At 35.7% G+C, this 245,039-nt stretch overlaps 3 protein-coding genes across 3 annotated transcripts; all 3 read left to right on the top strand.

The window, feature by feature from the left end:
- Positions 1–3,603: 3,603 nt before the first annotated feature.
- Positions 3,604–12,437, top strand: LOC6047660. The gene is made up of 10 exons (XM_001864658.2): positions 3,604–5,018; positions 5,078–5,212; positions 5,269–5,552; positions 5,611–5,918; positions 6,063–6,243; positions 6,302–6,361; positions 6,426–6,566; positions 6,628–6,968; positions 7,031–7,355; positions 11,394–12,437. The coding sequence occupies exons 1-10, from the start codon at positions 3,833–3,835 to the stop codon at positions 11,547–11,549; spliced, it is 3,117 nt and encodes a 1,038-aa protein (XP_001864693.2). The 5' UTR covers positions 3,604–3,832; the 3' UTR covers positions 11,550–12,437.
- Positions 12,438–22,707: 10,270 nt separating this feature from the next.
- On the top strand, positions 22,708–205,869 carry LOC6051356. Its single transcript, XM_038260917.1, is given in 15 exon segments — positions 22,708–22,835; positions 48,650–48,915; positions 150,445–150,870; positions 150,967–151,586; positions 197,216–197,312; positions 197,378–197,743; positions 197,746–197,805; positions 197,808–198,285; positions 198,349–198,646; positions 198,712–198,875; positions 200,599–200,784; positions 201,060–201,221; positions 201,282–201,912; positions 201,970–202,493; positions 202,550–205,869. Coding segments are annotated over 12 exon segments (3,423 nt in total). The 5' UTR covers positions 22,708–22,835; positions 48,650–48,915; positions 150,445–150,870; positions 150,967–151,193; the 3' UTR covers positions 202,614–205,869.
- A 12,483-nt stretch (positions 205,870–218,352) lies between these two features.
- Positions 218,353–227,149, top strand: LOC6051357 (glycine receptor subunit alpha-4). Its single transcript, XM_001867772.2, has 3 exons — positions 218,353–219,141; positions 226,202–226,397; positions 226,582–227,149. The coding sequence occupies exons 1-3, from the start codon at positions 219,059–219,061 to the stop codon at positions 226,969–226,971; spliced, it is 669 nt and encodes a 222-aa protein (XP_001867807.2). The 5' UTR covers positions 218,353–219,058; the 3' UTR covers positions 226,972–227,149.
- The last annotated feature ends 17,890 nt before the right edge of the window (positions 227,150–245,039 follow it).

The raw sequence follows: 245,039 nt of genomic DNA, 5'->3' as shown, positions 1-245,039 counted from the left end.
AGATTTTCTTATCGATTTGGTGTTTTCGGCAAGTTCAATATAAGAACTATTAAGGAAAAAACAAATTCCGTTGAATTCTTTTCCCATTCTTGTTTTGAAATTTTTATGACTTTAAAAAGTTTAATTCCTAAAATACGTGTATTCTTTTATTATATGTTTTATAGGACTTGAATAGCAGTTTATGCAACAAGTTGCAAAAAGAGGATTTTTTCAGCACGAGTCGTACATTACGAGGTTCACCGAGTTGGATAAATACGAAGAGTGCTGAAAAAATCAAGTTTTGCAACGAGTTCCATACTTGCTATTCGATTCTGTTATTTTTGGTATAGAAAAGTAGGCTATTTCGTCGTTCAAGAATGACAGGAAAAGTAAGACATTTTTTAAACCAAAGAGTGCGTCATGGTGAAACATTTGGTTCGGACATATGAATTTAAAAATATATAAAAATATTGCTTTAAAGCATAGTCTAATTCCCAAATAAAAAAAATACTTCAATGTTTTTTTTATAAAATGTACCGTTTTCATGTAACACCTAGTTTCAGGTATAAATGTAAGACTTTGTTTAAGGTTTTTTGAGTTTTCTTTTTTTTAGAAAAAGCACATTAAAATTTGTGTAAAAAAATCTAAAATGTCCTCTCTATGCCTTTGCAAATCGGACAATAAGATTCTGAGATACAGCCTCACAAAGATTTAAAATCGATGAAAATGATTTATACTAAGTTTAACCTTATTAGCATGTTATTCCCAACAGTCGATACCAAGGAAACTATTGGTTCAATTTTCAATGTTAAAAATTTAAACTGATGTGAAATTTTCTGATTATAATGATCTGATTCTGATATATTTTTTTCAAATCATGCTCAACAACCTACTCAAAATATTTTTCTAGATTTTATTAAAAAGAATTATAATATAGCAGACCGTTTTAAAAATCTTGAATTTTGAAATACTTTTTGATTGCAAATTCGATTTTTTCGAAAAATGATTTTAAATTAACAAAAGTCAAAAGTTTAGATTTTTGATATTTTTCAAAAATCATTTTTTTCCAGATGTCTTTTTTAAGCTTTTCAGTCCTGAAACAAAACAAAAAATAAAAAAATCGTATTTTAGGAGATACACTTAAAGTCATAAAAGTTTATTAAAAAACAACAACCAACAACAAACATAAAAATTGCTTCTGTATACAACAACGATGTTGATGATCTTTTAAGTTCTTTTTAAAATTTTTTGACCCTTTAGTTTTATATAAAACAATTGATATAAATTACTTTTTACAATACCTTTTTGAAAATACTTTCTTTTCCTGTCCTGTTTATAGTGACAAAATGGCCTGCTCATCGTCACCAAACATTAAAGCGTCTAAAAGTTCATTATAACACTCATTTCAGTGCTAAAATAGTAGTTTATGCAACAAGTTGCAAAAAGATTTTTTCAGCACTAGTCGTACATTTATCCAACGAGGTTTACCGAGTTGGATAAATACGACGAGTGCTGAAAAATCAAGTTTTGCAACGAGTTCCATTCAACATTTTTTGCAATTCCGAAAAACACCCTTTGAGTGGAGTTATAAGTGATGATCATGTATTATGTCAATTAAAGGTTTAAATAAAAAAATGTGAAAAGTATAACTTTTCGAAAAAAGTACTGAAAAGTTCAACTTTTTAGCATCCATTTCAGTGCTGAAAATTAGGACTTTTCAGCATTTATTTTGAAAAGTGTTGCTATTCGATTCTGTTATTTTTGGTTCAGAAAAGTAGGCTTTTGCTTGGTTCAAATATGACAGGAAAAGTAAGTAGTTTCACGACGGAATTGCAAAAAGTTATTTTTTCGGCACTTGTATTGAAAAGTTGTATTCTTTGACACTGTTTTGGTTTCACAGAAATTTTCCGGAAAAATCATATTTTGTGTTTGTATGACTCGTGCTGAAAAAATTTCATTTCGCAACTTGTTGCATCAACTACTACAGCCATGCCTCGTTTTTGAACCGCATATTGGGTGCATAACTGAAGCAAAGAGCTTATGGGATTTCAGCTACATGGGAGACATTGGCAGTAATCTTATGAAAAATTAACCAATCTTTAAAAAAAAGTATTTAAGAACCTGGATGATGTCAATTATCCATTTGAAATAGTTCCTATTTTCACTAAAATACGCATTTTTCCTGTATTTCGAAAATGCAATTTTTTCTTGAAAAAAAAAAAGCTTTTGCAATATGGGTATCAAATAATCGGGTTTTTCTTTTATAAATTTCGGAAATATTTTTTTAAATAATCATCATTTTCACAAAACTATGTATCTATGAAACAATAGTCATAATTTCAGTTATTAGAATTTTGGTTTCAACTGATCGGGATGTTTTCAAACGTTTCGAAAATAATCATAAAAATGAATGCTAAAGTTTTTCACAAAACTACGTATTATCGAAAAAATACTTACAATTTCAGTTTTCTTCAATATGGGTCTCAAATGATCGGGATTTTTTTATACACACTAAATAATAATACAAATTTTAGAAAAAAAACTCAAGATATCAATATTTGAAATATGGATATCAAATGATCGGGATTTTTTCATACATTTCGAAATTAATAACACATTTTTTTTGAAAATACTCAAATTTTCCACAAAACTACACATTTTTGAAAATATACTCAAAATTTCTTTCCGTTCAGCTCAAAACTAAAATTTTTAGTATTTTTTTTCGAAAATACGTAGTTTTATGATTTTTTTTGGTATTTTCGAAAAATGTTTCTATAGTTTCGTAATGTATAAAAAATCCTGATCATTTGATACCAATACAGTCCAGACTCGATTATCCGAAGCCTCGATTATCCGAAGTTTTGATTATCCGAAGGTTGGTATGGGACTTCGGAATATCGGATAATCGAATCACGAACAAAACAAGTGTTTTCGTATTTTTTTTCATTTTCTTGTTTCTTACATAAAATTTGAGTTTTAGTCAAATTTGAGTTGTTGATTGCCTTTAAAAAAAATAAAATGCATTTTTTCAATATTTCATCACCGCCATCTAGGATTTAAAAATTTTAATTAATTTTAGCGTAGTTAAGGGGTCATACCTCTACTCAACAATCATAAAATAGACAACGAAAAAAAATTTCCTGATTCGATTATCCGAAGTGAAATTTTTCCGAGGCCTTCGGATAATCGAGTCTGGACTGTATTGTTGAAACTGAAATTTTTGTGTATTTTTTCAAAAATACGTAGTTTCGTGAAAAATTTGAGTATTTTCTAAAATTGGTGTTTTATCTTTCGAAATGAATGACAAATCCCGACCATTGGATACCCGTATTGCAAAAAACTGAAATTTAAAGTACTTTTAAAAATACGTAGCTTCTGAGAAATTTTTAAAAAACTCCCTATCAATTGATACCCATGTTGCAAAAATTATGGGAAATTATGAGTACTTTTTGTCAATACGTAGTTTTGTGAAAATTTTGAGTATTTAAAAAAATGTGATACAACTTTCGAAATGTTCTATAAAATTCCTATCATTTGATACTCATATTGTAGAATACATTTTTTTTAACTTTTTCGTAAATACGGCGATTTGTTGAAATTTTGAGTATTTTCATAAAAAAAAACATATTTTCAAAATGTTTGTCCCGATCATTTGATACCCATAGTGCAGTAACAAGCTGTACGAACGTCTCCCATATTACCAAAATCTCATAAGCTCTGCGCTTCAGTTAAGCACTGGGTCGCGCTTAACCGAGACAGCGGAACGAATCATAACCGCGGCGTGCAAAACCGGGGCCTGACTGTATTTATTCTTATCTCTCCATTCCCCAGCGTAAAGTTCCGCCTGGACGAGATGGGTGACATCATCTGGTACAACGACCTGGTCCACACCACCAACAGCAATGCTCACCCGGGAAGCGCTGACTACGACGGCCATCGGATGGCCACCGGCTTCGAGTCGTCCAGCTTTTGCCCGTTCAACGACTCCGCCATGGTGCTGTTCAGCTGCGAGACGTTCGAGGTGGTCGAGCTGAGCTCGGCTGGGCCGGGGTTGATCTTCGGGGCGTACACCGGGCATAGCATTGAGTTCCGCACGAACTCGTACAATCCGGCCGACCGGATGACGTTGAAGTGTGATGGGTGGTGCCGGTTGGCTTGTAAGCGGGTCAAGGAGGACCAATCGGTGGGGCAAGAGATCCCGTTTACGCTGCTCTCGGTGCTGGATGATGGGAACTTTTGTGATGTGACTCTGAAGAGTTGTGATAACGTGATTTACAACGTCCACTCGCCGATATTGCGGTTGAATGGGTTCGATTGTAGCAGTATGGCGGCCACAACCACATATCAACACCTAGCGAATCGATTCGAGGCCGCCGCAGCTGCCACTGCGGAGCGGAACAACCATCCGCCGCTGATGAAGGTCAGCTCGGTGCCGTGTGCCAAGTCTCCGAAGCCGGTGGTGGCGCTGGTCAGCGGTTGTCAACATATCAGCCAACGGGCAAGCCCAACCACGACGACGACCCCGAACTTCCTGCTACCGCCGACACTGGACGTGTACAACCTCTCTCCCAAGCTGGTCTCCAACTCGTTCAACTGCCTCGCGGCCAACTCCGACACGATCTTCCTGGACGTACCCCGCAAGCATCACGTATCCTCCTCGGACTCGAACCTCAACTCCGACCGCAACATCTTCTTCTTCCCCGCCCCGAGCATGATCACCCCCGCAACCTTCGAAAGCCCGTTCCAACGAACCAAGTTCAAGCCCCCTTCTTCCCCGTTCCGCGCCCGCAGCCCGTCGCCCTTCCCCTGTTCGCTGGACACCCCACCGTCCTCACCCCTAACACCCCTTTCGGTGCTGAACAACATCCCGTCGAAGATGCTGTCCACGATCCTGCACTGGCTGTACTGTGAATGTCTTCCCGAAAGCCTCGACGAGGAAACGTGCTCGAGCTTGATCGCGATGTGCGAGAGTACGACGCCGCTGAGCCGGATGACGCCACCGTGCAAGAACTTCCTGCGCAACATTCAGCTCAAGAAGTGTAAGGTTTTGAACTTGTTTGAAGCTTACAGGTTGATTTAATTTCGGCTCAAATTTCAGTTGTCATCGATATCATTACGGATTTGCACGACAGTCTGAACAACATGATCCAGATGGTCAACCCGAACACCATCTCGCACAGTCCGTGCGTGCTGTGCCAGATCTTCAAGGAGGGATTCAAGGAATCGCTGATAGGTGAGTTGAGGTTATGTTCACGACACTCAAAATTGATCTTTCTTCCATGCTTCCAGCGATGGTCAAGCTGCTCCAGTTCTGCAACATCTTCACCAAGGACGCGACCACGTTCACGCGCCACCAGCGCCACGAGATCATCAAGTACGTCCGCTCGCGGATGCCCGTCTTCCTGTCCCAGATGCACCAGCTGCTGCAGAACGTCAACGTCGTGCTGTGCAGCCTGACCACGGACGAGCGGAACGACCTGGTATCGTACCTGGTGCCGGAGATTACGTACGCGCTGGAAGTGCTGACGGCGTCCATCTCCGAGATCAAGAACTCGCTGGAGAAGGTTTGCAAGGTGAGTCGCGGGTGTAGATTTGAGGGATTCATCGAACCTAACCTCAATGTTTGTGCAGGACCTCAAATCAACGCACGGTCAAGAAGGTCGAGGATCCGGCGGTGGTGCCACCGTGGGGATCGGTTCCCGCGAGAGTAGGATGGCGGCTCGCGGTCGGACGAGAAGTTCCTCCGGGTACGGGAATGCCAGCCCGTCGAGCCCGTCGGCAACGGGGGGTTCGTCCGCGGGTGGTGGTGAGTCGAACCGGTTCAACCAGCAAAACTCCGAAAGCGACCTCAAGTTCTTCCTGTACATGTACGAGGTGAAGAAGATGCGCGACATCTACGGGAGGGTGTCGAGCGCGCTCGAAGTGATACTCCACAAGAGGTATGGCTTGGTATTGTTTGACAGTGAGCGAGAGAGCAACTCTCTTTTTTCGCGATCCCTCTCGAGAGCAAACGAGAGGAAAGATAGTTGCTCTCTTGCTCACTGTCTTGCTCTGAGATTGGTATCTTACTAGCAACTTTGTAGGGCAACCTTCAACGAGATGAACCATATGCATCAACACCAAACTGTTCGGAGGAATCTGGAGCAGCTGACACTGGAGGTTCCTCTGTTTATCGCTCGTCTTGAGGAACTGTGTGATACGATTGATGAGAAGATTGGCTGGAAGGAGTTCAAGTTCTGCTTCAAGTTTTTGACTAGTCAGGTGGTGAGTTTCTCTCGTGAAATCGTGAAAAGTTTGTAACTGACAATCTCGCTTCTTCAAGAATGGAATAATCTCGAAGCTGTTGGAGCATAAAGCTGCCTTAAACGATGCAATGTTGTATGTAAGTAGTCTCGTTGAAGCAGATCCAGGTGAGATAGTTGACTAACCGTGACTTCATTCCCCAGGTGTCCAACCTGATCCAGAAGGAGCAGTTCACTCGTGCTATGCTGGAGCTGGGCCTGCTGGAGAACCGCAGCGTAGACAGCAGCGGGTACGGAGATCCACGACCCTGTCCGAACCGCTTTTTGGACTATAACAATACGAAGGTTTGTAGTTGTAATAGGTTAGGACTTCAGACTTCTCTAAGCAAGCATCTTCTACTCACAGCTCAACCTGGTGCAGAGTCTGTGCGAGCCGCCGACGGCTCACCACAGCAGCCTGTCGAAGAACGCCCTCAAGCTGCTGCACTCGGGCCACCTGGCGGACATGGAGTTCGTGGTGGTGGTGTCGCCGACCGATTGCCAGAACGAGAACGTCGTGTCGGCGTTCGACTTTAGTCCGGACGATGCGGCGCTGCTGTTTGGCGGAACTGGAACCGGCGGGGCTGGAACGCCCCAGGCCAAGAACCAGTCGTCGCACACGTTCAAGGCGCATCGGGTGATCGTGGCGGCGCGGTGCGAGTGGTTCAAGAAGGCACTGCTGTCCGGCATGCAGGAGGATATCAATAGGTAACTACCTTGAGTTGTTTTGACAGTCCGATCGGAATCTCCCAACAAACCCAACTTTCCAGGAAAATTGTCATCCACGACACCTCGCCGGTGATATTCCGAAGACTCCTACTGTACCTGTACGGAGCGCCGGTGGACAAGTCCGTGGGGGTGGACCAGCTGTGCGAGCTGATGCTGCTGGCGGATCGGTACTCGGTGGACAACCTGAAGGACATCTGCGAGAACACGCTGATGGCGTCGATCGACGGGGACTCGGTCATCTATCTGTTGGGTATTGCCGACCGGTTCAATGCGGCCACGCTTAAGGCGAGTTGTTTGTCGTATCTGTCGCAGCACACGGAACTGACCCGGTTGGAGATATTTGGCGAGCTGCCGGGGTATTTGCAGGTATGGGCTATGAAAAAGTGTTACGATGTTCAAAACTTAAATAATTTCATGTCATTATGGTTGTGTCACGATTTTCAGAAACTCAATTCACCGAAAACCAATACTATCGTTTGTAAAACTCTGTCCATACGTTAACAAAATTGTATCAAAAGATTTTTCTTTTTTATCTTCGGCAATTTTTTGATCATAGATAACAACAATTTGACGCTGTCGTGCTATCTTGTCGCACGTCGCTTATTGACGTTCCGAGAAAAACGAGTTTTTCACAATCCAGAGGTTGCTGGCTCGAGTCCCGCCGCGGGCGCTCTAAAATTCTAAGTGTAAATATGGGTATCCGGCGCCGTCGCTCCGCGCCGGTACTCAAACACTTAGGAACCCAGGGCAGCGAAGTCCTTGTAGTTAAAAGGAAGACACTAGTGGTTGGTACTAGCAATGGTGGCCGACAGCTATAAAGTCAACTTCGTTTTTAGGTATGATAAGCCAAAAAAGCGACCGGTTTACTAAATTAAACTGAGCGATTTATTGCACGTCTTGGCTCTTGCACACTCAAGCACTGAATGAGCGGCCCGATGAAAGGCTGGCATGAATGACGTTTCAGGGGATGTTCATAAACTACGTTTGGGGTCCTACACAAACGACGCATAATATAACACCTTGAATAAACAAAAAGAAAAATAAAGCACGCAATGTAAACAACAACAGACACGTTCTGTGCATTTTCCCGAAGTTTGGTTAAATTTGGTTGCCGGAGTCCCTAGTTATAAGTACAAATGTTTACGGTAGTCGAAATTGTACGTGTGTCGAACGTGTTCTGACCTGAAACCCTTTTGGTCACTTGTCATCAATTTCCAGGGTGTGTCAACAAGATTGAAACTTCTTTCATATAGAGAATGATAACAGTGCACGGATTTTTTTTCGGTTTTCAATGAACATCACATTGAAATCGAATTTTGGGAATTTGTGAAGGTTAAAAGGTGAGGCATTGTTAGCTGCACAAAATGGCGTTCCTAACTAAAAAAAAAAATGCACGTGCGACAAGGTAGCACGACAGTTCGAATTAAGAAAAAAAGTGTTTTTTATTCCTCTATTCAACACAAGAAATCTAATCAAGGAAAATACACGGAAAAATCCATCCAATTTAAGCAAGGTCAACGAAGGCCCAAAATAACGAAAATCTAAATTTTAAAAGGTGCCCTTTTTAAGGTTCATTTCTTCTTTTTATTTTGGGTTTTAGGTTAGGGTGATCAAATAAAATTTGAGTGACAAATTAAAAACAACAATTTAGTATTTTTATTTTCAATACACTATACCGGAACATTATAAAACTTGAACATTAAAATTAGATTAAATAACTTCTAATGGGTTTTGATTAGTTGAAATTAGTAAAATAAATTTAAATTGGTTTGAATAAGGCAAAATAATTTAAAATTTCATTGATTAACATTGTAAAAAACACAAACTGTATTTGTCATTTGATTTAAGCTATTGAAATTATTTAAAATTTGTTAAAATTACAAAAAAAATCAAAAAAAGTTAAAAGTTAGAAGAAACTTATTTGAAAAGGATCGAATTATTGTAATTAGTTGATATGTATGAAAATCATTTGAAAATTAGGAAAAATAAGCCAAATGAGATAAAATTAGTTACACAGAAAAAAAATAATGTAAATTTGGAAGCTTTAATTTTGGAAGGTTGAATATTACCTCTTTTATGATGTAATTTTACCTCAATTTAGACTGAAAAAGTGACATTACAACAGAAAAGTGGTAAAATTACACATTTCCAGAGGTAAAATTACACCTTTTTAAATTAAAGATGTACCCCTTCCCAGATGTAATATTACCATGATTTTTTTTCTGTGTATATTAATCTATTTTAATTTTTAGTTCAAATATTTATTAAAATAAGTTAAAAATTAATAAAACTAAAAAATATTAATCAAAATAATTTTGTATTAGTCATCACTGATTTGAATGAGTTGAAATATGTAAAAAAAATGAAATTCGTAGAATTTAGTACACAATAAATTAAATTGTTAAAACTTTGATTAAATTAGTGAAAAAATGTAAAAAATTCTTAAAATTGGTCAAAGCTACATAAAATAACTTCAAATTAGTAAAACATTGAAAATTAGCAGCAACATATTTGAATAAATTGAATATAGCATTAAATAGTTTAAATTGGTTGAGATTAGTAAAAAAAATAGGTCAAAACAGTTGAAATAAATTGGAATCAGCAAAATTAGTTGCTACCTTTAAAAATTAGTTAAAATTAGGTAAATTCAGTAAAGATAAAATGAAATATACAGAGAAACCTCTTTTACGCGGTGGCGCTACGTTTTTTGTTTCGTAGATTTTTCTAAAACCATACAATATTTTTGCAAGCTTCAGAAAACGTTTTGTAGATCTGAACAAAACCTACAAATTGCTCTAAAAAGATTGCAAAAATGTTGCGGCTTTCTAGAGAAATTGACAAATTAGAAAAACGTAACGCACCGCGTAAAAAGAAGTTTTACTGTAATTAATTTTGATGAATTTGTACTGTAATTGTAACATTTATTTTCAATTTGTGAAAAATTACAAAAAATATTCAAATTAGATTAAATAATAAATATTAGCTTAAAAATTTTGAAACTTTGTTAAAATGATTGAAAATTAGCTCAAAAATAGTTTTTTTTCTTTTTTAAATATTTCAAGATAATGACTATCTACATAAAATTAATTCAAATTTGTAAACATTGTTTACGCGACTTTGATCTTGTCAAAACAAGCTGCAGGAGCTAATGGGGCAACATCTTGGTAATTTGTTGGGATTACGCAGAATATTTTTTTAAGTGTGTAATATTCAGAAAAAATAATAATAAAATAATAAAAAATAGTTAAAATTTAAAAAAAATCAACTGTTACAAAAAAAAAAATCCGTCAATACAAGATTTACTCAGGTTTATATGGAAAATTATTTGAATTTTATCAAATAGGTAATGAATAAATTTTCATAGTTGAAATCAGATTAAATAAATTTTGTACAGTTTAGTCTATATTAATTCAGATAAGAATAAAATCCATTTTAATTTGATAAATTCTTGATAAAGTTAATACAAATTATTTAAAATAATTCAAAGTTTGGATAATTCTGCTTAAATAAGTTGAAATGTATTTAAATCAATTCAAATAAGTAAAATTTAGTAATAATAGATTAAACTATTTAAGATTAGGGAAAAAATGTAGTTATTACTTTATGTTAGTCAAATATAGTATTTTTTTTTTATAAAAATTTAAGTTGTTTGTATGTTTGTAAAACCCCAATTTTGCTTTAAAATTTGAAAAAATGTGTGTTTTTTCTCAAGACCAAAAAAAAAGTAAAAATGCATCACTTTTCGAACAATTTTTTTTGCAGATCGATTTTTTTTTAAATTATGAATGAATGTTTTGGGAAAAAATAAATAAAAATCAAAAGAAATAGCTTTTTGGGAAAATTTCTCTTTTTGTTTACCGCTGAATAGGTATTGGAATGACTTCTACATGGATAGAAAGCATGCAAGGAAATCTGGTAACTTTATCTTGTCGATTTTGTAAACATTGAAATGCTTTCCAAATCATTTGTATTCGCTTTTGCTGTGAATATTTCCAGAATCGACAACATTGTTTTGACATTGGTTCCTAAATCGGAAAAATGCTGACGGTTTTGGAAACATTTATATGTTTTAAATTTTGAAAATATTAAAAGTTACTTGATTTGCTCACTGGATTTCTATTCATGTATGGAGAGATTTATGATTTATCAACCCTAATGTCATAAAATATTGGTGTTTTGGTGATATTTTTGGTACATTCCAATGTGTTTCATTGTATAAAAAAAATAAATTTCCTTCTGCATCAGGCTTTTCGATAGCTTTGATTTAATAAAAAATAAAAGATGGGACATTTATGCGATCATGGGCAGTATGAACTCTAGAATTCTTTATAAATTTCAAAAAGCTGAATCTTTAATAAAATTCTAAAATTAAACTTTCTATCCTCTAAATTTCCCCTCCCCCAGAGCGAAGTCCAGGACCTGATCAAGTGGTGCGGTCGCGTGCCGGAACCGTGGTGCGAACAGGGTGCCCGCTCGGATCGATCCCGACGCAGCCTCAAGAGCCCTTCGCGCACCAAGTCGTCGTCACGCTCGCGGAAAACCTCGCCCTCCTTCATGTGACAATGATGTGGTCCCGGGACTGCTGCTGCTGCTGCTGCACTATAATGACTGCGTAAAAAGAAAATGCTGTGATGTCACTCGTGTGACACGTGAAACTAACAAAACATGAAGAAGGCACAAATGCCAGGATCTTACTATCAATTTAATGGGATAAAACGATAAAAAGTTAAGTTACGTACATTAAATAAGCAAAATTAAACAAACATACTGTAGATAGAGAATGAAATTTTGAATTGATAAATACATAGCGAGTCGTAATACCTGTAACATACTGCAAAAAATAAACAGAATGGAATAAAAAACAAGCAAGAACTGAAACAATAGTAGAAAAAAGCATACAAAAAAAAATAAGTCAAACAAACATTTAAGTCTTTCGCATTCATAAAAAAGTAAACAAACACATTATAAAAGTCATGTTATAGCCTTGATCGAAACAAGTCGTGTAGTAGAAATTTAATCAAGCCCCGTCTAAAACACACGTTAAATTGTTTGTTCCGTTTTCGAGATTTCTACCTTTGTGTTGTGAACAAAAGTTAAAAAACAAACTTCAAATGTTTCTCTTTCAATTTCTGAATGTCACTTTTTACTTAATCCCTTTCATGAAACAAAACTCTCATCAGTCAAAAAGTGTGTCTTACGTGAACGGTCAGCTCTCTGTAAACTCTCGTTAACTCACTCGGTTCGGCAACGAAATTGGTGCGAAATTGTGCGTGTGTTTAGTTGAGCAGTAGAGTTTTCCACACCGAAAGTAAGAAACGAAATGTGCTGAGCGGGGAGAAAAGAGAGAATGCGAAAACACGAATCGGAAATCGCGGAAAATCTGTTTTATTCCAAATATTTTAGATGTTGAACAAAATATAACTCGATTCTTCTGAAGCATCAACGGGATTGTTTTTCTTTGTTTTTTTTTTGGAAATGATGACATCCCGAGCAGACGGAAATAACTTGGGAAGTTTTGATATTGTGAGAAGATCGAAATATGTTATTGGGATGATTGGATTAGTTGTTAAAATAACAAAAATCAATAACAAAGATTTATTCGAAGAATAACTTAAACTGTTATTATGTTGTTATTGCAATAACAAACCAATAACACAAGAGGAATCATGAAGGAATAACAAGATTTGTTATTTTGTGTGGAGAGGTGGAGCAGCATAATAACAAAAATTGTTATTGAACTGGTATGTCTCCATAACAAAAAATGTTATTGTTTTGGTTTATTTGCAATTTGCAAATAAACCTGCAGTTGCCATAACTCTTCTGTACTAGTCAGGGCTGCAGAGTCGGGTTCCTTCAAGCGACTTTGAATCCATACTTTGAAGACAATTCCAACTCTGGATGCGAGATATGACGTCTACGCCGACTTCAGCTCTCCAAAAATACCCGACTTCACAGATTCCGACTCCAAGTGAAAGTTGCTGAAAATTTGCTGAATCCGATGCCGTCTCCTCGCTCTGTGAAAGTAATAACAGTTTTTGTTATTCACATTTCAAAAATTCTCAATAAATAAAACAATTCCCTTAGAGAATATAACAAACTAAAAAAAACAACTTTCAAAAGTTAACTTTATCAGATAAATTTAAGCTTAAGGACCCCATTTCATGATCAAATAAATGACCACGATTAAAATTGGTCAAAATTATTCCATAGTTCTAGCCAATTTTAGTAAAGTCCCTTAGGGGGTATATCAAATAATTAAAAAAATCAACTTTCAAAATTTAAATTATTTAGAATAATTTTAGCTTAAGGACCCCATTTCATGGTTAAAATAATGACTCCGACGAAAATGGTCAAAATTATCCCATAGTTCTAGCCAATATTAACAAAGTCCCTTAGGTGGTATATCAAATAATTAAAAAAATCAACTTTCAAAATTTCAACATTTTACAATAATTTTAGCTTAAGGACCTCATTTCATAACCAAACTAATGAGCCCGACGAAAATGGTCAAAATTATCCCATAGTTCTAGCCAATTTTAGCAAAGTCCCTTAGGGGGTATATCAAATAATTAAAAAAATCAACTTCCAAAATTTCAACTTTTTAGAAAAATTTTAGCTTAAGGACCCCATTTCATGGCCAAAATAATGACCCCGACGAAATTAGACAAAATTATCCCAAAGATCTAAACATATTTAACAAAAGAAAAAATAATAACAGATTGTGTTATGGACACTTAAAAACTTTTCCATTTGTGCGATTTATGATAATTTTATTTCTAAGTCAGAATACCAAACGAATAACAAATCTTGTTATTAGGAGAGTTTTTGAAATGTATAACATTTTCTCTTATTAGCGTGTTATTAAACATTTTATGTATAATATCACTTCAATGCCAAATCTTGTTATTTTCTGAGAAACTGTTATTATTTTTTCTTCTTAAAGTTGAAGTTCGGGATAAAATAACAACACTTTTTGTTATTTTAACAGGATTTGTTATTGAAATATTATTAATTTTGTTATTACCGTCTGCCCGGGATATGCCCTTCAATTTTGACACCACTTTTTATGTCATGTGAATTTACAATGAATTTGATGTAAATATACATCATTAATCATTCGGTTTTTTAATCATGATACTTTTTGGTACGTAATAAATAATGTAAAATTACGGGAATTTGATCTCTGTGTAGGTTTTCTATAGCTTATTTTTGCTGAATTTGCTGCGAATCATAATTTCCTTGAACGACATGGTACAAAGAAATGACAGTCAAAGTGTTGCTAAGGAAAAAAAAGAAAAGAAATAAACCATGAATGTTCACAAAACACAGGTAACCAGATCATTTTTTTTTGCATTCTCAACTGCTCATACGAACGAAAAATAGGGTTGCCACCCAGCAGCACTCCCATTTCTGCCACTTATGCCACAAATTGCCTGACAGAAATTTGACATCATCCACCCAGACTCACGCTCTCTCAATAGAGAAGAGAGCAAAAATATCAAAATCATTCACCAAAACAAAACATTCCAGTGAACGCAAATGCCCTCTCGCCCTCCTCGTTTCAAGTTTACCCCCCCCCCCCCCCACAAGAGTGGGTGGCATGTAACGGAATGAAGGTTGTTCAGAATTTTCCCACACGTGAGCAGCAGCGTCTTTCATTCGTCTGTGGGGAAAGAAGAGAACTCATTCTCCCCTTTTGCTCTCGAACAGTCGAAGCTCATTTTCCAGCACAGTGGCTTCCGGCTACGCGTGCGTATCAGTTACAAAAACAAACGGACGAGTAGGGTAGGGTAGTCATCAATGAGACACTTTTGGTTTTCAACATTCAAAGATTTTAGTATTTTTTTCATTAGCATGTTTTAATGAGCTTTTTGTTGCATTTTCTTTCTTTTAATGTGTTCTAACATTGACCAAAATATGAGATCGATCCGACATCTACAGCCAGAGTTATTCAACTGTCTCATTGTAGACGCACTTGGCAGGAACAATGAGACAGCTGGGGAACAATGAGACACTCTAAGAAAATCAATACTTTTCTAGTAAAACATCATGTTTTTGTATTGTTCCGTTACAGGTGACTTGCCTTGAACATTTTAGAGCAGTTTCTCCAAAATGAAACTTTAATTAACAAAAGTTATACTAAAATTATTTAAATTTTGTAAAATCCATATATTTACACCAAATAACTTTGTATGTTTGGTTAAATGAAGTTAAAACTCTTTAAATATGCCAAAAATCACTTTCAATTTATGTTTTGAAAGAGTTGCATGGATTTTGAAATGTTTAATGAAGAAAAATCAAAGTGTCTCATTGTTACCCATGGGCTAAAATGAGTGGGGAACAATGAGACAGCCCTGGATTCTGGGTATATACTAAATTTTGGTCAAACCCAATGATAGGACATTGTAGCCCAACTCAATCCCTATGGAACGTCGAAAGAAATTTGAAGAAATATTAGTTTTGGTGTTAATGGCAGCCTACGAGCGAAAAAGTAATTCTTGTCCATAATTTACTTTTACACCCCAGAATCAAACATTTATGAATAACTTTTCAAGGGAGCGTCCATAACCAAAGCCACTATAATGGCAGACGTGTATCCAGTAGACACACCTTTCCCCCAAATATGAGCCTGATTGGTTGAAACTACGACTTGTGAGAGCCATTTTATCATTGTTCCCCGTGTCTCATTGATGACTACTCTACCCTACATGCTCTTCAAAGGGGGAGATTTTGGGCACTGGGTGGGAATTTGGAAAAACAATAAACACAAACAATGGAGGCAAACTTGTACAAATAAAGATAATGAAATTTTTTTAAATTATTTGCTTATATTGGCAATCATCGGCGAGAAATATTAAACTAACACAGGGCACTAAATTGACCTTTACATTTAAAATTGTTCCAAACATCGATAAAATTTATAAATCAATGGAAAAATGTCTGTCTTTTGATAAAAAAAAATGAAGAACCAGAGGTGTAAATATTTATTTAACTTCTGGATTTTAGTTACCATTCTCCCTATAAAAGAGTTAAAATAAATGGAGCAGTTCTCTACAAAATCGATCTTTTTTTTAATTTTAATTTGTGTTCTTTTTAATACGGCTGAAACTTTTACGATGCTTTCGGTATGCCCAAAGAAGCCATTTTGCATCACTAGTTTGTACATATAATTTTCCATACAAATTGAGCAGCTGTCCATACAAAAATGATGCATGAAAATTCAAAAATCTGCATCTTTAGAAGACATTTTTTGATCGATTTGGTGTCTTCGGCAAAGTTGTAGGTATGGATAAGGACAACATTGAAAAAATGATACACATTCAATATTACGCCCTTTCGAATTGTTAGTCTTGATTTGAAAATTTTGAAAATTTTGTTTTCGAAAAGATCGGAAAATTTCACGAATGTTTCATGTTTGAACATTGTTAATCGGACCTATAGTTGCTGAGATATCGACATTAGAAAATGGTGGGTTGTTTGGGTGAGACTTAGAAAACAGCAATTTTCCGTTTTTCAAACCTTTGCATGGCAATATTTCAGCAACTTAAGGTCGTATCAACAAAGTTCAAAAAAGCAAAATGTGGAGAATTTTCTCAGCTTTTCAAAATTATTTTTTTTAAGTGAGCAAACATGTACACTAATTAAAAAAAATGAAAAACTGCGACTTTTTTCAAAAAAAAAAAAATACCTTAAAATGGTAATAACTTGAAAACGGTGCACTTTATTAAAATTTTAGTTTAGTACTTTTTGATTTCAAATTTGATTTTACATCGAAAATAAAGTAGAAAAAATTTTGCGACCAATATTTTGATAATTTGATATAATCTGTATTGATTCGAAAATTCATAACTCGGTCAAAAATTTTTTTGCACAACCCGGAATTTTCTGAAAAGTTGGCATGTTATGTCCAGTTTTATAATCAGTAGTAAGTGTTTTATTTTGTCTTGTTTTTGACATTTTTTGCTGGTATATTGTCGCGTTTCGATCGGTTAGATTTTTTTCTTTTTAAAAAATGACGAAGAACTGCGGTGAGAGTGTCAGTCTGTGATGCCGCAGATTATTTTCCATGCTGATTTTGGAATCCTGCTGCTAATTCTAGCGAAGCTGCTCAACAAACAGAGATGATTTTCACTAAACCAGGTTTTCAAACGGAATCAAACAATAAAGTCAGTTTCTGGATGGATACAACCTCATTGACTCCATAAAAAACTTCCATTCATATATTTTTTTAATATCAATCTCACCTTCAAATTTCTTGAGATTACTTGACTTCAACTCCAGGTCCACAAAAGCCACACATTTTGCATTCTTGTAAAAAAAATCATGATCGATAACAATACTGTCTACTTTTGACGAACAGTAAATTCGTTCAATTTAGACAGTTCAAAATTGAGACCGTTTTGCTATTCAGCACCCAGGTTATGTCCCCTAAAACCTAAAAAAAAATCCATACAAATTTGGCAACTGCCATACAAAAATGATGTATGCAAAATTCAAGTCTGTATCTTTTGAAAGAATTTTTTGATCGATTTGGTGTCTTCGGTCAAGTTGTAGGTATGAATAAGATACAAGGTAAAAAAAATTGGTGATATTTAATTTAACTTTTTGTCACTAAAACTTGATTTGCAAAAAACAATAGATACTTTTTTATATATACCTATATACATTAAAAAAATAAATATATATATTAAAAAAAACCTTAAGGAGAAAAAATAGTTATCACTACTTTCAAAAGTGTCTTATAGGAAATTTTCTCAGCTTTCCAATGCTTCTAAGAGCGAAATGTTTCATCGGGTCTATATGACCCAGACGGCTTATAAAATGTGCTGTAACTTTTAATCATTCTAACTTACAGACTTGAAACTTTCTGACTTTTCCTAACTTTGTAAACTAAACATTTTGCAACCGTGGCCATTTGAATCATATCTGGCCACTCTGGAACCGGTTCCGGATACCCTGGAAGTGGCCAAATGGCTATTTTGGTAAAAGCGGAACCAGTTCCAGAATGGCCAGGTATGATCCAAATGGCATGCACCCTGTTCCGGGACGCATGACTCGTAGTTTTAGATGTTATGAATAGTTTATTACGCATTAGCTCAATATAATAAAACTACGAAGAGCCGGTTTGCTGGAAAATTTGTTCCTTTGGAATCGATTCCCGGGAACCAAAGTGGCCAAATCGGGTCTGCATAGCACAGGTGCCTTTTAGACATCCATACCTTTCATTTGCGTCCAAAAGAACGAAAATCGGTTGCAAAATGGATTTTTACCAGCGTTTGCAATTTCGGGGTCATATAGACCCCTTAACAGTCTAGGGTGGTTCATGGATATATGAAAAAGACAAAAGTGTTCTATTTCGTTTGCATCAACCGGAATTTCAAAGTTCTATGACCCCAGAAGCTAGCCTGAAAATTTGAGCTCATTTGGTTAAGGTTTAGTTGCTCCAGTTTTGATCTGAAGTTAGTATGGAACTTGATTCAATTTAATATGGAGAATTGTAACTTTTTACATGTTCTTATAGATAATTTCCCAAAACCCTATCAAATTTTCCTATTCATAGGTTTCTTATAGGTTTTGATCCGGGGAACAACTTTGTAGAACATCGCAAAGTGCTAAGAATTGATCCTGGAAAGATACAGGATGTTTTTTAGAGTTTACTTTTTTCGGCAACATTTCAAAATATGCTAAAATAATTAATCTGTATCTTTTCGGGATCATTTCCTAAAGCTTTGCGATGTTCTACAAAGTTGTTCCCCGAATCAAAACCTATAAGAAAACTCTTAAATGATAAAGTTAACACCTTTAACGTAAGTTTTTCTTAACACCCCAGGAAGTTTAAATAACAGTCCAGGAAACTTGTCAAATGATGTGTTTCATGTGTATTTTACTGACCAAAATGTGCAAAATAAGATAAGAAACAACTTTGTAGAAGGTTGCAAATCGCTAAACATTTTGAAAATTATGTTTTAACCGAATTTTTGAATATGTAAGATTTATTCAAGTAATAAAATAATAAAACCGTATTGAAATCTTATTTTTACAAGAACAAATAGATTATTACATGATTGTTGTGTACAAATAACACCGGTCTGCTCTGATTCAGATTGGAATTAGCTGATACAACCGAAATTTCTAAAGGTTTGAGATTGATAGGTTATTACCAGATTTTTATAAATATGAATAAATATCATATTTCCTTAATCAAACACTAACTAGTAGCATGGATACAAAACATGTTTTATACTCAAAATTATACTGCAAATTACTGTTGCTAGCTTTAGGAGAAATACTTTTCATTAGTATGAAATGATTGTTTCAGTTTCTCATCTCATATTAAAAAAAATATATACACAGAAAAAACAAATTTTGGTAATATTCATCAGGAAATGGTGACAGATATTGTGGCAAAAAAATGATTAATTTTACCCCAGAAAATGATGAATATTCATCAGGTTCACATTTTTACACATTTTTTATGTAATATTACTCAAAAAAAAAGAGGTAATATTCAACCTACCAAATTTTCAACATTCCAAAATTTAACTTTTTTTCTGTGTATGTCTTGATTTTTGTTCAAATAGTTTGGAAAGAAAGTTTCTGTTAGATTTTTGCCTTCCTCACTGAGGTAAGGCTATAATCCTGCTCTAAAAATGAACTTTTTATTAAAAGCTCGAAGACCCACCTTCATGTATACATATCGACTCAGAATCGAAAACTGAACAAATGTCTGTGTGTGTGTATGTGTGTGTGTATGTGTGTGTATGTGTGTGTGTATGTGTGTGTGTATGTGTGTGTGTATGTATGTATGTGACCAAAATTCTCACTGAGTTTTCTCAGCACTGGCTGAACCGATTTTGACCAAATCAGTTGCATTCAACTTGGTTTAGGGTCCCATACATCGCTATTGAATTGTTTGAAGTTTCGATAACTAGTTCAAAAGTTATGTATAAAAATGTGTTTTCACATATATCCGGATCTCATTTATATGCATGTAAACGATGTCCGGATCCATCATCCGACACATCGTTGGTTAGGTAATCGAGAGACCTTTCCAATGAGTCCACAACATTGAAGATCTGGCAACCCTGTCCCGAGTTATGATCAATTAAGTGATAATTATATACATTTTCGAAGCCGGATCTCACTTAAATGTATGTAAACGATGCCCGGATCCATCAACCGACCCATCGTTGGTTAGATAATCGAGAGACCTTTCCAACGAGTCCACAACATTGAAGATCTGGCATCCCTGTCTCAAGTTATGACCACTTAAGTGATATTTATGTACTTTTTTGAAGCCGGATCTCACTTAAATGTATGTAAACGATGTCCGGATCCATCATCCGACCCATCGTTGGTTAGATAATCGAGAAACCTTTCCAACGAGTCCACAACATTGAAGATCTGGCAACCCTGTCTCGAGTTATGACCACTTAAGTGATAAGTATGTACTTTTTTGAAGCCGGATCTCACTTAAATGTATGTAAACGATGTCCGGATTCATCATCCGACCCATCGTTGGTTAGGTAATCGAAAGACCTTTCCAACGAGTCCAAAACATTTAAGATCCGGCAACCCTGTCTCGAGTTCTGACCACTTAAGTGATATTTATGTACTTTTTTGTAGCCGGATCTCACTTAAATGTATGTAAACAATGTCCGGATCCATCATCCGACCCATCGTTGGTTAGGTAATTGAGATACCTTTCCAACGAGTCAACAACATTGAAGATCTGGCAACCCTGTCTCGAGTTATGATCAATTAAGTGATTATTATATACATTTTCGAAGCCGGATCTCACTTAAATGTATGTAAACGATGTTTGGATCCATCTTCCGACATATCGTTGGTTTAGGTAATTGAAAACCCTTTCCAACGAATCTACAACATTGATGATCTGGCAACACTGTCTCGAGTTATGACCACTTAAGTTATATCTGTGTACTTATTTTTCTGGATCTAAAAAATAGCTAGCAAACCACTTATATTAAAAATGAGGAAGGCATTAACCACATAGGTGGATTAAGTTAGTTTTTTTTGTTAAAATGCTATTTAATTTTTGTTCAAACAAAAATAAATGTTTGTGACGGTGTTTTCAGAATTCTGAATTGAAAGACTCGAGTTTTATTGGTATTTTTAAGTGCATTTTCCACAGAAAACATTTTTTAAAATTTTATCTTTATTGTATACTCATGAAAATATGACTTTTGAAGCTTGCTACAGTAATATGTAGTACATTTTCGATTTCAAATCATATTTGTATTTATGTTCCTGGTTAATGTTTGCTTAAAAAAATATCAAATTTATTCATTAAAATTCAATAATATCATTAACAATCACAAACCTGCCAAAGTTTCGGTTGAACAAGCTAAATCAGAGTAGACAAGTGATATTTGTACACAAAAAATTTGTAATTATCAAACTATTCTTGTAAAAAATACATTTTTACACTGTTTTATGATTTTAATTTCTGAACAAAATCCCATATATTCAAAAACTTAGACAAAACATAATTTTCAAAATGTTTAGCGGTTTGCAACCTTCTACAAAGTTGTTACTTGTTAGCACATTTTGATGCGTAAATGACTCATGAAACACATCATTTGATAAGTTTTCTGAACTGTTAGTATAAAGTTTCCAATAAATAATAATGGAAAAAAAGAGATATCTCCTGAGATTTTCTGAAGAAATACTAAAACTTAAAAAAGAGATATCTCAGAAATTTCCCGATGAAACATTTCGCTTTTAGAAGCATTGGAAAGCTGAGAAAATTTCCTATAAGACACATTTGAATGTGGCGATGACTATTTTTTCCTGATAAGGTTGTTCTAGAAAATACGCCGTGATTTACATCTGTGTAGATCCACAAAATTATGGTAAACGTGTTTTAGAGAAAACACCGAAAACCACCTCTTCGTCACGAGGTATTGATAAAAAGACCTTAGCATAGATATCAGGGACCTAAACTGTTGCTATTATAAAATAAAAGTTTTACAAAAATGGAAAAGGGGGTCGGAACAGTCCAGAATCGATTATCCGACGGCCTCGGAAAATATCACTTTGGATAATCGAATCAAAACAATTTATTTTTTGTTGTCTTGCTTTTGTTTGTTGATCTTCAATATGATCCCAAACATGCTCTTAAGTGATTAGGAATTTTTAATTCTTAGATGGCTGCCAAAATGGCGCTGCTGATATACTGAGAAAATGTGTTTGGTATGCTAAAAGGCTATTAACAACTCAAATTTGACTAAAATGGGGTGACAAAATTCGAATTTGATGTCAAAAGTAAGAAACAAATTGTTCATTATTCGATTGTCTTAAGTCCAAATCTTCGTATAATCAAAACTTCGGATTATCGAGTTTGGACTGTACACTATTTTCAGGTTCAGATTTTAGCGAGGACGGTGCAGGAGGAATAAGTAAACCTGTACCTGGACTTGGAAGCTCGAAATAAGTAAAATACTGCTCGACTGTGACTATTCCTTCAAGTTTGCCTTTCCCCACGACGACGTGCCATCTGAGCTGGGATGCTATGATCAATCGTTCACTGAGCCAAGAGGTCAATATAAAATCAAATTTAAATAATAAATTTATGACCAATATTCTCAATTCCAACCCAGTGCCTTCGCCTCCCCCACAAACAAGCCCCCCTTTCTCGCTAGGGCACTCACTCTCCCGAGTCTGCCCGAAAAAATCTCTCCCCAAGCGCCACTATCGTGGCCACCCCAACTCTAGCTCGACGACTCTGTTGATTTCTTCCAGCCCAGTCGGTCCCCAGTCAATCCGAGACTTTCACTGCGCGATGAGTTTCCCCGGTCCGTCGGCGAGCGTCGGTTGCGGTTGGTATGTAAATTTTCCAGCAGCAGCACCAGGAAAAATCTGGTTCCACTGCTAGAGGGAGAGCGGAGAAGAAGACGAGGAAGAAGGGAAGCGTTTCGGAGTGGTTTAAAATTGAGGAGCTGGGAAAAAGTGGTTACGTTTGGGGCAAACCAGCTGGTCCGGATGAAAGTGGCAGGCTCCGGAACCGGAACCAGCAGCATTGGGTGTGTGCCTCGGAAATTTTCCGTCCTTCTGTCAGTGTCAGTGTCACGAGGAAGCAGGAGAGAGAGGGAGAGTGAAACGGAGAGGAAGAGGGAGCGAACGAGAGAGAGAGTGATATCAGTGTGTTTGTGCTTCCTTTTGAATAATTTCAAGGAGAAAATGCTAAACGACGACAAAAAGTGTGTGCTTTTGTTGCTGCCTTCTTGGAAAACGGAAAAACAAGTGCTCGGAAAAGTGTGGTGATTTTGCTTCTTTGTCATGGAAAACCCCTCGCAATCACGCGATGAAGGCAAAAAAACGTAAAATTACACGCGGATTGAAGTGATTTTTTGCTGTTGCGTTATTTGCTTCTGTTTGCTTGTATGCGTGTGTGTGTGTGTAACGCTATCAGTAGCAAACGAGCACAATTTAGCCAACATTGCGTGGAGAAGATACGGCACACAGAGAGAAGAAAAGAGAGCGCACGGTCTCTCTCTCTCACTCTTGCATGCAAAAGAGTTGGTTTTGACGCTGTTGTGGAATATATCCGTTCCAATTTGGAGATGATCATCGCAAATCGCAAATACTAGTAGTGTGACTCCCCACATAGAAAGAAGAATGGGGAAGAAGTGACAACCCCCTCGTTGAAGGACGGTGGCGGTGCCATTACAGACCAGATGGTTATCCTGAAAGCCACAGGTTCCGGCAGGACTTGGTTTGGTTGGCAGGACTGTGAGGGTGGTAGTTGTGGTGGCGATATTATGCATATGATAAGGAAGGAAAGGCTTTGATTGTGGCAATTTTGGGGAACGTGTTCAATGGACAGATGGGTTTTATGGGATTCTTTTGAAGTTTATTTTTTAACAAAAAACTAGACAGACGAATCAACAATGGAGTAGTTTATACACCTTTTGAAAAATTAACATAAAAACAGTTATTTGTTGACAAATCACCATCAACCCAGTGTCCCAACTCCAAAAAGAGATCCTTGACTGATTAAAACAATGATTTAGATTCAATATAAAGTTTACTAACTACTTAGTATAAAAGTTTATTTAACTCTGGAAATTCTTTATAAAACTTATCTAAACATAATTCTGCAAGCTTTTAATCTATCTTAATGTCAATATATTACCATAGAATTGCTGAATAAACATTTTGGAGTGGATATAATATCGTTTTGGGGGTCTTTGTATCAATAGAATAGAGTTTTCGTTGGAATTTCGTACCAACCCGTCAACGATTCAAAAGTCATCCTTTATGTCATAGGAAAGGGCATAAAATTTCCGATCTTTTGATACCCAAACATCTAGTTTTTCTATAAATCCCACGTTTTTAAATACCTGAGCAAAAAGTAAGTTTGATCCACCAGAACAAAAAACGGACCTAAAAATTTTCCCTTTTGGGCTGGAATTGCTCAAGGGTAAAAAATGTGTTAAAGCACTGATTTTATCACGAATAGATTAATAACGTAACTAACTTGTATAATAATGATATTCAAATGACTAATTAATGAATACCATGATTTTTCTAGGTTCAAGCGATGTAGAATCGAGGAAAAATATTCAATGCATGCTTTTCAATATTTCATGCTCTGCCCAAGTAGCAAGTAAAACAATGCTTTTTATTCTTTTTGTTGAACAATTGCTGCACAAGCGTTTTTATACGTTAATTATTGAACAAGTGTCATAAAATTAGGTCAATTGTTTTCATTTTGATCAAAAAACCATTGTTCATAGTTGTGTAACACAAATGCCTAATCTAGCAATAGATTACGAATAGTTCATTTTGAAGTTTATTCTGACTCAAATGGAACATGCTTGTAGAACTCGAAAAGCAAAATGACATTTGCAGACATGATGTTTCATGTCAGTTTGCTAAACATGATAACATAGTAGAATTGACCTCTGGCTTCGGATGGAATTTCACGTAAACAAGTTGTTTATGTGTAGTTCGCGTTCGTGTTTTAAACCCCGAGCAAGAACATGTTAACGAAACAAGCACAGATAGTTCTAAAAATAGAAACAGTTTATGTTCAAAAGCAGTTTTGGAAAACTGTTAGTGAACTTGGTAAAACCTAGATTACCGCGGACTTCTTATTGACGTTTAGGCCTGCTCTTCCAACATAACCCCTCGTGGAAAGAAGCAGACGCGCGCCCGGACTTAACATTTGGAGTGATCTTGGGTTCGATACTTGCCCTGAGCATTTTTCATCAAAAAGGAAAACTGAAAATGCAGCACCGGGAACCAGCAGCAGTAGTAGAGTATTAGTAGCAAGCGATGTTAATTAGTACTTAAACATAATTGAAAAAAATCCTCAAAGGCATAATTAGGAAATTGAATGATTTTTATGGTTGATATTTTTTATTATCCATCATTCATATTATTATCATTCATAAATTGCGTATCTCTGACCAAACTAATAAATTAAAAAAAACTGGTAGTTAAAGTATCGTAAAGCGACATTACTCACAAATAAAGGATTAAATTAAGAAAAAACAAATTTTGAGCGAACACCTTAAACATATTTTATGAAAAGCCTGTTTAACATTCTTGTCTGCCACGATATGTTCTTGGACGGTTATAAAAACGTTTGCCTAACTCCCTCCTAAATGTAGAATGTTGTTAAACGGTTCTAACAGTTTGTATGGGAGCTGTCAACATGCTCTCGGGCTGCGTTTTCCACCCGGTTCAGAATTTTATAGTCAAGAGTTCTTATGACATGTTCAACAAACGTTCTCTATGCAAGAAGGACGTGCGCTGGTGAAACTTAATTAAACCACGCACATTTCTAACAGGTTAAGAGATGTTCAACAACAGAAAAACGTGCGCTTTTTCCAGCGTTCAAGAGTTCTCAGGGACGTTGCGAAAACATAGTAAATGAGTTTAACAACAAGTTCGGAAATCTTTTGGTGAACAAAGTGTGCTACTTGGGTGGTGTACATTGCCGGAGAATGCGTCTTAAAGGGGTTACATCAGGCTTGTCCAACCTTTTTGGCTCAATTTTCACATTTTTGATCGTCAAAATTGAAATTGCCCATTTTTCCATGGTTTATTTGATGGATTCGGGTCCCAAATGACATAACTTTGACAAAAGTTTGATTTTTTTGCAGGTTTTTTATGTAAGTTTTAAGTGAAAATTTGATCCGGCCCGCGGGCAGGATTGATTTTTGAAGTAAATTTTAGATAAAAACAACTTGTATAAATATTTTTTTCAAACTTTTGGAAAAGTTATGTTATGTTATGTTATGATTCCATCAAATAAACCATGAAAAAATGGGCAATTGTAATTTTAACGATCAAGATGTAAAAATTTAGCCGAAAAGGTTGAGCAGGGCTAGATTACATACAATCGGCCAAAATTGGAGAGATTGCACAGTGGGAAAAATCGAGGCAAAAAAACGGACTTAATGTGGAAATTTCCGAGGAATCGATTGGTGGTGGTGAGAATCCGCGGAAATTTGTGTAAGGCCTATTTAAAGTCGATTTACCCTTTTTTGGCTGTTTTTATTTCTTTTTAAATATGTTGCTGAATTTTCAATGCACTTTTCTAACGTGAAAAAAATCGAGAAATCGATTGGTGATAGTGAGAGAAAATGTACCAAGAAACTTACTTCGATGGAGAAAAGAAGAGAGAAGAAAAATTTATGTCTAAGCATTGAACATTTCGGCAGCAACATAATAAAAACAGCAAAAAACAGGGTAAATCGGCCTTAAACGAGTCAAACGAAAATTTCCACGGATTCTCACCATCATCAATCGATTTCTCGGATTTTTTCACACGGGAAAAGTCTTGGTTGAAAGTACTAATTGACCGGCATCAATCAAGTTCGTTTTTTTATTTTAATTTATTAATAAAACTAACTTGAAGGCATTTGGTTGTATATTTGTCGAGATAGCTTTTTGAAGTTAAAAGTTTCGAAAAACAGGTGCCACGATATCTTAACACTGCTTTGACCAAATCGGCTAAAAATTTTGCTGGAGACTTGTTAAAATGGTCCCATGTGCATGACAAAGGCAGAGTGTCAAAAAGATTTTTTTTAAAAAGATAAAAATGTTTTTTTTCCGTTTTTCATATAGGGGAAATATACCTTTTCTCAGCCTATTTCTATTATCGGCCTATAAGTACTTTGATCATGAATTACAGCATTCATGAAGTGTTTTTGACTGTTCCAAAGTAATAAATTACTCAAATAGAAGTGAGCAAGCAACTCTCCATTGTTAATACATCTGAAAATGTTGATTTAAAGGGTTTCATACATGTAAATTAGCAAAAATGTCAGAGGTTGGTTTGAGCACAAACTTATTTTTTTTCAAAATCCCTTTTCAGGGCATTAAAATATACATTATCATCTATTGACAAAACAAATTTCAAGACATATGGTTGTATCATAGCCGAGATAGGGACCATCCATAAACCACGTGAACACTTTAGGGGTATGGCGATTGTCCACGCTCCATACAAAAAGATTTTTTTTGTACGGACAATTGTCCACGAAGGGGGGGGGGGGGTTCGAGATTCCCAAAAAAGTGTCCACGTGGTTTATGGATGGTCCCATATAGCTATTTGAAGTTAGCAGTTTCAAAAAACGGGTGCCACGATATCTCAACATTCCTTCGACCAAATCGGCTTAAAATTTTGGTGAAGACTCGTTAAACCGGTCCTGTGTGCATGACGAAGGCCGATTTTCAAAAAGTTTGTTTAAAAAAAGATAAAAATATTTTTTTGTTTTTCATATAAAAAATCGAAAGTTTTAGATTATTGTATTTTTTGAAAATTTCAAAATCGGGCTTCGTCATGCACACGGGATATGGCTTGGGAGTCTTCACCCAAAATTTCAGCCAATTCGGTCCGTCCCATCTCGAGATATCGTGGCACCCGTAAATCAACTTGGTATTGCGCATGGCAACATTCTGAGCTTAAATCGTCTCTAACTCAGTTAAATCATGAAATATCTTCATGAAACTTTCAGGAGTGATTGAAAATCACCTTTTAAGTGGATTTAAAATATTTTCTGTATTATGAAATTTTGTAATTTTCTACATGTATGTAACCCCTTAATAGCGGAAAACAGCAAAAGTGATGAGAATTGGTCGAACGGCTTAGAGTGATCAAAATGGGTATATTTCCCCTTTTAAATGTTCAGCTCGGGGTTGATTTTTCTATTTTTTAAAAACTAAATTAAAAAAAAATCGGGCTTTGTCATGCACACGGTATATGTCTTGAGAGCCTTTACCTCAAATTTAAGCCAAATTGGTAAATCCCATCTCGAGATATCTCACAAAGTTCGACAGTTAGCTTTGCGCATGGCAATTTTTTTTGCTTAGTTCGTCTCTTACTCATTTTAATGATGATATTCTTTATGACACTTTAAAATTTTTCTGCAATATGAAATTTTGTAATTTTCTGCGTGTATGTAAAACTTTAAAGATTTTTTTCAACATGTTTCCATTGCCTTCTTGCAAATCTATGTTGAACTACGCTTGCTTAATATTAATTTCGTAATTCAGCAAAACGCCATAAAAATCAATATTAATATTATTTATTTTTATAAACTTCGTTTTGTTTGAAAGAAAGCAAATCTCAAAATAACTTGTTTGACAACTAGGGTATTTTAACCATTAGTGGACCCCCTAGTAGAGCCGAAGCACATTTGTCACAAATTTTCAATATTTTAAGCACTTTTTCATAACCCTTTGTACAAAACAATGAAAACTGAAGTCTTTCGAACAATTTTGACTATTTGTTTCATCAGTTATTTGTTTTTGAGCAGAAAAATAGCCAATTGAAAAAAAAGTTTTTTTTTGCCTGTTGTGGACCCCCTTTTCCTATAGTGGACCCGGGTCCATAATCCGATTGTGGACCCGGGTCCACTATAGGCAAACTGTTATTTTTATACCAAATTTAACCGATATTTGATGTTTTGATGCATGGTGTAGGTCTAATGATAGATATAATGAATAAAAGATGGATTTTGCTCACTTTTCATCATAAACAAATATTTTTTGTTAACAAATTTGGCTTTAAACAACAAAAAACCAAACAGACATTTAAACACATTTATTTCCGAAAAGATCAGAGAAAACGTCTCAAAAACCACTGTAAACATAAAAATAATTTTAAAAAGTAATCTTGATGCAAATTTTTCCATATTAATTACATAAATGGTTGACCGATACTAAACAATAGAATTGTTTACAGTTGCTGATAAAACCACGCATGTTTATTGGAAAAAAATGTTTTGTTATAGATTTATTATTATAAAATATCATTTCAAACTGCAATTATGGTGCTTCAGTTAAGTACAATTAACTATAGTTTTGATTAATTATAAATTCTTACGGCTTCAGCATTATTGGTACTTTTAACATGAAAACAGCTATATTTATACTCATAATTGAAAAAAATATGCGTTTATGTTGATAACAACAAGCATTTATTGTATGTTTTAGAGAAACTTTTGCTTGAATACACAGTTTTCATCATTTTTGAAGGTTTAATTAACAGGGGTCCACTTTTGGAAAAGTTTGGATTTTCGTTGTCCTATATTGGACCCCCATAATTTTTGCTAGAAAATTGCATTTCTTCGCTTTATTTTAGTAAATATCCTTAAACTTACATTATTTCGACTTGCTGAAGTTAAATAACACAGCGTAACAAAAAAATTTTTTTTGTTATTAGCAGGACGATTCAAAAAACTCCCCGAGGGATCGGCTTCCTGAACACAATGCAACCTGGCCCATGTCTTAATTGTTACCCTAGCTCGAGATATTCAATGCAGAAGTTTTGCATATGAATCACCCCGTCGAAAAATATTTTTATTTTGTTTTCACTGTAACTTAAGTTTTATAAGGTCTTTTAGATGCTTCTGGTGTCATTGGACGGTAAATTGTTATTAAAACCCAAAATATGGTCCCGTTGGTCGGTTCCCGAAACCGGTTCCGGTGGAAATCCGGATTATTGGCCAAAATTGTGCGAAATCTTCAAAATTTTGAAATTTGTTGCTCTTTATGCGAAAAAAAACATACTATTGCTTCAAACAATCAATACAAACTCAGAAAATGGTTTGGCCAAGCATATCTGAAGGTGTTTTATCGAAAATGTGGCCATTGAGAACCGGTTCTGGCCTATCCGGATCCGGAAACTAGAAAACATTTAAGCAGTTTTTTTTTCAAAATTCCTATGTGTCAGACAATTTAGAAAATCAAATGTGGTGTTGAAGCATTTTTGCTACTCTATACTTTCAGAATCTCAAAATATGGCCAAGGGGCCAATGGGAACCTGTTCTGACTGTCCCGGATCCGGGAAACAGTGGTCACATGACATTTTATTGAATTTATTTAAAAGTTGTTTAGTTACCAGAATTTCAAAATTCCTTGAAAAAAATCTTATTTTATTTATAGCCAGAATCAGAAATGTGGCCATCGGGAATCTATTCTAAATGTTCCGGATCATGGAACCAGTGGACACTTGACAGTTTTATTTAAAATTAAAAAAATAAGTTTATTTTTTTTTAATTAATCTAAATTTCATCAAAATCAGAATCAGAGATGTAGCCAAATGGCTAACCGGACCATGTTTATATATTCCGGACAGGGAACCAGTGGACAAAATTCAAGATTCCTGGAAAACAAATCAGATCAGAAAGTTGGCCGAGTGGCCTACCGGAACCTGTTTTAAATGTTGTTAAAATATTGTAAAATAATTTTATTAAGAAATTTTCAGGATTCCTTAAAATGCATCTGAATTTAATTAAAATCAGATTTATAAATGTGGCCAATGGGAACCTGTTCTAAATAATCCGGATTAGGAAACCAGATGACACTTGACATCTTAATTAAGTTTATTTAAAAAAAGAGCTATCGAATTTATAAGATTCCTGTTTAAAAAAACAGAATTCATTTAAATTTATTTTTACATTTTCATTTAATTTATTTTAAAAACATAGTTACTGGATTTATAAGATTCCTGTAAAAATCTAAATTTTTGAAATCATTTTGAAATTTCAATTAAATTTATTTTAAAAATAACTACACTACTTACAAAAATTCTGCAGAAAATCTTGATTTATTTAAAATAAAAATCAGAAAGTATCTGATTTTAAGTAAATTCAGTTTCATTTTAGTGAGTTTTGAAATTATCCTAACTAATATATTCGACAACATTTTAACAACATTTAAAACAGGTTCCGGTTGGCCACTTGGCCAGATTTCTGATTTTGATTTAAAGAAAATTCTGAATTTTTGCAGAAATTTATTAAGTCAAATAATTTTTTTTTTTTTTTAATAAAATAATTTCTTAATAAATTCTGATTTTTTAACAGGAATCTCATAAATCCAGTAACTGCGGGGAGCGGCTGTGGCTGAATGGTTACGGTGTTCGCTTTGTAAGCGAATGGTTCTGGGTTCGATTCCCATCTGCTCCCAACGAGAAAGTTTAAGAACGCATAAATTTGAAATGATGAATATGAACGAAAAATCAAAGTCGCTCGAGGCGGGGTTCGATCCTCCGTCCTTTGGATTGGTAAGCAAAAATGCTAACCACAAGGCCATGATGACTTGGTGAGCGTGAACTGAAATTAGGAATACTGTTACAGAGAGCAAGTTGTGGCGCTATAACCACGGCAAATAATGTCCAGGGCATTCGTGGAAATACAATGTCCCGTCCCATAGGGTCCCGGTGGTGCTCCCAACGAATACAACAAATTTTCGGAGCGTATGATGGTGTGTCCCCACGCTTCTTCCTCACTCAGTGCTCAAACTCAACCCAATTACGAGTCATCTCTGCGATACGGCTTTACGCAGTAGGCCTGGCCGGTTTAACGCTTGTGATGTTTCAATGCATTTCTAATGCAATGGCGCACTACAAATGTTAATAAATGACAAGAAGGGTGCTAGGCGTCATCTAACCTAAGGCACTCTCCAGGATCCTTTCGAAAGATTGGCTGCGCTAGGGTCTGATTTGATTAGATTAGATTAGATTAGAATCTCATAAATCCAGTAACTTTTTTTTAATAAATTTAATTAAAATGTCAAGTGTCAACCAGTTTCCTGATCCGGATTATTTAGAACAAGTTCCCATTGGCCATTTGGCCACACTTGAGATTCTGATTTTGAATAAATTGCGATTTTTTCAGGAATCTGTTAAGTCCAGTAACTATTTTTAAAAATAAATTTAATTCAAATTTCAAAATGATTTTAAATAAATTCAGATTTTTCGAAGAATCTTATAAATCCGGGCCAGGTCCGGTGAGGCAGTGGTTAGCGTAGTTGCCTCTCACCACAGTATGGCCTGGGTTCAATCCCAGACGGACCCGGTGGCATTTTTCGAGACGAGATTTGCCTGATCACGCCTTCTATCGGATGGGGAAGTAAAGCGTCGGTCCATTTGCGTAAAAGAGTTTTGAGTGACTCACCACATATAACCTTCGGACGCCTAGAAATGAGCTTTGCTTTTTTATAAATCCAGTAACTATGTTTTTGAAATAAATTTAATAAATTTGTCAAAATAATTTCTCCGGGACTCTTATAAATCCAGAAACTATGTTTTAAATAAATTTAATGTAATGTCAAAATAACTTTTAATAAATTTTGATTTTTTAACAGGAATCTTATAAATCCAGTATTTTTTTCTTTTAAATAAAATTAATTAAAGTATCAAGTGTCAACAGGTTTCATGATCCGGATTATTTAGAACAGGTTCCAATTGGCCATCTGGACACACATCAGATTCTGATTTTAAATAAATTCTGATTTTTTCCAGGAATCTGTTAAGTCCAGTAACTATTTTTAGAAATAAATTTAATTAAAATTTCAAAATGATTCTAAATAAATTCTGATTTTTCGAAGAATCTTATAAATCCAGTAACTATGTTTTTTTAAATAAATTTAATTAATTTGTCAAAATAATTTAAAGAGAAGTCAGATTTTTTGTGGGTCTCTTATAAATCAAGTAACTATGTTTTTAAATAAATTTAACTAAGATGTCAAAATAATTTTAAATAAATTCTCTTTTTCAACAGGAATCTTATAAATCCAGTTTTTTAAAATAAATTTAATTAAAATGTAAAGTAACAACTGGTTTCATGATCTTGATTATTTAGAATAGGTTCCAATTGGCTGTTTGGTCACATTTCTTATTCTGATTTTAAATTAATTCAGTTTTTTTCCAGGAATCTGTTAAGTCCAGTTACTATTTATTTAAATAAATTCAGTTGAAATTTCAAAATAAATTTAAATAAAATCTGTTTTATTTTAACAGGAATCTTATTATTCCAGTAACTTTTAAATAAATTTAATTAAAATGTCAAGTGACCACTAGTTTCCTGATCCGGATTATTTGGAACAGGTTCCAATTGGCCATTTGGCCACACGACAGATTCTGATTTTAAATAAATTCTGATTTTTTCCAGGAATCTGTTAAGTCCAGTAACTATTTTTTTAAATAAATTTAATTAAAATTTCAAAATGATTTTAAATAAATTCAGATATTTCGATGAATCTTATAAATTCAGAAACCATTTTTTTTAAATAAATTTGATGAATTTGTTAAAATAATTTTAAGTGAAGTCAGAATTTTTCAGGGACTCTTATAAATCCAGTCTGTATGTCTTTAAATAAATTTAACTAAAATTTCAAAATAATTTTAAATAAATTCTGTTTTTAACAGGAATCTTATAAATCCAGTTTTTAAAATAAATTTAATTAAAATGTCAAGTGTCAACTGGTTTCATCATTCGGATTATTTAGAAAAAGTTCAAATTGGCCATTTGGTCATATTTCTTATTCTGATTTTAAATAAATTCAGTTTTTCTCCAGGAATCTGTTAAGTCCAGTTACTATTTATTTAAGTAAATTCAATTATAATTTCAAAATAATTTTAAATAAAATCTGTTTTATTTTAACAGGAATCTTATTATTCCAGTAACTTTTTTAAATAAATTTAATTAAAATGTCAAGTGTCCACTGGTTTCCAGATCCGAATTATTTAGAACAGGTTCCCATTAGCCATTTGACTTATTTCTGATTCTGATTTTAAATAAATTTAATTAAATTCTGATTCTGATTTTAAATAAATTCAGATTTTTTTCAGGAATTTGTTAAGTCCAGTAACTATTTTGAAAAAAAAAAATTAATTAAATTTTCAAAATGATTTTAAATAAATTCAGATTTTTCGAAGAATCTTATAAATTCAGTAACTATGTTTTTTTTCAAATAAATTTGATTAATTTGTCAAAATAATTTTAAGTAAAGTCAGAATTTTTCAGGGACTCTTATAAATCCAGTTACTGTCTTTAAATAAATTTAACTAAAATTTCAAAATAATTTTAAATAAATTCTGTTTTTTTAACAGGAATCTTATAAATCCTGTATTTTTTTTAAATAAATTTAATTAAAATGTCAAGTGTCAACTGGTTTCATGATCCAGATTATTTAGAACAGGTTCCAATTGGCCATTTAGACATATTTCTTATTCTGATTTTAAATAAATTCAGTTTTTCTCCAGGAATCTGTTAAGTCCAGTTACTATTTATTTAAAAAAATCAATTAAAATTTCAAAATAATTTTAAATAAAATCTGTTTTATTTTAACAGGAATCTTATTATTCCAGTAACTTTTTAAATAAATTTAATTAAAATGTCAAGTGTCCACTGGTTCCTGATCCGGATTATTTAGAACAGGTTCCAATTGGCCATTTGGCCACACGACAGATTCTGATTTTAAATAAATTCTGATTTTTTCCAGGAATCTGTTAAGTCCAGTAACTATTTTTAGAAATACATTTAATTAAAATTTCAAAATGATTTTAAATAAATTCTGATTTTTCGAAAAATCTTATAAATCCAGTTACTATGTTTTTTTGAAATAAATTTGATTAATTTGTCAAAATAATTTTAGGTAAAGTCAGAATTTTTCAGGGACTCTTATTAATCAACTATGTTTTTAAATAAATTTAACTTAAATGTCAAAATAATTTTAAATAAATTCTGAATTTTTAACAGGAATCTTATAAATCCAGTATTTTTATTAAATAAATTTAATTAAAATGTCAAGTGTCAACCGGGTTCATGATCCGGATTATTTAGAACAGGTTCCAATTGGCCATCTGGCCACACATCAGATTCTGATTTTAAATAAATTCAGTTTTTTTCCAGGAATCTGTTAAGTCCAGTTACTATTTTTAAAAATAAATTTATTTAAAATTTCAAAATGATTTTAAATAAATTCAGATATTTCGAAGAATCTTATAAATCCAGTAACTATGTTTTTTTTAAATAAATTTGATTAATTTGTCAAAATAATTTTAAGTAAAGTCAGAATTTTTCAGGGACTCTTATAAATCCAGTTACTATGTCTTTAAATAAATTTAACTGAAATTTCAAAATAATTTTAAATAAATTCAGTTTTTAACAGGAATCTTATAAATCCAGTATTTTTTTAAATAAATTTAATAAAAATTTCAAGTGTCAACTGGTTTCATGATCCGGATTATTTAGAAAAAGTTCCAATTGGCCATTTGGTCATATTTCTTATTCTGATTTTAAATAAATTCAGTTTTTCTCCAGAAATCTGTTAAGTCCAGTTACTATTTATTTAAATAAATTCAATTAAAATTTCAAAATAATTTTAAGTAAAATCTGTTTTATTTTAACAGGAATCTTATTATTCCAGTAACTTTTTAAATAAATTTAATTAAAATGTCAAGTGTCCACTGGTTTCCAGATCCGAATTATTTAGAACAGGTTCCCATTAGCCATTTGACTTATTTCTGATTCTGATTTTAAATGAATTTAATTAAATTCTGATTCTGATTTTAAATAAATTCAGATTTTTTTTCAGGAATTTGTTAAGTCCAGTGAATATTCTAAAAAAAAAAAAATTATTAAATTTTCAAAATGATTTTAAATAAATACAGATTTTTCGAAGAATCTTATAAATCCAGTAACTATGTTTTTTAAAATAAATTTGATTAGTTTGTCAAAATAATTTTAAGTAAAGTCAGAATTTTCAAGAACTCTTATAAATCAAGTAACTATGTTTTTAAATAAATTTAACAAAAAAGTCAAAACAATTTCAAATAAATTCTGATTTTTTAACAGGAATCTTATAAATTCAGTAATTTTTTTTAAATAAATTTAATTAAAATGTCAAGTGTCAACTGGTTTAATGATCCGGATTATTTAGAACAGGTTCCAATTAGCAATTCGGCCACATCTCTGATTCTGATTTTAAATAAATTCAGATTTTTTTCTAGGAATCTGTCAAGTACAGCTACTATTATTTTAGATAAATGTTATAGAAATTTCAAAATAATTTTAAATAAAATCTGCTTTTTTTTAACACGATTCTCATTATTCCAGTAACTTTTTTAAATAAATTTAATTAAAATGTCAAGTGTCTACTGGTTTCCTGATCCGGATTATTTAGAACAGGTTCCAATTGGCCATTTGGCCCCACGACAGATTCTGATTTTAAATAAATTCTGTTTTTTCCAGGAATCTGTTAAGTCCAGTAACTATTTTTAGAAATAAATTTAATTAAAATTTCAAAATGATTTTAAATAAATTCTGATTTTTCGAAGAATCTTGTTAATCCAGTTACTATGTTTTTAAAATAAATGAAATTAAATTGTTAAAATAATTTTTAATTATTTCAGAATTTTGCAAGGAATTTTATAAATCCGGTGAATATGTATTATTAAATAAATTTAATTAAAATGTCAAGTGTCCACTGGTTTCCTGATCCAAATTATTTAGAACAGGTTCTCATTAGCCATTTGACAACATTTCGGAATCTGATATTAAATAAATTCATATGTTTTACAGGAATCTTATAAATCCAGTAACTATGTTTTAAAACAAATTTAATTATAATGTCAAAGAAATCATAAATAAATTCTGATTTTAAAACAGGAATCTTATAAATCCAGTTTTTTTTTTTTTTTAGATAAATTCAATTAAAATGTCAAGTGTCATCTGGTTTCCTTAACCGGATAATTTAGAACAGGTTCCCATTTGCCAAATTTATAAATCTGATTTTAAATAAATTCAGATTTATTTAAGGAATCCTGAAAATTTCTTAACTAAAATATTTGACATTATTTTAACAACATTTAAAACAGGTTCCGGTTGGCCACTTGACCAAATTTCTGATCTGATTTGTTTTCCAGGAATCTTGAATTTTGTCCACTGGTTCCCTGATCCGGAATATATAAACATGGTCCGGTTAGCCATTTGGCTACACCTCTGAATCTGATTTTGATGAAATTTAGATTAATTAAAAAAAATAAACTTATTTTTTTTTATTTTAAATAAAACTGTCAAGTGTCCACTGGTTCCATGATCCGGAACATTAAGAATAGATTCCCGATGGCCACATTTCTGATTCTGGCTATAAATAAAATCAGATTTTTTTTTCAAGGAATTTTGAAATTCTGGTAACTTAAACAACTTTTAAATAAATTCAATAAAAATGTCATGTGACCACTGTTTCCCGGATCCGGGACAGTCAGAACAGGTTCCCATTGGCCCCTTGGCCATATTTTGAGATTCTGAAAATATAGAGTAGCAAAAAATGCTTCAACACCACATTTGATTTTCTAAATTGTCTGACACAAAGGAATTTTGAAAAAAAAAAACTGCTTAAATGTTTTCTAGTTTCCGGATCCGGATAGGCCAGAACCGGTTCTCAATGGCCACATTTTCGATAAAACACCTTCAGATATGCTTGGACAAACCATTTTTTGAGTTTGTATTGATTGTTTGAAGCAATAGTATGTTTTTTTTTCGCATAAAGAGCAACAAATTTCAAAATTTTGAAGATTTCGCACAATTTTGGCCAATAATCCGGATTTCCACCGGAACCGGTCACGGGAACCGACCAACGGGACCATATTTTGGGTTTTAATAACAATTTACCGTCCAATGACACCAGAAGCATCTAAAAAGACCTTATAAAACTTAAGTTACAGTGAAAACAAAATAAAAAATATTTTTTCGACGGGGGGTGATTCATATGCAAAACTTCTGCATTGAATATCTCGAGCTAGGGTAACAATTAAGACATGGGCCAGGTTGCATTGTGTTCAGGAAGCCGATCCCTCGGGGAGTTTTTTGAATCGTTCTGCTAATAACAAAAAAAATTTTTTTGTTACGCTGTGTAATCAGTCAAAAAATGATTGGATGGTTAATTCAATCATAAAATATAATTGCAGTTTTGTTGTGAAAATGCTAGTGGCCATGGCTGATTTCAGATGTCGAACTCAAAACACTTATTTTGGTGAAAAGGACAATTCAATGTCAGTCAACATTGTTCTAAATGATGCTGAACATGCCAAATAAAAGATTTGTAGACAACAACACGCTTGAAATTGTGATTTTATTGAATTTTCCATTAAAAACCCTTCAGAGGGTCCACTATAGGAAAGGGGTCCACTAATGGATAACGTACCCTATTTGACTGTTTTAAGATTTTATTAATGCCTGAAAATTTAACAAAATCAAAAAAAAAAAGAAAATTTTTTTTTTAATAAATCAAAAGAACACAAATCTTCACAAATAGTTATAAAAATTGTTGCTCGGGTTAAATGTATTCAAATTTAATATAATTTTCAAATGACTTTTTGAAGAAAAACTGAAACTAATCAAAGTAAAAAGCAATCAATTGCAAAAAAAAGAGTGGCTCATGATCGAAAGAATCCAAAACTCAAGGAAATTGTTAAAAATTCTGTGCACATTTTCAAGAAAAAAAATCATGTTTGGAAGCACCAATAAGCTCACATGGTTTATTATTAAAAAAATCAAGTAAAGCGAATTTCAAAAGCATTACTCATGTTTCAAACACTATGAAAATATACATATTAAGTTTTATTTTTTTATTTTTCGTCAGTTAAATATTTAAACATCTTCATAGATAAAATCGAATAAAAAAGCTGTTGAATTAAATTCACACATTACACAAGAAATTTAAAAGTAATTTTATTTATTAAGGTTGCGAAGAACGAGCTAGATAAGTATTGACGGTTTTGCCAAAAATGTTTTAAAACATAACATTTCCATTGCACTCCAAACCACACTCTTCCGAAACCAGTATTTTAACGGAAAAAATGTTTGAAGATATGTGAACTTAACTGCCAAATTATCGTTTTCAATTAACTGAATTATTTTTATTTAAAATTGGAAAAATATCAAATTCATTGAACAACTGTTTGTATGCAGCAATTCCACAAAAAAATAAACTCAAAATATTAAAATTGTTCGGAATTGGTCAGCTGCTAAACTATTTCCGAATTTTCACATCGTGATTAAAAGAACATAACGCTTTTGTGTGTCCACCAGCTTACATCTTTTTACTGATAACCCAAAGACTTATTGATTTACGGTCAGCTCCTCATCAACTTCAAACGAAAGGAAAAACAAGCGGGGGAATATTAGCTCTCTCTTGTAACCCCAAAGAAGCACAGAAAACCCTCAGAATTGTCCTGGGAAAAAACTCCCATCCCCTGCGGTGTACTGCAGGGGAAAAGGTTAGTCCGTCATGCTGAGGGGTTGGTTCGACCACTTTGTAACTCATCGGAATAGGGCCGATCCCTTTTGCTGTTATCAGTAACTTGAAAAATTGATCAAATTGTTGTAAAAAATCAAGCGAAAATGTTTATTTTTTTGATTTTTTTTTCAATCCCAATCCCGCTGAGTCATTCGAACCCCTCTGATTCGCACTCGCAAGCTCGTATTGAATCAACCATAAATTACTTTGTTCGTCGGTACTACTATGTTGTAGTACACAGAAGCACTAATTGCGAGCATATACTCTGCTTTATGACTCGATAAAAGCAGTCGGAGAATGAAACCGTGCAATAGCGTAGCATTGATTATATTTAAATGCTTGTTGAGATTTAAAGAAAACAAACACTTAAGATGTTGACGTAGGACTATGTTAAATTAAAATTTGCTAAATTTAAAACAAATTTACATCGTCAAACGACAGTCCACCTCAAAATGAGAGGGAATCAAGCTGTCCAATAATGGGGGGAGGGGGGGAGGGATTTAACTTATTTATGAACTACGTACTTGCTGGCTTTTTGCCCCACTCTGGAAAACATCTCTGACAGAGTCTTTGCGTTCGAGTTGACGGTGGACTGCTCCACCAACTTCCCTCTTGCTCCCCAAAACGTTGTATGAGGCAAACTGTCAGTGTGTACTTTTCGGGGGGTGGGATGCACTTGCCGTAATAATGGAGGATTAAAATGTTGTTGCAATTCGGTTTCGTTTGTTCCGTTCGGAGAAGTCTGTGCTGCACTTTGAGGGTGGTTGGGATTGAGGTTATGTAAGCCGATTCAAGAGATGATTTTGAGAAGAGATTATTTAAATTTAAAAATTTGTTGAAAGGAGATTTTCAAACTGCGTAGAAATCATCAGTTTTAAAAAGTACTCAATTTTCATCTCCAATGTAACAAATCTTAAACAAAGCTTTATTCCTGATCCAAGCTTTATAGCAGCATTAAATTTACAGTCAACCATGCGTGTGTGTGTGTTGAAGCTTTATAGCAACCAGTATCGCATTTGGAGTTTTTCCCCAAGGCCCTCCATCCAATAAAACATAACTACGGACGACGACGGAGGACATGTTCCGTTCCAGATATAGAGACACGACCATTTCTGATGGGAATTGCTCCGCATTGGATTTACAAGCGCCGTACTCGGAGAGATGTAAATTTGCCCCCACAGCACAACGGCTAAGAATTGACACTTTATTGAGTTTAGCATAATTGGATGCAACGATTTTGTAGTTTTTGGCGAGCATGTTTATTGTGCAACTGGGAACAAGAACATGCATACATTATCTTGATTTGGTTTGGTTGGTCGAGAAGCATGGTTTTTAGGATCTCCTGAGATTTTTTTTCCAGTGGTTTATTGACTAATTCTAGTTCAGAAAACATTATTGTTTTCACTGCACTCTTAATACCACAGACAAATTTTACATCAATGAGAACATAGTATTCATCAAACTGAGCAGTTCTCTACGAAACGGATCTTTTTTTTTAATTTTAATTTTTGTATTTTTTAATCCGGCTGAAACTTTTATGGTGTATTCGGTATGCCCAAAGAAGCCATTTTGCATCATTAGTTTGTCCATATAATTTTTCATATACATTTGGGAGCTGTCCATACAGAAATGATGTATGACAATTCAAAAACATGTATCTTTTGAAGGAATTTTTTGATTGATTTGGTGTCTTCGGTAACGTTGTAGGTATAGATAAGGACTACACTAAAAAAAATGATACATGGTAAAATTTGGTGATTTTTAATTAATCTTTTTGTCATTAAAACCTGATTTGCAAAAAAATTTTTTTTTTTTAATTTTTTTTAATTTTTGATATGTTTTAGGGAACATCAAATGCCAACTTTTCAGAAATTTTCAGGTTGTGCACAAATCTTTGAACGAGTTATGAATTTTTGAATCAATACTGATTTTTTTTTAAATCGAAAGATTGGTCGCTCAAATTTTTCAACTTCATTTTTCGATGTAAAATCAAATTTTCGATCAAAAAGTACTTTAGTAAAATTTTGATAAAGTGCACCGTTTTCAAGTTATAGCCATTATTAGATATTTTTTTAAATAGCCGAAGTTTTTCATTTTTTTTAATTACTGCACATGTTTGCCCACATTTAAAAAAAATTGAAAGTCTGAAAAAATTTTCTAAAATTTTGCTTTTTTGAACTTTTTGTAATACGACCTTTATTAGCTGAGATATTTCCATGCAAAGGTTTAAAAACAAGAAAATTGATGTTTTCTAAGTCTCACCCAAACAACCCACCATTTTCTAATTTCGATATCTCAGCAACTATAGGTCCGATTTACAATGTTAAAACATGAAACATTCGTGAAATTTTCCGATCTTTTCGAAAACAATATTTTTAAAATTTTCTAATGAAGACTAACATTTCAAAAGAAACAAACATTCAATATTACGCCCTTTTGAAATGTTAGTCTTGATTTGAAAATTTTGAAAATATCAGAAATTATACAATAGTTTCATATTTAAACATTTTAAACCGGACCATTAGTTGCTGAGATATCGACGTTAGAAAATGGTGGGTTGTTTTGGTAAGACTTAGAAAACATCAAATTTCTTGTTTTTTAACCTTTGCATGACAATATTTCAGCAACTAAGGGTCGTATCAACAAAGTTCAATAAAGCAAAATATAGAGATTTTTTTTCAGCTTTTCAAAAATATTTTTTTTCAAAGGTGGGTAAACATGGGCACTAATTAAACAAAAGGAAAACTGCGACTATTTTCAATAAAGTTGCTTAAAAATAGCTATAACTTGAAAACGTTGCACTTTATCAAAATTTCACTGAGGTACTTTTTGATTGCAAATTTGATTTTACATCGAAAAATGAAGTTAAAAAATTTTGGCGACCAATATTTCGATTTTTTGAAAAAAAATCTGTAGTGATTCAAAAATGCATAACTTGTTCAAAGATTTTTTGCACAACCTGGAAATTTCTGAAGAGTTGGCATTTGATGTCCTCTAAAACATATCAAAAAATGAAAAAAATAGTGTTTTTTTTTGCAAATTAAATTTAGTGACAAAAAATGAAATTAAAAATTACCAAAATTTGTGTTACCGTGTATCATTTTATTGCAGTGTAGTCCTTATCCATACCTACAACTTTGCCGAAGATAACAAAAAGATCAAAAAAATCCTTCAAAATAAACTGATTTTTGAATTTTCATACATAATTTTTGTTTATGCCAAAATTTGTATGGAAAATCATATAGATAAATTATATAGATGCTAAATGGCTTCTTTGGGCATACCAAAGGCACCAGAAAAGTATCAGCCTGATTAAAAACTACAAGAAAAAATCGAGTGACCGAATTGTGAGCGAATTGCTCAAAGATAGTATTTAAAAGCAAAACAAAAGCCACACTTTTGCTTCTGTGTTTTAAAATCCTATTGATTACTAAGTATTCTACTGTTCCACTATTTGCAAAACCCAAATCTGAAATTTTAAATTTTTAAGACTAATATGTCTTAAATATGTAAAGAAACTATCTTCTATCTTGGAAAACCGGAAAAAATGAAAATTTCCGGGATTCGGGAATTTTAGGTTTTATAAAAATCTTGGAAATTCAAGATAAAATTGGATTTTTAGAGTGAAACTTTTTTTTCTTAATAAAATCTTAGCAAATGTCAATTTCGTTCTCAAGATTTAGAGTTTTGAATATTAAAATAGCATTTTTACATTTAAAAAAGTAAATCTTTCCCTGTTCCTGATGGGAACACCCGTGAAGAGTATCGGGGCCGGCATTTACAAAGCGGATTCAGTGACAGTTTATTAATCAACTTGATGTCCACATGTAAAGGTAAATGTTAACATTCCATAGGTTGTCTTCCTAAGGTGTCTTGATAAGGTCCAGTTTGTGACGATACACTACCTTTCCTTTACTAAGCAATCGAATCCAGAAGGGAAAAGATCACCAGTTGTGTTGGTCCGAGCCGGGATTTGAACCCCGATCTACCGCTTACGAGGCGGAAGCGTTACCACTGGGCTACGTGGCTCGGTCTTTTTACATTTAAGATATTTGAAAAAACTTTATGGAGACTTGAATGGCCGAACCAATTATGCAAAATATCTTCTTTGGTCACAGAAAAAAAAACACACAAAATCACTTTTAGATCAATGTTTCTATGAGTTTTAAAATTTTTTTGATTAAAAAGTATTTATGCTTGTAAAAAGTGTGTATTTTTTAACAAAGAACATCAATTTGGTGAAATTCCACGCTAACGTTACTTTGTTAGACCTTTAATAACACATCATTAAGTTGAAAGATTTTAGAACATACTGTACCGTGTTAAAAATTTAAGTATCTTTAAAATTTGCCGTACAATAAAATTTCAACTTGTTGGTTTTATATGATTTTGCTAATTTTAGAAAAAAAAAAATTTCACTAACATGTATAGTGGCTGGCATTTTAAATATGCAAAATTTTTTTTAATTCACTGGATTATTTTGGATGTACAAAAGGCAAAATATGATAAGTATAAAGAAGGTAATAAAAATTGGATCAAAATGTACAAGTGGATTCGAGTTTTTAAAAGCAGTTTAAAGGAAAATATCGAAAATACCGTCATCAGAGATAATGCTGCAATCTTTTTAAAAGCCGAATAGCTGACCCGTTTCCCGTAGTTAAAAAAAAAAACTTAGAAAAATAGAAACAAAAAAAAAAACATAAAACTGAGAAGTTAAGGTATAAAGATCTGCCAGAATTGTATGCAGAGTTGTAATATCAAAATCGAATAGGGTAAACCCTCATAACATTTATCTCGGCACTGGCTAAACCGATTTTAACTGTTTTGGGCTCATTCGATCTGCCTTGTGGTCCCATTAGACCCTATTGAATGTTACGAAGTTTAGTAAAGTACTTCAAAAGTTATGGTTAAAAAAACAATTTGGAGGAAAATCCGGAAGATTGTATAAAGGGTGGTTTTGTAAGAAAACCTGTTATATTATAATTGTGGTTTGGTTGAGCGTTTTAGCAGAATGCATTACTGTGAATACAAAGAGACGAGTTGTTCCTTTTAATTCCGCTATATATTTTTAATATCTTGACAATATCTTGTCAAGATATTAAAAATATATAGCGGAATTAAAAGGAACAACTCGTCTCTTTGTATTCACTGTTATGTTATATATTTTTGAAAGATATTTCAAAGACCAATCCAATAAGACATTGAAGATCCAATAACTCTATCAAAAGTTAGGAGCACTTAAGTGTCATATACAATATTTAAAAAAAGTTCATTTTGTGATGAAACATGTAAACAATTTAATGTTGACAGAAACCTAGTACTACGTTTTGTTCAGAAACTCGTGCCGATCATTTTGCTACTAAAAGCTCATGAAAAGATGATTTCCCTAAAAAGTTATATAACAAATACTATTACAGAAATCAAAAAAGACGCAAAAAAAGTTTGTACACCTTTCGAAAAAATTACATAAAAAATGTGATTTGTTGACAAATCACCATAAATCCAGTCTCCCAACTCCAAATAGACATCCTTGACTGATTAAAAAAATAATTTGGATTGAATATAAAGTTTACTAATTACTTAGTATAAAAGTTTATATAACTCTGGAAATTTTATATGAAACTTATCTAAACTTAATTTTGCAAACTTTCAATTTATCTAAATGTCATTATATGACCATAGAATTGCTAAATAAACATTCTGGAGTGGGTATAACACCGTTTTGAGGGTCTTTGTATTGCTAGAATAGATTTTTCGTTGGAATTTCGTATCAACCCGGAATTTCGTCGTCGAAAAATCCGCCGGCATCCGAACAAGTCCACAATTCACAAGTCAACAAATGTGGCATCGGAAAGGGTATTAAATTTCCGATCTTTTGATACTAATACATCGAAGTTTTCTTTAAACCCACGTTTTAAAATACCTAGGTAAAAACGCTGTTATGGTTTCATTTGAGCAACCTGTCAAAAATGTATGGACTTTCGTAATTTTTATTCTAGCGGATCAAACTTACTTTTTGATTGAAGAGCTTACAATGCTATCAAAAGTAAAAAGCGTTTAATTCATATACTTTTTTACGACCGTTTAATCACAATTTGAATGTGAGGAAGACATCAACCAGCTAATGGTGGATTCAGTAACTATTTTTTTGAAAAATAAAGGCTAATTGAAAGGATCGGTCCAATTTTGTTTTTTTTAGGTTGCTCCATAATAGACTTTTATTTAAATAAGTTATTTTCAATAAAATAAATATTGAACTCTTCAATTTGAAAGCCGCGGTGTTTCATTAAAGTTATAACAATTCAGGTTTTATACCCAAAAGATAACATTTTTCCAGAGACGCATCCAGAACACCAATGTAACTACACTCTACTCGAGAGTTTATCATTCGGGTCGGATCTATGGTTACGTCCAAAAAACACCCCGAAATTTTATCGTATTTTTGCAAAACACGACAAAAGCAGACCTTCTTCAGGGGGCTCTCTGCTTGGTTGGCCAAATTCGAAGCTTTATCACGATAGTAAAGTGTACCGCACACGTGGGCGTCGAGTCTTGGCCATTAGTTTCAGTTGGGTTCAATTGGGGCAAAATAAAATATTCACAGTAGGGTCGATTACCCTAATCAATGGCTCCTTTTCGGGGGGTTGGGTTGATCTTTTGTTCAGTCGTCGTCGTCGTAGTTTGCCATGGTTTTTGCTACTCAATTCTACATACGAGGGTGAGTGGTTTGATTTTGGTCCCAAATAAATTCATCGTTCTGTAGTTTTTAAAATTGAGTAGGTCTAAAATACGGACGATCACCCTACAGTCCAGGAATGGTCCCGGGCCCCGGTGCCGGGGTGGTGTGTTTGCTTTTTTATGTGCACTAGTTGGAAGGAAAATAAATCGTTATTTTTACTGCAAACATCATTTTTATCGGTAAACAACGCCGGCGCCGTCGACCTTTGAGCGAGAGTGCCTGGGCGGTGAGGGTTTGGTGGCATGGTGGCAATGTTGGACTTTGAGATCAACTCCAGCGGCTTGGTGGAGGTATTTTGTTTGAGTGCTGGACTTGTTTTGAAAGCGCTTTTGTTGTGCTACCTGAGCCTGAGTCAATTATTTAGCAATTTTCGGCAAGCAATTTTAGGAAAAAGGTCTTTTCTGCTTATTTAACTGTTTTTTGACAGTTATAGAATTTCGAGAAAGTTCCTGCCAGACACGTGACCAAATACAAAGTTCACACACGTGTGCACAAAAAGGTCTCTCACAATTGCAAAGTTGTCCCTCTACACTCGGTCTAATACATTTATCCATGGTGGTGTTTAGACGGGGCTTCACCACCTTCTGGGTGGAACCCTTTCCGGGCAACATCTTATTTCCACACCGTCAAGTTCACTCTCACTGGAAGGAGGAAAAACATCCACAATAAAGGGGTGCCTGGACCAAGCTTAATTTTGTCTCTCTCCTTAGTCACCTTTCTTGAGTTTTCCTCCTGATGGAAAATTGTTTTTTTTAGTTTCAACCAGAAATATCAGGTTTTTTGTGCAAATAAACTTAACTGTCATATTTTCATTTTTTTTAAGATAAAATAAGTTTATACTCCTGCAACAGTGTTGTTCCAAGATAATACCTGATGGCATAAATTAAAAATAACGAAATTTAATAGAATCCATGCGCATAAAACTGAAAACCAAAAACCTAAAAAACAAAAATCAAAAAAAAAAAAGAAACAAGAAACAAGAAACAAGAAACAAGAAACAAGAAACAAGAAACAAGAAACAAGAAACAAGAAACAAGAAACAAGAAACAAGAAACAAGAAACAAGAAACAAGAAACAAGAAACAAGAAACAAGAAACAAGAAACAAGAAACAAGAAACAAGAAACAAGAAACAAGAAACAAGAAACAAGAAACAAGAAACAAGAAACAAGAAACAAGAAACAAGAAACAAGAAACAAGAAACAAGAAACAAGAAACAAGAAACAAGAAACAAGAAACAAGAAACAAGAAACAAGAAACAAGAAACAAGAAACAAGAAACAAGAAACAAGAAACAAGAAACAAGAAACAAGAAACAAGAAACAAGAAACAAGAAACAAGAAACAAGAAACAAGAAACAAGAAACAAGAAACAAGAAACAAGAAACAAGAAACAAGAAACAAGAAACAAGAAACAAGAAACAAGAAACAAGAAACAAGAAACAAGAAACAAGAAACAAGAAACAAGAAACAAGAAACAAGAAACAAGAAACAAGAAACAAGAAACAAGAAACAAGAAACAAGAAACAAGAAACAAGAAACAAGAAACAAGAAACAAGAAACAAGAAACAAGAAACAAGAAACAAGAAACAAGAAACAAGAAACAAGAAACAAGAAACAAGAAACAAGAAACAAGAAACAAGAAACAAGAAACAAGAAACAAGAAACAAGAAACAAGAAACAAGAAACAAGAAACAAGAAACAAGAAACAAGAAACAAGAAACAAGAAACAAGAAACAAGAAACAAGAAACAAGAAACAAGAAACAAGAAACAAGAAACAAGAAACAAGAAACAAGAAACAAGAAACAAGAAACAAGAAACAAGAAACAAGAAACAAGAAACAAGAAACAAGAAACAAGAAACAAGAAACAAGAAACAAGAAACAAGAAACAAGAAACAAGAAACAAGAAACAAGAAACAAGAAACAAGAAACAAGAAACAAGAAACAAGAAACAAGAAACAAGAAACAAGAAACAAGAAACAAGAAACAAGAAACAAGAAACAAGAAACAAGAAACAAGAAACAAGAAACAATACTATTTATAACACAATCAAAGACTTTCCCCCACAAGAAAGATGCATTGAGGGACACATCAACAAGCAAAAAGTGGTGCAAATATTTTTTGCTCCGCAACAAAAGGAAAAATCACCACTTTTGAACAAAACGGAAAACGAAACACGAAAAAGTAAAACCCTTTCATTTCGCGTTGGGTTTATTTCGAAAAAGAAGATGAAAAAGAAAAAATCCTCTCAAGTGGAAAAGAGTGTCCCCAGAGGGAGGAAGTTCCCGCCCTCTCCTCTCGACCTCCCTTCCCATCTCTCAAGAGGGTTTGTGTGTGCGTTGTAATTTTTCACAGGTTGTCAAGTGCTGTTTGAGAGCAAGTGAGAAGGTGTGAGTGAGTGCGTGAGGTGGTGAGGGCCCTCCCCTCTCCTCGGCCTCCCCAGTGCAAAAGTGGTGCTACGATCAACGGATCGGAAGTAGCTAGCTGGGACTCGAAGGAATACCACCCCCCGCGTGAAGGAGAATCCCTGCTGCGATTTTCTGGTTCAGCCCGCCGTGGATGGTGTAAGCATCGATCGTCGGTACGACGAGCCATCCCATGAGAAGCGATTGAATTAGTTGGTGAGTTCAAATTTTTGTTTTCTTTTAAAATTATGTTTTTTTTTTGCATTTACATATGATATTAAACGAAAAAGTGTTAATCGTGTAAAAAAATAGAAGAAAAATTAAAAATAAAACCAATTAAAAATATTGGACATCAACTGAAATACGAAAGCTCACCATCCCGCAGAGCGACCTCATTCACAATTCAGACCAAAATTTTCCGGTAAACCAAACCACTCTTAATGGGATGGGAGAAAAAAAAAACATAAAAAAATTGCTCGTGTCATGTTTCCCGACGAGGTCCCTCCCGTATGCATGTGATGCATTCAAAATGCATCCTTTTACTCGCTTCAACTGACATCAGCCGTTGAATAAATAATTCCACCCCCTTCGTCCAACCATCCCCGCTCCTCCCTGAACTGGGGCGGGAAAACGAGGGAGCGATCTTTGACGTGGATTTAAATGAAAAATGGGGCTGAAATGGAAAACGAGCCCTCGCCATCGCCCGACCAACCCCAAAAGAGGTTAATTAAAATTGCATCGGCTTTGCGAGTGCAACCCGGCCAGGTTCTGGTTTGGTGCCAAGCCAAGCCTCCAGTCCCAGTTTACGGGCCATTGGTTCGTCCGTTGAAATTAGGAGTGAAGAGGTTCGTTCGTCACACTCACACACAAACAAATAACACGCCCTCGAGGGTTAAATATTGGGGGTTGCATGCAGGTCCTGTTGCAGTACAGGCATCTTGGGGTTGTGGAATCCTACTAGGAAGAACTTTACTAAAGTATTTTTAGCAATATTTTTTTCGCATAAGTCAGCTTTGGTTTTGAATGCCACATTTTTTTTGAATAACACTGACGTACAAAAAAATACAAAAATGACTGCGCAGGCTCGACTCAAAGGGCAATAAGTAGGAAAACCGAACAGCACTAATTCTCTATACAAACTTTGGAGAAAAACCATTCGGCCCTGACTAACTATGTTTGAAAAATTCAAAGTGCCGTTTTACGTTTTACTTCCCCAAGGTTTGAAGCAGATGGGAATTGAACCAATGATCTTCCGCTTACTAAGCGGACAGCTTAACCATTCGGCCAAGCCTGCTATTTGTTTATGTGTTGCATATTTAAAAAAATGCCCCATATGGGTCATTCCACCTGAAGTGTGCAAGAAAAAATGCAAATTTGAAAATTACCATCTCCGATTCTGCTCAAATTTGGCAGAGCTGTTCAGACTATCAAAACATCAAAAAATCCCGAATTTCATCCAAATCGGACCACCCTCTCCATTTTTGTACCCTCCCAAAAAAATCGACTTTTTGGCGATTTTTGAGCAAACCTCCTAGTTTCAAACGGTGATAGTTCAGGAACCACAAATCTTAGAAGGTCGGTCTTAGACTCAATTTTGAAGGAAATTGGACGTAGAATCCATTTCCGTGATCAAAATTTAGATTAAAATATTTTTTCTACCTATATTGCGCAATTGAAAACTTTAAATGGCCGTGTCTCAAAACAGCCCTATATATTTTTTAGATTTGACCTCACCATCGTATTCCCCGTCCGATTTTACATAAGAATCTCTTATCAACAGAAAGGAATATGTTTCGATCCAGAGATATCGAATTTTAAAGTTTTGAGTATTTGAGATTACCTGTATTTGCTTTATTTGCCGCATCTGCTAGAAGCACTCGGGCGCGCTGATCAATAACTACTACCTGGTTATTTATTGAAATAAGATTTCATCTCAAATAATAATTAGCAAATTAAGCAAAAGTTTAATGTACACCACTGTAGGAAACTGCTGTATACGGTGAATTTGTGTGCTAGCCCACAGTACAAAGCAAGAACGACACGCAATACAGGGCAAAATGGAATTCCCGCAAAGCTAGCAGGAAATTGCAATTGATCTTGTAAGTTATGATACATTATCGTGTTAAAAATTATAAATCAACATGAATAAAACTCTCGTGAAGCATAATTAAGGAGGAGGATTTCTGGAAAGTATTAAACTGAAAAATGTAAGAAAATCACAAAGATTAATCTGATTAAGATCAGATTCAGTGGTGTTGATTTCGACACCGTCCGAACAATAATCTTTTTTTTTGTTTCGAAATCTTGGAAGACGATACTGCTGCTGTCCCATTGTATCAGAAGTATATGGTTTTGTTTTTGAAATTAACTGTACCAGAATTGAAAAAAAATCATCAATTATTGAGACGAAACTGGCTCACAATATAAAAATCGATTTAATATGATCATGCTCAATTTTTCAAACCGTAAGGCAGATTTTAGGGTTTTTGTTGAATGGCACTATATCGCTACCGCACATGGCAAAAGCTCTAGAACCCATGAAAATTATTTCATCTACTACAGCCAGCTCTACATTTGTCCTTGCTTGAAATAAAAGAAGAAATAAAAGAAATAATTTGATTAAGTGGGAAGAAATGAAGAATTAGGAAAAATATAAAAATAATAGATAAATAATGATAATTTTTTGAAAATTGTATTCAGAAACTCTATAGCACTTGCAAATAAATATTAAAAGTTCAAATTTTACTTAATATGGTTCAATGACAGTGAGATCAGGAAAAACATTGCATTAAAAATTACCCAATAAATATTCCTTAAACAAAAAATAGATTGTTCAACGTATTGATTATCTCCAAATGTGTGTGTGTGTGTGTGTGCAACCAACCAAACGGGACCACGTGGTCGCATCTTACAAATTGAGTTGTTTCCATGTGTTTTAGATTTCCATTCTTTACATGCAAATAACTCGCATAGGCATTTGGAGGGTGTTAGCTCTGCCGAGCTTCGGTGACCCATTTCTACGTAGGCTAGCCGTACGCGAGGTACCTCAGCTTGAACCGACAAGCCCTGTTTAAAGAACGTTTGCATCAATCGGATACAAACGTTATTAAGAACTTCCGATTTCTTATCTGTGGATAAGAAATCAGCGCGTATTTAGTAAGCAGATTTTTATTTTTATGTTTGTTTTGGATGGATGTCTTAATTGGTGTGAGCGAATGTTAGAATATTAGTGAGAGGGTTTTCTGTTTTATATAAAAAGAACGGGCTCACCGAATAATAATATCTTCAAGACAAGCTTCATTTGAATTTCGGGAGTTGTCCGATTTGTTAAACTTGCGATCCGCTAAACCTCCATTGCCAAACTTGATACAGCCGACGTTGACGATGGACCCACCCGTTGTCCGTGGAAGTGTACCAAATGCAGATTGCCATCTGCTGATAAGTTTCTGCTGCTGGAGAATTCTGACCGTGATGATTCCTCCGTTGGAATCATAGAACCAGCTTTGATTTCTGCAACAGGCTCGAGCTTACACCATACTCCTTTTTGGAAAATTCAGAAGGTTGTGCTCCTAATTTTCCGCTGCAAATCACTGCTGAACCGCTTTTCCTTGACCACCATCTTTTCTACCGGATATCACCGTAATTTTTGGATGAAAATTCAAAAAAAAATTGAATAGGAGAAAAATCACGGAGTGAAATTTGCAAACGTCAACGCGCGCGCCACGTATTGATTATCTCCAAATCGTATAAAACTAGAAAAATAATTCATCTTACAGAATGCCAGGTAGTAATATTGATCAGCACGACTGAGTGTTTCTAGCATATGCGGCGAGTTTAGCTAATTTAGGTAATCTCAAATACTCAAAACTTTAAAATTCGATATCTCTGGAACGAAACATATTCCTTTCTGTCGATAAGTGATTCTTATGTAAAATTGGACGGGGAATACGATGGTGAAGTCAGATTTAAAAAATAAATGGGGCTGTTTTGAGATACGGCCATTTAAAGTTTTCAATTGCGCAATACAGGTAGAAAAAATATTTTAATCTAAATTTTGATCACGGAAATGGATTCTACATCCAATTTCCTTCAAAATTGAGTCTAAGACCGAACCTCTAAGAATTGTGGTTCCTGAGTTATCGTCGTTTGAAGATAGGGGTTTCGCTCAAAAATCGCCAAAAAGTCGATTTTTTGGGAGGGTACAAAAATGGAGGGGGTTGTCCGAGCAGAATCGGAGATGGTAATTTTCAAATGCTGTTCCGCTTCAGGTGGAATGACCCATATGCAAAAACAGCAAACTGAGAAAAAGGAAAATCAGGCAGAGCAGAATACAGGTTATTTTTGGTTTTTGCCTTCCTCACCTCACTGAGACAAGGCTATAAAATCACTCGAAAAATGAACTTCTTAAATACGACTCCTAGATATACCTTCACGTATACCTATCGACTCAGAATCAAATTCTGAACAAATGTCTGTGGGGATGTGTGTAGACATGATTTTTTTCCACACGATTATCTCAGAACTGGCTGAACCGATTTTGGCCGGATCCGCCTTATTCTGTTCGTTTTGGGGTCCCCTAAGACCCTATTAAATTTTATTCTGTTTAGTGAAGTACTTTTAAAGTTATGCCATGATTTTTTTTAGTAGCTACTAAAAAGGGTGATTTTTGCCGGGTCTTTTTGCTTACGCGCGAGAGTCGCGCAGCATGCATATCGCCCGGTTGCCACATTGCATTGTTTAAGCAGTGTCTGCGTCTCTTCTAGAAAAAGTCTGTGTTAATTTTGTTGCTGAATACATCATTTTGTCTCTACAAAGATTTACACGAACTTTTTACTGAAATATACAACTCATAAGACATTGTATACTAACACTAGGGGGACAGCATGCAATTCCATCGTGCACCTAATGTGGGCATATCAGCACTTTTAAATTCATTTACAGCCCCCCCCCCCTCCCCCCTTATCTCCTTTATTTTGGAGAGTTGGTAAAAAAAGAATTGAAAATTGCTGTTATGGTTAAAACAAAAAAAATGTTAAAAATTAAATGAAAAAAAAATTGAAAAATTAAAAAAAGCTCTTAAATTAATTTTAAATACAACTTGACTGTGAGGAAGGCACCAACCACCTTAAGGTGGATAAAGTAACGTTTTTTTTCTAAAAGAGCACACGATTTTAAACAAAACTGCAGCATTAACTCAAAAGTGATGAAACATCATTTGGAATATTTATGCGAACAGGAGCAGCGTAGTAATATTTGTTTAAATAAATTTGTCATGATGGCTAAATATTTCCAGAGGTGGTCAAGCTTGGCCACGACTTTCTCTGGTAAAAAAGTGACGTTATCAGTAAAACATCAATAATTTTGCCTTCCTCACTGAGGTAAGGCTATAATCCTGGTCGAAAAATGAACTTTTGAAAAACAGCTCGTAGACCTATATTCATGTATACCTATCGGCTCAGAATCGAAAACTGAACAAATGTCTGTGTGTGTGTATGTGTGTGTGTATGTATGTATGTTCCAAAATTTCTTGCCAAGTTTTCTCAAACGATTTTGATCAAACCGGTTGCATTCGACTTGGGTTAGGGTCCCATACATCGCTATTGAATTGTTTGAAGTTTCGATATGTAGTTCAAAAGTTATATATAAAAATATGTTTTCACATATATCCGGATCTCACTTATATGCATGAAAACTATCTCCGGATCCATCATCCGACCCATCGTTGGTTAGGTTATCAAAAAACCTTTCCAACGAGTCCAAAACATTGAAGATCTGGCAACCCTGTCTCGAGGTATGGCCACTTAAGAGTTATTTATGTACATTTGAAAATGAAATTTGTGTCCAACGGTTAGACTCCAACCATATCACCCATTGTTGGTAATGAGTAAGGAAGGCTCCAACCAAATAGGTGGATTAAGTTAGTTTTTTTGCCTTCCTCACGTTACTGAGGAAAGGCTATAAAATCACTCGAAAAATGAACTTCTCAATAATACCTCCTAGACCCACCCTCATGTATACCTATCGACTCAGAATCAAATTCTGAGCAAATGTCTGTGTGTGTGGTGGGATGTTGATCAAACAATTGTCACTCGATTATCTCGCTGAACCGATTTTGTCCGTTTTGGCGTCATTTGATTTGTCTTGGGGTCCCATAAGTCACTATAAAAAATTATGCAGTTTAGTTAAGTACTTCAAAAGTTATGCAAAAAAAAAAACGATTTTAGTAATAGTCCGGAAGATTGTAAAAAGGGTGGTTTTTGGAAGAAACCTCGTCTTGCTATACATTTTCAAAAATGTATTTTAAAGATTTTTCCAACGCGTCCAAGACATTGAAGATCTGACAACTCTATCAAAAGTTATAAGCACTTAAGTGTTATTTATACACTTTTTGTAGGCCGGATCTCAGATATGTTGATGAAAACGTTGTCCGGATCTCTCATGCAACCTCGTTGAATAGGTGTTCAAAGGACCTTTCCAACGCCAAACGCCAAAATATTGAAGATCTGATTTACCCAATTTTGCATTTTGGATAGCACCCGTTAAATGTGAGGAAGGCACCTAAGGGTGGATTAAGTAACGTTTTTAGTTTTAATAACTCAAAAATTGTGAACGATATCGAAATTTACTTTCGATTACAAATTTGATTTTACAATTTAAAATAAAGTCAACATATTTTTGTTCAGTTTTTTATAATGTTTTCCAAATATCAGGATTTTTTCGAATCGCTATTTAGCACTTCATAGAATTTCATTGAAAGCTTATTTTCAGCCCTTTTATTAGAATTAAGAACAGTGGCAATAGGCTTTTAAAAACAATTGTCATCGTCTTCTATAGAACTGAACAAGCCACTAATTTTTCCATTTGCACAAATTATTTGGAGGTAACAGTAGTTTATGCAACAAATTGCAAAAAGAGATTTTTTTCAGCACGAGTCATTGAGTGAAATTTTAAGTCAAATTTTCATGTATTTTGTCAAAAAATCGTTTAAATCAAAACAAATGTTGAAAAGTGTTACTCTTCGTAACAAGTGCTTAAAAGTTCAACTTTTCAGCACCCATTTCAGTACCGAAAAGTAGAACATTTCAACATTGATTTGAAAAGCTATTCGATTCTGTTATTTTTGGTACAGAAAAGTAGGCTATTTCGTCGTTCAAGAATGATTGGAAAAGTAAGTAGTTTCACGACGGAATTGCAAAAATCAATTTTTAAAGGTATCAAAATCATTCCAAACAAAAGAATCAAGTATTTAAAAATTCTTAGATTTTTTATAGTTTTTAATTGTAGCTTAACCATGATCGTTTTAAGTATTTTATAGTTAATTTCGTATTATTTGTACCTACACTTGGGGTTTGGATAATGGTTTCAGCATTAAATCTTTTTCTTTAACACATTTGGAGCTTTTAAAACATAGTTTCGTTTATGAAAATTTTAACATTATTTGAAGCCATTTACAGATAGAAAGAGATGGGTTTAACCTCAAAATTCGAGTGGATCACTCATATCACTCATATGCTGTCATTGTTTGATGGTAGAAATTACAAAAAAAAACTAACTTAATCCACCTATGTGGTTGATGCCTTCCTCACTTTTTACCAAAAATGGGTAATATGAGTGGTTTTGACACACATTTCAGCATTTTTTTAGATCCAGAAAAAAAGAACACAGATATAACTTATGTTGTAATAACTCGAGACAGGGTTGCCAGATCTTCAATGTTTTGGACTCTTTGAAAAGCCCTTTCAATTGCCTACCCAACGATGGGTCGGATGATGGATCCGGACATCGTTTACATACATTTAAGTGAGATCCGGCTTCAAAAAGTACATAAATTTCACTGAAGTGGTAATAACACGAGACAGGGTTGCCAGATCTTCAATGTTTTTGACTCATTGGAAAGCCCTTTCAATTATCTAACCAACGATGGGTCGGATGATGGATCCGGACATCGTTTACATACATTTAAGTGAGATCCGGATTCAAAAAAGTACATAAATATCACTTATGTGGTAATAACTCGAGACAGGGTTGCCAGATCTTCAATGTTTTGTATTCATTGGAAAGGCCTTTCAATTATCTAACCAACGATGGGTCGGATGATGGATCAGGACATAGTTTACATACATTTAAGTGGGATCCGGCTTCAAAAAAGTACATAAATATCACTTATGTGGTAATAACTCGAGACAGGGTTGCCAGATCTGCAATGTTTTGGATTCATTGAAAAAGCCTTTCAATTGCCTAACCAACGATGGGTCGGATGATGGATCCGGACATAGTTTACATACATTTAAGTGAGATCCGGCTTCAAAAAAGTACATAAATATCACTTAAGAGGCAATATCTCGAGACAGGGTTGCCAGATCTTCAATGTTTTAGACTCGTTGGAAAGGTATTTTGATAACCTAACCAACAATGGGTCGGATGATGGATCAGGACATCGTTTACACACATTTAAGTGAGATCCGGCTTCAAAAAGTACATAAATATCACTTATGTGGTAATAACTCGAGACAGGGTTGCCAGATCTTCAATGTTTTGGACTCATTGGAAAGCCCTTTCAATTATCTAACCAACGATGGGTCGGATGATGGATCCAGACATCGTTTACATGCATATAATTGAGATCCGGATAATTATGAAAACACATTTTTATACATAACTTTTGAACTACTTATCGAAACTTCAAACAATTCAATAGCGATGTATGGGACCCTAAACCAAGTCGAATGCAACTGGTTTGGTCAAAATCGGTTCAGCCAGTGCTGAGAAAACTCAGTGAGAATTTTGGTCACATACATACATACACACACATACACACACACATACACACACATACACACACACATACACACACACATACACACACACATACACACACACACACACAGACATTTGTTCAGTTTTCGATTCTGAGTCGATATGTATACATGAAGGTGGGTCTATGAGCTTTTAATCAAAAGTTCATTTTCAGAGCAGGATTATAGCCTTACCTCAGTGAGGAAGGCAAAACACGATTTAAAATAATATTGGCCTATTTTTGGTTATTGGAGATTTGAGAAGAACGCTGAATTTATCTTTCAAGCAATATCGCACAATCTCGCACAGTGAGAAAAAGGAAATGATTGTAGGTAAATTAAAAAAAATTCTATTTGGTGAAAGGTATTTTTTTGTGCCACAATAAATCTAGTGTCAACTTTTTACAAAAAAAAGTCCCTTTGAGACCAAATTCTCAACTCATTACAACGACCAACGAAATTTCTGCACAGGCTCAACTTGAGAAGAAGCATGAATTTTGGGGTCCCCAGAAACACGTAAACTTTTTTTTTTTATATTTAAACATGAATTTCTACAAAGTTTGTGTGCAGAATTTGTTGTCATTTTTGTAATGTTTTTGTAGGTCAATGTTTCCATTTAAATGTTAAAAATGTGAGTACACTGTAAAAAATATCATGGTAATATTACATCTGGGTAGGGGTGCATCTTTAATGTCAGAAAACATGTGTTATTTTACCTCTGAAAATGTGTAATTTTACCACTTTTCTGGTGTAATGTCACTTTTTCAGTCTAAACTGAGGTAAAATGAAATCATAAAAGAGGTATTATTCAACATTCCAAAATAACACATTTTTTTACTGTGTTGCAACTCGGATTCTTGATCATAAGCCAGTATTGTGGATTTAGCTCGTAGCTGGATTTTCTGGCATCTTCTCACGGTCATTGGAATCGGTCGTGGATAGACTTAGGGGTTCCCAGTTGGAGTGAAAAAAAAAAAACAATTTGTAGAAAAATTATGGATTAAAATTTTGCTTTTTTATCACTTCTCCGACATCAGGAACAATTGTTTGAACATGCTCGCAATTTTTTTATTCGGTCGGAAAAATTGTTGTCAACAAAGCTGCAGCTGGATGGTGAGACGAAGTGAGGAGGGAAGAGATTTTGACATTTATATGCCCGCATCTGGCCCGCCGCCTATTTCGTCGGTCGTTGAGTGGCCGGTCGTTTCCAGCGACCGAGTCCAGCTAGGAACTGATCGTACAATATTAAAATTAAAAGTGAAATAAACTACGAAAAAAAAAAGTAAAAATGATAAGTAATCTGAAGCAAAATTTGGATAATTTTGCTGAAACTTGCTAAAAATCTGCACTTATTCTCAATGACAAGAAATTAAAATCCACGACAATTTTTTTTTGACAATCGAAAATGAGTTTCAAAACTTGAAAAAAAAATTAACGCTTCATCACCTCAGGATCACTGTCCCAATTCTACACTCTCATCCGATCCCTTCTTCAACCACGTTGCCACGGTGATTGCACAGGCTAGGACATTTTCAATTTCCCACGGAAAGCTTTTCCCAATCCGCCAAAACAAAGCAAAAACAAGATCCATTCGAAACCCGTCGACGGGACTCGTCGTCGTCGTTGCATCGCTGCCGATAGCCGCCGTGTCACCCAAATCCTTCAATTTCGTTTCGTTCGAGGGCTCGAAACAAAAATCCCGGTCCCGTCACACGTACACGACCGGCACAGCAGAAGGGCACACATACATGTGCCATCAGCACCATATTTGTCGTGTTTGATTCGGTTCGCTGGTTTGGTGAGGATAATCAAACGCCGCGGAATGATTCTCGGGTGTTGTGATTTGACGCTTTGGAGTCTGGTTTTTGGATGGGTTTCAGGTCGCGGATGTTCGCGGATGAGGTTGGACAGTGTTGGTAATTCATCAGTTTGAAAATATTTTTGAAAATTGTTGAAGCGAAATTCCAGAAGAATGCAAACCGTTACGATTCCACTCAGCAAAGTAATTACTAATGTTAACGTGAAAACAGCATAGTAGCTTGTATGTAAAGTAACTTGCATGCAAGTTGGAAGCTTCCAGTACTCGTCACCAGGTGTCACAATTTTGGACTGGTGTTGCTCTTTGAGGCCACAGACTGTTCAGATATAAAACAAACTCAAATCAACACTGCTCTTAAAGTCAACTCAGAGTCCACTCTCGTTCTCTGTCGTTGGACTTCAATCCCTTTGCCGTCAGTTCGCTTGACAACATTCAGCAAGCCCATTTCCCAGGAAGCATCCAGCAGGACCAGACTTCCGCGTAAACGGGTTGGGTTGGTCGTTGTGGGTCGTCCTTCGCCGTCACTACTCGTCGCAAGGATAATAGAATCCAAGCTGAGCGTGCCGGCGTGGAACGGTGTCAATATTTTTGCTATCCACAGCTTTTTTGTATGCTACCAGAAGTGTGATCATCACAGTTTTGTTGTTGATGATGTTTTCAAACTTCCAGGAAGCTAAGCCTTAAATGTGGACATTGACGTTGCATTGAAGTAGCTGTGGAGCAGCATAAAATAATTAAACCTGCAGAATTTTTTTTTTAAATGGCACACTGATTTTGACTCAAATTGACAAAAAGCTTCTTAGTTGAAAATAATTTTAAAAAAACATTATTGAATTTTTGCAATTTTTTCTATTTTTTTTTTCTCTGAGTGCACCTTTAACTGAATCAAATCAGTTTAATTCAATTTACACATATGATAGTTTCACCAAATCTCCACAATCCATTCACCCCGACACCTGCCTGGCTGTCATCAAATCAAAAGGACTCGCACACAACTGGACTCCGTTTTAATTTCAATCACGCAAACCATTCGACACTCGGGATTCTCTCTATATCAGGGGTGCTCAAAGTTTTTGGATGCCGGGCCAAATTTTAAGCTCAAATGAGCTTGCGGGCCATATGTACAAAATTAGTTTTTATATAGTGAAAAAAAAAAACGATTTATAAATTTAAAAGACTAAAAAATACATTTATTCTTAAAATTTCCCTTTTTACCATTTTCGTAATTGCTATTATTTTTTAACGGAAAATGACAGTTTTCCTTCAGTTTTGTTGATATTATTATTGTTTTCGGTATTTGAAAAAAGGTATTTAGTTGTATGTACTTGTGTTTCCATTGAAATTTAAAGTTTTTTTTTCTGTATTTTGAAAACGGAAACATCAAATTGGAACAATTTATATTAAAGCATAATTTTATCTTTAAATTGACTGTAACAAATTAAAAGTTGTTGGAACATTAAAAAAAAAGATTTTGTTCCTCAAGTCTGGCCATGGTCGAGGAGAGGCAAAAAAATAAAAGAAATACATAAAATTGATTGATGCCAGGATATTCAATATTTCAATGAAAAAAATGTTGAAAAATGATAACAAAACACATTTTGATTTGCAACCATAATTTTTAAAATATTTAAGATTCGACGAAAAAAAAAAACATTTTAGCGAAAAACACTTTTTGTTGTTCATTCAGAGTTCACTAAAATTCAGAGCTTTTTTCAATAAACCCTAAGCATACCCAAAATTATTAAAAAACGCAGAGGAATGTATTTAAAATGGATTTCAGCTGATTGCACAAAAGCTTTCAACTATATTTGCAACCGCTTTATTCCTCAGATTTCAAAATTTAGTCTGTCTGAATGAGATGGTAGTCAATCAGATTCGTTATCCAACTGTCATGAGTTCAAATCCCAAGGTGGAATTTTTCTAAGTGCAAAGTGAGTTTGAGGCCCAGTTTATTGGTCATAATAACTTTTAAATTAATATGGAATACTTATATTTTTGCTTTTATTACAGTTTTATACCTTAGTCAAATTTGAAAGTTTCATAAACATTTCCAAAATGTTTGAGCATTTTGACAATATTTACTAGTTTCACTCACATTGAAACGTGTGAAAATGTTTTTATTAGAAAGATTTTTGAACAACATATTTGTATCGTAAAATAAGAACAAAAAAGAATCAATTATTATTTTTATATTAACAAAAACAAACAATAAAGCTAAGCATTAAAATTTTAAAATAAAGTTTCATTTAAAAAAAAATAAAATCATTTTACAAATGGTCAACGGGCCATTTAACTTGATCATTCAAAATGAGTCCGCGGGCCACAAAATATCACCTCGCGGGCCACGTTTGGCCCGCGGGCCATACTTTGGTCACCCCTGCTCTATATCGCGAGCTACAATACTGTTGTCGTGCGTCAAACGGTCAAATTGGCAAGCAGACACACCACACCACACCTACACCATGCACACATACAAGCACGAGTTTCACAAAATTTTCATAGGTACTTATTAGTTTTGGTGTTTTTTTTAATTGTTAAAATTCAGTTGAATTATTACATGTTTTTGTGCAAAATTTAATATTTTTATTAACCTTAAAAATAAACAAATCAAAAATGCATAACGATGATTAGTTTTGACAACTATTCAACAACTTTTCAACTTATTTGGGTAATTGAAATTCTATTTAAATCTAGAAATCAATCCCTCAAAAGTTTACATGGTTTACATGTAAAAATACGATACGTACTATTGAAAACCCCCGTCAAGAAGATATTTTTAATTTTTTTTTAAAGGTTATTCTTTTAGTCAAAATCTCGAAACTTGTCATTTTATTGGATCACAATCGCTATACTAATGTCAAAGATATTCATCGCTCTTAAATAACATTCCAGAACAATTTTCCACCGTGTCACACAGGGCTTGGATTTAGGCCAACCCAGCGTTGCGTTATACAATGTTATGTTGTGTTGTTCAATGTTTGGACCAAAAACAAAGGTTGTTGCAACAACGAATGCGGCGGCACTGCAAGTGACAGAATCACGTCATATAAATAGCGACCACTGAACAATTACACTGCGATGCAACTTGGGTTAGTGTGGGGTTAGGGTGACATGATTGAATGATTTTGTTTCAAATATTGGCCAATAATGGTAAAAAAAATGTATTCATACAAAAGTGTCCCTCCCATTAGATTAGAGAATAACTTTCCAAGATCAACTGGAAAGCAGAGCGTTTGTTTACGGTATGTCCAGTCCACGCATCCTCCATCCCTTGTAGATTCTGTAAAATGTGTTCCGTAAACAGAATGCTCTCGGCGGCTAATTCAACGCAGTAGGCCTGGCCGTTTGAATGAGTTTGACAGATTGCCAGGGATCTTACTACAAATTATTTCAGGTTGCTTTCTTCAGACCGGCACTTGTGTTTGATTCGATTAGATTAAATTAGACAAGGATTAACTCGGAACGCTTTACGGCTTAAAGTTTTACAAAGCAATTCTGCAAAGCCAAAATTCTTCGAAGAATTTTGCCACCCTAGGTGCATGTAAAGGACAAAACGCCCAACCGTGGATTGTGACGGAGAGAAGCAGTTGATGTGTGTGCTTGTAACTGAATGTGACATTGTGTTGAGTTTTGGTTTGACCAACTACAATATTTTACGCGGTTGGCTAGTTGTGAAAGGTAGATGGGATCCCATTGCGAAGTGAACGTGAGTGTGTGGTTTTTATGTTTTCTGCTTTTTGTAGTATGTATTTATTCGGAAATTCAAAAATCAAATCAAATTATTCGCTCTACAGCATTGCCTTGGCGTTCTCGATTGCGAGATTCCTACGCGAAACTAGGTGTCCGAAGGCTAGATTGTTGAGGCAATTGCAAACCTCTTTTTACACCTTAGCTTCCATCCATCCCGGGATTCGAACCGACGACCTTTGGATTGTTAGTCCAACTGCCTACCAGCGACTCCACCTCCTCCTCTTCTACTCATTTACGCACACTCGCCGAAGATTCTTTTGTTTTCTCAGACAACCGCAGTGAAGGAACGCGAGAGGGGGATTGGAAACCAACCACGCATTACGTCCCGTTAAACTGCGGTGGTAAATTTTGTTTTGCGGCGGCTTTGATGGTATGTTCTGTTGAGGAGGGATGATTGTGAATGAGAGAGATAAAGGGAATATCATAAGGGATACACAGAAAAAAAAGTTGAATTTTGGAATGTTGAAAATTTGGTAGGTTGAATATTACCTCTTTATTTGTGTAATATTACATAAAAAATGTGTAAAAGTGTGAACCTGATGAATATTCATCAAAAACTGATGAAAATTTATCATTTTCTGGGGTAAAATTTATCATTTATTTTGCCACAAAATCTGTCACCATTTCCTGATGAATATTACCATCATTTTTTTTTCTGTGTAGTGTAAACACGTGTTAGAAACCGGTAATTCTTAGTGCTGAGAATCTCTCAACTGAAAGAAGTGAGTTGAGATATGAGACTTCGGGAATAATAATTGTAGTCGTTATAAAAATCCGAAAAAAAATCTCATACAAATTTCGCATACAAAATTGAATGGCTCGGCACAATCTTAGGACTCAACCAATCGTTCCCAATCTTTGAATAGTTGTTTTGATATTTTTTGTGTTACACTCTACTAGGCATACCAACAAAATCGAGTCTGCAAATTTATACAAATCTGTATCTTGAGATGAAATTTTCCAATCTAGGTTTTAGGTTGAGTTAGGACGGTTTCGAAAAAAATATTTTTTATCATTTTTTATTTTATTTTTTGCAATTTTTGATGTTTTTATACTTTTTCATGACAAAAGGTAGAAATAAAAAGATTGAAATGAATAAGGTCGAATGAACCCAAAAGAATGGAATAAGATCGAATGGAAAAAAAGGTCGAATGAACAAATATTGAATAGATTAAAAGTCAAAAATGTGTGCTCAATAATGCTATTTTAATTACATGTCATAATATATCTGTTCCACAAGCGTCAAAAAGAAACTACAGCAGTTTTTTTATGTGTAAGTGAATTAGCACTGCTCGTTTTATAGAATTGAAAAAAAAAATGTGATAGAATTTATTTAAGCAAACTGCACATTTTTGAAAGAATGTTAAAACTCAAAACAATTACAAAACAGGAATAATTTTTTTTAAACATTGCACAGTGGTCCGAAACCGAAATCTAGCGTGACAAAATTGATAGTGGCCACACGTTAAGATTTAGAGCTTTGGTGTCTTCGGGACAAATGATCAGGGTCAATAGGGGCATCTTTTGGTATGGTGGACATTAGGGTGGTCCAAATTTTAGGGTGGTTCAGAATTTTTATTTTGGCGGAATGACGAGATAGCGCTTCTTCAGAAAGTTGTAGGAACACCATTCTGAGCAACTTTGCTGAAGGGCACAAAGCTCTATTCAAACGGAAGTTTCTAGAGCCATTTTTAGGTGTTTATGAAAAATGAGTTTTTGAATTTATCAACTCAGACTTATGCGAGTTTGATGTCTTCTAGACATTTGAAGAGCTTATCAAAACACACATTTATCTTCCATGAGAGCGAGAATCGGACCTTTTAAACGAAAGTTATAGCCAATACGAAAGACGCCATTTTGAAATGAATAACTCGAAAAGTGGTGGAGTTTGACCTCACTCTCTCTGAAAGCACACTCTAGAGTACATTTGCTGAAAATATCTCGGAGGTCTTTTTGTTTAACTCATTTAATCTTAATTTGAAATGAGTATTTTAAATCGTTTGCCCATAACTTTTGATAGAATTGACCAAAATTCGTTTTTCAAGAACAAAAATGTTCATTTTGACAAGCTCTACAATTGTCTAGAAGGGCTCAAAAATGTACAAAATGATCTAGTGGTTGCAAAAGTTGAAACAATTTTTAAGCTGAAATATTTCAGGAATCAACAAAATAAATAAATGAATATAGGAAACATTTCAGCTAAAACTTGTTTTTTCTTTTACAACCACTAGATCATTTTGTACATTTTTGAGCTCTTCTAGACAATTGTAGAGCTTGTCAAAATTAACATTTTTGTTCATGGAAATCAAATTTTGGTCAATTCTATCAAAAGTTATGGACAAAAAACGATTTAAAAATGCCCATTTTCAAATTAAGATTAAATGAGTTAAACAAAAAAGACCTCCGAGATATTGTCAGCAAATGTACTCTAGAATGTGTACTTTCAGATGCTTCTATGAGTGAGGTCAAACTCCACCACCTTTTCGAGTTATTCACATTTCAAAATGGCGTCTTTTTCGTCGTATTTTGGCTATAACTTTCGTTTAAAAGGTCCGATTTTCACTCTCATGGAAGATAAATGTGTGTTTTGATAAGCTCTTCAAATGTCTAGAAGACACCAACTCTCTACGATATAAGTCTGAGTTGATTAATTCCAAAAACTCATTTTTTCAGAAACACCTCAACCTAAATTACAAAAATGGCTCTAGAAACTTCCCGTTTGAGAATAGAGCTTTGTGCCCTTCAGCAAAGTTGCTCAGAATGGTGTTCCCTACAACTTTTCTGAAGACACCAAAGCGCTATCTCGTCATTCCGCCAAAATAAAAATTCTGAACCACCCTAAAATTTGGACCACCCTAATGTCCACCATACCAAAAGATGCCCCTATTGACCCTGATCATTTGTCCCGAAGACACCAAAGCTCTAAATCTTAACGTGTGGCCGCTATCAATTTTGTCACGCTAGATTTCGGTTTCGGACCACTGTGCATTGTTCAGACTTTCCTTTTGACGGGTGCGACAACGGTTTGCTATGATACCGGTTTTTCTATGCGCACCATAGGGGGATGGCGTCGCTATTTTTAGACCACGTTTTCCACTTTTTCTCATCGAAACCGACTACTTTATCGACTTCATTTTGCTGGGCGAGATAGGACGCCGTCTATTTTTAGACGATGACTCAGCACTTTTCCACTCTTGCGCTTAAAAAAACCAGGTGGCAGCACGATGTAACGCCACGTCCCTATTTCTCGTCACGAAAAAAAACCCGACACAGCTCGGTAGCTTGATCGGTGCACCGAAACCAAAGTTTGGTGTGACGGCGGTGTGGATCGGGTACACAAAACTGACTTGGTTTCTGCGCCTACCACACGGGAGAAGTTTAGAACTCTTGATGCCTAGCAAGCCAACTGAAATCAACACTTCTTAATGGTGTGGTTGTCAAAGGCACTGCATTAGTATTGTAAAGGTTCTTGGTTCGAATCTCGACAGTTATTATTTTACTTTTTTTGAATGTTTTTATTTATTCAGAATAATTCTTTAGGAATAGAATTTCGTAGCGTCATGAAATATAAACTCTAACTTCTAGTGCATATAATCCTGAAATAGGCATTTCCTGCCTGCATAATACAGAACGTTTTCTCTATTCCACTACAAAAATCCATTCAATTTTTTAACCATTTGACTAGAGCGTCGCAGGTTCGAAGAAGTTTTTTTAAATGTAATCACTAATTTTGATAATAAAAATTGAAAAAAAAACCTCAAAAATATGTATGTCAGGATTGAACCAGGAACCTCGTGATTAAAAGGCGGAGATCACAACCGCCAGGCCACCCCGAAGATGTAAATGATGGCTAACAAACCTCAATCAAAACAATGTCGCCTCCGGTTTACTTGGATCAACCATTCTGTTTAGTTGCATCTTGGTATACAGTTGGGTGCACCGGTGGTGTACCAAGGTGCTTTCGGTACAGTTGCTATGGTGTGACAATAAACAGCTCGGTTTGGGTTCTAGAGTGACACGAAAACCGCACCACGGCGCACCCGATCTTGGTGTTCAGTGAAGCCTGGCATTGTTAAATTCTTCGAAAAAAAATGAATTAAGTCTTTTTTTCTGATGAAACATTTTTTAATAATGAGCAACTCGCTACGAAATCGGCCGATTTCGACCATTTTTATTTTTTGTATTTTTTGATTTGACTCAAACTTTGTGGGGGCCTTCCCTATGACCAAATAAGCTATTTTGCGTCCTTGGTTCACCCATACAAGTCTCCATATAATTTTGGCAGCTGTCCATACAAAAATGGTATGTAAATATTCAAACAGCTGTAACTTTTGAGTGAATTTTCTGATCAATTTGGTGTCTTCGGCAAAATTTTAGGTATTATTGAGGACTATTGAGAAAAAAATAGGTACACGGAAAAAAAATTTGAGGATTTTTTTATCAACTTTTTTTTTACTAAAACTCAATTTCCCAAAATACGTATTTTTTGATTTTCGGGATTTTTTGATATGTTTTAGGGGACAAAAATCCGCAACTTTTGAGCCATAGAGAAACATGGTCAAAAAATCTGCCGCTGAGTTATGAATTTTTGAAAAAATAGTGATTTTTGGAAAAAATCGAAGTTTTATGCAAAAACAAGTTTGACATTATTTTTGAATGCAAAATTGAATTTGCAATCGAAAAGTACTTTACATATTTTTTGATAAAGGGCTCCGTTTTCTAGATATAGCCACCGAAAGTTTGATTTTAGCGAAATATTTGCAGTTTTTCAATTTTTAAAAATAGTGACCAAGAGTGACCATTTCTAAAAATATTTTTTTTGAAAAGTTCAGAAAATTTGCTATAAAATTGTCTAAAAAACATTGAAGATTGGACCTCGGGTTGCTGAGATAGAGCCGCTTTAAGAAAAAGAAACACGAAAATTGATGTTTTTTTAATATCACCAAAAAAACACACAATTTTCTAATGACCATATCTCAGCAATTAATGGTCCGATTTTCAATATTAATACATGAAACATTCGTGAAATTTTCCGATCTTTTCGAAAAAAATATTTTGAAAATTTTTAAATCTAGACTAGCATTTTAAATGGGCGTAATATTCATTTTTTGGCCCTTTTAAAATGTTAGTCTTGATTTAAAAAATTTCAAAATATTTTTTCGAAAAGATCGGAAAATTTCACGATTCGTTCATGTGTTAACATTGAAAATCGGACCATCAATTGCTGAGATATCGTCATTAGAAAATGGTGGGCTGTTTGGGTGAGACTTAGAAAACATCAATTTTCGTGTTTCTTTTTCTTTAAGCCGCTGTATCTCAGCAACCAGAGGTCCAATCTTCAATGTCTCTTAGACAATTTTATAGCAAATTTTCTGAACTTTTCAAAAAAAATATTTTTTGAAATGGTCACTCAATTCAATTTTGCATTCAAAAATAATGTCAAACTTGTTTTTGCATGAAACTTCGATTTTTTCCAAAATTCATTACTCAGCGGCAGATTTTTTGACCATGTTTCTCTATGGCTCAAAAGTTGAGAGTTTTTGTCCCCTAAAACATATAAAAAAATCTCGAAAATCAAAAAACACGTATTTTGGGAAATTGAGTTTTAGTGAAAAAAAGTTGATAAAAAATCCTCAATTTTTTTCCGTGTACCTATTTTTTCTCAATAGTCCTCAACAATACCTACAACTTTGCCGAAGACACCAAATTGATCAGAAAATGCACTCAAAAGTTACTGCTGTTTGAATATTTACATACCATTTTTGTATGGACAGCTGCCAAAATTGTATGGAGACTTGTATGGGTGAACCAATGATACAAATAAATTCCATTTCCGGTTTTGGTAGAGAATTGCTCTGATCTGCTTTCTGGAACAAGAATTATAATTTTCATCTTCGAAATTTTTTGAACTCACATATATATTATGTATTGAGAACGAATAATTTGTATTGAAATAATAGGTTATTTTTTTTTTTGAATTTAGCCTTTTTCTCATTTTCTCTTTGGACACGGGTGATGAAAGATATCATATAAGAGATATTATTATCTAGACAATTAAAAACAAAAGTTCAGATGCAGATTAAACTCTGGAAAGGAAGCAAAGGAAAATAATTTAGAGAATTTTCGAAAAATTGGAATAAAGAATTATTTTAGATATTTTTTTAAAGATAGTGTGCAACGTGACATAAATGTTTTGTTTTTAAAAAAATCATATTTTAAAAAAGAAAACACCCCTGAGATAATATTCTTTTAAAAGCTGAGAAAGTTTCGAAAACTTTCCTTTTAAACATTGTTGATCCAAGAATATTTGCTGTTTCATCAAATAAGATTTATTATAAGGAAAATTTGAACTTTGACTGGCTTTTTAAGAAATTCAAACCACATCTATCTGAAATAAACAAGAAACTCCTTAAAATTGAAGAAACTTCCAGCGAACGCATCAGATATATTTTCTATTCCAACAGCTCCATAATTTCCCCCCAAACAATTCCAAACATTCCGCGGAATGCTTATTAGGGTAAATTAGCCACTCGCTGCAGAAATCGTTCCCGTAAAGCTTTCGCTCGAAAACGCAAATCCCCTCATTTCTGACGCTGGAAAAGTTCCACATTATGAGCCCAGACGAGCCCACTCAAACCAAGAACACGTTTTAACCTTCCGGAGGTCCGGAACGAGTTTCGTACTTTTCGGAAATTAGCTCTCCCCACTCCCAAAAAGTGGTTCCCCTTTTCGTGGAAAACCAGCAATTTCAGAGCCGGTTTTCACCGGCAAACATCAAAAATCCGGAAAGCAGTCTGCCCGTTTGTAATCGGAGAATTTCGCGAACATAGACAGGCGGATGTTTAAATTTTTATCAGCAGATTTCATGAAATCTTTGTTCTTTTATTCAAAACTTTAACAAAGACTCGCACTTTCCCGCCAACATTCCCGTAAATTAACTTTTTAATGAACCAGTAATAACAGGCTCCCACCACAGAGTCACCTGGTGGGCATTTCTGCCTGTTCTGCCGGTTGCATGCTTCCAGGGTGTTTCCTGCCGGGGGGCTTTCCGGCGGCAGAGCTCTTTTACACACTTTACCAAAAAACGAAACAGGCTTAAAAACTTTCATCACTTGCCATAAAGTGGTCAATGGGCAGCAAAAAGAAGGGGATTGGACGAACGATTTCTGAAGCGAGAGGGCAATGACCATTTTTTTTTCGGGGAAACTGTACTTCAGACGGCAATTTGCATACCTTTACGGGGGGCAAAGTAGAGGCTGCAAAGTTTTCGCATTTGGTGGTCAAGTGTATGATTAAGTGTTTGTTGGAGGGGATATTAAAGTGAAATTTTAAAGCAATTTATTTCGAAAATTCTTCTTTTAATTATTATGAAGATCTAAAACCCCTCGAAAACAGTACGCACAGTCTGTACATAACTCTTGCAACCCTCTGTTCAGCAATCTATTTGCTGATTCATCTCCAATTATCTTATCTATTAACATCTAAATTATTACTGGCATATCAATGTACTAGCCCATATTTGTATTGTCCCCCCATCCCTCTCCTAATATCCACCCACCTGCTCAATACAAACGGGAAATGCCATATGGGTGGCGTACACACGTTTTTAGTCCAGTTGGTCCGAAAAAATGCCACCAATATATGAGAGAGGAAAAAAAGGGCAGCTAAAACCAGAAATTAACGAGCTGATATTGGAACAAAACGAGCTACGCGCTGCCGCCACAAGCTGGTAATTACTTTTTTTTTCGAACGGGAGTGTTTAAATATTCAAACAACAAACAGACAAAATTATCATGCCACGTGTGCTGTAGTATAGAGAAGGTTTGCTTGTGCTAACCTTAAAAAATATTGTTTCAAGTTTTGCTCATTCGAATAAGAGCCATTTTTTTATAATTGCAAGAAACATCAACAGAATCTAAGATTTTTACAAATCTAAAAAAAAATTCTAGAAATATTGGTAATGATATCATAAACAGCTTTTAAACCATTCAAATTTTTATGAGTAATTCTGTCCGATTTAACAAAATTAATCTGAACCCTATTTCCTATTGGTTTCGCCATACAAACTTGGAAGCTGTCCTAACAAAATTGCCATTAAAACATTCAAAATTGAAGAATAGATTTTCTGATCGATCTGGGGTGTTGAAGGACTTTTCAGAAATAAGGAGTACTTGGAAAAACTGTATTCAAGCAATTTTAATTTTTAAGTCAAGTTTTCCAATAATTAGCTTTTTTGAAAATTTAATAAAAATTCATCCTCGTCTATCTCTGATCAAATTATTTTTGAACGACTGAGAAAATTATCTTTTTTTTTTGTAGATACATATTTCTAAATGCTACTCAATCAGCCATAATTTTTCAATCGACGTCATCTTGGAAACTGTCTAGGGACCATCCATAAACCAAGTGGACACATTTTTTATGAAAATTGAGGATTGTTTGTTTGAAGTTTGGTCAAAATCCTGCCGCCAAGCTATGATTTGAAAAAAAAAATGGGAAAAATTTGTGAAGTTGAATTTCGATTGCAACGAAAAGAACTTTACAGATTTTTTGATTAAGTATACCGTTTTCAAAAAATAGCCAACGAAAGTTTGATTTCAGCGAAATATTTGCAATTTTTCCATTTAAAAAAATAGTGGAAATGCTCAAAAAATTTGCTAAAGAAATATTAAAGAGACATTGAAGATGGAACAAACTGTCCGACTTTTAATAAAAAAATATAAAACATTTGTATTTTTTGATTGCAAATTCATTTTTTAAGGTCAAACAAAATTTATGTATGAAATTTATTTTTTTTCCAAAAATGACATTTTTTTTAAATCGTAACTTGGCGGCAGAATTTTTGACCAGACGTCTCTATGTCTCTTAAATCATTTCAAAAAATCTCAAAAATCAAAAATACACTAAAAAATACGTTGGGGAATTAAGTTTGGTAAGAAATGAATTAATTAAAAAATCGGGAAATTAATTTCCGTGTGCCCTTTTTTTCTGGATATTTCGCAACAATACCTACAACTTTGCTGTAGACAACAAATTCATCGGAAAATTTATTCTAAAGTTACAGATGTTCGAATATTTTCGTACCATTTATGTATGTCCATACAAAATTGTATGGAGACTTGTATGGGTGGACCAATAACACAAAATTACTTTTTTGATTAGGCGTCATCCATAAAGTATGTCACTCAAAAATCGGCCAAAATTAACCCCCCCTCCCCTCCCACCTATGTCACATTTTGTCACACAAGTTTGAATCTCCCCTCAAAAAGTACGTCAATGAGATTTTTTATAGCTTTTATATATTTAAACTCTCAAAATTTAGGTATTTTTGGAAATTTTAATATAAAAAAATTAGTTGTCTAATTATTCATTTTTGCCTTCCTCACCTTACTGAGGGAAGGCTATAAAATCACTCGAAAAATGAACTTTTTAGTTAGACCTCCTAGACCTACAGTCATTTTTGGCTGTATGTAGACATGTGTACCGAATCTATGTCACTGGAATATCACGTCACTGGCTGATTCGATTTTGTCCGTATTGGCCTCATTCGATTCGTCGTAAGCTCCTATTGAAATTTATAAGATTTAGTAAAGCACATCAAAAGTTATGCTTAAAAACTGCCGCATATAAATTTCACAGTTTGCAAAAAAGGGTGGTTTTTGCATGAAAACCTGCAATATTATATATATTTTAGAAAGGTTTTGAAATGACCTTTTTTGTGGGTTAAGAATTTTCAAGATCTGACTTACCTATCTAAAATAACAAGCAGTTTAAAAAATGGTCTGAATTTACATTACCTAAAATGGTCGGGTCTGATCGTCATGAAAAAGCCGTGAAGAGGGATGCCATTTTCCTCAAAGGCGGTGTCTGTATAATCTTGACAGAAAGTCTGTAGGGGAGAGATCCATAAACCATGTGGACACTTTAGGGGGGTTAGAATCACTCACATGAGAGGAAGGCACCAACCACCTAAAGGTGGATTAAGTATCGTTTTAGAATTAACATTGCGATATAAAAAAACAGTTTTGTATTATCGCGGGCGTTAATAATTAGAGTTCACGCGCGGTGATACGCCGCAAGATAATGGCCGCATGACAGCCGCAGAACAAATTTTTGGCTGTTGTCAAAGGCTGCCTTGAGTTTTCAGCTGACTTTTTGGAAAATATTCAAAACAAACCAAGTTGACAGCCAAATCAACGCAGAATTTCAGTTCAACTTGCTGATTTTTACACTGCGGTAGTTAGGCGACAATAATCTCCTGTCACTCACAGCGATGAAGAAACGTGCTTTTATCTCGCAATATCTTTTAAAAATTAGAAGACCTGGTAAAACATTCAAGTATAAACATATCTTGAAAAATGTTTTTCACAGCTTTGTATCTAATAAGTTCAAACCATTTATAGCCGTTGAGCAACTTTCTACGAAATCGGCCGATTTCGACAATTTTTATTTTTTGTATATTTTGATTTGACTTAAACTTTGTGGGGGCCTTCCTTATGACCAAATAAGTTATTTTGTGTCATTGGTTCACCCATACCAGTCTCCATACAATTTTGGCTGCTGTCCATACAAAAATGGTATGTAAATATTCAAACAGCTGTAACTTTTGAGTGAATTTTCTGATCAATTTGGTGTCTTCGGCAAAGTTGTAGGTATTGTTGAGGACTATTGAGAAAAAAATAGGTACACGGAATAAAAAAATGCAGATTCTTTATCAACTTTTTTTTCAATAAAACTCAATTTCCCAAAATACGTATTTTTTGATTTTCGAGATTTTTTGATATGTTTTAGGGGACGAAAATCCACAACTTTTGAGCCATAGAGAAACATGGTCAAAAAATCTGCCGCCGAGTTATGAATTTTTGAAAAAGCAGTTATTTTTGGAAATAATCGAAGTTTCATGCAAAAATAAGTTTGACATTATTTTTTAATGCAAAATTGAATTTGCAATCGAAAAGTACTTTGCAGCTTTTTGATAAAGGGCTCCGTTTTCAAGATATAGCCACCGAAAGTTTGATTTTAGCGAAATATTTGCTGTTTTTCAATTTTTAAAATTAGTGACCATTAGGGTGGTCCAAATCCGAACTTTTTTGGGGCTACCCCCTGAAATCAAAGATTGACCCATCACTTGGCTAAATTCCAAATTTGAGCTCATTCTGACCACGGGAACCCCTCCCTCCAATCGCTTAAAGTTTGTATGGGAAAAATCGTCAAAATGTATGGAGAAAAGCGACTGTTTTACTTTTTTACCTGTGGAAGGCGCCATAATTATCCGATTCTTACCATTTCTCAAATGTAGAACCTTCATTAAATTTAGAACAACTTTCCTGAAGACACCATATTTTAGGATTTTTCCCGCGAAGTTATTAGCGCCCAAAACTGACCCTTTTTGCGCGGCCAGTTGTAAGGGGCTACCTAACAACGATGTTTATTTCCAATTCGTACACGCACGTGCTCTCTCTTAGGTTCAAACTCTCTCACGAGCTTGCTCGCCTACCTGCCTGCCTGCCTGCCTGCTTGTTTACCAACAAGCGCGCGCTGTTTCTCTGCTTGGACTTTTGTCGTCGTCGTCGTTTTCGTTTGCTATCCGATGCGCTGCGTTCTTTACATGCTCATTAGGCTTCATCCATAAAATACGTCACGCTAAAATCAGCCAAAATTTACCCCCCTCCCCCCTTTGTCACGCTTTTCCTATACTTATAACACGCAATGTCACACTTGCTTAAACCCCCCCTCCCCCCTAGAGCGTGACATACTTTATGGATGACGCCTTATAATGTTAAACAAAAATATCAGGTGGGTCATTCCATCTGAAGCGGAACAGCATTTGAAAATTACCATCTCCGATTCTGCTCAAATTTGGCAGAGCTGTTGAGACTATCAAAACATGCAAAAATCCCGAATTTCATCCAAATCGGATCACCCCCTCCATTTTTGTACCCTCCCAAAAAATCGACTTTTGGCGATTTTTGAGCGAAACCCCTATTTTCAAACGACGATAACTCAGGAACCACAAATCTTAGACTCAATTTTGAAGGAAATTGGACGTAAAATCCATATCCGTGATAAAAAAAAGTAAATCTTTCCCAGTTCCTGAGGAGAACACCCTTGAAGAGTATCGGGGCCGGCATTTACAAAGCGGATTCAGTGGCAGTTTCATTCTCAACTTAATGTTAACATGTTAAGGTTAATGTTAACATTCCATAGGTCGCCTTCCTAAGGTGTCGTGATAAAGTCCAGTTTGTGACGATACACTACCTTCCCTTTACTAAGCAATAGATTCCAGAAGGGAAAAGATCACCAGTTGTGTTGGTCCGAGCCGGGATTTGAACCCCGATCTACCGCTTACGAGTTGGAAGCGTTACCACTGGGCTACGTGGCTCGGCTTCCGTGATCAAAATTAGGATTAAAATAGTAGACAAATAGTATTGCGCAATTGAAAACTTTAAATGGCCGTATCTCAAAACAGCTCTATTTATTTTTTTAAATTTGACCTCACCATCGTATTCTCCGTCCAATTTTGCATAAGAATCACTTATCGACAGAAAGGAATATGTTTCGTTCCAGAAATATCGAATTTTAATGTTTTAAGTATTTGATCTGAAGATAGTTAACGATTGTGCAGAAAGAGATGTTTCCTGAATCGAAAAAGTTACAGGTAAACTGACAAAAAATGATAAACAGTTGCAATATGTGTTGCAGGTGGTCTAGGAACACAGAAAGAAATTTCCAGAAAGAATAAAAAAAATAATTTTAGAGAGTATGAATGAAAATTTGCAGAAATAATTGCCTTGATTTGTACAAAGTATATTTTTGTTAAAGCAAACTACCTAAAGGAACAACATTTATGTTACTTGAAGATTTTTTTTAAATAATTGAATCATTATCATGTTTCTTTAGCATATACGAAAAACTGCGTGTAATGCTTGGAAAAACAAACAAAACCAGTTCTCATGACATTTGCTTTATTTTTTTAATCGAGCCCAAGCTGTCTTTTCTTTAAACTTTTTTTTTCAGGGCAGTTTTTTTTTATTTTTGTCATAATTAAAGAATTTATATGCTAAATATATCTCAAACCAATCCTGCTATTTTAGTTGAAAATTATAATAAACATGCCAGGAACGCAGCGCAGCGGATAGCAAACGAAAACGACGACGACGACAAAAGTCCAAGCAGAGAAACAGCGCGCGCTTGTTGGTAAACAGGCAGGCATGCAGGCAGGCAGGCGAGCAAGCTCGTGAGAGAGTTTGAACCTGAGAGAGAGCACGTGCGTGTACGAATTGGAAATAAACATCGTTGTTAGGTAGCCCCTTATAGCTGGCCGCGCAAAAAGCGTCAGTTTTGGGCGCTAATAACTTCGCGGGCAAAAATCCTAAAAATATGGTGTCTTCGGGAAAGTTGTTCTAAATTTAAAGAAGGTTCTAGGTACATTTGAGAAATGGTAAGAATCGGATGATTATGGCGCCTTCCACAGGTAAAAAAGTAAAACAGTTGCTTTTCTCCATACATTTTGACGATTTTTCCCATACAAACTTTAAGCGATTGGAGGGAGGGGTTCCCGTGGTCAGAATGAGCTCAAATTTGGAATTTAGCCTAGTGATGGGTCAATCTTTGATTTTAGGGGGTAGCCCCAAAAAAGTCCGGATTCGGACCACCCACTGACCATGGGTGACCATTTCTAAAAATATTTTTTTGAAAAGTTCAGAAAATTTTCTATGAAGTTGTCAAAGAGACATTGAAGATTAGACCTCTGATTGCTGAGATATAGCGGCTTAAAGAAAAGAAACATGGAAATTTAAGTTTTCTTTGTCTCACCAAAACAACCCACCATTTTGTAATGTCGATATTTCCGCAACTTATGGTCCTATTTTCTATGTTAAAATATTAAACTTTCGTGAATTTTTTCAATCCTTTCGAATTTTTTTTTTATAATTTAATCATGACTAGCAGTTTAAATGGGCGTAATATTCAATGTTTAACCCGCAGGGCCATCCTCTAAAATATGTCAAAAAATCTCGAAAATAAAAAAATGCGTATTCTGGGAAATTGAGTTTTTGTGGAAAAAAGTTGTTAAAAAAATCTGCAAATTTATTTTCCGTGTACCTATTTTTTCTCAATAGTCCTCAACAATATCTATAACTTTGCCGAAGACACCAAATTGATCAGAAAATTCACTCAAAAGTTACTATGTTGAAGTGAGCACGTAGTTTATGTATGGCCACAAAAATGACTTCCAACCTTCTCACATTTAAAATATTATCATTAGTTTTGATATTTGTTTGACGTCCTCACCTCTGAACGCTATAAAATTACGCAAAAAATGAAATTCTTAAGTTGACCTCCTAGACCCACCTTCACGTATACATATCGCCTCAGAATCAAACACTATTAAAATTACATTTTTATTTATAAGATATTTTTTGATGTGTGGAACACTTTTAACAAATTTCGATTTCATCATGTAGAAAGTCATATGATAGTTAGACTAAAGCCACTTTCATGTAGATTTATAGTATTTTCACCTTATTTTTCAGAAAAATTACTATCAATGCTTATGCCTTTTTCTTTCAGTTTGTTTCGCTTCAATAACTCAAACATTGACTTTCGAAAATAAGATGCATCTGACTTGCTATTTTCTTTCGACAACTCTTTTTCAAGCAAGCTTTCGCTGGCTGCATCTAGTAGGTGCACTGCAGTGCATCCATGAATGCGTTACCTGAACTTACATCGTGGCAAGCTATGCATTACTCAAATTTTCGAGGCAGGTGGAGCTTGTGTGTGTGCTCAGAACTTTCCGCTTCCCGACTAAATTGAATAAAGAAAAACACGAAAACTTTGCGTTGCAGTTTTATTACCCCGACAGGTAGCTCTAATAAATTGTCGGCAACAGTTACGGGACGAGGGGCGAAAACTTCCGGAAGCTTAAAGACTGACATCTGCCAGCAGGTTGCCTGACACTGACAAATGTTCCACTTGGGGGCGAAAACAACCGCTACCGAAATAGGTTTCACTCAACAACGGCGGAGAAAATTATCCCTTTTGATCTTTCAGGGATCAAAAATAAAAAGCGAAAAAATCCGGAAACCACAAACCACTGACTGACCGCTTCATCCCGGTTTTAGCTGGTTCCGATAACGGTCAGAAGTCAGCACCACTTCAAAGGAGGGGGCTTTGTTTTCGCTATTCAAATCGTTCAGGCAACAAGAGCGCGATAACATTTCAGGAAAATTCCACTAGAAGTGAGATTAAGTTGTAACTGAGAAGATTTGCGGAATGTTGTTGAAGATTGCAAAGCGATACGACGTCAGCGAGCAAAGTTACGGGTTGATTAAGATGTTTGCGGGACAATTATTGTTGGGGTCAAATGAGCATCATGACAAAACTCCTTTTCAATTTTTCAAGACTGACTTGAATCAGTGGTCATCAAAAGTTTGAAAATAAGACACCCCGTCTTACCCTGCAAAGGATTGTCGCTCAAAATATTACTTTAACTTTGTTAGATGAAGATGAATCGACTTGCAGTTTTCGACAAACTTGTTTTGTGTGCTTTGAGCATGTTAATTTCAACATTCTGTGAGATTTCGTCGATTACGAGGACCGCTGGCGGTCAAAAATCCTTCATTTATAAATCCCACTTCCCAGCCTGAACAAAAAGGTCAAAACCCGGTACCGCTGTCAGAAGTGAGGAGTCAGTATCGATCAAACCGGTTGGCCGTTTTTCTTTCTTTCCCCCCAACTCTGCAACGTGTGCGCGCGGTTAAATGAAAAAGTGGCCCTTCAGGCGGAATAGCCGCTGGTTACCTTCCGGTCAGTTTGGCATTTTCCAGTGGATGGTGTCCCTTTCCACCTTCCGGTGGGCTCTGGTGGGAGTCGTGGCACTGTGGGCTGAAATTGAAGAAGTGTTTTAAAAAAGTATTATTTTTTTAGATTTCTTTTTTAAATTTCCATAACTTGAAAAAAAATTAATAATTTTGACCAATAAAACCGTAATTGAGCTCACAGTGCCGTTGGTCTGGATGTAATTTTCCGGCTCTTTCGCGACTCGAAACAGTCCCAAACACACACAACCTTTGGTTACAATTACCTTCCATCAACCCCCACTCCCCTTTTTTTCTCCCCTACAAAAAAAAACTCCCGTGGGGACGGTCACGAAAAGTTGTTTCGATTTTTATCGTTTTACCAGGCCTGGACAGTCAGCGCCAACAAGGGACTGCTTCCAGCGGGGAAGCTAGTTTGGTGCTGTCAAAGTTGAGTGGATTTGATGTGCGTGTTGACTACCTTGCAGGCGCAGGGAATGAAATTTTTACTGCTGCTGAATTATTTTGAGAAATTTGAAAGGTTAATTGAATTGTCTTTAATTGAGTTTTGAAACAATTTTGATTGACCTTCTTCATTTCACTTCCTTGGTCATTGGTCCTTGGTCATTCGTAATTGGTCATTGGTCATTGGTCATTGGTAATTGTTCTTCACTTCTTCACTTCTTCACTTCTTCACTTCTTCACTTCTTCACTTCTTCACTTCTTCATTTCTTCACTTCTTCACTTCTTCACTTCTTCACTTCTTCACTTCTTCACTTCTTCATTTCTTCACTACTTCACTTCTTCACTTCTTCACTTCTTCACTTCTTCACTTCTTCACTTCTTCACTTCTTCACTTCTTCACTTCTTCACTTCTTCACTTCTTCACTTCTTCACTTCTTCACTTCTTCACTTCTTCACTTCTTCACTTCTTCACTTTTTCACTTTTTCACTTCTTCACTTCTTCACTTCTTCACTTCTTCACTTCTTCACTTCTTCACTTCTTCACTTCTTCACTTCTTCACTTCTTCACTTCTTCACTTCTTCACTTCTTCACTTCTTCACTTCTTCACTTCTTCACTTCTTCACTTTTTCATCTTTATTCTTTAGTAAAAACTTTGAATTTCACACAAAGCTGCAAACATTTCAAACTCACAAAGAAAGAAATAAAACCTCACATTTGGTCACGACCGAAACCTCCAAGAATCGCTTCCGGGTACGAAAATAAACTTTCTATTTGTTTCTCCAACTAGAAGACAGCAAAAAATCTCCCAAACTGACCAAGTCCTGCATCGTGCGGTGCCCTTCAGGGTTGTTTGTGCGAGGGGCGAACTTGGGGGCTGTAATTAAGTTGAACTTTGTTTGTCCACAAGCAGCTCGACTTCATCTGGCGCTCTGAACTGGACAGGGCTAACCTTTCTGAGCGAAGGGGTCTTCCCTCCCCCACTTGTTCTTATATCTCTGTTTGTCTTGGCCAATGAAACTTGTAACGAAATTAGACTTCAACTTCAGAAATGGGAGAAACTTGCTTTTTAGAGTGAGGGCAATTCTGAAAATAAAATTATCTTGAAGAAGTGTTTAAAATACAAACATTTCTCAAACAAAAAAGCTTCCTCAAACTGCCAGAACAGAAAAAAGCGAGAGAGAAGTAAAAAACTAAAGTGTCTTAAAACTGCAATGCATTTGACGCAAATGTACATGTGTGATGCTGCTTCTGCTTCCGCCATCAACGCCAGAGATTTGCCTCGTCGTCATCGTCATACATAATTGGGACCGTAACGGGGCGGGGGAGGAAAAAAATTACGATGCCAGGGACCACGGGTGCTAAAGCACCACCCGGCAGATAAGAGTCATACTGGCAGGCAGAGTTTTTCCCTTGCCAGAGCTTGGTCGCAGCGATGACGAAAAGGATGCTTGAACTTCGTGTGAGCACAGTGAAGGAGAGTTGTTTTAGAATATTTGTGATTTTTTGATGCCATTCAATTTAAATTAAACTTCCCTGGATTGTTTAATGGAAATGATTTTGAAAACAATACGTATTATTTTCAGTATAAATTGTTTATTCATTTTTCTAGCTTTTTGACAATATTTTTGAAAAGTTATTTTGAAATTTCCAAAAAAAACATTTACTTAAATTTTGTATTTCATTGTCAAATTGATATTTTGAACAAACGATGTTTGATTTTTTACATTAATTTAGATATTTTCCAAAAAGATGTTTATTTTTCAAAAATTCATATGTCTGATAATAGATTTTCCACCATACTTAACTCAAGCGAAATTGATCTAATTTTTAGTCACCTAAAACATTTTTTAAAAATTCTGAAATTTAAATGACGTATTTTGTGAAATTCATCAAAATAAATTTAACATCAAATAAAAAAATACGCAGTCAAGCCTCGGTTAAGCACAGCATAGGGAAGAGTGGGGAGACTTGATCCCAAGCCTGTATCTCGTCAGCATGTGGGAAAAACAATTAGCTTTGTTGTAGAAAGTTGTGCGAAATTAACTAAAACTCATTGTAGAAAACAAAGAAAAAAAATAAAAAATGTTTAGATTGAGTTACACACATTTTTCTGAAACGAGCTGCAAAAAACTTCCAAGAGATCTTTTTTTCTTTGTTTTGATATGTATAGAAAAAACTCAAAAGTTATTCACAAAAATATTTTTAATATATGAATTGTTTGATAAACTTATCAACTCCAAAACCCTTACGCATTTGATGTTAAATTTATCGTCATACTATTTTTACAATCAATTGTTTGAAAAAGTGCGTTTAGGGAGACTTGATCCCTGCATTTCTGGAGTTTTTTTTTTAAAAAGGTCCTATAAACCAAATTTCCATTTTTTGCTTTTTGGGTGTTTTTGAGTACCCCTGACTCAAGGCGGTTCTAAAAACACCCAAAAAGCAAAAAAAAGAAAATTTGGTTTATAGGACATTTTCAAAAAAAAAACTCCAGATTTTTACAGTCACTGGAATCAGCTTCAAGATTAATTAATTGGGCTGCGTTTTCATACATAGTTCCCTTTAGTATAGTTGTACATAACTTACTGCAGTTTGAACCTTTTTTTCAAAAGTTTTGTAAACATGCTTGATTTTGGTCTAAAAAATAATATTTAAAGTTTTTTATATTTTACATACTAAACTTGTTATATCTTGAACATAAACGTATAGGTTTTATGTGAAATTGCTGTAACCTATAGAAAATTAAAAGTTTGGATGAATAAGAAACATTTTGCTTAACATTTCTTCAAAATGTTGAAAGGTGGATCAAGTTACCCCTAACATTTTTTAAATGCCGGTTTAAAATATTTTTTTAAAACGCTTGGCATGATTCGAAGAGTTCATCTGATGAAATACCCTTATTAGCCAAACATAGATGAATGTTTAAGCTTTCAATTCATGTAAAAAGTTTTTAGTTTTGTGAGAAATTGACAGAGTTATGTGCGATACAAAAAAATGGGATCAAGTCTCCCCACTTTCCCCTACTCAATTGAAGCACATAGCACTCGTCGGATTTTTGCTGATTTTTCACTAAAGGTCGCGCAAGCTTAAAAAAAACTGAAAACTAAAAATCGAAGTATTTTTTTTTCAAGATACGTAGCATGGTGAAAACTTTCAAAAAAAATATTACAACTATCGAAGGTTATGATAAATTCCCGGCTATTTGATATTTTTATTGTAATTTCAAAATATGTGGATTTATAAAAAAATTAAGTATTTATAAAAAAAACTATTCCTTCCAAACTGTTTGAAAATTTTCGATCATTAGATACTCGTTTTTCAAAATTAAAAAAAAATATTTTAATAAAATACATAGTTTTGCGATTTTGCTTATTCATTTCAAGTTTTATTCCATCTAAATTAGAAAAAAATCCGATCATTTTATACCGATATTGAGCCATTCCATGCCAAATAGGGAATCGGTTGTAGCAGACCTTCTCCGATTTCAATGAAAGTTTGTAGACATGTTATCCTACGCTTATGTAAGCCATTTTTGTGTACCGTCAGTGGGGGTGACTATGGGTCAAAAAACGATACACCTCTCGCATTTTCTTAATAACAAAAACAATTTAATTAACATCGAAAATCTTTCAACGTAGATTTGTTCTTAGATAGTTAACTAACATTTTCCCAAAATATAGTTGATTTTGATGAACACTACCTTAAATGCTTATTGTTTGAAAATTGACCCAATCTCACCCCTTAGAGGGGGTGACATTGGGTCGAATGAAACTAAAATGATGCTCAAATACAACGATATGGTAAAGACAAGTCATCCAACAGTGTTTCTTGTTCGAGGAAATCGTATTGACACGCAACAATGTTTGAAGTGGAGATTTTCAAACATTTGGGTAGTTTTCGAGCAATTCTAACAAAAATATTAGAAAAATGATTTTTCGAGAGGTCATTTTTGGCCAAAAACGTACCCCAACTTTAGACAGCTGCCAAAATAACAGGATTTGTTCTAGGAACGAGATTTTTTCAGCGAAGTCATCTTAAGATGTCCCCTACACAACCCTTTCAACAGAATTCATTTGCATTGAGAAGAACCTGAGAAATGGTAAAATCCGTCAAAAATCACTTTGACCCAATCTCACCCCCCAGACCCAATGTCACCCCCACTGACGGTATATGGAGCCAGTTACACTCGAGAAGGGCGTAAGTGTTTTACATATTTTTGTAATTCGTAATTTAAATATTTCTGTATCTCGAAACCGTTGCATCGTATCAAATAGTGGTCAAAAACAAACTTGTAGGGAATTTGACGGACTTTCCGAAAAAAAATACATTAAAAGAAAATAACAAGCCATTTTTATGAGATTTTTGGATTTTTAAGTTTAAAAGTAGGAAATTTGACGGACTTTCCGAAAAAAAATACATTAAAAGAAAACAACAAGCCATTTTTATGAGATTTTTTGGTTTTTAAGTTTGAAAGTCAAACTTGAGGGTGAGCCCACGATTTTTGTTTCGTTTCACAAAAAATGTAGAATGGAGCAACTCACCTAGTAATTTTCAATTCAATTCGGTTTTATTGGTGAATAATCAAGATACAATGAGTTATTTTGAAGTGCATAACAGAGTTTTGGAGTTCCTTACAGCTGTGTGTTGCATCATAATCCATTTAAGAACAATTATTTCTTTAACTAAGGCACTAGCAAGAGTAAGAAAAAACTATAAAAAAAACTTACAGAAATTGCAAAGGAAAGGGGATAGAGGAAGAGAAACATATCTAGATCACAGGTAATTTATCCTATGTAGATGTGTTTGATCATCAGTTCCCCAAGGGCCAGGAATTGTTCTGCCTTGTTCCGGCAGCTCCGAAACCGCGTCATCATCTCCCGCGAGAGCAAAACTCCGGCAGGGTGAAGAGATCTTCCCGGTGACTTCTTGCTGGGCCGTACTGCCGCTACCGGCAGCGACCACGCTGGCGAACGAACGCCCCCAACCAGGAGGGAACGCTGAGTTTTCCGCTGGAACCGTACGCTGTCCAGCTGCAGGAACGGCTGCGCTCGTACTTCGCTGAGGAGGGTGGGACGCTTTCTTCTTCCTCTTTTCTTGCTCCTCGAGGTAGACCTTGCGCGCGACGCATCCGCGGTAATTTCCGGTATGGTTACCGTCACAGTTTGCACACTTTACGCGTAGCTTAGTTTGTTCTGCCTTGTCCCCCAAGTCCGCCTTACGTGGCAGTGCGCACGCCTCCGAGAGGTGTGACTCACCGCACTTCACGCAGCGGGGCCGGAGGTTGCAGTTCCGCGAGCCATGGCCGAATTTCTGGCAACGGTGGCATTGCGCTACGTCCGTCGGGTTTTTGGTGTAAAACCGCCAGTTTACCCAAAACCGTCCAACGTCTTAGTCCGCCGCAGATCTTGGAGCTTGACGGTGCCGCGGTCGAAGTACAACAGGTACAGTGTGTGCACACCCGTGACTGTTGGCTTTCGCGAGAGCACTTTAATCTCCCGCGGTTTTATTCCGGCGTCCAAAAGGTGACCCTTCAGGTCGGAGATCGGACGGTCTTGATAACCCTGCAAGACGACCTTAACAGGGGGCTTCTCGGGGTTGAATGTGTAGAAGTTGAAGTTGCTACGCTTCAATTCTTCAAACACCAGGTCGAAATTCTTTTTGGTCAGTGTGATCACTTGCACTGCCGACTTACCGATTTTCAGACAATATCCGAGGCCTTCCAGCAACTCGTCAACATCGTCCGCTAACGTGTCCAAAACAAAAATTGGAGGTGGTCTACGTTCCACTGGAGAGTTGTTCTTTTTTGACGTCGGCACTTTTTCCGTGCACGACCATCATCGTCGTCGTCGTCGTCGGTAGTGCTGCTACCGTCAGAGTTGTTATTTTCTTCGTCGTCGCTCAGCATCTGGAACTCGTTCCTGATGGGGATGTTGGCGGATGTTGATGTGCCACTGGTCGTGGCACCGGAAGTACCGGAACGGGTTCGCACTGGTGATCTTGGGACATATCCGGGATGTAGTAACTTTTGTCGATGCCTTCAGCGCTGACGCTCCCTGCGCGATGGCGGCCGACACGGCGTTGGTTTGTTTACCTTTTTGCACACGGCCGGTAGACGAACTTCGCGGGTTTTTCGAGGCCGCACTCGAACTGCCACGGCCACGGCCGGCCTTTGGCATGCTGGAGAAGCAAACTCGCGGGTGACCACAATCAATTACGGCGAAAAAAATCGAAAAAACGATGGAGCACTGAGCACTAGCTGCATGCTCTCGTGCGTACACGGAGGGAGCTGACTCACCTAGTAAAAAATACAAAAATCATTTACTAAAACTGTTTTTTCGAAAAATGCTCTAACCACTGTCTTTAGTCCAATCATTGTGAAGTTACAGCGGTTTTAAACATAAAATTGTTGAAATAAATGTTTTTTGCTGGGTTTTGTCAATTTCTGTAAGACAGACTTGATTTTTCAGTCTCGTAAATACTTTTACCGGAAAGCTCGTCCTATTTCCCAAAAGATTGTCTCTGACCACTTTTCGAAATAATTTGTTTTTTGATGATTTAAGCAAATTTGATATTTAGGTTACTACCATCCACTGAACCACACTGAAAAAAATAATCAGTTTTCAGTTATGAGTAATGCAATAGGCTTATATCTGTGGCCTATACTTCCAATTGAAATGTGGTCAGAGACTATCTTATGGGAAATTGGACAAGCTTTCCGGTAAAAATATTGTCGAGACTGAAAAATCTAGTCTGTCACATAGAAATTGTCCAAAACCATAAAAAAAAACAAATTTTTTCAACACTTTTATTTTAAAAACCGCTGTAACTTTACAAGGATTTGACTTAGGACATTGGTCAATATGGAGACTTTTATGTAAAATTGTCTGGAAAATCGATTTCCGTATTCGGTTTTTGAAAATGTTGACGTTAAGAGCACTTTAAAAATAAACAGTTTCAGTAAATGATTTTTTTATTTTTTTAAGGTGAGTTTCTCAATACTGCATTTTTCGTGAAAAAGATTGTAACATCCTAGGCTATTTTCACAAAAACGAACGAAACGAACGAAGAAAAATCGTGAACTCACCCTCAATTTTGACTTTTAAACTTAAAAATAACAAATCTCATAAAAGTGGCGTGGTTTTATATTTCAGTGTATTTTTTCGGAAAGCCCGTCAGATTTCCTACAAGTTTGTCTTTGACCACTTTTTGATATGATGCAATGGCTTCGAGATACAGAAATATTTAAATTACGAATTACAAAAAATATGTAATTCGCTTACGCCCTTCTCAAATGTCATTATCGAGTGAAATTTGCTCCATATACACAAAAATGGCTTACATAAGCGTAGGATAACATGTCTACAAAGTTTCATTGAAATTGGAGAGGGTCATGAAAAAAGCACATAAAAAATCTATTGCAAAATATTTATAATATTTTTTTCAAGAAACATTGAAATTAAAAACACTGGGAACATCAGTATTTTTATGAAAAATATTCATGTTATTTAATTTGCATTGAATAGATGACATCCTCCAGATTCCATTTTTTTAAAATTTAGAATGATTTTTCATCGAGTTATAGCCAATGTCTCCTCTAAAGCCCAACTTTTATAAGTTCTGTGCTTCAGTTAAGCACGGGCCGATTCTTAACCGAGGTAGCTAAACGTAACATCAATCCAAATTTTAAAAATGCAATGAAAAGTCAATTTAATAACTTACTCATTTGGCAAAACTTTTTTCATTATTAATAAAATTTTATAACACGTTTTAAATTTTTGATTCATTTTTGTTTAAACATTTGGTTCATTTACTGAGGATTTTTTTACAGTAAGGTATCAAAAAACAGATGATTTTTGAAATTATTATTTTTTCAATGAAAAATACATTTTGTCGGAATTCTGAGTACGTCATCAAATCGGGCGTCCAATTTTACATAAAAGTTCCTTTGACACTAAATTTTCAAACTGGCACCTGCAATTTATTGAAAAACGCGACTGTTTTCGAACTTTTTCTGATTCCGTGTGAGTTGGCAGAGAATTGGCCATATTCAATGCATATGTGTCAATTCAGCAGCTCAATACAAATTATTATGAGTGGTCACTTTTGAGTCAAATGAAGTCAGTTTTCAATATTTTCAAAATTTTCAAATCAAGACTAACATTTTAAAAGGGCGTAATATTGAATGTTTGGCCTTTTTGAAATGTTAGTCTCGATTTGAAAATTCCAAAAATATTTTTTTCGAAAAGATCGGAAAATTTCACAAATGTTTCATATATTAACATTGAAAATCGAACCATTAGTTGCTATGATATTGAAGATAGAAAATGGTGGGTTGTTTGGGTGAGACTTAGAAAACATAAATTTTCCTGTTTTTAAACCTTTGCATTGCAATATCTCAGCAACTAAAGGTCGTATAAACAAAGTCCGAATAAGCAAAATATAGAGAATTTTCTCAGCTTTTCAAAATATTTTTTCAAAACTGGGCAAACATGTGCACTAATTTAAAAAAATGAAAAACTGCGACTATTTTCAAAAAAGTCACTTAAATATGGCTATAACTTGAAAACGGTGCACTTTATCAAAATTTCACTAAAGTACTTTTTTATTGCAAATTTGATTTTACATCAAAAAATGAAGTTGAAAAATTTTTGCGACCAAAATTCCGTTTTTGTGAAAAAATCAGTATTGATTAAAAAATTCATAACTCGGTCAATGATTTTTTGCACAACCTGGAAATTTCTGAAAAGTTGGCATTTTATGTCCCCTAAAACATATCAAAAAATAAAAAAAATTAAAAATAGTGTTTTTTTGTAAATCAAGTTTTAGTGATAAAAGTTAAATAAAAAATCACCAATTTTTTTACCGTGTATCATTTTTTCAGTGTAGTCCGTATCTATACCTACAACTTTGCCGAAGACACCAAATCGATCAAAAATTCCTTCAAAAGATACAGATTTTTGAATTTTCATACATCATTTTTGTATGGACAGCTGCCAAATTTGTATGGAAAATTATATGGACTAACTAATGATGCAAAATGGCTTCTTTGGGCATACCGAAGCCACCAAAAAAGTTTCAGTCGGATTAAAAAATACAAAAAAAATCGAATGACCGAAATCCTAGAGAACTGCTCTTATGCGACCTGCAATCAACTACTCAAATTTAACTAATCTTGGGGCTCTAAACACGATTAAGACCACTACAGACTTCCAAACAGACAATGTTATTCAAACTAAGATGGTGGCCAAGATGGTGGCTGTATAGAAAATCCTATAGATAATGAAATACTAAGATACTAAAATACTAAAATACTAAAATACTAAAATACTTAATTACTAAAATACTAAAATACTAAAATACTAAAATACTAAAATACTAAAATACTAAAATACTAAAATACTAAAATACTAAAATACTAAAATACTAAAATACTAAAATACTAAAATACTAAAATACTAAAATACTAAAATACTAAAATACTAAAATACTAAAATACTAAAATACTAAAATGCTAAAATACTAAAATACTAAAATGCTAAAATACTAAAATACTAAAAATGCTAAAATACTAAAATACTAAAATACTAAAATACTAAAATACTAAAATACTAAAATACTAAAATACTAAAATACTAAAATACTAAAATACTAAAATACTAAAATACTAAAATACTAAAATACTAAAATACTAAAATCAGGGTTGTTAAAATATCAAAATATCAGCTCTCAGCAACTACAATTATCTCGCCTGAATATTCATGCCTCAAATACAACTGCTCTTCTCTCTTCTTTGAAACTCTCAGCGCCGAACATAGCCGAACACGTTTTCGTGTTTACCCACTCGCGATTGACATTTTCCTTTTCTCTCTCATTCTCGCTTCCACGAACATCCTATCGCAACAGCGTTTAACCACAAAAGCCGCCACAAAACCAATTTTGCAAACGCAGTTTGAAGGGGCGTCATGCGTGGTCGGCTCCTAATCGCCATCTCGCGTTCTCTTATTGCAGTTTTCGGAGAGATTGAGAGACTCAGCGGTGAGAGCGCATAGTCGAGGAAAAGGGAAGGAGTGATAGAGAGAGAATGACATCGCTGGGAATCACGAGACACAAGAAGAGATCTCACAAGCTATAGTGACGGCCGCTATACTCTCGGATATTTTTGGTGCAGCGATAATCTATTGATAGCTTTTCTATCACTCTTTTGCAACACTGACTAAAATACTAAAATACTAAAATACTAAAATACTAAAATACTAAAATACTAAAATACTAAAATACTAAAATACTAAAATACTAAAATACTAAAATACTAAAATACTAAAATACTAAAAAAATGCTAAGATGCTAAAATGCTAAAATACTAAAATGCTAAAATACTAAAATCTAAATACTAAAATGCTAAAATACTAAAATGCTAAAATGCTAAAATACTAAAATGCTAAAATACTAAAATACTAAAATGCTAAAGATGCTAAAATGCTAAGATGCTAAAATGCTAAAATGCTAAAATGCTAAAATGCTAAAATGCTAAATACTAAAATGCTAAAGATGCTAAAATAAAAGATGCTAAAATGCTAAAGATGCTAAAGATACTAAGATGCTAAAGATGCTAAGATACTAAGATGCTAAAATGCTAAAGATGCTAAAATGCTAAAATGCTAAGATGCTAAAATGCTAAAGATGCTAAAGATGCTAAAATGCTAAAGATGCTAAGATGCTAAAGATGCTAAAATGCTAAAATGCTAAAATGCTAAATGCTAAAATGCTAAAATGCTAAAATACTAAATAACAAGAATGCTAAAATACTAAAATACTAAAATGCTAAAATGCTAAAATGCTAAAGATGCTAAAATGCTAAAGATGCTAAAATGCTAGATACTAAAATAAAAATCTAAAATGCTAAAATGCTAAAATGCTAAATGCTAAAATGCTAAAGATGCTAAAATACTAAAATGCTAAAATACTAAATGCTAAAATGCTAAAATAAAAGATGCTAAAATGCTAAAATGCTAAAATGCTAAAATGCTAAAATACTAAAATGCTAAAATGCTAAAATCTAAGATGCTAAAATACTAAAATACTAAAATACTAAAATGCTAAAATACTAAAATACTAAAATACTAAAATGCTAAAATACTAAAATACTAAAGATGCTAAAATGCTAAAATACTAAAGATACTAAAATGCTAAAATACTAAAATACTAAAATACTAAAATACTAAAATACTAAAATACTAAAATACTAAAATACTTAAATACTAAAATAAAATACTAAAATATTAAAATACTAAAATACTAAAATACTAAAATACTAAAATACTAAAATACTAAAATACTAAAATACTAAAATACTAAAATACTAAAATACTAAAATACTAAAATACTAAAATACTAAAATACTAAAATACTAAAATACGAAAATACGAAAATACTAAAATACTATAACACACTGAAATCCCGATGGTTTGAAACCAACTGTTGTCAAACGAAAGGGGTCACTTTTTAGTTTGTCGCGCTCTTCACACAGTGCTTACAATTACTACCATTTTGTTTGATAGTATGTGTGAGTCCCGTGAAAAAGACCGTTCGTCACTTTTTAGTTCGACTTTGTCAAACCAACGGGGTAAAAACTTAAAAAGTGTCATTCGAAAAAGTACATTTTTAAAAACATTGACGAAGTCACTCACAATAATCAAGTACTTCCAACCCACACAGTATTTAAAATTTAAGGGCTCTTCTTTCCAATGCTTTTTAAAGATCAAAAATTTGTTGAACAATGGATTTGTGGCGATTTTTTAAATCGAAGCCCGTCTAAAGGCGGGGTTGGGTTGTAGAGGGATAACCTTGTCTGTTTGGAAGTCTGTAGTGGTCTTAATCGTGTTTAGAGCCCCAAGATTAGTTAAATTTGAGTAGTCGATTGCAGGTCGCATAATACCCTTTGTGTTTAGCATTTTCTATACAGCCGCCATCTTGGCCGCCATCTTGGTTTGAATAACCTTGTCTGTTTGGAAGTCTGTAGTGGTCTTAATCGTGTTTAGAGCCCCAAGATTAGTTAAATTTGAGTAGTCGTTTGCAGGTCACATAATACCCTTTGTGTTTAGGGTTTTCTATACAGCCGCCATCTTGGCCGCCATCTTGAATGTCTTGCGTCTCTTTGAAAATTCCGCCTATCAACCTTTAAATTCGGATTCAGCTGGATCGATTTAGTCTAATTCATACTTTGTTAATTTTGTTTTCTTTGTTTGACAAAAAATATCCCAAAATTACAATTTTATGCTTGCTTTCCTTAGTGGCAATACCGGATTAGGCCCTTTGGCCATGTCAGTTGGAGACCACTTCACTAAAATGCTAATAACTTTTGGGGTTAACTCGGATCGTCTTGCACTCTTCTACAAAGTTGTTGGGCATTAAATTTCACATAAGAATCTCGTTTGGCAAACTTTGGACACTCGCAACGCCACCTACAGGGAGTATTACGAAACTGTGCCGTTTCTCCATACATTTTGACGATTTTCCCATACAAACTTCATGCCCGAGTATCAATGGGTTAATGTTGACCGATTTCGCTCAAATTTTGCACAGAGGCTTAGAATACCCTAGGGATCAGTTTTCGGCTTGTGGAGCTGGGGGTCATTTTTTCTGGGCACCCTAGTGGTCAGCAAAAAAAAAATCAAATTGAACAAAGTCTAGTACATAAAAGAACAAATATTGCAAAATGTTTGCACTGAACGGTACTCGCGGTTCCACCACCTCACCATCAGTATATTTGCGCTAGTAAGAGTGTGTGTGTGCTTTTGTGGGTGGTTGTGGATGGGTGACTCTACCGGCTCTACCGGTAAAGAGTGCCTCGGATGCCGAGGGAATGAGTGTGCTTAAGATATCGTCGCCATCGTGCTAACTTGTCGTACGTGCATTTTGGGCCAAATTGAGTTAAGAACGCCATTTTGTACAGCTCACAATGCCTCACCTTTTGACCTTCACAGATCCCCAAAATTCGATTTCAATCCTGAGATATTCAACAAAAACCGAAAAAACTCCGTGCATTTTTGTCACTTTACATATGAAAGCAGTTTCAATCTTGTCGTGCTATCTTGTCACTCCATGAAAATTGATGTAAGTGCGACAAAAGGCCAAAGGATTTCAGGCCAGGAAAGTCAGGATGCGTTTGTCGCACGTACAAGCTAGACTACCGTAAACATTTGTAATTATAACTCAGGACTCCAGCAACCAACTTCAACCAAACTTTGGGACAATGCACAGAATGGTGAGCCAAACAAAACGTGTTTGTTATTGTTTACATTGCGTGCTCTCGTTTTTGAATATTCAAGGTCAAACATTAAAACGCATTTTTCTCGGAACGTCAAAATGGCGGGTGCGACAAGATAGCACGACGACGTCGATATGCTAAGATATTCCCCTGATGTTTGTCCCCTCTGTGTGGGAGCGTGGCATCAAACTGAGTGGGAAATGAGTTGAGGATTCTGTGAATGTGTGTGTGTGTGCGATAGTGCACGAAGGAATTTAATCGTCATCAAGGTTATAACTAGCGCTCATCAAAGGACACAAACACACGCAAAGACGTATTCGTATATGTATGTGGGATTCTGAGCGCGATCTGCGCTGTCCTATCTTTCAGAAACGCGCAACCTTGAAGCATTGGAGACTGTGGCTGTGTGACGACGACGAGCTTAGTGGCTGTAATTAGTAGCTTATTTCAGGATAATCATATTTCGAGTGTTGCCGCGAGGGAAGGCGTGAAATTTTGAGCGAAAAATGGATCATCAAATTTGCCTTAACGCCGGGTGCATAATCACTTGGTGCAGGGAAAACCTTGGAAATTGGAACGTCACTGTAATTAGGACACTAATTTGTAACGCGATGTGGTGTAAATGAAGATTTTTTTTTGCAGTGAAAATTTAATTACTTATCATGTGGAACTTACTTTGAAAATTAGCAAATTTCGATTGAAGATTCCAAAATGACTTAAAGATTTAATTATTCAAAGATTCAAAGATTGTAAAACTGCAGCATTTTATGACTGTTACATCGAAAACATGTAAAATTACATGTCACTCAACATGGCTGTTTTTTTTATAAACTGCTACATTGTAAGAATGTAAATTTTCGTGACGATAATACACCAGTACATTTTTCCCATTCAATCCCAAGCGAATGCTTTCATCTTTCGAAATTTCCTCTTCCCCGTAAAAGCTCATCCACTTTCTCTGTGATGTTTCTTGCATGATACCCATCATAAATAAACTAATGCTGGCTGTCAGCAACAGTCCCGCACCGGGGGACAAATCATACGGGGAAAGCTCTTTCTGCTGGGACCTGTGACCTTTTTTCGGGTCCTGGTGGTGGCAGGTTTTGCCAGCCGGCCCATTTGCCACCAGGAGGACTGATGGTCACACATTTTCTCACGCACACCAGATCGTGATGAGGACTCACAGAGGGTGTCAAATTTGACGTTGGTGATGATCATAATCACTACTTTCGCACAATTTTTGGGAATGTGGTCGGGAAATCATGGCAGGTGGTAGGCAAATGGGACGTATAACTGTCAGAGATATGTATTTTAAAATAGATAAAAAGAATGCGATATTTGTGAACTTTTCAATTTTTATTTAATTTTACAATGTTACATACCAAAATTTTGACAGAATAGCAATTTTTCAGCAAGAAAGTTGTAAGTTTGAACAGTTTTGAGTCTTGAAAATTAACTGTTCTAAAATTTGACATGCATTCAATTTTACAGTCTTAGAATCTCATCACTTTGCAATCTTAAAATCTTGCAATATTACAGTCTTGAAATCTTACAGCCTTTCAATCTTACAACCTTGCAATCTTACAGCTTTGAAATCTTACAGTCTTGCAATTTTACAGTCTTGCAATCTTACAGTCTTGCAAATTTACAGTCTTGCAATTTTACAGTCTTGTTATCCTACAGTCTATCAATCTTACAGCCTTGCAATCTTAGTCTTAAAATGTTACAGTCTTGTAAACATACGTTCTTGCAATCTTACACTCTTAAAATTTTACAGTCTTGTAATCTTACAGTATTTCAATCTTACAGTCTTGCAATCTTACAGTCTTGCAATCTTACGGTCTTGCAATTTTACAGTCTTGCAATTTTACAGTCTCGCAATTTTGCAGTCTTGCAATCTTACAGTCTTACAATTTTACAGTCTTGCAAATTTACAGTCTTGCAATTTTACAGTCTTGTAATCTTACAGTCTTACAATCTTACAGTCTTGCGAATTTACAGTCTTGCAATCTTACATACCTGCAATTTTATAGTCTTACAATGTTACAGTTATTACATCTTGAAAATGTTCCAGCAAAAAAAAAAAACAAACAATTCACTCTCACAAACAAAAAGAAAAACCACCAATTAAAGGCATCGAAAACGTCCCAATTACCGAAGAGTTCGTTTCGCGTGGCATGTTGCACGCTCTCATGTCCACCGGAAGTGGGGGCCATCAAATTAACATTGCTGTGACCACCGTTAAACCGGCTCATTTGCTGTGCTGTCGTGGTTTTGCTTTTTGTTACCAGTTCACTTCCGCCGATTAAATTCTTCGGCTCCTGTGAACATTGAAGATTGTGCTGGTTTTGAACGTTCTGAATTGTTAGCTTCACAGAAAAAAAAATCATGGTAATATTACATCTGGGAAGGGGTACATCTTTTATGTCAGAAAAAAGGTGTAATTTTACCTCTGGAAATGTGTAATATTACCACTTTTCTGGTGTAAAGTCACTTTTTCAGTCTAAATTGAGGTAATATTACATCATAAAAGAGGTAATATTCAACCTTCCAAAATTACAGCTTCCAAATTTACATTATTTTTTTCTGTGTTGCTTAAAGCTGTGAATTGCTCTAGATTATTAATTTAATTTTGAAGCCGCTTTTCTGTAAAAACTTGTCTTTATGTAAAAGCTTCTGGAAAAAGAGGGTTAAATTTTTCTCTGTTTATCGGTAGGTTATCTGACTTCTGACTTCTGAATTCTGACTTCTGACTTCTGACTTCTGACTTCTGACACTTGACTACTGACTACTGACTACTGACTACTGACTACTGACTACTGACTACTGACTACTGACTACTGACTACTGACTACTGACTACTGACTACTGACTACTGACTACTGACTACTGACTACTGACTACTGACTACTGACTACTGACTCTGACTACTGACTCTGACTACTGACTACTGACTCTGACTCTGACTCTGACTCTGACTACTGACTCTGACTACTGACTCTGACTCTGACTACTGACTACTGACTACTGACTACTGACTACTGACTACTGACTACTGACTACTGACTACTGACTACTGACTACTGACTACTGACTACTGACTACTGACTACTGACTACTGACTACTGACTACTGACTACTGACTACTGACTCTTGACTCTTGACTCTTGCCTCTTTAATCTTGACTCTTGACTCTTGACTCTTGACTCTTGACTCTTGACTCTTGACTCTTGACTCTTGACTCTTGACTCTTGACTCTTGATTTGAGTTGAAATGTTGATCTAACATTCCAAACAAACAAAAAAATTAATAAATAAACAAATATAATTAAGTCAAAAATGTTCTAAACATATTTTTTTTCTCCTTTCAGGTACGTTTTACAACAAGGATAGACACTACCTTTCGTTACAGGAGTAAGTTCTCTAAATATTGTTACGCAAGTCCAAATCTCATCAACTCAACAGAGGCAAAATGTCTGCAACAGTCAAAAGGTTACATTATTTGTTTTCCTCTAATCTCTTCACAATGATTCATCAAACCAAACAGCCGAGAAAAAACAGAAGCTCGTCACAAAAAGCTTAACCCTCGAGAGGGTTCTTTTTTCTTTCCCCAAAGTTTGTCTAAATGTCGCAAATTTCATTCTATTCCACGCAGCTCTCGATCCCTCCAAATCCTTGCCTCTTTGTCTAGCGTTTTATCTTTTTTTCCCTCTTCTTTACATCTTTGTTATCTCCAATTTTCTCTGTGATCCCCCTCCCACCTTCCCTCTTGCCCATCAAAAACGCCACGTGAGCATCTGGTCTGTCAGCACAAATTTTCCGCGCAACTGTGTGGCCTGTAATTGGAGCGCTTTATTTGCCGCAAAGATAAACTCGTTTTCCACCGCCACCCACTCCCCAAAAAAGCCCAACTGTAACAACGTTTTACGATTCCATTTCAGAGTTGGGCTCTATTCTGCATGTCTGGGAACATTCTGGACAAGCAGCAGGAGCAATTCTGAATTTCTCATTTTTCTACTCAATCCCTTGCTCACGGGTTGGTCACGTGCAGCGCTAGGGAAAAATGAAGAAGAAAAGGGAAATCCAACGTAACGTTGTATCTCAATTTTCCGACGACGGGATGTTCAGGGCCCGGTTCACTTTGCCGGGATATAATTGTGTAAATACGCGCTCTTGTCTGTGGGATTTTTTTATGATTTTGTTCAAGCAACGAAGACTGAGACGTTTTTTCTTGAGATGGGATGATTAAAGAACCAATGTATCTATTTCGATTCTAAAGCCATGTTTTTACCAGGATTTCGTTAATAATTCAACCTTCGATCAATTTTGTTCAGTTAAAACAAAACCAAAATCAAAACCAAAACCAAAACCAAAACCAAAACCAAAACCAAAACCAAAACCAAAACCAAAACCAAAACCAAAACCAAAACCAAAACCAAAACCAAAACCAAAACGCAAAACGCAAAACCAAAACGCAAAACCAAAACGCAAAACCAAAACGAAAAGAAAACCAAAACGCAAAAAAAACCAAAGAAAACCAAAACCAAAACGAAACCAAAGAAAAGAAAACGAAAAGAAAAAAAAATCAGAAAGAAGAAACCAGAAAAAAGAAAACAAAAAACGAAAATGCATAAAACGCAGAAAACGCAGAAAACGCAGAAAACGCACGAAAAAAACGCAGAAAACGAAAACGCCGAAAACGTAGAACGCAGAAAACGTCAGAAACACCGAAAACGCAGAGAACGAAAACGCAGAAAGCGCAGAAAACGCAGAAACACAGAAAACAAAGTAAATGCTAAAAATGCAGAAAACGCAGAAAACGCAGAAACGCAGAAAACGCAGAAAACACAGAAAACACAGAAAACGCAGAAAACGAAGAAAACGCAGAAAACGCAAAAAATACAGAATACACAGAAAACACAAAAAAGCATAAAACTCAGAAAAAAGCAGAAAACGCAGAAAACGCAGAAAACCCAGAAAACTCAGAAAACTCAGAAAACGCAGAAAACGCAGAAAACGCGAAAAACGCGTAAAGCGCAGAAAACGCAGTAAACAAAGGAAACGCAGAAAACGCAAAAAGCGCAGAAAAACGCAAAAATACAGAAAACGCCGAAAACGCAGAAAATGCAGAAAACGCAAAAAAACGCAAAAAAGCAGAAAAAGCAAAAAAACGCAGAAAACGCCGAAAACGAAAACGCAGAAATCGCTGAAAACGCCGAAACGAAAACGCAGAAACCGTCGAAAACACCGAAAACGCCTGAAACGAAAACGCAGAAAACGCAGAAAGACGCAGAAAACACAGAAAACGCAGAAAACTCAGAAAAAGCAGAAAACGCAGAAAAAGCAGAAAATCCAGAAAACTCAGAAAACACAGAAAACGCCGAAAACGCAGAAAACGCAGAAAACGCAGAAAACGCAGAAAACGCAGAAAACGCGGAAAACGCAGAAAAAGCAGAAAACACAGAAAACACAGAAAACGCATACAACTCGGAAAAAACAGAAAACGCGGAAAATCCAGAAAACTCAGAAAATGCATAAAACGCAGAAAACGCAGAAAACGTAGAAAACGCAGAAAACGCAGAAAACGCAGAAAACGCAGAAAACGCAAAAAACGCAAAAAACGCCGAAAACGAAAACGCCGAAAACGTTAACGCAGAAAACGTCGATAACACCGAAAACGCCGAGAACGAAAACGCAGAAAGCGCAGAAAACGCAGAAACACAGAAAACGCAGTAAATGCTAAAAATGCAGAAAACGCAGAAAACGCAGAAAACGCAGAAAACACAGAAAACACAGAAAACGCAGAAAACGAAGAAAACGCAGAAAACGCAGAAAATACAGAATACACAGAAAACACAAAAAAGCATAAAACTCAGAAAAAAGCAGAAAACGCAGAAAACGCAGAAAACTCAGAAAACTCAGAAAACGCAGAAAACGCAGAAAACGCGAAAAACGCGTAAAGCGCAGAAAACGCAGTAAACAAAGGAAACGCAGAAAACGCAAAAAGCGCAGAAAAACGCAAAAATACAGAAAACGCCGAAAACGCAGAAAATGCAGAAAACGCAAAAAAAAACGCAAAAAAAGCAGAAAAAGCAAAAAAACGCAAAAAAAACGCAGAAAACGCCGAAAACGAAAACGCAGAAATCGCTGAAAACGCCGAAACGAAAACGCAGAAACCGTCGAAAACACCGAAAACGCCTGAAACGAAAACGCAGAAAACGCAGAAAGACGCAGAAAACACAGAAAACGCAGAAAACTCAGAAAAAGCAGAAAACGCAGGAAAAGCAGAAAATCCAGAAAACTCAGAAAACACAGAAAACGCCGAAAACGCAGAAAACGCAGAAAACGCAGAAAACGCAGAAAACGCAGAAAACGCAGAAAACGCGGAAAACGCAGAAAAAAACAGAAAACACAGAAAACACAGAAAACGCATACAACTCGGAAAAAAACAGAAAACGCGGAAAATCCAGAAAACTCAGAAAATGCATAAAACGCAGAAAACGCAGAAAACGTAGAAAACGCAGAAAACGCAGAAAACGCAGAAAACGCAGAAAACGCAAAAAACGCAGAAAACGCCGAAAACGAAAACGCAGAAAACGCCGAAAATGAAAACGCATTAAACTCAGAAAAAGCAGAAAATGTAGAAAACGTAGAAAACACAGATAACAAAGAAAACACAGAAAACACAGAAAACAGAAAACTCAGAAAAAGCAGAAAACGCAGAAAACTTTGAAAACTAAGAAAACGCAGAAAACGTAGAAAACGTAGAAATCGTAGAAAACGTAGAAAACGCAGAAAACGCGGAAAGCGCAGAAAAAGGCAGAAAACGCAGAAAACACAGATAACAAAGAAAACACAGAAAACACAGAAAACAGAAAACTCAGAAAAAGCAGAAAACGCAGAAAACTCAGAAAACTAAGAAAACGCAGAAAACGCCAAAAGCGCAGAAATCGTAGAAAACGTAGAAAACGCAGAAAACGCGGAAAGCGCAGAAAACGCAGAAAACGCAGAAAACGCCAAAAGCGCAGAAAACACAGAAAACGCCGAAAACGCAGAAAACGAAGAAAACGCAGAAAACGCAGAAAACACAGAAAACGCATACAACTCAGAAAAAAACAGAAAACGCAGAAAACCCAGAAAATTCAGAAAACTCAGAAAACGCAGAAAACGCAGAAAACGCAGAAAACGTAGAAAACGTAGAAAACGCAGAAAACGCAGAAAACGCAAAAAACGCAGAAAACGCCGAAAACGAAAACGCAGAAAACGCCGAAAACAAAAACGCAGAAATCGTTGAAAACACCGAAAACGAAAACGCATAAAACTCAGAAAAAGCAGAAAACTCAGAAAACTAAAAAACGCAGAAAAAGTAGAAAACGTAGAAAACGTTGAAAACGCAGAAAACGCAGAAAACGCAGAAAACACAGATAACAAAGAAAACACAGAAACACACACAGAAAACACAGAAAACACAGAAAACGCATAAAACTCAGAAAAACAGAAAACGCAGAAAACTCAGAAAACTAAGAAAACGCAGAAAACGCAGAAAACGCAAAAAACGTAGAAAACGTAGAAATCGTAGAAAACGAAGAAAACGCAGAAAACGCGGAAAGCGCAGAAAACGCAGAAAACGCCAAAAGCGCAGAAAACACAGAAAACGCCGAAAACGCAGAAAACGAAGAAAACGCAGAAAACGCAGAAAACGCAGAAAACGCGGAAAACGCAGAAAAAGCAGAAAACACAGAAAACGCAGAAAACGCATACAACTCGGAAAAAACAGAAAACGCGGAAAATCCAGAAAACTCAGAAAATGCATAAAACGCAGAAAACGCAGAAAACGTAGAAAACGCAGAAAACGCAAAAAACGCAGAAAACGCCGAAAACGAAAACGCAGAAAACGCCGAAAATGAAAACGCATAAAACTCAGAAAAAGCAGAAAACGTAGAAAACGTAGAAAACACAGATAACAAAGAAAACACAGAAAACACAGAAAACAGAAAACTCAGAAAAAGCAGAAAACGCAGAAAACTCAGAAAACTAAGAAAACGCAGAAAACGCAGAAAACGCAGAAAACGCAGAAAACGTAGAAAACGTAGAAATCGTAGAAAACGTAGAAAACGCAGAAAACGCGGAAAGCGCAGAAAAAGGCAGAAAACGCAGAAAACGCAGAAAACACAGAAAACAAAGAAAACACAGAAAACACAGAAAACAGAAAACTCAGAAAAAGCAGAAAACGCAGAAAACTCAGAAAACTAAGAAAACGCAGAAAACGCCAAAAGCGCAGAATCGTAGAAAACGTAGAAAACGCAGAAAACGCGGAAAGCGCAGAAAACGCAGAAAACGCCAAAAGCGCAGAAAACACAGAAAACGCCGAAAACGCAGAAAACGAAGAAAACGCAGAAAACGCAGAAAACACAGAAAACGCATACAACTCAGAAAAAAACAGAAAACGCAGAAAATCCAGAAAATTCAGAAAACTCAGAAAACGCAGAAAACGCAGAAAACGTAGAAAACGTAGAAAACGTAGAAAACGCAGAAAACGCAGAAAACGCAGAAAACGCAAAAAACGCAGAAAACGCCGAAAACGAAAACGCAGAAAACGCCGAAAACGAAAACGCAGAAATCGTTGAAAACACCGAAAACGCCGAAAACGAAAACGCAGAAAACGCAGAAAACGCAGAAAACGCAGAAAGCGCAGAAAACACAGAGAACACATAAAACGCATAAAACTCAGAAAAAGCAGAAAACGCAGAAAACTAAAAAAACGCAGAAAACGCAGAAAAAGTAGAAAACGTAGAAAACGTGGAAAACGCAGAAAACGCAGAAAACACAGATATCAAAGAAAACACAGAAAACACAGAAAACACAGAAAACGCATAAAACTCAGAAAAACAGAAAACGCAGAAAACTCAGAAAACTAAGAAAACGCAGAAAACGCAAAAAACGTAGAAAACGTAGAAATCGTAGAAAACGTAGAAAACGCAGAAAACGCGGAAAGCGCAGAAAACGCAGAAAACGCCAAAAGCGCAGAAAACACAGAAAACGCCGAAAACGCAGAAAACGAAGAAAACGCAGAAAACGCAGAAAAAGCAGAAAATACAGAAAACGTATACAACTCAGAAAAAAACAGAAAACGCAGAAAACGCAGAAAACGTAGAAAACGTAGAAAACGCAGAAAACGCAGAAAACGCAGAAAACGCAAAAAACGCAGAAAACGCCGAAAACGAAAACGCAGAAAACGTCGAAAACACTGAAAACGCCGAAAACGAAAACGCAGAAAACGCAGAAAACGCAGAAAACGCAGAAAGCGCAGAAAACACAGAAAACACATAAAACGCATAAAACTCAGAAAAAGCAGAAAACGCAGAAAACTCAGAAAACTAAGAAACGCAGAAAACGCAGAAAACGTAGAAAACGTAGAAAACGCGGAAAACGCAGAAAACGTAGAAAACGAAGAAAACGCAGAAAACGCAGAAAACGCAGAAAACGCAGAAAACGCAGAAAACGCAGAAAACACAGAAAACACAGAAAACGCCGAAATCGAAGAAAACGCCGAAATCGAAAACGCAGAAAACGTCAAAAACACCGAAAACGTAGAAGATGCGCAAAACGCAAGAAACGTAGAAAACGCAGAAAACGCAAAAAACGCAAAAAACGCAGATAACGCCGAAAACGAAAACGCCGAAAACGAAAACGCAGAAAACGCAGAAAACGCAGAAAGCGCAGAAAACACAGAAAACACATAAAACGCATAAAACTCAGAAAAAGCAGAAAACGCAGAAAACTCAGAAAACTAAGAAACGCAGAAAACGCAGAAAACGTAGAAAACGTAGAAAACGCGGAAAACGCAGAAAACGAAGAAAACGCAGAAAACGCAGAAAACGCAGAAAACGCAGAAAACGCAGAAAACACAGAAAACACAGAAAACGCCGAAATCGAAGAAAACGCTGAAATCGAAAACGCAGAAAACGTCAAAAACACCGAAAACGTAGAAAATGCGGAAAACGCAAGAAACGTAGAAAACGCAGAAAACGCAAAAAACGCAAAAAACGCAGATAACGCCGAAAACGAAAACGCCGAAAACGAAAACGCAGAAAACGCAGAAAACGCAGAAAGCGCAGAAAACACAGCAAACACATCAAACGCATAAAACTCAGAAAAAGCAGAAAACGCAGAAAACTCAGAAAACTAAGAAACGCAGAAAACGCAGAAAACGTAGAAAACGTAGAAAACGCGGAAAACGCAGAAAACGAAGAAAACGCAGAAAACGCAGAAAACGCAGAAAACGCAGAAAACACAGAAAACACAGAAAACACAGAAAACGCCGAAATCGAAGAAAACGCAGAAAACGTCAAAAACACCGAAAACGCAGAAAACGCCGAAAACGCAGAGAACGCAGATTTCCCACTGTCAAAACCATCAAACAAGTTACACCCCTCCCCATAAGCGCGAAAGATTGCCCCCCTCTGTGGAGAACCACTCGGAAAGACATTCGACTTTGGTGATTCGGCACTTGACCTTCAGCGGAAAACAGTCGAGAGTGGGGTTGAATGAAAACCCCGCGTTATTGATGCGAAGTTCGTGTTGTCTTCTTTATTTGATCGGCTTCACAAAAAAAAAGAAGAGATGCCGCTGGGTTAATTCGAGAGGGCAGTTGCTCACAACACATTGCGAGCATAAATCGGAAGTGGTTCGATTTTGGGTGGGTTTCGGAGAATTTCGGAAATTGCTTTATGCGGAAATAGAGCTGCTGTCTTGGTGTTTTTATTTGTTTTGAAGTGTTTGCTGTGTAGATAGGTGGAATTTGATTTATTTTTATGATTTTCAGTGAGTTGAAGAAATCTTAAACAACCCTCTTTTTATGAGTAAATCGATATTTTTTTTTTTTTTTCGAAATACATTTGGACTTTAGACCACTAGACAAAATTTTATTTAACTGCTTTTGAAGTACTTTTCATGTTGGATATATTCTAAATAGAAAAGATATTATTTCAAAGGAAGTCTCCATTATTATGTGGGTGGAATTCCAACTCCACAAACCCAAACACGGAATCCATCACGTCGACTAAGCTGACGAATGCCTCCATCTCCCACAAAAAAAAGCCGCACAAATATCCCGACAGAGAAACCTTTTCTGGATCATTTCGCTGCCTCCTCAATGACAGCATCCAGCCCAGTTCCACCACTCATGACATAATCTGTCTTTCCACTTCTTGTTCAATTCTTCCTAGCTCTTCCCGTTTTGTATGTGATAAAAACCGAGTCGGGGTTGGTTTTTATGTTATTTATGGTAATGAACTTGGAAAGGCCCCATTTTAATGCCAGTCGCGTACTAGATTATGAACGAATCAATTAAAAACGAGACGACAGTTTATCCTCGGGGTGGAATTCGATGGAGACGGGGATGAGAGAGAAGGGTGAGTGGGTGGGCTTAGCTAGATGGTGGAACCAGTTTGATGAAATGTCTGGGTGACTTCCTGTTCGGAGATGGATTTGGAGGGTGACTTTGATCTTGAGTGTAGTTCTTTACTTGATAATTTAAGAAAATCCGTTTGTTAGTTTGAGTTTAATTCAATTTATTTTATCAAAAAGATCCATTTACGGAATTAAAATGTTTTCTTGTCATACAATATTTGAGAAATGAATTAAAATTCGTGAGTGATTAAATATTCTAGAATTTTACGATTTTTATAATAATAAAATTATAAATTGTGCTAGAAACATTTCAATATGCTCATAAAGATTTTTATAATTCATTAAGCGAAAATGGTGAATACCTCTCCTTTCCGTTGAACAGCAGAGCAGGATTCCCAAATTTTGAATCAATTTTTGTTGAAATTTCACTCTTGACTAGCAGTTTGTACGAGTTTTTTTTACTTTTAGAAAATATGCTTGGGTCTTGGGAAATAATTGTTTCTTGAATTTATTTTTTTTTCTTTTGATTTGTATTGAAATTTTTATCATCTCCCTTAATACTTTTTTTATATTCGACATTTTTTATATGTTTTAGGAGACTAACAGTATATCTGGAGTTTTTTTTGAAAAGGTCCAATAAACCAAATTTTCAGTTTTTGCTTTTTGGATGTTTTTTTATACCCCTGGCGTTTTTAGTTTATTTGAACTTTTCAAAAAAACTCCAGATATCTTCTGAGGCACAGTGCGTGATGGTGCAAAATCTGGTTAAGGAGATATGTATTTTTGAGAAATCGTGCTTTTCTGGAAAATATTGAAAACTTGGAAACTAAAAATATGAATAACAATTCTTCGAAGCAAAATCAAATTTACAATCAAAGTAAACATCGCATTTTTTTGAAAAATGTACCGTTTTTTTGAATTTTAAAATACTTTTTGAAAACAACTTCTTGAAGAATTTGTTTTTTAAAAATATTTTTTTCTGGAGTGATTTTCGTTTAAGAGATAGAATCGTAAATTTTGCTCGGTTTGATCTTTAATTTTTTATGATTTTTTTGGTCAGGGTTTTGTCATTTTTCTTTTTATAAATTCATGTCTCCTTAACCCGATTTTTTCTTTTTCTAGTTCCCTTAAATATATCAAAAACTTACGAAAACAAATAAATACATATATTGGGAATTTATCTTGAAGCAATAAGAAGTTAAATGAAAGAATCGATTTTTCCCGTGTTCAGGCCTTCCCTACAGGCCTTTTGGGAAGTAAACAGGCTTTATTTGCGCCAGTCGAAAGAAAATGCAAATTGCAATTTTCAATATATTTTCAAAGAATCTATGACATTTCCCCGAAACCCACAATCCCGAAGAGACATTTCCCCGAATGCCACATCTCCGAAAAGACACTTTCCCGAAATGTAATTTACCCGAAAATCGTTTCCCCGAACGATCCATTTCCCCGAACGGCTAAATCCCCGAATGGCCCTCTTAAACCTTGCGGTTTCGTCAACGGATCCACAGGCGTGTATCGTTCTTTTTGCGACAAGACTCCGCCTCCCGGGTCTCCTAAGTGTGAAGGTATGGGCACGGGGAGAGGGCACCGAATACCTATATTTACACTTAGAATTTTTCCCCGAATGGCAACTTCCCCTAAAAACCATTTTCCCGAATGGCCACTTCCCCTAATTTTCCACATCCCTGAAAATCATTTTCCCGAATGACCATAATCCCGAACGGCCATTTCCCCGAACGCCCCTTCCCCGAACCCGGTCAGGCGGATATGGCCGTTGCCCAGAACCGCGCGGGGTTCTGGACAACGGCCATACCCGCCTGACCGGGTTCGGGGAAGTAGCGATCAATAAAGTATCATGTCCACAATAGAGCTTTATGACGTTTCGCGTACGCACACTAGTGCACCATTTGATTTTGCTGGCTGACAAAATTTAACCTCACTTAATTTTTGTGTACGTACACGCAATACAAACGAACGTAGATTACTCTATTGAACGTTCAAAAAATTCCGAGCTTCGCTTGAATTTTGAATATTCAAATTGATGTAAGTGCGACAACTGGCCAAAGGGATTTCAGGTCAGAACGTGTTTGACACACGTTCAGGCCCGACTACCGCAAAAATTTGTAATTGTTACTCGGGACCTTGGGAACCAAAATCAGCTGTCGAGCTTAAGTATAGCCCCTAAACTACTTTAAAGTGATTTAGTAATTTTAAATCGAAAATGGCGGTGATGAAATATTCAAATAATGCTTTTTGTAATTCAATAATCAACTATTTAGATTTGATTAAAAGTGTTGGTCGCAGAACTCGAATTGGACGTAAAAAAAAAAATAAAAAATAATTGTTCATAGCCTTCATCCAGCCAAAATTGACAAAGACAAATTAGTTCAGTTAAACAAAATCTAGAACAAACTGAATCCTGCGCATTGAGTCGTCGCATGAAGCTATCGTTGCTGTTCTATCCTTACCACGTAGATACCGTTTTGGAAAATTGTCTTTTGCTGAAAATGGCCGCTACAAAAAAAAAAAAATCTTTTTTTATGGAACGTGGATGATCTCAATACCCCGCTCTCTTGAAGTGTCCGCGTGATTTATTAATGGCCTTCTACGGTTATTTGTTTTTTTTTTTTAATCTTACAAAACACGTAGGAGAATTTAGTATTAACGTCATACTTTTATAAAAAAAATCCCTAAATAACAATTTAGTTTATATCTAGGTCATCATTCGGAAAAATTGATTTTTTGGTGAAGTAACCATTCGGGTGTATGTAAATTCGGGAAAACGGCAGTTCGGTAAAATGGCCATTCAGGTAAATGACATTCGGGGATATGGAATTTTCGGGAAAATGATTTTCGGGGATGTGGAATTTTCGGGAAAATGATTTTCGGGGAAGTGGCACTTTCTGGGAAATGATTTGCGGGGATGTGGAATTTTCGGGGAAATGATTTTCGGGGATATGGGATTCGGGAAAGTGGGATTCGGGGATAAGGGATAAAACCATTTTCAAAATACTTCGAGTAGAAAAAATTACCAACAGAATTTTAAAGATATTTATTCAAATTGAAAAATTAACTAATAGTTGTCGAGAAAATACCATCGAAAGGTACCGTAAAACGAAGTGACTTTGATAGCCGGCGTGACTTTGATAGGTTTGAGATTTTTCCGAAAAATGAAGCGTACAAATTTTATGCGTACGGAATGATATGTAATCACACTGACCGTGGTAGAGAACTGTTCAAAGTACCTCAAGAAGGACTTTTCATTTAATTTGGAAAAGTTTAAAAAGCTAGTTAACTGTAATCAAGACAATTTTGATGAATAGCATTATTTTAATATTGTCGAAGTGTCATGATTTTTTCAATGAACATAATTTCAAATCGGAATGCGGAATTTCGTATTCTTTGAGAAATTGTCCACTAGGAGAAGGTAAAATAAGTTAGTAAATAATAAACATTATGTGTTTTTGAAACATAAGTAAATAACCTCTCAAAATTTGTTGCCATTTCCAGTACAACAAATACAGTCATCCCACATATTCGGAACACTTTTGTGGTAATTTTCAATAGAATGCAAAATGCAACTTTGCTGTCGACCTTACTATTTTTAGAACCTTTATTTGGACATTCTCTTGCTATTTCTCTAGTTAAAATATTACCTTTTAAACAAAAACCTGCCTTTCAAGACTATTTAAACCAAAGCAGCAAAACACTGCATCCAAATTGCCTGTTCCATGATTGTGGGATGTTATTGTGCCTCCCACAATTGTGGAACACCTGAATTTAACTGATATTTTCACAAAAAACTAACTTAATCCACCTATGTGGTTGATGCCTTCCTCACTTTATACCAACAATGGGTAATATTTGTTTGGACACATATTTCAGCTATTTTTTCGCTCCAGAAAAATAAGTACACAGATATAACTTAAGTTGTCATCGAGACAGGGTTGCCAGATTTTCAATTATGTGGACTCGTTGGAAAGGTCTCTTGATTATCTAACCAACGATGGGTCGGATGATGGATCCGGACATCGTTTACATGCATTTAAGTGAGATCCGGCTTCAAAAAAGTACATAAATATCACTTAAGTGGTCATAACTCGAGACAGGGTTGCCAGATCTTCGATGTTGTGGACTGGTTGGAAAGGTTTCTTGATTACCTAACCAACGATTGGTTGGATGATGGATCCGGACATCGTTTACATGCATATAATTGAGATCCGGATATATGTGAAAACACATTTTTATACATAACTTTTGAACTACTTATCGAAACTTCAATCAATTCAATAGCGATGTATGGGACCCTAAACCAAGTCGAATGCAACTGGTTCGATCAAAATCGGTTCAGCCAGTGCTGAGAAAACTTGGCAAGATTTTTGAACACATACATACATACACACACACACACATACACACACACAGACATTTGTTCAGTTTTCGATTCTGAGTCGATATGTATATATGAAGGTGGGTCTTTGAGCTTTTAATAAAAAGTTCATTTTTAGAGCAGGATTACAGCCTTACCTCAGTGAGGAAGGCAAAAATTATCTGACCTTTCTTAAAACATTACTGAGCATGAGTTTTATTGGTTTCAGAGTGCGAAGTCAATATTTTGTAAAAAAATAAGTACTCCTGGAGAGAAAAAAAATTTTTTACATCGTAAGAAAAAAGCGTTCCGAATTTGTGGATTTCAAGGGTCAATCTTTTTCTTTAAAAACTTGATATAAAAGGTTAACATATACAGCCGGTGTATACATCAATCGAAAGATCGCAAGAAAAACTTTCACATGAAGGTAAAAGTAAATCAATATGTTCAATTATCGATTTTCCATGATTTGTTGATCATTGGCCGATCTGTAAACTGTTCCGATTATGAGGGATGGCTGTATCATATAAAATGCAAAAAACCTTTGATTCGTGCTTAGAATTTAGTTTAAAATGCAATGTGTATCAATCATTTTATAAACAAAACTAGCTTTAACAAATTTTAGGAAAAAATTCTGACTTTTGAACAGTTTTACCTAAAATTTATATGTATTTTGTTAAACAAACTCATGAACTTAGTTAAGGCCGTTGCAAATATTTTTCAAAGTTTATGTCGCCCCCACCCCCTCTCCTTAAAAAAATGGTCCGAAAAATCAGGGGGCAAAAAAAATATTTTTTCAAAAATCATAATTTTTTAATGAAAATATAAGTTAAATCAACTTAAAACAATCTCAAACGCTTTTTTTCTGCATTTATAATCATACTTATCATGTTTGGTCTGGATTAAAAGCATTTTGAATTTTTATGAAATTCCAATGTACAGCACCGAAATTTTTTTTTTTTTGCAAAAAAATAAATTTTCGTCAATACTTAGGTATTTTGGAAACTAATGATTGCAAAACAACAGTGCAGGTGTAAAATGCATTTTTAAAAACTTTGTTCATTCAAATGTTGAAACCATGGCTCGTAAATTCAATGTTTAAACTTTTTTTAAGGGGACATAAACTTCAAAAAATATTTGCAACGGCCTAACTAATGTATAGTTCAACCAGCAACCTTATTGATGGTAAATTTGACGCAAAAATAAAATACCTTTACTCTTATTTCAACAAGAAAAACTATGAATGTCAAAGTCAACCCGGAATTCAAAATTATAATTTTCAGCGCAACTATTATTTTAAACTTTATTGAAAAAAACTTTTTTTTTTTCAAAAAAAATGTATGTACTTTACGTGGCCTTCCCACGTACATGTTATCAAATATAAGTTTTGAGAAAAACACTACCAGTTGGAAAATATTCTAAAAATAAATTGAAATTCTGTCAATGTCACCCCAGTATGCAGTTCAGATTTTTAAAAACAGTAACACCATATTATGCAAAAAGCTATTTATAAACACTGGAATTCAAGACATATGTTATATTATGAAAGTTTTCATAATCTGTTGATTGAAAAATAATGAGAAAAATAACCAAATATACTTCAAATTTGCCTTGTTTTAATGGGAAAGATTCGTAGAAAACTGCATTTGTGTTCCACAGATCAAAATCTGCAATATTTTTTTAAATTAATTCAATGAGTTAATTTTGTTAGAAATAAAAAATAATCGCATTAGGGACTGATAAAGTACTCATTTGTTTCTGTTGAATTTACTCATTATGTAAGAGAAAATTGCACATAAAGTGAACCTTCCAAAATAAAACTAGTTATAAATTAGGCCAAACACGACTGAAACAATCTACAATTTAATATCTACACCCAAACGAAAAATATATCTCAAAATCTGCAACAGTGAATTTGCTGCAGAAAATGTTATATTTTATTACATTTTTTGCAGCAAGCCCATAGAGTTATCTAAGCCCGAGCTCACGCACACTAGCACCCCATTTGTTTTGCTGGCGGGTACAAAATTTAACCTCAATCTTTTTCGTGTACGTACACGCAATACATGCGCACGTAGATAACTCTATAGATCATTTTTGCCCGCGTGTAAACACGTCAGCGATCTGCAGTTCTCACCAACACATAGAATGCTGGCGCGTCCCCGAGCAACAATCTAGAGAGAACATTATGTTCGCGCTCTGTCCCTCACCATTCATCAAGCGTCCATGGCGCGGTGGTAGCGTGTCGGATCAGCAACCTAGAAGTTGATGGTTCAATCCTCGTTCTGTTAAGGTTTTTTTCTGCAATACAATCAATCAGCCGTCGGTAATGTCGATAATTGTCGGTAACGGGCAAAAATGTCATACCCCTATATCGCAAAAAATGCATGAGGACAGTTTTCATGCAGATTCTGATATACTTTCATGCTGCCATGCATCAAAATCATGCGACCGCCGGTTGGGTGTACAATTTAGTTATGGTGTTAATAATGGTGAATATCTTTTATCAACAAGAGCAATAAGTTTAAGTACTCAGTGGAAGTATATAAAAAAATAAATTTAGAAGCCCACTTTTTAAGACATAATTTCCAATAGAAAATATAACTCAACAATAAACAGCTATTAAATAAGCTGTATTGTCCTACGAAGGTATATTTTTCAGCAACGTTTGTTGAATATATCTCCATAATCTTTTAACTGATTTTTTTAATTGGTTCTTTGATATTGCCAAAACAATAAAATAAACACTATGGTCAAATCTCATCACTCAGGCCTAATGTTACTCTTTCTGACAATATTTTAAGTAACTGAAAAACTTGGACATTGTATTTCATCATCGCTTTGAAGATAACAAAAAAACTTTTCCCAAAAAGAGCAAGCAATGTAGTGTTCGTAATCTTATGTCTTGGATCAACTGTTCAATCAAAATACGTTAAAAATTCAAGCCAGCTTTAAAAACACTTTCAAATCGCAAAGCGGCTCAAGAATTGATCAATGAAGAATGTCAGTAAGACAAGATAAGCGATACCTTAACCATTGAAAAAGTGTTGTGCAAATTCAAACATAACAGTATGCTAGAAGATTGAATTTAGAATATTTTCTAAACTAAACTTTTTCAGTAACCTTTTACACCTTTTCCAAACCTTCCTCCAGCATATACATTCTTGCTCTTTCTTGCGTCACAAGCAGAATGGCACGGTGGAAAATATTCGCACTTTTCCTGTGTGTGTGTGTGCGCGCCTTAACTTACATTCACCCGTGCCATAAAGAGAGCATACATACATTCGTAAAACGGTCCAACATCCCACATACACGCGCACGCACACTTGCGGCAGAGCACTTGGCGGGTTGAATATTTATGAAACAAGTTTTTTTCACGAGTGAGAGGGTATATTTTTCTTTTTATCCTGCGCTGCCGGCGCAGTATTTTCCCGGCTGTTTTCTTACTGTTTTGTTGTTTTTGGCTTTCCCCGGTGTTTTTGCTTGGCTTTTTTTCTGCAAACACCTGGGGCGGTTTTTTAGGAGGGAGTTTAATGTAGGGGAAATTGGAGGGGCTAAGATAATTTGGGTTGTTTTATTCATATATTGTAAATTATTAAAAACTTTTTGAAAATTAGATTATGACATTGTAAGTTGAATTTGATATTTTTTTAACATTTTTAATCAGTAAAGCTAAATCTTTTCTAAGACAGCTGAAATCTATCACCAAGAAATCTCTGAGGATTACAGTTTCAACGCAATCATCTCCCTAAGTTGTTCCATGCCATTCCGACGTTGAACAGCTTTCAGAAGTGACATAGTCATATGTGAGCATGATCCTGCACGAGACAAAAAAGACTTGATATTTGACTTGATTTTGATATTTAATGGTAAAAAATCTGAACCTTCTCTTCTTCTCCGTCTGTTTTTGCTTGTAGCTTGTTTGGTAACAATACGAAATCGAGAATTCAGTAGCGTTGGAAAGGGTTTGACAAAAACAAAAACAAAAACAAAAACAAAAACAAAAACAAAAACAAAAACAAAAACAAAAACAAAAACAAAAACAAAAACAAAAACAAAAACAAAAACAAAAACAAAAACAAAAACCCAAAACCCAAAACCCAAAACCCAAAACCCAAAACCCAAAACCCAAAACCCAAAACCCAAAACCCAAAACCCAAAACCCAAAACCCAAAACCCAAAACCCAAAACCCAAAACCCAAAACCCAAAACCCAAAACCCAAAACCCAAAACCCAAAACCCAAAACCCAAAACCCAAAACCCAAAACCCAAAACCCAAAACCCAAAACCCAAAACCCAAAACCCAAAACCCAAAACCCAAAACCCAAAACCCAAAACCCAAAACCCAAAACCCAAAACCCAAACCCAAAACCCAAAACCCAAAACCCAAAACCCAAAACCCAAAACCCAAAACCCAAAACCCAAAACCCAAAACCCAAAACCCAAAACCCAAAACCCAAAACCCAAAACCCAAAACCCAAAACCCAAAACCCAAAACCCAAAACCCAAAACCCAAAACCCAAAACCCAAAACCCAAAACCCAAAACCCAAAACCCAAAACCCAAAACCCAAAACCCAAAACCCAAAACCCAAAACCCAAAACCCAAAGCCCCAAAACCGCCCCTGTTCATTCTACCTCATGCGGCAAAAATCCTGGTTCATTCATTTCACTTGCCAGAAGTCGTCTGTCTGTTGTGTTTACGGAACGAGATTAAATTCTATGTCCTCCAGAAATATCATTATCCAAACATATTGTTGTGGTATACTCGCACACATCGTTGCAGCAATTTCTCGGTTTGCAGATTGAAAACTCATTCATTCAGAAGCGAAAACCAACAAAAGGGGGAAATGAGTTTTTTTTTTGGAGGAAATATTCACTTTTGAAGCATTTTTTTTCGCAAAAACGATAGAAAAGGTTTCCCCAACCCACTAATTCCCACGGCAGCAAGTCGATTAGTGGAATCATCCCTTTCGGATGCTGCCGAGAGGGGAGGGGCATCCTCTTGATTGATTACCTCACTTAATTGCGCAAGGGATGATCCTTAAGAAGCCGGTTTCGTGAGAAAACCTTTGAACCCCGACTGTTGCAGCCCGGCCGGGGGTCGTGTCTTTCTGGAAAGGCAAAATCAATATTTCTCACCCCGGTCCACAACCCAGAGGGGGGAAGGTTAAGGACCTACACCGTGTTATGTGGTTTGCACGCGGGTTCAGGACCCGCATCGCGACTGATTTGCATTTTTTGGTGTCTGTCTATTTATTGGCGGATTATTTGGAGGGTTGGCGTCCTAAGGGAAGGCAAAAGGATAAGTAAAAAAAAGTATGAAAATTATAAGGAAAAACATAAATCAAAATTCTGAGAAATTGCGTAGACCAATTGATCTTATGACCAAATGACCAAATGACCAATGGTGAGAAAGAGTAACGAGAAAGCAGAAATGAGAAATGAGAAATTAGAAATGAGAAAAGAGAAATGAGAAATGAGAAATGAGAAATGAGAAATGAGAAATGAGAAATGAGAAATGAGAAATGAGAAATGAGAAATGAGAAATGAGAAATGAGAAATGAGAAATGAGAAATGAGAAATGAGCTATGAGAAATGAGAAATGAGAAATGTGAAATGAGAAATGATAAATGATAAATGATAAATGATAAATGATAAATGATAAATGATAAATGATAAATGATAAATGATAAATGATAAATGAGAAATGAGAAATGAGAAATGAGAAATGAGAAATGAGAAAATGAGAAATGAGAAATGAGAAATGAGAAATGAGAAATGAGAAATGAGAAATGAGAAATGAGAAGTGAGAAATGAGAAATGAAAATGAGAAATGAGAAATGAGAAATGAGAAATGAGGAATGAGAAATGAGAAATGAGAAATGAGAAATGAGAAATGAGAAATGAGAAATGAGAAATGAGAAATGAGAAATGAGAAATGAGAAATGAGAAATGAGAAATGAGAAATGAGAAATGAGAAATGAGAAATGAGAAATGAGAAATGAGAAATGAGAAATGAGATATGAGACATGAGAAATGAGAAATGAGAAATGAGAAATAAGAAATGAGAAATGAGAAATGAGACATGAGAAATGAGAAATGAGAAATGAGAAATGAGAAATGAGAAATGAGAAATGAGAAATGAGAAATGAGAAATGAGAAATGAGAAAATGAGAAATGAGAAATGAGAAATGAGAAATGAGAAATGAGAAATGAGAAATGAGAAATGAGAAATGAGAAATGAGAAGTGAGAAATGAGAAATGAAAATGAGAAATGAGAAATGAGAAATGAGAAATGAGAAATGAGAAATGAGAAATGAGAAATGAGAAATGAGAAATGAGAAATGAGAAATGAGAAATGAGAAATGAGAAATGAGAAATGAGAAATGAGAAATGAGAAATGAGAAATGAGAAATGAAATGAGAAATGAGAAATGAGAAATGAGAAATGAGAAATGAGAAATGAGAAATGAGAAATGAGAAATGAGAAATGAGAAATGAGAAATGAGAAATGAGAAATGAGAAATGAGAAATGAGAAATGAGAAATGAGAAATGAGAAATGAGAAATGAGAAATGAGAAATGAGAAATGAGAAATGAGAAATGAGAAATGAGAAATGAGAAATGAGAAATGAGAAATGAGAAATGAGAAATGAGAAATGAAATGAAATGAGAAATGAGAAATGAGAAATGAGAAATGAGAAATGAGAAATGAGAAATGAGAAATGAGAAATGAGAAATGAGAAATGAGAAATGAGAAATGAGAAATGAGAAATAAGAAATAAGAAATAAGAAATGAGAAATGAGAAATCAGAATAAGAAAATATGTATCAAGCTTATCGAAATGCAGTTCCCGGCTTGATAACCTGTGTAAAGTTTTACTTCAAGGACATCACAGCACTCTAAAACGAGGAAGGCTCCCAACGATGAATATAAATTGACTATTTCCTTGAAAATATGCAAATTTCGTTGATAACCGAAAAGTTTTGCACCCATCCCACCCAAGAGTCTCAACTTTATGGTCCAACAGAAAAAGTCAAGCAGAGTACACGTGGCACAGTACTAATACGGCAATTGGCCAAGTCCAATCCACTCGAGAGATGCTCTTTCTATAGATAGCATGACAGCAACACCACTATCTGACGTTCACAGAGGGTGGGTTGGGATCTTTATTAGACGGCGGAAGTGACAGCAAAAAGCAGCAAAATGGCGCCCTCGTTCTTCGTTGACCCTGCCAGCGCCGGCAGGCCGGTATTTGTGTCGTTCCATCAAAACAACTTCCTTTTCCTGAGAGTCAACTTCATCAATTTTAAATGTCCTCGGAATCAATTGTACCATGCATTATACATTGGCACATGCTTGCCAAGTCGCTAGTCTCGGGCCTGTTCAAACGGCTATTAATAGTTGCCGGGGTTGGCCCATATCTGCAGGCGCCACCCTCACCCTGAAGCCGGGCCAACAGACTTGAAAGGAGCGAAGTCGCTTCCTTTCTGCCTCGGGACAGACAAGGATGGGAAGAAGCACCTTTTTTGCCGCCTGCTCCAACATTCTTTTCTGTACCGCTACTAGTGATGTGAACTAGAAGACGATGATTCTATATTTTACAGCGCAAATAGATACACAGCTACAGGTTGAACCTTCCCTGCTTGGGTGTTTACCAAACTAGGGTTGAAGCACTTGAACGTCCGGAAAGGTGAGAATTTACTTCTGACTTCATGTTTCATTTCTTCCCTTCATTGAGTTCTCCAATCCTCAATCGTGACTCAAAATATTAACACAGATCATTTATTTCTCATTTCTCATTTATCATTTCTCATTTCTCATTTCTCATTACTCATTTCTCATTTCTCATTTCTCATTTCTCATTTCTCATTTCTCATTTCTCATTTCTCATTCCTCATTCCTCATTTCTCATTTCTCATTTCTCATTTCTCATTTCTCATCTCTCATCTCAAATGTTTCATCTGAAATCTTTCATTTCAAATCATTTATTTCAAATCTTTTTTTCTAGCCTTCTGTGTTCAGCTCTCACTTCTGATTTCTCATCGCTCATCTCAGCTTTCTTCCTTCAGTTTTAAAATTTTGTCTTTTCAAGTGCCACCTTGCCAATAGCGTGTCCCAGGGAAATCAAAATAATCGATGGCGTTCGTCTTTCTTCAGACTCAGACCCTCCAACTCACAGACCATTCACAGGTTCTGCCAAAGTAGGTACAAAGTACATCTGGCTCAACCAAGGGAATATATTTCTAGAGAGAGAGAGATAAAGTCTTGTGGTTTCTCACCCAGAAGAAACCCTTTCGGCTTGATCCGATACCACTCTACATCCACAGACACAAGTGAGCTCTGTGGAGTTGACTGAGTTCAGAGTTATATCTCCGGGTTTCAGGGCACTGACGTCGCCGTCGATTGGATCTCCGGGGCAAATATGCACTACTATACAGCGGCGGGCGGAATTTGGAATGTCTGCTGCCGGGGGTTCAGCCAAGCGGAAAAAGAACTTTGCGAAATTCTCCTAACGAACACAAAAGACTGGGGGCGAGAAGTTTCACAGCTGCTTCATCAGTGCTTGAAGGAGATAAAATTGTGTGGAGGATTTTTTTTTGAAGATTCAAGACAATTCAACATTTTTAAGATTACTAACAACGCAAAACAGAGAGGATCGACTGTGTCATCCTCAGGGGAGACTTAATTCATGTTCCGGATTAGGAAAGTTTATGTCGGCACCTTAGCCCCTGTTTGTATATTTTTACAGCAGCGGTAGGACTCGTGAAGCGAGATATGCCTAATGATAAATCATCATAAATGAAACCATCTTTTGAGATGGCTAGGGATTAGGAATTCATTTTTCTATAGCGCGAAAAAAGGACCAAATAATAAGGTGGTTCACTTTTTTTTTGAACAAAATAAATTTAAGATTTTTTTTATTATAAAAAAATCAGAAATAAACATTGAAAATAGAAATTGACAAATACAAACTGACCAAATTCGTTTTTTTTAACTGACCAAATGACAAACTGACCAAATGGCCAAATGACCATTTGACCATATGACTAAATGACCAAATGACAAATGTGAATTGAGAATTGGGTCCTAAAATGAAGCTTAGATTGCTGATATTATTGTTTACAGCGATAAAGCTTATTTTTCTGAGTACAATGACCCTTTGTACGACCACAAAAAGTCTAAAATAGATTTTTAAATCAATTTTGAAAAATTAACCTCGCGGTCCTTTTTGACAGAAAAGGTCCTACTTGACAGCTCTCTCCAAGAGAACCATAGTTGATCCATCGAAAAAATGTTGTCTTGTCAACTTTAGTTTTGTATAAAAATAACAAAAAGTGATCAGAAATGGTTTTAAGCGTGTTTTTAACCGTTGTATATCAAAATTTATTTAGGGCTTTAGGACCCTATTGCGAATTGAGTAGAGAATTGATTATTGAGAATTGAGAATTGAGAATTGAAATTTGAGATTTGAGAATAGAGAATAGAGAAGAGAGAATAGAGAATAGAGAAAAGAGAAAAGAAAAAGAAAAAGAAAGAGAAAAGAAAGAGAGAAAGAGAAGAGAAGAAAGAGAAAGAGAAAAGAAAGAAAAAGAGAAAAGAAAAAGAGAAAAGAAAAAGAAAAAGAAAGAGAAGAGAAAAGAGAAAAGAGAAAAGAGAAAAGAGAAAAGAGAAAAGAGAATAGAGAATTGGGAAATGAAAATTGATTATTGAGAATTGAGATTTTAGAATTGAAATTTGAGATTTGAGATTTGAGAATTGAGAATTGAGAATTGAGAATTGAGAATTGAGAATTGAGCATTGAGAATTGAGAATTGAGAATTTAGAATTGAGAATCGCGAATTGATAAATGAGAAACGAGGCACAGTGAAGTGTTTTTCATTGGAACAAATTTTTATGACAATTCAACATTTCTGTTAGAAAAATCGACATCATTTTTTAGGGTAAAAATGAGTCAAAACTTCCTAAAGCATTTACTAGGCCAAAAAAAGCTTGTTGAAATCATCGAGATGGATGAGCTCTCATTGCTTATTCGAGAGCAAAATTCAATGAATAAAAAATCGTGAATTATCATGTTTCCGCTTTCCAAGAAGGGAAGCAAAGCTCAGCCAGACTGGAAATAATTTTTTTTGAAGGAGGAAATAACGAATTTGACGAAATGCCTTCAAACTATGCAAACATGGTGACATTTTATAATTTCGATGATTTTGTATTTTTAAGTTTTAGTTCATTCTTCTAGGGAATCTTACCTTATCAGAAATAAAACACACGCAAATTTAAGTCAAGTATTAAGGGCGAAGTCTTTGGATGCTTTTCAGTTAGAAACCTAATTGAGGATTTCTTTATTAGCCCAGTTATGGTGGAATGGGTTTCGTGTCCTTCTGGGAAGGAAATTCTAGCTTGTGCTAAATTAGGTAAATGTCAGGCAGCAGCCTGAAGACTAAACAATGTCTGAAAGGTCACTGTTTTGAATGAAATTGAACTTGGGAAGAAATCAAACATTTCGTTGTGAAGTTGTATTCTTGATGAAAATTTATTTATTTATTATGAAAAAAGCTTAAAGTGTTGTTTACAATAAATTTCTTATCAACATTCTAAAAATGACATAACAAATCCAATGGTTCCTCCTTCGAGCAGCATAACGAGCTTACAAGCATTAAACATAAACATCTCGTTCGGTCCTAAACATGATTTGGCTGGTAAAAGAAGCAAAAATAGGCCATCCTGTGCACGCATCAAACAAAAGCCACTTTCCGCAAGACGACGACGACATTGGTCCCGCTGTCAATCCCCAGGTGGGAAATTATTCAAAGGCATGATCCACTTGTTTTCTCTCCTTCGCTTTTTATGTCAAACCACCCACACTTACAAGGTGGTAACCCTTAACGAACTTTTCCTGTATCACGCAGAAAAATATTTTGTAGAATCCGCCTGTACGAGGTTTGATTCAACAAAATTTTCGTTGAATATAATCAACGCCGATTTTGCGTTTAAACAAACCCTGATTTTCTCAATTCTACAAAAATCTTTTGTTGTTTTGAAAAAGTTGCTTTGACGTTTAGCGTTGATTCAACAAAAATCTTGATATTCAAATCAACAAAACATTTTGTTGATTCAAATATGCCTTATTTTTCTGCGTGTTAAAAAAAATAAAGTAAAGAGCAAAGAGTAAAGAGAAAAGAGCAAAGAGCAAAAATTAAAGAACCAAGCAAAGAGAAAAGAGAAAAAAGAAAAGAGCAAAGAGCAAAGAGCAAAGAGCAAAGAGCAAAGAGCAAAGAGCAAAGAGCAAGGAGCAAAGAGCAAAGAGCAAAGAGCAAAGAGCAAAGAGCAAAGAGCAAAGAGCAAAGAGCAAAGAGCAAAGAGCAAAGAGCAAAGAGCAAAGAGCAAAGAGTCAAGAGTCAAGAGTCAAGAGTCAAGAGTCAAGAGTCAAGAGTCAAGAGTCAAGAGTCAAGAGTCAAGAGTCAAGAGTCAAGAGTCAAGAGTCAAGAGTCAAGAGTCAAGAGTCAAGAGTCAAGAGTCAAGAGTCAAGAGTCAAGAGTCAAGAGTCAAGTCAAGAGTCAAGAGTCAAGAGTCAAGAGTCAAGTCAAGAGTCAAGAGTCAAGAGTCAAGAGTCAAGAGTCAAGAGTCAAGAGTCAGAGTCAAGAGTCAAGAGTCAAGAGTCAAGAGAGTCAAGAGTCAAGAGTCAAGAGTCAAGAGTCAAGAGTCAAGAGTCAAGTCAAGAGTCAAGTCAAGTCAAGTCAAGAGTCAAGAGTCAAGAGTCAAGTCAAGAGTCAAGAGTCAAGAGTCAAGAGTCAGTCAAGAGTCAAGTCAAGAGTCAAGAGTCAAGAGTCAAGAGTCAAGAGTCAAGAGTCAAGAGTCAAGAGTCAAGAGTCAAGAGTCAAGAGTCAAGAGTCAAGAGTCAAGAGTCAAGAGTCAAGAGTCAAGAGTCAAGAGTCAAGAGTCAAGAGTCAAGAGTCAAGAGTCAAGAGTCAATAGTAAAGGTTTTGACATCGTTAGGTTAATAGAAAATAAAAAATCATAAATCAAACTGAGTAGCCAAGGGTTAAGTGGAAGGGGTCACCTCGCCGCTCCTGTCTTTGTTATTTGTTTGTCAACTTGGCAGGAAAGGGCCGAGAAGAGAAAGTTGGTTGTTCTTTTTCTTACTTTTTTCTCTCTTTTTTCTTCTAATGTCATTCTCGAGGAGCTTTTGAGGAAGAGGTCAGGTCACGTGGTTGCCGGTTTTTCCGAGCGTGTTTTGGTCCTTTTTGTGGAAGAAGGGGGTAGAAAGATGGGGGAGGGGGGTTTATTTGTCCTCGTCAAAACTCAACGAGAGCACTTCAAAGCAGTCGTTAATTGCTTGAAGATGTTCACTTGGGCGAGTTTATGGTACAAGGTTATGGCAACGAGACACTATAAACAAGTTGATTGTAGATGAAAATTACTCTGAAGAGTACTTAAATGTTGCAGTTCGTTAAATGACTGCTGTCTTTATTTTCTCAAATCAAAATCCATAAAACTTTGATTTTCAGAAAAAGAAAAAAAATCTTCCAGAAAAGATATTCAAAAAACTAAACAAAAGCGAAATCCTTCCCGAAAACAGTGTGTTTACAAAAATCCTTACACCCAAATGAGTCGACTCAAGGACCATCGTCGCGTCTCAACCCCTCTTAATGTTCCCTACCCTAGACAAAACCAAATTAAAGACAGACAACAGTGTAGCGAAAAAAAGAGTTTTTGTTTTATTTTTTGAGCATGAAAAAAAACCAAGACTAAAAGAGAGAATCCCTCCAGATTATTCGGTCCACTCGGTTCACTATTGTGATGAGGAGGACCACCGCTTCAGTTTTTGCTGCTTGTTCTGGTGAGTTTTCCTCTCTTCAGTTTTTCCAGCACGCTTTTCACCAGAAGATCGGCCCAACTGCGCTGTAATCAGGTTTTCCCTCGACGGTCCAACGAGGGACGGCTAAGGCTGCACTCGAAACTACCAGGGAGATTCTTTGCAAAGTTAAAATATTTCACATTTTGAAATAAATTTGATCGAACAAACAAATAACTCTAACAAATATACTCAGTAATTGGTTCTAAAGCTAAATTTTCAATCTAGCTAATATTAAAACAAACTTATTACTTTACAGAGAATTGGACTGTTATAAGCAGCTTTGAGTAGCAGCCAGCGTAAAGAATGAATTTGCAACGCAAAAAAAATCACACAGAAATCTGTAGAATGCTTTGCAGAAAACTATAGAAGCAAAAGGTTCGGGAAAGGTCACTGATTTGCTGATGATTATCCGGATTAAATCAGAGCATTCTGTTCGTGATAGCAAACAAAAAAAAAAGACTTGAATTGAGATAAGCAATCTTCAAAACCAAATAAAATTGCAAAACTGGTAACCATCAATTAAACACCAACGATTTCAACGGCTTTCCCTGAGTTTTGTTTAACACCGCTAATGAACTCCCCAACCACTCGTAATAAGACAAAACAGTTCAAATGTGGTGGAGGGTGGAAAACCGCGGGACTTGCTTATCGTGCGTTTTGCCAAGTTTGCGCGATAGTAATCTTCACCATCGTTAGTGGCAAGGAACGCGTGGAAAAGTGGAAAACTTTTCCGCGTTCCAAGACAATAGCGCAAAGCGACGTAATTAGAGGCGGAGTTGTGGGTTTTTGAATAGGCTTCAAACTTAAACCCGTGGTCATGACTTAATTCTTAAAATCTAGAAAAATGCAATTTTCACCGATTGAATATTTTTATCTATACGGTTTCTGATTTAGGCCGGTAAAACACAACTTGCCACATAGAAATCTTCAATGGGGTCGACCAATGTTAAAAAAAAATCATAGAAAATCGATAATTAAACATCATGATTTGCTTTTACCTTCATGTAATAGCTTTTCTTGTGATCTTTCGATTGATGTATCGACCAACACTAAATTTTCACGTTTTATATAATGTTTTCAAGGAAAACAACAACATCACACAATTATGGAACAGCCAATTTGAAGGCAGTATTTTTCTGCTCTTAATAAAATAGTCATGAAATGCAGTATTTTGCAAAAAAAAACGAAAACTATTTTTACTAGTGAAATAGCAATGTCTAAATAAAGGCCTTTTAAATAGTAGGGTCGAAAGAAAATATGCATTTGGCATGCTATTGACAAATTATCACAAAGTTGTTCCGAATATGTGGGATAACTGTAACAAAATATAAGTAAGGTTTGGGTCAAGCCTTTTTGCAAATGTTGAATCCCCTGCAAATGACTTTAAAGTGAAAACTTCTCAGCCTATTTCTATTATCAGCCTATCAGCACTTTGATCATGAATTACAGCTTATATAAAGTGTTTTTGACTTTTCCAAAGTAATAAATAGCTCAAATAAAAGTGAGCAAGCAACTCTCCATTGTTGAAACATCTGAAAATGTTGATTTAGGGAAACGGCAAAAGTGATGAGAATTGGTCGAACGGCTTAGTGTGATTAAAATGGGTATATTTCCCCTATCTGGTTATAAATAAAAAATTTCTAGATTTAATGAACTGATACATCACGTATGGGTCATTCCATCTCAACTGTGCACGAAAAAGTGCAAATTTGAAAATTACCCTCTCCGATCCTGCTCAAATTTGGCAGGGCTGTTGATACTATCAAAACATTCAAGAATCCCGAATTTCATCCAAATCGGACCACCCCCTCCATTTTTGTACCTCCCCGAAAAATCAACTTTTTGACAATTTTCGACCAAACGGCGATAGCTCACTAACCACAAATCTTAGAAAGTTGGTCTTAGACTCAATTTTGAAAGAAATTGGACGTAAAATCCATTTCTGTGGTCAAAATGTTAATTAATTTATTTTTTTCTACCTGTATTGCGCAATTGAAAACTTTGAACGGCCGTATCTCAAAACACCCCAACTTATTTTTTTAATTTGACCTCACCATTGTGTTCCCCGGCCAATTTTACATAAGAATCACTTATCGACAGAAATGAATATGTTTCGTTCCAGAGATATCGAATTTTAAAGTTTTGTGTTTTCGAGATTACCTACATCAGCTTCATTCGCTGCATCTGCTAGAAGCACACAGGTGGGCTGATCAATAACTGCTACCGTAATCTGGGGTGAATCGGGACTACAGTCTGAATAGGGACAGCAGTTTTTAGAGCACTTAAAGCTTTTAAATTTGGAAGTGGATGTACACATTTTGATTGGCTGAGTCTGTTCTAACCGAAACCAACCAGAAAAATCAAAATATTTTGCTCCAACATGGTTAAAACGGCTGTCCCAATTCGCCCCATGTGTCCCGATTGACCCCAGTTTACGGTACCTGTTGTTCTGGGAGATGATCAATTTAATTTTGCGCAAATATTTATTCAAATGGCTAATAGGGGAAATTCTCGTATGTTTGACAGGTTAAGTCCTCGCTCCTAGTTTTGTCCAATTTGCTCATTTTCACTATTCAAGCAGCAAATTTTGCAAAACTTTTGATAAAAATTTGCTTGTTCCCTTCTTATTAAGCTATTTATCACTCGATTTCAGTTGAAAACGCTTTTAATCAGCTGTAATTGAATGCCAAAGCGCTGATATGGCAACAGTAGAGGAACGCTGGAATTAGATGCTGTTCCTCGTTTCATCTCAATCTATTTTTGTGTAAGGAATATTGATTGGGTTATTTTGAATGCACCGTTTTTTTACGTGTTGCTAACCGTTCAGCAAAAACCCCAAACCCCAAAACCTGCTTTATTATTGTTATTATTATAGTTTATTATTGACACTTTACCATAATTTGGCAAATCTGATTTATGGTTTAAAAGATTGATCATATTAAATCAATTTTTATATTATAAGCCCGCTCCATTTGATTAAAAGATGATTTTGGTCAAGGTACATTTAATTAAAAAAAATCCTTATACGTGAGGACAGCAGCCGTATTGTGTTCGAAGAATCCAAGAATGAAAGAAGAAAAAAAAAACTTTTGTTCGGACGGTGTCGTCATCGCAACTAAATTTGGGGAATTGGGCGCTTTGCAGCAGATCAAACTTTGTGATTTTCTTACATTTTTCAGTTTTATACTTTCCAGAAATCCTTTTTCTACTCCTTGTGATCGTCCTTCACTAGAGTACAACGTATCAACAAATTTTATTCATATTAATTCATATTTTTCATTCAATTGTTCAGTGTTACTAACAAGATTAATTGCATTTTCCTGCTCGCTCCGTCGGAATCCAATTCTGCCCTTTACTGTGTGTCGTTATTACTCTGTCCTGTGGGTTAGCACAGAAATTCACTTCATTCATTTTTTTGAGCAGATAAACATTCGTGACTCAACTCCAGTTTCCTACAGTGTTATACAGTAAATTTTTGCCCAATTTGATAAAGATTATTTATGATGAAATTTATTTCAATAAATGACCAGGTAACAGTTATTGATCAGCCCGCCTGTGTGCTTCTAGCAGATGCGGCGAATGAAGCTGATGTAGGTAATCTCGAAAACACTCAACTTAAAAATTCGATATCTCTGGAACGAAACATATTCATTTCTGCCGATAAGTGATTCTTATGTAAAATTGGCCGCGGAACACGATGGTGAGGTCAAATTAAAAAAATAAGTTGGGGTGTTTTGAGATACGGCCGCTTAAAGTTTTCAATTGCGCAATGCAAATAGAAAAAATAAATTAATCAACATTTTGATCACGGAAATGGATTCTACGTCCAATTTCCTTCAAAATTGAGTCTAAGACCGACACTCTAAGATTTGTGGTTCCTGAGTTATCGCCGTTTGAAGATAGGGGTTTTGCTCAAAAATCGTCAAAAAGTTGATTTTTTGGGAGGGTACAAAAATGGAGGGGGTGGTCCGATTTGGATGAAATTCGGGATTCTTGCATGTTTTGATAGTATCAACAGCCCTGCCAAATTTGAGCAGGATCGGAGAAGGTAATTTTCAAATGCTGTTCCGCTTCAGATGGAATGAACCGTATTTGATTAGCACTCAATAGAAAACAAGTTCTAATAAATATAAAAAAACGAAGTTGACTTTATAGCTGTCGGCCACCATTGCTAGTACCAACCACTAGTGTCTTCCTTTTATCTACAAGGACTTCACCGCCCTGGGCTCCTAAGTGTATGAAAGTATGGCACGGAGCGACGGCGCCGAATACCCATATTTACACAAAGAATTTTAGAGCGCCCGCCGCGGGATTCGAACCGGTGACCTCTGGATTGTGAGTCCAGTGCGCGGTCCGATTGATCCACACGGGCGGGACAATAAATATATAAATAAATATATATTAAGAAATTCTCAATAAATCAAACCGTGAAAAATATTTTTTTTAATATCTTTTGTACATTCCTGGAAAATTTATCTGATGTCTTATTTTTTTCTTTCTTTACAGGTAAGGGTCTTCTAGCGTGACATGATATCTTCAAAAACATATCAAAAGTTGTGAGTGCAAACGAATTTTTATTCTTTTCCAACGAGTTTCCAAATGATAAATATTCTGTTTTTTAAATAAGGCTCATGATTTTTTTTTCAAAATTATAAGTTTTTCTGGTCGAAGTCGAGGGGGGGGGGCAACATAATAAAAAAATATAAAAACAATGAATAACTTCTCATTATTTCAAAGTTTCAATGAAAAAAGTGTTTTCAAAATAAACTAAATTAATGAGCTGATTATTTCAAAAACAATTGTCTCAAATCACTAGATTTCAAAAAGTGTAAAAAGTGTAATTTTTGACGAAAATTTTATTTGATGCTTATTATTTACTGTTTGCAGTATTTCCACTATCGAAATTTAACAAAAAATAAAACTCTAAAAATTTGTTACCAGGTTCAATCGTGCTAAAAATTACTATCAAAGAAGGAAAATACATTTTAAACTGATTAAATTGATTATTCGAAATTTTAAACTTTAATTAAAATTTAAAATATTTTGCTTTGCTTTTTAAAGGTAAGTATTTAATATATTCAACAATTAAAAGCAACATATGTCTCCAGCTAAAAATTCAGGAAACTTGCTGCTATGGAGCAGGAATAAAAAAAAATGAAAGTTTGTATGGGACAAATCGTATAAACTTATAACGAAAAGCTAAAATGTCATAATTCCATCAAAAGGGGGCGTAAAATGTGGTGGATTATTGTCAAGTGTAAGATTCTTATGTGAAATTTCATAAAAAACAACATTATCGAAGACCGCAAAACGATCCAAGTTAATCCTGACGAGTGATTAACGATTAAAAGAAGATTTTTTTGTATGAAAAGATTATTTCACTAACTTCAACGTTAAAAAGCGACCATTAACCGATTATGCTCAAAATTTCAAAAGTTACTTATTTTTGCCTATCAACAAAATAAATATGAAAACTTTTGGTTGTACCATTGCCGAGATATAACAATTTGAAGTTGGCAGTTGAATAAGATAAAAATATTTTTATGTTTTTCATATAAAAGATAGAGAGCTTTTGATTCTTCCATTTTTCAAATATGCAAAATTGCTCAGTATTGGGACTGATTGTTTGTTTACCCAACTTAGTTTTGATCACCTTAAATTGTTGATATTACGGGCTTATATCGGTAGTTTTCGGTGAAATTAAACTCATAAATTAGAAGAAAGGAATGAAACTGATAGGTGGATAGATGACTAGTGTCTTAGAAGAAGATGGAAAAGGATTTTAGCCAATTTGGTCCATCCTATCTTGAGAAAAAAAATGTTCACAAAGTTTTAGAGGTGGGCAAAACCACTCTTTTTCAGGAGCCGCTCATTTTCGTTCGCTCATTAAAAAGAGCCGCTCTTTTGAACGGCTCATTCGCTCTTTTTAAAGTTTGGATGAAAGGGTCTCTTTATAAATCGTGTGATTTCTTAAGTTATTTCACATTGGACTTTTATAAATTTAAACTGAAAACAAGTAGATGCCCTTCAAAACCATAGGTCTTGGTGGTCTCTATGTCTAGATTTCTACTCGAACCTAAACATTCGAGTAATTGAATGGCATCTAAACTGAAATCTAGAATGCTGGAAAAATTGCTATTAAATTTAAAATTGCGTTTATTTTTGCAAGAATTGAACTGATGCTGATATTTTATTTGCAGAAAATATTATGTGAACTCTTTTCTACATTATGATTAAATCGATAAAGTCTATAAACGCTAAAGTTTAATCAGACAAAAGAATTATTTTTTTTTTTTCAAAATCTCTAAACTATTCAGTAATACAATCAATTATACAATAGGGTGACAAGAAAAATTCAAAATTTCGGAAAATCGCAAGAGATACCCCCTGGATCGATTCTTTACTGTGCCAATTTTGAGCCAAATCGGTTAAGGCTAAGGGGTCGCTTTTCATCGTTAAAGTTTATATGGGGAAAATTGCAAAAATGTATGGGGAAAAACATCGTTTCAGTAATATTCTGCTAGGTGGCGCAGGTCTCGCCCAAAATTGTCCAAGTGTGAGATTCTGTAGGAAATTTAATTCCCTACAACTTTGTCGAAGGGTGCAAAACGATCCGAGTTGATCCTGATTTTTGGTGATTTTTCTAGAAAAAAATATTTTCGGAACCGCGGTTCTTTTTTTGTGAGCCACGGTTCGTTCGCTCTTTTCTGTGAACCGGCTCTTTGAGCGGCTCGCTCTTTTTTTGCCCACCTCTACAAAGTTTGACAGTTTGCCTTGCGCATGGCAAAATTTTGTGCTTAAATCATCTCTTACTCAGTTGAATAATGAAATATCTTCATGAGTGATCAGCTTTCAAGTGGATTTAATAAATTTTCCGTAAAAAGTTTTTTCTGCATGTATGCATTTTCTGCATGTATGTAACCCCTTAAAAGAAATGAAAAATATATATTTTTTTGTTTTTTATTCTGCTTTGGCCAACTGGGGAAAACCGGGACTTAAGTCTGAATAGTTCAATATATTTTTAGCAATTTTAAAAATTATTGATATTCAAAAAAGTAAACAGTCTTTAAAAAATATAAAGAGACGAATAAAAAATATTTTTGCAATTCCGTCGTGAAACTACTTGCTTTTCCTGTCACTCTTGAACGACGAAATAGCCTACTTTTATGTACCAAAAATAACTGAATCGAATAGCAACACTTGCTTCTACTTTTCAGCACTGAAATGGGTGATGAAAAGTTGAACTTTTCAGCTCTTGTTTCGAAAAGTAACACTTTTCAACATTTTTTTGATTTAAACGATTTATTGACAAAATACATGAAAATTTGACTTCAAATTCCACTTATTGAGTGTTTTTCGGAATTGCAAAAAATGTTGTATGGAACTCGTTGCAAAACTTAATTTTTTCAGCACTCTTCGTATTTATCCAACTCGGTGAACCTCGTTGGATAAATGTACGACTCGTGCTGAAAAAATCCCCTTTTTGCAACTTGTTGCATTAACTACTATTAAAGCACTAGGAATTTTGTGAATCTGTAAACTCAAATTTCAACAATTTTCACAAATAAGCCAAGTTAATGCTGATATATGATGTACCCTAATATTTTTTTTAATTATTTCCGGGCCAAAACTTGATTTTTTTTCAATTTTGGGAATTCCCGGGACAAATTATAAAAAATTCCCGGGATTCGGGAATTCCCGGTTTTGGAAAAATCCCGGGATTTTTGTCCCGGGAATTCCCGGGATGGACGCACTAATTCAAAATGTTTACGCTAGTAGAGCTCGTACTTGTGTCAAACGCGTTCTGAAACGTCACACTACATCAATTTTGATGAAGTGACAAGATAGCACGACATGATTGAAACTTCTTTTATATGTAAAGTGACAACAATGTACGGATATTTTTCGGTTTTAATGGAATATCTCTGGATTGAAAACGAATTTTGGGGATCTGTGAAGGTCAAAAGGTGAGGCATTGTGAGCTGCACAAAAGGGCGTTCTTAACTCAATTTGGCCCAAAATCGACGTACGACAGTTTGCACGACAGCCACGAATTGGGAATAAAGCCAAATCTACTGGAATCAAATCCTCAACAGCAAGACATCCGGGAAATGTTGATGCACTACTTTTTTAAGCGGACAAGGGAAATTCTCCACGGAATCGTAAATGCATTCGCTTGCATTCGGCCAGTTTTGCGAAGATAAAAGGTCTAAGATACGCTCTAAGCAAGCGTTAAACTGTCTAAAATCCTTATCCTGTTATTTGTTAAAATTTGATGCATAAATCCAATTAGCACTATTTATCGTCTCGTTTCGTTGCACGACTTAAGTGTTTTATCCAAAACTTTCAACACTATTACTTATTCCATTTCCATGCATTCAGCCTAAAATAGCTCTCTATTGGGTGGAGAGAGGAGCTCGCAAATTAGAGTACTGTGTGTGTGTGGAGCTGCTATTATTGGGAGAGATTTATGGGAAAAGTTTTTGCCCATTCACAACAATTGCACTCGCATTTGGTCCCGGAAAAGTACCTCCTACGTTCGATCGTTGCGGGGCTAATTAGCAATAGTCATAAGTAAGAAAGTTTTAGGGGAAAACGAATGCGCTGGGATGTGATTGTCCGGTTGATTGCATTTGTGAGATTTTTTTTGCTGCAAAAAATAGTATAAAAGCAGTTTCCACCCCCCATAATCTTGAAATGAAAAAAAGTGTGCAAAAAATGGAGTGCAAAATGATGTCATTAAAAAATGGTGACGCGTCAAGTGGAAGAAAAGTATAAAAAGATCGCAGCATCACAGTGTCGCACACAGAAACGCTGCGAGGGTGGAAATGGAAATGTTTATACTCTTGCTCACTGCCACGAAGATAACTTTCCCATTCATCTTCGTTGATGTGACGGTGTTTGTGATTGCACGACAAACCCATACCCTGCTACCGAGGAACTCTTTGCAAATGTCATCGTTTTCTACTTTGATGATTTTTAACATTCTGTTGCAAGATTTTGTAGGATTTTAATGTTTTTGATGAAAAATTAAGTTTTTTCAGTTTTTGAAGTATTTAAAAATTCGGATCATCATCACCAATTCTAGAAAGTGCAGATATTTTTTCACTTCTAGAATCTTATTTTTCCCCAAAATGGTATAAATAAAAAAAACTTTAAAGTTTATCGTTTAGCTTCTGGAGGTTCTCCAACTTGGCGCAAACGTTCACTGTGCTCGTGTTGAATTATTCAGCACCCTCTCTCTTAAGGGAGAAGATTTTCAGTGCATTGGAGCTTCTGGATTTGGCCAAAAAAGAAGCACCACAATAAATAGCACGGTTTAGGAACTATTTCGAGAGAACCTTCACTGGTGGGAAATGCCGTTTAAAAGTGCATTTAAGAAAATAGCCTGCAGATTTGGTGCAGCGTTGCTTTGGGGAGTAAACTTTTATTTTTTTGGAGTTTCAACTCAACTCAACTCAACTCAACTCAACTCAACTCAACTCAACTCAACTCAACTCAACTCAACTCAACTCAACTCAACTCAACTCAACTCAACTCAACTCAACTCAACTCAACTCAACTCAACTCAACTCAACTCAACTATTTCCTAGAATTCTTCCACAAGCCTAACCAAAAAGAAAAGTAACGAAAATATTCCTGGAATGCTCGTGTGGGGGTGGACTCCATGAATGAACATTTTCCGTCAATTCTTTTCTTTTCTTTTTGTTCTGCTCCCATTCACTTTCCCACTTTTTATTAGTGCCATTTTCACCGATCGTTACGGTCAGCGTTTGCACACACACACACACGTGAGTGATGTTGTGCAGTCATTTTGGATGAACGGCTACCACAAAAAGTGGAAAAAAAGAAAAAAAAACAGCCTGCGGACGACAAGTGAAACGACGTGTGATGCAATTTCAATCAGGAAAAAGTGGATCCCATTTCGAAGGGTGGGGTGAAAAAAGGGTCCAAATGATGGGTGGTCCATCGAAGGAAAGCCCAAAGGCACTTCTTTTTCATTGGCCCGTCGTTTGTTCGTTTTCATTGCTGAAGGTGGGTGTTTGCGTGAGAGAATGTCTGTGCGTGTGCGTGTGTGTTTGTCGGGAGGTGCTCCCCGTCATACATATTAATGTTTAGTGCTAGTGGCTAGTTTTATTTGCGTTTTGTGCGAAAAAGCCAATCGATGGTGTTTGAATATTGATAAGGATAACAAGATCTTAGAGCTGTTCCACACTTTGAATTCGTTTGACAATTTGTTTTTCAAATTATAAATTACGCTGTTTTAATTTTGCCAAGATTTTCCAAGATTTTCGATTTAATCAAAATAAAAAAAAATGATTTATTAATTCAAATCAATTCGAAAATTTTTACAATAAAGACGAATCTCTGGTAAGGCTGGTTTTCCAGCTGCCAAAATAATTTTATGTGAAGATTTTCAGAAAAATGAAAATTTTACTGGATTTTTTTCTGTGGAGTTATTAAGCATGCTCAACTGAACCAAAAAAACGCATTAAGTTGAGTTTATTTTATGGGTCACTCTCCGCAAATTCACACAGCAGTTGCCCCGACCTCTCTTCGATTTGCGTGAAACTTAGTCCTTAAGGATAAGTTTTGTCCCTGATGACGAATCCGAGGTCAATTTTTTGATATCTCGTGACGGAGGGACTTACGAACCCAGCCTGAAAAGGTGATGAAATGGAAATTTGAAGTAAAAGGGTCTTTTATGTAAAATTGGGCCTGATTTGATGGAGTACTCAAAAATCCGAAAAAAAACTTCAAAAACAAAAAAAAACTTATTTCCTTCGAATTACAAATTCAAACAATTCCACATAATAATCTAAAGTTCATCGTCATCTTCGATTTTGGATAGGATTTAATACTAAAAATAAGACCATTGCGAATTTTAAGTCCTCCCTTTAAAATTTTGACAAAACATAAGCGGGCAAATAATTAAACTATAGCTAGAAAATTTTCAAGATTTTTTTTTTTCATTTGTTGCTGATCATTGAGAATTGAATGATACATAGATCACGCATGTTTTATTTGTTGAATTTTGCATTTATTTTAAATTATGTTGAATATTTTTTTTATTTTCTTGAATTATAAATTTTTTAGAATTTTTATGGTTTTCTGAATTTTATATATTTTTTTTTATTTCTTGATTCCTTCAAATTTCTGAAACTCAATTGAATCATTTGAATTTCATTTATTTTTTGATTTTTCAAATTGTACTTCGAAGCTTCCTAAAGTTCTTGGATTTAATTAAAATACTCATTTTTTATTTATTTTATATGCCTCAAACATAGTTTTTTTGTAATAAGCTTAATAATCTTGTCATCTCTCATTTTTTATGAATCTCGAATAATTTTAATTAACGGGATCAGCTTCTAATGCTAGCTAACGAAAAACCTTTTGATGCAGTGTGATTGAATTACTTTTTGTTGAAATTTCCTGAATGTCTTGGATTTCTAGATTTTTTAATGTTTCATTTTAATTGCTTTACATTTATTAAATTTTTAGAATTTTCCAGATTTAAAAACAAAAATACCACCTCTATTTTTTATTTCTTAATTTTTCATGTTCTCAAATTTCATTAATTCCTGGAAATTCAAAATTTCTTAAATTTCATAAAATCATTTAAATTTCTTGATTTTTGTTATTTCTACAATTAATAAGTTTCGAAGTCAAAGTCAAACTTGTAGAAAATTGGACGAGCTTTCTGTTAAAAATACACTGAAAGAAAAATACACGACACTTCTATGAGAATTTTCAATTTTTATCTTCAAAACTGAATTTAAAGGTGATATCACATTTTTTCGTTCAATTTTGTTGAGGAATTAGCCCACGGTGTAATAAATAGACTCAAGACAAAAGCAGGATGGTTTGTCACTCCGAAAAAAATACAAAAATCATTTACTAAAACTGTTTTTTTCGAAAAGTGGTCTAAACGTCAAAATTTTCAAAAACCAATAGTGGAAATCGATTCCCCAGACAATTTGACATTATAGTCTCCATATTGACCATTGTCTTATGTCCAATCCTTGTGAATATATAACGGTTTGAAAAATAAATATGTTGAAAAATTGTTTTTTTGGTGATTTTTTGCAATTTCTACATGACTGACTTGATTTTTCAGTCTCGAAAATATATTAATTAGAACGCTCGTCCAATTTCCCATAAGTTTGCCTTTGACAGCTTTTCAATTCGACTCGTTTTAATATTTACGTAAGCCTGGATAGTAAGGTTTTTACCACACTGAAAAAAAAAATCGATACTCAGTTATAAGCAATGTAATTAAGCATATATCTGTAAGCCCATACATCGAACTCAAATAATGTCAAAAGCAAACTTATGGGAAATTGGACGAGCGTTCCGATTAATATATTTTCGAGGCTGATAATTCAAGTCTGTCACATAGAAATTGCCAAGAATCACCAAAGTCATATTTTTCAATACATTTATTTTTAAAACCGCTATACCTTCACAAGGATTGAACATAGAAAATGAGACTATATTGTAAAATTGTCAGAGGAACCGATTTCCACTATTGGATTTTGAAAATTTTGGCGTTTAGACCACTTTTCAAAAAAAAAAGTTCAAGTCAATAATTTTTTATTTTTTTTCGGAGAGACAAACCATCCTGCATTTTTTTTATCAGTCTTTTTGTTACATATTGGGCTGATTCCTCCAAAATTTTGAAAGAAAAAAATCGTAACATCACCTTGAAATTGAACTTTTAATCATAAAATTTAAAATTCTCGTAGAAGTGGCGTGCATTTTTCATTCAGTGTATTTTTAACAGAAAGCCCGTCCAATTTCCTGCAATTATTTCTTTGACCACTTTTTGATACGATGCAACGGCTTCAAGATACAGCAATATTTAAATCACGAAATACAAAAATATTTGAACAACTTACGCCCTTGAGCAATTCGCTACCAAAACCTGAAATGGATTTTATTTGTATTTTTTTATTTGGCTCAAACTTTGTGGGGGCCTTCCCTATAGAGAAATATGCTATTTTCAGGGTAGGTAAACCATCACCATCGCACTATCATTGATGCATATTTCGGTGCGTTCCTCGTCTCTTAAAATTTCTCTTCTCTTTCGCAGCCGAGTGATGGTCGGCTTGCTATCGCGAATATCGAAAGCCCATCACATCGACGAGAAATACCCTCTTGCTGGCTCCGATGGAACTATCGTTCCAACCGGAGAGGCACGCACACGAAATTGCTGTATACATACACTGGAGCTCACGCACACAAATGAACTCATTTCTACAGGGCTTACGGGCGAGAGAATTTCACGATTGCTGTTTCTCTTGCTTTTGAGCGAGGGACTGGCTGTGTGAGAGATTTTTTCCGTCTTACGCATCGGTTTGTTCGTTGCTCGCTATTTCATCGGCGTCGTTTTCGCTTTGCTCTCTTGATGCAGTTTTGGGAGAACGCCAAAAATTTGATGATTTGAGCGAGGGACGATATCTAAAAGCCCTCGCCATCGGCGAGGAAACGAGTAAATACCATCCCTGGCTATTTTGTGTCATTGGTTCACCCATACAAGTCTTCATACAATTTTGGCAGCTGTCCATACAAAAATGGTATGTAAATATTCAAACAGCTGTAACTTTTGAGTGAATTTTCTGATCAATTTGGTATCTTCGGCAAAGTTGTAGGTATTGTTGAGGACTTTTGAGAAAAAAATAGGTACACGGAAAAAAAAAATTACAAATTTTTTTATCAACTTTTTTTTCACTAAAACTCAATTTCCCAAAATACGTATTTTTGATTTTCGAGATTTTTTATATGTTTTAGGGGACAAAAATCCGCAACTTTTGAGCCATAGAGAAACATGGTCAAAAAATCTGCCGCCGAGTTATGAATTTTGAAAAATAGTGATTTTTGGAAAAAATCGAAGTTTCATGCAAAAACAAGTTTGACATTATTTTTTAATGCAAAATTGAATTTGCAATCGAAAAGTACTTTACAGATTTTTTGATAAAGGGCTCCGTTTTCAAGATTTAGCCACCGAAAGTTTGATTTTAGCGAAATATTTGCAGTATTTCAATTTTTAAAAATAGTGATTATGAAATATCATTTCTAAAAATATTTTTTTTGAAAAGTTCAGAAAATTTTCTATGAAATTGTCTTAAAAACATTGAAGATTGGACCTCTGGTTGCTGAGATACAGCGGCTTAAAGAAAAATAAACACGAAAATTGATGTTTTCTAAGTCTCACCCAAACAGCCCACCATTTTCTAATGACGATATCTCAGCAATTAATGGTCCGATTTTCAATGTTAATACATGAAACATTTGTGAAATTTTTCGATCTTTTCGAAAAAAAAAATTTGAAAATTTTTAAATCAAGACTAACATTTTAAAAGGGCCAAACATTGAATATTACGCCCATTTAAAATGCAAGTCTTGATTTCAAAATTTTCAAAATATTTTTTTTCGAAATGATCGGAAAATTTCACGAATATTTCATGCATTAACATTGAAAATCGGACCATTAGTTGCTGAGATATCGTCATTAGAAAATGGTGTGTTTTTTTTGTGAGATTTTGAAAAATGCAATTTTCGTGTTTCTTTTTCTTAAAGCGGTTCTATCTCAGCAACCCGAGGTCCAATCTTCAATGTCTCTTAGACAATTTTATAGCAAATTTTCTGAACATTTCAAAAAATATATTTATAGATATAGTCACTCATGGTCACTATTTTTAAAAATTGAAAAACTGCAAATATTTCGCTAAAATCAAACTTTCGGTGGCTATATCTTGAAAACGGAGCCCTTTATCAAAAAATCTGTAAAGTACTTTTCGATTGCAAATTCAATTTTGCATTAAAAAATAATGTCAAACTTGTTTTTGCATGAAACTTCGTTTTTTTCCAAAAATCACAATTTTTCAAAAATTCATAACTCGGCGGCAGATTTTTTGACCATGTTTCTCTATGGCTCAAAAGTTGCGGATTTTTGTCCCCTAAAACATATAAAAAAATCTCGAAAATCAAAAAATACGTATTTTGGGAAATTGAGTTTTAATGAAAAAAATAGTTGATAAAAAAAATCTGCAAATTTTTTTTCGTGTACCTATTTTTTTCTCAAAAGTCCTACAACTTTGCCGAAGACACCAAATTGATCAGAAAATTCACTCAAAAGTTACAGCTGTTTGAATATTTACATACCATTTTTGTATGGACAGCTGCCAAAATTGTATAGAGACTTGTATGGGTGAACCAATGACGCAAAATAGCTTATTTGGTCATAGGGAAGGCCCCCACCAAGTTTGAGCCAAATCAAAAAATATAAAAAATAAAAATCGTCGAAATCGGCCGATTTCGTAGAGAGTTGCTCCCTTCTCAAATGTCATTATCGAGTGCATCATGTCATGGATAACATGTCTAATAAGTTTCATTGAAATAGGAGAGGATCGGGTACAAAAGTACGAAAAAAAATCCTGATATGAGCTGGAATTGCTCATAATTGTTTTATTATTTTTTTACTGTTAATATCTCATTTGAATTTATTGAATTCTACTTAATTATTCGAAATTCTTAAATTTCTTTAACTATGAATATTCTTAAATTCCACAAATTTCTCATAAATTTCTCATTCATTTCAATTTTTGATTTTTGAATATTCTTAAATTTTAAAGTGTTCTTGAGGGGGCAAACACATTTATGTTCAAATGTGTTATAGAATTTTAAGTGCAATCAAATTAAATCCATTTAAAATGCATTTCCCTGCGTTTTGCATCATTTTTTGTTTGTTTGGATAAGTTCAATTTTTTTGGAATTTTGTTGAATTTTCATAAACACACCGCAAAAAGCTTTTATACAAATTCTCTTTTCGTCAGATCTTAATGTTTTTGAAGATTAATGATTGCATATCAACTGTACGTGTGCATGATGCATTTTCCAATTGTATTTTCTGACTTTTAATTTAATGTTTTATATTTTTTTCTGTTAATGCTTTTTTTTATCAAAACTATTAAAATATTTTTTTTAAAAAGGAAGAATTTGAAAATCAGACGGATTTCAATTTGAAGCTTTAACTATCATAACACACAAGAATTTCCCCAATTATCATTCTTCATAGTTTTAAGATAATTTTTTTTCCAACCCATATTAATTCCAGATAATAATAATTTAAAAAAAAAATCATATCATATCGTTAATTATTTTTGCATATACATGCAAATTAGTAAAATTCAGGATAAACGAGAAACTTTAACATTCAAACTTCACGCCTACAAAAAAAAATGTCCACTATTCTGTGACTAACTTGTCACACTTTCCGCCTTGAGCACACAAACTCACATCCGCTTCCGAAGCGCGTTACGCCTTCCCATTAGCCTAAGTACTTAAGGAGCCGCCAAATTTATGCACATGTCAGCTTGCCAAAAATCCAATTTCGCCAACCCCGTAACTCTCTCACACACACACACACACACACACACACACACACACACACCGACACTTTGTTCGTTAAAATAAATGAGCTTGCGACCTTATTTTTTCTTCTTCCTCCTTCCCTCCCACCTACTCCAAAATTGTTCCCCAAGACTCCCCACCGGAGCCCGCTCTCATTAAGAATGTAGTACGATAATTAAAGGTAATCTCTTTGTGTGCGTGAGTTTGTCAGTGTGTGTGTGTGTGCTCGTGTAAGGGCACGTCGCCGTGTCGTGCTGTGAAACGGAGTGACGTGTGGGAGCCGGCGAGCGAAGAAGGCGCCATCTGTAGAGAAATAATTGAACCAAACTTGCCCTTCGTCACGTTCGCCAATAGTTGGGAGCAAATTGCTCTCTAGCTAAAATGGGAGGGAGGTTGGCTCTTATTTTGGGCATTGCGGATAGACTTTTGGAAGAAAATTTATTGTTTTGACAGTTCAATTAGATGATTGTTGTTACCAAACTGAATTTTGGGTGTTTGTTCTAATCCTTTTTTTTTGAATTTTTGAAATTTATTTTCAAAAATGAGTTTATTCAGAGTACACACTGAGAGAAAAAATCGAACGACACTTTTATCTCTCATTTAAGAGATGGCGGTGAAATGAAAGTTCAGTGAAAAAGTTTCAAGAATCTCGGAAGTCAGACATCTAACGAAAACTATGCACACTCCCCTCACTAAAATTTTCACCGCAAAGTACAACCAGTTCATTAATCACAGATTTTAAGGGCGGGCGCCTCGTTACCGTCGTCGGAGTGGAAACGAAAATTTAATTTTCGCTCACTCTCTCTCTCACTCTCTCTTGGTCTCACACACACCTGATGCGCGACCTGCTCCACGTGGGGGTCACGATTTGCACGCGTGGAACGTGACAGCTGCCTAAGTCACCGCCAGCAGCCCGATGATGATGACGGCGCTGGTGATTAGAACCGGCTTCGTGATTTTCGTTCCGAAAGTGGAATTTGAGCGGGGGCTGAACAGATCTGAGCAAAACTATTACAACGATTTATTTCAATTGGTTTCGAGGGAATCGTTGTGCGAGGAAGGCGGTGTCTTTTGAAGGGATTAGCTTGGATGTGCACGTGTGAATACAGTACGGGGAATTGTGAGTGATTATTTAATTAATTTAGCGGTAATAAACTCGATCATTTATGAAAGGAATGGTTGTGAATATTTCAAATGAATTTTGTGAAACAGAGCAAAAGCAAAAATATGACCGCCATCCAGCGCATTTCATACACTACTTGCTAGCTTTTCAAAATTATGGTGAATGGAGAAATCTGGTGAAAAGTACTCTCAAAGGTTAATAATTGAGTGAGCGATATTTTCATGATATTCTCTTTCATTTGCCTAAGAAATTCTAGATTTGATTTTTTTGACAAGGTAGATCTGTCAATGTATTTCTAAGATCCAAATCACCCTAGAAATTATAATATCGAATTGATTTGACCTGCATTCATAATGGAGAAAATATGTACTCGGTATCTTTTAAGTTTCCTTCTCAAATCTTTTTATAACCATTTTTGCATCGCTGCCATCAACATATTTTAAATCTTTAAATCTTTAAATCTTTAAATCTTTAAATCTTTAAATTTTTAAATCTTTAAATCTTTAAATCTTTAAATCTTTAAATCTTTAAATCTTTAAATCTTTAAATCTTTAAATCTTTAAATCTTTAAATCTTTAAATCTTTAAATCTTTAAATCTTTAAATCTTTAAATCTTTAAATCTTTAAATCTTTAAATCTTTAAATCTTTAAATCTTTAAATCTTTAAATCTTTAAATCTTTAAATCTTTAAATCTTTAAATCTTTAAATCTTTAAATCTTTAAATCTTTAAATCTTTAAATCTTTAAATCTTTAAATCTTTAAATCTTTAAATCTTTAAATCTTTAAATCTTTAAATCTTTAAATCTTTAAATCTTTAAATCTTTAAATCTTTAAATCTTTAAATCTTTAAATCTTTAAATCTTTAAATCTTTAAATCTTTAAATCTTTAAATCTTTAAATCTTTAAATCTTTAAATCTTTAAATCTTTAAATCTTTAAATCTTTAAATCTTTAAATCTTTAAATCTTTAAATCTTTAAATCTTTAAATCTTTAAATCTTTAAATCTTTAAATCTTTAAATCTTTAAATCTTTAAATCTTTAAATCTTTAAATCTTTAAATCTTTAAATCTTTAAATCTTTAAATCTTTAAATCTTTAAATCTTTAAATCTTTAAATCTTTAAATCTTTAAATCTTTAAATCTTTAAATCTTTAAATCTTTAAATCTTTAAATCTTTAAATCTTTAAATCTTTAAATCTTTAAATCTTTAAATCTTTAAATCTTTAAATCTTTAAATCTTTAAATCTTTAAATCTTTAAATCTTTAAATCTTTAAATCTTTAAATCTTTAAATCTTTAAATCTTTAAATCTTTAAATCTTTAAATCTTTAAATCTTTAAATCTTTAAATCTTTAAATCTTTAAATCTTTAAATCTTTAAATCTTTAAATCTTTAAATCTTTAAATCTTTAAATCTTTAAATCTTTAAATCTTTAAATCTTTAAATCTTTAAATCTTTAAATCTTTAAATCTTTAAATCTTTAAATCTTTAAATCTTTAAATCTTTAAATCTTTAAATCTTTAAATCTTTAAATCTTTAAATCTTTAAATCTTTAAATCTTTAAATCTTTAAATCTTTAAATCTTTAAATCTTTAAATCTTTAAATCTTTAAATCTTTAAATCTTTAAATCTTTAAATCTTTAAATCTTTAAATCTTTAAATCTTTAAATCTTTAAATCTTTAAATCTTTAAATCTTTAAATCTTTAAATCTTTAAATCTTTAAATCTTTAAATCTTTAAATCTTTAAATCTTTAAATCTTTAAATCTTTAAATCTTTAAATCTTTAAATCTTTAAATCTTTAAATCTTTAAATCTTTAAATCTTTAAATCTTTAAATCTTTAAATCTTTAAATCTTTAAATCTTTAAATCTTTAAATCTTTAAATCTTTAAATCTTTAAATCTTTAAATCTTTAAATCTTTAAATCTTTAAATCTTTAAATCTTTAAATCTTTAAATCTTTAAATCTTTAAATCTTTAAATCTTTAAATCTTTAAATCTTTAAATCTTTAAATCTTTAAATCTTTAAATCTTTAAATCTTTAAATCTTTAAATCTTTAAATCTTTAAATCATTAAATCTTTAAATCTTTAAATCTTTAAATCTTTAAATCTTTAAATCTTTAAATCTTTAAATCTTTAAATCTTTAAATCTTTAAATCTTTAAATCTTTAAATCTTTAAATCTTTAAATCTTTAAATCTTTAAATCTTTAAATCTTTAAATCTTTAAATCTTTAAATCTTTAAATCTTTAAATCTTTAAATCTTTAAATCTTTAAATCTTTAAATCTTTAAATCTTTAAATCTTTAAATCTTTAAATCTTTAAATCTTTAAATCTTTAAATCTTTAAATCTTTAAATCTTTAAATCTTTAAATCTTTAAATCTTTAAATCTTTAAATCTTTAAATCTTTAAATCTTTAAATCTTTAAATCTTTAAATCTTTAAATCTTTAAATCTTTAAATCTTTAAATCTTTAAATCTTTAAATCTTTAAATCTTTAAATCTTTAAATCTTTAAATCTTTAAATCTTTAAATCTTTAAATCTTTAAATCTTTAAATCTTTAAATCTTTAAATCTTTAAATCTTTAAATCTTTAAATCTTTAAATCTTTAAATCTTTAAATCTTTAAATCTTTAAATCTTTAAATCTTTAAATCTTTAAATCTTTAAATCTTTAAATCTTTAAATCTTTAAATCTTTAAATCTTTAAATCTTTAAATCTTTAAATCTTTAAATCTTTAAATCTTTAAATCTTTAAATCTTTAAATCTTTAAATCTTTAAATCTTTAAATCTTTAAATCTTTAAATCTTTAAATCTTTAAATCTTTAAATCTTTAAATCTTTAAATCTTTAAATCTTTAAATCTTTAAATCTTTAAATCTTTAAATCTTTAAATCTTTAAATCTTTAAATCTTTAAATCTTTAAATCTTTAAATCTTTAAATCTTTAAATCTTTAAATCTTTAAATCTTTAAATCTTTAAATCTTTAAATCTTTAAATCTTTAAATCTTTAAATCTTTAAATCTTTAAATCTTTAAATCTTTAAATCTTTAAATCTTTAAATCTTTAAATCTTTAAATCTTTAAATCTTTAAATCTTTAAATCTTTAAATCTTTAAATCTTTAAATCTTTAAATCTTTAAATCTTTAAATCTTTAAATCTTTAAATCTTTAAATCTTTAAATCTTTAAATCTTTAAATCTTTAAATCTTTAAATCTTTAAATCTTTAAATCTTTAAATCTTTAAATCTTTAAATCTTTAAATCTTTAAATCTTTAAATCTTTAAATCTTTAAATCTTTAAATCTTCTCTTCATTCAATAATTACACTTTTAATTAAATATTTTTAATTTGGTTAAACTTTGTGGAGGGCCTTCCATATCACCAAAGAAGCCATTTTGTTTCATACAAATCTCCATACAATGTTGGCACCTGTTCATACAAAAATGGTACGTAAATATTCGAAAATCTGTAACTTTTCAATGATTTTTATGATTCACGCCAAGTCTTCGGCAAAGTTGTAGGTTTTGATGAGGATTATTCAGAAAAAAATGGTTATTTTTTAATTAACCTTTTTCCCAAAAAATCAGTTTCCCAAGGCAGTATTATTTTATTTTTTTTGTTATTTTCAATATAATCTAGAAGACAAACCCCCGTTTCTTTTCAGCCAGGCAGAAGTAACCCAGCCAAATCAATCTGAATTCTGAAAATGAATCTAATTAGAATCGTATACAAATTCCGTTTCAAACGCAACAACCGGTTCGAACACGGATTGATTTGACTGGGAAGGACCAAAATATTGCCAACGAGTTATGATTAAAAAAAAAACGTAATGTGGCCACATTTTTTTATGTAAAAGTTGTAATCGAAAAATACTTTTCATTTTTTTATTAGTGCACCGTTTTCAAAATAAAGCCATTCAAAGCAAAATTTTTTCCTAAAAAATCCGGTATACTGATTTTTGAAAAAAGTGTCCGTTCCTAAAAATTAAAAAAAATACTACAATTTCGTCTAAGAATCATTCAAGATTGGACCACTGGTTGCTGAGATACAGCGGATAAAAAAAAGAAACAGGATAATTGATTCTTTTTAAGTCTCACCCAAACAACCCACCATTTTCTAATGTCGATATCTCAGCAACTAATGATCCGATTATCAAACTTAAAATATGAAACATTCCTGAAATCATTCGATCTCTCCATAATAGTAGTTTATGCAACAAGTTGCAAAGAGGATTTTTCAGCACGAGTCGTACATTTATCCAACGAGGTTCACCGAGTTGGATAAATACGAAAATTGCTGAAAAAATCAAGTTTTGCAATGAGTTCCATACAACATTTTCCAAAAAAACACACGCAGAGTGTAATTTTATGTCAAATTTTATTTTTTTTTTGTCAATAAATCGTTTTAATAAAAAAAAGTTGAAAAGTGTTACTTTTCGAAACAAGTGCTGAAAAGTTCAACTTTTTAGCACCCATTTGAGTGCTGAAAGGTAGAACTTTTCAGCATTTATTTTGAAAAGTGTTGCTATTCGATTTTGTTATTTTTGGTACAGAAAAGTAGGCTATTTCGTCGTTCAAGAACGACAGGAAAAGTAAGTAGTTTCACGACGGAATTGCAAAAACATTTTTTTTTAAATCATGACAGTTCACGAGAGCGAAACATTCAGTATTAGTCTTGATTATTATTTTTTATTATTGTTTTCGAAAAGATCGGAAAATTTCACGAATGTTTCATCTTAAAATTAAAAAAATAGTCCTAAAACCAAAATTTTGCGGTCCAAATTCAACTTTTAATGGCTATATATTGAAAAAATTAAAGTATTTTTTTATTGAAAATTCGATTTTAAATTAAAAAATAAGGTTTACAAAATTTAATGATGCAAGTTTGTGTCCCTTAAAAAATATAAAAAAACCAAAAAATAAAAAAAAATGTATTTTGGGAAATTGTTTTTTTTTGTATTTTTTTTCGAAAATTTACGTACCATGTTTTTATGAACAGCTGCTAAAATTGCATGGAGATTTGTATGGGTGAAACAAATGACATTAAATGGCTTCTTTGGTGATAGGATAGTTTGAGCCAAATAAAAAAATACAATTAAAATCCAATACCGGGTTTAGTGGAGAATTTCTCATCTTTATTAATTTATTTAAAACAAATCTTTAATTTACGCTGAATTCACTTCAAAAAGTAATTTGTGATTGCTCTAACTTTTTGCATCATCACACTCCGAAACCACGAATCAAACGATTCCCAAGAAAGAGAGCGAAAAAAATAGAAGAAAAAGAAAACCAAATCTCAACATTAAACAAATCTGACCGATGACAGATTTTTCATTTCAATTCTGCTCAACTCTTCGGCTGACTTGTGCGAAGTGAAATTTCCCAATCTGTTGGAATAGAAAGAGCAAAAAAAAACTAGCAAACATCTCGTTCTAGGACAGACATCAACCGGCACTTTGTGCAGACACGATGATTTTTTTTTTTGATTTTGAATTGGTAAAATGGACAGTGATGTGAAAATAAGGAAATTTTCAGTTGCACAATCTCGCTTGAAGTCAATCAATCAAATTTGATAGTAAAAATTTAGCATCACTGAATTCCGTTGATAGTTTCTTCCAGTGAGCACAGACGAGCGAAACGACGATGAAATTCGATTACGACGTGCTTCCCATCATCGTCACTCCCGACTGGCGTGGTTCGTCCAGTTGCGCAAATCAAAGCTGACAATGATGAGATGCAGCTTTTCTGGTTTGTGGAAAGATGATCTTCATATTCGACGGGGTCCAGTTTTGATTTGACTAGGAATCAAGGGTATGAAATCAGAGTTTATTTTTTTCAATTTTAAGAAACAAAAACAAATTTGCATAAATTGCATAATCGCCAGTGATTCCAACATTCAACCCTGGATTGGACAGCTTACAGAGCAAATCCAATGCGATTGATGTTAATCCTGAAGATAGAGCAACGTAAAAGCACCCTCGGGACGATTTGTGCCAGATCATGTAGCTACCAGAATTTGCATGCCCTCCAATCTAGGACCAAAGGTAATTTTCAGCTCGAAATCGAAGGTATCACGTGCTGAAAACATGACCTCTCTCTGTAACATTTGAGCAAAACGTGGGGCCTCGTTTGAGGATTTGAACGGGGCATCAACGTCATGCTCCATTTGGCAGTGGCCTACGAGGATGCTTCTGGTTGGATGTTGGAGAAGCTTTCGTTTTCAACGGAGGCTTTTCGAAGCTCCACACATCAACTTCCATTCCATTCAAGTACGAGACAGTCCAATTCCATAAGCGCTGGAGTTGGGCCTTAAACAGACTGTAAAACAGTAAAATAATTCTCCGAAAAAAAGCAAATTTTCATTAAATTTATTTTATGTTTTTTTTTTTTTATTTGGCTGAATTTTTGTGGATACTTTTTTTGAGATCTTTAGTACGTCCATACAAGTCTATATGTAAATAATCGAACCGTTTATTGAGATTCTTATTTTTGGTCAAATTCATTTGGCAGCGATGCCAAAAAAAAATAATAGAAAGTGATATAAATTCTTGGATTCATTCAAAGATCCCAAACCAAATTTAATTTTTTTTCTCAGACATTTTTTAACTGTGCACTGTTTTTATTTTGTTTACATACTAACTTTTTGTAGATCTCATGGCCCAGCTTGACCATCTCTTAATTTAATTTAGAAAAAGATAGAAAAAATCTTATAACCTTGCTTTAAGGACAATGATAGTCAGTCCAATGATTGCGGAGAAATTTCTTCGTGAAACTACTTACATTTTCTGCCGCTCTCAAATGACGAAACGACCTACTTTTTTATACGAAAAATAACAAAATCAACACTTGTATCGGAAAGGTTTACTTTTCAATGTTGTTTTAGTTTGAATGGTGAATTCACTAACCATCAAGGTTGTTATTCGACAAAATTATCGTCGATAATGTTATCGTCTGACGATAACGGTTATCGTTATTTCGATAATTCTATCGGCGATAATGGGCGATAAATCATTTTTAAAATCTTTCAAAATCAATTGATTCAACCATATAATGTTAAATTATCAATGCTTTTACTAAGAATAAATATTTTTGAAAAAGTTGTAAATTTCATATAAATATTTAAATATATAAAATTGTAATATTAAAAAATATAAATTATATAGTATCGATATAAATATGTGTAAAAATTAGTATATCAATTCATCAAAGTATTTTTTCGAAAATATATTATTATTAAAGGCGGCGGCGGTTGGACTCGCAATCCAAAGGTCGTCAGTTCAAACACTGGGGTGGAAGGTTCCATAGAGTAGAAAGAGGCTTGGGTGCTCTCCCCATTCAAGCCTTCGGATTCCTGGTTTCGAACAGAAACTTGCAATAGAGACCACAAAAGACCCGGGGTCGTTAATGTGGATGGTTTGATGCATTTTTTAATTTATTAGTTTTTTTAAATACTAATATTTTTACAAATAACAATTTTTTTTTGAAAATTCTCAAATTTTCAAAATATGCAAGCGAAATGTTGTATATTTTCCCAGTTTTTTAAAGTTTTTTTTAAATACTAAAATTTTTACAAAGCGCCGCATTTTTCGGAAATACTCAAATTTACAAAATTTGCAATATGGATATCAAACGAATTGAAATTTTGTTTGCTTTTCAATTTATGGACTTTTTTTGAGAATAAAAAAAAAATCACAAATTACCCCTTTTTTATAAAATACAAAAATTTCAAAATATGCACTATGGGTATCAAACGAAGCGAAATTTTGCATACTTAATACATACATTCAAATTGAGTATGCTTCAGATAAGTGCGCTGACCACGAGGACGCGCTGTCTTGTTTTTGCATGTTTATTTTCATTCCTTTTGTGTCGCTGTTTGTGTGCTTAGGTGAGTGGTTATTATAATTAAATAATGGCATCATAAGTGCGATGCCCACGGGGACGCGCTGTCTTGTTTGTGCTTGCTCATTTTCATTTCTTTTGTGTCGTTGTTTGTGTGCATGGGGTGATTGGTTATTATAATTGAATAATGTCATCATAAATGCAGTGCTTCAGGGAACGCGCAGTCCTGTTTTTTCGCGATAATTTTCGTCGTAAATGATCGTAAAAATTTATTCCAACTGGCAGTTTTATTATTAATTCCTCAAACTATCGATTTTATGAAGAGTAAAGCGTCATTTATTTACTATTTTTGAAATTTGCTCGCGTTATCTAAATTGTAAAAACAGTAAAAATATACTGATAAGTCCAGCCCATAGCACTACTGCTCGGCTGGCACGCGTTCGATAAAAAAACTTTTTAAATAATCAATTATCTATCTTTCCGCAGCCGGCTGCCTAAGATTTAAAAAATTCAACCGATAAACAAAATGCTCATGGTCACATCACTGCCATTCGTGAATCCTGACCTCATACCCATCTACTAACCCCCTCAAAACTCATGTGATACTTTGTCGGAGATGCAGTCGATTGGGCGGTCTCTATCACTCAAGTATCGGACTAACATTCCCATCCACTTCCCCGTGACTCTACCACTGGTCGTGGCCGGCGCCGGTATTGATCAGCATGATAGGGGCCTTTGAGAAGTTGCGAAGCGAGGAAAGATAGCACCCACTCATCTTCCACGGCTCGTGGATGTAACTTCTGGAGGTCCTGGTCAATAACGGAGTAGCAACTGCGGGTGGGCACCTATGCTTATGCTTACATTCAAATTGAGTATGCTTCATACAAAATTATGTGTCATTTGATAACCTTATTGTAATTTTAAGAAATGAGTATCTTTGATAAAATACGGTAACTTGTGAAAATTTTAGTATTGAATGAAAAACTCCATTAATGTGAAAAAGCAAACATAATTTGGCTTCAATTTTGAAAATTGGAGTATTTTAGAAAAAATACGGTATTTTGTGAAAATTTTAGTTTTTAACAATTAAAAAAACTGTATCAAAGTGAAAAAGCATACACAGTTCCGCTTCGTTTGGTTCCCATATTGCAAATCAAGAAAATTATAGAGTTTTCTAAAAATATGGTATTTTGTGAGAATTTTAGTATCATAAAAAAAACTACTATTGTGAAAAAGCACACAAAATTTCGTTTGGTTTGTTTTTTTTTGAAAAATACGGTAATTTATGAAAACTTTAGCTTTTAACTAAAAAAAAACTTTTATAAAAGCTTACGAAATTACGTTTCGTTTGATACCCATATCACATATAATGAAAATTTTAGAACTTTCTGAAAATACGGTATTTTGTGAAAATGTTAGTATTTTCAAAAAAAAAACTCTACTAATGTGAAAACGCAAACAAAATTTCGCTTTGTTTGATACCCATATAGCAAATTATATAAATTTTAGTATTTTCGAAAAAATACGCTTATTTGTGAACAATTTTGAGTACATTTTTTACTTTGAAACTTACTTGATTTTCAAAAAAATATATTATTAGTAAAACTTTTGAGAATTCAACATGATATGATTGAATTTAGTCGTTTTTAGAAAGATTTTTAAAATTCGTTATCGTTCAAAAATGTGTTTGAAATTCGTTGCAAATTTAGATTTTTTCAGCACTGATTTTCACAGCACTAAAAGTATTATTTCGAAAAGTTCAGCAAATTTTGCATGAGAATAAATTTTTTAAACGGGCATCGAAATTTTTGACCGATTGTTCCGACCAATTTCCCCTTTATCTAAAATGAAAGCTTTGGATGTCTTTACGATTTGTTGCATGATATGGTTTCTTTTATATTCCGGAAGGTTTTTCCTATTTTTTAAGTATTATCTCTTTATAGTTAATTTTTGGTCAAAAGTTTGCATAAGTGCTATCACATTAAAAAAAAACATAAAAAAATCAAAATAAGTGAAAGAATCGAATTGACTTTTAGACTTTTTGTGAAAAAAAATCATCAAAAAGTACTTCAAGTTGATTGATATCAAATAATTGTGAGATTTTTTAACGAGGGGCATTTTTTTATTTATTTCTTATTTTCAAGTAAAGAGACAACAAATAAATTGATAAATTGATAAATTGATAAATTGATAAATTGATAAATTGATAAATTGATAAATTGATAAATTGATAAATTGATAAGTTGATAAATTGATAAATTGATAAATTGATAAATTGATAAATTGATAAATTGATAAATTGATAAATTGATAAATTGATAAATTGATAAATTGATAAATTGATAAATTGATAAATTGATAAATTAATAAATTGATAAATTGATAAATTGATAAATTGATAAATTGATAAATTGATAAATTGATAAATTGATAAATTGATAAATTGATAAATTGATAAATTGATAAATTGATAAATTGATAAATTGATAAATTGATAAATTGATAAATTGATAAATTGATAAATTGATAAATTGATAAATTTATAAATTGGTAAATTGATAAATTGATAAATTGATAAATTGATAAATTGATAAATTGATAAATTGATAAATTGATAAATTGATAAATTGATAAATTGATAAATTGATGAATTGATAAATTGATAAATTGATAAATTGATAAATTGATAAATTGATAAATTGATAAATTGATAAATTGATAAATTGGTAAATTGATAAATTGATAAATTGATAAATTGATAAATTGATAAATTGATAAATTGATAAATTCAAAAATTGATAAATTGATAAATTGATAAATTGATAACTTGATAAATTAATAAATTGATAAATTGATAAATCGATAAATTATTAAATTGATAAAATGAATAATTGATAAATTGAAAAATTGTAAATTGATAAATTAATAAATTGATAAATTTCAGAATTTCAGACACTCGAGTGATCAATCCCAAATATTCGCCCACAAAAATCCGCAGTCCCCAACCCCCCTGTTTACCAGTCAAACACAAATCACCAAGTTGCGGAACACGTGCACGAGCTTCATTCCCCTCCCCTCTAGTTCCTGGTGGATCCTTGTGATGCCGCGGTGATATTTACTGCCTGACTGCTTTTCTCGAGTTTTTACTTTGCGAAATTCGTTGGAAAATTGCTCTTCATCGTGCCTTTTCCTTACCACCAGGCGCAGTACAGTAATACCACGGTTATTTGACACGTAACATTTGAAAGTTTAAAATGTGACAGTTCATAGATTTAACAGTGCCGTGTCATCGGGGTTTTACTCAGGGTTGCCACAAATACAGATTTATCTGTATTTTACAGATTTTTGAGGTGATGAGGTCATACAGAATCTGTATATAAAGAAATACAGATTTTAAGAAAAACATACAGATATACAGATTTTCCCTAGATTTTTTATTAAAATCAAATAATTTTAATTCTTTAAATTTTTTTTTTTTCAATTGCTCGATGAGCCCAAACATTAAATTTTAGATTGTAGAGCATTGCATTAAAAAACAATTTAGAATATTTTGTTTTTTGAAAAATTGTTTAAAAATGTCAATACAGATTCCAAATACAGATTTTCGTCCCCCTGATACAGATATACAGATTTTTGACCCTCAAAAATACAGAATTAAATGTGGCAACCCTGGTTTTACTGTAGTTTGCAATATTTTTGATTGATGGTGAGGCTTTTGACGAAAATATCATCGTCTCAAGAGGGCCTTTAATCACAAACTATTAAACCTGAAGCTTCCAAGACATTAAAATGCTTTTATTCTTCTCTCTCTCTCTTTCCCCCTCTCTTCCTACAGATAGATGTGGGGGTGACATCGAGATGGGCCAGGGGCTCGAACCGTTAACCGCAGATCTTTGTCTGTCCTCCCGGTCGCAGCCCCCCCAGCTTCCGTCTCGTGCTGATTTCTTCGAGCAATCGAAGAAGAGGAACGTGTCCGGAGCATCACCAGTTACAACTACCAGCGAGGCAGCAGCACAACTACAACCACTTCTTCTAGCCCGACGACGGAAACCACTTCCGGCGGGGCAGCAGCAGCGGCAGCGGTCAACGAGGTGGCATCAACCGGCCACCTTGACAGCTTCCGGCCGGCGGATCGGTACACGTGTCACCGTGTCAACGAGACCCACCGGGACGACGACTACGACCTGTCAGCGGAGGTGGTGGTGGCCACAGCAAGGACAGCAGGGCGACACCCGGTCTACTCTATCTTCAATGCTACCAGGTGAGATTGGTTGAGAAACCAATTTGGAGGTTGGAAATTCTGATAAGGCATCGTTACCAGCTGTCAAACTGTTTATTTTTTCATCAACCTTCCCAGATTTCCCTTCTAATGCAAACACGATGGAGTTCGGCTAGATCCCCACGCTCTCTCTCAATCTCTCTCAAATGTGTCTGCAACAACAGCCTACATCAACAACATAGTGTCTCTCCCGAGAACACTACAAAACAACAACAACCGTAAATCAACAACATCACTACTACTGGCAGCACAACAACAACAACAGCAACAACACTTTCAAATAAACCGTCTGCCCTCCGGCGGCCATGGAACCGCCTGGTGTCCTCTCACAACAACAACAACAGTCTCCGTCAACAGCAGTTCAGGCACGTGGTGATGGGGAACGATTCCTGCCGCAGCAGCACAGTCTACAACAGTTCAGCAACCCGCGGTCGCCGCCTCCTACGACCGTAACGTCAACGATGGCTGCAGCTTCGGTGCAGCAGATTCCGGCGGCGGCGGCGACGTCGCAGCAGCCGCACCACAACCGGCTCCAGCTGAGCACGTCCCTGTCGGCGTCGCACTCGGCCGGAAGTCACCAGTCGCTCCTGACGACGAGCCCCTCGGCCAACAATCAGCTCGGCGGTGGTGGTGGTGGTGGTGGTGGAAATGTCCAGACCGGGATCGAGCGGCTGTCGCGGCCGATGGCATTCGATAAGGTGAGTGGATGATGATTCACGGAACTGTACGAATTAGAGCAATATGGGTATCGGACTTCATGGATTTGGATGCCGGGCTTGAAAATTGTCTTTTTGAGAGAAGCGATCACATCTCGGAATAACCAGGATACTTCCTTTTTGATAATAGGCTTAAAGATTTGCATTTTGACTAAATTGGCCACTATCAAAATGTATGGTTTTCAGATCCTAAATATGAAAACTGTCGTTAATATCAATTCGGTTAAATAAATATAGACTTTCTAATCAAACACTTATCTTCGTCATATGGAGAAATTGATGCTCGATTAAAGCTCCAAAAATACTATTTAGGCTATAAACTTACCAGCAACTGCACCGCCTCGAGTAAGCACTCAAATGTATGCCAGTTACTGGTAAAAAAAAGTCAAATTTAATGCACCTTTGATCATAGTTTCTATTTTGCGAGACCATTTCTCATCATTTTGTTGGCACACACATCCACACGCAAGATGAGAGCTAAACTGCTTAAAGAAAGTCACCATCAATATCTTTTCACTTGCGCTAACGGTTTCTAAGCGCTTAAGATATGGAATTGCTTCCAACTACCGGCAACACGGTCTTTTGAACATTAATTAGTCACTCACTTGAAAAATAATCCCGAAACATGTAAATAATTAGCAAGTGCTTTCAGAAAAACTAATGCGCCGAATCTTTTGACACTTGACTTTTGACGACCCATTCCAATCGAAGGCTGCAGAAAACCGAGTGAGAAGCGAAGGCTAATGAAAAACAAAGGGTGGCCACCAACACCACCAGCAGCGTCTGTTGGAGTGAGCCAGTGATGCCAGGAAATTTCCTCTATAAATGCTACTTTACGTGAGTGTTCGCTTAAAATTTCATCAATTTTGGCAGCACTTAGCAGACCCAAAAGAGCGCTGGAAGAAAAAAGAACTAAGCTGAAAATAGAAAAATGGGCGTGGCCCAATGCATTCTCAACTGATAAGAATACATTTGGGAAATATTGATTTTAAAAGCTTGTAAAAGGAATAGAATAACTTTAAGTAAAAGTGAAAATAAACAGAAATGTTCACAAAAAATGTTGCACTCCTGGTTGGTGTACTTGGTTTTAGTAAATTTTAAGAAATACTCCAGATTATCCAGCATCATTTGAACACGACCACTTATAAGACTTAAAATGGGTATATTGCCTTATTATGCCAATTCTCGTGAAGCAGAGGAAATTAAATAAATATCTTTTGATTTCGATATCTCTCCGTGAGCGGTAAGTGAAAGATGCAAGACGAAATGTCGTAAGACATAAGGTCGAAAGGATAAAAAATCAAAAACTAACAAAAGGTCGAATGAACAAAAGGTCGAAAGGACGAAATTCTGCCCATATACCCATATATCAAGCATATTTTTGAAGAATCTTAATTATTTTTTTTAGTTTTTTACTGTTTTAATGAAATTTGTTCAAACTTTTTCAATGTTCCAATGAACATTTCTTTTACGCGTAAAGACTCGAAACGTTTTGTGTTTAGTAAAATCGATGTATTTCTGCCTGTTTTCAACCGATTTGATTACTTCAAGTTGCAACATTAAGGGGATTAGTGGTGCCATCTTTAAAGATATGACCCATCCACCTCGACCCCTCCCTCCTTAAGGGTCTCTGAGCCAGAAATGAAGGTTGAAATCTCGAAGCACGTGGCGAACTTTTTTGACGTTCGGTTCGCACCTCTGAACAAAAAATGAAAACATTCGCTGATGTAGTTTTCGAGATACAGCCCTTTTAAGATGTTACATCCGATTTTCAATAAGAAAACCATAACAATCTATACAATTTCGGCATTTCAAAGAATATGCATTTCAAGATAATGACTGTCAAGTAACTCTGGGCAAAGCTTCAGAAGGTTTCCTGATGTAGTTTTCGAGATACAGCCATTTTAAAATGTTATTTCCGACTTTTTCTAAGAAAATATATTTAATCGGCGTTAAAAGTCGGAAATAGCATCTTAATACGGCAGTATCTCAAACCCAACATCAGCAAACCTTTTGAAACTTGGCCTAGAAATACTTGACAGTCATATAAAGCAAAATCAATCATTATCTTGAAATGCATATTCTTTGAAATGCTGAAATTTTATCGATTTTATAGATTTTCTCAGAAAAGTCGAAAATACCATTTTAAAATGGCTGTATCTCGAGAACTACATCAACAATCCTTCTGAAACTTTGCACAGAGATACTTGACAGTCATATGAAGAAAAATCAATCATTATCTTAAAATGCATAATCTTTGAAATGCTGAAATTGGATTGATTTTATAGATTTTCTTAGAAAAAGTCAGAAATAACATTTTAAAATGGCTGTATCTCGAAAACTACACCAGCAAATCTTCTGAAACTTTGCCCAGAGTTACTTGACAGTCATATGAAGCAAAATTCATCATTGTCTCGAAATGCATATTCTTTGAAATGCCGAAATTGTATAGATTGTCATGGTTTTTTTTTTATTGAAAATCGGATATAACATCTTAAAAGGGCTGTATCTCGAAAACTTCATCAGTTAATGTTTTCATTTTTTGCTCAAAGGTTCACTTTTGAAGATTAGTGCTCATGTTTGCCCACCCTTTAATTTTTTTTTTTTGAAAAACTGAGAAAATTTTCTATGTTTTGCTTCTTTGAACTTTGTTGATACGACCTTTCGTTGCTGAGATATTGCCATGCAACAATTTAGAAACGGGAAAATTGATGTTTTCTAAGTCTCACCCAAGCAACCCACCATTTACTAATGTCGATATCTCAGCTACTAATGGTCTTATTTTCAAAAACATGAAACATTTGTGCAATTTTCCGATCTTTTCAAAAACAATATTTTCATTTTTAAACCAATCAAGAATAACATTTCAAAAGGGCGTTATATTCAATATTTTGCTTGTTGAATTGTCCATACAAAAAAAATCGCAATCGTAAAACAAACCGCTGTAACAAATCTAGATTTGCTCAATTCCATAAAAGTATTTTTTCATTTTTTCAAATTATCAAAATGTTTCGTTGATTCAAATATGCCATATTTTTTGCGTATTCAAATCCTTCACCGATTTTATGAATTTGATACGCAAAGTAAATGCATTATGCTTATGCTTGCTTGACAGCTTGAAGAGACCTGTCATATACAGTCATCCCACATATTCGGAACGGTTTACAGATCGGCCAACGCTCAAAAAATCATGGCAAATCGATAATTGAACTTAATGATTCGCTTTTACCTTCATTTGAAAGCTTTTCTTGCGATCTTTCGAATGATGTATCGAACAACTGCAAATTTTAACTTTTATATCAAGTTTTGAAGAAAAACATTGACCCTTGAAATCCACAAATTCGGAACACTTTTTTCTTACGGATGTAAACAAACTTTGGTTCTCTCCGTGAGTACATAATTTTACAAAATAATGACTTCTGAAACCAACGAAACTCAAGCTAAGTTATGTTTTATAAGTGGTCTGATAACTTTTTTTGTTAAAATATCAGTTAAATTCAGGTGTTCCACAATTGTGAGAGGCACAATAACAACCCACAATTATGGAACAGGCAATTTGGAGGCAGTGTTTTGCTGCTCTGGATAAAATAGTCTTGAAATGAGGTTTTTTGTTCAAAAAAATACTAATTTTACTAGTGAAATAGCAAGAGAATGTCCAAATGAAGGCCCTAAAAATAGTAGGGTCGACAGAAAAGCTACATTTGCCATGTTATTGATAAATTATCACAAAAGTGTTCCGAATTTGTGGGTGTTCCGAATATGTGGGATGACTGTACTTGAACGCAATTCCCGTGAATATTTGAACAAATATTCAAATGTGACAGCAAACTACTCATGACGGCATCACAATGACCGTTATTCAAGCGTACAAATGGATATTGAAACAATTATTCCTTTTTCAATGCAAAACATTTTACAGGTCAAAGAATTACCTCTTTTCCGGGTCCTCAATGGATCAATTAATTGGCATTAATTATTAATTTTATGCTACATTTCGCACCCCATTATCAATTTAACGAGCAGCAAAGTTCACACACATCCTTATTTTAAACAACTCCCGGCGGGTTCATTTTCGCCCCCAATCAGCAGCTGCAGTCCCGATTGCTAATAATCGAATTAATCTCCGGCCGTAGCAGGCGTGATTTCCTGTCACTTTTGACATTTCACTTTGTTTTCTTTTGGTTTTTCCAATATAAACGCTGAAATGTCAGGTAAATTGTTAGCTATGTTTTGGAAAGGGCGTAATTTTCGGTCGAAAAGGGACAAGTTAGCGTCGCGTCAACGCATTGCTGCCTGTCAGCGTCGGGCGGAAGTTTCAACGTCAAGGTCGGTGACAGGTCGGAGGAATTCCGGTCGCATTCATGATGACACGTGCGGTGTACACTCGGGCACGCACGTGTGTCCGCCGAAGGAGATTGAGCCCGGATGATATGAAAGTCATTTGACGGGGGATTGGGCTCTGATTGAGGGAGACTTTTGATTGCCGGTGTGTAAATTTAGCTTGATTGACAATAAACACAAACACTGAACTGACCAAGATTCACAAGGTGACAAAGTTTGTGGATGCATTTTGGACCTAAAAAGAGACAATTGTTATCGCAGACACAAGCATTGAACTATACAAAATCAGGGTTGAAATATTAAGAGTAACTTTGGAGGATTACTTTCTCAAAGCGATCTTTGAACTGAAATTTAATACAATTCAACACACAAAACTTCTCGCGCAACCACCAATTGGAAACTTGCCAGATATGTTTCACACTGATTACAATCTTGGTAGTTGTATCAGGTACAGCAGGAAACTTTCACCGTGGAAGTTTTGCATTCTGAATTTGCAGCTGATATTCTCACCGGGCCGTGACAAAGATGATGGCTTCGGTTGAAAATCGCACTCCAACTAAGGATGAAGTTTCGTTGTGTAAAATTGAGATTTGCTTCACTCTTGTTGGATTTTCCAAGATTTACAATTACAGGACGGTTTGAAGAAAACATTTTCCTAAATGAATTACAGGAAACAATCCTCCGTACCAGAAACGTCCAAATTCACACCTTCCAGTTTACAAACCCACCACCAAGGGGTTCCGCCACCGCATTGGCGAGGAAATCAATTTAAAAAGTTTTCCAGTTCTACCAAGCGGGAGGGACAAAGTTTTCACCTTTGTCCTGTGGAACTTAGACTTGGGTTCAGCTTCCTCCACCAGCGCGCAGAAATGCTCCGTGTTGGGTCCATGGCAATCGACACCTCGAATGGACGTTGGTAAAGTTGGCGAAAGTTGATTTTGGACAAAATTTAAAATGAATTGATATGGATTAACCTTTGCCGAGAAAAAAGGTATTAAGGTTTCATTTTCATTTTTAATTTTGACACCTAGTTTGACACTCTCTTTACTCGGAGCTCACACTTGCTACCAAACGTTTGGATTGAAAGCAAGGGTGAGTTCGGTGTTAAAAAGTGACAGTTGGTCACTTTTTTTCTGACATTGACAAACCAACGGGGTGAAAACTAAATAGTGTCAAACGAAAGAAGTCACCAACCCTTGGTTTGCCCATAAAAGTATCCTTACAATTTAAGCAGCTATCCATAAAAATATTGTTCGATAATTATTCGATAATCTTTATATAGAGAGGAGTTTTCTGATCTGTCTTCGGCAAGGTCGTAGGCCGTATTTCCATTCAGAAATTTAATGATTTCGTAGAAAATCCACAAACGATTATCAGTCCAAATTTTTGTTCATTTTTTTTTATTCTTTTCTTGTTTAGCAGGTTATTTAAATGGTAGAACAATGCGTCTGGGACATTACAAAAAAAACTGTAATTTGGAGGCAGTGTTTTGTTGTTCTTGATGAAATAATCTTGAAATGCAGATATTGTCTTGTGAAAAATCTTTTTCTTACGAAAGCTTTATCGTTGTGAACAATAATAACACAAATTTAAGCTTTACTTCTGGAACCAATATTCCTGTTTTTAAATCTTTGCATGGCAATATCTCAGCAACTTAAGGTCATATCAACAATGTTCAAAAAGCAAAAAGTAAAGAATTTTCTCAACTTTAAAAAATATATTTTTTTGAAAAGTGGGCAACAATGGCCACTAGTTTCCAAAAGTGAATAACTGCGACTTTTTCCAAAAAAATACCTAAAAATGGCTATAACTTGAAAACGGCGTACTTTATCAAATTTTCACTAAAGTACTTTTTGAACGCAAATTCGATTTTACCTCGGAAAATAAAATTGAATATTTTTCGATTTTTTGAAAAAAATCAGTATTGATTCAAAAAATCATAACTTGGTCAAAGATGTTTTGCACATTCTGGTAATTTCTGAAAAGCTGGCATTTGATGTCCCCTAAAACATATCATAATATTAAAAAAATAAAAAATGTGTTTTGTTTTTTTTTTTTTTGCAAATCCAGTTTAGTGAAAAAAGTGAAATTGAAAATCACCATAAAACTTTTTACCGTGTATCATTTTTTTCCATGTAGTCCTTATCTATACCTACAACTTTGCCGAAGACAACAAATCGATGAAAAAAGTCCTTCAAACCAAAGGCACTAACAAAGTTTCAGCCAGATTAAAAAATACAAAAAAAAATCGAATGACCAAAATCTCAGAGAATTGCTCTCCACTGACAAAATACCACAAAAGTGTTCTAAGTTTGTGGATTTTTCGAGTAAGTAGGATGACTGTATTGATATCTGGAGTTTTTTTTTTTGAAAGGTCCAATAAACCAAATTTTCTTTTTTTTTTGCTTTTGGGTGTTTTTAATACCCCTGACTCAAAGCGGTTTCAAAAACACCCAAAAAGCAAAAACTGGAAATTTGGTTTATTGGACCTTTTTAAAAAAAACTCCAGATATCAACATTGGCCGATTTTGAGTTAAATTTTTTTTCACAAAAAAAATAATTTTAACTCCGTTTTTATTAGTTGTATAAATTTTTCGATATGAGTAATTCTTAAAAAAAAAAAATGTTGGGTCTAAAATTTGAAGTGAGGAAAATGCTCATTTTGTAGACTTTTTCAAATGTAATGAATGATTTGAAAATTTTGAAATCATTGGTATTGAAATATGATCTTTACAATTTGACTGAAGTTTCATTTTTTTTGTCTCAGAGAGTTTTGTATTTTGTAGGATTTTATCTCAGCTTTTTTAGATATTTTTCAGGGGAGGCATAGAAAAATAAATAAATTTAGAAAAATTATGAAGTCCCAATAAATCCAAAAAAGTGCACTTTTAACAAAAAAATCGGTTAAGTACTGAGCAATTCTCTACGAAATCGGTCTTTTATCTTCAATTATAATTTTTGTATTTTTTAATCTGACTGAAACTTTTTTGGTGCCTTCGGTATGCCCAAAGAAGCCATTTTGCATCATTACTTTGTCCATATAATTTTCCATACAAATTTTGCAGCTGTCCATACAAAAATGATGTATAAAAATTCAAAAAACTGTATCTTTTAAAGGAATTTTTTGATCGATTTGGTGTCTTGGGCAAAGTTGTAGGTATGGATACGGACTAAAGTGGAAAAAATGATACACGGTAAAAAAAATTTGGTGATTTTTTATTTAACTTTTTATCACTAAAACTTGATTTGCAAAAAAACACAATTTTTATTTTTTTTTATTTTTTGATATGTTTTAGAGGACATAAAATTCCAACTTTTTAGAAATTTCCAGGTTGTGCAAAAAATCGTTGACCGAGTTATGAATTTTTAAATCAATACTGATTTTTTCAAAAAATCGAAATTTCGGTCGCAAAAATTTGTCAACTTCATTTTTCGATGTAAAATCAAATTTGCAATCAAAAAGTACTGTAGTGAAATTTTGATAAAGTGCACCGTTTTCAAGTTAAATCCATACTTAAGTGACTTTTTTGAAAATAGTCGCAGTTTTTCATTTTTTAAAATTAGTGCACATGTTTGCCCACTTTTGAAATTGTTTTTTTTTTGAAAAGCTGAGAAAATTCTCTATATTTTGCTTTTTCGGACTTTGTTGATACGACCTTTAGTTGTTGAGATATTGCAATGCAAAGGATTAAAAACAGGAAAATTGATGTTTTCTAAGTCTCACCCAAACAGCCCACCATTTTTCAATATCGATATCTCAGCAACTAATGGTCCGATTTTCAATGTTTAAATATGAAACATTTGTGAAATTTTCCGATCTTATCGAAAAAAATATTTTCAAAAAATTTAAACCAAGACTAACATTTTAAAAAGGCGTAATATTGAATGTTTGGCCCTTTTGAAATGTTAGTCTTGATTTGAAAATTTTGGGAATATTGTTTTCGAAAAGATCGGAAAATTTCACCCCGCTCAAAATATTTTTTAAAGCTGAAAAAATTTCCTACATTTTTTTACATTGATGCTGGTTGCTGAAATAAAACATCTTAATGTTAAATTTTTGTGAAAAACATGAGTTTTTTTCCTCCTAATAACCCTCGTTTTGACGCTGTCGTGCTAACTTGTCATACGTCGCATTTTGACGTTCCGAGAAAAACGCGTGATCTTGATAATAAACAAAACCGAGAGCACGCAGTGTAAACAATAACAAACACCTTTTATTTGGCTGACCATATTCTGTGCATTGTCCCGAAGTTTGGTTGAATTTGGTTGCTGCAGTCCCGAGTTATAATTACAAATGTTTACGGTAGTCGAGCTCGTACCCGTGGCAAACGCATTCTGACCTGAAATCTCTTTGGCTGATTGTCGCATTTACGTTAATTTTTAGGCTGTGTCAAGATTGAAACTTCTTTAATATGAAGAACGCGTGTTTTTTCGGTTTTTATTGTATATCTCAGAATTGAAATCGAATTTTGGGGCTCTGTGAAGGTCAAAAGGTGATGCCTGGTGAGCTGCACAAAATGGCGTTCTTAACTGAAGTTTGCCCAAAATGCGACAAGTTAGCACGACAGCGACGCTTTAGGAACTTGAAATACACAGAAAAAAAAATCGTGGTAATATTACATCTGGGAAGGGGTACATCTTTTATGTCAGAAAAAATGATTAATTTTACCTCTAAAAATGTTTAAATTTACTTCATATCTGTGATAAAATTACTGCATATAATGAGTAAAATCGCAACAGAAAATGCTTGAATTTACCTACGAATGTCGAAAATTATCTCTATAAATGTTCAATATTACTCATTTTCTGTGGAGTTGAGTTGACATAAGTATAGCTGTCATCAATTATAAGGAACATAAACAAACCTATGCTCAGTAACATATTTTTTTTATTAATTTCGTCAAAACTTATGCTTTTAGGACTACCAACTTTCACCGTGATTCTGGCCACAGTAGGAGCACGGGTGTTACGGGTGATATCCGACACAATAGAGATCTCCACGGTTTCTCTCACGCACACCATCATTCTGTGTTAGTATTTGTATTTGAAGTATTGTTTTGGTTTTGAACGATTGTGATTGGCTGAATTCCAAGCTGCTGATTTTGTTTACACTTTTTTTACGCAGACATAGGCAAATCGAGTAGATCAATCGTCTGTAAAAACCAGCTGTTTACCACGTGCTCGTGGTATAACAAAGGACACAGCTGATTTTGACAGACGAATCATTCTACTCGATTTCCCTATGTCTGCGTGTAAATTTTGTTACAAACTAACACACTCTCGCGCGTGGATATCTCTATTGGTCCAGTACCAGCTCGTTGAGTATTTCCTCCATGGCCGTCTCACCGTCGGAAATCTATTAAAAAAGGAATATTGTTAAATTATGATTGGATGATCGTCCTAAAGCTTACTAACGTCAATTATCTGGTTCCTCTGGATTGGTTGAGGGCAACATGTTGGTCTAGTAAGCTGGTACAAATTTTGCCGTCTGCAAGCCCAGCTGCAGCTGCCCGTCCAACTCGCGTGTAGTACCGGTTGAGCTGGAGATTTCAGACATTTTTTCCGATGGCAGCAGCGGTCGGGTCAGAAGCCGCGAGGAACTTGCAAGCTTGGTCAGTTTTTAGGCCTAGAAATATTAAAAAGAATAAGTTTTTTTTTATTGCTTCTACAGTTTTTTTTTCTTACCAAAAATCTCAATCGTCATCGGCCGACCAAATATTCCGGCTTCAGTTTAAAGTAGTGTTTGGCCAACAGGATCATGGACCGGCACTTGAACCTTCCCCTTGAGTTTGTCGCTAGCAGTATCCGGCACTCACAAACCTCCCAAATACTTCGAAGACCTGAAAAAAGTTAGAAGATTATTTATTTATTTATTTATTTATTTAATTCAAATAATGTAACTTAAGGCTTAGCCTTTTAATTTGTTACAAAGTGTGCAGATGCAGGATTTAATTCAATATCGATAAATCGATTCCTTAATGCTATGCTTCTCTTTATCCTAATTCTAATTTACGCTGGCGAGTTCTGACAGTAGGTTTTCTTTGAAATTTTTATAAGAATGACTATTTTTATACTAATGCTTAATTGATTCCAATTCACAACCCCTCTTGCAAAGAAAGATTGACTATAGTAAAAAGACGAATGTTGCGGTATCAAAAAACTTTTAGTTCTTGTAGATCTTAACGGTCTGAGCTTAGTATATAGATATTCTGGTTTTTTAGTATGAATAATTCTGAACAAGTTAACACATGAACGAAATTTATAGAATTGCGAGAAATTGCATCCAATAAGTGTTTTCTGCAAGTGAGTAACTCTAGATATTCTTGGAAGGTTATAAACAAATCTTATACATGAATTAAGTGCCACCCTAAGTCGATCAAGGGCTGCCATAGATGCATTTGTGTACAAGAAATCTTCATAAATAAAATGCGGAAAAAGCAGGGTTTTAAAAATTCGAATTTTTGTTGCTATGTCTAGATGTCTGGCTACAAGATGTAATTTTAGGCCTAGAAATATTAAAAAGAATAAGTTTTTTTTTATTGCTTCTACAGTTTTTTTTTCTTACCAAAAATCTCAATCGTCATCGGCCGACCAAATATTCCGGCTTCAGTTTAAAGTAGTGTTTGGCCAACAGGATCATGGACCGGCACTTGAACCTTCCCCTTGAGTTTGTCGCTAGCAGTATCCGGCACTCACAAACCTCCCAAATACTTCGAAGACCTGAAAAAAGTTAGAAGATTATTTATTTATTTATTTATTTATTTAATTCAAATAATGTAACTTAAGGCTTAGCCTTTTAATTTGTTACAAAGTGTGCAGATGCAGGATTTAATTCAATATCGATAAATCGATTCCTTAATGCTATGCTTCTCTTTATCCTAATTCTAATTTACGCTGGCGAGTTCTGACAGTAGGTTTTCTTTGAAATTTTTATAAGAATGACTATTTTTATACTAATGCTTAATTGATTCCAATTCACAACCCCTCTTGCAAAGAAAGATTGACTATAGTAAAAGACGAATGTTGCGGTATCAAAAACTTTTAGTTCTTGTAGATCTTAACGGTCTGAGCTTAGTATATAGATATTCTGGTTTTTAGTATGAATAATTCTGAACAAGTTAACACATGAACGAAATTTATAGAATTGCGAGAAATTGCATCCAATAAGTGTTTTCTGCAAGTGAGTAACTCTAGATATTCTTGGAAGGTTATAAACAAATCTTATACATGAATTAAGTGCCACCCTAAGTCGATCAAGGGCTGCCATAGATGCATTTGTGTACAAGAAATCTTCATAAATAAAATGCGGAAAAAGCAGGGTTTTAAAAATTCGAATTTTTGTTGCTATGTCTAGATGTCTGGCTACAAGATGTAATTTTTTTAATGTTCCATAAATTTTTCCACACTGATTAGTAACTGAAAAGTTAGTCAATCACTGATTGTCGCACTTCCGGCGTCTGGACGTGCTGGCCATCTCGCTGTCATTGCTTCTTAAAATGCTATGCAGTTCCGGAGGAACGTTTGACCGGATCAAAGACGGTAGGAAGTTGGTGGTGACCATTACCCACCTAGCTTTCCGTCAGCTATGAAAAGAGCTGATCCAGTTTGTTTTTGATTATACGGCAGGCCAGACGACAGTGACGGACGTGACAGACGCACTGGGTCCGCGCTTGGAATCCGAGTTTATCAAACGGGGTGTTCGCCCCGACCAGCTAGATCCCTACGTCGGGTCAGCAGCCGGAGCGGAGGCTGCGGTACCATAACGCCCTGGCTTCCTGACGGTGCAGAAGAGGGACCCGAAACGTCCGTCACTCTGTGTGTGCTTAAATCGCGAAGAAACCGTTTCCGACAACTTAATCACTGTGAACCACTCCCGGCGCCATGATCGTGATATTTTATGCTCCCGGATAGTTTTGTGGTCGATTGACCGTTCTGGAAGCGGAAAATTCCTCTTTAAGCCGCAACCAACTTCAGGATCACACAAAACGACATTCAAAACTAACAGCAGATTTTTTTTCCAAAAATCAAAACAAAAACATTTGACAGTTGTCTCTCGCAATCTTTCGAAGTTGGTGTTCGAAATCTGTTGTGTTGAATATTGCATCAAAGTCGACTAAAAATTAGTCATTCCATAGCAAATTTACACCATGGCTTTCTACCTAAGGTACTCGCGATTGAGTGTGTAGTAGTGCGGATGTCAAAATCGCTATCTCTGACTCTCTCACTCCACTGACACTGACATTGTTTATGTTTTGGTTTTCCTGGCACGGTCCATTGTTCTTTTGTTATTGTTTTGGTTTTAGTGGCACGGAGTCATGCATTCACACTAATGCAAATCAAGATGACGAGTACCTTTGATATACAGCCTTGAATTTACACCTTTTTTAGAGCAAAATGTGTTTGAATTATTTTTGGGATGAAATTCAACAGAAACAGAGGTAATATTAAACATTCTTTTTTTACACATTCCATTTTAAACCTTCCATTTTTACATTATTTTTTTCTGTGTATTGCGGAAATTATTGCTTCGTTTTGCATTGTTAAAAATGAAAATTTTGTGAAATGATCTGATCTGAAAAATTATGACTGGAAATTTTTAACATTAATCACTCCTTTAACGTCAGGGACAATTGTTCGAACATTCTTGTAATTTTTTATTCAGTTGGAAAAATAGTATTTAAATTAAATAACCACGTGCTCCGTTTGTTTGTCAACAAAGCTGTGACATGACACATATGACCCGTCGCCTATTTTGACGATCGTTGAGTCGTTTCCAGCGACCGAGTCCAGCAGGGGTGTGCTTATGGGTAGATTTGAGTAGATGACATCTACTTAGCTGTTTGCTTAAATTTATTTATTTTTTAAGGAAAAATATTCAAGTTAAACGATATTTTTGACCATAAAAGGGCTTGCACCAAGTTTCACCAATTTTTTGGCTCAATTTTGAAGCGCCCTTTTCTTTTTTCAAGTCATATGCACTCTTTCTGGAAAGTCAACCAAACATTTCAGTGTTTCAAGGTAGTGCTGTCGCAGTCTGTCGCAAAGTCGCCAAGTCGAGGAGCGATATTTTTTAAATTAAGTTTGTCTGAAGGCGCCCCTAGGATTTGAAAAATTGTATTGAAATTTTCAATATGAAAATTTGACTGGAGGCGCCCCTACGACTTAAAAAAATGTATTGAAATTCTCAATATGAAAATGTGACTGGAGGCGCCCTACGACTTAAAAATGTATTGAAATTCTCAATATGAAAATTTGACTGGAGGCGCCCTACGACAAAAAAATGTATTGAAATTCTCAATATGAAAATTTGACTGGAGGCGCCCTACGACTTAAAAATGTATTGAAATTCTCAATATGAAAATTTGACTGGAGGCGCCCCTACGACAAAAAAATGTATTGAAATTCTCAATATAAAAATTTGACTGGAGGCGCCCTACGACTTAAAAATGTATTGAAATTCTCAATATGAAAATTTGACTGGAGGCGCCCCTACGACTTAAAAATGTATTGAAATTCTCAATATGAAAATTTGACTGGAGGCGCCCCTACGACTTAAAAATGTATTGAAATTCTCAATATGAAAATTTGACTGGAGGCGCCCCTACGACTTAAAAATGTATTGAAATTCTCAATATGAAAATTTGACTGGAGGCGCCCCTACGACTTAAAAATGTATTGAAATTCTCAATATGAAAATTTGACTGGAGGCGCCCCTACGACTTAAAAATGTATTGAAATTTTCAATATGAAAATTTGACTGGAGGCGCCCCGACTTAAAAATGTATTGAAATTCTCAATATGAAAATTTGACTGGAGGCGCCCCTACGACTTAAAAAAATGTATTGAAATTCTCAATATGAAAATTTGACTGGAGGCGCCCCTACGACAAAAAAAATGTATTGAAATTCTCAATATGAAAATTTGACTGGAGGCGCCCCTACGACTTAAAAAAATGTATTGAAATTCTCAATATGAAAATTTGACTGGAGGCACCCCTACGACTTAAAAAAATGTATTGAAATTCTCAATATGAAAATTTGACTGGAGGCGCCCCTACGACTTAAAAAAATGTATTGAAATTCTCAATATGAAAATTTGACTGGAGGCGCCCTACGACAAAAAAATGTTGAAATTCTCAATATGAAAATTTGACTGGAGGCGCCCCTACGACTTAAAAATGTATTGAAATTCTCAATATGAAAATTTGACTGGAGGCGCCCCTACGACTTAAAAATGTATTGAAATTCTCAATATGAAAATTTGACTGGAGGCGCCCCTACGACTTAAAAATGTATTGAAATTCTCAATATGAAAATTTGACTGGAGGCGCCCTACGACTTAAAAATGTATTGAAATTTTCAATATGAAAATTTGACTGGAGGCGCCCCTACGACTTAAAAATGTATTGAAATTCTCAATATGAAAATTTGACTGGAGGCGCCCCTACGACTTAAAAATGTATTGAAATTCTCAATATGAAAATTTGACTGAAGGCGCCCTACGACTTAAAAATGTATTGAAATTCTCAATATGAAAATTTGACTGGAGGCGCCCCTACGACAAAAAAATGTATTGAAATTCTCAATATGAAAATTTGACTGGAGGCGCCCCTACGACTTAAAAATGTATTGAAATTCTCAATATGAAAATTTGACTGGAGGCGCCCCTACGACTTAAAAATGTATTGAAATTCTCAATATGAAAATTTGACTGGAGGCGCCCCTACGACTTAAAAATGTATTGAAATTCTCAATATGAAAATTTGACTGGAGGCGCCCCTACGACAAAAAAAAATGTATTGAAATTCTCAATATGAAAATTTGACTGGAGGCGCCCCTACGACTTAAAAAAATGTATTGAAATTCTCAATATGAAAATTTGACTGGAGGCGCCCCTACGACTTAAAAAAATGTATTGAAATTCTCAATATGAAAATTTGACTGGAGGCGCCCCTACGACTTAAAAATGTATTGAAATTCTCAATATGAAAATTTGACTGGAGGCGCCCCTACGACTTAAAAATGTATTGAAATTCTCAATATGAAAATTTGACTGGAGGCGCCCCTACGACTTAAAAAAATGTATTGAAATTCTCAATATGAAAATTTGACTGGAGGCGCCCCTACGACAAAAAAAAATGTATTGAAATTCTCAATATGAAAATTTGACTGGAGGCGCCCCTACGACTTAAAAAAATGTATTGAAATTCTCAATATGAAAATTTGACTGGAGGCGCCCCTACGACTTAAAAAAATGTATTGAAATTCTCAATATGAAAATTTGACTGGAGGCGCCCCTACGACTTAAAAATGTATTGAAATTCTCAATATGAAAATTTGACTGGAGGCGCCCCTACGAAAAAATGTATTGAAATTTTCAATATGAAAATTTGACTGGAGGCGCCCCTACGACTTAAAAATGTATTGAAATTCTCAATATGAAAATTTGACTGGAGGCGCCCCTACGACTTAAAAATGTATTGAAATTCTCAATATGAAAATTTGACTGGAGGCGCCCCTACGACTTAAAAATGTATTGAAATTTTCAATATGAAAATTTGACTGGAGGCGCCCCTACGACTTAAAAATGTATTGAAATTCTCAATATGAAAATTTGACTGGAGGCGCCCCTACGACTTAAAAATGTATTGAAATTCTCAATATGAAAATTTGACTGAAGGCGCCCTACGACTTAAAAATGTATTGAAATTCTCAATATGAAAATTTGACTGGAGGCGCCCCTACGACTTAAAAATGTATTGAAATTCTCAATATGAAAATTTGACTGGAGGCGCCCCTACGACAAAAAAAATGTATTGAAATTCTCAATATGAAAATTTGACTGGAGGCGCCCCTACGACTTAAAAAAATGTATTGAAATTCTCAATATGAAAATTTGACTGGAGGCGCCCCTACGACTTAAAAATGTATTGAAATTCTCAATATGAAAATTTGACTGGAGGCGCCCTACGACTTAAAAATGTATTGAAATTCTCAATATGAAAATTTGACTGGAGGCGCCCCTACGACAAAAAAAAATGTATTGAAATTCTCAATATGAAAATTTGACTGGAGGCGCCCCTACGACTTAAAAAAATGTATTGAAATTCTCAATATGAAAATTTGACTGGAGGCGCCCCTACGACTTAAAAATGTATTGAAATTCTCAATATGAAAATTTGACTGGAGGCGCCCCTACGACTTAAAAATGTATTGAAATTCTCAATATGAAAATTTGACTGGAGGCGCCCCTACGACAAAAAAATGTATTGAAATTCTCAATATGAAAATTTGACTGGAGGCGCCCCTACGACTTAAAAATGTATTGAAATTCTCAATATGAAAATTTGACTGGAGGCGCCCTACGACTTAAAAATGTATTGAAATTCTCAATATGAAAATTTGACTGGAGGCGCCCTACGACTTAAAAATGTATTGAAATTCTCAATATGAAAATTTGACTGGAGGCGCCCCTACGACTTAAAAATGTATTGAAATTCTCAATATGAAAATTTGACTGGAGGCGCCCCTACGACTTAAAAAATGTATTGAAATTCTCAATATGAAAATTTGACTGGAGGCGCCCCTACGACTTAAAAAAATGTATTGAAATTCTCAATATGAAAATTTGACTGGAGGCGCCCCTACGACTTAAAAAAATGTATTGAAATTCTCAATATGAAAATTTGACTGGAGGCGCCCTTATGGCTGAAAAAAAAATTGAACAGGGGTGTGCTTATGGGTAGATTTGAGTAGATGACATCTACTTAGCTGTTTGCTTAAATTTATTTATTTTTAAGGAAAAATATTCAAGTTAAACGATATTTTTGACCATAAAAGGGCTTGCACCAAGTTTCACCAATTTTTGGCTCAATTTTGAAGCGCCCTTTTCTTTTTTTCAAGTCATATGCACTCTTTCTGGAAAGTCAACCAAACATTTCAGTGTTTCAAGGTAGTGCTGTCGCAGTCTGTCGCAAAGTCGCTAAGTCGATGCGCGATCGCTGCGCGATGGTTTGTTGTTTGTTTTATTTAAATTTAGCTTTGTCACTCTTGCGATGCATAAGTTTTTTTTATTTAACTAAATGATTTTTGGTTGTTGTGCTCACGCAACTATATGTTTCCCCAAGAGCGAGAGAAGCCAACTCGCTCACCAAAATGTATCAAATTTGGACCAATGATTTCAAATGACTTTCTCATATTGAAGGAGTAAGCCTACCCTTCAGGTGAATCGATACTCCGAATTGGTAAAAATGTTGGAGCTCGTTTTAAAAGCACAATCGCATTGTTTTATTTTTATTTGTTTGGTAGTGCGCAAAATCTAATTCGTCATTCATTTGCGTAATGCGTTTTATTTTTTTGGCACGATCATCAATGTTTATGAGAACACTATCATCTTTCATATTGTAAATACGTGCAATTCATCCTTTATCTCTGTGCTTACAGTATTTAACGGTGTAGCATTCTTGAACAACCACTTCGCAGCAACAGCCTCACAGGGCATGCAAACCTTATGCATCGCTTTGTTAACATGTTTCCAACAGATGACTTGTGTAGGCTGACTTACTCCTTTTATCCTCTAACAGAGGATGATTTTTGACGGGTAGAGTTTTTCGGAACATTTACCCCGAAGCTTTGAAAAAAGAATTCTTTTGAAATCATTACCATTAATATTATTTTTTTAATTGCTGTTTTATTTTTGATTAAAGAGATCTTCGCTTCTGGTTAAGGCTTTTTTCGAAGTGATAGGGACTCAGAACAAATCGCTCTATGTGGCAACTTTATTCTAGTAGAGGACTTTACTAAGTGATTTCGTTTACTTTATAGATCGAGAATCAATATGGGAAATGAAACATAGTTTGATTTTAATTAAGTCATACAGTGTACAATGTACACGGTGTGATTATTTAGAGTTCTCCTAGATAAATAAGGTAGGTCTGATATTTTGCACCTTGTAAGAAAGTCTATTTCCCGAAATTTTGAGGGGTAAATTGAAATATAATATTTAGCCCCAAGTGCAACTTCTTCTAAGAATCTAAGAATTTTATAACGATCTTATCAGATTTTCTTTGGAAAGTCACTGAAAATTGATTGAAACAATATGCTTATTATATTTTTAAGCACTTTGGCTACTGAATCGTAAAAAAGATTTACGTCGCATCTCGCGGCGTCCGAGACACCATTTGATTATGCTGGGATCGATTTTTTGAAAAAATGCCAAACTTTGAAGGTCTGTACCGAGCTCCGGGGTGCTCCAAATATCAATGTTATATATACCAAAAGATGTGCAAGAATCGGGCCTACACGCCTGTGATGTTGAAAATAAGCGCTTCAGTGGCCACTTTGCCTTAAAAGTTACATTTTGAAAAAAATCTTTTTACGGGTTAAATCCCATTTAAAATTCAAATGCAAAGCGCCAGCTCCTGTTACATCCAATCAACCTCATATTTGGGATTTGAGCTCAGTATGACCACCGGAACAAACCTCTGAATGCCCGCCAAAATGTAATTTTTGTTACATCCTAATACATATACATAATCTATGCAAATTGCACATATTCTTCTAAATTATCTAATTTGATTCCACTTTGTATAATCTAGACTTTATCAATTAGATCTCTAAGAACAATTTTCGGAACAAGTTCTCATAATAAAATATCATTATTTGTTCGTTACTAGCTGAAATATGCGAATTTCGCTTAGTTACACAATAGGAAGCGTTAACTGAGACATTTTGAATGCTCATATTTATTTTTTTTAAAGATATTAAATAAAATTTTGATATCAATTTCTTGTCTCAATAAAGCAATGCCGTTAAAAGTAACGATAATTGCGCATAATATAGTTTCATAATTTTCTTAACTTTTTGGCACATTTTTTTAAATTTTCAAAAAAATAGTAATGAAAAACTCAATTTTATTTTATTCATTTCAATTTATTGTTCTTATAACCATTCAGTTCGCCTGAAAATTTCATATCAAAGTATAAATATTTCAAAAAAATATTAGTTTCTGAAGCTTTCACAACTGGGATCTTGTTTATTCGTTGAGCAACAAAAATTACGATATTATGAAATGAAAATTAACTATTATAATTCTGGTTGTTATATCATTTAAAACTTAGGTATCCTGTTCTGCCAAGATCAAATTATATTTTTTTACGGTTTTGTTTACCATGGCCAAATTGGATGAAAATTGAAAAAATATCAATTGATGTCTCAGAGAGGGTAATTCAAAAAAAAAATTGGTAAATTTGTTAAAAAGTGTTAACAGTTTAATATCAAGAAAAAAAAACTTGAGCTAACAAGGGCGTAAGAGGTTTAATATGAACTGAACTACTTTTATTGCTATGAAAATTCTTTTAGACGAAATCATTTATTAAGCTGAATCATAAAAAAACTACTTCGTATTATGTAGAAGGTGATTTTATGAAAATGATATTTTAGGTGAAAAAGCTGATTTTTAAGGTGAATTCAATGCTTATCTATTTATTCATGAGCTCAAAGAAGTAAGATTTGTTCAAGAAAAACGATTTGCCAACAAATCCATATTTTCTGCATTATTTTGTATTTCATTTTAACGTCTTCAATATTATTCTTTATCATATTCTCTCAAACTGTTCACAGAGCCATATTCAATAGCAATGTTATGGTTTTGAAGCATGGATTCATTTTACTCGCCGTCAAAAGACTGTGATTGGACAAAATATCACTGCAAAAAAATACTAGTAAATTTAGAAATAGTCTATAAATTTAGAATATCAATATATTTTCTTGAAAATGTTTTTCAAGCAGTTAAGGCATTATTTGACCCTCGCACTTAATTTGATCATTTAAGTTGCTATTTTATACAATTTTGTTGAAGAATATTAACCAGAACCAATATAAGAACAATTTTGGATAAATTTAAAATTTACCGTTTCCGGGAATTTTGTAACCCTGGGAAATTGGACGCTTTAGGTAATACTAAATCGCATCAGATTATGTTATTGAGAGCTAGTCAATCTGTTTTCTCCGATTTGATTGCAAAGATAAAGTTCAAAAGCCATACACTGAAATAAAAAAAAGGACGAAATTCCTTTATTTTAGGAATTCTGCCTCCTTTCCTTATTAAGTAATTGTGTTTTTCGGATAACTGAATAAGGATTTTTTATATGTTTTTTCAAGTTGGGACCATCCATAAACCACGTGGACACTTTTTGGGAATCTGTTACCTCCACCACCCTCCCCCTCTTGTGGACAATTGTCCATACAAAAAAACTTTTTTGTATGGATCGAGGACAATCACCATACCCTTCTAAAGTGACCACGTGGTTTATGGATGGTCCCGTTCAAGTCATTCAAGGCATGTTCATGACAAATTTGAGAAATATGAATGTACGTGTTTCTATCAATTTCATGTGATTTTTCCATAGATATATACATTAAAATCGATAAAAATATTCACTTTTATCTTAGATTTGTTCTCCGAAACTTACCGTGGATCTGGATACCCTGTTAATATATAATTCTGACTTCTGGATTGAATACGCGAGAGACAGTTTTTATTATCAATTCCAAAATGGATCAAATTTAATTATGTGTAGATAGAGTTATCTTTTTATGATAACATTTTTATTTGTCCACGTTGGGGGATGGGCATTTTCATTATCGAGTACGACGGGACAAAGAAAGGGTTTACGACTAGGTTTAGAGTCAATTTTATGAATTTTCAAAAATTAAGTTTGTGTAAGTTAAGGGCAAAAGTCACTGTTTGTTTACTAAATAATGTTTTCAAACCTATAGGTTCTTGAAATCTTTGATACTTTCTAGCAAGTGTTTAGCCAAGCGAATTACCTTACTAACCGTTAAAGAAATTTTGAAATTTTCCTAAAATAAATTTGCGGGAAGGTGCGTACATTTTTGAATGCAAAAAAAAAATCAAAAACATAAAATAACTTTTATTTCTGATAATGCGGAATCGACGTAACACCTTATAATCTAGCCCTCTTAAACCTTGCAGTTTCGGCAACGGGTTCACAGGCGTGTATCGTTCTTTTTGCGACAAGACTTTTTTTAATTTCTAATAATATTGATTCAAAATCACAGAAAAAAATATCAGCAGAAATCGTACCAAAAAATAAAATTTATGCAAAAATAGTAATCTTTAATCCCCAAAATTAAACTTACGTTATATAAGTACTAGTTTGTTAAAATAGGTAAATTTACCATATTTTATTTTTTAATTTAATCTACGCTTTGTTTAACCATCAAGAACCATGTGTATGTTTAGGTACTTTAGGATTTTGTTTTATTTTGAAAGTTTAAAAATACGTTTCCACTATAAGCGCCTCACATACCAGTTAGTGACTGTCAGCGCCCTAAAAATCATGTATGCACTGTAGGCGCCCTCAGCCAAATGCGCATCTACCTAGCTCAAGCCCATCAAACACACCCCTGGAGTCCAGTAAGGAACTGATCGTACAATATTGGTACAATAATAACAATCTTTTACCAAGATAATGTTCAACCAAAACTTTTTTTCCAACCCTTATTTCACCTTAGACATCGTCCCGTCATCAAACTGTCAGGACGTTGGCGTGCTAGAAAAATGGTGGGGAGGATGGGAGTGATGCTATTAAATTTTCCCGCCGTCATCACCCCCACAAAGAGATAGAAGGATGCTGTGGGTCGTCGTTTTATTCTGCTCTCTCTCTCTCTCTCTTTCTCTAGACCTCGTCCGACCTTCATGGTCGTTTTCACGCCAAAAGCGGGTTGTCGGGAAAATTTATAACGCCCTGCTCGTGATGAAAGTTTGAAAGATTCACACTTTCCAGCGGGAGTTTTCTTTTCAGTTTTTTTTACTCTCCTGCTTCAAATTTTGAGACGGTTTGGAGGCGAGTTTTTCCAGCTGATTTTATGGGGTGCAGCACCCAGGAGGGAAAACACTTTTCGAGTGGCCATTGGAAAAAGAAAACACGCGGTGATGAATGCGATTAGACGATGATTTATGGTTTATTTTATGAAGCTTGAGACACGAGTGAGAGTGATTGAAATTGCCGCCACTGAATCCGATTGATGACGCCAGTTGAGATTTGGTGGTTAGTTTAGATTTAGAGTAAAGTGGAAAATAATTTTCAAAGATGTTGCAAATATGTAAGAAAATCAGTAATTTAATAGCTATCTTCATTGAGTTTCTCAAATCTCAGCTAAGCAGCTCCCCCTTCCTCAAAAGAAGACACCCAGCTAAAACCAAAACACATGTGTTCAGCTCAGCAGCAGCACACTTTCCATTTATCGATCTAATCGAATCACTTGAGATTGCTTTGCGGTTCTTCCATAGTACTTCAAGTTTTCCACTCTTGCACAAATCAATTCACCTCCCACTTGGGTCTTGGTTTGGTTATCAGCATAAAATTTCCCCCTCCATCGCGCGATGATGGTTCTTATCGTCGTTAAAATCTGAAATCCACTCTATCTCTCGTCCCGTTGGGAGTTGAGATAGGTTGTTGTTGAGGGAAAAAGAAAAGTCCTTGCAAATAAAAAAGAAAAAAAAAAGTAAACCAAAGCTGTTAAGAAGTCGCCCCCTTAAGACATAATCGTCCTTGATGTCCTCCTCCTCGCGTTGGTGGTGGGTGCTGAATTGCCGAAGCGTGACTTTCACCCGGAAACCTGCGGCCACCTTTTTCTTTTGTATTTTTTTTTTGCTGTTCGAAACTCAAGTGCCTCCGCCATCGATTCTAATTTGTTTTCATTGGAAACCCCATTTTTGCATGTTCTCCAAAATTTCAAACGTTGCCGGAAGGTGTCTTTCGAGGGAGCAACTTCGAAACTGTTATGTCCTGCGGTTTTTGGGAGTTTTTTTTTCTTTTGGGGGTGAGGTTTTATGCTCAACCACCATGCAGAACCCACATCATTCTCTGCATCCGAGCAGCAGGATATCATGTCGGATTGCCTGGTTTGAATTGCTTGGTGCTTGTTCTTGGGGTTAGTTTTAGGTAATTGAGAACGAGCAAAGTTACGATGGCTGCTGTGTTTGTGTGAGAGAGTGGGGAACCACAACAAACAGTTTGTTGACAAACTAGTGGCATGATGGAATCGGTCTTGATGCACCCACAGGAAAAATATATGTATATCAGAATCTGTCATAGTGGATTTGCTACAAAAAAAATTTAACATTAACACCCGATTTAGCAGCATGCTCGTATATCAATTTTGCCCCTGCTTAAACATGTAGTGACCTGCCGTTCGCACTAACACATATAATGCTGGCTTGTCCTTGAGCAACACTTCAGAGTAGGCACTTTTTGCCCCCCCCCCCCCCTTAAATTGGGCGAGAGGGGCAGCCCATACATTGTGCCCCCCTAGATATTTTATGATATATTCAAAATAAAAAAAATCACATATAAAACACATCATTAGACACGATGCAAGCGAATTCGTAAAATCTACAGTAACTCTGTGTAAATCCAGTGAACGGCCCGAGCGGTTTAGGCTTTCAGGATTTTTGTGATATTTACTTGTAGAGTCAAAACAGATCAGTTAACTTCACTTATTTGTATATTACACTTTTTGAAGATTACATTTTTGCGGTAACACTCTCAACTTTTACGCGCACGATCACATCACTTTGTATTAAGATCTTCGTCGAGCCAGTTCTCTATGTTGAAGCCAGACTTGTCCTCCAGACCTCTTCGCCGAGCCATGCCAGACCCCGAACTCCTAAGTCCCGGGTGGACTCCTCACTGCGGCTAAGTCCCGACGGACTCTTCATGGCGGCTAAGTCCCGGCGGACTCTTCACAGCGGCTAAGTCCCGGCGGACTGCGGCCTCTGCTACTGGTGGCTGCTGGCGGGTCCGGCTGGTCTGGGGCTTCTTCAGGATCTGGAACTGGACTGGAGTGGAGCTGGCTGGAACTGACTGGAACTCATTCTGGAACTAACTGCCCTCCTCAAGAATTTTGGGGTTTTTATAGTCAGTCCCCGAAAACTCTACTAAATTTTGTTCTACTAAAAGTGGTCCGTTTCGATGAGAAGCATCGATGAACCTCATGAATTAAATTATGCAGACCTCTGCAATTCTTCATGACTTTCCGTATGGTGTAGTGAGTACACCTCAAAATCGGAAGTCATGGGTTCGAACCATTGTCGTGAAACTTTAAATTATGTTATTGGAATATCAAAATTATGTTCCTCAAATATTCTCAAAAATGTAAGTCAATAATGAGCAGGTCGAATTCTCCATTGAACAAACATGCCAATGAATTTGGTTAAGCCACACCCTCAATTTCCCCTGTAGAATAACATCGCACATTCATAATTGAAAGCTTAACCATTTTTTGATTGCCTAACAATTGGCGAAATTTAATAAAGGACTTTTCAGGTGAGGATGACTCATGATCCACACCTGTACATAAGCTTAATTATTTGTCGCGCAACGCGAGTCGATGGGTAAAATTATTTATGCTTGCGTAAGCGCGCATGGTCAGAACTGTGGTGAGCTTCGAAAAATGGACAAATTTAATGATTTAAATTTGAGGTCGCTGCACCATGTTAAAAAACGTTACTTAATCCACCTTTAGGTGGTTGGTGCCTTCCTCACATTCATGTTGTATTTTAGGTTGTATTTAGAAATTAATTTGGAACTTTTTTTTAATTTTTATTTTTTTTTCGCTTTTTTATAATTATTGTTTCTATCAGAACAGCAATTTTCAATTCTTTTTTACCAACTCTCCAAAATAAAGAGAAAAGGGGGCTGTAATTGAATTTAAAAGTGCTGATATGCCAACAAGTGCACGATGGAATTGCATGCTGTCCCCTTAGTCTTAGTAAACAACGTCTTATGCGAGGTCTTATGAGTTGTATATTTCAGTAAAAAGTTCTATAAATCTTTGTCGAGACAAAATGATGTATTCAGCAACATAATTAATACAGACTTTTTTTTCAGAAGAGACGCAGACACTGCTTAACATTCCAACGCCCAAGGCTCCGAAAAAGTTCGAACGGTAACTTCAACTCAATGGTTCTCGGGCATAACTCAACCAATCAAGATGATTCTTCTTTCCAGTGATTAGTTAGGATGTCTAGATGATTCTAGAACTTTGCAGAACTTAATTTGGTCAAATCTGTAATTTTTGCGAACAAAAACATCGTTCCAACTTTTTTTTTCACGTGTTAAAAAAAATTCGCCAAAAATTCCGCGGAGGCAAAATTTTAGGATCATCTGGACATTCTTACAAATCACTGGAAACAAGAATCGTCCCGATTGGTTGAGTAATGCCCGAGAAGGGACCATCCATAAACCACGTGGACACTTTTTTGGTAATCTCGAACCACCCCCCCCCCCCCTCGTGGAAAATTGTCCATACAAAAAAAAACTTTTTTGTATGAATCATGGACAATCGCCATACCCCCCCCCCCCTAAAGTGTCCACGTGGTTTATGGATGGTCCCGAACCAGCGAGTTGAAGTTACCGTTCCACCTTTTTTGAGAGGCTTGGGCGTCCGTGTAAGTTGGACATGCGTTGGGCATTCCAGTGTTAAGCAATGTGGCAACCGGGCGATACGAATGATGCGCGACTCTTGCACGTATACAAAAAGACCCGGCCTTTTGAGGTTATGCAAAAATCACCCTTTTTTGTATCTACAAAAAAACTTTTTCATGGCATAACTTTAAAACTACTTCACTAAACAGAATAAAATTTAATAGGGTCTTAGGGGACCCCAAAACGAACAGAATAAGGCTTATCCGGCCAAAATCGGTTCAGCCAGTTCTGAGATAATCGTGTGGAAAAAAAATCATGTCTACACACATCCCCACAGGCATTTGTTCAGAGTTTGATTCTGAGTCGATAGGTATACGTGAAGGTATATCTAGGAGGTGTATTTAAGAAGTTCATTTTTTGAGTGATTTTATAGCCTTGCCTCAGTGAGGTGAGGAAGACAAAACGATTACAAATGTCTGGATTTCGATTTAAATGTTTTCAAAATCAACTACGTTGTTTATGATTTATGATCTATGTCGTAAACATAGATTTTACGGATTCGCTCACAAAATTGTTTTTCGAGCATGGTGTCACAAAAACCAAACCCATGTATTCCTTCGATAGCACCTATCAGGGTAGTGAAGAAACCGGTTTACGGTTAAAAAAAATCATCTCTTCAAATTTCCTTTCCAAAATTGCCTAAAACATAGGTTTTTTGAAGAAATTCAGCAAATTTATTAGTTTATTGAGCCAAAGCATGTTCAACAAATTTACGCTTGATATATATTTTGTAATTTTTGTATTGAGAATTCATTTAACAGCGTTTATTTTTGCACTTTAATAATTTTTGCAAATTTGATTTTTGAGACCACAGAAACGGATAAGGACGTGCAACTTTAGAAAGATTTTTTATATGATCTAATTTGAATTTTCGCAAATTTTTGGAAGAATCTTAACTATCACAAAAATGGCACAACATTCAGCGAGAATCATGCATTCCCAAGTAACATTTTTTTCCAGGAGTTCTACAAGAGCTCTTCAAGATAGCTACAGCATAGCAGTTTGGACCGCGGTAGGATAAAACTCTCTTCAAGTACTCTTCCAAACTCCTGAAGAAGTTTTGAAGAGAATTTCATCCTACCGCGGTCCAAACTGCTATGCTGTAGCTATCTTGAAGAGCTCTTGTAGAACTCCTGGAAAAAATGTTACTTGGGTTGTATATGTTTTTGAGAACTTAGATTAGATTTTAAGATTACTCGATAATTATAATAACGTTTTAATAATTTTAAATACAGTAAATTTGTAGGAAATTTTGAAATTATTATAATGTGCATAAATTTAGCATTTCTTACCCAAGTAACATTTTAGGCTTTATCAAAGCTGTCACAACCGCTATAAAACCTATCAGCCAAAACCAACATTAAAACCCCTTAGTCGTAACAAACTCCCCAGAACCTTGATAAACCCCACTTAAAACCCAAAAGGACCTCCGCAAAAGGTTGTTACGGCCTATTTATAAAACCTACATAGGAGTTCAAGGCTTTACAACTGAATCCTAACAACATCCTCAAAGCCTTGATAAAACCTTTGTTAAAACCTAGTCAGGAGTTATGGAAAAATGACATTTCATACGTCTTCAAACGTCTTATGCCAAATAGGTTTTATTTTGGCAAAATTAAGTCTTCGTCTTGCCAAATGAAATTATGGAGATGGTTGTCAAAAATGGCGATGATAAATAATAGATATTAGAGCTAATCCAAATAATTTGAAAGCTTATTTATCACAATTGATGACTCAAATTCAGCTGCGGTTGAAATTTTATTGATACATGTAGGGGAGATAGAGCCAAAAAATTCAACTCGCTTCATCAAAAATCAATATTTTGTAATCATAGTGTTTAATGTTAAAAAATATTTTATTGCAATTCATTGAAAAAAATGTTCAAAATATTTTTAAACATCTATCGCTATATAAATCATACCAGAAATTCAGCATAAATGTGTGTTTTCATCAAATTTAAATCAAATTTTTCAGTTTTCTATTTTTTCAACCAAGATGGTGGTCAATCATATTCAATCAGAACACGCGTCTAGCGCCATATTTATGCACTGCTATTTGGCCGCGATAAATGCTCTTTAAGGAGCTTATGGTTTTAAGTGAGCTTTTTACATGCCTAATGGCACTTGACAGCTACGCAACACCCTAGGTTTTAACAAAGCATGCGATAAAACTGTTTGGCATGGCATTGCCATCTGGTTTTCAAGCCTCTGTTAAAACTTTCATAAAACCTTATTGAAAGCCAGTCGGCTTTTATTTAAACACGGTTTTATGTCCGAGGCATAAAACCCTGTTAGAACCTATTAATTAGCTCTTGCTTGTTGGATGCGGTGAATGCCCAAATAAAACTATTAGGCAATCAAGATGCTACAATAAACCCTTAATAAAACTTGGTGGTGGCTAGTTGGTTTAAAAATGTTACTTGGGTAGGAATCAGTTAATCTTAAGGGAAGAATGGTGATAAAATCAAATAAATTTTCAACATTTTCAAAAACGCCTAGATGTGTAGGTATCAAAAGATCGGGAATTTTATGCCCTTTCCGATTCCACATAGGTTGACTTGTGAATCGTGGACCGGTTCGGATGCCGGTGGAATCTGACGACGTAATTCCGGGTTGGTACAAAATTCCAACGAAAAATCTTTTCTATCGATACAAAGACCCCCAAACCGGTGTTATACCCACTCCAAAATGTTTATTTAGCAATTCTATGATAATTTATTGACATTTAGTTAAATTAAAAGTTTGAAGAATTATCTATAACGAATTTCCAGATTTATATACACTTTTATACTAAGTAGTTAGTAAAATTTATATTCAATCCAAATTATTTTTTTAATCAGTTAAGGATGCCTATTTGGAGTTGGGAGACTGGATTTATGGTGATTTGTCTACAAATAACTTTATTTATGTCAATTTTTCGAAAGGTGTTCCAACTTTTTTTGCATTTTTTTATTTCTGTAATAGTATTTGTTTTATAACTTTTTAGGGAAAACATCTTTTCATGAGCTTTTTGTAGCAAAATATTTGGCATGAGTTTCTGAACAAAACGTAGTACTAGGCTTCTGTCAAACTTTAATTTGTTTACACGTTACATCACAAAAAATGTATTGTGTCCAAAGGGTGTAAATACTTTTTTTACATACTGCAAAAATGTATGAGCAAAGGAATCATGCAGATTTGCTGCAAAATAATGCAACTACCATTTGGGTGGATAAAAATGTTGAACAGAGATATTAATGTGAAATTTTAAATAAATCAATAAACTCATTGGATTTCAAGGTAGAGAAGTCATTTTAAACGTAGGTTTGGTTTCAATAAATAAAGCTCAACAACTTTAAATAAAATTGGTACAAAACAAAAAAAACACATCATTATCCTTAATTCTACTTTAGAACAATTCTCTACGAAATCGTTTTTTCTTATTATTGTATTTTTGAATCCGGCTGAAATTTTTGTTGTGCCTTCGGTATGCCCATATAATTTTCCATACAAATTTGGCAGCTGACCATATGATGACATGAACATTAAAATATCTGTGTCTTTTGAAGGACTTTTTTGATTGATTTGGTGTCTTCGGCAAAGTTGTAGGAGCATTGTTGATACGACCCTTAGTTGCTGAGATATTGCCATGCAAAGGTTTAAAAACAGGAAAATTGATGTTTTCTAAGTCTCACCCAAACAACCTTTGCATGGTAATATCTCAGCAACTATAGGTCGTATCAACAAAATTCAATAAAGCTAAATACAGAGAATTTTCTCAGGTTTTCAAAAATATTTTTTTTAAAGTGGGCAAACATGGGCACTAAGTTTAAAAAATGAATATCCGCGGCTATTTCCAAAAAAAGTTACCCTGAAATGGTTATAACTTGAAAACTGTGCACTTTATCAAAATTTAACTAAGGTACTTTTTGATTGCAAATTCGATGTTACATCGAAAAATAAAGTTGCAAAGTTTGTGCGACCTATATTTCGATTTAAAAAAAATCAGCATTGATTAAAAAAATCATAACTCGGTTAAAGATTTTTAGCAGAACCTTGAAATTTCTGAAAAGGAGGCATTTGATGTCCCCTAAACTGCCCCTGATTGCATAAATGTCCCATATGCATTTTCATCGATTTCGAGTTATTGACGCAGTGTGCTCTTTCAAAAGAGCCTATAACATCCAGTACTTTGTTCTAGATATCAGGAGGAAATCCAGTTTTTTCGCGAAAACTTGACACGTAGCCTTATGTATGGGACAAACTTCAAATGCGTTTTTCTCAGCTTGCTGTTTTTGCATATGGGACATTTATGCGAACATGGGCAGTAAAACACATCAGAAAATAAAAAAATAAAATAGTGTTTTTTGCAAATCAAGTTTTTGTAACGAAAAGTGAAATTAAAATTCACAAAAAAAAATTACCGTGTTAACTTTTTTTTTGTGTAGCCCTTATCCAAACCAACAACTATGCCGAAGACACCAAATCGATCAAAAAAATCTTTCAAAAGATACAGATTTTTGAATTTTCATCAATCATTTTTGTATGGACAGCTGCCAAATTTGTATGGAAAATTATATGGACAAACTAATCTTGAAAAATGGCTTCTTTGGGCATACCGAAGGCAACAAAAAAGTTTCAGTTGTCGAATTTCTCGGACAATTTCCTATGAAATGCAAACTGGGAAAAGTCTTTTGCTCAAAAAGTTGCAATGTTATGATCAAAAGGAAAAAAAAGTTACTCAAGAATCTCACACTTGCCAATGATTCGACATGTTTAACGCCACCTTTTGGTGGAATTTTGAATTTTTTGCTCTTCCTTATACATTTTTGCGGATTTCCCATACAAATCTTCAACGATAAAAAGCGACCCTTATACCTTAAGCGAATTGGCTCAAAATTTGCACAGTTATTTATTTTTACCTAAGGAATTGAACCAGGGGGGTATCTCTTAAGATTTTCAAAAAAAATGTTACCTTAGTGGACAGCTGTCGAAATTGTATGGAAACTAGTATGATTTAAAACGCCTTCATTAGTCATCAGAAAGCTTCTCGAAATGTTTCGGTCAACCGTCATCAGGGGTGACATTGGGACGCACAAAAATGCTGATATTTGTATGACCTAATCTCACATCCCAGACCCAATTTCATCCCTTGTGACGGTATTTTAAATTCATGAAATCGGCCCATTTTGTAGAGAATTGCTCCGCTACAAAGTTTGAGACAAATAAAAACAAAACTAAAATAAAGAATGTCTGTAATTACTATAAGCTATAAGAAAAATGTCATTACGTCAGCTGACTCGGTCTAATCGGGTCCAAGCAACTTAATAAAATAAGTTTTTGATAAAAAAAATACAAAAAGACTGATTTCTGGCTCCCTTGGACCCCATTGCAATTACTAACAATTTCCCACTTTTCCGCTCGCGAATAAATCAAACTTTCACAAAAAAAAAACCGTGCTAATTTAGCACCCAATCCAGAACGCTGCGTGTCCCAGTTACCTCCTCCCTCCTCCGTGGAAAACTCTCTCAATAGATTGTTTTCCTCCTGTTTCCCCCCCACCCATTTGTAGTACTGCTGGTGGGGAGGTGGGTGTGAATAATTAACGCGCGATAAATCATTTAAATTGAAATTCTTCTCATTATCGTCCGTTCACCGGCCGGCGAACAAAACTTTTCCTGGACTGGGTTTTTCCTCCCCGCCGAAGTGGCCAACGGGAAATTTGTTGTCGTTTGTTTGGTGGGAAAGTTTTATTTCGGATGCGCGCGGAATTTTGAGTGACAAATTAAATAAATGTGTCCGCAGTTTTGGGCTGGACCTTAAATTTGGTTGGGCGAGAGATCACCGCAGACAATAAATTTCCTGCATGGGTCAGGAATGTTGGCGATGAAAAATGGTTGACAGGATAATTAAAAAAATATAGGGTAAAAGTTTTATTTGAATAAATGTTATATTTGATGACATTTTAACACTCAACACAGCAAAAATTCCGGTAAAATCCGGCAATATAATTCGTCAAAGTAATTGATTTCCAATTACTTATCTCCTTGATCTATGCTCAAAGTCAAATATTTCCAGGAAACATAACTGAAAACGACAAACTTTCTCTCGCTTAAACTTCCCCGAAACTCCCACGGTGTCAATCGGAAAGGTTGTTGCCGAAAAACAACTCCCCCTTGGTCTCTCGTCATGCCCCTCAGCAAGTCTTTCCCCCACGGGAGTCCTCTTTCCAGAAGGTGTTCCAAGTTTATCGCCATCCTGGCACCGATCTCGTCCACCATTCCCCCGAACCAAATGAAAAAGTATCCATAAATAAAAAAAAAAAGAATAAGAAAACAAGACAAAAACTGTCGGCGGGAAAACTTTCGATCTCTCCCTCCCCCGCAAACGGTTGGGGCCATTTTGGCTTATTTGGCTCGAATTACAACCGAACTCGGTGTGGTGACAATCCCCGGATCGAACCGAATCGGGTTTTCCATTGCGGTCACGTCTCTGCGGCAGGTAATTTATATCGGCTCTTTCATGAGGTTCGGAGTCACTCCCTTCTCCCCCCCACCCAGGGACAGACTTACTGTGGCGAATCTAATTGGGGAAAATGAGAAATATTGATGCTGGCTTTTTGGTTTTGGGAAAATTGACAGCTGCGTGGGTGTTGGTGGGGGGAAGGAGCTGTTTTTTGCCTTGAATTGTAGTGTTGGATAAATGTTTTGCCACTATGAGGACATTGTGGTGGTGGGCGTTCAAAATTTATTCTGTTTGTACCCTTTTAGAGAGCAGAAAAATGGTAATCCGAAAGGGATTTTTGCTACGTTCGAGAAATCGAAGTTAGTTATGGTGGAAAAGTTTGTGATAATCTTTGTATCAGACGAATTTACCTCGTTTCTGATATACCTCTCCTTTACCAATGTAAATTAATTTTTTTTACGGACAAAAAGGATGTAGGGAAGATTCTCGTATGTTTGGCAGGTTAAGCACTCGCTCCTAACTCCATCCAATTTGCTGATTTTCACTATTTAAACAACTAATTTTGCAAAACTTTTGATAGAAACTTGCTTGCTCACTTCTTATTGAGCTATTTATCACTCGAGTTCAGTTGAAAACGCTTTTGATTAGTTTTAATTTAATGTCAAAGTTCTGACCTGCCAACATTAGAGGCACGCTGGAATTAGATGCTGTTCCCCTACCTACCGATTTTCAGACAATTTTCATTGCTCTGGATGCACAGGAATAAAAAGGTACTGTGACAGTGGATTTACTACAACAACAAAAAATTACTATATAACAGACTTAGCAGCAAGCTCGTATATGAGTCATTCCGTATCAACATCAACTGGGTACTCTTTAGCACTCGGCCTTCACCGATTCAGACCAAACATGGAGGGAACTTTCATCTATCATCAACGTTAAGGTGAAACCGTTGATAATTTTCGAAGAAAATTGATCATCACTCTAAAATTCTCTGTATTGATTTAAATTTAACAAATTTCTGCACCAAAATGAATCAGCATGTGCCGGTTGTTGCCTACTTGAAGCCACTGAAAGAATTTTTGGTCTAAATCAAATATGTTCCAAAATTCATATAATTGTATAGTACAATCATTGACGTCCTAGTTAACAATCATTTATTAATGACGATTTCCATTACTTTGCAAGGAATGGGATAATTGTTACCAAAAGAAATCAGCATGCGTTGGGCACTATTCTAAACAACTTGTAGAAGGAATTTTGACACAATATTGAAAGCGACGCAAAATTCATATCTTTGAACGAAAAAATATGACAATGGTGGAAGGCTTCACGTTAACAGAAATCTCACCGCACTCTTTTTGGCGATTATCTAAAAAACTTTTTTTCTTTTAATCATAATTTTGCAATTATTTGAGCAAATGACTTTCTACAGGTTGCATTTTATATAAAATTGTCGAATAAATCAATAAAAATAAAATTTTAACCCTTAAATGCCCCCTTAATATTATATTTTAATATTGTCTTTAAAGTATTTTTTCAATTTAATTCAATTCGGTTTAATTAGTGAATAATCATGTTACAATAAGTTCTTTTGCAGTTCATAACAGAGTTTTGGAGTTCCTTTCCGTGTGTTGAATCTCATTCCATTTTGGAACGATTATTACTTACAACTAAGAGATTACCAAGAGTCAGAAAAAATATAGAATAAACTTACTAAAATTGCAAAAGAAAGGGGATAGAGATAGAAAAAAGCTTACTCTAGATCACAGTTTTTTTTATCTATTGTAGATGTGCTTTATCATCAGCTCCCCGAGGGCCAGGAATTGTTCCGCCTTGTTACGGCTGGTCCGAAATCGCGTCATCATCTCCCCCGCGAGAGCAAAAAACACCGGGAGTGTAAAGAGATCTTCCCCGATGACTCCTTGCTGGGCCGCATCGCCGCTACCGGCAGTGACCACGCTTGCAAACGACCGCCCCCATCCGGGAGGAAACGCTGGGTTGTCCGCTGGAACCGTACGCTGGCCAGCTGCAGGAAGGGCTGCGCTCGTACTTCGCTGAGGAGGGTGGGACGCTGCTGCTTTCTTCTTCCCCTTTTCCTGCTCTTCGAGGTAGGACTTGCGCGCGACGCATCCGCGGTAATTACCGGTATGGTTACCGTCACAGTTCGCGCACTACACGCGCGATTTGGTTTGTTCTGCGTTGTCCCACAAGTCCGCCTTTCATGGGATTGCGCACGCCTCCGAGAGGTGTGACTCACCGCACTTCACGCAGCGGGGCCGGAGGTTGCAGTTCCGCGAGCCGTGGCCGAATTTCTGGCAACGGTGGCATTGCGCTACGTCCGTCGGGTTCTTGGTGTAAAACCGCCAGTTTACCCAAAAACCGTCCAGTGTCTTCGTCCGCCGCAGGTCTTGGATATTGAAGGTGCCGCGGTCGAAGTACAGCAGGTACAGTGTGTGTGTACCTGTAACAGTTGTCTTGCGCGAGAGCACTTTTATCTCCCACTGTTTTATTCCGGCGTCCGAAAGGTGCTACTTTAGGTCAGAGATCGGAAGGTCTTGATAACCCTGCAAGACGACCTTAACAGGGGGCTTCTCGGGGATGAATGTGTAGAAGTTGAAGTTGCTACGCTTCAATTCTTCAAACACCAGGTGGAAGTTCTTTTTATTCAGTGTGATCACTTGCACTGCCGACTTTTCAGACAATATCCGAGGCCTTCCAGCAACTCGTCAGCATCGTCCGCCAACGTGTCCAAAACAAAAATTGGAGGAGAATTGTTCTTTTTTGACGTCGACACTTTTTTCCGTGCACGACCATCATCGTCGTCGGTAGTGCTGCTGCCGTCGGTGTTGTTGTTTTCTTCGTCGTCGCTCAGCATCTGGAACTCGTTCCTGATGGGGATGTTGGCGGATGTTGATGTGCCACTGGTTGTGGCACCGGAAGTACCGGAACGGGTTCGCACTGGTGATTCGGAACATATCCGGGATGTAGCAACTTTTTATCGATTCCATCTGTGCTGACGGTCTCCTTCGCGATGGCGGCCGACACGGCGTTGGTTTGTTTACCTTTTTGCATACGGCCGGTATACGAACTTCGCGGGTTTTTCGAGGCCGCACTCGAACTGCCGGCCTTTGGCATGCTGGAGAAGCAAACTCGCGGGTAATCACAATCAAATACAGCGATGAAAAAATGGTTTAAAGTATTTAAATGATTAAAAGTATTTAAAGTACTTGAATACTTAACTAGTTTTAAACTTGTGAGTTTAATTTGCTCTCCATTTTCATCGACTTTTTCTTATTCCTGATTTTCTGTTTTTCTTTTGCTATCCCCACCACCTGTCTCTTTTATGTCCTTGTGAGGGGATCATCGATCCATCCGCATTAACAAACTATCTTTTCATTTTTCTTCTAGTCTATCTTCATATTTTTTTTATTATTTTTTTCACGCTTACTACCAGTCTTTGTGAGGGGATACTGAGCTCGATTTGCTCTCCATCCGCATTGACCTTTTCTCATCTATGATTTTCCTTTTTATCAGTAGCTAGAATCAAAGCCGGGGATTGGGGAGGGAGAATCAGGGCAGTGGATAGTTTGCTTGAATGGCGGAGACTGGATGTGGATGGTGGAAGACCAACACTACGTCACAAGTAGGAAATAGTTTACTAATTATACAATTCTTAAGAATTGTCTAATTACTACATCCATTGACCTCTGTCAGTTTCCAGCTGTCTGTCGCGCCCTTTTAGGCCCCCAACTGGGTGCGAGCCCTGTTTTTCAGCTTTTTTCAACTTTTTTCGGAATCATTGGAGGTTACTGTCGGAAGGAGATTCTTATCCCCTGAGGACACCTTGAGTGATTTTGCTTGTTCGCGTCCAACCATCCCCTTTTGGCTCTTCATACGGCAGTAATTTTAACTGTAATTCTGTAACTCTAGGCAACCGCTACGTAGGTCATCCTTGTGGCCCTGTTGGTTATCACATCAAATCAAATCAATAGAGTCTTTTATGTATAGACGCCCGATTTGATGGCGTACTCAGAGTTTCGAAAAAAACACTAAAAAGTTTTTAAAACTCTACCATTTTCCGTTACTTGATTGTAAAAATTTTTGGAACATATAATTTTAAGGGAAATTTAATGTAATTTAATTGTCTGCTCTACAACTTAATAGAACATTATTGCACTCTAAAAACTAACCCTGCAAAGCCAGAAAAAACACGAAATTTTAAAATGAAAATTTTAGTTCTGAATGAAAAAATGACCCTATCGGGTCAATATAGATTCAAAAAGTACATTAAATTTCCCTTAAAATGACATGTTCCAAAAAATCTTACAATCAAGTAACGAAAAATGGTAGAGTTTTTAAAAAATTTTAGTGTTTTTTTTCGATGAAAAATACGTTTTTTCGAAAATCTGAGTACGCCATCAAATCGGGCGTCTAATTTTACATAAATGTATCTTTGACACTAATTTTCTATCTCATCACCGTTTCAGGCTGCAAATTATTGAAAAACACCTCTTTTTTCGCATTATCAAAAATGGAAGGGGTCGTACCGCCCCTCCGTCACGAGGTATCAAAAAACGGACCTCGGATTTGTGATCAGGGACAAAAGTTACCCCTTAGGACAAAGTTTCACGCAAATCGAAGAGAGGTCGGGGCAACTTTTCCCGATTTCGTGTGAGTTGGTAGAGAAGTACCCTTGTTTTATTTTTTCACATTCGACCTTTTGCCTTTTCGGCGTTTTGTCCATTCGACCTTTTGTCCATTTTCGACCTTTTGCTCATTCTACCTTTTGTCGATTCGACCTTTTGTCTTTCGACCTTTTGCATTTTTAAAGTACACATATATAACTTGCACATATTATTGCCGGAACCGTGGTTTAGAGGTAAGCGTGGTTGCCTCTCACCCAGTCGGCCTGGAAGGTCCAGAAGGTCCCGGTGGCAAATTTTGAGACGAGATTTGTCTGATCACGCCTTCCGTCGGACGGGAAGTAAATCTTAGCCCCGGACTAACCTAATGGTTAGGTCGTTAGCTCAGTCCAGGTGTAGGAGTCATCTCTCTGGGTCCTGTCTCGGTGTAGTCGCTGGTAGGCAGTTGGACTCACAATCCAAAGGTCGTCAGTTCAAATCCCGGGGTGGATGGAAGCTGTTGTAATATACTAGCTTAGCTAAGATTTAAGTAGTCTATGACTTAGCAAGCTATGACTAAGCTATTGAGGTCCCAACATTGTAACTTTAGGATCATTCTCAATAAAGCCTTCAACCTGAACAGACGTCTTTAAAAGTTCAGAAGTGGGATAGAAGTCATGTTCCTGCGAAGCTATAAGCCATCCCAAGAAGAACAGTCAGAGGATATCGGAGAAGAATTTCCTCCTCTGACTAATCAAGATTGCGGAGATCAAGCTGAAGTTGGTTCTGGCCGGTCAAGAAGTTGTGAAGAAGTTTTTGTTGGACAAGCTACTGGTTCGTCTCGAAGTCGGACCGAGCAAGTTTTGTCAAGAAGCAAAGAAACGTTGTAATATACTAGCTTAGCTAAGATTTAAGTAGTCTATGACTTAGCAAGCTATGACTAAGCTATTGAGGTCCCAACATTGTAACTTTAGGATCATTCTCAATAAAGCCTTCAACCTGAACAGACGTCTTTAAAAGTAGCTAAGCTGTAAAAAGAGGTTTGCAATTGCCTCAACAATCAAACCTTCGGACGCTTAGTTTCGAGTAGGAATCTCGTAATCGAGAACGCCAAGGCAATGCTGTAGAGCGAATAATTTGATTTGATTTGATATATAACTTAACTGGTCTTAACTCGAGTTCAATATTTTGCACTCCTTGGAAAGGTCTTTTAATTACCTAACCAACTATAAGGACATTGTTTGCATATATTTAAGTGTGATCCGGGACGATCTTGCCGCAAGTCACTTTTTGACTTTCCTGGAAAAACGCGTTCCAATGTTTGACCTTGAATAAACAAACAAGAGCACGCAATGTAAACAAAAACCCGTTTCGTTTAGTTGACTAGTCTGTGCATTGTCTCAAAGTTTGGTTGAATTTGGCTGCAGAAATCGCGGGTTATACTGACAGGTATACGGTAATCGATGTCGGTGCGTACGTGTGTCAAACGCGTTCTGACCTGAGATCGCTTTGACCAACTGTCGCACTTACAGCAATTTTCAGGCTGTGTCACGGAGCTTTTTTTGGTTTTTATTGAACATCTCAGTTTAAACAATTTTTTTAGTCAATTACCCACTCGATTTGTCGGATTAGTCGCTCGATTAGTCGGACTCCCTTCAATAATCGCAGCCATGCGTTCAACGGTGAGCATTTACGAGCCGCTAATGGGGCATTTCGATTGTGGCGGTGAGCTGCCAAAGCGTGGACTGGAATGTTGATTTCTGCTCGATAACTGTGGGCTATCTGACCGGCACCATCATCGACGCTTAACGTAATAAGCCCGAATGGACGGAATAACTCCACACGCAACCCGAGTTCTGCTTGACGTTGAAGTTACTTTGTGGTATTTCGTCTGCTCCATGAACGTGTATAACTTTCAAATTCTAATTTAAAAGTTTGTAAAAGCCACAAGTAAGACCCCTTTCCTTGAAGTTTGATATTGCAACTGAATATGAGAGTGAAACCTCTTTTCAAGTTTTGCCTCTCTTAAATTCTGGCAGTCAAGTTCATTTCCGACATGGCAAAGTTTCCTCGTACATTTTTTTGTGAGAGTAAGGAAAAAAAGCAGACAAACTAATTCTGTACAGTGTGGATTGAAACACGCATGAAACGCATCGATGTGGATCTAATTCAATTGACTTACTAGAAAAATTCCCAGAAAAATATGAGAAGGTGGTGAAACGCTTGGAACAATTTCGAAAGCATCAAGAATATTTACTCAAAAAATAGCTTTAAATACTTTTTTTACTGTGTACCAATCAACTAAACCAAATATCGTTACATCTCGACATGATTCTATCAATGTTAGCCTGCAGCACGAGCTTCTGGTCTTTTGCCTGTGTCGCAAGCAATATTATAATAGTGTGAACAGGCAAAATTGCGATGACAGGATTAGGGTTACACCACCACGGGGTGGATATGATCGTTCTGCAGGATGATTATTTGCTTAGTCCGGGCTTATCTTCTCGGGACGAAATTGGTTCACCTGGTCGGAAGTCGTGACCAAAGGGCAAATTATGGAAATTAGGTTTTGTTTTGTGACTATGTTTCTCTTTGTTTCGTGTAAGGGAAATTTTGCTGTTGAAATAATGTGGCTTCAGGCTATGTTATTTTGGTTAATTTTTATTTTTAAAAATCATAATCTAAGTTTGAAAGTTTAACATTACATTAATATACAATTATACAATCTGAAATTAAAAATAGAAAACAAAAAAGTTGAAGATGAAAATTGAGAACAAGATTTGAAGACTTAAATATAAAAACATAAGCCTGAAACAAAGTGCCGGTTGTTATGTTATAGACATGACCAATTTGACAAAGAACATTGTTGAATAACCATCTATTCCAAACATTTGACACAATTATGATCTTAAACTTAAGTAAAAATCATCATCAAGACATGATGAAAATCCAGCAAAACCAAATTTAAACCAAAAACAAGTCTTAAAGCCAACCAACTTAAACCAATTCATCGTCATCCAAAACAACACCAAAACCGAATTATCGTTTCAGCAGCAATCAGCATCACTCGGTAGATTATTCTGATCACTTTCGTTCCGAACTCTTCACATTTCGAGACTTGTTGTTGTTGTTGTTATTTTTGTTGCGTTTTGCTGTTTCCCTATAAGCTTGGCACTGATTAAATTCTCACCCGAAGTGATTCGCCGAAATCAGTTTTACGACCGCCCGCTACTACCAGCCACCCCGCCATTCCGTTCAGGACATTTTTAAGGTGTGGTTCTGTGTATCATTTGCACACTAATTTCCATAAAATCTGTGTGGTTTCGAAATGGTGGCACCACCTTCGGGGGTTGTCTCGGCTTTTCTTGATGGAAATTTCGAGTAATGTTGATTATGTTGATGAATTGAGTGAGGAAACAAACATTATTTGAGGAGGGTATTCTGTAGGGAGAACACAGATGGACATTTTGTTTTTAAGCTACACTGTCTTCCCTTTACACCAATGTTCAGAACATTACTCTTGTTACCATAACATAGGAAATATTTGTTCAACACTTGCAATCTTCATTCATTCTACATCATGTCCAACAGTAGGGTTATTTACCTACATTACGAATTGTAGGAATTTTTAACCTAGAGTCCAAAATTAAAAAAAAAAACCCTAATTAAATGTCAAAAATAAGTAACAGTTATGGTAAAACTGTAATTACTATTACGCTAATGTCCAACAGTAGGGACCCCTACTTTCCAGATTAAGTTACCAATATCCAAATGTCCAACAGTAAGGGATCGTTCTTTTATTACGTAACGCAGACCAAAATTAGCGATTTCACTTTGCTACCCGTTATTCAGCCTGTTAACAACCGTGTCAAATGGTATTATGCATGCAAAAATGAAATGAAGCACGGAAAAAAAGTTTAAAAATATATAAAAACAAATTAAAAAAAAATTAATAAGGGGAAATTAAAAAAATAAGATTCGTTAAAAACATTAATAAAAAAAAAGTTTATGTTGCCAACAATATTTATTTTTGTGAAATTCCGTTACTTCCGTGTGTGTGTGTGTGTGTGTGGTCCAATCCAATACCCGCTAACCGGTAGCGAAATTATGGGAAAGTATAATTTGTATCAGACTTTGTATATGCCGAATGCTGATACAGCTTATATCAGTCCCGGGTATTAGGTGGTGATAGCCCTCGCGTTGCTTCCAACGACCCATTTCAGAATGACAGAGCTCCTTGCGGTCCAATTCCGAGGTCGTTGGGCATTGTTCGGCCCCGCCTAAACATAGAAGCAAGCATCTGAAGGAAACTCGATCTATATTTAGACTTCCAATCCCGTCAGGCAAATCAGGGATCAGCGCGTATTTAATATAAGAAGATAACATGTTTCTACACTACGGATCAATTCACTGATAGAGTGTGTAAACCTTCTGATGGCCGACTGCTTAGCGTCCCAGACCATCAATCCAGAGGTGTGAGTTCGAATCTCGCCTAATTCAATTTCGTTTTTGTTCTTATTCACAGTTCAAATTACTGATTCCAAATTTCAAAGGTACCGACCGGGATTTGATCCCTGAACCTTCTGCTTGTGAGACAGAAGCCGTAACCATTAAGCCACGGAGCCGGTTGTGAAATTCCGTTACTTCCGTACTGCAAAAAGATTTTTTTGACAAGAAAAAATAATTGCGCCAATACTTTGATATTTTGAAAACTCAAGATCGCAATAAATCTGGGCAGGTTCAAAAAGCATTTTAAAACACTTTTGTCATTCAAATGTTATAACCAGTTTTAACCATGGCTTGCCATTTTAATATTAATATTTTTTTACTTGTTAATTTAAAATGAGAAAAATTACGGAAAACATTAAAAATAAAAACCAAAAAAATTACAAAAATAAAATATGTTTTTAAACAATTTAAATTTAAAAATATGAGTTACGGAAATTGCTTTCCTCATAATTGATCGACGCCAACAACATCATCAGCACAGCCAACAACAGTTATTCAAACTGCGAACAAAGCTAAACTTCGTTTACCTCGCCGCGATTAAAGCAAGTAGATCGATTAATGCTCAATAAGCAAAACTTCAGTACCTCGTGTGTGAGGCTCTGGGAGACTTTTCGATTACAACCCCTTCGATCATGGAAGTTCTATAACTTATGTTTTTGAAACAATTTGAGAATTGTATCAAAAATTAAAAAAAAACCAAAGAAGTTAAGAAAAATATACAAAAATTCAAACTAGGCCCTCGAATTTGATCAGAAGAGCATAAACCTCAAAAAAATATTTGCAACGGTCTTAATAAAAATAACAAAAAATTTAATAACTAGAAAAAAAATTTAAAGATAACAAGAATTGCTTTGCTTTTCAAATATTCAAAATTTTTGTTCTGTATCCGAACCTCTCCGATTTCAATGAAACTTTGTAGACATGTTATCTTAGGCCTATATAAGCCATTTTTGTGTATATGGAGCCAATAGTACTCGAAAATAACATTTGAGAAGGGCGTAAGGTATTTAAATATTTTTGTATTTTGTAATTTAAAAATTACTGTATCAATGGGACAAACTTATGGGAAATTGGACGAGCTTTCCGGTAAAAATATTTACGAGACTGAAAAACCAAGTCTGTCATATGGAAATTGTCAAAAACCACCAAAAAACCCGTTTTTTCAACATTTTTATTTTTGAAGCCACTGTATCTTCACACGGATTGGACATAGGACAATGGTCAATATGGAAACTTTTATGTAAAAATGTCCGAAGAATCGATTCCCCCTACTGGTTATTAAAATTTTTGACGTTTGGACCACTTTAAAAAAAAAACAGTTTTAGTAAATGATTTCGTATTTTTTAGGAGAGACATACCATCCTGCATTTTTCGTCAGTCTTTTGGTAACATTTTATTTTCTTCAAAATTTTGAACGAGAAAAAAACATGACATCACCTTTAAATTTAAGTTTTAGACTTAAAAACCAAAAAATCTCATAGATGTGGCGTGTATTCTTGTTTCAGTGTATTTTTTTTTTTTTCAGAAAGCCCGTCCAATTTCCTACAAGTTTGTCTTTGACCACTTTTTGATACGACGCGACGACTTCGAGATACAGTAATTTTTAAATTACAAAATACAAAAATATTTAAGTACCTTACGCCCTTCTAAAATGTCCATATACACAAAAAAAAGGCTTATATAGGCCTAGGATAACATGTCTACAAAGTTTCATTGAAATCGGAGAGGGTCGGGTACAAAAGTACCAGGAAAAATCCTGTTTTGAGCTGGAATTGCTCTATTAATATTTTTACTTGGCCCATCCATAAACAACTTGGAAACTTTTTTGGAAATTATGAATAGTTTGTTTTTGAGTCATGTTCAAATTTAGTGAATATATTTTTAGTTTGTTGACAAATTAAAATATATAAAAAAATATATCTATACAGCAATTCCATTTGAAAAGAGCCTAAACCGAAAAAAAGGTTTTCCGATCGGGCTCAAAATTTTTCTGAGCGTTCATTGGCCAAAATAATTAGACCCGATTTTTTTTTGTTCTGCCATTAGGGTGACCTACATCGTGCTAGGGTGGTTCGAAGAATGGCAATTTTGGTCATTTTTCACAAAACCACTTTTTTCAAAAAAAAAAAAAAAATCATATCTCCACGTCATTTTATACGATTTAAGCTGTCTTAGACGCAAAAGAAAGGTGGTTAGTTTGGCTATTTGAGAAAAATAGGAAGAAGTTTCAAAAATCTAGCTTAACATTTGAAAAAGTCGTGTGAAAACAAAAATGGCATTTTGATCGTGTCTGCACCAAAAAGCCTATGTCTGAAAATATTTTTATCGGCTTCCTCGAAAATTTCACATAACATTTAAAAAAATTGGCGATGTCGAACCGTACGTGTTCGAAACATGATTTTTTTTGAAAATAAAAACTGGGTATTTTGAATCAGGAAAATTACGAAATCGGCAAAAAAACAACTTTTTTCCCTAAAACTGCGATAAGTTAAGAATTTTAGCTTTGACCTTTTACATGTTAGGATACCAAAAGTTTCGTATTTCCATTACGAAGATATGATTTTTTGAAAAAGTGGTTTTTACTAAAAATGACGAAAATTGCCATTTTTCGAACCACCCTAGCACGATGTAGGTCACCCTAATGGCCAAACAAAAAAAAGGGTCTAATCATTTTGGCCAAGGCCAAGAAACGCCCAGAAATATTTTTGAGCCCGTACGGTGATTTTTTTCGGTTTAGGCTCTTTTCAAATGGAATTGCTGTATAATGAAGCTTAAAAAGTATTATTATATATTTTCACGTTCCGCGAAATTTCCGTGAAATTAAGTTTTTTGAAATAAAGGTCCCCTCGAAATTTGCCATTTTTTTCGTGAAAAATCCAACAGTAGGAATGTTTGCTGTAATGTCCTAAACCAGGAACCATGAGGTGTTGAAATTTATAAACAATCACCCATCAATCCTAACAGTAGAGGCCATTACACTTAGGTCCAACATTAGGGACATTCGCCCTAACGTGCAGTGTTGAGAAAATTTATGGAGATTCACAGAGGTTTGCTTGTCTAGTAACAAAAAAAACTTCTTTCTCTGTCGCATTGTGTCATTACTTTTCTCAGAAAAAAAAATCCTTTCATTTGCTTTTCAGACTCCTCCCTTCTATCCCCGCTTCACTTTTGAATCGAGGCTTCTGATTAAGGTTGCAAGGTTGAACATTTCGTAATTGGATTCTTTCGGCTTCTTCGACTTGTCGAACTTGTCGCAATCCCGGCACGGATGATAGGGTGACGTTTCGAAAGCGGCCAGGGAGAGAATCCAATTAGGTCGAACGACAATTTCATTCGTGATTCTTCGTCGTCGTCGTCGTTTTCATCTCTTCCGGAATAATCGGAGGCATATCTGGAAGAGCTTCCGGATGAGGGATAAGGATTAGATGAGATTGGTCGGGTTTTGAATTTCCTGTTCTTAATCTGCAACGACGGGACACGTCAGGATTTGCACGATCTGACATTTGTGACAGGTTGCCAGTTTTGCCGAGATATTTTGCTAGCTTCTCACTAATTAAAGTCGCTTCAACACCTGACCTAGATCGGAGTCTGCTGCAATAAAAAAAACCGACCGGCTCAAAATATCTGCTTTTCTCAACTTGGCTGACGATTTCCAGCACGGCAAAGAGCCAGCAATACATCAACGGGTTGGGACGGTGCCAACGAAAACGAAAATCGGATAACTCCCTTCAGTCGACTTTGGAGCTGTGAAGATGTATTCAAGCTCCTGTTGAAGATGCTGGGTTTCTGACAGAGACAAACAGATGATTTTTCTGAAATTATTTCTCAATCGATTAATCCTCACTAGAGCCATCTTGTTGTGAATCCGCGTACCGCACTGAATGTTTGGTAGTATGCGTACAAACAGCTCCAAGCAACTGTCTAACGCGTGTAAACGAGCTGTGGTGAATACTTAATGACCGTGGTGAATTTCCGATCTTTTCAATTAGGTTTTACAGCGTGACGTCACGAGCGCACACGCACACACATTTTTACAGAGACACACGTGCAAAAATGTAAACAGTGCAGCCAAGCTGTCAAATTTCTAACCTCCAAATCGAGTCCGCGTAAAACCTAACTGACCGTTGAATAGTTCGATGATAGATTTTGAATTACAACTTCCTTTTTCTCATCTTCCAGATGGAGGGGCTGGTGCGCGAGATGCAGGATCCGGAGGCGGGCGTTCCCGTGCGCAGTCAGAAGCTTTTTCTCACCTCGATTCCTTCCGCTTTCATGGGTAAGGTTCCTCCTCTCAAGACGTTTCTTCAGCTCACGTTTTCTCCCTCTATCTCTCGCCCCCAGGTTACGACCTGATCGAGTGGCTGATGGAGCGGCTCGGCATCGAGGAGTCCGAAGCGCTGAACATCAGCAACCAGCTGTGCATGCACGGGTACTTTTTCCCCGTGTCGGACACCAAGACGCTGGTCGTGAAGGACGACTCGTCGCTGTACCGCTTCCAGACGCCGTACTACTGGCCCTGGCAGCAGAAGGCGCCGGACCAGATCGAGTACGCGATCTACCTGGCGAAGCGCTCCCTCCGGAACAAGCAGCGCCACGGGCTGGAGGACTACGAGGCGGAAGCGCTGGCCAGTTTGCACAAGAACCTGAAGGGCAAGTGGGACTTTATCACGATGCAGGCGGAGGAGCAGGTCCGGCTGGCGAAGGAGCGCAAAAGGGCGACAAGATCGTGGGAGATTCGCAGGAGCGAGCCTACTGGCGCGTTCACCGGCCTCCCCGGGTCAGTTCACCCCGCTGGAGTCGTGCCCGATTCCGTCGCGCGATCGCCAAGGCAAACCCCGCAAGCGCACCGTCGAGGACTGGCAGCGCGAGGTGGAAATCCTGAAGGCGTCCCTCGGCCGGAACCGGGTCAAGATGTCGCAGGCATGCGAGTGCAACGTCGCCTACTACGAAACGTTCAGCGAGTACGACCCGATGATGAACCCACCGCTGCCGTCGAACCCGTGGGTCACCGAAGACGTCAGCTTCTGGCAGATGAACGGTCCGGTGGTGGAGGTTCCGACGGAGAAGCGCGTCAAGCGGTGGGGCATCTCGATCGAGGAGGTGGTGTCGGACCCGACCGGGCTGCAGGAGTTTACCGCGTATCTGAAGAAGGAGTACTCGCACGAAAACATCCGGTTCTGGATGGCGGTGAACGATCTGCGGCGGTCGTCGCATTCGCAGATCTTCCGGAAGGTCAAGGAGATTTACGAGTGAGTAGTGGGCATTTCGAGGGCACTTGCACCGAATGATCATCTCTACCTCTTCCTTTCCAGGGAATTCCTCGAGCCGGGCGCCCCCTGCGAGATCAACATCGACGGCAAAACAATGGAGAAGGTGCAGCAGGGCCTCAAGAACCCGTCCCGGTTCGCGTTCGACCTCGCCGCCGAGCACATCTACATGCTGCTGCTGAAGAAGGACTGCTACCCGCGGTTCGTCCGGTCCGAGCACTACAAAACGCTGATGGCGAACGCGATCCAGCCGTCGCACAAGAAGCGCTTCTTCGGCTTCGGCGGCGGTGCCAAGAAGAAGGGCTCGACGGCGACCGCACCCAACCCGTCGCTGTTGACGCAGGTAGGTTTGACGGGCGACGACCGGTTGAAGTTTCTAGACTGACCTTGCTACATGTTGCTTTGCAGCCCTCCGGTCCGACCTCCGGCAACATCAACAGTCTGTCCAAGCGACGCGGCAGCGATCGCAGCTTGTCCGGATCGGCCCACGAGCTGGCCGTGTGCGGGGTCAAGGACGCTACCAAAGTGCCACACTCTCATAGCCAAAGCAATCTCAGCGACATCCCGTACAGGTGAGTCTTGCCAGTCGTGCACGGTTCAAGGCCGGAAGTAGCTGTCTGTAGGAACTCAGGGTCATCACACAACCACGCGATCGTTTTCTTTTTTGAGTGAGGTTGATGTTCCGTCACACGTTGCGTAGCGGGGTTTGTCAGTGAGTCGAGTTATGAACACGGGACCTTCTCTCTTTCTCGTTTCTGTGACCGGCAGTGTGGCCATCTACCGCGGGGACATGCCGTACGGGGACAGCCGGCGGCGGCCGGGCAGGACACGAACAGAGATTCGGAAAGCAGTAAGACACTCTACCAAAGCAATACACCCAAAAGCGCCGGTTTCGGAATCCCTTCCTCTTCTCTAAACCAAACCAAAAAAAACGAAACCTCTATTGTTCTCGCTGTCTGTTTCTCTTGCTGTGTCTTCTTTTGGAGTGTGTGCGTGTGAAGGGGTTTACTGTCTCGTTTCACGCTCTCTCTCTCTCTCCCTCTCTTTTTCTCACCTCACTCTTCTGCCGTTGTTCATTTTGGCCATGGACCGTTGTTGGAGTTGCCAGTTTATCTAAACACCTCTACTACAACTGTCACTCGCTCTCTCTGACAATCATACACTCATATGTACACGCTCTCATTTTGTGTCCTGTCCGTCACGGGCGGGTTGATTCCCGGCTTTGTTTTGACGTTTATGTTGGCGCGCCTTTGTTTTGGTTTGTCCTTGTTTATAGCACCCTAGCCAATCGTTTGTCTAAAACTCAAACGTCAAACTGAAACTTCAACCGCAGAAAATTCTAGCAAAAATAGGCCAAAGACCAGGTGTAAACAAACAGTTTATCTAACCTGTACTTAACGTCCAAATCTGTCATCATCAACTGACGTTTAGCAGAGAAGTCGCTTTTTACACTTCGTTTTTGGTGTCTAGTTATATGATCATAATATTTACCTTTTTTGGCGATGTGGTTTTGCTACACTGAAACCGTGTACAGGTCGACACTTCAAGCTTTTCATGTTTATCATTCGCAGATTTCTTTTTGTTTTGTTCACCCTGCGGTCACCTTTTGCAAATAAGCTTAGAACCACTTTTCGTGTTTATGTTTCAGCAAAACCAATTCAGAATAATGTGTAACTCAAGTGGAAAACAAATGTCATTTGACACCACATTTGTGCGCGATTCCACCGTTCCAAGTCGATCCTCCTATTGTTCTCCCTCACACTGACCCAAACGTCAACCTTGTTTATATTCACCTTTCTGTGTATATGTTTGCGCGCGTCTCATTTGCTGTGTTCACCACCACCACTCACAATTTTGACTTCCAGTTTGTTTTGAGAGTATTCGCGCTCCACTCGCTGCTGTTGCTGCTGTTGCCGCTCTGTTCTGACCCCCTCCTCTTGGTGACTTTGCCACAGAGCTAACACATACCAAAATAATCGTGCGTGTGTGTTTGCGTGTTTTTTTTTCATATTCATCCATACAAATATCAACATATAACGTAATTGCTGTTCTCGATTCACAGTTTAGTATACTATCGTATAGAAAACCCCGCAGTTACACTAACAGTCACACTTACACCTACATGAAACCCACTAACACGTACGCGTCGCCGTCGTGGTGTAGAATAATCCTCCAAACAAAACAACACACTAACACAACCGCTCATCTCTGTTGGTATCGTAGATCGAACATTGCGTCCGTACCGTCCCGGCAAACCTTTCCGCTCAACGATCTCTCTCTCCGTCTCCGAAACAGGGAAGTCACCGGCAAGACGCTGAGCACGACGCTCGAGGTGACGCTGGAGTCCGCAGGAGGCAGCAGCGCGGTTTGTCCCTGGGACAGCCCGACGGCGACGGCGGCGAAGCCACCCGAGAAGGAGTCCACCGTGTCGGTGTCCGTGTGCCCGTGGGACGACGGAGACGTCAAGCTGCCGTCGGAAAGGTAGGAATGGGATTTCGGTGGACTCTGGTACTCCAAGGACACTGGTACTCCTAGGACTGTGGTACTCCTAGGACTCCGGTACTCCTAGGACTCCGGTACTCCTAGGACTCCGGTACTCCTAGGACTCCGGTTCTCGTAGGACTCCGGTTCTCGTAGGACTCCGGTTCTCGTAGGACAACGGTTCTCCTAGGACTATGGTACTCCTAGGACTTTGGCACTCTTGGCTGGTAAATCTTAGACAACCGATCTCAAAACCTAACCTATTCTGCCCCCAGCAAACCGAAAGCACCGGCGTCCGACATCAGTGAGGTGTCAGAGCGCATGAAGCGGTCCTGCGGCCTGCGCCAGAACACCCTGGACGGCGACTTCCACAGCACCAAGCGGCTCGCTCCGGTGGTGACCGAACAGCGGCGAGCGTCCATGACGATGGCTCCCAGGTAAGCACAACACTTGCGGTCGAAGTTCACCAGGATTCATGACCAACCCCAAACTTCCAGACTCTCCGACCTGCAATTCTCCCTGCGCGCCAACTCGGGCGGCGAGTCGCCGCCGGGACCGCCGGTCCTGCAGCAGCAGCGTTCGTTCGACCATCCGCGGAACGTTTCCCAGAGCTCGCTGTCGACGAGCTTCGAGGAGCGGGAGGATTCGAGCGCGACGCCCACCGCCTCGGACGAGAATCTGGCACGGCAGAAGAAGGAAAGCATCTCCGAGCTGGAGGAACCAGCGGAAGAGCAGGCGGCGGCAGTCGGTGCTAGGGCTAGTGATGTTGGGGAAACTACGAGAACCGATGTAGAAATGAACACAAACATTACACGTGCAAGTGAGCAGTGCACGTGCGCAGTGGCCACGCAAACCAGAACAAACATTACACCAGTGGGTGGTGATGGTGGTGGTGAAGTGGTGAACAAGTCCCGGGCGGTGACGCCGGGAAGTGAGGGTCAGGGATTGTGCGTCGAAGCTGGAGCTCAACGAAGGGGAAGTGTCTGCGAGCAGCAGCCGCAGCAGCCTCCTACGATTAGTGTTTGCTTTGCCAATTCGGAAGCCGAAGAGGAAGATCGCCGGAGGAGGCGATCGCTGGGGAACACCGGGGACCGCTCGCTCGATGAGGATCACGGGGAAGCGGAAGAGGTACGAGGCGAGTTGGAAGACGCACCGGAACCTGAATTGGTGTTTCTTTCCCAACAGGTGTACTTCACCAGTGAGGAAGCGGACGACGATGCCGGAAGCATGGGATACACGCGACTTCCGGATCCGCCGGCACCGCAAGACATGTCTCCCCTGGCGGAGGACGACAACTTCTCGGAGTCCTTCTCCCAGCCGAACCAGTCCTCGCTGGAACAGGTCGAGTACGACATCATGATGGACGGTGACAACCTGGCGCCCGGGTGCGTCGCTCCGGCTCCAACTCCAGCCCCGTCCATCGCTCCGCTTGCGGAAGTCGAGATGGACCCCGGGGACGATGAGCAGGAAACGACGGCATCGGATCATACGGAAACCGCCGTGACGGTGCACGTGACGACCCGCGAACGCCAGGAACAGGAACCGGAAGCATCCGCCGGCGCAACGGTGGTCATCATCGAGGACCAGGTCAAGCGCCGGAAGCGGAAGGAGCGCAAAGAACGCGGGGAAAAGGAGGCGGTGCAGCAACAGCGAAGCGAAGAGGAGAACAGCGAGAAGAAGGGCAACGCCGTGTGCCCCTGGGATGACGAGTAAGTTCGACTCATCAAAATTGACAGTTTGATTCTGACGTTTACGATCGTTTCAGAGATGAATCGGCAGCGGACGAAGCTCCGTACGTCAAGACGTACTCCACGCTTGGTTATCTGTAAACGACGTAAATTTTACACAACATTTCGTGTTTGGTGCGAGCGCTCAACAGTTTGCGGCAGCAGCAGCAGTAGGCTTTGGAAAGATGGTTCAAAACAAAGATGAGAAGTTCGCTGCGCAACGCGACGCACGTCGCGTTGACAGCTGTCAAAAGTGACAGTTTTAGTGCGGGATTGAGAAATGTTGAAAGTAAGAGAAAATGCGATTAAATTTCCGCCGGGATTACGCTCCATGCCCTAGGACTAATCGTGGGGTGAAATTTATCTATAAACAAAGCACACGCAATGACAGTTCTCTGGAAGCGAAAACAAAAACAGAACAGTTGGCCGTGAGATCGGAAGGGATCAGAAAGAGAGCGGTCCAGAAGCGACGTTGACGCATCCAAGAGCCCCGAATCTTGTAACAACAACAACAGAAATCAAAATGCGTCAACCTTTTTGAACAACATAACCTTCAACGACCATTCGCTCTTTCCGACCTTTTCCTCTAGTTTAGTTAAGAAATTTGAGAAGAAATGGGTAGATTTTCATCTGAGTTTTCAATGCACATGATTATTTCGATACCTCAAAATGTGTACTTTGACAACAAAAACAAAATGGTGACAATGTAAACAAGTGCGCATTTGACAGCTAGCATGGTGGAACAAAATATAAACATTAATTTGGAAAGGGTATACTCTCCCTTTCGTAAACATAAGATTAATCAAAACAAAGCACATAATAAAGTAATCATCATATAGCCGAAAATGTCACTAAATAGTTACTGGGAAGTACTGAATGTTAGCACGTAAGCGACTTTATTGGCTAGAATGCAACGTGACGTGGTTTTCTTGAGTGCATCGACAACTTGGGGAAAATACAAACAAAGAAAACACGATTTGTCTTGCGAGGCAAACCTAAAATTAAACGCAAAAGTCAGGAAATAAAGTAAACTGTTCCTGTAAAAGTACTTGGAACGTAAATTTTACATCATACACACGTAAAAAAAACGCGTACATTCTACGCACTTCTATCGTATCGCATTTTTTGGGGGTAAAACTATATATATGAAAGTATCGACGTACAAGTATTCGTAACCACTTTATTGGAACAGAACATAACCTAGCGGTAAACAGTGAATGGTAATATAAAGTCTAAGTATTGCTTCTGTTCTAGGTTAAGAAGTACTAAAATTCATTCATGTCATAATATATTGAAGTAACACACACTAACAAAATAGCTGCATACTAGCAACACTGGAAAGCATAACAAACATCTACACACACTCACAAAGCGTCACGTCAAAACAAGATGCTCGAAAACTTGGTGAAAATTTTCTAGGTGAATGCAACCAAAGCAAGAAACGTCAAAGTGTAAGTGATTAGTGATTTGAGGAGAACTGTCATCGCGAAATGCTTAGAAATCAAATGTGACATTTAAACGGTATCGTTAGTTGATAGTTTTGGAAGCTGTCAAAACTGAACAGTCAACCTTGAACTGTCAACGTATCGTTTCATAACTGTCTAAAAACAAGAGAAAGTTAAATTGAAAGTGGGGAATCCCGCGCAAAAGTGTTCACCTTTGACAGCTGTCAAAGTGACGTTCGCCGGTGGACGCGCGTGCGCGCTTCTGGGGAACGATTTTTGACAGCAACGCGATGAAGCACGAGGCTCCGAGAAGGTAAAGCGAGCATGAAACGAGCCGTTATATTTGAATGTATTTGACAAACTTGATTGTTTAACTGGGCGGAGTTTAGAGAAGAGGCAAAGATGTTACAAAACAAAAATGAGTGATTTTTACCGTGCAAAGAAGATGATGAAGAAGGAGAAAATTCAATGCAGATAGTATTCATGTACATGGTTGTTGTTTTAGCTATACAACTATAAAAAGAAGCTATTCTCTCTCTATTGAACAAAACAAAATCTTGCAAAATTATTAACAAATAAATAAAAAAAATCTATAATCGAAGTAATTATGAGAAAGTCAAAACAAACAAAAAAACGTGATTTGACAAAATCGAAGATAAATCAACATTATCAAAAGAACAAAAGCCACCGGTTAGAAAAAAAATCTCCAATTATTTTTGTCCCTCTTACTCTTGGAAAACAAAAATGAGAATATAACATAAACATTAACAATCTTGAAATTGAATAACAAACCAGATAGACGAAATACCAATCAAACAGCATCTTTTAACGGGTATAAACAAATAAGTGAAAGATAAAATTTGTTGAAATCTTGGAAAAATCTGAGTTTTTTTAAAGGTCACACAAAACTGAGTGCGCATATCAGCATTTCTTATAAACTCAAACTTTTTTTAAAGCATTTTTCAAACAAAAAGCACATCTCAAATGCAGCCAGAAACAAAGTTTTAAAATGCACCCGTGACAATTTACCGTCAAAAACATGAATCTGGTTGTAAATATCACCCTAACCTTTTTTAAGTTATCTTCTACCAACGCATAAATCACCACCCCAACTCAAGAAACACACATACACAAACAAAAAAAACAAAACAATGCCGCTTTTCCTATTAGTGAGAGAAATCAGCCCAAAATAGCAAAACAAACAAAATCGCTAATGAATAATAAGTATTAGAAATCAGTACAGAAATATATATTAAAGATGATCTGCAAGGCGAAGAAAAACAAAATGATACAACGCGAAAGTTTATTAAATTTTATCGCTATTAAAAATGTAGTCTAGTGAGAGAGAAAAAAAGCAAAAAATTAAAAACCAAAAAAAAACAACTCGTCGGTGAAATTTAGACATTTGACTTGAATATATCTAGTGATTACAGAAACAAAAACCAACTTTAAAGTAATATTACTAACAGAAGAAAAGAAACTAGTTGAACAAAACAAAAAAAAAATGCCAGTTAATGTGCCGCTGTATTAGTGGCTATATTTTAAAAGAACAAAACAACAACAACAAAAACACAGATCGGAAGCAAACAAAAAGAACTCGAAAGAACCGGATTGGAACTCAGAAAAAAGTTAGACAAGTTGGTGTATTGATTTGCAATAGAAGAGACAAAAAAACAACTTTCTCGTTTAGCGTGCATTGATTGTAACAGCAAAACCCTCAAATCGAAAGAACTTCAACCAAATTCCACTGAAAAAAGGGAAAAAAACCCATAAAATCGGAATCAACCCAATAGTGAAATTGATATGTTGTAGCAAGAATCGAATAACAGTACAATAAAAAAAACACACTGGATGAGAAATGGTAAGAAAGTAAAAACAAGAAGAAATAAAGAGCGGGAAAAATGTTAAAACTATTTTGGGATTATCGTTTGAACGAAGAACAAGAAAAGAACGCTTCCCTCCACCTGACTTGTTGCGCAATAATTGGAGGTGTCGTGTTACTCACCTCGCTGTGAAGTTTCCTGGAGAACTGCTTGAGACGGAATAGTGAACTGACGAACGTCGTTGGTCATTTTGCTGAACTCGGCAAATTGGAGGGTGAGTTTGCGCCGTTCGAAACGGAGGATTTTCGTTGCCAACGTTGAAGAATTGAAATAGTTTGCTATTGTTCTTGTGGGAATTGGACGAAATTAAATTATAATTTAATCAAAATTGCGAACATTTTGGCAACACTGCCTTTTTTAGAATTCAAAAGTGTTAGCTATTAAAATTTCACTTTCATCAATGCTTTGGAAATAATAAAAATTGTATTTTTGATAGACGTAATGTAAAAGCCATGTCATGCGTCAAACGAAATAGTAGTTTATGCAACAAGTTGCAAAAAGAAGATTTTTTCAGCCCGAATTGATCACGAGTAAATACGACGAGTGCTGAAAGTATCAAGTTTAGCAATGAGTTGCTTACAAAAACACTTCTTGAATAGAATTTTATGTCAAACATCCATGTGTTAAGAAAATCCACCGTTCAACACAAAAAATAAAATGTTGCTTTTCGATGCAAGTGTTGAAAAGTTCAACTTTTCAGCACCCATTCCAGTGCCCCGGTATTAAAAGGTATTAATTATCCATTCTGTTATTTTTGGTAGGGAAAAGTATGTAGTTTCGTTTCTCCAGAAGGACAGGAAAAGTTTACAGTTTCACAGCGGAATTGCAAAATGGCATCCCAAGCAACACACTTTGTCAGATAAACGTATTTCCTAACTGGTTGTATAACCAATCCGCTTCGTTATCACAACTTGTTCTACAACTCCTGTGAACTGGAAAAAGCGCACTTTTTGTTGTTGTATAACTTGCCAGAATAAGATGCAAGCTATCAGAGTAAGTTGTACAAATGTATTTGACAACACTGTGCCATCTAACAAGAGATTCAACGAAAAAGGGGGCGTGGTTCACGGCTGTGCTGTCAAATCAAAGCGCACACTGGAAAGGAAAGTTAGATAGAAAACAGCTGTCTAACCGTCGACTAACTTACATGTAAACAAACGTTTCCTATTAGAATTTCAATCAAAGACGAAGCTAATAAAAAAAGTACGCTTGTTTCTGCAAGATTTATTTAAAATAATTCGAAATTGAAAAAAAAGAAAAACAATCATGGCGCGCATGTGATTAGTGTGAAATTCCCTGCATGGCGAACTTTTAGATTTTCCTTTTTTGATGAACTTCCTCTGTCCCAAGATTCGACCCGATGACTTCGACGATTTGTTGTTATCTCCACGGCAGGTCTAGGCGCGCTTCCACATCTCTCTAAGGGGCTTCATAGTAAACAAGCTGGCCCAAGCGTCAATAAGAAGGCTGCTGTCTGTTTTGTTAGCTATAGAACTTAACTCCAACGAAGGCTGTCATTGGAATTGAAGTTATATAAGTTTGTTTCAAATCAGTTTTTATAACTCCACTATATAACTTTGTTATAACAAACCGTTTAAACTGTCATTTCGATTACCGTACCACGGAGTAATATTAATATAATCGGTTTGATTTTGATTTGTTGTTTTTTTCTATCATAAACTCTACAAGCTGATAATTTTTGTAGCTTTTACCAGCGACATGTTTACAAATTAACCGGTCAACAATCAAAACTATTGTAATCTACAATGAATAAACATTATTGAAACTCTAAATTCCTCATGTACAAATTTACACCACCTAACAACCAGAGACGCATCGAGCTCTACAGGCTCAATAAAAACTCCTTACCTGCTCTGTATGGTAGAACAGAGCTAAGCTCTGTATGCAGCGAACAGAGCCAGCTCTGTATGGGGAAAAATAATATTGATTTGCATATATCTCAAAAACGATAAGTTTTAGAAAGTTGACATGTTCTAGAAAGTTGCTAGTACAAAGGTTCTATATTATTGTCTCAGACGTCATTACAATTTGGTTGATTTTAGTTGTGCAAAACAAGAAAAAACTATTTATTTTCTAAGATACAAGGTATAGAATATTTTGTTTTCGAAAGTTGCTCAACTTTAAAAATGAACAACTCTCTCGAATACCAAAGCTCTATTTTCAATAGATACCGAAATAAAAAATAAAAACTATTTTTATAATAAATACTGCTTGCGACAAACACAAAGCGACCGCGTCGTAGGCACAGGTAATATGAGGCATGTTTGGTAGAGATCGTCTGAAGTGAAAACTAGTATAGCAGAGTGTTCATAGAGAGTTTTTATGTTAAATGCTCTCGTCTGGATGGTTTAAACAAATTTCAGATAAAATTATACAAATTTATAAAATTATATTCTTTTATTGTACTGGTAAGTAATTAAGATTAGAAACAACAAAATTATTGCACAGCTATTTTTATGTTTGTCTTGACAAAACAAATGTTTAACAAAATTACAAGTTTTGTACAACAAATTAAGATAAAAACAATTTCAAATACGCTAGTTAAAAAATAAAAACTAAATCTTCTAACAATTATTTTAATTTTATAAAAAGAAAATCAGTTAACATAAGTTTAACCTTATAAAGATTTCAGGAAACTTTTCTATTTTATTTAATTCAACAGAAAAAAACTATATTTTTCAAGCAAGAAAACCATAAGAAAGTTTTAAGCTCTTAATAATCTATATGATATTTTTTTAAATTTTGTCACCTTTTTAAATAAAATAAGAAAATGAAATTAAATAGCAAAAACCATTTTTTCTTTATTTCTCAAGCCAGGAAATCAGTGAAGAGTTTCATGCTCTAAATGCTCTCTATGGAAATTTGACATTTTATTACCTGTATTCTAAATATTTTTTTATTTTTCAAATAAAGGAAAGCAGTGAAGAGTTTTTAGCTCTAAATGCTCTCTATTGAAATTGCCATTTTATTACCTGTATTCTAAATATATTTTTTTATTTTTCAAATAAAGGAAAGCAGTGAAGAGTTTTTAGCTATAAATGCTCTCTATGTAAATTTGCCATTTTATTACCTGTATTCTAAATATTTTTTTTTATTTTTCAAACAAAGGAAAGCAGTGAAGAGTTTCTAGCTCTAAATGCTCTCTATGGAAATTTTCTATTTTATTACATGTATTCTATTTTTCAGGAAATCAGTGAAGAGTTTTTGTTCTAAATGCTCTTTATGGAAATTTTGCTATTTTTCTCACTACAAGATTTTAACATCAATTGAGTTGAATAATGTAATTAAATTTAAGTTGGACAAAATAAATCGATAATATATTTTATTGTCGATTATGTTTTACTAAATTTCCATAGAGCATTTAGAGCTAAAACTCTTCACTGCTTTCCTATAAAAAATATTTAGAATACAGGTAATAAAATGGTAAATTTCCATAGAGAGCATTTAGAGCTAAAACTCTTCACTGCTTCTTTATTTGAAAAATAAAAAATATTTAGAATACAGGTAATAAAATGTCAAATTTCCATAGAGAGCATTTAGAGCATGAAACTCTTCACTGATTTCCTGGCTTGAAAATAAAGAAAAAATGGTTTTTGCTATTTAATTTCATTTTCTTATTTTATTTAAAAAGGTGACAAAATTTAAAAAAATATCATATAGATTATTAAGAGCTTAAAACTTTCTTATGGTTTTCTTGCTTGAAAAATATAGTTTTTTCTGTTGAATTAAATAAAATAGAAAAGTTTCCTGAAATCTTTATAAGGTTAAACTTATGTTAACTGATTTTCTTTTTATAAAATTAAAATAATTGTTAGAAGATTTAGTTTTTATTTTTTTAACTAGCGTATTTGAAATTGTTTTTTTTATCTTAATTTGTTGTACAAAACTTGTAATTTTGTTAAACATTTGTTTTGTCAAGACAAACATAAAAATAGCTGTGCAATAATTTTGTTGTTTCTAATCTTAATTACTTACCAGTACAATAAAAAGAATATAATTTTATAAATTTGTATAATTTTATCTGAAATTTGTTTAAACCATCCAGACGAGAGCATTTAACATAAAAACTCTCTATGAACACTCTGCTATACTAGTTTTCACTTCAGACGATCTCTACCAAACATGCCTCATATTACCTGTGCCTACGACGCGGTCGCTTTGTGTTTGTCGCAAGCAGTATTTATTATAAAAATAGTTTTTATTTTTATTTCGGTATCTATTGAAAATAGAGCTTTGGTATCTTCGAGAGAGTTCATTTTTGGTAGTTGAGCAACTTTGTCGAAAACAAAAATATTCTATACCTTGTATCTTAGAAAATAAATAGTTTTTCTTGTTTTGCACAACTAAAATCAACAAATTGTAATGACGTCTGAGACAATAATATAGAACCTTACTACTAGCAACTTTCTAGAACATGTCAACTTTCTAAAACTTATCGTTTTTGAGATATATGCAAATCAATATTATTTTTCCCCATACAGAGCTGGCTCTGTTCGCTGCATACAGAGCTTAGCTCTGTTCTACCATACAGAGCAGGTAAGGAGTTTTTATTGAGCCTGTAGAGCTCGATGCGTCTCTGCTAACAACACGCAATGTCAAGTTGAATATGTATGTTGAGCATCAGTTATATAATCTATTCTCCGATAACATTTGTGTAACAAAGCGAGAAAACCTAAGGTTATTTATAGAATGGTTGGCCACGCTAATTTTTTAGAAGATGCCGTCACATGACAATGTTAGATAAGCAGTGAAATAAACAGTGCAATATTGTTTTTATTCAACAAACTGTTTTCGAGTAAAACATTGCAGATGAGGGAACAGCATCTTGGCATATTAGCACTTTGACGTTCAATTACAGCTCATAAAAAGTGTTTTCGAGTGAAATAAAGTGATAAATAGCTCAATAGGAAATGAGCATGTAAGCATGTAAGAACCTTTAAAGAATTAAATATAAATTTGGAATTTTCAAAACATGGTTTTCAAAAAAATCGGGAAATTTCAAGAATGTTTCATGCTTTAAAATTTAAAATCAGACCATTAGCTGCTCGACATTAGGAAATGGTGGCTTGTTTGGGTGAAACTTAGAAAACTCAATTTTGCCGCTGTATCTCAGCAACCAGAGGTCCAATCTTTAATGTCTCTGACAATTTTATAGCAAATTTGAACTATTCAAAAAAATATATTTTGAAAATGGAGCCTTTTATCAGAAAATCTGTAAAGTGCTTTTCGATTTCAAATTCAATTTTCCAAAATTCACTATTTTTTATAAAATGCATAACTTAACGGCAGATTTTTTGACCATTCTTCTCTAAGGCTCAAAAGTTGCGGATTTTTTCCGCTAAAACATATAAAAAAATCTCGAAAATCAAAAAATACATATATTGGGAAGTTGAGTTTTTGTAAAAAAAGCTAATAAAAAAAATAGACAATTTTTTTTTCGTGTGCCTATTTTTTCTCAATAGTCCTCAACAATACTTACAACTTTGCCGAAGACACCAAATTGATCAGACAATTCACTCAATAGTTACAAATTGAGATAGCTTAAAATACTTTAAAATTGTTTTCTTTTTTCATTGTTGTGCTTTGGATTTCAAATGTAACACAATTTTTGATCCATTGTGATTGAAATTAAATCAGTTTCTTATTAATATATTTCTTCTACTTATTTATTTTTTAAATTACATGAATAAAACAAGAAACGAAAAAAATAGAATTTCATGTTTTATTTAAAACATATTTTACAAATTATCTTTAAATAACAACCGCCAACTGGGGAAAATCGGGACTACAGTCTGAATAGGTACAGGTGATTTTAGAGCAATACATCTGGAAATCGGTGTAAAGCAATCCACACCGTGTTAACGATGTACTTATTGCTGTCTTAATTTTTTTATCTCGATTTGCTCCAGATGCCGATGTTTGATGAAAAATAATTAAATATGATATTTGTTTTAGTTTAAATATTTATGATTTTAAAATAATAGTATAATAAAAATAATATGAGTATTTTTTAAAATTAATAAATAATATTAAATATAAAATATTTTTTCATGTAAAACAATGCGAGCTTGTAAACGAAGAGTGTACAAAACGAAATTGCTTCGAACTTTATTCAACAATTTTCTACCAAACTTTCAACATTGGCAAAATAAACAATTCAATGTTTTTAATGAAACAACTTTACGATTACAGTCCAGACTCGATACTAATAATATTTTTTTTTTCGAAAAAATGTAAAAGTCTCTAAAATATTTCAACGATTTTTATATGAAAAATAAAATCTTTCAAAATATTTTAGAAGAAGTATTTTTAAAAGAACCGCTAATATTTGAAAGAATGGAAAAATCACAAAATCATTACGACAGTCGAAAACAGGTTTTAAAAAATGAAATAAAAACTTAAAAATATTTTAGAGGTCGAACTTTTTTTTGAAGAAATGCTCAAATTTGAAAGAATGGAAAACTCCCAAAAATATTATGGTAGTCAAGAAAATGTTGTTTTAGAAAATAAAAATAAACTTCCAAAATATATTAGAAGTCGAACTGTTTTTCAAAAAACTGCTCATGTTTGAAAGAATGGAAAAAAACACACAAAAATATTTTGACAATCAAGATAAGGTCGTTTCTAAAAATAAAATAAAAACTTAAAATAGTAGTTTATGCAACAAGTTGCAAAAAGAGGATTTTTTCAGCACGAGTCGTACATTTATCCAACGAGGTTAACCGAGCTGGATAAATACGATGAGTGCTGAAAAAATCAAGTTTTGCAACGAGTTCCATACAACATTTTTTGCAATTCCAAAAAACAGACACTGAGTGAAATTTTATGTCAAATTTTCATGTATTTTGTCAATAAATCGTTTAAATCAAAAAAAAATGTTGAAAAGTGTTACTTTTAAAAACAAGTGCTGAAAAGTTCAACTTTTCAGCACCCATTTGAGTGCTGAAAAGTAGAACTTTTCAGCATTTATGTTGAAAAGTGTTGCTATTCGATTCTGTTATTTTTGGTACAGAAAAGTAGGCTATTTCGTCGTTCAAGAATGACAGGAAAAGTAAGTAGTTTCACGACGGAATTGCAAAAAATATTTTAAAAGTCGATTTGTTTTTTGGAAAACAGAACCTCTCAAGAATATTTTGACAATCAAGAAAAGTTGTTTTTAAAAACAAAGAATAAACTTCCAAAATAGTTTAGAAGTCGAACTATTTTCTCCAACGAACTCATGCTCATGTTTGAAAAAAAAAACTGAAAAAACTCACAAAAATATTACGACAAACAAGAAAAGGTTGTTTTTTAAAATAAAGTCTTAAAAAATATTTGAGAAGTCGAACTTATTTTGGAAGAACTGCTCCTTTTTGAAAGAATGGAAATCCTCTTAAAAAATGGTTTGGAAGTAATTCTGTTTATTTAAGAAGATAATCATTACTAGGATGGATGGATAAATCAAGGATAAACTCACAGAAAAAAATGAAGATTTTTTCAAAAGTTTTTAATTATAACTAATTTTTTTCAGTTTTTCACATTCGACTTTTTGTCCTTTCGATGTTTTGTCCATTCTACCTTATGTCTTACGACCTTTTGTCGCACATCCAATCATGTTAACTAATTTGCAGGCAAAATGAGCGACTTCCTAACACCAACTGAAAAGTCAAGTACCTAGAATGCAAAGAAAATCGAAAAACGCTTCCCTAACACAGATGTGAACTAGCAGTAGCTAGAATGCATTTAATTTTGCAAATAATGCAGATCCATCATATCCTGAGTATATGAAGAATCCAAGAAGACCAACATTCCATCTGCTGAGTGTTACTGTCCACGCACTGGACACAAGTTTCGGCCGTCCCGGATCACCGACGGCCTGTGTCCCCAACTTCACTTCCCAGAACCTCTTCCTTCTCCTGCATGAATCTTCCTCAATCCTGCTGCATGCTCCTTCCACTCCTTTTCCTTGCCCGAATCCACTATCCTTGCATGCTAAAATCTCCCACTAATTACTCTCGCGCGACATTTGGTAAGTATTCGGACTAGTTAGTTAAAACTCGCGTTTTGTGTTTGTTGAGCGAACCGAACTCGTTATGCTTTTGTTTACATCGATTATGCTGTGCCGAGATGACAGATCTCGCGTAGCAGTGGTGCTGGTTTTCGGGTGTGTGTATGTCTGTACAATTTGTGTCGTTTTGTCTGTAGGTATTTATATGTTTAGTGTTGGGTTCACAAGTTGGTCTGTTGTGTGTTTGCATGTAATTTGTGTGTGTTTTACAGGTAGGTTAGGTAACTAGGGTAAGTACACTTATTATTGTCTATGGTTAGTTGTCATCACATCAAATTTAATTACAAAACTAGACACATAGTATTTAACAGTTGCCGTTATTCTAACGTTCCTTTATTAAGAGTTTCTACTCTCTTTTCCTCTCTTTTCGTATGTACTGGACACGTCCGAAATTTTGCTTGATGTTTGCTAATTCCCCTCCTGACCCCCAGTTTGAACTGCTACAGATCGCTACACTGAGAAGTAACGTCATGATTCGAAATCCGGACACTTAGTAGCATATCATTTTTGTTATAGCTGAGCAGTTCTCTAGGATTTCGGTCATTCGATTTTTTTTTGTATTTTTTAATCCGACTGAAACTTTTTTGGTGCCTTCGGTATGCCCAAAGAAGCCATTTTGCATCATTAGTTTGTCCATATAATTTTCCATACAAATTCGGCAGCTGTCCATACAAAAATGATGTATGAAAATTCAAAAATCTGTATCTTTTGAAGGAATTTTGATCGATTTGGTGTCTTCGGCAAAGTTGTAGGTATGGATACGGACTACACTGGAAAAAATAATACACGGTAAAAAAATTTGGTGATTTTTTATTTAACTTTTATCACTAAAACTTGATTTACAAAAACACTATTTTTAATTTTTATTTTTGATATGTTTTAGAAGGCATAAAATGCCAACTTTTCAGAAATTTCAGGTTGTGCAAAAATCACTGACCGAGTTATGAATTTTTAATCAATACTGATTTTTCAAAAAATCGAAATTTTGGTCGTAAAATTTTCAATTTCATTTTCGATGTAAAATCAAATTTGCAATCAAAAGTACTTTACTGAAATTTTAAAAGTGCACCGTTTTCAAGTTATAGCCATATTTAAGTGACTTTTTTGAAAATAGTCGCAGTTTTCATTTTTAAATTAGTGCACATGTTTGCCCAGTTTTGAAAAAATATTTTTGAAGAGCTGAAAATTCTCTATATTTTGCTTATTTGGACTTTGTTGATACGACCTTTAGTTGCTGAGATATTGCAATGCAAAGGTTTAAAAACAGGAAAATTGATGTTTTCTAAGTTTCACCCAAACAACCCACCATTTTCTATCGTCAATATCTCAGCAACTAATGGTCCGATTTTCAATGTTAATATATGAAACATTTGTGAAATTTTCCGATCTCTTCGAAAAAATATTTTTGGAATTTTCAAATCAAGACTAACATTTCACAAAGGCCAAACATTCAATATTACGCCCTTTTAAAATGTTTGTCTTGATTTGAAAATTCCAAAAATATTTTTCGAAAAGATCGGAAAATTTCACAATTGTTTCATATATTAACATTGAAAATCGGACCATTAGTTGCTGAGATATTGACGATAGAAAATGGTGGGTTGTTTGGGTGAAACTTAGAAAACATCAATTTTCCTGTTTTTAAACCTTTGCATTGCAATATCTCAGCAACTAATGGTCGTATCAACATAGTCGAATAAGCAAAATATAGAGAATTTTCTCAGCTTTTCAAAAATATTTTTTCAAAACTGGGCAAACATGTGCACTAATTTAAAAATGAAAACTGCGACTATTTTCAAAAGTCACTTAAATATGGCTATAACTTGAAAACGGTGCACTTTATCAAAATTTTAGTAAAGTACTTTTGATTGCAAATTTGATTTTACATCGAAAAATGAAGTTGAAAATTTTTACGACCAAAATTTCGATTTTTTGAAAAATCAGTATTGATTAAAAATTCATAACTCGGTCAGTGATTTTTGCACAACCTGAAATTTCTGAAAAGTTGGCATTTTATGTCTTCTAAAACATATCAAAAATAAAAAAATTAAAAATAGTGTTTTTTTAAATCAAGTTTTAGTGATAAAAGTTAAATAAAAAATCACCAAATTTTTTTACCGTGTATTATTTTTCCAGTGTAGTCCGTATCCATACCTACAACTTTGCCGAAGACACCAAATCGATCAAAAATTCCTTCAAAATACAGATTTTGAATTTTCATACATCATTTTTGTATGGACAGCTGCCGAATTTGTATGGAAAATTATATGGACAAACTAATGATGCAAAATGGCTTTTGGGCATACCGAAGGCACCAAAAAAGTTTCAGCCGGATTAAAAAATACAAAAATTAAAATTGAAGAAAAAAGACCGATTTCGTAGAGAATTGCTCAGCTGGCAAAAAATCATGTAATAAGTTAGAAATGTAGAAATATCATCAGGATGTAGTATAAACAGTCAATTTGAAGAGAATGCATGTAAAATATGTCTTTTCTAACCATTTTTCCTCAGAATTTCCAAATCAAAATGACTTTTTGTGCTTCGAATCCCGGACACTGATAAAAGTTGATTCGAAACCCGGACACTTTTGATTCGAATTCCGGACAATAGATTTTACTTATGAATCGCACAAATTTGGGCCGAAATTTTAGTGAATGGCATTCTGTAGGTCTCAAATAAGATGTTAACATCAAAACAATCGATATTTTGTATAAAAAATTGCTAAAATTTAAGAAAATCAGAACCAAAAATTTCTGCTTTGCCTTTCCGGTGCTTCGGACGCCTATGAAATATTTCAGCAGAAATGTTTCACAGTTTTGGTAATCACATGAGGGCTTTTGTTGATTTGATTTGGTTAACCGCGGTAGATTTTCTTGAAATAATTCGAACTGTCAAAAATCCACCAAAGCATCTACCGGTGGATACTTTTCTACCGCAGATTTTTGTGCGATCAATGTGGTAGATGCTTTGGTGGATTTTTGACAGTGCGAATTATTTCAAGAAAATCCACCGCGGTTAACCAAATCAAATTAACAAAAGCCCTATGATTTAATTTAATTTAATTGTTTTAGCATTGGCCACAGCGTCCAAACATATTTGAAATGAAAGTTGATGTTAGAATTCATCAAATTACACAGTTTAGACAACAATCATGCGAACTTATATCCATATAATTGATAAAACAAGATGAAGTATCCGGGTTTCCAAGCGTCCGGGAATTCGAATCATGACGATATCGACCTTGGTCCAAGTAGGGGAGAGTGGGGAGACTTGATCCCATTTTTTTGTATCGCACATAACTCTGTCAATTTCTCACAAAACTATGAACTTTTTGCATGAATTGAAAGCTTAAATATTCAACTATGTTTGGCTGATAAGGGTATTTAATCAGATAAACTCTTCGAATTATGCCAAGCGTTTTGGAAAAATATTTTAAACCGGCATTTTCAATATGTTGGGGGTAATTTGATCCCCCTTTCAACATTTTGAAGAAATCTTAAGCAAAATGTTTCTTATTCATCCAAACTTTTAATTTTCTATAAGTTAAAGCAATTTCACATTAAATCTGTACGTTTGCGTTCAAAATATAACAAGTTTAGCATGCAAAATATTTAAAAACTTAAAATTTTCTCTTTTAAACCAAAATTTTTGTTGTTTTTTTGTTGTTGTAATTTTTGTTTACAAAACTTTTGAAAAATGGTTCAAACTGCAGTAAGTTATGTACAACTATACTAAAGGAAACTATGTACGAAAACCCAGCCCAATTATTAAATCTTGAGGCTGATTCCGGTGACTGTAAAAATGCAGGGATCAAGTCTCCCTAAACGCACTTTTTTAAACAATTGATTGTAAAAATAGTTTGAGGATAAATTTACCGTCAAATTCGTAAGGGTTTTGGAGTTGATATGTTTATCAAACAATTCATGTATAAAACATATTTTTTGAATAATTTTTGAGTGTTTTCTATACTTATCAAAACAAAGAAAAAAGATCTCTTGGAAGTTTTTTGCAGCACTTTTTAGAAAAATGTGTGTAACTCAATCTAAACATTTTTTAATTTTTTTCTTTGTTTTCTACAATGAGTTTTACTCCATTTCGCACAACTTTCTAAAACAAAGCAAATTGTTTTACCCACATGCTAACGAGATACAGGCTTGGGATCAAGTGTCCCCGGGGATCAAGTCTCCCCACTCTCCCCTAAATAAGGTATTGCATTTTCTCACCGTTAACTAATATTCCATGAAGCTATATTGTTAATTTATATTCCAACATTTTAGCACGCAAACAAACGGTAAATACTTTCTTCTGCCCTTTTAGAAAATTGTCATTAGTTGCAAATGCAAACTTGGCGTTTTCATACTTGGCCACTGATCATCAGCCCAAAAATCAACAATATGACAATATTGAATGTTGCCAACACTTCAAAACCAAAAAATCCCAGTGCTTAAAATTTTCACTCAAGAAAACCCACATAAAAGCTTGAACACTTCGAGTCTTCCCTGGCACACCGTACAGTAAACCCAGCCCCGTTTCGTTTTCAGTTCGATTTTTGCTGTTTTCCCGTTCGGTTCGAAGTTTTCCAGGTGCCCACAACGAATCCGATGCGATGTAACCTTATGTTCGATTTTTCCACCATTTCGGACGCGATTCACTGAAAATGTCCCTCTAATGGCTTCCCGTCGGCGGTTCGGTCGTGATCGTGGCAGGAACGCGCGCGGTTCGGTGTGGATTTCCGAGTGTTTTGGGTTGGTTTAGGGATTTTGGCTGGAACAAACTTAACGGTGCAAGGCTACACGAAAATGAAATCAAAACTTCGGTGGTGGAAAAAACTGCGCCTCAGGCTTTAAAACGGTGTGGTGTGAATTTATGTGGAGAAAGTGTGCGAGATTTGCCAAATTTGAGCATTTTTCGACTAAATTAAGGATTAAGCTGTAAATTTCACCCCTTCTGCTGTGTTCACCGAACGGTTTGAACAACCACCCGACTCCGGATGACCTAAAAGTGCACGCACTTTACTCTTGGCTTACTCTTGGAAGTTCTAGTGTCAAGCAGGGTTGAAGTCCGGTTATGCCCTTTTCGACCTCCTTCGAGCCTGGTGACCGTTGACCGAACCGATTACATCCCAAAATCACCGCGACCAGGTCGTCGAAGATGATCCCGCGGTGGACCGTCCTGCTGGTTCCGCTGATGCTGGACGTGCTCCTGGATTCGGTCCAGGCCGGAAAGAGCCACAGGTAAGCATGCGACGACAGGGAGCCGCCATTTTGTTTTTTAAGGGAAAAGCAGCAGCGAAAATCGATTTTCAGCGCTAAAGATGACCACAAAGCGGAACCGTCCCGGGGCTTAAGGCAGCCAGAGAAGCGGGTGCAAAGACCGTTGCGTAATCCAATAGTAAACAGTAAACACAGCGAAAACTTCCTATTACATTGTGTGTGTGTGTGCTCGGTTGTACGTGTGCCAAGGACGACGCTTCACAGCCATGTGATGTGATTCATATGGCGTGGTCACGTGTTCCGGGAATGATCCCCGAAGAGTGCTTTATTTTGCTGCATTGCTTTGCTCAATTGTACCGTTTTGTGGGAGGTCAGCTGTTGTTGCAGTTGCTAGCAGGTCGCTTGTTGCAACTGGTACATGGTAGCCGTAGTAGATAGGTCAAGATTTTTCACACCTTGAAGCCAAACTTGGAGCAGGGAATTATGTGCGAGCGAAAGGGTGACTTCTAGAACGGACTTTACGTTTGTAGGTACAAGGATTTTTGTTAGGAAGAAAACTTTCTAGGCCGTCGAACGAGGGCTCAGCATTTTACAATTTTCAACCAGCGATTTTAGTAGGTAGTATGTGTTCCTCCAAACCACTTCTCATTGATCCGTCCGAATCGCTGGTGTTACACATATGGTGCCACCAACACCGTAGCTTCTTTTTTCTGCGTTGTAGCGGCTATACTTTTCCATTCCGCACCCCATTAAGGGCGTGTAAATACTCTCCTTGGTCACACAATGTTTTCCCACATTTTGGTAGCCGGGACATTGGAAAAATCTGGACGATACTTGCGTTTCTGTTCTTCAGGCCACTTTATCACTTATTAAAATAATGTGTAAAGATCAGTTCAGAAATACTATAGCACTCATTAAACTTTTCAATATTTTTTTATAAAATGACGCGAGCCAAAATTATCCCGTCCTTCCTGTAGCGCGACCTACTTCGATCGTAATGTGGAATTCCTCAACTTTTATTTCAACCTCCGAGGGAGCAAATACCAAACACTAAAAAACAATTCCTTTGGAAATTTTGTAATTTTAACATTTTTATACCTTTATTCCATAAACATTCAGTCAAAATATTATTAAGTGATCCGCTCACCATCGGAGATTTCTTAACTCAATTTCAAACACTGGCAAAGGCCATTTTGACATGATACACAGCACGCGGCATGCTCATCAACATAGAATTATTACTAGAATATCACCCAAGTAACCAAACAGCACTAAAACAAGTCAGATTGCAGCACTAGAAGCGTTTTACCAGCTGTGGTTTACAGCAAAGTTGTTTTGACATCTGCACTAAATGCGCTTTTACAGCTGATAAGCAACCGGTTTTGGACTTTATATTTATGATTTCCAGCTAGCCTCTACTGTTGTTGATCCAACCCTGCACAAAATGTCAAAAAAATGAGAGAAGCAATAATGTTGCTCTCTCTCTCTCTTTTTCCTCTCCCTCTTCCGATCTATTTTTGGTTTGTTTACTACCACGTTACCGACTCAACTGACCGAGTGGGGAAGAGCCGATTTTTTTGAGTGAAAGGTAGATGTTGGAGATGTGATGCCAGTAGCTTGAGGTTACCGCCGTTGAGTGGAGTTTTCTGCGCCTTTATCCATTCGCCCAATTTGGAGGTGGCTTACCGCAGCTGTTTTCAAACCTACAAATGCTTGTACTTTGCGGGACCCAAATTGGGAATTTACTAAGGTGGACATCAAAGACGGCAACCACCGGAAATCGTAAGATAAAAAAAACACTTCAAAGCATTATGATTCACACGGGGAATCCAAAAGTAAGCAGTTGCCATTTGTCACCGTAGTGGCCGAAAAAGCCAACCTGCAAAAATGCCTTTAGAAGTGATCATTTAGTCATCTATTATTTAGTTTTCCTAAAAGAAAAGGTTCACCATCCATTTATTTTCTTCTCAAAAGAATAAAAACATCAGAAGCATAAAACTACGATGAATCTCCGCCATCGACTGACAGCTGGTTTGTTTTGGTCGTACTGGTTGAACGAATGAGCGAGCAAGAGATATTTTTATTTTCGTTTATTTCGTTCTCTCTCTTTCACTCCTCAACAGTGTTGCCAGTAAAATGAGGGAAAATGCAGCAGTGTTGCGAGGAGCAGCATTAAAACTGCTGCATATCAGCTTATAAGGCTTTCTAGGCAGAAATTTACCAACACATTCAAAGTATGTTTACATGACAGCTGGACGTTTGTTTGCATCAGGTTTCCTATCTCTTTCTAGCAAAATTTTTTTGTCAGGCGACTTCTAGCTGGTTTTTTTTTACTGACTGCCCGATATGTCAGCCAACATACTTCGCAGGGCTGTGACAGCTACAGCTCGATCATTGTTTGCATCAGGACACTGTGACGAGGAGTTCGTCATTTTTGAGTTAAATTATATTTTTTTCACTGGGCCTAGAAAGCCTTATACTACAGCAGTTGTTTTAGAGTTGATTTGTTTTCATCCTAGATGTTTTATGACTGATTAGCTGTAGAATGCTGATGAACAGCACCTTTATGATTTCTCTTAGTGCTGGATGGTCTAAAGAATCGCTGGTCGGTGGTTGGACTCGCATTTCAAAAGTCGTCAGTTCGAATCCTCCAGTGGAAGGTTATAGTAAAGTGAAAATAGGTTTGGGTACTCCCCTATTCAAGCCTTCGGACTCAGTACAGGGTCGTTAAAGTGGATGTGTGGTGTCTCATGCGCCCCAATTTCCTTACGCTGTAGGAAGCAGAGATACCGATAACTAATACTCGATCACACTTCTTGTCTGATATTTGCTCTCTACGTGCACTCTGCACACGAACCGTCGATCGGCTTGAGGGCCGATCAAAGCACACCTCGGGGCAAGACAGTGAAGAAACCAGAACAAACGAGAGTTACTCCGGGAGCAAACGGGAGGAATCGAGAGAAACTCGGAGAAATGAGAGTAACCCCTCTCTTGTCTTCAGAAATGTCACTTTTGACATTGCTGAATGCTGACGTTTCTCTTCTGATGTCATTTTTACCGTTTTGATTTTGCCTTTTGAATGTTGACTTCTCTTCGCGCCAATTACCATTTTTGCAGAAAAAAAAAACAAGTAAATTGTGTTGTTTTATAACTAAATTGGCTGCGACCCACTCCAAGTACCATGGCTCCGGTAAGTATTAACGGGAAGTCTTCAACCGAGTTGGGAAACCTCCGGAAGGAAACTGCCTCACAGTCCAACTCCAACATGTCTAAGATTGGTAATTTCCTCCTCCCCCAGATCGTGTGAAGGAATTTGCTTGGGGATCCGGTTCCGTGCGCTGGTGAAAGCCATAACCAGCTATTCCGGAAGAAGCACACCAAGTCTTAGTACGAGGTCATGGACCGGTACGTGTCAGTTGACAGAAGCTAGAGACTCCGATGGACCAACATGACTACTAACCAAGGCCAAGGACAGATTAATCATCAATTGAGGACGTGTTTGAAGATACGAAAAGGTTTCCACGACAATATGTCACCGTGGCCATATGCTGGCAGGGTTTATTTTGGGGTTTGTTGTAGTTTATAGGATAGTCATTATTTATTGTATTTTTGTGTTAATAAATAAACATTAATTTCCATGGGAGGAGGGATGGGGTGTGGGGGGCATCCCAATTAGCACCGTCGGGATTTTGAGCGGTCTTTGGCAGTACGGGATGTTAATGTCCAGTTCGGCAAGCGGATCTTTTCTTGGCTTTTCGTGTGTTTCGTCATTCCCGGGAAGCAGCAATAGGTAGGTAGGTGGTGCTACGTCATGGAGGTCGGTCTCTTGTCGCCGGTCAGCGGTTTGCTGCAGCATGGGCTGAATCTCTTCGAGACAAATCACTTCAACGTCAAACTTCTTTCACACGTGAAGTCGATTGCCATCTTAGCAGGTTGTAATTGTTCTGTTCCGAGTCGTCAGGAATTGCCGTCTGCTTGAAGACCATGGCTTAAATGCTTTCAGGGCAATCGGGACAGAGCAGTGCATGAGGCCGAGTAGGACGTATAGTTTCGCCCAGTTCGAGTGGTCGTAAAGGGCAACACGGGTCACCTCTCTGTTGGTAACCTCAGCACGGATCACTAGCAGGACTGCTTGCAATCCTACGAAACTTCTGCGGGTTGATGTTTCTGATCAAGGCTCAACTGCGATAAACTGTCTTGGAACCGGGGTTCTGTTCCCGGTAGTACCAGGACAGCAAGTTGAAGAAGTAGTCCCACGAGATGGTCGCTGCGGCACCTCCGCTTCCCTACTTTAGCAAATTGCGCATTCCGAGAGGATTGTGGCGAGCATTGTCAGACACGGATTGAAAAGAATCTGAGGCAGATTATCTCCGGCCAACCAGATGAACTTGAAAAGGCAAATGGACTGAAACAGCGCGCGCTGATAGTTGGCAGCCACATCCATCGGTCTCCAGTATTCGGGGGTCAGCGAGAGCGTTAATAGGCAACTAAGCTCAAGAAATTACGGAAATGACTCATAATTCGATTGTAGGATCGGTCCAGAGTCGCGTCGATAATCTTCTCCAAGTCGATCCGGAACTGTAACGAACTTCCGGTGCGGATCACTTAGTCCCATTTTTCTTCTTGCCTTTGTACTAACAGGCCGCTTGGAACCGAACCCTTGGCGGGGTTACATCTGGAGGTTACATTACTATTTACATCCTCCTCAAGACAATAACGAATAAGTGGCCGTGGACGACGTGGTTCCTACCGCCGGATTATTCGTCGTTTGACGCACAGGTTGTGTTTGAGTTTTCCATTCTAGAAGCGCCGTCGTGACTCATTTCGGTTGCCAACTTCGACCTGTCCTGCTGACAACCGACACTCCGAGTGCATTTAACATGGCCAATCATGCCAGGGAACCAGGCCCTATACCAGGCCAGATTCTGGAGTCAGCGTTTGGTTAAAATAACTTGGTGCGGCACAATCTGTTTAAAGTAAACAAACAACAAAATGACATTTCTTTGTTTCGCTCTTCTCTCTTTTTTTGCTCTCTTCAAAGAGATCTCTCTTAAAATAATCGGAGCAACCGAGAGTAAACGGGAGCAATCGGGAGGAATCTGGAGGAATGTAGAGCAACCGAGAAGAATGAGCTGAAAACGATCAAAAGTGATTTTTCAGAGCAAACGGGAGCAAAGCAGAGGAAACGGGAGCAACCAGAGTAACTCCCTTGCTCACTGTCTTGCCCCGAGAAGCACACTTTACAGTCAGTCCGAAGTAGACTTAAGTCCAAGATGGACGTTTAAAGAGTTTCGCTGCTTTAGTGAATTTCGTGCATTAATCCGAAAACCTTATTTTATATAGCGCTGAAGATGGTTTGATTTTTACCCATAGCGCGTTGTCTGGATTTCAGCTGCTGAACTCAACCAGCTGATCGTCGCAAAGACAATAGCTTCAAGCTATTGTCCGAGCCTTTCTATGCTGTTTCGCATCGTAAACAAGAAATTTAAATTATTGACGATTATACCAGCAAATCATTTTCCAATATTTGTATTAGGTACAAACCCACAGTTGAGGCTAAAGTATCAGTTATATTGGAGATTTTACCTGCATCTCATGTTAAAATGATCCTTTAGTAAAACTAGATAGTTTTTAACGACAAAACGCAATTAACCCTTCTGCTAGACGGAATCGGAGACCAATCCGGAATACTTGGAGGAATCTGAAGACGAAGGGAGAACAAAGAGAAAATTCAAACAGTTGGGCAAATCAACGAGCCACGCCAGAAAGGAGGAAACCGGAGGAAACTCTAATTCGGGGAACACAGGAAGTAAGTTTTCCAGCAATCGGGAGGCTGTAGCCAAAATAACCGGCCTGGATTTGGAACTCCTATAGATATGCCGTGGTTTTTAAGCTAATCAATAGCAAAGGTCGTCAGTTCGAATTCCGGGGTGGCTGGAAGCCAAAAAAAAAGAAAAAAAAGAGGTTTGGATTGTATCACCGTTTCAAATCTTCGAACATCAAGTTTAGAGTAGGAATCTAACAATAGAGATCGCCAAGGCAATGCTGTAGAGCGATCAATTTGAACAAACAAACGTCTTATATAAAATTATGCCAAATATAAAACCTTATCGATTAAAGAAAACAAAATCTCGCATAAAATTGAAACTTATTCCAAATCGTGTGCAGATTGTTGCACTTCCCGTCCTTAATCACTCGGGGTAGTTGTTTTGTCACTGTCGCTAGAACTCATCTTGCGATTTGTAGACCAATTTGCAATTCGTCTGAATTCCGGATGAACCGATGTTCATCCTCACTGAAGATCATCTCGAGTACGGATTGCGTTTGATACGATCGGCTTTGGCGCTGAAAAACAAAAAGGAATCAAGTCAAAATTAAACAGTTCATTCGCCAAGAACCGTTGAGTAAACATGCAGTGTATACAGTTGACATTGATATTATCGAAATGCTCTGTTTTCAAGCATGTCATTTATTCCCATCTCCGGGGGCTATGGAATGTCGCGATCCGGACGGTAATCCTGCTGGTGATTGAGCTTTCCGGGGCAACGGCTTTGGCGCCGAAAAACTAATTAAATACATATCGACAGCATTGGCGTTTTTTTTTTCAAATGTTCAGTCGCTTTGGGATGCTACTTGCGTGAAGGAAAACACGTCATCCGTTGACAAAAATCACACATTGTTAAAAACAATTACATTGGATAACTCCAACGAAAACAGGCTATCAGCGTTTGTTTGTTTTCAACAACATGGTATACTCCATATTTAAGTGGCTTTGAGTCACACAAAATACTTATAAGGTTCTTTCGGCTTGGTAGTCGTTGAGGCAAGGTTCAAAGAACGATTAATTGTTGTTAGTCCGTCGTTTCGATGTATTAGAAATCATTCTCAAGGAATCTAAAAAATGGTAAAATCTTTACGTTAATCAACGGAATCGTTCATCGTCAGGTGACTTTTCTAGACGTCCATAAACTGTTCGGGAAGGGTAAAAAACAATGTGATTTGTAAGGGTCTCCAGTTTCTGTACTTTTGAACAACTTAAATATATTACTCTATAAATGCTATCATTTTCTCCCCCTCATAGAAACAACTACGCCAACTACTCGAGCGACATGGAAGTGACGAAGCACCCGGTCGCTAGCTTAGACCTGTCGGACATCCTGCCGCTGCACCACAAAACTTACGACAAAAACCGGGCGCCCAAGCTGCTCGGACAACCCACGGTGGTGTACTTCCACGTGACCGTGCTCTCGATTGACTCGATCAACGAGGAGTCGATGGTAAGCAGCGTGATCGCTACTTGGTTTGAGTCTTTGCAATACTAAGATTATGAGTTAGTGGGTGTCTTAGCTGAAACTTCTTAGCGGAGACACCCACCATCAGGTTCATCTAGCATTGCCGAGACACGAACCAAGAAGCGCTCAACGATATGTATGTAGTTATTTTACGTGAAACCCATTCCAGACCTACGTGGCGGACATATTTTTGGCACAAAGCTGGCGCGACCCGCGGCTCCGGCTACCGGAGAACATGAGCGAGGAGTACCGGATACTGGACGTGGACTGGCTGCACAGCATCTGGCGGCCCGACTGCTTCTTCAAAAACGCGAAAAAGGTCACCTTCCACGAGATGAGCATCCCGAACCACTACCTGTGGCTGTACCACGACAAAACGCTGCTGTACATGTCGAAGCTGACGCTGGTGCTGTCGTGCGCGATGAAGTTCGAGTCGTACCCGCACGACACCCAGATCTGCTCGATGATGATCGAGAGCTGTAAGTATTGCGTGGGGGGTGAACTGCATTGGATGAAAAGGGTAAGATGTCGTTGGTTGCCTAGTTTTATGGTATTTTGAGTGTTTTTTTAGCACAAGGTTTGGTGAGTAGCCTTCAATGTCTTAAGAATCTCAATCAAACAAAGCGCTTACATTAGCCTGTCCCATTTTGAGGTCATGTCGAGGAATTTCAGGTGCTCACTTCTTAAATGGTAGATTATGATGTTAGGAACAATGTTTTCTTAAACAAGAAAAAATAATAAAATACTTTCTCGCACCCCCTAGTCGATTTACTGAAAAAAGTCACTTTTTTGAACAAATTTTCTAAAATCGCTTGGAATCAATACAAAAACTGTTTCGATCAGGTGTGTATTATCTTCAAACGATAGGTTTTTGTCCATAGATTAAGATGCACTATCAATATTGGACGAAAATTTAAGTTTTTGGACTCTCCCAGGCGGATTTGTGTCGAAAAAATCGCATTTTTTCGAAACTTTTTTCAGAAATGTTCATTTAATTCAGGGTAGCCTATTTTTCCCAGTGAAACAAATACGTGCAGCTTGTAGGAAATTTCATGGCGAACATTTTTCTCTCTGAGAAAATGCAATTTCGACACTCCAGAACCAAGATATTTGAGTTTTAGTGAGGAAAAAAGTGCCAATTTTCAAAATTTCTCGGAATTCTGAAGCAAGGCCTACTAATTACACGATGTAGCAAGCACATGTCTCAAAGGTCAGGGTATGCTTTTTATAGTAATTTTGGCCGCTGAATCCGAATCTGAAATCAAATTTCGTGCAAACAGTGATGTTTTGGAGCTACACCCTTTTGGAATGTTATTTGCGTGTTTAAGAGGCAGTTTTTGTAAATATTGCTCGGTTTGTTCTAGAGTCGTATCGAGGTGCTCCGATTTGGATGAAACTTTCAGCGTTTGTTTGTCTATACATGAGATAAACTCATGCCAAAAATGAGCCCTCTAAGACAAAGGGAAGTGGGGTAAAACGGGCATTGAAGATTGAGGTCCAAAAAACATAAAAAATCTTAAAATTGCTCGTATTTAAGTAAAACTTCATCAATTTCAACTATCTTAGATGCATTTGAATGGTCTTTTGAAGCACTTCAAAATGAGCCATAGACATCCAAGATTGGTTTAACTTTTTCTCATAGCTTTTGCAAATTACTGTTAAAAATTGTTTTTTTTAAACCTCAATATATTTTTGCAACAGCCTCCAACACCCATACTCTTTTAGTTCAAGTTAGGGAATTTCATGGACTATAAGCCTACGGTAATAACTTTTTTGGCCAATCGCAGTTTTTCTCATAGTTTTTCGATTTTTCTATAACAAACATTTTACAATGTTAGTTATTGTCCTGTTGTTTAGTCTCACTTTTGTCATATTCGAAATCCTCGGAAAATTCAAACTCCAAACTGGCATGAGTTCATCTCATGTATAGACAAACAAACGCTGAAAGTTTCATCCAAATCGGAGCACCTTGATACGACAACAAACCGAGCAATATTTACAAAAACTACCTCTTAAACACGCAAATAACATTCCAAAAGGGTGTAGCTCCAAAACATCACTGTTTGCACGAAATTTGATTTCAGATTCGGATTCAGCGGCCAAAATTACTATAAAAGCATACCCTGACCTTTGAGACATATGCTTGCTACATCGTGTAATTAGTAGGCCTTGCTTCAGAATTCTGAGAAATTTTGAAAATTGGCACTTTTTTCCTCACTAAAACTCAAATATCTCGGCTCTGGAGTGTCGAAATTGCATTTTCTCAGAGAGAAAAATGTTCGCCATGAAATTTCCTACAAGCTGCACGTATTGGTTTTACTGGGAAAAATAGGCTACCCTAAATTAAATGAACATTTCTGAAAAAAGTTTCGAAAAAATGCGATTTTTTCGACACAAATCCGCCTGGGAGAGTCCAAAAACTTAAATTTTCGTCCAATATTGATAGTGCATCTTAATCTATGGACAAAACCTATCGTTTGAAGATAATACACACCTGCTCGAAACAGTTTTGTATTGATTCCAAGCGATTTTAGAAAATTTGTTCAAAAAGTGACTTTTTCAGTAAATCGACTAGGGGGTGCGAGAAAGTATTTTATTATTTTTTCTTGTCTAAGAAAACATTGTTCCTAACATCATAATCTACCATTTAAGAAGTGAGCACCTGAAATTCCTCGACATGACCTCAAAATGGGACAGGCTAGCTTACATTCTCAGGGAAAAGAACAGCTGAAGACGAGCAAATGTCAAGGTGGCGTAAAGGTTGACAATATCTTTTTCCAATAAATAAAATCAAATTTGAATTCATACCTGTAAGGTTTTTTATGAGCAGAAAAGAAATCCTAACAAACTTTACATTCATTGGTTTGGGAAGAGTCTTTCATCCTTGTTGTCTTTAATTGAAACTTGAAAGCTTAACATTAGCTCATTCTTTCAAATAATTCTAGCTTACTTTTTCAAAAGGTCCTATGTACATAGGAAACCCATGGCACCTTGGTGGATTTGAAAAAGTAATCTAGAATACTACGAAGTGAAAAATAATTTAACAAAATACATGTTCGAATCCAGAGAAATGTTCAATCAAAATCAAGTTCTGTCGAACAACATTGTAGAAATGCATTCAAGTTGTTCGCTTTAGCACGGACACGCTCCACTTTGCATCGAACGTTGCGTACAATGTTGTGTGCAAGCGACGAAATGTTTCAAATGTTGAAGAAGAGCGAGCATGCTCGGCACGAAAATCCTCCACGTGTGAGGGACAATGCTGGTTATGCTTGTTCGTTATTTTCCAGCTTTCAATTCCAAAGCATCTACTTTTTTCGAAGTATCATTTTTAAAAGCATCAACTTCAAAACACTAACGAACTTAAAGCTTAGTAGTCACTCTTAATATGAACGAAGTTTCGATCTGATAGTGCTATCTTGACACACCCTGTAAATAGCTGTAAGTGCGACAACTGGCCAAGGGATTTTTAGCCAGAACACGTTTGACACACGTTCATGCCCGGTTACTGTAAACATTTATAATTGTTTGCATTGCGTGCTCTATTTTTTGTTAATTCAAGCTCAAACATTACATCGCGTTTTTCTCGGAACGTCAAAAAGCGATGTGCGACACGATAGCACGATCAGATCGAGTTGAAACAATACCCAAAAATTGAAATTACTCGTCAATTTTGATTGTAGCATCGGAGAAACCCTATTTAAAATTATGAGTGCTGAGGTGAAAAGTACTGGTCATTTAAATTTGTAACTTTGGATTAAAACAGTTTATCTTAGACTCGCACTCCTGGCCAAAGATTTGTTTAGTCTGCAATCGGTTTATGCCATACCAACAAATTTGATCCCCTGCTTAATATTCAACCAGTGAAAGTACTCAAGAAACGATCAATTGTTTGCATAGTGATCAATAAGAAAACCTGCGTCAATCAAAGAAGCTGAAAACAATGGCAACGCCAATATTGACATCCAATTATGGCCATTAATTCGCGCCAATCGTTCATCGATCGCGCACCTCATTTGCACGTGACCAATTGTCTGCGTCTGGGAACTCTGTAACAGTCGGAACTGTCATCTAGGTTGTAGGCAGACATGCATCGGCACTATGAGCTCTTTTTAACGGCACTCAGCTTGTTCTAGATGGCATTTTCGTTTTAAGCAATGTTATGCTTGTTGCTAGGTAAAAATCTCTTGTTTTTGGCTTGAATAATGTGTAGAAAACATTGGTTCATTGAAAACCCCGATTTTAGCTATATTTTCATGTAAATGTTCTCTTAAGCTCTCAAGAAGAACTTCTTAAAAGCTCTTTGAGTGCAATTAAGAGCTCTTAACCTATATCTCAGTTGGGTTTCAAAATAATCTCTCAGGGTCTTCGGGAGCCTAAAAGACAAGCGTAATTAGCGTATTCTAATCACTGGCACAACATGCTGGGTATCTTCTAAGTGAAATGCCAAAGAAGTTCTTCTAGAAGAGGAGTTAGAGCGGATGCATGTCTGGTTGTAGGTTCGCGAGTTGCGTCTGGTGACCTCATAACTTTGCATGAAATTACTCCGAATTCCCAATGGGTGGTCTTTCTTTTTCCTGGGCAACAAAATTACCGTTTATTATCATTGTTCATGATTATGGTTATGGCTATGAACGACTTGCAGGCACTTTGCAGTCTCCAGAGGTTCAATGAGCAGTTCACTTCCACGGGCCAAGATGCCGAGACATCGAGGAAGAGGGTGTTGCCCGGCATGCAAATTATGACATTCTGAGCGGGGAGGTTTGCACCGACACAGTCGGTCCGCGGCTGAAGGTGATGTCGTGTTATTATCTTGCCGGTGATTCTGAAGTGCCTTGAGGTAGGTCAACTCTGTTGGTTGCAGGCACATCAAGAAGGTGCCAGTATAAACACAGAGAGTGCTCAATCCCTTATTTTAAGATTGTTGCACAAATATAATAACCAATTTCAAAGTGTTTAAAAGTTTGATGAGCTGTTGTAATATTTATTTGAGAAAGGACTGCATGTTTTGCTTTTGTCCCTTCATTTAAAATATACCAATAAAGTGTTTCATTTAGAATGTAAATATAACCTGAAAACAACTTAATTAAAAATAAATTACTTAATTGATTTCACAGCTTCTTGTCCTTTGTCAAGTTCCACTGTTACGCATGTTGGTCCCGCAAAAAAAGGTTCAAACACACAGAAGTTCGAATCCCAACGGGACAAATGGTCGCGTGGGGGTTGAACCTGCGGTCATCGCGACCGGCGGATAAAAATCTGTGTAATCCCATGGAAGCAACAATTTGCTGATCCGCTTAGCGTGCGAGCTTGACGTATGACTTCACGTCTTCCAATTGTGTGGCCGGCCAACCCAGGCCGATGGTCAAGACAAAGGTAATAAATTTCGATTCTTCCGCCGAGTCCGGTGGACGAGATGCACAGAACCGGCAGAATGCATATCTGAAGGAGTACTCGCGCACGACGGCGGTCAAGGGAAGTCGAACGCGTTAATCTGTCAACGCCAGGCACTGGACGGGATGATGAAGACTCAATCGACCCCGGCCAAGGAAAATGGGTGGTTTGGTTAGTGGATTAAAACTGTTGGCGTTTTACGCTGTGGATTGACAGAGTCTGGGCATTGCTTGATTTTTTAAAACCTCTTCAAATTACAAGAAATTAAAAATAATTAAATCTCATAACAATCTTGTTCCAAGAGTTGAGTGAGACCGTGATTGAACCAATAGTTTTGCAAAAAGGTCCTCGAATCGATCGATTAAGTGGTCGATTCTATATGCTAAAATAGACAGATGACCAAAATCTAATCTAATCTAATCTAATCAGACCCTAGCGCAGCCAATCTTTCGAAGGGATCCTGGAGAGTGCCTTAGGTTAGATGACGCCTAGCACTCTTCTTGTCATTTATTAACATTTGTAGTGCGTCATTGCATCGGAATGCATTGAAACATCACAAGCGTTAAAGCGGCCAGGCCTACTGCGTAAAGCCGTATCGCAGAGATGACTCGTAATTGGGTTGAGTTTGAGCACTGAGTGTTCGAACAACAACACAATTCTGAATCGACAGGGGAGGAAGCGTGGGGACACACCACCATACGCTCCGAGATTTTGGTTGTTTTCGTTGGGAGCACCATGCTAAGAAGGTTTGGTACTCCGGGACCCTCTGGGATGGGACATTGTATTTCCACGAATGCCCTGGACACTATTTGCCGTGGTTATAGCGCCACAACTCGCTCATAGACAGATGACCAAAATTGGAGAAAAAATCATGCAGGGGAACCTATCGGCCAAGGGGTTTTTGGCCTTGTATGAACATCGATGAAAAATTATTTTCAGGTTTTTATTTTTACAATCAAAAGAGGCTTCATATTGGATCAAAATATGGCCCAGGCTCCACCAAACCCGGAAATGGATTTTATTTATTTTTTTTTTTGATTTGGCTTAAACTTTGTGGTGGCCTTTCCTAAGACCAAATAAGCTATTTTGTGTCATTGGTTCACCCATACAAATCGCCATACAATTTTGCCAGCTGTTCGTACAAAATTGGTACGTAAATATTCGAAAATCTGTAACTTTTCAAGGAATTTTTTGATTGATATGGTGTCTTCGGCAAAGTTGTAGGTATTGATGATTACTGTTCAGATAAAAAGGACACTGAAAAAAAAAAATGTGATTTATTAGGGCAAATATACCCATTTTAATCACTCTAAGCCGCTCGACCAATTCTCATCACTTTTGCCATTTTCCGCTATAAAATCAACATTTTCAGATGTATCAACAATTAGGTTTTACAGCGTGACGTCACGAGCGCACACGCACACACATTTTTACTGATACACACGTGCAAAAAAATGTAAACAGTGCAGCCAAGCTGCAAATTTCTAACCTAAAAACCGAATCGGCGTAAAACCTAATGGAGAGTTGCTTGCTCACTTTTATTTGAGCTATTTATTACTTTGGAACTGTCAAAAACACTTTATGAAAGCTGTAATTCATGATCAAAGTGCTGATAGGCCGATAATAGAAATAGGCTGAGAAAGCTCCCCTAATTAACATTTTTTCACAAAAAAAAACTTTCCCAAAATCGAACTTCCCAAAATCAATATTTTTTTAAATCTTTGAACTTTTATAAATAACAAAACCAAGCATATTCTAAGCCATTCAGAAGTATGGACCAAAACTTCTAATCTAATTGCACTCGAAATGTACTTAACATTTTTTTATAAAGCCATTCTAAGTTAAGTTTTGTCCGAAAAATTTTGTTTTTATTTTATTTTTTAAAAAAGTGTACATGATCGTCCATTCCTTTAAATATCTTTCAGAAAATTTCCTACAATTTCTTCTAAGAAACATTGAAGATTGGACCATTGGTTGCTGAGATGCAGCGGATAAAAGAAAAAGAAACAGAAACATTGCATTTTTTACCATTTTCTAATGTCGATATCTTAGCAATGTCCAAATAAGAAACATTCGTGAAATTTTCAGATCTTTTCGAAAACAATTGATTTTTTTAAATCAAGGCTTATATTAACGTTAAGATCAATTTCACTCAAATTTGGCAAAGATGTTGAAAATAACCCAATAAAACCTTTTTCCGCTTGTATGAATCCCGGGGGGACTTCGACAGTCATAGTTTTTCTTGTTACAATCAGATTTAAATTGTTCAAATTTGATGTTTACGTAAAATGTACCATCAATTAGGTTGCTGATAAAAATATTCAATGTTTATATTTAGTTAACTAATGTTATACTTTTTTTTTTACAAAGTACATATAAATTATTGTTAAAAAGTCGAAGCTTTGCCTGAAATTCGTTGAAACTAGTTTTATTTATACCAATACATATCAATTTATATTGCATTTTAAACTAAATTTGAAGCACGAATCAAAAGTTTTCAAATTATATATGAAAATAGTTCTACTGAAAAATTTTAAAGACATTAGAGATTGATTTGAATTATGTTTCAAAAACAAAATTGATTTATTACACTCCAGCAGGGATGGAATATCCGCAAAAAAAATTAATTTCGCTAGCGAACTTTCTTCACCCGCGAAAGAGAGAGGAGGCAAATCACGCAAAAGAAAATCGCTCCCGAAATTCTCCAAGATAATCAATCTGCTGATGATTTTTGGTGAATTTCCTTGTCAGCACCACTTAATAATATTTATATCACTTTTTTTACACATATATAATGGCTCTATATTCAGTCCATTTGACACTTCTACAAATTGTGACAGTGTGTGTGCGCTTTTCACAAGTTACAGTCTTGCTTGCATATTACGGGTTTGTTGTTTGGCTACGCAAACAATGTTTAGTTATGTTTAAAACTCGTAAAGAATGATATAAACCAAGCCATGTATAATTATGCACGTAATGCAAGTGAAATCAATCGTTCTAATGTTGATTTGTAGCTTAAAACATCACGATGATTGAGCATGTTTGTCGACCGAATTCGTGCGGCTGTACTGTACGAGCTGGGGCTGAACCGTACGTCAAAATAGTTCGCCATTTGCTTCGAGATTTCAACCAATCAAAAGGTAGGCCGAAAATATGTACAAAGAAGGTCGTATGCTAGAAGCAATATCCCCAAAATAGGGACAAAAAATATTTTAGTTTCTCGGTCTTATACAGAAATTTAAAGTATTATCGTCAAAAATGTGATTAAGTAAGAGCATTAACATTAAAAAACCACCTTATTCATGTAATAAAAGCAAGGCTGCCTATAGCAGCCTTTGAGAATACATCAAATAAAAAGTGCGCTCGGCTTAGAAGGCCCAAAATAGGGACAAAGACCCGACATGGGAAAAAATTTCAGATTTTTTAATTCAACTTTTTTTTCACAGAAACTCAATTTCCCAAAATATGTATTTTTTTGATTTTCGAGATTTTAAGATATGTTTTAGGAGACAAAAACCTGCAACTTTTGAGCCAAACATGGTCAAAAAATCTGTGACCTCAATATTTTATGTAAAATTGAATTTGCAATCGAAAAGTAATTTACAGATTTTTTTGATAAAGGGCTCCGCTTTCAAGATAAAGCCACCGATAGTTTGATTGTAGCGAAATATTTACAGTTTTTTTATTTTTGAAAATAGTGACCATGAGTGACCATTTCCAAAAATTTTTTTTTCGAAAATTTAAGAAAATTTGCTATAAAATTGTCTAAGAGACCATGAAGATTGGCTTGAAGAAATAAAAACAGGAAAATTGAAGTTTTCGAAATCTCACCCAAACAGCCCACCATTTTTTAATGTCGATATCTCAGCAACTAATGGTCCGATTTTCCATGTTAAAAATGAAACAATCTTGAAATTTTTCCGATCTTTTCGAAAAAAATATTTTATTTTTTTTAATCGAGACTAGCTTTTTAAATGGGCGTAATTGAATATAATTGAATATGTTTGGCCCATTTAAAATGTTAGTCTTGATTAAAAAATGAAAATTCAATTAATTTTTTTTTGCATGAAATTTTAAGTATTTTCAAAAATCACTATTTTTTAAAAATTCATAACTAGGCGGCAGATTTTTGAATTGCCCCTTCTTCTAGTGGAAAATGCATTCCAATTTGAAATCATGTATATCAAGGAAATCATGACACTTTGAGAAGATCAACATATTGCTATTCATCAGTATTTTCTTACTTATAGTTAAGGCCGATGCAAATATTTAAAAAAGTTTTTGTCCCTCGGCCCTGGCCGAGGTCAAGGGGGGGGGGGGGGGGCAAAAAAATATAAAAATATAAAAATTTAAATAACAAGCCATAATCTTCACATTTAAATGAAAAAAGTGTTTTAAAATGCATTTTACACTAGTTCAGTTGTTTTGCAATCATTAGTTTTCAAAAAATCTAAGATCTGACAAAAACCAAAATTGTATCGAAAAAAAAGATTTTGCATCGAAAATTTTCAAAAAATCTTACGATTTTTTAATAAACCCAAACATGCTAAAAATGATTTTAAACGCAGGAGAATGTATTTTAATTTGATTTCAGCTAGTTGCCCTTGAATTTTCATTGAAATTTTGAAGTTTATTGTAAAAATATTTTTTTGCCCCCTGATTTTTCGGGCCCTGCAAAGCATATTTATGAAAAAAATTCCTGCAATTTCCTAAACATTCACTTTGTTGATCGGACTGCTGGTGAGGTAAAGTCTATTAAAGTGCAAATTTTGTGCATTTTTTTCGAGTTCGATTTTCAATGATGAAAACGTTACATAGTCCACGCTGTGGTGGATGGTGCCTTCTACACATTAATATAGTTTTTTTGCCTTCCTCACTTTACTGAGGAAAGGCTATAAAATCACTCGACCTCCTAGACTTACCTTCATTTGTACATATCGAATGTCTGTGTGTTTGGCTGTATGTAGACATGTGTACCAAATCAATGTCACTGGAATATCTTGTCACAGGCTCAACCGATTTTGGCCGGAATGGTTTTAATCGATCCGTCTTAACGTCCCCTAAGTTGCTATTTAAATTCATGAAGTTTTATGATGTATTTAAAAAGTTATGTTAGAAAAACTGTTTCATATTAAATTAAAATTATGGTAAGAAGGGTGGTTTTTTCATGAAACCCTCACATGTTATATATTTTTAGAAAGCATATGAGAAGACCTTTCTTGTGGATTAAGAAATTTCAAGATCTGACTTACCTATCTAAAATTACAAGCAGTTTTAAAAATGGTCTGAATTTACATAACCTCAAATGTTCCCGTCTGGTCGCCACGTAAAAAGCCTTGTAGAGGGATGCCATTTTCCTGAAAGGCGGTGTCTGTATAATCTTGACAAAAAGTCTGTAGGAAGTCTATTTTTTTATTCGTCACTTATTTTTATTAGGACCTCTTAGGCGATCCAAGGGGGTGTGGCTGCCAATCCCCCGCGTTGTCAGACCAAAATCCAGCATAAAGCTGACAGACCAAAACTGTCAGACCAAAGCGGGTTTGGCTGCCAATCCCCCTGTCAGACCAAAGAGCAAAAGATAAACACACTCAAGACACTGATATTGGTGAACACAAATTAGGCAAGAGAATTTTGCAACAAAAATATTTTTTCAACAAAAAATATATTTTGGAGCTAAGAAAAATAGTCTATCGCCTATAAAATGATTCAATTCATCGGCTTCTTATCGAAAACAGATAAAATAAAAAGATTTATAGCACTTTTTGTTTATTTAAAATTTCAACCAAATTTTCGGTGTTTACCTAAAGCATCTTGCAATAAAGTATGCGGAAATGTGAATCTTCTTCTTACTTCATCTCCTTGCTGCGATCACGTTAGGGAGATCCATAAACCATGTGGACACTTTAGGGATTGTAATTACTCTATAAATGAGAGGAAGGCACTAACCACCTAAAGGTGGATTAAGTAACGTTTTTTTTTAATATTGAATAACAATGTCCGACACACAAATGTTCTCTAAATTCAACTTCATATACTCAAAACATTTGAAAGGGTTGTTGGATCTTCAATGTTTTGGCCTCGTTGAAAAAATCTTTCGATTACTTAACCAACGATGAGTCGCATGATTGATCCAGACATTTATTTTCATCAAAATATCGGAGATCAGATCTAAAAAAATTTCAATCTTTTTTACTCATCCGCAAGGTCTTTTAATTACGCTGGGTTTGATGAATCCGGACATCACGGTAATCTACTACCTGATAACCTTTTAGTTGTCTCAATTTGATTTCTTCCTTAAACTCAAAAAGATAATTTGGAACAATAGACGAATGATTTGCCGGCCCTCCAACTGACTTCCTTTGGATCCTTCTTCTTGCCGGCGAGGATGGTTTGTAAAAAGTGAACTGATCATGTCTAAATTCAGGGTTGGCTGATTTCCAATTTGCATTCAATGAATACCAAAATTCAAATTACCCGAAACAAAAAATAATCGTCATTTCCAAAACCACAACTTTTCCATATAAAATTCGAAAAATCTGAAAAAAAAACTTTTCCGCACTGAACCACCCCCACAGAGAAGTTGGCATTCTCCCACTCCCTTCAGCAATCCGTTCGTCTGATTTCACCCCCTAAAAGTCCACGTGTGAGGTTGGCCCCGGTGCGACGACGTCGGAATGTGAAATGAGTTTAAAAATTTTCCTCCAACCTGGACAAACCTCCATGAATAACCAGGTGTAGAAGTGGTGGCAAGGGGGGGAGGGGTTCATGTCTCCCTGTCGGCGCTTCGAAAATGTCTCCAGCTGGGTTTGTTTTTTTCTTTCTCTTTAGTGTTTACCGAGGAAAATTTCAAAAAAGAAAAATGCACGTGAAGGGTATTTGGAAGGAGGTTGTAGGTGGTATGAATTTATTTTCCTCTGGTGTTGCTTACTAAGCTGAAAAGTAAGACACAAAACTCGACTGTCGGCTTTGGGTGGTGCGGCCAAAGTGAGGACGGAAACTAGCTGCTGGAATGTGGAAAATTGCCAACTGAAAACAAAATAATGTACATTTGAAAATTTTCTATTCGAATAAATTAAAACTGATAAGGATTAACAACTTTGGCAAATATTTACAAAAATCAAAATAGAACATTTTCCGTGTTTAATTCAGTTAGTCAAAAGTTTTGTTCTACTCCCTTTCCCCCAATACATTGCTAGACAAATTCAAGTGCGAGGGAGGCTGCTTATCATTCAACACGTTGTGCTGGCTTTTGGAAGGTGAAATTAAATTAGACTATAGTCTGACTAATTTACTTTTGACTTGTCCGGAAGCAACCAGCAAAAGGTGCGAGATTGTGTGGGAGAAGGTGTTTCAATATATTTTTTTTTGTTTGAATTTTAATTAGTTTATTTTTTTAATTTTAATTTTTTCACTACCTTGCTCGCTAAAATTCTCTCACAAGAAGTTTTCAAATTTTCGTTATTTTAGTTTCAATTTAAAATTCAATCCTTTCTTCAAATCAGCAAACACAAACACCACATTCGAAACTCAACCCGAAAAACTTCTATTTTCTCGAGTTTTCCCCCGAAACCCCAGCGAGCCAAAATTTCGTGACCTGACTTATTTTTGCGGTGATGTGTGTCCCTCCCACACATAGGGGAGAGTGGGGAGACTTGATCCCCTTTTTTTGTATTGCACATAACTCTGTAAATATCTCACAAAACTATAAACTTTTTTGCTTGAATTGAAAGCTTAAACATTCATCTATGTTTGGCTAATAAGGGTATTTCATCAGATGAACTCTTTGAATCATGCCAAGCGTTTTAAAAAAATATTTTAAACCGGCATTTTCAAAATGTTTGGGGTAATTTGATCCCCCTGTAAACATTTTGAAGAAATCTTAAGCAAAATGTTTCTTATTCATCCAAACTCTTAATTTTCTATAAGTTACAGCAATTTCACATAAAACCTGTACGTTTGTGTTCAAAATATAACAAGTTTAGTATGTAAAATATTTAAAAACCAAAAATATTATTTTTTAGACCAAAATTAAGCATGTTTACAAAAGCTGGAAATTTTTGTTTACAAAACTTTTGAAAAATGGTTCAAACTGCAATAAGTTATGTACAACTATACTAAAGGAAACTATGTACGAAAACCCAGCCCAATTAATTAATCTTGAGGCTGATTCCAGTGACTGTGAAAATGCAGGGATCAAGTCTCCCTAAACGCACTTTTTTAAACAATTGATTGTAAAAATAGTATGACGATAAATTTAACATCAAATGCGTAAGGGTTTTGGAGTTGATAAGTTTATCAAACAATTTATGTATAAAAAATATTTTTTTGAATAATTTTTTAGTGTTTTCTATACATATCAAAACAAAGAAAAAAAGATCTTTTGGAAGTTTTTTGCAGCTCGTTCTAGAAAAATGTGTGTAACTCAATCTAAACATTTTTAATTTTTTTTCTTTGTTTTCTACAATGAGTTTTAGTTAATTTTGCACAACTTTCTAGAACAGAGCTAATTGTTTTACCCACATGCTGACGAGATACAGGCTTGGGATCAAGTGTCCCCGGGGATCAAGTCTCCCCACTCTCCCCTACACTACTCCCACAGAGCATTTCCGGTCACGATTTCCCAACTCGTTCGGGAGGAAAAACAACTTTTCTAAAAACCCCTTCTGCGAGACGACAAATATCGAACAGAAAAGCTTTCTTATCTGGTGCCAACCACACACACAGTTGTAGGAAAGGACGACGTCAAAACGCTGGCAAATTGGTTATGTTAATTTCAATTGAATTAGTCACATTTTGGGTGAAGGTTTTTTTTTTTGCAAAATTTAATGGAAGAAGGTAAGTAAGGGAGGCTAGGTTAACCGGAAGAGATTTGTGTGTAAAGTGAGCTTGGCGACAAGAAAGTTTTACTGGTTTCGAGGTAACGAGGGTTGTAAAAAGTAAAAGTTACAGAACCTTGCGGTACGTGTAACTTGGAGGTGAATATTTGTAATTGTCGGACATTACGGAAGGATTGTTAAAATAACTTTTGATAGTGATTAGACAAGATTTAAGTGAAGAGCTGTGTTCAAATTAGGAAAAGAAAAATCAAGTAAAACACTGCGATGAAGGGATGAAGCCTCAACTGATTTGACTCAAAATTGGCCTTAGGAATCGAGCCAGAGGGAAATCTTTATATCCAATGTTGCCTTCCTCACTAAGGAGAGGCTATAAAACAGACGTGCTCAAAGTTTTTGGATGCGTGTGTGTGTGTGTGTGTGTGCAACCAACCAAACGGGACCACGCGGTCGCTTCTTACAAATTGAGTTGTTTCCATGTATTTTAGATTTTAAATCCTATACATGCAAATAACTCGCATAGGCATTTGGTAGGTGTTAGCTCTGCCGAGCTTCGGTGACCCATTTCTACGCAGGCTAGCCGTGCGCGAGGTACTTCAGCTTGAATCGACAAGCCCCGCCCTAAAGAACGTTTGCATCAATTGGATTCAAACGTTATTTAGCACTTCCGAGTCCTTGTCAAATGGACAAAGACCCAGCACGTATATAGTTTGTAGTAGTAGTTTATTCCTAATTCTACCAATCCAAAGGACGGGGGATCGAACCCCGGTTCGAGCGACTTTAATGTTTCGTTCATGTTAAGAGTTTCAAAAATTCATATTTCCTGATCTTTCTCGTTTGGAGCAGATGGGAATCGAACCCAGGCTCATTCGCTTACAAAGCGAACACCGTAACCAGTCAGTCACGGCTGCTCCATATTTCCAATTTCAAGTTTCTCACCCGAAAAGCAGCATCATCCGTCAAACCGGCAGCGATCACATTCACTATTTCGTCACGAATCCGGCGACTTCTCGAGCCGCCTGCATTTTGAGCCGCTTAGAAATCGAGCCGCCAATCTCAGCAAACGTTGCCTACTCCCGCCCCCTTCACTCACTACTCAACTCCTTCAACATTTTCCTCAGCAATTTTCACAACTTTACAACAATACAAACTTGGAAATTCACCCATTTTCTCTTGAAGGTCACCTCCTGTATCGGCAGAAATTTCTGACCAAAATGTAACAAATGGATTCAAAAAACTCCGTTCGGTGACCGAGATTTCTCCTCAAAGTGTCACTTCTTCACAACAACCAAATCACATGAAAACCTTCAAAAATCCGTCTGACTTCTTGTACCACTCAAAACACTACACTACCGAAAGAACTTCTCACGGAACTGTCCCGCCGGAAAGTCTGAAAATCGCGAACCGTAAAACGTCACGATGAAAAATTCAAAACGAAGAAAAACCAAAAAACGCGGAGCGCAAATTCTTGTCAACCAACCGCGACCAAGGATTGCTGCGATCCTCAGGTGCTCAAAGTTTTTGGATGCTGGGTCAAATTCAAGCTCAAAAGAGCTTGCGAGCCAGCACAAAATATTTTTTTTTAATTTAAATACGTTTTTTTTAATTTCAAGTTTACTAAAAAATACACCTATTAGTACACCTTCTGTCATTTTTTGAAAATTTTCGTTATTTAAAATAATAACAAACAAGGAATTACAGTTTTCCATCAAATTTGTTGATGTTATTGTTTTAAGTATTTGAAAAAATGGTATTAAGTTGAAATACAAAAAAAAAACTACTTACAATCATATTTTCTAAAAAAAAGGGATTCGATGATTATGCAACAAGTTTCAATTAGAATATTTTTTCAGCACGAGTTGTACATTTATCCAACGAGGTTTACCGAGTGCTGAAAAAACAAATTTTGCAACGAGTTGCTTACAACATTTTCTGCAATTCCGAAAAACGCTTCTAGAATGAAATTTGCGGGACTGCCGGAACCAACGGCTCACGAACGACGGCGGAGCTTCAGGGACGATGGAGGACGAAGACGTTTCTCACCGTAAATGAAACACAAAGATTCCTTGGTCTCCGAGAGGCCACCTGCCTCCTCGGAGGTTCAACACAGAAGATTTTATTATCACAATTTTACAATACCAGAAACCTTGAATCTAGATCACAGAAATTAACATCACGAAGATAAACAATAGCATACATGACACACTGTACTGTCAGCCTACTAGCGCTCTCAGCGGTCAATGAAGGAAACACTGCGTGACCGGGGGTAATACAAATTATGCCATAATAGGGTTCATGACCCAACAGATTCTGAACGAATAAAAATGCATTTTAAATTGATTAATTCGATACTATTCGCTTACCCTTTCCTACTAACAAATTTCCAAGTAGAAGTAGTGTATCCGGTACACGTAAGAGTGTGGATATCGTATAGAACCCACCTTGTTAGTAACCAGTGCTAACTAACATTCCCGCACGATCCCATCGAGATCTACAAACTGACTATTACCAGGGGATTGAAACTCGTCTGAAAAACCTGTATCATTTTGCCTTCCTCACTGAGGTAAGGCTATAATCCTGCTCTGAAAATGAACTTTTTATTAAAAGCTCCTAGATCCACCTTCATGTATACATATCGACTCAGAATCGAAAACTGAACAAATGTCTGTGTGTGTGTATGTATGTATGTGACCAACAAACTAGCTCATGTTTCTCGGCACTGGCTGAACCGATTTGACACGAACCTGTTGAATTCGACTTGGTTTAGGGTCCCATACATCGCTATTGAATTGTTTGAAGTTTCGATAAGTAGTTCAAAAGTTATGTATAAAAATGTGTACCCGGATCTCAATTATATGCATGTAAACGATGTCCGGATCCATCATCCAACCCATCGTTGGTTAGGTAATTAAAAGGCCTTTCCAATAAGTCCAAAACATTGAAGATCTGGCAACCCTGTCTCGAGTTATGACCACTTAAGTGATATTTATTTACTTTTTTGAAGCCGAATCTCACTTAAATGTATGTAAACTATATCCGGATCCATCATCCGACCCATCGTTGGTTAGGTAATTGAAAGACCTTTCCAATGAGTCCAAAACATTGCAGATCTGGCAACCCTGTCTCGAGATATGGCCACTTAAGTGATATTGATGTACTTTTTGGAAGCCGGATCTCACTTAAATGTATGTAAACTATGTCCGAATCCATCATCCGACCCATCGTTGGTTAGGAAATTGAGAGAACTTTACAATGAGTCCAAAACATTGAAGATCTGGCAACCCTGTCTCGAATTACGACCACTTAAGTAATATTTATGTACTTTTCCCAAGTAGCACTCATAACTTGTCGACTGTTGAATAATAGTTAGACAGCTGTTTTGGATCAACATACGAGAAAAAATGTCAACGTTAGTTACATATCAGTTTGTTTCACTACTTGTATAACTGACTTATGTAACTCATGAGATGTGTGCTATACAAGTGTTAAAACACAGTCAACTTCACTCTTTCTAACTTTTACACACAACATAGGCAATATGCACTCGCTCCTAACTCCATCGAATTTGCTGATTTTCACTATTAAAACAATTTATTTTGGAACACTTTTGATAGAAACTTACTTGCTCACTTCCTATTGAGCTATTTATCACTTTATTTCACTTGAAAACACTTTTTATGAGCTGTAATTGAACGTCAAAGTGCTGATATGCCAAGATACTGTTTCATCTGCAATGTTTTACTCGAAAACAGTTTGTTGAATAAAAACAATATTGCACTGTTTGTTTCACTGCTTATCTAACATTGTCATGTGACGGCATCTTCTAAAAAATGGGCGTGGCCAACCATTCTAAAAATAACCTTAGGTTTTTTCGCTTTGTTACACAAATGTTATCGGAGAATAGATTATATAACTGATGCTCAACATACATATTCAACTTGACATTGCGTGTTGTTAGGAGGTGTAAATTTGTACATGAGGAATTTAGAGTTTCAAAAATGTTTATGTATTGAAGATTGCAATAGTTTTAATTGTTGACCGATTCATTTGTGAACATATCGCTGGTAAAAGCTACAAAATTATCAGCTTATGGAGTTCATGATAGAGAAAACAACAAATTGAAATGACACCGATTTTCAATGTTGCTCCGTGGTACGGTCATCGAAATGACAGTTGAAACGGTTTGTTATAACAAAGTTATATAGTGGAGTTATAAAAACTGATTTGAAACAAACTTATATAACTTCAATTCCAATGACAGCCTTCGTTGGAATTAAGTTCTTTAGCTAACAAAACAGACAGCAGCCTTCTTATTGACGCTTGGGCCAGCTTGTTTACTATGAAGCCCCGTGGAGAGATGTGGAAGCGCGCCTGGACCTGCCGTGGAGATAACAACAAA

This window comes from Culex quinquefasciatus, chromosome 1 (assembly GCF_015732765.1).
Source record: "Culex quinquefasciatus strain JHB chromosome 1, VPISU_Cqui_1.0_pri_paternal, whole genome shotgun sequence".
NCBI classification, from domain to species: domain Eukaryota; kingdom Metazoa; phylum Arthropoda; class Insecta; order Diptera; family Culicidae; genus Culex; species Culex quinquefasciatus.
Note: the sequence above shows the minus strand (reverse complement) of the source record. Positions and strands in the feature narration are given on the sequence as shown.

Bases quoted from the DNA above. Each gene is read 5' to 3' on its own strand.
- LOC6051357 (XM_001867772.2), top strand. From the start codon at position 219,059: ATGATCCCGCGGTGGACCGTCCTGCTGGTTCCGCTGATGCTGGACGTG. The intron at 219,142-226,201 runs GTAAGCATGCGA...TCCCCCTCATAG, and splicing joins CAGGCCGGAAAGAGCCACAG to AAACAACTACGCCAACTACT. The intron at 226,398-226,581 runs GTAAGCAGCGTG...AACCCATTCCAG, and splicing joins CGATCAACGAGGAGTCGATG to ACCTACGTGGCGGACATATT.
- LOC6047660 (XM_001864658.2), top strand. From the start codon at position 3,833: ATGGGTGACATCATCTGGTACAACGACCTGGTCCACACCACCAACAGC. The intron at 6,244-6,301 runs GTGAGTTTCTCT...CGCTTCTTCAAG, and splicing joins AGTTTTTGACTAGTCAGGTG to AATGGAATAATCTCGAAGCT. The intron at 6,362-6,425 runs GTAAGTAGTCTC...TTCATTCCCCAG, and splicing joins TAAACGATGCAATGTTGTAT to GTGTCCAACCTGATCCAGAA.